The 288,358-nt window shown below is 43.4% G+C and overlaps 3 protein-coding genes, 1 long non-coding RNA gene and 1 other non-coding gene across 11 annotated transcripts in view; 1 reads left to right on the top strand and 4 right to left on the bottom strand.

Annotated features, from left to right (window-relative positions):
• The window catches only part of GCLM (glutamate-cysteine ligase modifier subunit), a 21,132-nt gene extending 20,856 nt beyond the window's left edge, over nucleotides 1-276 (bottom strand). Inside the window, exon 1 of the mRNA XM_045847060.1 lies at nucleotides 1-276. This exon is cut by the window's left edge and continues 245 nt beyond it. The gene's annotated coding sequence lies outside the window, so the exon portion shown is untranslated.
• An 18,522-nt stretch (nucleotides 277-18,798) lies between these two features.
• Nucleotides 18,799-22,693, top strand: LOC123824068. Its single transcript, XR_006786642.1, has 4 exons — nucleotides 18,799-18,990; nucleotides 19,419-19,566; nucleotides 20,763-20,847; nucleotides 22,472-22,693. It is a non-coding gene; the product is annotated as an uncharacterized LOC123824068 (long non-coding RNA).
• Nucleotides 22,694-52,569: 29,876 nt separating this feature from the next.
• Nucleotides 52,570-181,754, bottom strand: ABCA4 (ATP binding cassette subfamily A member 4). Of its 3 annotated transcripts, none has more exons than XM_045847200.1 (50): nucleotides 181,689-181,754; nucleotides 173,588-173,681; nucleotides 172,395-172,536; nucleotides 169,722-169,861; nucleotides 164,392-164,519; nucleotides 159,554-159,751; nucleotides 145,812-145,901; nucleotides 142,675-142,915; nucleotides 141,521-141,660; nucleotides 140,776-140,892; nucleotides 139,915-140,112; nucleotides 123,611-123,816; nucleotides 122,835-123,011; nucleotides 120,667-120,889; nucleotides 116,850-117,071; nucleotides 113,765-113,969; nucleotides 109,578-109,643; nucleotides 106,877-106,966; nucleotides 104,966-105,140; nucleotides 103,056-103,187; nucleotides 102,002-102,141; nucleotides 101,405-101,542; nucleotides 100,221-100,414; nucleotides 98,731-98,815; nucleotides 95,279-95,484; nucleotides 94,463-94,511; nucleotides 90,903-91,174; nucleotides 90,117-90,241; nucleotides 89,549-89,647; nucleotides 88,527-88,713; nucleotides 83,777-83,871; nucleotides 82,239-82,271; nucleotides 80,771-80,876; nucleotides 80,577-80,651; nucleotides 80,183-80,352; nucleotides 78,404-78,581; nucleotides 74,618-74,733; nucleotides 73,474-73,621; nucleotides 70,170-70,293; nucleotides 69,668-69,797; nucleotides 68,353-68,473; nucleotides 67,837-67,899; nucleotides 66,723-66,829; nucleotides 64,560-64,701; nucleotides 60,959-61,093; nucleotides 60,097-60,200; nucleotides 59,922-60,014; nucleotides 57,945-58,194; nucleotides 56,570-56,656; nucleotides 52,570-54,878 (listed from the first exon to the last, which is right to left on the bottom strand). In XM_045847200.1, the coding sequence occupies exons 1-50, from the start codon at nucleotides 181,752-181,754 to the stop codon at nucleotides 54,873-54,875; spliced, it is 6,828 nt and encodes a 2,275-aa protein (XP_045703156.1). In that variant the 3' UTR covers nucleotides 52,570-54,872. The 3 variants fall into 3 exon arrangements, with proteins under 3 accessions (XP_045703156.1, XP_045703157.1, XP_045703159.1); XM_045847201.1 differs by having other exon boundaries at nucleotides 80,780-80,876; XM_045847203.1 differs by lacking the exon at nucleotides 173,588-173,681 and having other exon boundaries at nucleotides 181,689-181,730.
• LOC123824087 lies at nucleotides 171,853-171,955 on the bottom strand. The gene has a single exon (XR_006786650.1). It is a non-coding gene; the product is annotated as a U6 spliceosomal RNA (small nuclear RNA).
• Nucleotides 181,755-208,614: 26,860 nt separating the features above from the next.
• Nucleotides 208,615-287,452, bottom strand: ARHGAP29 (Rho GTPase activating protein 29). 5 transcript variants are annotated; one of them, XM_045847110.1, is made up of 24 exons: nucleotides 287,289-287,445; nucleotides 269,832-270,068; nucleotides 258,086-258,220; nucleotides 249,025-249,121; nucleotides 248,588-248,660; nucleotides 246,105-246,153; nucleotides 244,070-244,207; nucleotides 242,550-242,614; nucleotides 241,999-242,109; nucleotides 241,820-241,900; nucleotides 239,319-239,507; nucleotides 238,516-238,653; nucleotides 229,129-229,286; nucleotides 228,435-228,574; nucleotides 228,037-228,141; nucleotides 225,720-225,818; nucleotides 224,284-224,423; nucleotides 223,734-223,922; nucleotides 223,319-223,456; nucleotides 218,621-218,853; nucleotides 216,817-217,147; nucleotides 216,581-216,689; nucleotides 214,191-214,345; nucleotides 208,615-208,765 (listed from the first exon to the last, which is right to left on the bottom strand). In XM_045847110.1, exons 2-24 carry the CDS (start codon nucleotides 270,034-270,036, stop codon nucleotides 208,745-208,747), a joined length of 3,099 nt encoding a protein of 1,032 aa, XP_045703066.1. In that variant the 5' UTR covers nucleotides 270,037-270,068; nucleotides 287,289-287,445; the 3' UTR covers nucleotides 208,615-208,744. The 5 variants fall into 5 exon arrangements, with proteins under 5 accessions (XP_045703066.1, XP_045703061.1, XP_045703063.1 ...); XM_045847105.1 differs by lacking the exon at nucleotides 208,615-208,765 and having other exon boundaries at nucleotides 212,228-214,345; XM_045847107.1 differs by lacking the exon at nucleotides 208,615-208,765 and having other exon boundaries at nucleotides 212,228-214,345; nucleotides 225,723-225,818.
• Nucleotides 287,453-288,358: the final 906 nt, after the last annotated feature.

The following is a 288,358-nucleotide window of genomic DNA, read 5'->3' as shown; positions in this document are numbered from 1 at the left end:
CGGGATGTCGGCCTGCGCTCGGGCCGAGGGAGGCCAGGCAGCGCCGGCGGAGCAGCGGCCCGGGAAGGACGCGCTGGTGGAGGCGGTTCCTGCTACTGCGGCCCCCGCAGGAGAGTTGACTTCCAACTGAGAGCCGTTTCCTGGAAGACAATGACTAAGCAGAAATCGCGGCGAGAAAGTGCTTCGTAACCGTTACCGTCCCGCGGCAAAGCCTGGTGGGGCGGGGCGGCGAGTAAGCTGCGGGTCAGGAGCCCGCGGAGGACCAGCCTTCGACCTGAGGCGGGCGGGGAGCCAGGAGGCGGGAGGGCCCGTGGGGCGCGCGGGGCGGGGTGGGGCAGGGAGGGGCGGTGCTCGGCAGAGCTCCCCCTGTCGGTCATAGGACAGCGGGCAGGCTAGAGCCACCTCCATCTAGTCCTAGCGCCTCCAGCTGCTCTCGGGGTCTCCCCCCGGCCCCCCCCCCCGCCCCCCCGCTAATGGGCTCTAAAGACATCAGTGAGGTCTTTACACACTTCTTTAAAAAAAGAGCGTCAGTGTCTTCCAAGGCTTTGAAATACTGGCTGATTGTAGTTCTCATAAACAGATATTAATGCATAGGCGCCCCTTCTTTGCTTTTCTCCCCTCATTTTCTTTCTCAAGGACATTCCTCCAAACTGCTCATTTTTCATGTTCATCAATTAAAGATCAACCTAAAGCGATTTGCTGGGCAGCATGTGAAGTCAAAGAATGAGAATTAAGCTTGTCCTTGAAAAGCTTAAACTGTAGTTCCGGAGACAAAGCATAAGCATATTATATGAAATAGTAAGTAATGTAGAGGGTTGGGCACAAATAATGCCCCTGTTTGTTACAAAATCATAAGCATGTAATTCTGTAACAAAATATCACACTCAAGCACACCATATGACATTTTAGGTGAAATGTTCAAGTTAAAATGATAAATTATGACACTCGTATTATTAATCTACCAACCACACTCAAGCAGGCCTTACTTCTGCCACAGCCTGTAAAAGGTAGTTTCCAGAGGAGTTCAGATTAAAGAGAACACTTAAACTGGTGAGACCAGGGAATATCTTATCATCCATTCTTTTATATTATTTATTCCTATTAGATATCATATGTGGTAGACTTAGTATGCACCTCAGATTGAACATTTATAGAGCTTTCTTCAAGAAACTTTTACTGTTGAGAGTAACTGGATATATTAAAAGGCAAACTGCTATGAAAAAGAATGATGAATTTCAGTTGGTAAGAAGTAGGGGAGGGGTAGAAAAGAAGCTCTTCTAGTTGGAGGTTAGAAATCGTGTCTCTTCTTGAGTAAGATACATGTTGTCTGAATGAAGGTGAATAAGAGTTCACTGAGGATCTTCCAGTCAAAGTGGTGGCCTCAGTAAGTATGGTTCACCTCCTCGCACAACCACATCAAAATTACAACTAAATTATAGAACAACCATCACTCAGAACCATCAGAAATTGAGTTGAATGAAAGTCTAACAACTGTGGAATTAAAGAAATCACATCCATCCAGATTGGTAGGAGTAGTGGAGAAAAGAAACAGGCTGGTCCCACATCCACATGTGGTAGAAGTGACTCAACTGTAGCTCTTCTCTTCCCAGATGCCACTACTAATGGTGCAGCTCAAGTGCACAATGCCTGGGCACAGCAATGAACAAGTTATATGCATTGTTATCAAGTGGTTATAAATTTGGGAGGAATAAGTCGTTGGTAAGGAGTCCCAGCCCCAGCCCAGGGTTCCAATGTCAGGAAGATAAGTCTGCATAACTTCTGGCTGCAAAAACCAGTGGGGATTGAGTTGGTGGAAGAAACTTCTGGAGATTAAGAACCCACACATGAACTTACTCAGATTCACTCCCTCTGAGCTCCAAGTAACTTTGCAAACCACTTTTTACACATTCAATCAGTCACAGCAACTTCTCCATACAGTGCAGCAATCTTATTTTTTTGCATTTCAGTTGCATTTTTACCTTTCTTAGAGTAATAAAGCATAATATGCCAAAATATTGCCTATGTTCTTCCATCTTCAATATTTAAATGTATGCACAAAAATTAATCAATTTTGGTAAGTATTTTTTTAAATCTCAGATATATTTTTTAAAGTTTTTATTTATTTATTTTTAGAGAGGGAAGAGAGGGAGAAAGAGAGAGAGAGAGAGAAACATCAATATGCTGTTGCTGGGGGCCGTGGCCTGCAACCCAGGCATGTGTCCTGACTGGGAATCAAACCTGCGACACTTTGGTTCGCAGCCCACGCTCAATCCACTGAGCTATGCCAGCCAGGGCGGTAAGTTGTTTTGTTTTTTTTTTTAAGTGCGTGCTGATATGACAGCTGTCACAACACAATATAACAGAATTGTTTCAAATGAAGTTAAAGACCACTAAGCACTACTAGAACCATCATACAGAAAGATCTAAATGAACTTTTTGGCCAACCCAATACTAGATGTAGACAAGAAAGAACCTGGCCCATGGTGAATGAAGGCTGGGAAGATACATCACTAGAGAATACATGTGCCTTTATTTTGTCTAATTAGTATAAAGGAGAGAAATCATGTTACCATGGTGGGGTTAGGAAAACTGATAAGGTTTACTTAGAGCAAGCAAAATAGAAAATACCACAAAACAGAAAATTCAAGGAGCCAAAATGAATCAATTAGCCTTTTAATGTCATTTTTCCATATTGGTAAGAACACAGCAAAACTGATGAAATCATAGCAGTTTGCCTCTCATCATATCCAGCTTTTAGGTGTATGTGGTGGGCTGGAGTCACTTTATGGTAATTATCAGCAGATTGAAGATTATAGGTTGTATTCAAAGGAATAATCTATTTGTTTATATAGACAGTATTCCTGAGAGCACAAATCAATAGTGCTAGGTGCTTAATAAATATTTGTTGAATGAATGAGTGCTATTTCTGATGCTTTGTTTTAGAGCTGGGATGAGTGTCTACATGTTGGTCATTCTTTGAAGTCATAATCATACAGATTAATCATCTTCACTCAGTCACTGCTAAACTATTGCTACAGCTGGAGCCTAGGGGGAGGAAGAAAAGGCTCCAAGTAGGTCCTCTTCCTCTTTCTGCAACTGTGGCCTTATCTCCCCTGTCTCTTCACACTGTGGAGTTGAGTCAAAGGAAAGGAAGAGAGAATGCCCTTTCTAAGAAAGCAGGCAGTATGGGCAATCCCAAATGGGTTTTCTGCCTGTTAAGAAAAGGGAAGTGAAATCAGTGATTCACAGGCATTATCAGGCACAGGAGCACACTCACAAAAAATATCCCCTGGAAAGTAAATGGTATGGGTAGCATTTATTCAACCATTCAGGAAGTCTTATTGAATATCTAATGTGTCACTAAAGGACTATTCTAAGGAATTTAGATTGGCTTTTCAAGACAGAGATATTCCTTACTCTTAGTACAGAAGTCATACAATAAATAAACTTAAAAGTGATTTCAATGACTAGTTAAGGTTTATGAAGAAAAGGTAATAAAGTGTATGGGAGAGTGGCAATCTTGATAACAATGCATATAACTCGTTCATTGCTGTGCCCAGGCATTGTGCACTTGAGTTGCACCATTAATAGTGGCATCTGGGAAGAGAAGAGCTATGGTTGAGTTACTTCTACCAAGGAAGGTGAGCAGATTTTTAATGAGGCCATATAGAATTCTTTCTCAAAAGGTAGCATCTCGACTTCCGGCAAAATGGAGGAATAGGTGGATGCACTGTGCCTCCTCTCACAACCAAGATTAGAACAACGATAATTTACAGATAGAATATCACTCAGAACTGATAGAGGATTTATCTGAATGGAAGTCGGACAGCCAAGAAGTTGAAGTAGACCCGTACATCCAGACTGGTAGGAGACGATGAGCCAGGTGGGCGCGGGTCGGTGGTGCGCGGAGGTCGGGGAAAATTTGGCGTGAAATCGGCGCGACAGCCATCCGGGGGCAAGAACGCAGTGGTGATCCCTGAGTACGCAAGCTGCGGCTGGCGGACCTGGTGGGGCAGCGATTGTGGACCAGGGCAGAGCTCACAGCCCAGGATCCCAAGGAAGGGCCTAAGCCCGGGAGAACGAAACTGTCGCCATTGTCCCCTCCTGCTCCTGCGCCCGCCCCCACATACAACGTCACAATCTAGCGACCAGGGTGCTCAGCCCTGGTGAACACCTAAGGCTCCGCCCCCCCACCATAACAAGAGTGACCAGAGACAGGGAAAGACCTAAGACATGTATCCAACAGAACAGATCAATCCCCCAGGACTCATCCTTTTGAGCGACCAAGAAATAGCCAATCTATCAGATGCACAGTTCAAAACACTGATGATCAGAAAGCTCATGGAATTGGTTGATTTTGGGTGCAATTTAGATGAAAGGATGCAGGTTACCATAAAAGAGATGCAGGAAGATACGCGGAGGAGAGCCAATAGTGAAAGGAAGGAATCTGAGTCTCAAAACAATACAGTGGACCAGAAGGAAGATAGAATCAACCAAGCAGGAAAGCATGATGAAATAAGAATTCAAAAAATCGAGGAAAAGCTTAAGAGCATCCAGGACACCTTTAAACGTTCCAACATCTGAATTATAGGGGTACCAGAACAGGAAGGAGAAAAGCAACAGATGGAGCACGTATTTGAACAAATAATAAAGGAGAACTTCCCCAATCTGGCAAAGGGAACAGTCTTCCAAGAAATCCAAGAAGCTCAGAGAGCCCCAAAGAAGTTGGACCCAAGAAGAAACACACCAAGGCACATCATAATTACATTAGCCAAGGTAAAAACGAAGGAGAGAATCCTAGAAGCAGCAAGAGATAAGGGGACAGTCACCTACAAAGGAGTTCCCATCACACTGTCAGCTGATTTCTCCAAAGAGACCTTACAGGCAAGAAGGGGCTGGAAAGAAATATTCCAAGTCATGAAAGACAAGGACTTACATCCCAGATTGCTCTATCCAGCAAAGCTCTCATTTAGAATGGAAGGGAAGATGAAGTGCTTTTCAGATAAGGTCAAGTTAAAGGAGTTCATCATCACCAAGCCCTTACTTTATGAAATGCTAAAGGGACTTATCTAAGAAAAGAAGATAAAGAAAAGACATGTATAGTAAAAGGACAGCAAACTCACAATTATTAACAACCACACCTAAAGCAAAACCAAAAGAAACTAAGTAAACAACTAGAACAGGAACAGAACCAGAGAAATAGAGGGCACATGGAGGGCTAGCAGCAGGGGGGTGGGAGGAGGAGAGAGGGGGAAAAGGTATAGAGAATAAGTAGCATAGAATGCAGGTTGATAATAGATAGGGGGAGGGCAAGAATAGTACGGGAAATGTAGAAGCTAAAGAACTCATAAGAATGACACATGGACATGAACTAAAGGCGGGGAACGTGGGTGGGAGAGGGGGTACAGGGTGGAGGGGAGAGAAGGGGGGAAATGGGACAACTGTAATAGCATAATCAATAAAATACATTAAAAAAAAAGGCAGCACTTCTCTGAGAGTCCCTCTGGCTCTTGGATAGGCCTGGCTCACCTTCACAAAGCAGATTGGACCCATTCTCTTAACACCAGACAACTTGACAAAAATTCTGGGCATCAGGCTCCTAAAATTCCAATATTTCACCCATGAGTAAGGCATGGTGCCCACAGACCACCCAGGTAAAATGAACAACCATCTTCTGGATAATCCAGCCATGATGTTGAAAATAAGAATTCAATGACGTTCTGGACTTTGGAGTTATTCAGAACGTGGTTTGATTTCCAGCTCTATCTCTTCCCTGGGAGCCAGACTGCTGAGAATTAAATGAATTAAAATCCACAAAGCTCTTACAACAGTGCCTAGCACATAGTAAATGTTCCACAAGTGTTATATATTTCTGTGTGTACTTGACCTACATGTGAATATGCTGTTATTTCATGCAATTTATTGTAAAATTTAATAATACATTATTTTTCCATAACAGAAAATATAGTACATAGATGTCTGTCTCATCTGTATTAAAAGCAACCTAGTATTTTATTATATGAATATAATATAATTTACTTATTCTCTGTATTGCTGGATAGGTAGGTTGTTTTCAGGTTTTTGTTAGAAGAAACAATGTGACCATTAACATTTTTAGTACTTCCTCTTTGTACATGGGGAAACATTTTTCTTGAATAGATAACTAAATGTGAGTGTTACTGTCTTGAATGGTGTGCACATTTTCTGTTGTAATAGCTACCACTGAGCCAATTTCCACTCAGATCTAAATTGCATTCCCTCCCACAATCACCAAACTAGTTATTATCTGTCTTTTCAGTTTTTGCCAGTGATGGGTAATAAGTGGTATTTTATTATTTCTGATTAATAAAGTAAGATTTTATTGTTTTATGATGTATTGCAATCATACTGTATGTAATTTTGCATCCTTTTAAAGTTCATATGGTACATACACAGTTTTCCATGTTATTATACTAAGTTATTTTCTAGTCTCTGTTAGCATGGACAAGAACATTGCTAATTCTTGTCTTATTCTTTGGGCCTGAAAACATGTTTAATCAAAGCAGCTGTCACATATCTATTTACAGTATGTAATCCCTGAAGACAAACAAGCTTTTAGCAAAGGGTAATTTGACACATTTTACAAAGTTCACAAGGCAAGTTTCTTCTCCCTTGGTTCCTGTTTCAGTAGCGATTTCAATGAAGCAAGTTAGACAACATTGTGTGAGGCACTGGAGATGGCTGTCCAATTCCTGAGGTGGTAGTTTGCAGTGGGGCACAGACCACAGTGTCTCACAGCCTAGGAAGTCCATGCTACATTATTTAATAATGTGCTTTGTGGCAGAAGTCTTATATTGGCACTCTATCCCCAAATTCCTTCTAGAGTGCCTTCCTGTTCAACGAAGCCTGGAAGCTAAACACTGTAATTCTCAGAATTCCTTACAGCTCTCACTCAAGTACAAATTAGACTACATCGATTCCATGTACTGATTTTAGATTTCAAAGGTAAGAGTACAATGAAGAGCTTCTTCCTGTGTTCAGCTGTTGAATTTTGTTGTAGCCATGGTCCAATGTCCTATCCCCAGCTTTGTAGGTGTCAGGCAGTCCCATCCACTTTCTGACCCCTAAATCACAATGATGGCTCTCAAACTCAGCAGATTCAATGGCAAACTCCTGATTGCCCACCGTTCTTACTGTGGCATGAGAGCAGCTCTCCTGGAAGGACAGTTGAGCAGTGTCATTCTGCGAGTAATTTCTAGAGGCCCAGTCCAGAGCTCAGTTGTCTCACCTTCAATTTTGTGAGCACTTAACCCCCTGTATTAAATACCCTCTGTTAAAATAGAGTGGTTGTTCTTTTCTGCAAGTGAACCCTGACTGATACCATTTCTGTTCTTGTAACCACATTTGGAATGCACTACTACACTGAAAATGTAATACAATGTTTTAATCTCTGATAAGCATTATAATTTTAAATGTACATCTATATAAATATTTATACATTTGTGCAAAGTGCTAACTATAGTTTGCTATTATATATACAAAAGAGCACCCATAATTATGATACACATACTTATTTTATTTTTAAAAGATTTTATTTATTTATTTTTAGACAGAGAAGAAGGGAGGGAGAAAGAGATGTTTGGTAACCTCTCGTGCACCCCTAAGTGGGGACCTGGCCTGCAACCCAGGCATGTGCCCTGACTGGGATTTGAACCAGCAACTCTTTGGTTCTGAGGTTGGCACTTAATCCACTGAGCCACACCAGCCAGGGCAAATTTTATTTTTATACACAAATTTTTAAAGTTTTAGGAAGATTAAAATAGGGAAAAACTCATAATTCTGATGTGCATTTTTGAGGATTTTAGTCACAGCTATATAAGTAATGATAGCTAACCATAGGAGCATTATAGCAGAATGACTAGGAGAGCAAGACCATCGCATCAGACAACCTTAGTGCGAATCCTGGCTCCATCCCTTGCCAGCAGCATTTTTGGGGTAAGTTTTTTATTCTTTCCAAGCCTTGGTTTTCTCATCTATAATATGAGAGTAATCCTAGCACTCAACTCATACAGTTACTATGTAAATGAGATACCAAATAAAATACTAGCATAATATATGGCACATATAGCTCAATAAATGTTAGTTATCACAGGAACAGGTACATACACATATATTACCCTTTTTGCATGATTTACTCTGAAAATGCAAGACTTTCAGGATTATTAAAACTTACTGGCAAGGAAAGTACTTACTGGTTTCTAATTTTAGTTAGTTCTATATGTTATTTCAAGTAATGTATGGTATGTTGGCTGCTTTCTTCAGAGACTCATCCAAAATCCCTGAGGAAATACTTCAAGGGGGTCCAACCGTGGCCCACAGGCTGCATGCAGCCCAGGATGACTGTGACTGCGGCCCAACACAAAATCGTAAATTTACTTAAAACACTATGAGATTTTTTTTTGTGATTACGTGTCACAGTGTATTTAATGTGTGGCCAAAGGCAACCCTTCTTCCAGTGTGGCCCAGAGACGCCAATAGGTTGGACACCATGAGAGAAATACCTTCAAATGTATTCAAAACTTGCTAATACTTGCTAATTCTGTACAAGTTGTATTTAAAATCTGGGTAGTGTTGGGCCAGCTTTGTGCTTTCATTGAATTGCAGGATGTTGTTTGGGTCCTGTGGACCTTAGGACCAAGTCTGAGCTGCAGTGCACAGTGGAGGGAGGTAACCCAGATTCTGTCCCAACTGTCCCTGATGGTGACCCCATCACAAGATGAACGTGGTCTAAAGTCAGGGTAGCATGTTTACCATTAAATGAAGAATTAACCATAGAAAGACACAGAAGGGGTTGGAAATCTGCCCCCAGAGCTGCTGGGGAATCAGAAGCCCAGGGCAGGGGCTCAAGCGATAAGTAATGGAGGGACCTAAGGTGAGCTGGGAAGTATCTCTGGGGTCAGAATCTCCTTTGTGAAGTGAAGGAACTGAACTGGATGATGCTCTTTCCCAATGACTGCCCCAGTTGCCAGAAAGGACTTTTCTTAGTAACTGGCCATTGAAAAAAGCAAAGGTTTATTATCACAAGGGTTGAAATTCAGAGACAAAAGAAGGAACAGTGTTGTTCTTATTAGAAGGTAGTGAGTTGATGGGGGAATGCTCTCTTGGTTGCCTGCCATCGCTGTGAGATAAGTATGTCCTGGCCACCCTGATGGCTGAAAGGAGGAGAAACATGTGCAACAGACCTGGACCCACCTTCCAACCTGTGACAAGCCCAGCTGAGCCCAACGCCCAAAAGACCTCAGCTGGCCTGCACATTGTAAGTGAGAATAAATGTTGCTTTATGCCATTAAGTTGTGGGGCTGTTTCTTATTAATCATTTGTAGCAATAGCAAACTGAGATAATACTCTAGCCACTTTTCTATGGCAGTGGTTTTTTCCTTGCTGATTTGTAAGAACTAAAGACATAATTGTCCTGTTAGTCTTATGTCACATATAATTTCCCATTTAGCATTTTCTTTGCAGTTTTGATTATTGTGTTTATTGATTTACAGAAGCCTTTTATTTCTTTATGGACAAACCTGACACTCTTTTCCGTTATGGCTTCAGCCTGTGGTATTATGCTTAGAAATGACTTTCTGCCTCAAGATAACATAAATGTATGCTTCTTTTTTTCTTTTGGTATTTATATTATTTCATTTTTTACACTAACAGACTCCATTTGGAATTTATTTTGATAAAGGATATGAAATAGCTGTTATCTAATTTGTCTACATATATATGGGTCTGTTTCTAATCTTTTGATTCTTACATTTTTCTATCGTCTGTTCAGTGGCACACTCATTTTATTTCGTTCATTTTAATCTCACAGTATAATTTTATTTGTATTGCTCAAGTGATGCTATGCCATCTGAGAATGCATATGCAGGTATTAAAAAAAGAAAGGAAATGGCAGCCACGACATTCCGGAGCGTGGTCACTTCGAAGAATGAGGGTGGGTTTGTGCCCCAGGAGGTGCGCACAGCCGGCGTCTGGGGTGCTGCCCGAGGGCGTCACACAGGGGCTCACCATATAACAAGTTTTTAAATAGCACCAACTTGTTTTACTTACTTTATTTGTAAAGATGATGTCTCACAGTTTAAGAATATTTTTAGAAGTTCTTACTACACTCAGATTTCGTTTTAAGTGTAAGTGTAAAGAGGATTTTAAAAATAGCCAGAGGGGTGGAGGGGTTCCTTTGCCGTCAGTATAAACATTATGCTGGAATGGTCCACAGTTCATGGAAGCGGAAGGTCTGTGAGGGTGTTTGTTCAAACCCTCCAAACCTCTTCCACTGACGTTCAGACTCTCAGAGGTCAGGCCCCGCATGTCCTTCACACCCCTTCTGGCTGATTCTCCCAGTGCCCGCATTCCGAGTTAGGTAGGCGGTGCCTGAGCCTGGCTCCTCCCACCCCTTTGCCCAGCCTTGGTAGCTTCCTCCGACCTCTGTTCCCCATCCCTACTACCCAACTGAAATGCTGTGCGTATCACCACGTACAGATAGTGGAGCTCTCACTACCAGGTGTTCCTCACACAGGGCTTCTGATCTAGTAAGTCCTCTTGTCACCCACTTTCGGGGCTTTGCATTGCCTGTTGGGTAAAGCTCAAATTCCCTGCAGGCCAGCACTTGCAACTTCCATCTGCCTTTGGCCTCTCGCCTTTGACTTCCTACACAAGCCTTACATTTAGGGTAACTGAACTGTGTGCCCTTCCTCTCCGCACCACTTTCCAGTCTTCTGACTTTGCCCTCCCACCTCAGCATCTCACACAGCCCGGCTTTCCAGGCCTATCTCCCGTGGCGCTCTTCTTCACCTTCACCGTCACCTCTGCTCTGCTCCACTCCTCTCCTGCTCTCATTCTTTTCTCCCTTGCATATGATTAGCTAGCTGTCTCGTCTGGCTGTCACCCCACTCGCACCCCTCCGATGCCCTATGTCCTTTTTTGCTCAGAGTCCCTTCCAGGATTGCCTATGACGTCCATGACAACGTCCAGCAGGTGTTAAGCCCTCAGACCCCTGCAGGGCTCTCTCAGGTCACTCCCACGTGTGAAGCCTCTGCTCCAACCAGAATCTCCTCTCCTCAGTGTCTGAAACACTCAGTGGCACCCAGGCCATACCGTCAGTCCATTCTCTCCTCCATCCCACCTGCCCTCTCCTTATTTGCTCTTCCTTTTACACTGTTACATCTTCTCCGTGAAACTTTTCCTCATTACTCTTGTTAAACTTTCTATTTCCTCCCTCTGAACTTTTGTGACATTTCATTTCTATTCACATTTGTCAAGAATGTCCTTAAATTCTCCTTTTTGTACTTGTTTCTCTGGCCAATTTAATGATCAGTTCTTGAAGCCACTGTGCTATTCCTTAGGCTTCCGTTTTAGTATCTCTCATGGTTTTGAGTGAGGTGGCTCAGTGCCATAGGTTGCTTGGTGAAGGCTTGTTGACTGAGTGACCACCCTTGTACCTAACTCAATTCTGAGTAAGTACAGTGTTCCTGGCTTAGGAAACTGCACCTGTACCTTCTTCATATCTTACTTTTCTTGGTTTCAAAATGGTGATGATTTTATTCCATAAAAGAGTGGGACAAAGCTAAACTGATCAGATGCTCTAATCTTTTCAGTGTTATGTATTTTTATTATCGCTTAAAAGAAATTTGCTTCTTAATTCTGAGGAAGCCAGTTTCTCTGGGGTGTGGCTGCATTCCCCAGCTAACTTGTGGTAAAAGTTGATAGGGTTTAATTTCAGTGAATTAAAGGCCCTCATAGCAGAGGAGTAAACGGTCTCCTTACCCACAGGGGAAACAGGTGGTGCCCTTTCCTTCAGCAGCTAAAGCTGAAGCTTGCCCCCAGCCCTGTGCTGTGTGCTCCATCAGACCCCAAGCCCAGCTCCCTGCTGGACATCTCCTCTCGGAGGGCCCACCAGCACCTCGGACTCTTGGCAGCTAACGCTGGCTCCTTCTCTCCCCTCCTCAACTGTTCCTTATCTCACCTGGCAGCACCCCTTGCAGCCATTCCGTGGGAACCATGGCCGTCAACAGAACCCTCCTGTCCTCCTTTATTGCTTCCACTACCCATACTCATTTCCTAATGAAAACCACCACTGTTTCCCATTCCGACCCTTGGTCCCCTCTGCTCAACCATTGCAGAAGCCTCCTTCTGCTGTGGACTCCCACAGTGCCACCACAGTGACCTTCCTAAGCTGCACAGAAACAGGTGTCAAACAGAGGCAAAGGGTACTTTGCAGTTTAGAAAGAGCACCTTTTGCCTCCGTTTAAAACCTGCTTTTGTTGTCTCTAAAGGAGATGACCCTCCTCTCCTGTTTGCCTGGTGACAAACTCATCCTCCAAATCCTCTGTGGGTATGGACCATGGCTCACTCACTTTTGTGTTGCTGGACCCAGCATGCTGCCCAACACCTAACAGCAGATGCTCAGTTTTCTGCTGACTTGACTGTGTGAATAAACCATCACAGGCTGGTGATCCAGCAGGAAGATGGCATGTGCTGTCTTCTCATTTAAGTAGGCAACTGGGAGCCCCCAGGCAGCTAGGGGCCACTGCATGACTTTGTCCTCCCTGTCCCTCTGTGCATCTGACAGGGCAGTCCTCCTCCTCTCGTGTGCCATCTACTTCTCGTAAGCCACCTCCTCCACCTCAGTAAGCCTATTTCCTCTGCCGTCCACGTAGTGTAGTAAAAAGTCACCGAGTTTGGAGTAAGAAGACCTAGGAATTCATTGACCTCTGCTAGCAACTAGCTGTGCAGCCTTGGACAAGTCAAGTCTTTTTTATTTTTTCCTCAGCTTCAGGTTTTTCTTTTGTAAAATGGCAGGGGCAGTGGGTTAGGCTAAAATGAGTGGTTTTAGAAGTTCTCAGGGGCAGAGGTGCAGCAGCTGGAATCGGGGCCAGGACCGGGCCTTCAACCAGAGGAGCTCTGTCTCAGTGTGTTTTATTTGTTTATACATGTTGGTCATATTGAGATTGAGCAAAGTGTTCCTCAGTCAAAACCTGTTGGAAGATCCCTGAATTTTAAAATCCATCTCCTCCTGTTATCTCAGGAACCATAGTTCTTCATATGCTAATACAATTAGGCTTTGCTGATCCTCTGAAAAGATTTTGTTTTTTAAACTCCTGGGGCAATTTCTCCCTTTAGTTTTCTTAAAATTGAAATCTAATTACAGGTTCAGTTGGTTCCCTGAACTGACCTGACTCGTACAATCCTGGCTCGTTTGTATTTTTATCGTCTTTCCAAAGTGTGCTCTTAGTTCCTGCTGAGATTTGCTAGCTGGTTATAAAACACAGCTCTGCGGTGAGTTCACCTTGGAGTCGGCTTCCCACTCGAAGACTTCAGAGGCAGGCCCAAACTTGTGTTCTGTAAGTTGAGTGGGAAGAAAACCAGCGGGCTTTGGTAGGATTCATTTTAACATATACCACTGAAAAAAGAATTTGTTTAAAATAAAATTAGGATGCAAACTAAAATTCAGTGTGTTAGAATATAAAGGGAAAAAAACCCCAGGCATTTGTCGGTCACCTACCATAGGCAAGGTCCTGTGGGGGTGGGGGAGGTGGGGGATGGCAGTGGGGGGGTGCGGCGAGGAAAGACAAAACTGCACCGTGTTTTGTCTTAGGGAGTCTACAGATCAGAGGCCTTCCAAGAAACGATTCAACTAACCTACAATGGGAGGTTCATAAGTGCTGGTTTCCCACTGAAAGTGAAAAGAGTCCTTGTGAGCCATTCTGACCTTGTTGGTGTCACCGTCAAAGATGAATTTAGCTGAAATTGGCTGTTTGCTACCTGGCTCTGAATCCTTGTGGGTTGTATGTGAATGGTTAATGGATAGAAGGTGCATTACAAATTCTGTAATAACTGTTATTTAGTGACTGACTTACTGTTTGTTTTTTAAAACGAGGCCAAAGAAAGCATGGACTTTTGCCTCCATGCCTTTCCATGTGCTGTGCAGCCACCCTGGAACATTCTTTTCCCTGTCCTCACATCTTATTACTATGGTTAACTGATTCTTAAGTCTCTGCTTAGAGCACGATGTCCTGTGGGAAGCCCTCTAAGTCTGGGTGATGCACCCTTCTTGTGTCCTCCTAAAACGTCTTGTATTTACCCTTGCATTGGAGAGCACTTGTATTTTATTGTATTAGTCTATTTCATCAGAACTTATATGTAGGACTTATTGGGTACTAACCATAAACACACTTAACATATATGGATTCACTCAATCCTCTCCTTGCTATGAGATGGGTACTGTTATCGTCGCCATTGTAAACACGGGGAAACTAAGATATACAAGGTTAAGTGACTTGTCCAGGGTCACGTCGCTGGCTGGGATTCAAATCCAGGGAGTCTAGCTCCAGGGTTATACACTTAAGCAGGATGACTTTCCACTACCAGGACAGTCTTGCTCACAGGTGTAACCCAGGGACCTGCAGTTTGCTTGGCCCTTAGAAGGCATTAAGGCCTACTTGTTGGAAGAGTGGATGGAGCATCATTCTCACCCCCAGGAACTTCCTACATGGGGCCTGGTCACAGAGAGCTACAGTCTGAGGTCAGAGCCAGAGCTGAGGGCCTGAGGAGGAGGGAGAGACTCTTGCTATCTGGGAGCTGGGGGCTGATGTGTGGGCTCCATGTTCTCCCACAAGAGCTGGGATCTCAGCCAGACAGTGACTGCCTCCTCTGGTTGTGTCACGACAACCTGGAATGTGTCTTGTTGTGAGTCTTGAACTAGTGACCCAAATGACCTTAATTTTAAAAGAAATATTATGCATTTGATTTGTAAAAATCTAATGAAAACAAAAACATAAAAGGATGGTAAGTGCCAAAAAGCAAAGAAATTAAACTTGTACAGAACCATCTGTACAGTAGAATTTCCAAAGCACACACACACACAAAAGATCAACTTTCTCTTTAAAAGGATTCTGAGTCTAAAGAGCTTGTGTAGAAGAAGCTATCCTGAGCCACCCCAGTCCTCAATGCCCCAGGCCACAGAGCATCAGGAGGGTGGCTGGGGACAGCTGCCAGGGAGGACATGTGCTTGCCTACCCTGCAGCTCTCTCACCCTGAGTTCTCGGGGGCGAGACCTTTACCAGAGCTGCTAAAATTAACTGGTGTTTTTACAGCGCTCATTCATCACGTTCAGGCAGGCTTTAACTTACAGTTTCGATACATCGCAGCAGGGATGTGAGATAATTGCACCGTAACAAAATCTGTGCTCAGTCCTGCCCCCACCTCCTGAACATGCCTGACTCTCTCCCAGCATGTGGGTTCCTCACCCTTTCCTCTCCCCTGGCTCCCAGCAGATCCCTCCCTCTTTTCCACTGAGCCCTTCCAAGTAACTCCACTGCTCACTCATCCCTAGTTTTTGGAAATACCATATTTGTAGTAAAATGGTAAAGGCAGTATAACATGATATTCTTCCATATCAAGTTGTGGGGTTTAAGACCGGCTCCTGCTAATTTCTTTGGCATGCCACTTAACCTCTCTAAGCCTTCACACTAGTAACAGTTCCTGCAAATGGGATTATTATGAGGATTACCTGAGGGGATATATGTAACAGGGTTGGCACCATGCCAAGCACACCCCACACCCTCCCAGGCCAATCCCCTACAACAGGGTCCCGGGAACCTCCCTTTGTTTCTGGGTCCTCTCAGGTCCTGGGGGTGCCCCAGAAGTGACTCGGGTTGGAGATGGTCTTGTCCCACATCACACACAGCAGACATAGACACAGGGAAGTTGGACAGGGACTAATGCTACTGATCCAGTGTCTTTGTCCCTTGTAATGGGGAGGATCCCTTCTGGGCTACAGAATAGAATGTGCTTGAGCAGCTTAATCACTGGCTTATTTATTAACCAAGCCAGGGAGAGTTTGGCTGAGGACCCTGACTTGCACTGGGAGTGCTAGTCTTTATTCACTCCATGGCCTGACTCATCTTGATTCTTTGATTTTTACAATAGCCCAGAAAGGTTCATTGGCCCAGAGCTGGCAGAGGCGCCTGGGGACCTGCCAGCAGAGCTGGAGGGAGGCTCGGGCTGCTCATCCTTCTGGTGCCCCAACTTCCTGGTGCTCCCTCCCCCACAGAGCAGGCCGAGGTGATTTTTCATGAGGTTAAAGAGTGACTATGCTAAAGGCCCCACTATGAGTAAGCGAAAGCTCCCAGGCTTGAAGTTGGTAGCTTGAGTTTGGGCAGCCTGGTCTCAGGGCTGTGCCGCCAGGGCAGAGAGAAACCAGAGCTCTTGGCCAGGGGGTCCCTGGGTTCTGAGGCTGCTGCTGTGGTCAGCAACAGGCCAGTCTGCGCAGGGGCTTTTCGTGTTTACAATTCTGGAGTCTCAGTTGTCTAACCCAAAGTAGCCGGAGCTGTGGGGTGGTGAGCAAGTGTCATGAAAAGGCCTGAATTTTGGGCTATGTGATCAGCATGTGGCTCTGACCATGATTCACAGAGAAATCCGTTTACAAGCATAAATCCTGTTGCTCTGTTGACAGTTACTTTCATTCGCTAAGCACTTACTACTCTGCTCAGGCAGGCCCTGGGCTGTGTGCCTGACAGGTGTTGGTCCATTTACTCCCCATAACAACCCTTCACGACAGGCATCAAATCCCCACCCTACAGGTTCAAAACTGAGATGCCGAGTGGCTGGAAACTGGCATAAAGTCAAATAATTAGAAAGTGGCAGAATTGACACTTGATCCCAAGTCTGATTGATGCCCAAGCCTGTGCATTTAGTGAAACAGAGGAAAAATATCCACAAACTCTCCCCTTCTCCCCTTGCTTAGTGAAATCGGTGATAACAGATGCACTTCCCTCTTCCTGGTAACATAGTAGCCCAATTCCAACCTCTTGGAAAGGGGGCTTGAATTTGCCTTCAGAGTTGCCTCAGGGAGGGAGGCTTGGGCTGTCACCACTGCCAGCACTGTGGGGCTGGTTATTGCCTGGTCGTGGTGGAAATAAGGTCCGAGCAAAACACGCCCTTCCTTTCAAAGAAAAGGTAACAGCCCAGTCAGGATTTACTTCTTTGTAAAGAGCACCAACTGCAAAGGCCTTGGTGAGATTTTTGCCCTATGACCCAGACTGTGAATGTTTGCTACACACAGAGTTTGTTTGAGGCAGGAGGATTTGGGTTGGGCTGTACCCAGGGCTGAGGTCAAGGCTGGGTAGAGCTCAACTGAGGTGCTTTTCAGGTCAGTCAGCTTCTCTCCTATCTCCTGCCCCAGGATCTTAGCCAGCACCTGGCCCAGCTCTTTACTGCATAGGACCCAGACAGACAGGCCTGAGAAGTGAAGGGATTTTCCCGAGGTCATGGCAGTTTGGGTAGGCTCAGAACCAGACCTCCAGCCCCCAGGTGGGCTTTCCTTGCCTTCCAGGACTCATGACTCCTCCTCGACCCTGGTAAATGGACAGGCTGACACTGAGAACTTTGTGTAGGAGGTCTGCAGTCTCAGTTACCTCTGTTGGCATTTAACTCTCTTTTTGTTTTGAAGTTTCTCTTCCAGGAAGAGATAACTTTGGTATGTACAGTTGTTTGTTGAAGTTTTGCAATGTCTTTTTCTTCCCCACAGAGCTGGAGGCTACTGTGGTAACATATCACCCTGCCAGAGAGCCACCTGTCCGACAGGGCCACACATGTGATCTGGTGACCAGCAGTGATGTTTCTGAGGATGACGCAGCATGTTCCTGGAGCCACACCGATGGCATCTCACCCAGGAAGGGCTCTCTGCAGGGGGTGTGGGGGTGGTAATGAAACAGTGGGAATGGGAGAATGAGCCAAGGAATAGATGAGGGGTTCCAGGTTAGAGAGTGGTGACAGTTTGGGGACCACACCTGGTTTAGTACCTGGATCAAGAGCTGGGAGAGGGGAGAGATGAGGCTGGAGAGGAAGGCAAGGCCTTGTGAATCTTGGTGAGAACGCTGGACATTTTCACGGGAGCAGCAGTCGAGGTGTGAGGCCTCGTGTCCATCTCCTGTTTGTGACCTAAGCACGTGTGAGAGAAACCCTTTGAACTTGGCGGTGACTGTCCACAGAGGAACATGTTTCTCTAAGAACTCTGGAGGCAGGATAAGTCAGGACATCCAGGCCAGGGATATTAACTAGGCCTGTGCTCCATGCTGACCAGCAAACCAGCTTTTGCCCTTGGACATGGTTTGGCTCCAGGCACTGAAGCCAGGGAACTGCATGCACCCCACTGCTCTGTGCTTGACTTCCCGCCGCAGGTCGTGGCGTACACGGGGTGATGTGGTCGTGAGCTTGCGCCATTGCCAGCATGCTGCAGGGAGGCTCAGTCCTGAAAGGCCAAATGTCATTTCTTGTGTGTGTGTTTTCTAAATGGGACAATCTTCTTGCATGTTATTATTATGAAAGTAGTATGTTTCTTATTAAAAAATAAAAATCCCAGAAATATATACAACAAAAAGTGGGATTTCTTGTCTCCTCTTACAATTCCACTTCCCCAAGAAAACATTATTCTTCCAGACTTTGAAAGAAATACATATATATGCCCAGATATTTTCTGTTGCAGTATCCCAAGTAAAGACAGGCATTCAGGACACTCAAAATGTCCTTCAGCTCTTTCTGCAAGTCCCCAGAAGGGTGCCTCACATGTGTCTGTCAACCTGTCGGTTGGTTCTGGCTCCACGGGACAACTTCTCTGCTTGCTTCTCTCAGGCTTCTCTTGTGCCCACTGCTCACAGAGACTTGGGGAAGGTCACAGAAGCCAAACACCAAAGTCCGTGCCTTGGGGGCGGTCTCCAGATGTCTTCAAAGTTTCCAGTCTTTGGTTGGCGGAGGTGGGGTGTGGAGGTTCAGGCAAAGGTGGGAAAGGGCCATCTGCTCTCCAAGCGCCAACCGCCCGTGTCAGCGGGGGCTCCCAGGCTCCTCTGCCTGGGTCCTGAGTCTCGAGACTCCTCTGCTGAATGGTCCCATCTGTGTCTGCTGCTCGTGCCGCTTGCGAGGACCTCAGATTCAGACTGGGGCCAAGTGGAAGGAGAGGTGCTCTTCTCTCTCTCATTGTTCTCTTCCCTTTTCTTTGCCTTTGCCCACACTCACAGTCTCTTCTCTCCTGTCCTTTGTCTTCCAACAGTTGATACTACTTTGTAGAAGCTCTTTATATATCATCACTATTAACCTTTTTATTTCTCTATTTTGAAAAATATTTGTATACGTTTATCTTTAATATTGTTAGTCTTTTGTTCTTGAAATACTTTGAAATTTACGTAGTCAAATCTGCCTAATGTTTCCTTTATTACCTTCATGTTTTCTGTTCTGCTTATAAAAGACTCTTTTGCCCCAAGGTTGCCATAATATTCCTTTCTCATAATGTAGGAGTTGCATATTTAGGTTAAATGCCTTCATCCCTCTGGAATTTGTTCTTGTGAAGGTTGTGTGGTAAGTGGATGGGTTTTCTTTAAAATTGCCAGAGTTGGGTGTAGAAGCTGGAAGCTAAGAGACGTGAGAGACAGCGACTCAAGAGGCTCTCGGATGCCCAGCTGGGGGTGCGCTTATCTGCTGGCCACACAGAAGGCTGTGCTCCTGACCAGCTTGGGGTCCCCTCACTTTGTAATTAATGTAAGTCCAGTTTAAATGCCAGGTTTCTGGGAACTGCACAAAATAATATTAAAGTTGATGTGGAAAAATAAATATCTGAAGGAATTGTGAAAGTAATAAAAAAAATAAGGGGGGATTCACCCACCAGATGTTCAGAGGTGGCTGAGTAAGGCCCTGCCATCTGAGCAGCTCTGTGCTGCTGTGGGACACGGAGCGGTGAGACGGACACTGGCGCAGGGCAGGGGGCAGATCTGTGCCAGGTGTCCCCGGGAGCCGGGGGAGTCAGGGGAGGTGGCCTTTCACTTTATGGGAAGGGCAGCAGTGTGACCAATAGTCATGTTGTGATGGAATAACCTCAGCTCCTATCTCAGTGAATGGGAAAAGAAATTCAAGATGACTTGGAAATCAGAATATAAAGGAAGCAAATAAAAATTATGAACTTGACAAAGAATATGGAGGATATTTGTATAACCTTGAAATAAGAAAGACTTTTAAGAACTAGACAGTTTAAGAAGAGAATAGAGCTAATTCTCAGATGAAACTACTCTGGTAAGAACACAGCTTACCTGCATGCAAATGAACTTGGGTTGTGATCTGTTTACTGTGAAGATAAATGAAATACATAAAAGGAATAGAAGTTGTTGACACTGAACTTATCTCACAGTAAATTCCATTCAGTTTTTAGCCAATTTTGAGTACTGGTACCTCAGAGTCTCCCGGGTCCATGGAAAGGACCTCGCTTGGGGACGGCACACACCCTCCCGGCTCTGGTGACCTGTGCACCTGTGTTTTCCCACTTTCCTTCTGTGAACAACTGGGAGTGGGATTGCTGGTTCATATGCTTTCCAAGTGGTGCATTTTACTTTCCCACTATCAATGTGTGATGCTTCCAATTTCCCTACAGCTGTGCCAATGCTTGGCACTGTTGGTTCTTTTGATTTTAGCCTCTCCTTGTCCATAGTGGTGTCTCCTGCTGTTCATCTGCACCCCCTGGTGCCAGGTGGGTGGCCATCTCTTCATGCACTTATTAGCCACCTTCATGTCCATCTTGGTAAATGGTTTGTTTAATCTTTTGCCCATTTTAAAAACTTGGTCATTTTTCTCATAATTGAGTTTAGAAAGTTCTTTATGTATTCTGGATACAAGTATATGATTTGTAACTATTTTACTTTTGTCTGTGGCTTCTATTTTCATTTTCTTAATGGTGACCTTTGAAGGGCAAGTGTGTGTCGGTGTTTGATGAGGAGCAGCTCAAGCAGTGGACCCACTGGAGTCAGCCCTGCTGGCATGACCCCAGCCAGAGTGAGTGTGGAAACGGTGTAACACAAAGATGCACACCACATACACCGACTCACACATGCACTGTATCACACACATAGCATATACATTTACAAACACGCCGAACTGTGCCCACACAGAGGCAAAAAACTTTGACAAAATGGTCCCAGCCACAAGGAGACCGTGGGCCTTGTCCCAGCCCTGAATAAAGAGGAATGGTGATGCACGGGGACCTCTGTACCTGTGGGAATATGTGTATTTGAAAGGACCTACTTGTGTTCCTCGGCGAGGCATCTGACCTCTGTTGTCTGCAACCCCGAGTCACATAATCGAATGTGATCATCCTGTGTGACATTAAAAAGGAGCAAGAAGAAAGATGACACTTACAATCCATCCACTATGTATACATCATCCCAGGGTGTCAGGGGCTGGGTCCTAATCTAGAATGCCGGGGTGCTGCGGGATGGTAGCCCACCTGGCCTTGGGACAGCAGCCAGCATCTCCTCACACTCACCTGGGGTCTGCTGCGCACCACGTGCATCCCTGGAGGGGCCGCCCTGCCTGCCTCAGAGCCTGGGAAGTCAGTGTGGGCCTGTGACCAGCCCTGTGCCCAGTGTGCCTTTCATTATTCGGTAATCTTTAGCAGTGCCCCAGGAGGTCGGCTGTCTCTCCCAGGAGCCAGAATGGGCCTTATCTGTAGTTTCTGAAACAAAAGCTTTAACCTATGCATTACTTACTAAGCTTATAACTATTTACCTTATACAAAAATTTTCCAACTCTTGAGTCCCCTACTGACTGTGGGTGGGCTGAGCCCCTGAAGTGGAACAGCCATGTTGTAGCTGCCACACCCTCAGGTTCCCTGTGGTCACTTTCAGAAACAATTTTATTTTAGGTTCAAGAGAATTATAAAGAGAAAAAGGAAGGGGGGCTGCTGGTCATACTTTCATTACAAATCAGGGGCCCCCTGATCAGCCCTGAGGCTCTGCAGGAGCTGTTCTGGGAACAGGCCAAAAGGTCCCTTTGCAACAAACTGTGCTGGCAAACAGTGCAGAAGTTCCCTGCCCGGAACAGCCCTCCTCACACGGTTAACCTCTGCTCTTGTTGGCAGCAGCAGGAGGCAGAGGGCGGGGCCCACAGCAGGGTTCCTGCTGCCCAGTCACCTGCTCTCTCCCCTCCCGGGTGTCACCAGTGGGGGTGGGGCATACATACCTAGGGTGGGAAAGCGGACTGACAAGCGTGTCCCAAGGCAGCCTGACCCTGGACAGCCAGGGAACCTGTCCTGTGTCCACCACATAGGACCAGTGGGGGGGGGGGGCAGCACAGACAGGGTGCTGAGCGTCCCAGGGGTGGGGGATGGCCAGGGCAGGTGTGGGCAGGAAGCGCAGGTGAGCCCGAACTGCTTGCTGCACCATAAAGCAGGTACGGGCTAAGCATGGCCACTGGACAAAGACGGAGCCAAACAGGGCTGAGTTATGGGTCAAAACGGAATGAAGATAATGGTTATAATCCAGCCCATAGGCAAACCCCCAGTTAGGGGCTGAACTGTGTCCCTCAGAAGACGACCTTCCAGTGCAATCTTACTCAGAAATGGGGTATTTGTGGGTGATCAAGTTAGGATGAGGTCCTTAGAGCAGATCCTTATCCATAGGACTGGCATCCTTTCTAGAAGAGATTAGAACAGAGGGCCATCCCTGTGAAGACACCCAGAAGGAAGCCGCCCTCCAGCCAAGAGACGCCTGAGGCCACCAGGGCTGGGAGAGAGGAACAGGTCCTCCCCTGGAGCCTTCAGAGGGAGCGGGCCCTGCCCACACGTTGATCTCAGACTTCTGGCGCCAGAACTGACAGAATAAACTGCTTTGTTTGAGCCGCCCAGTCTGTGTTACTTGTTACTGCAGCAGCCCAGGGAACTCATACACCGTCCATTGTGCTGCTGAGGGTGGGGAGTGGGGGAGGGGTGCTGGCACTCACAGGCCTAGCTTGTACAGCTGATGTTGCAAGAGGATCAAACAAGACACACAAAACCTCAAGCAGCCCTGGCCACACCACTGAGGTACAAAGGCAGACATCTCCTTGGGCAACGCAGAGCACAGCCACTCCCGGAGGACCCCAGACCTACAACCCCATCAGTGAGCCATGGGAGGGGTGACTGGAAGCTCTGTCATGGGGGGCAGGGCCCCAGAGCAAGCACCTGAAAGGGGCTTGGGGTGAGCAAACTTGAGATGTACTTTGTATAGGCTTTAGCATTTTTTAAAAGTCCTTACTAAGCTCAGTCTTCTTCATTGGACCGCACAGATCAAACTTTGCTCAGCGTTGTAAAAGCCGCGGTGGCCCAAGTCTTACCTCCTTCCTGTCTCTGTGGCTCTCTGCCTTCCACCTTGGGGCCCCCTCGCCGCCCCCTTGAAGCCAGGCACACTCTCCCTGCACCAACCACAGGTGAGAGGCAGATGGCCCTGTGTAAGCATCTGTACTTTATTTAGGACACTAAGATAACGAGCCTGGCAGAGAATAGAGGAGAGTGTTGTGTGTGGGTGTGGGTGGGGGTTGCTTTAGGTACCGGGAGAATGGGAGGTGCAGAGGGTGAGGAGTTGGGAGTGGGGGATGACCCCACTCTCTCTGTGTGGGGGTTGACTCAGTGTAGAGGACAGAGTTCAGAGGGAGAGCGTCCCTGGTTTGTATCTGGAGCCCGCTCTGGTGGAGGAATCCTTTCAAAGCCCCTCCCCTCTCTAGACAACTGGCAGGCACTGCCCCAGTAAAAGGATACTCTGTATGTGACGTACTTCCACATACTAGGCAGCATGGGAATAAATATAAAAAGGCCAAGATCAAGAACATGGACTGAAATATCACCTGGTAATTGTGGAGGGGCTTCAACCAGCTGTTCACTCTGGACAGCCCAGGTGGTGATGTCTGCTTTGCCCTGCTGGTCGCAGGTTCTGGGACGACCTGTCTCTGGCGTCTGCCACAGAAGTCCATCTGCAAGACAAAAAAGGGGAGCAGGACAGGCCACAGGTCCCCTTCCCACAGCCAGTGTGGCCTGGAAAACCCCACCACCCTGCATCTCTTGGGACCACGGTTGGTAGCAGAGGTGGTGGGGCTGGGGCTGGGGCTGGGGCTGGGGCTGGGGCTGGAGCAGGCAGAGCACACCCTCCACAGAGGAATCAAGGGAACCCCTGCAGAGTCCAGCCAGGCCACAGCCACGATGCCGCTGTTGGAACAGCTCTTAGAGGGTATGTGGCCCACAGGTCTGAGGATCGAACGGGGCACCCACCCACTTAGACCCCAGGTGTGGGCAACAAGTCGTCCCTCATGGCCAGCGGCAGCCTACAGCAATCCCGAAGTTGGCTAAGGCCAAGATCAGGAACGCAGTCCAGGCTATCACCTTGGAGGAGTAGGTTTGTAAACAAGTCCTGGACTTGTTTATAAATGTGCATGGACTCATCAGAAGACCCATCGGTATGAGATGAAAACCCAGGTCAGCACGAGGCTCTCATCTCTCCAAAATCCAAGGTAATGCAAGAAAAGCAAACTCTGCTGGTGTGATGTGGTGTTGCTTTTGTTCACTAGAAATCCTCCCTCAGAATTCTTTCTGCAAGTTTCCCTTAAGCGCTGAACCAGAGACCACGTTTCCAGAGAACTTAATGTTATTTATTCTTCTGCAGGGACAGGAAGGCCTGTGACTTCTGGGCGTTTTGGTATCTCCCAGGCTGAGTGGCTGGGAGGGAACTGCAGCCCCTTCTGGCCAATCAGGTGGGCAGGGGCCGCAGGGAAATGAAAGGATGTAATTTCGGAGAGACTGTGGAATCTTTGAGGATGTGGGAAAGGGGTGAATGGTATCTCACAGATGCTACAAGTGGATTTTAGAGAATTTTGCCACATTATGCTGTGCAGAGCCCTTCGCTGTCCCTTCAGAATCAAGTGCACTGAAAATGTAGTTGATGTAAATGTATTTATTTGGGAAGAGACAAAGATGTCGCAAAATATTCTCAGAGTCTTTCTTATAAGTTGTGAGTTCCCTTGGGAATTTTCCTAAGAGCATGTTTTGGCTGCTGTCCACTGCTTGAGTCATCCACTCCGGTTCTCTGGTTGTGACAGGGGCCACGGTGGTCCCGAGCTTACTTGGGTTATATGACGATTTCTGGGAGACCTGAGAGGATATCACTTATAAAACAAGACCAAGGTAGTGGGGGATGAAGTGGGGGAGAATACAGAAAGGTGATATTATTATAAAAACATGATCCACACACAAAAATAACATTCAAATGAAAGAGCCAACTAACAGGAAAAAATAACCAAAAACCAAATCCTGTAACCTGTACAGTGAAATCAAGGAATTATTGCAGCTCTTGGAAGAGAGAGGTGAAGAAGTGATAATTAAGAGAGCAAATTTAAATGACATGGAGGACAAAAGCTGGAGACACAGTATTATCTGTCAGGATTTCTGGAAGAGGCATGGAGAGGATGGAGGAGAAGAAACAAAGAAAAAAATATAAAGAAAATGTGTCGGTACCTCATGGAGATTTGAGATTTTAGACCCAAAGTATGCCCCAAGAGCCAGACAGGAAGAGTGAAAAAAAGAAATAAGGTTACCTACAATAGATGGATACCCAATATTGGAACTGGCTTCGGATTTTGTAGAATTTAAAACACAGCAATTCTTCAAGTTCTGAGCTGCTTTTGAACCTAAAATAGAAGCAGCCAGACTATCACTGAAGTGTGAGAGCAAACTGAACGATCTTAAAATGTGTGTGGCTCAGAGTACACAGGAAAGGTCCATGTCATTGAATCAGAAAATTTCCCACAGTGGTGAGCCTGGGAATCGACAGTTACGTCCGAATCAAATCCACAAGAACATCAAGTTGAAACAACTCCTGGTGACAGAACTCTTGAGTCGGGGCAGCTGTCAGCAGGCACCCTTGATCAGAAGGCAGAGTGTTAGTTAGCAAGAGGACATGTGCCAAAACTAGGGGTGCCCGGCAAGCACTTACTCCCATATTCTTAGGACTCGAGTTTGTAAGCAGTGACAACTATGGAGCTCTCGCAGGTGTTGCACGGGGCTCTCCCAGGTACTGCGCAGCCCCCCTGCCACCCCCCCCCCAAGGTATTACATGAAGCTCTTCCAGGTGCTGCTCAGGGCTTTCTCAGGTGGGGTGTGGGGCTCTCCCAGCTGCTACAGCGGGCTCCCCAAGGCAGGCTTGGGGTTCTGGCAAACGCGGCACAGAGTTCCCCAGGGTGTGGCTTGGAGTTCTTCTTGGCACTGCTCGTTTTCCTTTTAAAGAAGTAAAGACTAGTTTGAAAATAAAAAATATTCAGCCCAAGTGCCCATTAGTAGATGAGTGTGATCGGGGAACTCAAGAGTTGAGAAATTTTAGCTTTAGGTAATAGATAATAAGCTTCGTAGTTAATTCATGACAAAAGCTATTATTTCAGGAACTGAAGGGATGGCCCACCCTGACTCCAGGAGACCACAGCCATCCCACCTTTGTGCCCCGGGGGTACTGAGCCCTTGTGTTCCAGGGAGAGGCATCCAGCAAGCAGCCCAGGACACAGATAAAGAAAATCACCCAGGGGCACAGGACAAAGGATGCTAGGGAAAGTGCGGACTGCAGCTTTCATCTGATTAACCTCTTTCCTGAATTCCACATCCCGCACCTATGCTTTTCCCTCTGTATAAAAAGCCTGGCTTGAAAGGAAACATAAGATGGTCTGTTAGAGTACATAGCCTGCTATCTTCTCTCAGATCACCAGCCATCTGAATAAAGCACCCCTAAAGATTCCACCCCTGTCTCTGCATGTTGGTTTTGGTAGTGACAAGAAGCACAAACAGTGACTTTTCTGGTTTCAAGTGGATACAAAAAATGTGGTAGATTTACACAGTGGAATGCTATGTGGCACTCTTACCCTTTGTGACAGCATGGCTTGATCTGGAGATTATTGTGCTAAGTGAAGTAAGCCAGTCAGAGAAAGACAAGTACCATATGATCTACTCATATGTGGAATCTAAAGAACAAAATAAACTGATGAATGAAATAAAACTAGAGGCATGGATGCATGTAACAGACTGACAGGTCTCAGAGGGGAGGGCGATGGGGGAGACTGGAAGAGATTAGCCAAAGAACATATATGCATGTATGCATATCCCATGGACACAGACAACCATGTGTGAGGGTGAGGGAGGGGTGGGTGCTGGGTGGAGGGGGGCAAAGGGGGGGAAATGGGGGATATCTGCAATAGTCAACAATGAAAAACAATAATATTCATAAAATGAGGACTATATTATAATCCAAATATGGAATACTTTGTAGTTATACAAATCATGTTTTCCTTTTAACAGTGTTCACAGTATAGAGTGGTTTTAAAAAGAGGCTTGTACGGGGCCCCTGCATCCTCAGTGAGGCAGCCTGCAAAGATTCAGACACTGGCCCAGCACGGACCCCATGATGGGTGGTGCTCGCTCCAGAGCTTCCTTCTGATGGTCAGACATGCCCCCACTGCTGAAACCCAGGCATTGCTTTCAAGTCAGGACGCTCCATGCAGCAGAGCCAGACCTCTCCTCTGGAGCTCCAGGGCTCCATGCTGCGATTCCACGCCCAGCACCTTGGATCTGCTGGGCACGTGGCATGAACCACTGAACTTGCTGAAGAGCTCTCTTCTGCTCTGGAACGTACCTAGAACTGGCTTGTAAATAGCACACACCAGATTTCAGAACTCCATTCCACCCAGTTGTCAGCTGACTCAGAGGGATGCAGAGAGCAGCTCCCAAGCTCTTGTTCTCAGTGGCAGGTTACACAAGATGCAACAGTTTCTTATAGTACAGGGGATATTTTGAGTTGTCCCAGACCATTGGACATACAAAACTTTACTATCCTGGCAAGATGGCAAGACACTGAATCGCCACAAGTTTTTCTCCCAGCAACTGGCAAGAACCGATCTCATGGGGATGTCTCAACATAACACATAAAGTAACAGTTTATGTTTTGTGACTCTGGATAGTGATTTGGAAATGCCACTGGAATTAAGCTTAGCATTCTAGATTTTTTTCCTTTTGTTCAAGCTACAGATATGTTTCCTCTTTGTTGGAACTGTTGTCTGGGAAAACTCTGAGGCAAGCAGAGGCGAAGCAAACTGCTGCTTAGCCTTGAGTCATCTCCATTCTCTGCGAGGAAAGGATCCTGGAGACTGTCACAGAGGACGCGCTGCTCTGGGGCCTCTCTTCTCTGCCATGATTCTCTGATAATGAGTGTTTTTAAAAAACCCTTTCCACTGGCACATCTACAGATGGCGGGTTGTTTTGCATTTGTATCAGCAGTGTAAACAACTTCACACTGCAAATGCAATTTCCACTAACACACACATAATGTAAAGCAGATGGATTTGAGCAAATACGACATTGTTTTAAAAATGTTGGCATAGATAAAAATGTATTATTCATATCAACTTCTTCCATTGCTTTGAAGCTGAAGATTATTTCGGTGGCCAGCTCTAAATAAATACGTGAGTTGGGGGCTTCACGATCATTTTTTTTCATCTCGTTTGATGAGAAAGGTGGAAATCTCATCTCACACTCAGTTTCGCCTCCTCTCCTGCAGCTCTTCCTGCTTTTTTTCCTGTTGTTCCTTACACATGTATTTTTTTGGAAGGAATGTCATACTTCATAAAGTTCTTTATCTGTATCTTCCATAGAATTTTCCAGCACCAGGACAGGGATGTGGTCTGGCTTGCGGGATGGACATGAGATTGGATTGGTAGATGCTGTAAGTCAGATTGTCTAAAGATCAAGGTTAAAGAATTTCAGCGAAGATATGGAAACACCCTAAATGTCCTTTGGTGGATAATGGATGAAGGAAAGTGATATCTATCCAACCTATTGGAATGCTAGCCAATCCAATATTTATACATATTCCATAAATATGTATAAAATGGAATATTATCTTTATGTTTTTATTTTATAAAATAAATCACAAGCCATCCACCAAATTGGTACTAATAAGTTAAAAAATAAAATAAATAAAAGACTTCTAAAAGTTGTGCAATATGTTTAAAATTTTGTACAATAAAACATTATTTGTAGAATGCACAGACAAAAATATTGAAGAAGAAGATTTGAAAGACACAAAATGCCAGCAGTGGCTGCTGGTGGGTGGAGAAATATACAAGAGGTTCGTTTTTACAGTGGGAACTTCCACAGTATCCAAATTTTCTGTAATGAATATGTATTGATTAGGCAGTTGGAAAAATATTAGGTTTTGGTTTGGTTTGGTTTGGTTTTAGAGTGCAATTTGATTCGGTTAGGTTTTTATTATTCTTACCAAAACAGGATAAAAGAAAAATAGTTCTTAAATTTTATTTAAAGTACCATAGTTAGACTATACTTCAAAGTGAAATTAAAAATAACTTAGATTTTTATAACAGTATTGCCAATCAGATTTCTAAAGAATTAAATTGAGAAAAATAAAAGTTGTAAGTTATTTGAAAGGAAATGATCTTTTCACACTAAACTACGATCCTTGGTTATTAAACTAAGAAAACATCTGAGGTAATCCTCAGCCTTTGAGAAATTGGCTATTGGTGCACTTCCCCTAAGCTTGCCTTTCCGGCCCCTGGAGTGTCTTTGCCAGGTGGGCTGCAGGACAGGAGACGTGAAGCTCCCGGCCCCCAAGAATGCTGGCTCCATATTCTCTGCCCAGGGACACTCAGCTGCCCACGGAGGGGCACCCGCGAAGGGGTGGAAGGAACTCCCAGTGCTCACCTCTGGGAGGGTGTGGCTGACACCTCCCACTGCTTGACTGGCTAGAATGGACAGCCTGTCTGGGTGGATACTGTGCACAGATGTGAAGCTGTGATGGTCCCCCTCCCCCATGTAAACCTGTATGCAGGCATACCTTGGAGATATTGTGCTTTTGTTCCAAGGTCGCAATAAAGCAAACGTCACAATAAAGCAAGTCACATAAATGTTTCAGTTTTCCAGTGCATATAAAAGTTATGTTTACAACATACTGTAGTCCATAAAGTACGCAATAACATTATGTTTAAAAATGATGTATACACCTTAATTTAAATATACTTTATTGCTACAAAATGCTAACTATCATCTGAACCTTCAGCAACTTGTAATCTTGTTGCTGGTGGAGAGTCTTTCCTCGATGCTGCTAACTGATCCGGGTGCTGACTGCTGAGGGGTAGCATGGCTATGGCGATTTCTTAAATACAACAATAAAGTGTGCTGCATCCACTGATGCTTTCACGAACGGTTTCTCTGTAGCATATGATTCTGTTTGACAGTGTTTTACCCATAGTAGGACTTTTTTCAAAATTAGTCAATCCTTTCAAACCTGCTGCTGCTCTATTAACTAAGTTTATATAATATTCTAACTTACTTGCTGTCATTTCAACAATCTGTGTAGCATCTTTACCAGGAGTAGATTTCATCTCAAGAGCAGAATCCCTGAAACACCAATTCAAAAGAACCTATGCACCCTATGTTCATAGCAGCACAATTTACAATAGCTAGGTGCTGGAAGCAACCTAGATGCCCATCAGTAAATGAATGGATCAAAAAACTTTGGTACATTTACACAATGGAATACTACACAGCAGAAAGAAAAAAGGAACTCCTGCCCTTTGGGAAAGGATGGGTGGAACTGGAGAACATAATGCTAAGTAAAATAAGCCAGGTGGTGAAAGAAAAATACCGTATGATCTCATCTATAAGTGGAACCTAATCAACAAAACAAACAAGCAAGCAAAATATACCCAGAGGTATGGAAACAAGGAAACAGACTGACAGGGACCAGAGAGGAGGGAAGAGAAGGACAAGGGAGGGGAGAAGAGGGGCAAAAAGGGGAAGGGCTGAGTTAAAGAAAAAGTACCAATGACCCATGACCATGGACAACAGGGTGGGGATTGGCCGTGGGAGCGGGGTGGGGGTTGGAGGGTGGGGCAGGGGAGAGTAATGGGGAAATTGGGACACCTGTAATAGAACAACGATAAAAAAATCTCTTTGCTAACCTATAAGAAACAACTCCTCATCTGTTAAAGTTTTATCATAAAATTACAGCAATTCAGTCACATTTTTTAATTCTAGTCCTTTTGCTGTTTTCACCACATCTGCAGTTGCTTCCCCCACTGAAGTGTTGAACCCCTCAAAGTCATTCTTGCAGGTTGGAATGAATTTCTTCCAAACTTCTGTTCATGTTGGTATTGGTGTTTTGGCTTCTTCCCATGAACCATGAATGTTCTTTAAAAAAAAAAATATATATATATATATATATATATATATTTGTTTATTTTTAGAGAGAGGGGAAGGGAGAGAGAAAGAGAGGGAGAGAAACATCAATGCGTGGTTGCCTCTTGTGCACCTCTTACTGGGTACCTGGCCCGCAACCCAGGCATGTGCCCTGACTGGGAGTTGAACTGGCGACCCTTTGCTTCACAGTCTGGTGCTCAATCCACTGAGCCACACCAGCCAGGGTGCCACAGATGTTCTTAATGGCATCTAGAAAGTTTTTTTCCCCAGGTTTCTATGTACTTTGCCCATATCCATCAGAGAAATCACTATAGCAGCTAGAGCTTTACAGAATATATTTCTTTAAAAATTTTTATTTATTTATTTATTCCTGGAGAGAGAAGAGAGAGGGAGAAAGAGAGAGAGAGAAACACTGACATGAAAGAGAAATATCAGTTGGTTGCCTCTCACATGGGCCCAGACCAGGGGACTAAACCTGCAACTTAGACATGTGCCCTGACCAGGAGTCGAACCTGTGATTTTTTGCCATGTGGGACAATGCCCAACCAACAGAGCCACACCAGTCAGGGCCAAACTGTATTTCTTAAATAACAAGAACTTATAAATTGAAATTACTCCTTGATCCATGGGTACAGAAGGGTGTTGTGTTAGCAGGAATGAAAACAGCATTAATCAGAGCTCTTGGGTAACCAGATGCATTGTCAATGAGTAGTGATATTTTGAAAGAAAAATCTTTTCTTTTGAGCATAAGTCTCAACAGTGTGTTTAAAATATTCTGTAAACCATGTTGCAAACAGACATGCTACCACCCAGGCTTTGCTGTCCCGTGTAGAGAGCACAGGCAGGGAAGATGCAGCCTCATTCTCAAGGGCCTGGGGTTTTCAGAATGGTGAATGAGCAATGGCTTCAACTTAAAGTCTCGGCTGCATTAGCCTCTAACAAAGAGAGTCAGCCTGTTTTTTGATGCTTTGAAGCCAGGCATAGAATTCTCCTCTCTAGCTATAAAAGTCCCAGATGGCTTCCTCTTCCAATGCAGAGTCATTCTGTATGCACTGGGAATCCCTTGCTCAGTGCAGCCACCTTCATTAGTCACCTTAGCGGGGTCTTCTGGAAAACTTACTACAGCTTCTAGCTCAGCACTTGATGCTTCATCTTGCACTTTTATGTTATGGAGAGGCTTGTTTTCTTAAACCTCACAGACCAGCCTCTGCTAGCTTCTGCTTTTCTTCTGATGCCTCCTTGCCTCTGTCAGCCTTCACAGAATTGAAATTAGGGCTTTGCTCTTGGTTAGGTTTCCATTTAAGAGAGTGTTGTGGCTGGCTGAACCTCCTATCCAGACCACTAAAACTTTCTCCATATCAGTAATTAGGCTGTTTTCTTTCTTATCATCTGTGTGTTCACTGGGTTAGTGCTTTTTATTTTCATCAAGAATTTTCCCTTTGCATAAACAGTGTGGCTAACTGGTGCAAGAGGCCTGGCTTTCAGCCTGTCTCGCCTTTCAGCCTTCCTTCCTCCAGTCTTATCATTTCTAGCTTTTGATTCAAAGTGAGAGACCTGTGACTCTTTCTTTCGCTTGAACACACAGAAACCATTGTCAGGTTATTAACTGGTCTGATTTCAACGTTGTTGTGTCTTGGGGAATAAGGAGGCCTGAGGAGAGGGAGAAAGGCAGGGGGCAGCAGGGGGAGCAGTCGGAACACACGCAGCATTTACCGACGAAGTGCACAGTCTTGGGCTGGTGCAGTCTGTGGTGCCCTGACCCCATTAGAACAGTCACCTCAAAGATCACTGCTCACAGATCACAATAACAAATATGATAATCATGAAAACATTTGAAATATCATGTGAGTTACCAAAATGTGACACAGAGGCAAAAAGTGAGCAAATGCTGTTGGAAAAACAGTGCTGATAGACATGCCGGGTGCAGGTTTGCCACAAACCTGTAATTTATATATGAAAAAACCCTGTGGTATCTGGGAAGCACAGTAAGGTGAAGTATAATAAATCCAGGTGTGCCCTTCTGCTGAGAATTGCTCTCAAACCTTAGATCTTAAGTACCAGTGTTTCCTGTGTAATTTTAGTCCAGGCTTCAGAGGTTCAGAGGGCTGTGTTCTGACCTGTGTTTTGCTGGGGCGGATGTGGGGGTGGGCGAGCTCAAGAATCCCTATGGGTCATGAGCACTGAGTTTACCAAGATTGTCCTCTCTCCTAACAGTGTCAGAGTTGAGCTGAATTATCAGACACCAGTTAGTGATGCAGAATTAGAGAATCGATTTTTGGAAAATGACTCACTTCTACTCCTAGAAAAGTGCCTGACACATAGTAGGTACTCAGTTAATATCTGCTGAATGAATGAATAAATGGATGGATGCCATCTTTCCCACACAAGACTGCCATTAAACTTCTCCTATTGTAAACATCTTCTTCTTGGGCAGCCCCACTTCCTTCCGGATGGCTTTCTAACATCGAGACATGAACATTTTTGAAGCCTCAATAAGTGCCAGGCACTGAGGTACCATAACTGATGAAACTAAGCCAGGGAGTCTTGGGGATCTTAGGGTGTTAGAGCAGCTCAGAACTCACAGTTTCTTGCCCACCCCACCAGGTTAGGGCCCACCCAGAGAGTCCTGGCCCTTTCTCAAACTTCCGATGCCAACTGCGAACAGGGTCACACAGTTCTGCCCGGTTGACTACAACATTGGGGGTTCCCACAGGTTTGACAATTTGCTATAATGACACACAGAACTCAGGACCTTATGATCACAGTTTATTATACAGCATATAAGTGTACAGCTAGATAAAGAGGTACATAGGACGAGGTCCAGAAAAGTCTCAACAGCGGGAGCTGCTGTCCCAGTGGAATCCGAGGGCCCCACGCTCCAGCATGTAAATGAGTTCAACAACCTGGAAGCTCCCAAGCCCTGCTATTTAGCCCTGCTTTTATATGAGTTTTCCTTACAGAGGAATGATTGATTAAACCATTGACCATTAGTGAGTGAACACAATTTTCAGCCTTTCTCTCTTCCCTGGAGGATGAGGACATGGCTGAAATTCCATGGCTATTCACATGGCTGGTTCTCTGGGGACCAACTCCGGTCTTGAAGCTATCCAGGGCCCACCACTCAGCACAGAGCTAGTAAAAACCCAGCCGTGGTCAGAAAGACGTTTGTTGTGAATAACCAAAGATAATCCTATTACTCAGGAAATTCCAAGCATTTTAGGAGCCTTATGCCAGGAACCAAGTACAAAGGCCAAATCTCTATTTTTTTATTACACCACAACGAACTCTTATAAAATTTAGTCTGGTGGGAGACCACAATAAGAATTTACTTATATATGTTGGAAGGGGTAGATGCTATGCGAAAATGAAAGGCAAGGCAGAGCAGAGTAAGGGGGTTAGGAGTGCAGGTGGGTACCGGTGGCTACTGTTTTATAATTTTGAATGTGTTTCAAGCCAGAACTACTTTAGTTTTAGACAAGAACTCAAGTACGGTGGTTGGTGCAGAATAGCATCATTGAGAGAAAGGACCGGAGGGCATGCAGTTGAAACAAATTACCTTGATTTGTTGATTCGCTTCTAATGAGTTGAGTTCTATTTCGGTTGGTTAGCACCTGACAGGGGTAATGCCAGCACTAGCTCTGAATCAGGTTCAGAGTTCATTTGAGACAGGATTAAAATAAAGTACTGATTGAAAGTTCAGCGCAGTAATATGATATGGCAGTCATGGGGTCTGCTAGGGGCGCTGAGGACAAAGAGTACATTAGGCGGATTTGGGAGAAGTCACATGAGACATGCGGTCTGTGAGGCCAACCCCGGAGACCTAGGATCACCTCAAGACATGTCCTCCCCTTCCCCAGAGCTGCTTGTTGACATTCTTGAGACATTGCACTCATTATTTTGTAGGAAAAACTTCAAACAAATCCCGAAGCTCATCAAAACATGCACATTCCTCACATAGCTGTGTTAAAATCTCCTTGAAGTGACAGTTACACCAACCAAATAGAAGCACTTAGAAGTGCTGAGAAGCACTAAATGGCTTTAGAAGGCATTTGGTCCTCTGCTTCAAATCCTCTTTTTGCAGATGAAGAACTGCCCAAAGCCAGTGCAGACAATTCACAGGAATCAGGTTCCTTGACTTCTTATATGGTGTTTTCCCTACCACGTTGTGCTGTCTATACTATATTTTATGCTTACAATGAAGTTGCTATATATGTTTTTTCTGAATAAATATTTAGGAGAGCCTTTTCTCTTTGCTAAGAACCGTGCCCCTCCTAGGGTGAGTCCTGGAAGCCATGTTTCTACCAGGTAACCCCGCTCCCAACAAAACCGATCCCTCGGACGTATATTTTCATTCTGAGTTTTGGACTGAGTCCTGGGGTTGGGGACTGAATCATGTAAGCTGCTTAAGTTGTAGAGGGAAGGTCTTCAAATTCCTTTACTGAGGCCCTAAAAGCTGTCTTTCCTAGTTCTTAGATTTCATCCTTCCAATAAAACCTTGCTCACTCGGATTGGTCTCTGTCATTTGCAGCCAAGGATGTCGTAAGCAAGAACTTTAAAAGATGAGGAGGACAAAGCACATACGTTGCTTCCAGTTTGGAGTTGCAGTTAAGAACTGGATTTAAAAGATGATTCTTCTGCTCTAGGTCATTATATCATACTGCACAGGCAATGGTTATGCCATTAACACATGAGGGCTACACGGAGACTTAGTGTCCCTGGAACTATGAGGACTTCCAGCACTCACTGTTCGGCGCTTGTCCTCAGGAGCCGATGTTCTGTTATGATCTGTTTGAGCTGAGAGTTCTAGAGGGCAAAGCCCTTACTGAAGCAACCTCAGTTTATTCATTTGTAAAGTAGGAATAATAATACCTTCATCATAATGTGAGGAAGAATACATTATATTAACTTGAAATGAAATACAATAAAATTAAAATGAGATAAAATTGAGCATCAGCTGTACAAACTTGGAGAATCACTCAATCTCCCAAAGCTTGGGCACCCTCATATAAAAAGTGGGTTAAAACAACTACTTTACAAAATTATTTTGGAAGCTTCTGGCTCACAATAGGAACTTGACAAGTGATAGTGCTCCTCCCACTCCTGTTATGTCTTCTTACCCTTCCTTGTTTGCCATGGGCGGGTTACAGAGCCATGGCCTTTGCCACATGATTATTTCATCTTGGGAGAGTCAGAGTTTATAAACTGCAAAGACGATTTGGCAATGGGAAGGACTAAGCTCAACCCATCTGAAATACAATCCCTGGGAGGCACTGGCCAGGTGCACTAAACCTTTGCATGGCTAAGAGGAAAGATCGCCTAGCTGCATGTGTGTGTGTGTGTGTGTGTGTGTGTGTGTGTGTGTGTGTGTGTGTAAATACTGATCTCCTGAAACCACTTTTGTTGTTTCATGTCTGAAAACCAGTCACGTGTTTTGAGTAGTATCTCCAAGCTGAGGGCCCTCGGGAAGGTAGAGGTGTGGTAGTGGGGGCCCCTGACCTTTGGTTCTGCCTTTAATGGCACTGGCGGGACTACACTAGGAGACATCCTCAGCCAGTGGGCCACACATGACAGACAAGTAAAGACTTTGCTGTGATTTTCATTTACACTAGGTGGGAATTCTTGACCATGAAACAGAGAATAGCTGTGTCTTCAGGACAAGGCCACACACCCAGGTACCTTAGGTAGGGTGGGGTGAAAAGCACATGGGAATTGGGTCAGACAGATCTGCATGAATGTCAACTCTACTGCTCACCAGGTACGTGATCTTGAATCTCTCTGACCTCCAGACTAATCTGCTTAATTAAAGTTGGAATAATAATGCCTAAAATTAAATGACATGAAATGAATTTTATGTATGTGAAAGTGCCGGACATACTATATCCTTACTTTTGACAAAATAGTTACAAAATAATATAAACATATCATTTTAAAGACTTTTTAAAGGTCTATTTTTATTGAAACAAACGAATTCCTAGACTTGAACGTTCTTTTGAGACTTCAGGCACCGTCATCCCAGATCAGAATGGATGATAACAGTGCCTGGCCATTTGGGCCAGTTCCAAGCTCGTGTCCCCAGGTGTCAAGGGCAGAAAAAAGACAGTCATTCTGATTGTCCTGACCTTTTGGCTTCTGCAGCAAGCCATACAGGTGCTGTCCAGGTTTCACTAAGGACAACCGCTCAGCTCCTTATGTTAATGAATCATAGTGACTTCAGGATGTTAGTTCTTTAGGGTAAAACAGCATCCTCATGGCCATCTCTTCCAGCTCTGATCATGGACTTGAAAGTTAATTCCAAATGATCACCTCTTGAGAAACTCGTTAATTATAAAAATTTTTGGTACCTACGTTAAAACTTACTTTTCAAGTAATAAGATTAGGTTAGTGTTTCTTAGATCTTTTCTTAGGCATTGACTAAATACACACCGATGTTGTTAGATTACTCATACACACAAATGACATTTAAGTGTTTATGGCTTACATAAAAACAAGAGAATTTCACCCATTGCAACAGTACGGATGAACCTGGAGGACATTATGCTAAGTGAAATAAGCCATTCAGGGAAAGACAACTACCATATGATTTCACTCAGATGTGAAACGTAATGAAGAAACTGAACTAACAAGCAAAACAGAGACAGGTGACAGATGATAGATGGAGAGGAGATGACAGCTAGTTGGGGGAGGGAGGTCAGGGAGTGGAGGGATTGAGCAAAAAGGACTCAAGGACATGGACTATGGTATAGTGATTGCTGGGGGGAGCAGGATATAAGGGGACTAAATGGTAATGGGTAAAAAATACAATAAAGATTAAATTTTAAAAAATGTTTATGGCCTAGACACTGACTGACAAGTTAACATAGAAAAGCTGAAATGTTTGAGTTGGGTCCCTTGTACCTGAATTAAATGGGGTCATCTCCTAAAGGCTGTTTACAGTCCCTGAACATGACATTTTCCATTTTCTTCTCTAGATCCTCAATGTTGTCAGATAGCTGGATGGCCAATGAGGCTCAAACCCAGGAAACACCAGTCAGGATTCTGAGGGTGAAGGGGCAATCCTGCTAAGCATAACCCCAGAAATAACCTGGGGAGTGTTTGGGAAACAAATGTCTCAGTTTGGAGGCTGGTGACTGGGTGGGTGCAGAGCTGGGCTGTCAGCACTTTGGCTGGGAGGCTGGGAAAGCGGCCTGGTCCACCCATGCAGAGGTCTCTTGCCCATTTCAAACCTGCTCATCTGAGTAGGAGATTAGTGTAGGGAGCCAGAAAAAAAGCCCAAGACACAGTTCTCATCCTCTTAGATGGCAGAATATGAAACAGAATGTTACCAACGCTAACAGTTTCCAACTCTGGAAGACACGCGACTTTTTCTGGGGAAGGCATGGGAAGATGGGACAAGTTCTGGGCTCTGAAGGCTTGTAGGGCCTGGATCCTGGGGTGGCGTGGGTGCTGAGCACTGAGGTGGGGTGAGTATTACCTAGTCCTCTGTGCTGTCAGCCGGGGTCGGTCAACCTGGGTTTCATGCTCAGAATCATCAGGTTACAAGAAGGCAATTTCTGCCGAAAACAATTCCAGCTCAAATAATTAGACATTGCCAAGAAAGGAGTGGGCAAGGTTTTGGTTGTAATGTCGTTGTTGTGGCCACCAAAAAATATGTATCAATGTATTTATCACCGTTGGCTGCAAGAAAGTAGGCTACATTTTTCAGGATAGGTTCAGCTCTCTGAGATGCTGCCATTGGCATTTCAGAGGTGAAGAGCTGATGTGGCCTACACCCAAATTCCTCTAGGGCCTTTGTTAACCAAATGAGCACAGGCTCTTCCTGTCAGGAGCTCTTGTAGCCCTGGCTAGACTGCACATGGATCTGCTCCAGGCTCCAGCCCCCAGCAGGGCCTGTGACCCCAGAATCCAGAAGTTCACCCATGGGCTTGTGGCCCCAGGGTCTTCATGCTTTCACCATCAGCACACCTTGTTGCCCTCAGTTTTGGATGACAAAACACCCAACAGAGAACAGTCCGGGATCACTCAGGCATGACCTTCCCAGTGGACTCTTTCCTCAGGAAACTATTTCAGAGCCAACTCTGAGCTTTGCAGCCCCTGGGCAACAGAATGCTACTGGGATATTATCAAAGGACTGGAGGCCTTGCTGAGTGAGCACGTATGGGGTACTTTCTGCCAGAGAGATTTTTCTGAAACGAATCTGATCACACCCCCTGCCCCCCATGGCTGTGGCTCCATGTCTGTTGCAGCTATATTTGGGAAAATGTCATTCAGTCATCCTCTGTGTTAAACTCACCCAGCCAAGGAGGTAGTTATTAAAATGCAGTTTTCTGGGACCACTCCATGATCTGTGGCATCTGAATTTCTGTGTGGAGGGTTCAGGAACCTGCTGTTAAAACAGGCTTCTCCACTGATTCTCATGTACTCTCAAGTTTGAGAAGCAAAGTACGTTACAGAATAAACTCCAAATGGCTGAGCCTGGAGTGCACGGCTGACCAGGATGTGGACCTGCCTGTCTTCATCTTCTCATCCCTCTGGAAGAACCTGCCCACTTTCAGCCCCCACTTCTAGCCAAACTGATGCCCCTCACAGAGTTAAGTTCTCTCACCCTCGTGTTGCCCCCAGTACCCAGGACACCCTCCTTGCCATTCCCCCTTTCTCCCCTTCTCCTTGTTATTCTTTTATTTTTCTGAACGATTAGCTCAGTCATTGTCTCCTTTGGATGAGGCGTGCCTCCTCTACTGACCTCTCGGTAGTATGCCCACTGAATCATAACCATTTGGGTAGTTGCCTTTCTCCCCATTGGACCATGAGCTCCAGAGGAACCAGAACTGTGTCTTGTTCTCTGTGTCCCGGCACACACGATGTATTCTGGTCCTTCATAGCAGCTCAGAAACAATTGGGAAGGAATCAAGTTCTTAATTTAGAGACACCAGAGCCTTGATATACTTAGGTTGAGCATATCTTCTCAATAAAACACAAACAGTGGTTGTGGTAGTTGTTTCTAAATTCTGATCTCTCAGGGACAACAAAGAGATTAAGAAAGAAGAAATAGACCCAGGCTATGAGATTAACCGTGCACACTTTGAAGTTGTTAGGTAAATTGTAATTTGCAACAAATTACACAGGAGGGTACAGCCACAGTGTGACTCCGTCCTAAGTGCAAAACCATGCTTATGGGGCTGAAGTCAGAGGGCGGGGGTGTTGGATGGGTGGGCTACAGATGGGAGTCGGGGAACCCTGGGGCTGAAACTGGGACAGAAGTTCTGTCCCAGGACCTCCAGGGCAAAGGCAGTCAGAGGGCTGGGTCAGCACTGGCAGACACACCAAGTCAGCATTCTGAAGATCAAGTAGCCTCACCAAGTCCCAAAGGCAGCTGCTGAGGTATGAGCCAGGAGCAACCATCAGAAGTCAGGAGCTGGACAAAAACTGGGCCAAGAGCTGTGAAGAGTGGAAAAAGCAAAGCCAGCAGTGCTCTCCGGGAGCTCCTGGAATGGCGGGACTGTCTCTACGAGGAGGTTTCCCAATGAAGGTCTTGCTGTGGGTGGTCAGCCGGAGGGTAGTTATGGGCCCCAGTGGCGTGTTCCTGGGGATGTGACACCTACAGAATGCAGGTGTCTGGGCCTGCTGGGCCCTTAAGAAAAATCTTAACCGCCTCTCTTCTCTATCTCTTTTAAAAAAATAAACAGCAGAACTTCTTTCTCATGGTTCTGGAGCCTGGAGATCCGAGGTCAGGGTGCCAGCATGGCTGAGTTCTGGGAAGACAGACTGCTGACTTCTTGTCATGGCCTGACATGGCCAAGGGCTGAGAGAGGAAGCAAGCCTTCTTGTTTCAGCCTCTCTCTTTGTGCTGCCAACTGTGGCTTTTGTGGCTTTAGAAGGCCACCATCTCTCTTTCTGAGCTGGCCAGTTATAAATCACCCATCTCGTCAATTGTCATCATCCCGTACCGCCCCACCCCAAAATTAAGTCAGATCATGAAATAGCAAGCCTGTGTGTGAATTGCTATGTGGGAAGCTTTAGTAAACTCCTAAAGCTGTGGCCTTTTCATTGTGCAGTTACCTCTCATAGAAGATGCAGCTTCCTAAACACTCGCTGCCTGCTGAACCTCTGCGTGCCCTTTTCACCCTGGGCCTGACCAGAAGCTTCCATCTGTCCTCCTTGCATGAACTGAGTTTGTTTCCGGATTCCCATGGGGTGTCAGGACCAGGATGTTTATTCCAAATGTCTCACCACTCATGTTTCTTTAGCTTTCTCAATTTTCTTTTTTGTCTTTTTATTTCCAGTTAGGCCAGTATCTGCCATTCTTTTCACTTCATGAAAAGATTGAATAAAACAGTGTTTGTTCATCAGACTTTCCATGGAACCAGGCTGTTGGGGGGGTCTCAGGAAGGCAAACTGTCCCTGTGTCCCTGGCCTCTGTCCTGGGCCCTGTGTGTATGACCTTGGGTGCCCGCCGCCTCCAGGGGGTGGACAGCCGTCAATCATCTCTCTGCACAGTTTCAGCTCCTTTTCAACCCCCTTCTCCATCCTGTGTTGCTGTTCCATTCCCAAGGTGCATTTCTCACTAGTATTTTAAGTCCTGTGATGTATCCATTCCTTTTTTGTAGAAATACTGTGCTTTTGAGAAGAGGGTCTGAAAAGGACATACATGCAGTTTTGACCTTTGCTTGATACCAGCCTGTTTCTCCACTGTTTTTTTCTAATTCCCTTGCTTGCTTCCTTTATTTCTTTATTTTTAAAAAAGATTTAGAGAGAGGCAGAAGGGAAGGAGAAAGAGAGCAAGAGATACACTGATCGGTTGCCTCTTGCACACCCCTAATTGGGGGACTGGCTGGCAACCCAGGCATGTGCTCTGGGAACCAAACCATCAACCTTTCGATTTGCAGGCCGGCACTCAGTCTTGAGCCATACCGGCCAGGGTGTCCACTGTTCTTTTTAATTAAAAGGGAGGACATGAATGTGGGCTGAAGACAGAACTGGGGCTGTTAAGACTTGACCCTGATCTTGGCTCTGCATCGAGTCTCCCTCTGGCCTTGGACAAGTTCCTCAGATCTTCTCTTTTTTACTGGCTCTAATGAAGAGTCCAGGCTGTTTCTTGGAGACACGCTAACTATTGTTAAAAATTTTAATTACAGAAGATACCCTCTCGGCTGCACGGCGGCGTGCTTTGGCAAATTCCATGTCCCTTCCTGTGAGGCCCAGGGTCAGACACCCCGGTTTCCCTCTGCCCAAGCATCTTTAGATGGCTGGCCCATTTCTCACTGAAATAGAAACACCAGACCTGGATATTCATTAATAGTAGCTATTTTTTTTTTATAAAAGCAGAAACAACCCAAACTCCTGAGCAAATTTAAGTAGAATGTGGTAATAAAAGCCAAGGCCTTTTGCCGGAAAAGTGTGTGTGTGTGTGTGTGTGTGTGTGTGTGTGTGTGTGTTCCTGGTATGGGCTGCCTGTTGTGTTGTGTAACATCCAGCCCTTGACACCTGGGTGTTATTTGGTGAGTAGCTGGTTGGATTTGGGGCTTAACATGCCTTGGGATCTGTTTATAGCCTTGCTGGGAACTAGATGACTCTTTGGAGTTTCAATTCAGCTGATAAACAATCTCTTTCCCTGGTTCCTCTGACTCAGCCCAGCTGGTTTTCAGGTCCAGCGAGCTTGTTTACTGAGTCCTAGAGAAAGAGCTCCTGATGGTTAGCGAGGAGAGGGCCACTGAGTTCATGGCAGCCCTCGCCAGGCTTGCAGGAAGGGCTCTGGGTGCTCCTGAGGGCATCTGGACTTCTGTTCAGGGGTTTCCAGACTTGCTCTGTTGAGGAGCTTTAACATCCTAAGGAGCTGTTTGAGTTTATTTGGATGGAGTGTGTGTGTGCTTCCACCTAGAATGGATGGTGCAACTTACTTGCCCTCTAAGCCAAGCCCCTTCTCTGGGCTGGCTCAGGGCCCGTTGCTTCCAGTGCACAGGGCCTAGGACCCTGTTACAGCATCAGCTTCTGTCTAGAAGGGCTAATTTTTGGCCCTCAGGTGAATCGAAAATGATATCACGTCATTTAAGTCAATCAAGCTAGATGCTGTAACCAGAGATGCAGTAATTTGGGCCACCTAATGGTCTCTGGGGAGTGGCAGGTATTGCACACAACACACTCAGGGGCCCACAGTCCTTCCACCCTTAGTCCCTGCGGCTGTTTCTGTGGCTAAAGCTGAGTCACCACAAAATGGAGTTCCAGTTGGCAGGGCCCGGGAAAGAGAGCATGGAGGGGCACTCCTACTCCGACGTCGTGTATGGTACGTCCACTTCATTCTGCCCAAGGGAACTTGGTGACGAGACCACACCACACCACAAAGCTTGAGGAATGCAGTCCCTACCTGGGCAGCCCCACCCCAAGCCATTACTGTGCTGTTGTGGGCGAAGAAGTCAGCAGCCTCCCCACATCCTACCCTCTTAAATCATTCATATTTTTTTTAATTAAAAGTGTGATATTATCTTTTTTATTTTTTTAAATTACAATTGACATTCAGTATTTTAATAGTTTCAGGTGCACAGCATAGTGGTTAGACATTTATATAACGTTCCCCCTCCCCAGATTCTTTCCGAGGCCTGCATTCCACACGTGCCCTCAGGGCGGCCCTCCTGGGTGTGGGGCAGTCACACAGGATTCCACACTCAGAAGGGCCTTGCACTTGATTTAATGTTCTGCTATTGCCATCTTGAAATTCTAAATAATTTTTTTAATAAGACACCCAAGTTTCATTTTGCACCGGGCTCCCAAAAGTACCTAGCCAGTTCAACCAGCTATTTCCGAAATTAGCATTTTTATTCCACCCAATTCAGTATTTACTGAAAATTCATTTTGTAGTAAGACACCATAAAGGCCATGTGAGGGGCCTCGGGGGCCCTGTGATTCCGCGTGGGATGAGGGAAATGGAGTAGGTCGTCATTCGGGAGAGCCGCCGCCGCACACCGCTGTGATACCCACGGGAGGCAGCCTCCGACCGTGCGGGCGAGAGACGGTAGCTGTGGGCAGAATCTTTTTCAAGTGAACGGTTTCAAACACACGGAAAATACAGAGAGTAATCTTACAAACATCTTTATACCCACCACCTAATTTTGCCACTTTGAACATGTCGCCAGGTTTCCATCAGATATTTTGAAGGAATTTGAACATCACACACACAGCTGAGCCTCCTTTGCGTTGCTCCCTGGTCTTGTTCGCCTTCCTCGCCACCCAGACGCAATCCCTTCCCGCACTCCAGTATTTACAATCCCCAGGCAAGCCACAGTGTTTTTTACTGCATGGAAAGGTGTCTATAAATAATCCTTATTACTTTCACATGTTTCAAATTTTATAAAAATAGCATCATACTTTGCTCATTCATTAACTTAACAATTAGTTACTGAGCAGCTACATGGCAAAGCACTGGTTTCCTCCCGAGAGGAGAGGCTATGCTGACCAACTCCGCTGCGCTGGTGTTCCGCAGTCTGTCACGGCGTGTGTGGTCAGATCTGCCCGACCATGCTGCACATGCGCTCTCCAGCTCCCAAGGGACCGTCATGCCACTCCCTAGCAGCGCATGCCAGTCAGCTCTCCAGCCATCTATGATGGTGGCCAAGACTAGTGCAGTGATGCTGTGGACTACCTCATACCACCCAGGGCCTGGAGGGACCACCCTTAGATACCTGCTCCATTCAAGGACAACACACCATTTCTCCCCTAACTCTGGCCAAGGCACCAACACCAATTAATGAGATCTGCCAGATGTCCAGGGTCCACATCAAAATTACCAACCCAGTTGAAGGTGCTTCTGGTGGGCAGGTTACTATCACTGGTTCTGCTGTCAGTATTAGTCTGGCCCAATATCTAATCAGTGCTAGGCTTTCCTCTGAGAAGCATGTAGAGTGCAGCTGTAACAGTGTAGGTTCACTCACGATCACTCCCGCTGTTCTCCGGGACACAACCGTGTAATTTCTGGCTGGTCATTCCAGGTTTTAAATAATTTGTAAGAGTTTGGTTTCTGGACAACTTTACCATTTGCTGAGAATTTAAAATCACATTCTCTGTTCAGCTGTTAGTGCTGAGATCTGTATTTAGTGTCATAAGCTTTTTTCTGCTTTTTTGTTTTGTTTTGGGGTTTTTCTTGCTGATGACTTTTATTTCTATTCGGTGAGAAATGTAAGATTGGAATGTTAATATGTTTCAGTTTAGTTCTGTAATGCCAAAAATTTAAGAATGGCCCTGGCTGGTGTGGCTTAATAGACTGAGTGCTGGCCTGCAAACCAAAGGGTCGCTGGTTGGATTCCCAGTCTGGGCACATGCTTGGGTTGTGGGCCAGGTCCCTAGTAGGGGTTGCACTTGAGACAACCACACATTGATGTTTCTCTCCCTTTCTTTCTCCCTCCCTTCTCTCTAAAAAAAATAAATAAAAATTTTTTAAAAATTTTAAAAATGGATTGGTAAATAACAAAAAAGTACAGAAATTAAACAAAAATTCCTGCCTTCATGAAGTTTTTATTTTAGAGGGACAGAGAGATAATAAACAAGAAAAGTAAGTAAAAACATATACTCTGTCAGATAGTGACAACCACTAAGAATATGAGAAAAGGTAGAAAAGGGACTACAACAGTTGGACAGGTTCAGAGGCAGTGGAAATTTTAGATTGAGTAGCTGCGGAGGGACTCGCTCTTTCTGTCCTGCTGCCCTCGGAGACTTTTGTTAACCATTGTTGAAACCTGTGTCTCTAATCCATTCATTCCCACTGCTATGTAACACTTACTGCATGAATAGGCCCCATTTCATTTTCCATGATGTTGCTCTATAGTCAGTTTTTTATTTTGCTATTAGCAGCAAGGCTATAAGGAGCACACCTGGACATGCCCCTTGCTTGCACGTACAAAGTTTCTCTCACACAGACTAGACCTGGGAGGAGACTTAGCTCAGCTCCATCAGGTGTTGCCAAGTTGCTGTTCAAACTGGTCACATCCATGTACAGTGTCTGCAGAAAAGGGCTAATATGAGGTTCCTGAAGCCGCTGTCTTCAGACGGGCCTGCTTGCAAGGTTAGCCCTTGGCTGGGTTCTGGGAATTGGGATTTCTAGAGTGTTCTCACTGTTCTTTAAGTAATGAAGGGGAGTGTCTTATGCCTAGACTTGTGCAAACACTGGTTTCTGCTTAACATCTGCTTTCTTTCTGGGAGTCTGGAGTTTTAGAATATGCTAGTTATGTTACAGGGTGCAGCCAATAGGAGGGACCCCAAATGGGCATTGGAAATGGGGTCCAGAACTTAAGGTGTCCAGGAGATTTTAAGATGTCTCCACCCCCCCCCCCCACGGTGTGGGTTGGGGGAAGGGACAAATGGAGCAGGGCCATTAAGAGCTGTTTTGCATAGCAACAGCCTTGCAGCTACCCTCTGGTGTGGTCATTTAACATATCTATAGCCTTTGGCTGGTCGCTTAGATATGTTAAATAGCTTTGATCATCTCTGAGCCAGGGGAATGGAAGTAACTTCCCCACCAAAACGTGACTGGGGGCAGATCCCTCAAGCTACAGCGCCTGCGTGGGAGCTTGGAGAAGATTGGCTCCAGGACATGGAGCCACGCCTGCCCAGACTCAAGATGGCAACCCAGTAAAGCTGGAAGGATACGAATTCTGGCAAGTGAAGCCGAGTGTGGGAGGAGTCGGAAATGAGGCTGCAGAGGAAGATTGGCCACGGGGATAAAAAACCCAGACTTGGAGGCCATTAGGGGAGAGAACCATGCTGCTTTAGGAAGGAGAACCATGCGCAGCCCTGAGAAAGAGAGAACCATGAGGCTTTCGCAGAATAGGGAGGACCTCAGCCATCGAGAGAGAACCATGCGTCTTTAGCAGAGTGGAGACTCCCGCATCCCAGAGAGGGAGAACCATGCGTCTTTAGCAGAGTGGAGACTCCCGCATCCCTGAGAGGGAGAACCGTGCTGCTTTAGGGGGGAGAACCACGCGGCTTTGGCAGAGTGAGGACTCTCCCTTCCCGCAGCCCTGACGAAGAGAGAACCATGCGGCTTTAGCAGAATAGGGAGGACCTCAGCCATTGAAGGGAGAACCGTGCTGCTTTAGGAGAGAGCCACACAGCTTTAGCAGAGTGGAGACTCCCGCATCCCAGAGAGGGAGAACCACGAGGCCTGGACAGAGTGGGGACCCTCACAGCTTTAGAAGGGGAACCACCACCTGGTTTTAGCAGAGATCCCGGCGACTCAGCCGAGGGTGCCGGGAACCCAGGGAGGTCTCCCAGTCGAGATGGAGGACTAACTAAGAACCAGAGGACTGTCTGAGCCATGGACTTCGTTTTCCTTTCCTGAGATACGGTACTCTGGACTGGGCAAAGAGGGAAGGAAGGAAGGACTGCGTGTTTGTGGGTATTTTAAGGGACTTTAGGATTTTTGATGAAGCCATTAGGTCACTACTTTAAGTTTGTATAGCATTAAATAAACATTTCCTTTCCTTTTCACGAATCTCTGGCATTGAGAGACGTCTTTCCTCTGGTGGCGGACATAACAGACCCGGGGCCTTCTTTCAGTAATAGTATATTGTCCCAGGCCCCCCTTGTCTGTTCTGTAACAGTTAGAGTGCACTTTTGCGATATAATAAGATTTTTGGATGCTGAGTCTTTAATGGGCTTCCCAAGGCAGAAACACCACATACATGTTGCTGTGTTTTCACTGCTGGGGAATGAATGGACTCCGTATGTGAATCCGCCGAGACTCCGCCCATGTCTTTTCCCTTACCATCTGTCTGTGCAGGCTTTCTGCATTGCTGTAATAAATCTTAGTCTTGAGAACAACTACATGCTGAATCCTGTAAGTCTTCCTAGACAGTTTCTGAACAGGGGAGTTGTCGTGGGGGCCTCTATCACACATTCACCTGCAGTGAGCGTTCCCACTGCCCCATGACCTTGCCTGATTTGGTATCTCTTATGGACTAAATGTTTGTGTGCCCCCCAATGTGATGGTATTAGGAGCTGAAGCCTTTGGGAGGTGGTTAGGTCATAAGGGTGGAGCCCTCATGAATGGGATTAGTGCCGTCACAAGAAAGAAGAGGCCAGAGAGCTAGCTCGTTTTTTCCACCAGGTGAGGACACAAAGAAAAGTCATCAGTCTGAAACTGGGAAGAGGGCTCCCACCAGAACCTGCCTGTGCTGACATTCTGGTCTCTACCTCCAGCCTTCAGTTCTGTGAAAAGTACATTTGTCATGTGTAAGCCACCCAGTCTGTGGTACTTTGCTACAGCAGCTCAAACGAATGAAGATAATTTTACTTTCTAATTTTTGACAACCTGGTGGTATAAAAAAGTATCCTGTTGGATTTTCATTTCCTTGACTGAGGAAACCTAATGAGATGACCAGTTGAGTTTTCTTTTCTGTGAAGTGCTTATTCATATCTTTGCTCATTTTTCTTTTGGTTGTCTTATCTCACTGAATCACAGAAGTTCTTCATATCCAATACTACTTCTTTGTTCATTATATGTATTTTTGTTGGGAACCGCCCTGCCTGGTATCAGAAGCTGTAACCCCCGCCTGGGCTAAGGCTAAGGGAACGCACTTGGAACCGTAAAGCAGCAAGGAGACAAAAGCTTATCTCCCTGGCAGGAATGCTGCTTCTGCTGCTTCATTCATAACTGAACCCCAAAGCTTGGTCGGTTAGCCAAAGATGGGTAAGATTCCCCAAGGGGGGAATGATCTAAGACAAGCACGATCACGTGGGAGGCCCCCAAAAGAAGGATTTTGGGGGCTACAGCAAAAGGGGGTGATGGACCCTTTTGAAATAGCCTGAGTTCTCATCATCTGGGAGAAAATCTCCTTATCTCTTGGTTGCCTTAGTTCCCTTGCTCCACCTAAGCCTGAAACAATGACAGGGTGGTGCAGCTCTGTGCTGAAAAGGGCGGATTCCCTGGGTGATCAGGCCTAAGAAAGAACATGTAAATTACTATGAAAACTTCTTTGTTAAGAATGCTCTCAGTTGAAAGAGAAGGGTCCAAGGAGGAAGTTAGTTTGTTCCTCAAAGTCTTACAGTTCTTTGACCCTGACTCAAAATAGACCCGCAGAGTTCGTTGTTATCTATTGTTCCCTACTTCCTCGTAATGAGTAATGTACTTCACCTGAATTATTGTGCAAAATGAGCCCAATAAAAGCAGGTTTGGATGGTAAATCGGTGCGCTCCCCACTAGAGGGGGTGGCCATTCCGTCCCTACTTCTCCACAGAAACTAGTCTGTCTCTGTGCATGTTTTTTCTCGTGTTTCAACGAGCCATCCGCAGCGTTCCGTGATCACTGCTGGCCGGTGACCCACGCAACATATTTTTATAAAGACTTTAATTTATTTTTGGAGAGGGGAAAGGGAGGGAAAGAAACATCGATGTGCAAGAGAAGCATCAATTGGTTGCCTCTCTTACGCCCCTCAACCAAGAACCTGGCCAGAAATCCAGGCATGTGCCCTGACAGGGAATTGAACCAGCGGCCTTTTGGTTCATGGGATGGCACTCAACCCACTGAGCAATACCAGTCAGGGCTGTTCATTATGTATATTAAAAATAACTTCTTCCAAAGCCCTGGCTGGCGTAGCTCAGTGGATTGAGCACGGGCTGGGAACCAAAGTGTCCCAGGTTTGATTCCCAGCCAGGGTACATGCCTGGGTTGCAGGCCATAACCCCCAGCAACCACACATTGATGTTTCTCTCTCTCTCTCTCTATCTCCCTCCCTTTCCTCTCTAAAAATAAATAAATAAAATCTTTAAAAAAAAAACTTCTTCCTGCTTATAGTCAGTCTTTATATTTTAGAGTACGTTTTGTTTCCTCTATGGGGCGTGTGTGTGTGCACATGTGTGTTTGTCCTCTATGTATGGAGTAGACTTCATGGGTTTAAATCCCAGCTCCACCATCTACTGTCCAATTTAGTTTAAGTTAACTTCTCTGGACCTCGGTTCACACGTCTGTAAAGTGGAGATAATCACATTTCTTGCTAATTAGGTAGTTGTAAGGACTATGCAATTAAACATGTAAAGTGCTCAAAACAGTGCCTGGCACATAGTTGGTGCTTAGTAAGTGTGAGTAACCAACATTATTGTTTAAGAAAACTTTTCTTCCTCTGGCTGGGTGGCTCAGTTGATTGGGACATTGGCCCGTAGACCAAAAGTTTACGAATTTTGTCCCCAGTCAAGACACATACCTAGGTTGTGGGTTTGATCTCCGGTCAGCATACGTAAGGGAGGCAACTCATTGATGTTTCTCTCTCACATCTCTCTCTCTCCTTCCTCTCTCTCTAAAATCAATAAACATATCCTTGGGTGAGGATTTAAAAAATTTTTTAAAGAAAACTTTTCTTATCCCGACATGGTGAAGACAGTGTCTTATATTTTCCTCCTAAATTTTTCAAGTTTGGCTTTCCAAAGGTACCCTTTAGTTTCTCTTCCTTTTCCTTTCCTGTTCCCTTCCTTTTCTGAACAAATCATTTTTAAGGTTGTTAAGTGGGTAGAACAGTGTAGATGTCCACGTGGGGCTGAATGGGGCCTCAGTGACCTGAGTCGGGTAGAGGAGACTGAGTGAGGCAAGGAGGGCAAGCCTACAGGAAGATGCAGAGTCAGACCCGTCAGGGTGAGGAGGGTGTCTGTGTGCTGGGGGGAATGGCCCAGTGAGGGGTGGGAGTCAGAGCCTGACCAGGACTGAGAGGAAAGGGTGGGTATCAGAGCCCTGGTCATGCGAGGTGGGATCCATGTGGAGATGGTAATGATGACAGAAATGGGAGGTGGGTTACAGCCAAGGGGATCAATCAGATAAGTAAATATGTACGTAAATGTATTAGAGATGGTGAGAGGCCAACGTGTCAGAGAAGGGAGTTAAAAATATGGAATGAGAGAAAATTAAAGTAACTCCTGTGTTGCTGGATTAGAATCGGAAGTATCAGTGTGAACTCATGATTGTCAGTACATACATTAATATATATAGAAATAAACATAGGTAAGTGGCTATCTATCTAATTATCCACATATTCATACATGTATAAGCTCTACCTGTCTATTGAGAGAATCTAGACATTGGCTTCTCAGTAACATACTCCCTAAAAGAAACCAGGGCTCCTTGGGAGATGGTTGATTTCAGCTGCGGAAATGACAACATAAACCTGAAATGTCTTGTTCTGCCAGAAAGCAAGGAAGTGCTCAAAGAATGATGGGAAATGTAACAATGACACAGAAATCAGCTTAATGGATTTCCATTGTTTAAATCACAGACAAATTGAGTATTAAAATAAATAATATAGTAAATCCATTGCATAAAATAGGAAACATTGAATACTTGCAGATGTAAATAAATGATTATATTGTGTTTGAAGGGAAATGGCATGATTTACATAGTCTCAAAAATGCATCTCTACAAAATACTTACTAGTTATAGAGGGAGAAAGTATTTTATAGTGGAGAAGTCTGACAGATATCTCAATAATGAAGTCATCAAAGATAATGTTATTAGTAACGGGTCAAATGAAAATTCCATGTCATCCAGTATGTGCAGAACCAGCCATCTCATGGCTCACCCTTTCCATCCCTCTCGTGGTTTTCCAAGGGGCCTCACATGCCATGTGTAGACATGAACCTGCATGATCAAGGACCAACTTTCACTCAAGAAAGAGTGGGCCCACATGGGCCCAAAAAGCAGGCTGTAGACAATTTGGGCAGGGAATTCCTGAGTCCTGGGTCTGGTGGGCATGTCTCTTTGATCTTGGGAGTGAAGAAATTGGAGGAGGACCAGCTAGAACCTACAGGGAAGGCTAAATGGACAGCCAAGTAAATTAATCTTTCTGAGACTTGTTTTTTTTTTCCTATTAAAGCAATGCAAAGCAAATATATATGGGCTTAGATTTTTTAAAATTAAGATATTTTCTAGCTCTAGAAGCCTGTGGTTTTGTGAATCTGAAACTTCTAGTACTTAAGCTTTTCCAAACTTGACAACCACCTTAAACAAAATGTGGTAGCAATTCTGCCCCGTGAGCTTACTAGACTCAAACTGTTCATCTCGGTGACCTACCAAGTGAGGCATTGAATTATCATGAGGAGACCAAGCCCAAATAATCTGGGCGCAGTGGGCTGAGTCCTTCTGGTGTTTGAAGCGGCAATCCCTTGAGGGTGATGCCACCATATTTCTAGGGGAAAATCTTCTTTTCTCCAAGATCCCCAAAGGCCTGCTGGTGCAGGACTTCCTCCTCATCAGTGACCCCAGTGCAAGTACCCAGGATGTCGCAGAGACCCTTTCTCCCAAGCCCAGAGCTTTGCTGGCCTGTCGTCTGCCCTACTTTCCTCTCCCTCCATCTTTCCTAAGCCACAGCAGCAGGCACAAATGAAGGTCTCTGAGAGCTTTTTAGTCATAGTAAGAGATTCTCTCTCTTTTTTTAAATCCTTGCTTGAGGACATTTTTTCATTGCTTTTTACAGAGAGAGGAAAGGAAAGAAAGAAACATGGATTCGAGAGAGAAGCATCGGGTTGCCTCTCATGCACGCCTGGACCGGGGGGTCAAACCTGCAACCCAGGTATGTGCCCCAACCATGAATGAACCTGCACCTTTTGGTAGCAGGATGATGCTCCATCTGACCCACATCGGTCATGGCAAGATATTCTCTTTTGATTCTAGCTATTCCAAAACCTTGAACTCCCCGAAGAAGAACCAGAAGCTTAGAAAACCTAACAGCAAGCCATATTTCTGGAACATCCTCTGAGTGGTCTTATTTTCTGAATTGACTCCATTTCTCCCTCCTCTTCTTTGTGAATCTCCATTATTGAAACAGATTGGGAGGTCTTTTAATAGACTAGCCTGTTCTGAGGAGATTTGGGCCAGTCTTCCAACTTGAATACTCCTCAAACCCAAGCAAATGGCCTCCTCCTCCTTGATTTTTTCCCTGCTTATGCTTTGGACTGTGAATTTTTAAAGCATGACATTGCTGAGGCTCCGCTTGCAGTTCACCACTGTCTTGGGCTTTTTGAAGGCATCATTTTATCGGACCTACTTCTTTTCTGTATATTTTTTGCTGGATTTTTATAGTGCTGAACTTGGTGTTTGTTGAATGTTTTCTGTGTGGCAGGAGCCGGGGGAAATGACAAAAAAGGACACAGACCTTGCTATTGGAGAGCCCACGTGTAGTGGGGACAGACAGCAAAACTGAGCTTTCCTCCCAAAGGCAGGGTGAGACATCACCCGTACCTGGCTCTTTCCAGTCCATGATGCCTCTCTGAACCCTCACAACCCACCATGCCAAGAATGACAGTGGACCCCGCTCCCTGCTTTGCCTGTGTCCCTGTGATGTTGTAGTTACAAATTTAAATTCCCAAACCAGCCAGGATGTAATAGCATTATGCTGAGTATCAATAGCCCCCTCCTGAGCTTTCCTAAACCCTCTTCCGACTCTAGTTAAAATGGTTTTGGTCATTGATAGGTATTTTTTTTAAGTCAAAACAAAATTAAGCTCTGAGGCTACTAGTTTTGCATACTCTCTAGTTATTTACAAAGCAGCCAGCCACTAGCTATGCGGGAGTAAAAACTGTGTAGCCCTGGCCTTCCGTCTGTCTCCGGAGAAAGACAGCGCTCTCCTTCCTCAGGGAAATGCCAGCACCTTGTGCTCACTTTCTGCCATGTCCCCTTCTCAGGTGCAGGTATTGGGTCTCAGCAGCTTTCCCTCCCTCTCCCCTCTCCTGCCCTGCCCCCACCCCGGGCCCTGGAGTACAGCCGTGGTACAACGTGCTTCGGAGGCACTGCTCCAGAGCGTGTTGGAACCCGGAAGCCCGTCTGTGGCATGTGGAGAGGGCACTGTCTTGGCCAGAGAGTCCATCAGTTCTCCTTGTCCACGAGCCATTTGAAATGGTTTGGTTCAAAACCATTGTTTTTTGATTCTTGATGAGCTTTTATGTGAACAATGAGCTATCCTGTGAACCACTGCTCCATATTGTCACTGCAGAAGGTACACACGTCAGCACTGTGGGGAAGGCACGGCTCTGTACGAATGAGGCCTGGCATCTTTAAAGAGTTACAAAGACATGTTGGATCTCATACCCAATCAAAGATCCACTCTCACCTGTCCTTGCCTCTTCTCCTGTCTTAATTATACCTATGAGGTAGGCACTCAAATAAGCTGAGCAAACAGATGTGAAACCTAGGTTCAAATAACACCCAATTAACAATGGACAATGTTCACATGCAGTGCCAACTGGGCGTTTTCTTCAGACCCTATAAAGCAGACTTGGCACGCAACATCAAGACTAGTCCATTCACTCCCACCCCAGAGGGGCAGAATATTGCTGTGACTGGCACCTCTGCGGCAATCACTCTCACGGAAGCTCGAGCAAGGACAGGAAGCTGCACGGGCACAGATCATGTCTGAAACAGTACCAGATGGTGCACACTGGCTAGTGTGTGATAACTGTGTTTGCATGTTATTTTATTTTAAAAAATAAAACAGACACACATACACACAGAGAAAAGCAGGTCCACTCAAGTGAGAATGATATCGAGAGCAAAGCTACCGGTAGGATGAATTGGGACTTCTACTTCTGTGGTCTGGATGAAAAGGGCTTTGCATTCATTTGGTGGCCAGTTTCACCATCAGGTGTCCCAGGCAAACCAGTCAGCGTCGGCTTCCTCCTGGAAAAGCCCCTTTGGCGTTTTCCGAGTGACCCACGTGTGTGTGACTCTGCGCCAGGGCTTCACTTATGCGGGCTGCTTGGACTGGATGACCACACGGCAAAGGCTCCTGCACTTCCCACTGCCCGGAGTTCACTTCTGGCTGCAGCGAGCGAGCAGTGTGGAAGGAGATCAGACCTGCATAGAGAGAACAGGTAGACTTTTGCCATCTTGGTTTTCTGAAGAGATGGTGTGATGGCTTTTTGATTTTAAAAGTTAAGTAGTCATCAATTAATCACTGGAAGAAGCTCAGCCAAGGGCACTGTGATTCTGTCAGATCCCCGAGGTTATGGGCTATGCTTGTTTGCATGTGTATGAAAACTTTGGGCCAGATGACCCCTCAGGTCTCTGGCTCTACAGTGCAGACATCATGAAGACTCATAGTCTCTCTGTGTGTACGTGCTTACTCCTGAGAGGGAAGCCAGCTGCACCCTCTCAGTGCTTTCCCAAGGCTGCTGTGGGGTCTGTAGGTTTGCTCTGTAGTCCAGGAAAGTGACTAGGCTCTTTCTGACTTAAAAGCCAAGAAGACAGGTTTGAAATTAACTACTATATAGATCTTAGACCATCAGCCCCTTCGCCTGGCCCAGAGATGGTATTAGCCCTTTAAGAGAGAATATGCCAGGTGGGTATAGGAAAAACATTGGCAGTTATAGGCGACACTTTTACTACCTCATAATGTATTCTGAGTTATAAAAACATTCATAACTACAAATGGCTTTCAAAGAATAATTTCCCATAGGTGTAAACAAAGTTCAAGACCTATATATGAGAAAGAGTGGCTGGAAAATCTTAGCATAAGTAACTTTCCCTGGACCAGTACCTTTACTTAGACATGCCTGGGCCCTCTGGGGAGACGGAGGGCAAAGTCAACCTTACCAAGCAGCCATTAGGTCTCTCCTAGTCAAAAGGAAGGGGGAAAATTCATCATAAACATGACCTTAGAATACGGTGTTTCAGTCATTAGCAGTATTTGTTTTTTCTTGCAATTAAGAAACTGGTGAAAGGAATGAGAATTTTATGGGAAATAAAGTTTTGCCCATCTTTGCTGATTGAAAAGTGCTTTGATTTTATTTGATTTACTTTACACTTCATGGTAGAGAGAATTACTAATTTGTCCCTTTGTAATCCCAGGCTTAAACCAAGGCACCTGGATCCTGGTGCCTCCTGCAGTACTTACTCTAGCTTGCTCTCTCTCTCCCCTCCCCCCTCCCCCACCTCTGGCCTGGGAGAGGGGTGGGTGGGGGTGCTCCTTACAAGGGGCTGGGCAACCATGCCAGGGCAGGAACCTAGAAGCACCTATCCTGTGAGTTATCACAGGCTAGATGCATACCTTCTGTTGCTTCTTCCTCTATCACCTTGATAGTTTTACAGAGAACAAAGAGCCCTCTTCCTAAAACAGACAGTAACCTTCGCTCTAACCAAATGTGTCCACCATTGATATGAGGTGTCAGTTAATTCCTTTCCTTTGAAACTCAAGCACATGACTGGACATAGATGTCAAACAGCGCAACAATCAAGATGTTTTTATATGCTCTCCTATTTCCCTGCTTCTCATTCCCCAAATCTAAATTCCTTTTGCTGTAAGCAAAAACATGGGGGAAAATCCTTTTTAAAAATGCTCCCCCATGCCATCCAAATGGTTTTCTGATTATAAAAGGAACCCGCACCACTACGGACTGAAAAGTCCTTTAGCACAGAACTGGGGGAAAGGACAGGTGGCAGCCAGGAGAGCTGTGGCTGGGCGGAGCGCTCTGCGGGAGGCAAGTCGGAGCCCTGTTGTGGCCCACGCCCAGGGGTCTGAGCAGAGCACTGTGAAAGGGCGCCAGTACCTTGGCTTGTCTGCTGGCTCCAGCGGCGCGGGGGTGCAAAGGGATGTCGTGAGTTTCAGTCTGCTGTTTAGCAAAGTTCACAAATACCTGAGGGCAAGAAGAGAGCAAGAAGAGGTATATTTCCAGAAAAATGGTAGCCTCCACACCTACCCACTTTGCTTTCTCTTTCCCACAGTTAATACATGGCCCTGATGGAGACCTTGCATCCTGCAGAGGGCTGGCTGCCCCCGAGGAAGCCTGGCCACCAGGAAGGGGCTCGTTAGGGTTTGGAGCTAAGCCAACGGAGCTCCTATGGGGTGTACAGGCAAGGCCGATCTCAAGTGGCAGCACCTTCTAACTCTCTGAACTAAAATCAAAACAGGAGTTCGATCTCATCTCTCCTCTGTGCTTTATTCAATGTGCAGTGCAGCTGTAACTCCTGCTCCTTCCATCATCTGCTTAAGGCTGAGAAGAAGGTGCCGGTGAGCCAGCTCCTCAGAGGATAAGCGGAGGCTTGCTGATTTCTGCTGCTTTACTGAACAGACTTTAAGAACGTCTATTCAAAACAAACACACAGCAACAATCCCCCGTCCCCAGAAACAACTCAAATGTCTGAGTAGATGAATGGATAGATAAAACACGTTATATATTACAATGGAATATTAATCGGCCTTTAAAAGGAGGATATTCTGACATGTGCTATGGCATGGATGAACTGGAGGACATAATGTCAAGTGAAAGAAGCCAGACAAAAGGGACAAAATACTGGATAGTCCCACTTACATGGGCTGTGTGCAGTAGCCCACATCAAGGAGAACAGTGGTTAAGAGTGGCTGGGGGTGGGGGGGATTATTTAATGACACCGAGTTTTAACTGGGGAAGATGAACAATTTTCTGGTGATCGGTGGTGGCAATGGTCACACAACGAACTTAATGCCACCGAACTGGACACTTAAAATAGGTCATTATGTCAGGTGTATGTTACCACAATAAAAAGTAACCACATTTTAAAACCTGACATGGCATACAAGTACCTGCTATCAAAACTCATCTAAGTGTACACCTTAAATGAGTGCATTTTATTGTATGCAAATTAAGTATCAATAAAGTTGATTTGAAAAAGAAAAAAAGTCAACACCACAAATCAGAAAGGATGAAATAAAGTCAGAACGTAGTGGGGAAGGATGATGTAAAGTGAATGAAATGTACTGATGATTAAAATAGTGTTAGACAGCACTTCCTGATAGGCAGAGTTTTACCCTAATAGACAGATGGACCAGAGGGTTAAAACCCAGGCGTGTCCTGCCTCTCTGTGGTGGGGGTCCCAGCCCAGCTCGGGCCGTCCAGCCCGGTCTCTGCACAGCCCTGCTCTGTGCCTGGCCCCTTTGGGGCTTGCCTGGTCCAGTGTGGTCTGTGTGACCGAATACTCCTCGATGAGCAGGCTGTCCTTGTGGGAGATGAGCAGCCGGAAGATCCTGGCCAGGGAGGAGGACGGGACCTGGAACTGGAGCATGTTGTAGTGCCGCTCCCTCTGCACGCTGCCCGGGAAGTTCCCCTGGAAGAACTGCTCCACGGGGTTCAGGTCTGGGAGCAAGTCGTCCTTCGGGGACTTGATCTTCATTGTGACGATGTAGCCATCCCCAAACCTAGGGGATGCCCATGGTGGCGTGGAACAGGCCTGTTAGTAGTTGGTTCTAAGGCAATCCCAAAATAAGGAACAGACTCATCGAAAATATTGAGGATTAAAAGCCACACTATAAACCTCTTGGGCATGTTTAAAACGGGAGGAAAACCCATGATAGTTCCTGGAGAAATAGTTTGATCCTAGTTTTTAGAGTCTGAATGTCTGTGTGTGGCGAAGTGGGTCACCAGACCCATGACAGCTTCCTGTGTCCACCTCCTGGGGCAGAGATGGATGTTGCTTGTGCCTTTGCCTCTCATATACCTGCTGAAGTCAAAGGTGGGCTTAGCTGCCTGCAGAGATCACAGACCTGCCCATGAAGGCGGGTGGGGCCAGTGTTCACTCAGTGGTGGAAAGGCTGCCTGGCCCTTTAAGTGGCTGGCCAGGTGGGAGCAAAAGCTTGGAAAGGCAGCACTTCCCTGTGGAAGCTTCCAAAACAAATGGAGCTGCCAGGGCCAGGTACTTCCCCCCTCCCCTCACCAGGTGAAGAAAGAATGGTCCACCACAATGTGGGCAGGGCCAGCTGGCTTCCCTGTGCACGTGCATGCCGGTGTAACAGTGTCAGTTATAACTCACTCCAGTGGTCCCTCCATGATCAAGGGGCAGTCACTCCCCTCTACAATACAGTGCCTCTGCCTTCCAGCTCTGGCAAACAGTCTTCCCACACAAGGAACAGTTCCCTCTCACATGCTCTCTGTGGGGACCTTGCAGTGTGCTCGGGAAAGGAGGAGGGAACAGTCATGTCTCCAGCAGCTGATAGAGGAGGTTGCTGACGCAGGTGGGGTGACATGCAGAAGTCCCCCTAGATATGTGTGCAGTGTTTGAGCTGTAATAGCTCAAGAAACCATGGGTCAAATATCCAAATGCAGCTAATCTACCGGACCTCTCTCTCAACCACTAATTGACCCTGATGCGCGTCAGAATGATGTATGCTGGCACCACTGTCCCCTGGGCACCTCTCAGCACAGATGAGGTGAGCTGTGTGCTGGTCCTTCCACCCACTAGCATGGCGACTCTTCCACGCTCGCAAAAAGCATTTGTTAAACAAATAAGTGATAATTATAAATCCACCCTTCCTGGCTTATAATGCATACCAGAATGCAAGGGAGCATGGTGTTGTCATAATCTTATTTTAACTGTCAGCTTTGGCAGAGAAACCATTATTAATATCACATATTTACAGCAGTTTATAATTTACAATATACTGGCATTTCTGGTTCATTTTATAATACATGGTCATTTCTCAAACTCAAAAGCATGTAACATTCCAGAAAGGAAAACTAATTCTCAGGCTCTTTGGTTTCCTAATCATTCCTAAGTTGGTTGTGAGCTCTTACTAGGCAGGTCATCGGTCCTGGATTTGTTGGGATAAGTGGTAGGATAATGAGGCAGTGATGGTGATCCCCCTCACCCCATCCAGGCTCTGCAATGCCCCAATCAGAATGCTCCATCTGGAGACTTGTAGAGCCTTCACCCTCAGGCACTTAACCCAGTATAGAGAGTTTCTTCCAGTACAATGGCTTTCTCCATTTGCTGCCGCAGAATGAGGCCAGGACACCACCTGCCTCTGCCCATGGGGTGAAGGGGCAGCGGGACCCTCTCAAGTGTCAGTAGAGAGCACAGGGCCTGGTTGACCAGCCCTGACCCTCCCAGAAAGGTAACAAGGCACCCTCTGCCCCGCCACCTCCTTACTTGTACTTGAGGTGCTGAATAGTGCCTAGACACTGAAAGGTGCCCTTCACCATGATGGCCAGCCGGGTACACAGGGCCTCACATTCTTCCATGCTGCAGGGTGGGAGAGGGGAGGTGAGGGGTAGGGACTCCCACCCACCTGCCTGCCCCACCCCAGCCCCTGGGAATCTCTTGCCTGTGCGATGTGAGGACCACGGCCCTCCCTTCTCTGATGATGCTCATGATGGTGTTCCACAGCATGCGGCGTGCCTGGGGGTCCATGCCTGTGGTGGGCTCATCCTGTGGGAGGCAGAGAGGGCAGAGGCCTGGCTTACTGTAGCCTCCATGGTTGACTTCCTCTGAGCACTATCTCTGGCAAACAATGCACAAAGTCATTCCCCAGCAGAGTGAGACTCGGGGTACCCAGGCACAGAGTATGGAAGGCAGGTGGCAAATTGGGAGAGTTAAAGCAGATCATGCACACCTCTAGACCCATTTCATCTCAGACGTGGGTTAAAGTTGATTAAGGCAAAGGCAGAATTACCTTTAAAAACAAATGTGCAAACCAAAAAAATCCCTAAATGTCATACGTTGGCAAGGAGGCAAGGATATAGTTTACGTGACTTTTCTGGTTCCTTCCAAGTCCTGCGACCCAGGGACTCATGAACCCCGGACTTTACGAGCACAGGGGTCTCAGCTCTGAGTGAGAGTCACATGAACCTTTGATCCAGACGAATGCTCCTGTCCACTACAGATCCCACAGAGGCCTTCTCTGGCAGTAGCAATTTCTGAGCAGATGCTGACATTCTGCAGAGGGGCTGAATTTCCCTGCTGTGAGCCTGTGGCCCCACAAGAGACTTCCCAGGAACTCAGTGAGAATCTGTTGTGAATCCAGTATCCCCCAAGAGCTAGGCTGATTTCCTCAAAACGAGCACTATATGGAACAGTCCAGCTGAAACAGACTGCATTTTCTAAATCTGCTAGCCCAACCACAGAGATGCATCTCTTGGTTCCAACCCCCGGGCCGGCCTGTCCCCACAGGTCACGGTGTGCCTCACCAGCAGCACCAGCGGTGGGCAGCCGATCAGGGCGATGGCTGTGGAGAGTTTCCGCTTATTGCCCCCACTGTAGGTGCCAGCCAGGCGGTCCGCGTAGAGAGACAGGCCCAGGCTCTGAATACTCCGGTTTGCCACCTAGGGAAGAGAAAGGAATCCCATTTGGGAAAGACAAGCAAACACCCCAGGTCTCCACCAGTTCAAAGCCTTGAGCTCCCAGATCTCACACAACTAGGGTGACAGCTCAGTGGAAGCAGCACCACCTGATGGCTCGTGCTCTCTGGACATGATTCGAGGACCAGATGTCTCCTTTCCACTCTGTGCCTTAGATCCCAGCTTGGTCAGCTCAGCACCCAGTGGGTGCGGCCCCCTGAGAAATGGGCTTCAGCCTTATAAAGAGCAGGACAGAGCTCTTCCCCAGGGTCCCAGACAATGGCTCGGAGAAGAGGAAGAGGCCTAGGGTTTGTTTGTGAAGATGGTGGGTTTTGTTGATTCCACCCCTCAACAGGGTCACACTTGAGGTCTTATGCATCAAATGTATATTTACTGGACACCCGCTGTGAGCCAGGCTCTGCACTAGGCACTGGAGAATAATGGTGAACATAGTCACTGACCGTGTACTCACAGGTGGGGGTGGTGAAACAATTGAAATAAACAGAATAATGACAGATTATAATGGTGCTTTGAGGAAGCTCAACAAGGAACTATGATGGAGAGTAACAGGTGTGTGTGTGATGCAAATGCACACACATGTGCTCAGCAATAAAACTAAGGAAGTCGCTGGATAAACCCACCATGCTTCAGCCTTGCACAGTTGGGCCTGTGCCTGGAATGTTCCTCCCCTAGATCCACATGGCCCCGCTCTCAGCTCCCTCGTGTCTCCACTTGGAGTTCACCCCCGGGTGAGGCTTTCCTTGGGCTGCCCTACCCTACCTAAATGTACAGGCCCCGCCCCAACAATTCTTCCCTGCTTTATCTTTCCTCTAAGACTTTTCGCTCACAAGTACACTGTATATCTATGTATTGCCTGTCCCTTCCACTATAATGTAAGCTCCACTTTTCAACTTTTTCCCTGGAACAGTTTCAAATTACAGAAATGTGTAAAAATCAGAATAGTAAAAAAGAACACTTGTAAAACCTTTACTCACTTTTTCTCTCTCCTGCTCTTACATATGCACTATTTTTTCAGACCCAAAGATGCATCATGGCCCCTTCATGCCTACATACTTGTGTCTATTTTCTAAGAATAAGGCATTCTCCTACATAACTGCAATCCAGTTATACATGTCAGTACACTCAGCATTGTCCCTGTACTGTTATGTGATCTACCGTCCATAGGCCAGGGTTGTTGATGGGCCCAGTAGTGTCCCTTGCTGCATCACCTTCTCTCCAGCACAGGATGCAGTCTAGCGCCCGCTGTTCAGTCACTGTGTCTACTTAGCCTTCCGTGATCAGAAACATTTCTATAGCCTTTGCTTTCTTTGTTTTTTTTTATGACTTTGATTCTTTTGAAAAATATAGCCCCTGTACTTTTTAAAATAGGATGTTTCTTTAGAGTTTATCTGATATTTTCCTCATGATAACATGCAGGTTTATATATTCCCAGTCAGAATGATATCCCATCAGTGAACTTGTGTCCTTCTCAGGATCCGCCTCTGGGGGCGGGAGAGATCCTCCTGCCTCTCAGGTGATGCTGACCCAGTGAAGGCGTTGTCTGATTTCTCCATTGTGAAATGATTATGCCTCCCCCTCACAACCAATAAGCACCCTGTGGAAGATATATTAAACCACACAAATATCTTGCTTCTCATAAAAAAATTACCCCTAGATTTAGCAACTGTTGATGATTCTTTTGTAATCCAGTCTTTACTATAATTGTTGCAAAATGATCTTCCAGCTCTATAACTTCTTCCACATAACTACTTGTCTCTCGGTATTTGACTGCAAGCAAGAACGCTCCCTTCTGTTCTGTTTGTGTATTTATCTATTTAATAACATTGGCTTATGAATTCCTATCCCCTGGTGTTTTATAACTTATCATGGGACTTAATTATTTTGATGCTCACATTGTCCCACCTATGGCCATTGGGAGCCCCTTCAGGACGGCTCCTGTGTATTTGTGACATGCCTTCACTGCTTTTCCCTACGCACTTCTTTACTTCTGGCCTAAGACTTTCCCAGCTCATTTGATATCGATGTTGTCCCAGACCTGGAATGTGTCATTTGTTTGAAGTCATAGTTTCTTTTAGTAGGCAATGGTATTAGACATCAAACTGTGGGCACTGACTGTGCTCAATGCCCCTGGGATATTTTTTCTTCTTAATCCTTTCAGTTGTACACACATACAAACACACACACAAGTGCACATACATGCACATGCCTATGTGTGACATGCTGGAACACATTATGCATGCATGCCCAAACTCGTGCATATGAATATTTCATGAGTGCGTAGTGATATCTCTAACTCCAATCCATCCCCACAGGGTAATTTCTCGCTTTCTGCCTTTCCATACTTGTATGCCCCTTTTCTGCAGTGAAAATTCTGGCTCCCAAGAACACTAACACATTTATTCATTTACTTAATCCTAAAACACAGCTACACTGTTGCAGAACTGCTTTGCCCACACCACCATAAAAAATAAACAAGCTGAAAAGAGCTCAGAATTTGTTTGTGGTTTTTTTCCCCCTGCTCCTCATGAGACTGAGGAGATACAGTCACGTCCTGTGACACCAGTTATTGGTATTAGCTCTTTCCCTCCCCTTCTGCAAGTAATATTTATTTGAAATAAAATTGAATTTGTTTCAGTTTGCTTTCAGTGTTAGGATTTTCTTTTTGTTTTCATTCTTACCCCCTTTCCATTCTTATTTAGTTTTATTTTTTGAATATGTAGAATATTAACATGCTTCCAAAAGTCACAACTATACAAAAAGATGTACTCGGATAAGTGTCACTCTGTCCCACTTCCTAATACCCAGTTCTCTCTTGTTCGTGATGAAATTTACTGTTTTCTGGCTTATCTTTTCTATTTGTAAAGATAAGCAGACTTGTGTTTTTTCTTATTTTCCTAGTTTCTTACATAACAAGTGTCATCATGTTCTTTTTTCTGCTTTGCTTTTTTTTTTTACTTGAAAATATCTCTTGGAAATAACCCTATGCCACTTCACAGTGATTTAAGGCTTTATTGTATGCATGAACTATAAGTTATTCAATGAAAATCTTATTCATGAACATTAACTTCCAATATTTTGCAACTAAAATGCAACGACCAACTCTGTGCTTAAGCATTTTGTACTGTAGGAGGCCTACCTTCAAGGTAAATTCCCAGAAGTGGGATTCTGGGTGAAGGGACAAAGACATACATTGTTTTTTGGGATATGAAGGCAGGGATATTTTTGTCTGTTTTGTTCATTGCTATACCCCACTTTTAGAACAGTCCTTGGCATATAGCAGGCACCCAGTAAGCATTTATTGAATGAATAAATGAATGAATGAATGAATGAATAGCATTCTACAGCCTTCCCATCTTTAAATAACTGCACTGTTATGAAATAGCCTATGGTTTACCAAATTCCTAAGTTGCCAGATCAAACCACTTTTTACCCTCTCGATTTCCTCTGCTGGTACACCTCGAAGCCGGGCATAAAGGTAAAGATGCTCTCGCCCTGTGAGTAGCTCATCAATTGCGTCAAACTGAGGACAGTAGCCCATGTTTTGATGGACATCAGAAATATTGGTTAAGATACTGCAACAAGAAAAAGCAGTTAGCAAGTTTCCTTCAGAGAGGGGGTGACCACAGAGCTGGGGCTGGAGGAGCATCGGCCAACAGGACATGGAAGCTGCCTCTTCTCTTCCCCTGCTTGGCTTCAGAAATGTGTGCAACATTGAACCATCAAAGCAGGGCCCTCTGACCACAAACTCACAGGCTTCAGGGGTTCTGAGCTTTAATCCAGTCAGATCCCCTGCAGTTTCCCTAGTTAGGAAAATTGAATACCCATTACCCAAATTAGCTTTGGTTTTGGATTGGATCACCTCACATATTAATTTAAAAACAAAGGGAAGATCAGGTTTAAGAAATTGAACAGTGATTTTTTTTTATCTCTTTAAGACATTTGGGAAGTAGCTAGAGAAGAAACATGCTTCCCAATGATGGTAAACTTCTCCCTCTGTATTTACTGGCAGAGATATAGGTAATGAAACAGGAACCAGACAGATCAGCCCCCTCCCAGAGCAAGGGGTTGGCAGGGAGAAGAGATGAAGTGAAATGAGTTCTCTCAAGTCTCTTTGACTAATACATCTGCTCCCACTAGGAAATACATTGCCTTGATGAAAAAACAAACTGTCCACAGACTGGTCTAATCTCTTTCCCCTTTCCCATACGGCTCAGGGTCTATGAGTAAAGGGTGGATGCAAAGGGATGGGACAGAGAGGCCATCCACCCTGACAGTCCCTCACTATAACAAAAATGACTTCAGTTATGGCTGGGCCAATTAAAACCACCCAGGGAAGGAAGGAGTATATTTTGTGAAATTCACAGAAGCTTCCCAACCAGAGAACCCCAATCCTGTGTCTTAAACCTGTAGTTTATTTTTAGCTTCCATCTTGGTTTTATGTTCCGAGCATCAAACTGTGTCTCACTAGGACTGCAACTTGATATTTCATTACAAATCCCATTACATCCCCCTGTCCTCTGCACCCTGCCTCCTAAGACTCTTTTGTTGCCACTGTGAAGTCATTTGCTTGATTGTAGGCTGAGCTGGATCTGCAGACGAGATAGGTCCCCCTCCACCCCTGCCAGTCCCTTTGCTCTGGACCCAACAGGGATGACTGGGGAAGGCACAGGAACCAGACTCATCCTGTCTGAGCCAGTGAAGCATGCTCAGGACTTCCCCTGCCCAGCGAGCATTGGGCCGTGTTGAGGATGGCTCTTAGCTGATGAGGCCCCAGTCAGGCAAATGCTGGGCAGACAGGAACAGTGCCTAACTCTGCGTATAAACCAGGGTGTAGATTTTCTCTGGGCACATCTAATATGTGTGAACTCTGCTACTCAAGGAGCCGCTGGAAAAAGGGGAACAAGTGTGAGCTCCTGTTCTCCATCCTGTACCCATAGAGGACCAGTCTGTTTACTTACACCTTATTAAAAAGAGCAGAAGACACCCTCCAGAATCCAAGGGCACATGCCCGGTTTTCTTTCATAAAGGTTCCGTGGCCTGGCAGCAAGCAGCAGCACAGAAATAGGCAATGCAGGCCCCACAGACCCTGGAACCTAACCCCATCTAGAAGCTCAGAGACAGGATGCTTCATAATAGGGGTTCTCAACCTGGGGCCCAGGGGTCCTGCAGGGCCATAAATATGCTTCATGGCTCAGTAAATTCCCCAAAACTCTTTGCAAAAATATGTAGAGGGAGGCAATGAGGGACAATGGTGTGTTTTTATAGAAAGAAGGTACGAGTGTTCATCAAATGCTTAGAGGAGTCCATGACACTAAAAGAGTGAAAACCACTGACTTAGCACATCCCAGACTTTCTGAGAATCCATGCAAACAGAGGAATCTCTTAACAATCACAATTCTGTTCACTTTTCTAGAAGGTCTATATCTTAGACTTTGTGGACCGTGCGCACTGGGAGGTCCACCCCTCTGCACAGACCTTCAGGCTCTCAGTCACCCTCAGACAGAGGGCCTGACACTCACCCTCCCTGTGCTGGGACGGGGGCACGGTCCAGCCCTATGAGAGACCCCTGAGATGGGACGAACAGGACACTTACCTCTTGCCTGCTACAGTTGCATCGCCTGAGGTTACTGTGGTGTCCCCAGTGAGCATCCGGAAAGTGGTTGTTTTGCCAGCTCCGTTCACTCCCAGGAGGCCGAAGCACTGAGGGGGAACACACAGAATTGGCCTGGCCCTAGAGCGCAAGAGGGTCTGGAGTATGAGGCCCTAGAGCAAAGTGTGTGTGCTTCCATTAGGTGGCCACTGGCTCCATGTGGTGCTGGGCAGAGGGATAGGCTACCCTAAGTATGCCACTTTGGCATAAGGATGATTTTGAGCTGAAGGCAATTGAGAAGACGCAGATGCAAGAAAAGCTCTCTGCCCTCCTCTGTTTGCCTGAAAGCAGGACACAAATTTACAAGGTGTTTTCCCTCCCCTGTCTACCAGGGAAGGCAGAGGTTAATCACTGAAGACAACTTGGGACCCGTATCAGCCTGGAGATGGCACTGGAGGAACTACATATCAAATATTTCTAACTGGCCATTATTTACCATTAGTTCCCCATATATTTGCTGCCCCGGTAACTCAAAGTCCTTTCATCAGCCTTGTCACTTTCTAACAGTCTAATGTTCCTTCGCTAAGATGCTGTGTAAGCCCGTATTGTAAGCAACCATTTGAGTCATTTGTTTCCTGGAGTATATGCGATGCATGTGATAAAAACTTCGTTTTGTTTCTCTCTCGTTAATCTGTCTTTTGTCAGAACAATTCACAGGGCCCGAGAACCTGGGAGGCAGTGGGAACGGGGGCTTTCCTCCCCTGCAGTGGCTGCAGAGCACTAACGATGTGCCTAGTCTGGACTGGTATGTGCTGTAAGTGTGACACGCACGGGGTTTGAAAGACTTCAAACAAAAGAACATAAAACACCTGGTAAACAAAGCTTTATATGAATTACATGTTGAAGTGATAATATTTCAGAGATATTGGATAAAATAAGTAATCACGATTAGTTTCACCTGTTTCTACCTTTTGCCTGTGGCTACTAGAAAAGTTGAAATGACCTATGATGACTTGTGTTTTATGTCTGTTTGGTAGCTCGTCCTTAGAGGGAGAAGAGGTGCGCGCAGGAGCTGCTGTTCTGCAGCCCTTGCCTACGGGCCCCACGGTGTACGCACCTCTCCAGGGCGGACTCCCACACACAGCCTGTCCACCGCGGGGCTGGAAGTGCCTGAATACACCTGCGAGGGCAGAGACACTGGACTAAGGACTGAGAGAGGGGTAGAGCAGGGAAGGCATGAGAGAGCAAAGAATGGCTTAAGCAAAAACTACCAAGCAAAAATTCCATGAAGAGGTTACAGAATGACAAGGGCATTCAGAGAGGTGCCATGAGCCCCAGAAATCTTGAAACTGGTCCTGTGCAGAAGGTGACCAGAGAAAGGTCAGTGAGGCTCCATTGTAGCGGCTCTGGATGAGGCCCTGTGTCAGTACCCAAGATGCATACTAGGGAAGTGCATTGGAATTCTAGGTTGGAACACAAGCTCAACACAAACATGACAGGCCCACATAAAATTAGAAAAACAATTGCTCACCCAGGCATAGCACTTACTCTGCACAAGGCAACTCACAACACTGTGCCGTCTCTGGGTCCCACTGGCACTGCCAAATGAACACACCTACACCTACTTTCTTACCTTGGTTAGTTCATTTAGACTTAGAATATCACTTTTATTTCCCCCACTAGCAACTCTTTGTCTTTCTTCAGCCACATCATCATCTTCATCCATAACGGGTTCCCTAGTGGGCTCGGCCATCCTGGAAGAGGGAAAGGGGCAGACTGGGCTGGTCTACAGTGTCCTCAGAACTGTCCTCTTCTTCCCAGCTTCTTCCCATGACCTCACCACTGCTTCCGCCTGGCTTCCTAACCCCCGAGACTTGAATTCTCCAAAGGACTCCCAAGAGGAGAGGCATCCGGCAGAAGGGGCAAGTGCTCAAGCCCAGAGTCTAGTTCCTACTTCATTCAATTCTCAGAATCCTCTGAGTAGGATAGCAGATTTATTTCTAACAACTCAATTCCCTCTGGATCAAAACTTAAAAACAAGTTCTCCAAATCTTTATTTATGTGTGACCAGACTCAGCCTGAGATGTGGGAAGGATAAGAAACAAAGCACTGCTCAGGCCCTGGCTGGTGTGGCTCAGTGGATTCAGTGCCGGCCTGTGGACCAAAGGGTTGCTGGTTTGATTCCCAGTCAGGGCATATGCTTGGTTGTGGGCCAGGTCCCCAGTAGAGGGAGCATGAGAGGCAATCACATACTGATGTTTCTCCCTGTCTCTTTCTCCCTTCTTTCCCTTCCCTCTGTCTAAATAAGTAAATGAAATCTAAAACAATTTACAAACAATGAGGGCCCTGTCAGTGTCGGCTTGGATTGCAGAGGGGCTGCCTCTTCCAGAAACCTGAGCACCCACCTTAGAATGAGGCACCTGGGGAGAAGAACAGCAGGGTTGGCAGCTGTCCCCCCACCCTGGAGAGGGGCACTATCGCCCCTGCACCCCACACACTGCTCCTGGCTGCACTCACCTCATATCACCCCCATATTTCTCCCTCCCTCCCCACCTCTACTCTCACATCTTTGATTAGCAACGGGTCCTCCTTTGTCTATGTTCTGTGAATGTACAATGCACACACACAGCTGTACTCTGAATACTTCTCAACTGTTATCATGTGCAACGTTGTCATCCAATTTAAAATGAGTACCTGTTAATTAAAGGATGGATTAAATACTAGTGATTGAAACTAATCGCATTGTATTTTAAATACTTTAAAGTGTAGATTCTTTACAAATTCTTTCGTGCTGATTCTGTGTCTCTTCTTCTTGAGTTATTCAGAGCAAGCCAGTCTTTGAGACTGCAAAAACCATCATGGTGTGGGGCTCATGAGGGAAAAGACAACTGTATGGATGTAAAGCCACGTTCGGATTTGACACCCTCTGGGCAGCATCAGGGACGTACCATCGGGTGAGGAAGAAGTGGTGCTGGATGAGGAGCGTCAGGAGGAAGTACACTACCCCTTCTGCAGCCAGGGCAACCAGGTTCTTCCCAATAAGGTCCCATTGGAATGGATTTGAAGAGTTCTCCTCACCTGGGGACAGAGGCCACCAGAAAGTGATAGGAATTAAGTCCACTTTGCTGCCCAGCTGCCCCCAAGACCTAGCTTCAACACGTGGCTCAGCTAGACCAGACCTTATGCAAGGAATTAAGCAAAAGCTGAACACAAGTCTCATCTTGGCTCCTCAGGTCAGAGTAGGGAAGAACAGAGCCTTCCTTCAAACCCTCCTGTGGCTCCTCAGCCAAGGAAACAGAGGCACCCTGAGCCCTTGTAGTCAGCAGAACAACCCACACCAGCCAGGTGCCCCCAGGCCAGGCCGCAGGTCTGGCCTAGGAACCCTTGCTTCAGCCCTCCCAGCTTCAGGTCATCCAGGGCCATGCTTGACTGGGCTCAACTGCCACCCACCAAACCGGGCATAGACGTCTGTCACAGCCTGGCTCAGCGCCAGGTCGATGAGGCCCCGGCCCAGGCAGAAGTGGGGGAAGACGATGAGCAGCTTCCTCAGCACAGCATTGAATCTGAGCAGCGTCTGAAACACAGAGAAGCAGGGCGGTCAGGAGGGGGGCCCAGCCCACTGTGCCCTCCTGAGCAGGGTGGGGCCTGGATGCCCTCCCAGGAAAGGACCAGGGGGAGGACTGTAGACAGAGGGGCCTAGCAGCCAGACTGTCCACAGGAGAGATTTGTCACAAAGTAGGAAAGTCCTGAAATACTCATAGGAGGTGCCTCTTTGGGAGCCTCACAGGCAGCCCCTTGAGAGCTCACTGTGGGTTCTGAAATTACCCACAAGCCCTCCAAGTCACTTGTTTCCAGGAGATGCAGCAGCGGCTGGGAATGTGACCCGGGCTCTCTCTGCTTTGGTACAGCTGTGAGCCATTACTGTCACCCAGCTTCGACCCAAGGGGAGAGGGTCCCTGGAGCACAGCCCAGCTCCGTTGCTCGGCTCCCACAGGATACCTCTGGGCTGTGTGCAAGAAGGCAGAGACTCTCTGTGGTGTCTGCACTGAGTTGGGGGGCTTGTTTTCGGGTGCCCAGACTGTGCTTGCTGCCTTAGCCTTGAGGTGTCAGGCAGAGCCTCCCACAGGAAGGCAGAGGGGACATGGTGGAGACAAGGCTGAAGAGGCCATTGCTGCCCATAATCTGGCCCATCCCCACAGCACAGCCTCCCCTGCTCCCCACTGTTCCCCAAAAGGCACTCTGCCCTTTGCCTCTGGGCATTTGCACTTGCAGCTTCTATTAACTGTTGCTATTAGCAGGAAAGAACACCCTCCTTCACAAAGCTGGTTCTCGTGACCCCTTCCTGCATAAGCCTCTCCAGATTCCCATGGTAAAACCTTCCCTTCTCCTCTCTTAGAACACATTCCACATTGCCAGGTGAATTATTTTTTACCTGCCTACTTTCTCCCCTAGTCAGTCGTCCCTGCAGGACAGGGACTGGGTCCTAATCATTTGGTATCCTTCCTAAATTCCTTGTACAATGATTAGTTCATAGTAGCCACTTCATTGTTTACCAAATGGGGAAACAAAGTTCTGCTTGTCCAGGACCAGGCTTAAACTGAATTTCCTCCACCAATATTCTCCAGAGCCAGCTTGGGCTGGTGTGGCTCAATGGATTGGGTGTTGGCCTGCGAGCCAAAGGGTTGCCAGTTCAATTCCCACTCAGGACACACGCCTGGGTTGTGGGTCAAGTCCCCAGTAGAGAGCGCATAAGAGGCAACAACACATTGATATTTCTCTCTTTCCCTTTATCTCTCCCTTCCCCGCTGTCTAAAAATAAAAAATAAGAAAAATCTTAAAAAAAAAAAAGATTCTCCAGAGCCCTGCAGCCCAGCTCTTTTGGGTCCACTCTGACCTGTGGCGTTCACCTGTCTTGCTCCTTTGATGTTCTGTCACATGGAATGTAGTGTTCTGAAGTTATACCAGTTCCTAACTCGGCGTGCAGGTCATTCCCTGACTGGGAGGGGAGTTCTGAGGGACAGTTCGAGCGAGCAGGCCGTGCTTGCTTCTATCGGCACATCTATCACGTGCTGTTCATTTAGTTGACACCTCTTGACTGAGAAGGGACAGCAGCTACTGGGACCTGGGGAGCCTCCTCTGGGGTACTGGGTATTTCTGCAGCATCTGTCTGATAACTTATGTGGAAGCTACCAGCTTTTACGCAGGGGAGGAAGGTGCACTCAATACATGTTGGCTAAATGAGAGCAGCTGGCAGGAGGGAGAATGTTTTGAGTTTTTTAAGCGTATTATTTAATTATTCTGAAGTAACACACTCTTCAGACTGAGTGAGCTGTGAGCCTGCGACAAACACAGCTCTGAAGAGTAGCCCTGTCAGTCTACCAGGACGCTCCGGCCACTGTGGGGTGGTCGGGGTGGGGGGCAGTGTTCTCCTCCCCCTTGCCCTGGGGTCTGACTGTGACATGGGATACGTGTTATCAGTCATGGCACAGAGGGGCCACAGAAAGCCTGACATGGTTTGGAAAGCATCGCTGTCAGTCAGCCATGAGACTGGGTGGTTAGTGCAGAGTGCAGACTTGCCTTGGGTTCTCCCAGCAGCCCAGAAGCAGGAGTGGGGACCAGGGCCGCAGGATAGCAGAGGCGCTGGCTGGGGCCCACCCTTGGAGCTGCAGAGGCCTCCTGAGGGAAGGAAAGGCTACACAGGCCACTGGGGAGACAGGCGCACGGGCGAGACCAGCAGTCCTTGGGAAGTTCCCAGGACAGCCACGGCCAGGGCTCGGGCACAGCAGCTGGGAGCGAAGTGTGGAGCGCAGACAGCCCTGCGGCTGCGGCCACTGTGGTTGTGACCCAGTCCGGCCAGTTGTCCCTGGGCAGAGAGAAGCCTGGGGGCTGTGGGTGGGACAACTGGATGCTACAGGTCATACAAGGGCCCGTTCAGTGCCATAAATTCCTAACCCTATCCTCGGGATTAATTTTTATGTAAAATAGTATATATTACTCTGTTACAATTCACATAAGAAAGTGGAGGGAAAGTCCTGACTGGTGTAGCTCTGTTGTTTGGGTGTCATCCTGCAAAGCGAAAGGTCTCTGGTTCGATTCCCAGTCAGGGCACAACCTGGGGCTATGGGTTTGGCTCCCTGTTGGAGCATGTACAAGGAAGAACCAATCAATGTTTCTCTCTCACATTGATGTTTCTCTCCCTTTCTTTCTTTCTCCCTTCCTTTCCCTCCCTCTAAAAATTAATTAATTAATTCAAGGAAAAGAAAGTGGAGGAAGAATATATATGCATTTGCTTATATGTCTCCAGAACACATGAGAAACTCAAATGAAAGGTTGCCTCTGAAGCTGGGTGATTGAGAAACAGGAGTAGGAAGGAGACTTTTCATTATATGTCTTTTTGCTCCTTTTAAATTTTGAAATTACATGAGTGCTCTGGTATGTGTAGAAAACCTAACACCTGCAGTCCTCAAGAAACCTTGAAGGAGTAAGAAAATCCAAAATATTAAAATAATGAAAAGTCATTTATAGCTTGAGAATGAGCTCAGGGAACCATGACACTAGAGTATGAGCAGGAACAAGGAGTTCAAAGAAAGAAAAGAAAGGGAAGGAGGGAGGGAAGGAGGGAGGGAAGGAGGGAGGTTGGTTCATTTGTGCACAAGGCGTGTTGAGACAGCACTTGCCTGTGGCTCTGCTTTGCCAGCACCTATTCTCTAGTGTCCTAGTCATCAGACAAGGATGCCAAAAACATCATGCTCACCTGGTTATTCTCAAATAATTCCAAGATGAAGGTGATGGCACTGCTGTTGATGCCGATGAACAGGTTGGCACAAGACAAGGCCACATAGGCTGTGCTGGGGACGTCAAACAGGAAGGATGCTGGGTACATCATGGGAATGACTGCCCATCTGTGTGAAACGGCACAACTCAGTGGCACGGAGCGTCAATTTCTATTCCAGCTGCTGTCCCCTTAGATATGATGCACTTCCCTCACACAGGAGGTGAAATGTTTAAACTGCTGAGAGTCCCTGGAAGACCAAAGAGATACTCCACCCCTTGATCTTTGTTCCCCATCTTTGAACTGAGATAGTAATGCCTTCCCTGGCCATCTCATGGGGGCATTTGCAACTGTGAATGTACATAAATTGTAAAGCCTTGTACGGTGCATGGGGGCACGGTCTACCCTTCAATGCTTTCCACTCTAGTCTGGATCAGCAAACTGAACTGAGGTCCCAACAGGCTCATTCACAGTTCCCTGGGGCTGATGCACCACAGTCAGGCTGGTCCCCAAATTCTCTTTTCCCTAGAGATAAATGGAGACCACTGCTCTGGTAAGAGTACTGGACCACCCAGGAAGGGCCAGATAAGAAAACTGAGGCCTACACGAGGTGTATGATGTGTCCACGGTACACAGATAGGATGTGTAGCCCTGGACATGAAGTTGCATGTGTTGCTCTATAGTTCCACTGAATTTAATCTCTGTGACATCTCCGGCCCTGACTCAGGAACAGCTTTTCAGCTGGAGTCGTCTGCTGGCTGCAAAGAACTCTTGGCCAGTATAGATGGAGACACCGAGAGGGATGGGCTGGCCACAGCGAATCAGAATCACAGCTGGGAGAGAGATGGGAGTGACAGATTCCCAGGTGTTGGTTGAGCCATGGTTTGAATGGAAGAAAATCCAGGCCACGTGGGGCATCTCCATCGTCCCTGAGTGCACCGAGCCTCAGGAGCACGTCCGTGCATGGACTCAGAAACAGAAGCCAGCCAGGCTTCTGGCCAGGCTGCAGAGCTGATGGGGGCTGGAAGCTAACCTTGCCACCAGAAACCCAGTTTTCTGTCAGGAGATCATGCTCCCCCTCCGACTTGCCTTTTGATGGCCTTAGCTAAAGGCTCAAACAACTCACCCGTACAGCATGAGCAATGCGACAAGGGCAGGAAGATTGTTTGGAGAAGTGTAGGCTTTCTTCTGAAACCCGATGAAGATGCCCACCACTAGGGCTGCGCTCACAGCATAATTTATCTTGAAGAGAGAAGAGGAGACCTGTTTCCTGTCTGTCAAAAGGGACTGGGTCGGCTCCTCCAGCACATACGGTCTGCGGTGCTGATTCTGTTTGTCTAAATAGTTCTCGGTTAGTAAACATATGTTAAGTTGTATTTAGCCCTCCTACTCTGCCCCACCTCCCTGTGAAGGGGACCTTCAGTCTGCATCTTTTAAAAGAATGAATTATGTAATTCTACCTCTTCTCCCATTCTCTCTTTGTAATTAATTGGTCATGAAGTCCTATAGATTCTACTAAGTAAGTCTCCAGAACTCAGAAAAACTTAAGATCTGGTCCTCGGCCTCACAAAATTCAAATAGATGACACTCTTTCATCACTTTTCCCCTTCTCTTTACTTCTTACACAATTCGGTCCCAAAGGCATTAGGATGGACAGGGAACGATGGGCAGCCTGGAATGACAGGCAGCCGTGGTGGGGTCAGGGGTGCAGTGACAGTGGTCCCAAATGGGATGAGGACCCGAGAAAGGTGAGAGGATATCTCACAGAGGGTGGGCTAGTGGGGTGCTGGAGCCCCAGTGGTGTGAGAAGAGTGTTGATTGGGAGGAGGGTACCAGAGCCAGAGCAGAATGAAGAGGACCTCCTCGAGGTCAGCTGAAGCAGGGAGGGGTGGGTGTCCACACGGTGGAGGGGATGGGGCCAGAGATGGGAACTGTTTATATGTGGGTGTATTGCTCAGGTAGCTAAATGAATTCGGGGTGATAGAAGCTGGTGTCTCACTCTTGGAGAAGGAAGTTACAAATATGGAAACCTGGAAAGCCATCATGAGCCTATGGTGTTGGATTGGAACCAGAGGTTTTAGCGAGCCCATCACGTTCAGTGCATGGACAGATAAATACAGATGTAAATGCATCTTGATCTATCTGTCTATCTATCTATCTATCTATCTATCTATCCATATCTTCCCTAGTTCTCTCCCCTGAGAAGGCCTGGGACCATCAACACCCCAGTAGCATAGAGCATATCTAGCAGGCAGCTCTTGGTTTTGAGGGCCCTTTTCCACAGAAAGGAACCAGGTTTCCTTGGGGACACAATGGGTTCCAGGTAGGGCTGGGGGGAGTGGGATGAACCTGGAACATCTTGCTGTGCCAGAGAGCATGGAGGTGCTCAAGGGCAATGGGGATGGAAGTCAAGAGGAGGCAGAAATCAGCTCAAACGGGCTCTCCCTGGCCAAACCAGGGGTAACTTGAGCATCGGGATAAATAATAACGGTACCTGATTATAATCCATGGACTAACACAGGAAAGATGACTTCACATAGTTATAAATAACATTAATGAATCAATGGAAAGTTTGATAACAAACAGGATTTTGCACAGCTTTAAAGTACCTCTCCCCCAAATTCTTGCTAATTATAAAAAAAAAGTAGCTTTACAGTGGAGAATCTCAGTGAACAACGTCTCAGTCAGACGACCGAAGTGGCACCACCAGTGACAGACAAACCGAGACAGAAGCTGCCTGACGGGACTCGGTGAGCAGAACAGAGCGTCCCTAGGTGACGCTGCTGCCGTGACCTGAACCTAACCATGAGGACATGCCGGGCAAATCCAGACTGAAGGACATTCTGCCAGATAACTGGCCTGTGATCGTCAAAAATGTCGAGGTCACGTGTGTCAAAGAAAAACTGATGAAACACTCCAGGCGGGGGAGCCTGGAGGGACAGGACAACTGCATTCAGTGCCTGCTACTGAGAGACACGTGGATCCTTTTCTGTAAACGAAGTTATTCAGGCAACTGACAGAACCCAAGCGGGGTCTGGGGATTAGACGGCGGTGAAGCCCGAGTGCTGGTCACACCAGAAGTGCTGGTGTGCGCGTGTGAGTGTGTGTCTGTGTATGTGTGCACCCATGTGTGCACATGTGTGAAGGGGCATCTTATTGGGAAGTTACTCTCAAATGACTCTGAAAAACAGTTTTGAACTGTCCCTGGAACATTTCTGTAAGTTTGCTATTGTTTCAAAATTTCACAGAAAAAAACACGGTATAAATAAAAAGAATATAAGGTATCATGTACATGCTGAGTGAATGATAGAAACAGGGTTCATTCACTCAGTAACGACCCCGAGGCATGTGCTGCCTTTTTGCCATAGCTAACGAGTGTCCTGAGCTCTGACAATCTGGATCCCAGAGTTTGAATTCCAGGCTAAATGTAGAGCATCAGGAAGCCTGCTTATGTCCCACCACCATTTTTCTGGCCCTTCCTTGGGGTGTCTGCTTTGCTAGTATCACCTCCCCCCGAGACACCGCTCTGTCATTCTCTCCACATTCTGCTTTGGCTCACATGTCTCAGTTTGTAGCCAGGCACATGCCTGGGTCAGCCCCAAGTGTAAATTCTATTCATTGTCTTTTAAACAAAATAGAGTGAAAAAAACTAGCACGTTAATGGCCTTTCAGTGCAGGTGAGCCCAGCTCCCTCCATATTCAGAGCATAAGGTCAGTATGGCCTCTCGAAGTGATGTTCTGTCCGGGGTGAGGCTTGCAGAGTCTGACTTCCTCCCATGTGGCCATGAAGGTTTTTCATGGGCAGAAAAGAGAGGAAAGAATTCAGTACTACTGATAATTTCTGGTTTTGTATTGTTAAGTGGTGGCTTCTTAATAGGTCAAGTAAAATAAAATAAATTATGTCTCTAGGAATCCCACTGTTTGCCATCATTATCAAAAGTCATAGTGGAGCAGGTTGTTTGTGCTGGTCTCCATCATAATGAATCTTATCGTCACATGAAGTGGGACTCGGGTTAGTCGCAGAACATTGGGATAAAGAAAACAGAGGCTCTCATTACCCAAGACACCCAGAGTAGGCCGGCTGTCACGGTGACCTCCGCTGCATTATAACTAGGCTTTTCTGCCAGTTCGACCCTGTGGCTTGTCATGAAGTATCCCCCCACCCCGCCTCCTCCAGTGCTGATTGTGAAAGGGTGGTAGTCTGCTGTTGACTCGTTAAATATATATTTTTTCATTTTTTTCTAACGTGGTGGCTTAACTGGTACAGCAAAGGTATGGCTCCTTTGGGGAAAAATAATACCACTGGGTAGGGTTGTCAAATTTAGCAAATAAAAATATAGGATACCTAGTTAAATTTGAATTTCAGATAAACAAAAAATATTTCTTTAGTATAACTATGTTCCATGCAATATTTGGGGGGTGAAACACTAAAAGTTCATTGTTTATCTGAAGTTCAAATTTAGCTGGGTATCCTATATTCATCTGGTGACTCTGCCACAGGGGAAGTTCCTCACCCCTTTGGGGGCGGAGCAGGATTTAAGAAGAGGGTACAGGGTGAAGGTCTGCTTGATGTTACTCCTTTAGCTCCAGATTATTCTCAGGACGGCCAGCCTCATTCCTGCAGTCAGAAATTATTGGATGGCTCAGAAAGCACCTTGGGGCAGTGTACGCAGAGCCCTCACTCAGCAGTTGTTGAGCTGACCCTTCCATTCTTCTCTAGCTTGAAGCTCCTAGTTCTGTGCCTTTCTAAGATATCAACAGACAGCAGACACTCAAGGCCCTTGGTGCAGCACCTTCTGACAATCCTAGCAGTACCAGAGCCCCACCCTGCTTGTTCCTCAATCATAGTAAACACAAAGGCCCACCCCCTAGGCCAATGGAGGGGAGAGAGGCACTGTGACCTGACACTTACAATGTCCCAGAGGAAGTTGGTCAGCCAGTAAGTGGTAGGGCTCACTCCACTGACAAACTGGAGGTGCTTGGCTTTGTTCACTCTCTCTTGGATCAGATAAAGGACAAAGCTGGCTGGGACGAAGGACATGGCAAAAATAACACAGATAGCAACCACGGCATCCACAGAAGAGGTCAGCCTGCAGCCAGACAGGAGATACAGGCAGAGAGAGGTGAAGAAGGCGGAGCAGGTGCAGGAGAAGACAGAGTCAGGCTCTGGGGAGGCTCACCCAGTGCTCGGTCTCAGCCTCCAGAATCCCCTCCCCTAGCCCAACGTTTGTCATTTCCTTCAATCGTCTTAAAGTGGGTCAAGGTTAAGTGGATATTCTTGGGTTTTCTGTTCCATGTTAATGTTGAATATTGTTCCATTTTAATATGAAAGTCTAGGTGAACTTTCTCTTCATTACATATTCAAATTACTTATTGATGGCTATAGAAATGGGTTTTTATATTAATGTCATATATTACAATGCTCTTATCTGTTCTAATAATTTGCCTATAGAGTCTTTCAGTTTTTTAGGTAGATAGTCATATGGCCTATGAAATTTATTTCTTTTGTTAGAAGATGTAAATTATCTTGTTAGAACGTGAAATACATCATAGCACGAGAAAATGTTCATGATGATAAGTTAATGGAAAAGAGGATGGGCTGAGTATACAGGGCTTGTCTCTCTTTGCCTTTTCTGGGGTCAAGTGGAAGGCATCTGGCTCAGAGGCCAAGTGTGGGCTGAAACCCAACCTGACCTTCACATCCAAGCCATGACCCCCTGCCAGGGACAGTGCCCACCGAGAGAAAGAAGCACCTTCAATTCCCACAAAGGCGCCACATGTGCTCGTCAGTGTCCTTATAAAATTGGAAATAGTGTGACCCACACATGCAGGAAGAGGAGAACAAATGACTAAAAGGGAAATGCACAAAAATGCTTTGAGGAAATACCCTAAACTGTGTAGGGTTATAGATAATAAGTTCTTAAAACTCTGTGTTCTTTTATTTAATGAACATATACCATTTTGTAATCACAGACGACTTCCATTTCATATTTCAGACACAGGAGACGTGGCAGTGCTGAGTGAGAACAAAGGCGGCACAGACTGCTGTCCCCCCCGCGGAGGCCCCAAGGCCGTCTGAAGGGGGGTGGCCCGGGCCGACTGTCAGCCAGGGACACTGGGCATGCTGAGGGCCTGTGTTCAGGACACTCAGTATACAGGGATAGGAAAACGAGGACCCTACAGCTTATCAGAAGGAGTTTGCCCTAACTAAGGCTAAAAACATACTACAAGCTGCACAAGATGGATGTTTTTATTCCTGAAGCTGTGCAGTAAGAGCCGAAGCTTGAGGAAGGCAAGGTTCTGTCGCCATCTCCACAGCCTGACCATCAGATGGAGTCACCGGAATCTGAGACAATCACTGCCGGGGAGATGAAAGGTTTAGTGAACCTTCCCAGTTCCCAGCGGTCACTGTGCATACTGGTGTGGAGAATGTTTGTGTGAGCTCCGGGAACAGCTTCTTATCAAGAGCCAAAAGGGAGTGGGACCAAATACACACTCACTTCCCTAATAAATACGAGGAGAAAGACCAGCCACGCAGTGTGGTGCACAGAGTGTGGCAAGTGTTCGTGTCTGCCCGGTTAAACACCCTTGCCATCCAGCCCCGCGGATCCGTTAGTGAGAGTCCTCTCGGGTCCCAAACGAGAGGAGAGGCTAACAGGGAAGTCATGAGGCTGGGGCTGCGGTGGCTTACACGGTAATCTCGGAGAGCTGCTCCTTGGTCAGGTTCAGGGGCTGGCTGATGACAGTGATGCCATACTCCTCCGGGTTCCTGTCCCGGTGCAGGCTGGCTCTCAGGATGGCATTGTGGGCCACGTTGAGGAAGCTGACCGCGGCGTGCCAGCCTTTGTTGTTAAACCACACCTGGAGGGCGGGAGGGGCTCCGTGAGGCCGTGCTAACAACAGCTGTTTCAAGAAAAAATGAGCCTCAGGAAAAGGAATGTGAGGAGGAGGAAGGGTTTGGCAGCCGGAAGACATTCCGTGCTAGATTTCAACAGATGCGATGGAATTTAATTAATCTGGGAAAATAAAAATAACCAGCTCATGTGATTTTTTCAGCTCTAGGGCAGACTACACAGGGCCAGTACCTTAAGGTTGTCTTCGGTTTCTAGATGTTTAAGGAAAGCAGGCATTTCTTTAGAGGCCTCTCTGGTGATAGGGCCCTAGAAAACCGTAATTAATGAACAAGCAAGTGGATTTTTATTTGCATTTTTAGCAGTCATGATAATTTGTTTCAGCCGGCATTGAAAGGCCTAGCCAAATCTCCAGGCTGTTTACATACCCCGCTCACATTCATTATCTGGCCAAGGTCACTCAGAAATTCCACAAGCGCTTCCCCAGCGATGGGGAGAACCGAGAGCTTCCCTCCAATGGAAATCCCTCCGTATCTGACAAGGGAACAAGAAGGCCTCAGATCAGTGCCACGACCCACGTCCACGGTGCTTCGTGCTTGCCAGTGGCTCTCTCAGTTTCTGCAGGGAAATGTGTACTTTGGGGGGAATTGTCTGCACTAGTGAGCAACAGGGCTTTACTTTACAAACCAACCTTGTTTTACTTTCTCTTTTTCTTAAATTATATTTTATTGGTTAAAGTTGTCACAAACTTCCCCCTTTGTCCTCCTCCAGCCAGCCCCTCCCCACTTCCTCAGGCAACCCACACCTCCGCAGGGCTGCCAGCTTCCCAGGGGCGCCTTTCCCCTTCTTGAGCATCAGGCCACTCCGGCTCCTCGACTTACACACATCATCCTCTCTTTGAAGTCCTCCCTGACTCTGCCCCCATCCCAGCCCTGATTCCTCCCCTGTGCCACTTCTGTGCTTTGCCTGTACTTCTGACAGCCCTGGACTCCCCTTAACCCAATTGGTATTGGCCCTCCTGTGCCCAACCTGTGCTGCTCAGCCCCGCCCGCCCTGGGGCAGCCCCTCAACGGTCTTGCCTCCACTCGAGCTCCAGCACCTGAACTGAGACCCTAGCCTTGGGGCTTTCTGACCCCCGACCATCTTCCACACTGCTCTGGGAGGCTCCGTGATCCTGCCCAAACACAGATCTGGGCTTGTCGCTCTGGCTTAAAACCTTTCAATGGTAGGATCAACAAAATTAATTTACTGAACTTTACTTCTCAGGGACTCAAATTGCACTCCCCCTACCCCCAACTCTCTGCTTCAGCTGAGGATCCATACTTCCCTCTAGGGAGCAATTCCAAGAGCTGGATTTCACTTTTATGGTTTGGAATCAAGTCAGTATCAGCTCTGCATTCATTCTAGAGGCCCATTTCTGAAGGAGCCTGGGAGGCCAGCTCACTCCTGGAATATCCCTGGAGGATTCTCCAAACCTCTGGAATCATTTGAGTCTCCAGATGCCTCAGGCATGAGGTGAGTGTAGGGCTGGGCCAGACTCCCTAAGGCTTAAAAGAGGAGGCCAAGAAGTGCCAGGGCTTAGGTCCCCTGTCCTCTCATTAGTGTTGTGAACTATTATTCCCTTGGAGCTTCTAGAACCTCCCTTGAGTGAGAATGCTCTGGACCAAGTCTTCCAGGAATGTCACTTCCCATCTATGTCCTTTGAGGAGACCTATGACATGGGGCATCTTCTGGGTCCAGGGTGTCTCCAGCCACACATCCTTCAGGACATGACGTGTGGCTTCCTGAGCACATACAGGACATTCTATCTCCAGGGCTTCGAGGTGTGGCTCTGTTTATATGGGAGTATTTTAAATCAATTTGAGATTTTAATTTCTTATAAAAATAGTTTCTTACCTCTGTTCGTTGACCCAGAATTTGTTCTTTAAGCTAAAAGTGAAAAAAAAAATCATACAATGAATATACCACAGGCATGACAGGGGAGTTAACTTTCCTCCCCAGACAATCACTGGGGTGTCCCAGTTTTCAGGGGCATTTTTGCATTTCCTGATATTCAGGCAACATGGAAACCTCAGCCTAGGAGCCCAGCCAAATACACAGGCAGAAAAAGCACTGCTGTTTTCCACTGCTGGCTCTTCAAGTCACATCCCACATGCTGGGCTTTCTGGGTGGCCCTGTTGTCAGGTCATTTGTCAGACCATCTGGAACCAGATAATGTGGCAACTATCGTACCAGTGTGGAGTGAAGTCTGCAGCCCTCCCCTCTCCCACCTGCATAAATAAGGCCCTAATAACCACCTGCACACCTGGGGCAAATTCCGACTTACTTCAAGCCCAAAGTTCAGAGACTGACTTCCAGCCAGTCAAGGGTAAAATGACAAGATAGAAGACAAAAAAATGCCAACCGTAGAGCTCACAGGTCAGGCCCACGAACTATCATTGTCATCAAGCACAAAATCCAAGGTTCTGTATTGCAACCTTGCTGCTGAGAATAAAGTCTGGGATGGTTGTTGTTTATTCCATTATTGCATAAATTCCATGCACTCTGCTTTTATTTTTGGGCTTGGTTGGCATTCTCTGTTTGTTTCCTGCCTTCTCGGCAGCTGCTTTCACCACCTGCAGTGTGTTCTAGTTAATTGAGCCCATTTATTTTTTTGTGCATGGCTCTGGTAGGGGAAGCAACTGAAAGTACTACTAAAATTAGACAGTTGTTTTATTTTAGCCCCAGAGTATATGGGAACTGGATCATAGGGTTCCCTATGATGCTCTCTTGGTAGCATGCTCTTGTTCAAATGCTTGCTCTCACAGGGGCTGCAGAGCCAGTCCCTCCCCGCAGGGGCTGTGGGAAGGGCTGCAGAGCTGGGAGAAATAGACAGTCACCAAAGAGTTCCCTGCACGTTAAAAGGCAGCACCACAGGTGGTCATTTTCTGTCAGTGTGGCAGGTGCGGTTAACCCGGCAGCCAGCCCGTGGGCTCGCTCGGACACTGCTGCTGCCTCTGTCCCCTCTTGGTCTAAATTTTTTCCTTTCTGCTTTTTACTTCTTATTTTTCCATCTCGTTTCTTTTTCCTCTACCTTTCCCCCTTTATTCTCATTTATCCCTGTCTCCAAACTTGGTCTCTCTTTCTTAACTAGTTAAAATATGAGGCTGCATTATTAGACAAATTCTATACTGTTAAATTTTACTCTTAATAGTATACAGGTTAATCTTGAAGACTGCTTAATCTGAACAAAACAAAAGCAAAATTATACTTGAGTTGCATTTTACTTGCATATTCTTAATCACCTTTTCTGTTGGATGAGGCCCTCAAATTAGGAAAAAGAAAAAAATTGCACTGCCCCAATTGTTGATAAATCATGAGAGTAAGTTATCTTCCATCCTTTGTTACTAGATTCTCTAGGGACCCAGGATGAAAAGCATTAAGGGCCCTTTTACCTGCTTCGTATTAGCGCAGGATACGTTTTCACTAGGAAGTCGGAGATGTTCCGGTCTGTAAGGTCTTGTAGGATTTCGGTGCTGCTCTGCACTCTCTGAGGCAATGAGACATTAGTGTTAATTACTTTGAAATTTGAGACCTTCCAGTTTGTGAAGCTGCTTGTTCTTCACTAAAAGTTATTTATGAACTCATCTGCTGGGAAACAAAGCTACTGAGTGAAGCATCAGCATCTCCCTAGTTGCCACGTAAATGATACGGGAGTCATCCTTGATCCCTCTCTTTTCTGCAATTCATTGATATGATAGGATAGCTCTAGCTCCCAAATAAATCTCCGATACATCTGCATCTCTCCATTTCCACTACTACCACCCCAGCCCAAGCCCCTACCTACATTTCACCTGGACTGCTACAGAAGCTTCCAAACTGGTCTCCCTAATTCCACCTTTGGCCCTCCACAATCCATTCTCCGCCCAGCAGCCAGACTGAACTTTAAAAATGTAAATCAAATACCCTAGTCACCTGGCTTACCACACTCCAAATAAACCCTGGGATCTGATCCAAATTCATTACCAAGGCTGGCACAGCCCAGGTGAGCTGGCCCCGCCTTGCCTTCTGAGCCCACCTGCTGCCACTCTCCCCTTCCTCCTCATCCTCCCCACCTATTCTGCCTGCTTCTCACACACTCACCTCTCGCCCTATAGTAGCCATGCACTTGCCAGTTCCCTGTGTCTGGTGCCCGGCCTGGACACCTCACAGAGCTGGCTCATCACCATTCACATCTCAGCCCCAGTTTTATTCCTCAGAGAGGTATGTTCTAGTTCCAGTCATTCTGGATCATAACACAGTGTTGTGCAGTCTTCACGTCTTCGTCTCCACCCAGAATTTTCTTTCCAATTGACCTGCTTACTTGTTTTTGTCTGTTACACCCCTACGTGTTACAAATTCGATGAGAGTTGGAATTTTCGCTGACTAGTTAGCTGCTGTGTCCCCAATACCCAGAACAGTACCTGACATATAGTTGAAATAATAAATCTGTGACAGGAGTGAAAGAATTCAAACAGCACCTTACAATTTACAAGTCCCCTTCCAAATACATCCAAGACTGGAAGCTAGTTCATCAAAAGATTCTGGAGAATTCTAAAGAGCATGGGTTTGGTCACCAGGTGGCAGTATTACTTTAAATTTGGGAATAAATATTGTTTAGTTTCAGGTCAGTTATGAACCTTGGGTGTCGAGGGTGTCATCCAAAAGTAGCTGAGGGAATTTTTGGTGGCTTTAAAACCACCATCATCACACACTGTCCTTCTCATTTTTATACACTTTCTGTCTCCTCTTCCTCCTTTCCCACTTTATTGTACTTCCTTCTTCAGTCCCTCTCTCTAGTGCTAGGAGAACTAGCACCTGCAGAACACTGTGTGCTGCGCACTGTGTGGAATGCTCCACATACATTATAATATATTCCTTAACCCTCGTACCCTCATGAGAGAGGAATTATTACTTTAATTTGCATACAGAGAAGGTGAGGTTCAGAAAGGTTCGCTAACTCGGACCAGGTTGCAGAACTTGCAGGGGGTTGACCTAGGATTTGAACCTAGGTCTGTCTGACTCCACAGCCCTCACTCTTTTCACTCCATCACCCTGCTTCTCAAGCTGAGACTGGCACCCAGGGGAACTGCCAAACTACCTAGGTGCAGTCTAGCCTGGAACAGTTGCTGGTGCCTGGGAAGTTTATGATGAATTGTTTTCAAAAACTTCTATTAAAGGAAAATACTCCTGTAACTTTAACTCTATGTGTCTAGAAGTCAGGGATGGAACACTCCCACCTCAGGACCCACCACCATGTAAAGAATGTGGGAACAGGTGCATCCCTGTAGGAGACTGCATCCCCCATCCCGTTTTCCAGATGACGGCAATTTACTACCTCTACACCAAGCCTGCACCTCTACCTCTGGCTTAATTCTAGGCTGAATTGGAGAGTGTGAGTGACTAGGTATAAACATAAGAGAGGGAGAGTGTGTGTGTGTGCATGTATGTGTGTGTGTGTGAGAGAAAGTGAGAGCGAGAAAGGGAGAGAGCTGAGGAGAGAGAGAGAGGAGGTAGCTCCTGTACAGATTGATGATGTTCAATTTTGCTCCCAGGAGAGACATGAATGACAATGAGGAAATGCAGGAGTGAAAGAACAATCACAGGAACCGATTTGTCTGTTTCCAGGGCTTTGGCCACAGTGGCCTGTTAAATTTCCCCCCAGAGATCAAGGACTAACCACTGAAAGTAAGTTTCTATAAGCTAGACAAGCAGCCTTGAAGTTAGGATTCACTGGTGAAATGAATCTCCACGTAGCCACTCTTGGCCTTCTGTCCCGGCCATGGGCAAGAGCCCGGCATGAGAACTTGTGGTCCCAGTGCTGCATACATACATCAGGGCGGAAGGAACCAGAGGGGCCCTCGGCAAACCCAGCAGAAGTACAGCTTTCTCTCAGGGAACAGAGAATTGGGACAAACTCCCTGAGTTCCTCTTTGGGGATCCCTGTGATGCTGAGGTGGCTGAGTTATGATTCAAGGGGAAAAATATATTGCTTGAGAAATATAAAGGCATACACTTTTAGCATATAAAAAAGAGAAAGACAAGATGCTCATAAACAGCACATCATTTACAAGCCAGCAACTATGATTGATGATGTGGCAAAATTTAGTCGTGCCTTACTACCTTCTCTAGCCCTTCTGCTATGTGCCATCCTAACAGACTTTTGTGTTTGGTGCAAGGCCACCCGGATTAGAGACTATAGTTCCCAGGCTCCCTTGACTTCTGATTCTGGCCAATGATGTGTGAGAGAAAGTGCTGTGTGGTAGCTTCTTGAACTCTCCCTAGAAGACAGTGAATATGCATGTAGGAGACTATTCTGTGTGGCATGGGCCCAGCTCCCACTGGGAGATGCACAGGACCCACGCCCACGGATAGGTTCTCCCATGGGGAATCAGGCCTGCAATGTGCCTAGGCCACTATGAGTGTTGTTTTTTGCTAAAACTCCCTCACCCTGAATTGAGGACATTTACTGCAAAGTAACTTCCTAAAATCCATGTTAAACCTTCCAAGGATGAGTATAACTGGTTCAACCACTTTTGCCTTTTCATTTGCAATATCCCTCTTCTGTGATGTGATTCATAGCATTGGCTCCTTTGTTTTCTGTAACACCCAAAGTGAACCTCTGCATAGTAAATGAGGACCATCATCTAATGGGTGAAGAAAACCCAATAAAGGCCTGTCGTGGCGGAGGCTGTGGCTTTTGCTCCCCTTGAGAGAAAAGCCATGCTGTCCCTTTTCCTCCACTGGACTTGGTAGTCCGAGAGAATGTCTCATTTCATCCATAATGACGTGGACACTGCAGGTCGGTGTCTGCATCATTTGCACACTTGGCCCTCACTTTTTATCCATCCCCTCTTCCATTCTGCTGCCTGGAAAGTAGATTCTGCCACCTGGGCCAGTGAGGCTGAGGCCTCTTTACCACAGAGGAGCAAATAAAACAGGGAGTATGGAGAATCTGCCTGAACTTGCACATGAGAGAGAAACACAGTGTGTCTTATTTTATCCACTGTTCGTTTAGGGTTGTCCTCATTCAGCTCAATGTAGTTCTGAGTGACCCAGTTTCCTTACCCACATTGTTTCCTTGACTTCTCATACACTGCTATAGAATAAATCACAGTTACCCCCAGTTTATAGGTGAGGATATTAAGGCTCAGAGAGGCCAAGGAACCAACCTGTGGCTCTCTGATGCCAGTGCCTGTGCCCTTGCCACTGTGCCACACTGCCCCTCAGGGGGTCATGCACTCATGGGCAGCTCACTGGTGATGCCCACCGAATGCCCCACCCTGCACAAGTCAGCTGGGAGGTGCTGTTATCGACCCGAGACAGAGTGAGACTTCTCTGAAATTCCCAGGAGAGGTTCGCTGTGATACATTCTAGAGTTCACGCCATCCGAGAGAGGATGCTGCTCGGAGCCAAGGTTGCCAATGTCTCTGCAAAGCATAGGCTGTTGGCTGTGTGTGTGTGTGTGTGTGTGTGTGTGCGCGTGTGCACGCATGTTAGTTACACAACACGTGGCAAGCTTCTTAAGATTGTTAATAAGTGTGCAAATACATATGCATTTGAATGGACACTGCAACATTGGTTATAATGTTACATAAATTGAAAACCGATAGATCCAACAAGGAGAGACTGGTTAAGTAAAGTAAACCCAAACCGGGGACAGTGCGCAGGCGCTAGAAGCGATGATGCAGACGCACGTGGATGTGGGCGTGCGCTCATAACGCAAGTAAGAGCAGATGGCGGCTGTCCAGACAGTGCTCTGAATATCATCCAGTTTGACTGGATAAAACCCAAAGGTATTTATTGGTGGTTATTTCCAAGTGATAGAATGATTGTTTTCCTCCTGACTTATCTGTATTTTCTAATTTTTCCACAGTGAACATGCATGATGTGTGTAGTTTTTCAGTGATAAAAGGCACATTCTTACTAGGGTGCACAGGGAGTGTTCAGTGGGAAACGGAGCTCTTGGTCAGTGACCCCCCCCAAGTGGCCGGACAAGGCCCCTCGGAGACCTGCTGGGAGGGCCCGGGGACCCTATGTAGTCCTGCCCCCGACCATCATTCTAAAATGCTATTTGGCCAGAAACTGGGGCCACAAGATACCTTCCCCAGCCCCAGCTGTCACAGGCAGACGCAGGGCCCTGGTTCCCTGGGAGGGCCGTGGTACCTGAGGGGGCGGGAACCCCCCGGCACCCTCAGGGCACTCGGGGAGCATGGTGAGCTTCTCTCTGGTGCTGCATCTGCAGGAAGGCGAGGGGTGGTCTGGGGTCCACTTCTGCTTCTGGAACAGGTGGGCGACATTCGGCGACACAGAGGGAATCTTCCAGGGGGTTGAGTTGCCACAGGGGAACTCCCTCACAGAAGACAAGAAAATATTTCACAGTCAGCTCCAAAGTTGATAAAAATCTGCAGAAGTGAGAAACAGCACCCAACCTTATCCGTCTTAGCCTTCCCTCCCCGTCCTCAGAGCTACGCACTCCTGTCTACACTCTTAGACGTTAGTTTCTGCTCAAGAAAAATCAAGCTTAGGGTTTTTTGTTTCTTGTTTTTGTTTTTTTAATTGACTCAGTGTGGGGCCAGGGAATAATGATCTAGTTTGTGGACAGTTTTATCTCTTTTTTCTCTTCTGGTGGCTCTAGCTGTTGAGAGATGACAAATAAAAGAGAAGTTTGAAATTAGTCTAGTTTGGTCCTTATCAACAGCTCTGAAAAAGACTAAATGAGAGAAGCAGTTAAAATTGTGTTGAACTGCCAGGATTTTTGGTGGCTTTCAAATGCCCTCTAAAACTCCCTTCTCTACACTTGTAGCAATAATTGAAAGTTGGCCACATACATAATTAATGCCACTCTTGGTCTGATTATATAATCGACAATCCCTATCTCCCTCCTTCGCTTGTTCAGATTCCTTTCCAATAGGTTGTGGGAAGCATAAATTAAAGTAGTATGGAACTTCTGATATCAGGAATTATAGAAATGAAGAACTGTCAGGTGATGCAGAGGCTTCCAGAGACGCAGTGAGCGCCTTTGCACATGGGTGTGCACGGGAAGCTGGGTGAGCACTGGTCACGGACAGCCGCGTCCGTGGAGCACAGAGCAGGACTGAGACGGGGCTGACCTCACCCTGCCATCTCGGTGCCCATCTCTCCCAGGGCAGCTGATGGCGCTGGAGTGGGGGCGCTCAGGGACTTACGGGAGCCGCTCTTCCTTTAGGCAGCGGTTGCCAAAGCCTGGCTTGTTCAGGAGGACGTCTGCAAGTGCTGCGAGCCGCTCGCTGCCCGGCTGGTCCATGCTAGACAACGCGAGGGGGCTCACTCAGTGGGCACATGACTGGGACAGAAGGATGAAGCAGCCGACATGCAACTCGACAGTGTTTTATTGGGTGGCTGCTACATGCCAGGCGTGTCCACAGGGCACAGGATGATGTGTGGGGTGATCGTAAGTTCTCTGGGACGAGGGCAGCCCCCCAAGCACAGCCAGTGATCGGATGGCGTATCATGTCTGGGCCCCACAACAATGAAGCTTCAGCCACTCTCCTAAACTGTATTTCCTCTTTCCTTACTCCTGGCCATCCTAGTTGTCCACTCGGAATCACCTTTCCCAAGCGACAGGTGATTTCCTTTCTGATGGCAGCCCAAGCACCCTGCCACATTGGTGACTATCCCGGGGCAGCGGGGGGTGGGGGGCCCAAGCAGCATGTGACCCAGGAGCCCCACACCCTATGGAGGCCAATGATGACCTCCGGTGATGATCCTACGCACCTGAAGAAGGTGTACTGCTGCCCGTACATCCAGGGGTGAAGGGTCAAAGCAGGATATTCCCCAAAAGGAGGGACGATGATGGAAAGCATCAGAGCCAGAAACACAAAAGTGGCTGGGAGCACAATCTGTGGGAAAATAAACATGGCAACATGGACTGTGGGCAGTGGTGTGCAAAAGACACACAAACACACATGCAGCCATATACGTTCATTTTTTAAACATTTATCCTGCTGCTTCATAACTGGGCCCTGGTGGGAGGTCAGGCTTCTGGGGAACATTCTGGGCAGCATGTGTGAAGGCTAGGCTCCTGGGAGAAGACAGTGTTCCGGCAACCACTGAGAACGGTCGGAGTAGACCGACACCGCACACTGAAGTGGGCCAGAGGGGAACCAGAGTTTAGCCAGAGGGGAACCAGTGTTTCTTTTTCTGAATAAAAAACATACAAAGAAAAATGAGGACAATGATCTTGATATGTAGGGTCATTGCAAAGATGAAGAAAAACATGACTTTCCCCTTTATTGTAACATAATAGCAATATTAACACACTCACTATTATTCTATTTTCTCTGCTTAGTGAGGATGAATACTTACAGAGAAGCTTTGTGTTAGCCAAGAATTAAAATACAGTTTGGCAAGGAGGAGACGCAGCCAACAGAACCCAAAGAGGGTGCTCACTGCTACACCTGAACCCCTGTGTTCAAGCCTGTTTGGTCCGGAAAGATGGGGAGAGGGTGGGCAGGCCCCAGTCAGGGACCACTGAGCATGGCCAGAGGCCCACAGCGGTACCTGGGCCAGGAAGTCCTTGTGGCTGCGGACAGCATGGTGGAATCGCTTGACCAGCAGCGCCTGCACGTGCTGGGTGATGAGGCGTGCTCCCGTGTTAAGCTGGCCACCCTGTTCCGCTGGTGAAGGCCGACCCTCAGCAGGAGGGGCCTGCTGCACAGAGTCACTGTGGGAGCCCTGGGGAGTCTGTATGACCTCCTTGCTAGGACCCTTCTTGCTAGGACCCAAGCAGGGGTGTCGCAGGCTGATGGCTTCTCTTCTCTGCTGAGTGCTGCCTGAGAATGAATTAATAAATAGAAAAACACCCACAAAGTCCAGATCTCATATGCTATTTTTTTCTTATTGCATTAGATTTCCCTTCATTTAAATAAAGAACAAAATCTCAAACCAGGTAGGTTAATAAACTTTTAAAAATTCTATTTTTTAGTGTAAATGATTTATAGACAGAATAACCTGAAATGACTCAAGTATTCTCTATAGTAGTCACAAGGAATGAGAGATCTCTAAATGCACTGAGAGAGGCTGGAAACATGTAACTAAGTAGCAGAATGATATGTGTAATGAGATTACATTTATGTCAGAGAGCACGCACACCATATACAAAGAAGCGTGATATTTCCTACACACACACGTAACACACACACGTTTGGAGGATTGCCCATTGACTGCTGACAGAGGTCACCCCTGCAGTGGAGCTGCATACGGGGTGAGGGCTGAAGCTGGAAGGATGATCTTAGCCTCCTTCTGTATTATTTGAAAAAATTTTTTAACACAAAGTGTGTTCATGTGTAACCTGCGAATTTAAAAATATAAAAGACAGAGTCGACTTGGTTCTTCCTAAATCTTAGCGGCCACTGTGAAGCGGTGGAAAGACCAATGAGTTAGGAGTCAGGAGAACTGGCTTGAACCCTGACTCTTGCTAGATAAATTTGGCTGAGTGGCTCAACCGGCCTGAATTCAAGTTTTCTCTTCTGTAGAATGAAAATGAGGACATTTTACAGGATTGTCATAAAGGTCAGATGAGCTAACACATGTGAATGTGCTTTATGAACTATTATAAATTATCAGCCATATTGAAGCTTTAGTTTATCGTCATTGTTCAATGTTCATTCGCAGAACATGTTAGACATAAAGGGAGAGCCTGGAGGACCTCTGCTTGGTCCCACCTGCTCTCTTCACCCTCCTCACGTGCCCCAGGCTGAGGGCAGTGCAAAGGTCGCCTATTAAGCATTCTCAGACACCGGCAATGCAGCAGGCCTGGCTACTCAGGATGGAAAGGACTTTCCCAAGCTTGTTGACTTCAGGGTGCTGGAGTCCTAGTTCTCCAGTCTCTTTTCACCTGATCTGGACTCAGTTTTGGCATGTTCTGTGGCCACCCCTCTCTTTGGACATCTGCTGCCTCTCTGCATGTCTATTCCTGATGCCCCATCCAGCCGCAAGCCCACTTTCCCAGCCAGAGCCAAGTTCATAATTAGAATTGCAGGTTGTCCCTGGCTCTGCTGCCCTCTAGTGTTAACTGGCTATGTGCCACCCTCTTCAGAAGTGGCACTGACCTTGGTACCATGCAAGGAAGAGGGTGTCTCCAGTGGACAAAGCTACTGGTTCCTTTAGACTTTTCAAACTAGATCTGAAAATGTCCTCTAAAACGGAGCCAATCCAAAACAAGTGCTATTTAGTCATCTGAAAATGGGAAGCAGTGAGAGTTTGGCATTGAGGGTCCTAGATTTGAAAGCTAAAACCAGAAAACAAGACTCAGAATCTTGTGAGACTTTAGGCAAGTCATCCAATCGGTGTGAGCTCAGCTTCCACAGACAGACTAATCTCTGCCTTGCCTGTCCATGAGACGGGTGGCAGTTAAACAAACACTGGATGCCACATGCCCTCCAAAGTACCGAGGGCTACGCTACACAAGTCTGAGGTCAGAGATGACTTGTCAGTGCTGAGATCAGTGTGCTGATCTCAGTGTGCTGCTAAATGTTAATCAGAAACTGCACACTGTGTTAAGACTTGGCAGGTATGAACTCATTTAATTCTCTCAACAACATTAGAAGGTTGATACCATTACTAGTCTTATCTTGCAGATGAGGAAACTGAAGTACAAAGAAGCAGGTATTTACCCAAAACTGTTCAGTTAGCAAATTGTGGAGCTCGGGTCTGAGCTCATTTTAGAGGCTTCACTCTTAACCTCTCTCCTCGACTTCCTCTTTGGAACATTCCATTCTGTGCCCAGGCTGACCAATCTTCTGATGTGTAATTTATTCTTCTGAGAGGGACTAACTTATTCTCTGCAGACAAGAGGCCCCAACTCTGGAATCCAGCATAGCTTCTGCTATAAATTAGCATATTTTCATTCTGGTCTTGGTTAATGTAAGTCTTTGACTTTGGCTGAGCTAAGAGAATTCCATTTCTGTGTCTGCAAAGCTGGAAAGCAAGCCTGGGGCCCTGTGGGGAGCTGCTCCCACCCCCTCCAGAGGCCTGCCCTTCTCTCCCCAGTCTGCCAAGATGTCCACCTCTTTCAGCTACCACATGACCTGCCTGGGTCCTGGAGCACATTTGGGCTGGAAAGTTTGACCATTGAAAGTTCTGGGCATAGCTGATAAATAAACTTCTGGGATCACTTACAGAGCAAGATGAAAACCATATCACCTTAAGAACTAGCACCAGAAACCCCACAGGGAGGAAGCAGTTTTTGTATAGAGAAAACACCATGATATGCTCCGCCATGTGGAAGGAGGTAACCAGTGGCAGGAGCCCACGGCAGCAAAGGAGAACTGCCACACAGCTGTGCAGGAGAGAGGACAACGAAGGGGAGAGAGGGGCCAGGGAGAAGAAGATTTTTTCAGTGTGGGTGGATGCTATTGTTCTTTGTTCTATCAAAAGTAGCCCGTGTACTGTGGCAGGTAACTGCTCTTGCATGTCTGTCCCCCCCTTAGCCCCCCACCCCCAACCTCCACAGTGATGTCTACTTGAATGCTTTGAGAGGCTTAGGGGTTTAGGTAGAAATCATGGAAAAGGCTTGCTGATGCCAAGGCTCACATATATAAAAGAGAGGCCCCCAGAATTTGCAGGAATTATGATCCCCACAGTTTCAAATCTCCACAGGGTGCTAAATGAGGGTTCGGAATTGTGTTATCTTGATCTCAGAGGGGGCAGAGGATCCTAGCCAGCATCTGGGTTGTCTTTACTGTCATCAGTATCACCAAGGACTCTGCAGTGTACAACTAGAGCAGACAGGAGCCGATCAGAGGCCTGGTAGAGATAAGAGGAGGAGATGAGGATGGCGACCTGGCAGAAACGGGCGACCTGGCAGGGGGATGAGAGGCTCAGGTGCAGGGAGGCTGCCGGCCCCATTCATCCAGCATTCCCACCCAGACCTAACTCCATTTGTCTTTTCTTTGCCCTTCAAAGGAACGAAGAATGCAAAACCCTGTAATTCAGATGTCAGACAAATACTATGGAGAGTGTTTGCCTACTTTGGTGTTTCATGACTTTTTCCTTAGATTTTCAAGATAGAGTGGAGGGCGGGGCAGTGAGGAAAACAGCCGTAAACTTCGGCACCATACCAGTGAACAGAGGTCCTGAATCAGAGTCCTCTGTGACCTTCAGAAATACCTGTCAAGAGTAAAAAAAGAGAGGATTTGGTTTAGACATTCCACTGTCAGAAAAATCTAAGCCAAGATCAATGTTTTAAAACCTTATTTATTGATTGTGGAGAGAGAGGGGAAGGGAGAGAGAGTAACATTGATTTGTCCTTCCACTTATTTAGGCATTCATTGGTTGCCTCTTCTTTTCTAAAAAAAGATTCTATTTATTTATTTTTAAGGAAGGGGGAAGGGAGAGAGAAAGAGAGAGAAACATTAATCTGTGGTTGCTTCTCACACGCCCCCCACTGGGGACCTGGCCCGCAACTGAGGTATGTGCCCTGACTGGGAATCAAACTGGAGACCCTTTTGTTTGCAAGCTGGCACTCAATCCACTGAGACACACCAGCCAGGGCCCTTGTTTGCTTCTTGCATGTGCCCTGACTCAGAATTGAACCTACAACCTTGACATAACAGGACAACACGCTAACTAACTGAACTGCCTAGCCAGGGCTTAAGCCAAGATCAATTTTGTTGGGTATTGCTTCACGATGGGAAGAAAATACATTATGACTTCTTATCTAAGAATACAGTCTTCTATAAACACAGGGTTGTATGCACATGGTGACCACAATTACGTAAAATATGTGTGCATATGGACAAAGGCAGGAGGAAGTGTGCTGAAAAATGAAGACAGTTGCTGTGCTTGGGTGGGGATGTATGGCTTTCTGCATTCCCAGAATTTCCCTCTAATGTGAGACTTTGCATGCCTTCTGGTATCTGTGATCTCTGCCTTACCTCTTCCAGGGGAGTGTCAGAAATTCCAAAACTACTGAGACCCAGGTCAGCCAGCGACTCCTCCAGTTCTCTGAAAAGGCTGGCATATGCCCTCTGCTTGAAGTTCTTATTCGGAAGAAGGAAGATCAGTTCTTGACCAATGCATTCCACCAGCTTTGCCTCTGGAACATGGTGGCGAACCATATCTGTCAGCTCATTCACATCTCCTAGGGCAAGAAAAAGATACTGAGGGCAACTGTTTTCCTGAACCTAGAAGGCTGTGAGCTTGCCCAGGTCCCCACTTTGTTCCCATTTGAGGAAGGGGTACTTTGTTCCTCAGGAGTAAATTTTGGAGGAGTAACACTCCTTAATGTCCATGTTTAGCTTTGTTGGCCTCCTGATGGGCACTAAGAGGGAGGGGGAGGAGGAAAGAAATGCCCCCACTAACTAGCTCTGCAAACTTGAGAGGTCATGCAATGCCCGCAGGGGCCATTACCCGGCCTTTGTTCAATCAGATGTTCTGTCCCTCACAAGTTATGTAACACTGGGCAGGTCATATCCTAGTCCTTTCATCTGTGCAGAGAGGAAACTAATGGCATCGACTTCATTGTTATTTGTGAGGATTGGATGAGTTAATTAACCCATGTAAGAAACTTAAATCAAGACCTGGCTGGCGTAGCTCAGTGGATTGAGCGTGGGCTGTGAACCAAAGTGTTGCAGGTTTGATTCCCAGTCAGGGTACATGCCTGGGTTGCAGGCCATGACCCCCAGTAACCGCACATTGATGTTTCTCTCTCTCTCTTTCTCCCTCCCTTTCCTCTCTAAAAATAAATAAATAAAATCTTAAAAAAAAGAAGTCCACATTAAAAAGAAAAGAAACTTAGATATGTGCTTGGCGAGCAGATGAGTCTTAGCTGCTGTTGTCATCATGAACAGCATCTTGAGTGAGAAAGCATGTGTCATTATCGTTGCTTTATTTATTTATTTATTTAATTTTACTTTACTACTACTTTATTTTATTTTATTTTATTTTATTCCTCACCCAAGGATATGCTTACCAATTTTTTAGAGAGGGGGGAAAAGAGGTGAGTGGGGGGAATGGAAAGAAACACGGATGTGAGAGAAACATCACCATATGCGCCTTGACCAGGAATCAAACCCACAACCCAGGCATGTGCCCTGACCATGAACTGAACCTGTGACCTTTCAGTTTTGGGGACAGTGTTCCAACCAGCTGAGCCACACTGGCCAGGGCTGTAGCTCATTCTTATTCACCATAAGCCTGAAGGTCAAAGTTGATTCCATCTTCCTGATCTAGCCCAAGCTATAGGGGACTTGCCCAAGATATACCTAGACCTGGTAACTAAGCTGGGTGAGCACTCCCCTTCCTAAATCACACACCCGTGCTGATCTAACTTTTTTCAGGACTGTATCTGTCCCCTTGGAAGTGCACCTGCCTCCTGAAACACACATAGCTCAATACCCAGCTCACAGCAAATGCAGGAGGGGCCAGGAAGCTGTGGAGATGGACTGGGGGGTGGAAGGCAGGGTATATGGGGGCATGTCCAGTATCAAGTATTGACCTGATATCCTCATGCAATCAGTATCGAGGTTTGTTTACAAATGTGCTACTTTAAAATTAAAAAGCTAACTTTATAAAGTGTAAAGCATTTGTCTGAAGAAGCAGTCATCTAGCCCATCATCTTGAGAGGCAGGTCAAAGATAAAGGAGTTTGGGGGACCCAGAACCCAGCTCTCATGCATTTGCACAAGCAGTCCTCTCAGGTCTGGACGCCCAGTGGGCTCTTTTCTTTCTTTGTTGCAGAAATGGCACACAGTGAGGGTTTCATGGCTTTCAACCCAAATCCTTCTGCCTAGCAGGACTGAAAAGCTTGTTTTATGGCAAATCTGCAAGTTGGACTCAATTGTCCTTAGTTCAGGGATGACTTCATACAGAGGCTGGAGGGCTCCTTGCATGAGGAAGCTGCTCTGCCCTACCAGCTCTCAGGAGGTCACGCTCATTGTTCTGTTAGGAAGGAAATCCAACCTGAAGCTGCTGGATTCCCAGGAATTGTGTCTCAGATGTGTGCGTGTCAGCCTTTCCAGAAGTGGTCCTTCGGGGCAGCAGGGGGGTATGGAGTGAGTGCGTGGTGCATGGTGTGCATGAGGGGAAAGCCTTCCGAGGAGTGAATCTGGCATAAGTGCTTACTGTGCTTCTCATCACTCACGGCATCCCTATTCTAGTAACAGAAAAGGGATCTTCAGAAATCAAGGAATATTTTTTTAAATCACCTAGGCAGCAGGCTCTCTTTCCAACTTGATTTTGCTGCACCACAGTAATTAGTATTCATTTTTAAAAATTATCAAATTGTTCGCCAAGATTCCTCCTGGGAGGGAACATCAGAAAGCAGGAGGAGCCCACAGCAGAGCCGGCTAGAGACAGACAGACAGATGTCACCCAGCAGGACGTGCGTGTTCACCACATGCGTGTTCACCATGGGTCCCATCAGTGCAAAGGGAGGTGAACGAGTAAATATGAGGTGGCTCCGGGGAGTTTCTCGTAAATGTTAAGCTTAGTACAGAAACATTGTCTAGTTTTCTTGTTTCACCAAATGTTAGTTTATAATTTCTTCAGATTTAGAAAACAAATTGTGGTAAATAAGAAACTTTGTTTTTTCTTTGATCAGCAGATACTTTTCCCCTTCATTAACCTGGGTCAGTCCATAGGTTTAGTTTTGCTCCTATTTGGGGATATGGGGGGTGTGGGATTCCATCTGCAAAGACACCCCAGGGGAGGGGCGGGAGGTGGGCATAGTGGAGAAATGGAAAGAGTTGTTGGCAAACAGTGTGTTTCTAAGATCAGATCCTGTGGGGTGGGTGCTTCTACAGTGACAACCTTTCTCCTGCATCACCCTCGAGGTGGAGGCACCTCTTATGAGGTTTAATGCACCTTAATCCAAGGTACAGTTGCTTGAAAATTGGTAAATTGAAGAAAAAATTAGGAGTGTAAAAGAGATGTGCAATTTTCCACAGACATGGCATCTACACAGTGCAATCTGACTCTGGAAAAGGTCATTAGGAGAGCTGTGTGTCACCGTGGTTCCATCAGAGGGCTTCATCTGCCACCTTTAGAAGCCCAGCTCTCCGGGCACTCAGGCATGTGGCCTGGAGCCAGGGCAGGACGCCCCCAGGAATGGAGGCTTGATTATGGGCAAGGGCAGGGAGTGAACAAAGAGTGAATCCCCATTATAGGGAGAGGGTCCTTAGGCTCATGACTTTTAAAATCCTTTGGGGAATGGAGGAAGAGAAAGAAGCTCAAAGAAAAAATGAAGCAATTGCATGCCATGGACTTGAAAAGTACACCAAATATTCTCTTTGCTCCCATTAAAATGCATGACAGCAGGCGACACACCCAACAATACTGAGATGTGATCACCAGACAAGAACCAAGACGTGGCCTGTCCCACTCCTTACCATCCAAGACTTGTTCTGGAGTTATCTCATCTCCAGGAGCTGGACACCTGATGGAGAAACCCTGAGATGCACAGCTGCAGGTCCCCTACAACAGAGGGACATCGGCCACATTAATGATGGCATCTGCCTGGTGTTGACTATTGTCACCACCGTGCCTTATTTCTCAACCACCAAGTGTGGTCAACACATTTTTCTGCATGGTTTTAACTATCACTTCATCTGAGCATTGTGAAGGTGTGGTTATGCGATTTTATCCTGTGACTCAGGCACAGAGAGTAAGCAGAACCTCAAAGGATCCCCTGGCTTGTCATCACTTATATGACAGCTGTAGGGCTGACTGTGCAAGGCATTCTGCTCCTCCCGCCCCCTGGATGCATGCTGAGCTGTGAGAACACACCCAGGACAGGAACACTCAGACATTTAAACTACAGGGGCCAGAGGCATAAATGATGCTACAATATAGTAAGCATGACAACCCAAACATTGTTCATAATACTTTATCTCTTTTATTTTCATCATCTCCCTAGGAAGAAAAATCAGAGATTATTAGTTTCATTTTCTCTGTGGAAAAAAAAAACAACAACGATGACAAAGAATCAAGTCATTTGCCTGGGATGGCACAATTTGCCCACCTGCAGCCCACACCTGAACCTGGGTCTCCTGACATGCTGGGGGGGTCTCTGCTGGATGGTATTTTTTTTTTGCTTCATTATTTTTAGGTTATAATTCTCAAGGAAGTTTTTTCTTAGCTTTTGTTTATAAGGGGAATTATGGTTTAATTAGGGAACATAAATGTTGGAATGAAAAAAGGAAGCTTAAACAACTACTGTCCTTAAAAGAGTACAACCTTGCAAAATAAGACATAACTTGCATGTTGCGCCATACATGTGTGGTTTAGAATTCAGGAGTATAAGAGTCTCAGGTCATCTATGCGCAGCTCACAGACAATAGTGTGGCGATGACCAGAGGGAAGGGGGCCTGGGGGCTGGGTGGAGGTGGCCGAAGAGGGGGAAAAGGGACATCTGTAATAATGTCAACAATAAAAACAAAGAAAAGCCCTAGCTGGTGTGGCTCAGTGGATTGAGCACCGGCCTGTGAACCAAAGGGTCGCTGGTTCAATTCCCAGTCAGGGCACATGCCTGGATTGTGGGTCAGGTCCCCAGTGCAGGGCACACAAGGGGCAAAACACATTGATGTTTCTCTCCCCCCTCCCCTCTCTCTCGAAATAAGTAAATAAGATCTTTAAAAAATAAAAATAAAATAAAAGTAAAAAAAAACACTAGTCGTTTTGTTTAGGGTAGAGCATCTCTGTATGCTGTAAGAGGATCCAGGATGTCAGTTCGTCAAAATCTACAAGTGGTCCCAGAAACGAAGAGGGCAGTTCTGACGGCCAGAACCTGATGTGGGTAGGCATGTCCAGAAGCGCAGCACCGCGCTATGTATTCCTGCTGCGCCCCTAGGACAGGCTGTTTCCCGGGGCAGACACATACCTCACAGCCTGATCTCCGGCTCTGGGTGTTTTTCATCTTGCGCACCACGGTTAAGTAGAAGCCGGTGCCAAAGCAGCTCTTCAGGAAGAGTGGGGTGCCCGAGCAGTAGAGCCTGCCCTGGGAAATGATGGCGATGCGGTCCCCAAGGAGGTCGGCCTCGTCCATGTGGTGCGTGGACATGATGATGGTCCTGCCTGCAAGGGCAGGGGCAGGGAGATCAGCAGGCAGGCCTGTGCCAGTGTGCATGGGAGAGGATGCACAGCGACCTACCTGCTCCCTGGGACCAAACACAAACATTCTGTAGCAGAGTCCAGAGCACTAGAACAGTCAGGACAATAGTTAGCATTGTACAGTATCCTGCATGTTGTAAAGCACTGCTCATCAGGTGCAGGGCCTGATTCAAGCAAATCATCGTACATGAGGCACATTTGTTACTGTCGGTCAGCGTCTACCGAGTTCTATGCACACAGCGTCTGGGTCATTAAGCACTGCATTTACATCCCTGCGAAGCATGCATGCTTTCTCTCTCTCTCTCTCTCTCTCTCTCTCTCTCTCTCTCTCTCTCTCTCTCTCTCTCTCTTACACTAGCTGGAAATGTCATTTTATAAAAAAGGTAATGAGGATTCCAGGATGCCAAATCAATTACAGGTTTGAACGATGCCATCCCTTTTATGGGCACTCAGCTCTGCTTGCTCTTGCTTCTGGGTCTGCACCCACTGGTTGCAAGGTGCCGTGATAGAGAAGGAATGTCCCATTTTGATACATTTCCACCTGCAGCAGTCTTCTGGAGCACTGAACAGTGGCAAGCCACCTTCCCCCTGGTCCTGAATGGCAATCATCCCACAGCTCTGGAGCTTCTTGGGATGTTTGCAGGGGACTTAGGTCCCCTTACTCAAAGGGGAATTTCACCTAGAGCTGCACCCATTGTTTGAGACAGAAGGGTTGAGAGAATTTTCTAGAATATTTTGGAATGTAGCTGCTCCATCAGTGATTCCCTGCTTATATTTGTGAAACTCTCAGGAAGCTTCCACTGGAACTTAGGTTCATCCAAGTCACTGATGAGGCCCCCATGTGAGTGTAGTTATGACTTACTATTGCTCAGTTGCAGAATGAAAGGTATGAGAGAGTAGGGACCCCAGATGAAGCCTCAGTGAGAGCACAGGGCACTGAGCAGTGGCCATTACCTGAGCGATACTTCAGGAGCAGGTCCCAGATTGAGCGTCTTGAGTAGGGGTCCACCCCAGAGGTGGGCTCATCCAGAATGACCACCTTGGCATCTCCCACGAAGGCAATGGCAACAGACAGCTTCCTCTGCATGCCACCTGGAGGTACAAGGTGGGGCAGGGTGGTCTCAGGGGCTGTGGAGGACAAGGTGAGAGGCCCAGGGCTGGTGGCATAAGGCGGGGGGACCTTAACTCTGGCGGTGGTTTGTTGCTGCCAGCATTCAAACCAGTGGTGTACAGGCCTCTTTAAATGCAGAAAAGGCAATATCTGCCTCTTAGGGTTAGATCTTTGGAAGGTTGTCCACACATTTTAGTTCAAACACATAAACATCAGAACAAATACAATACAGGCTGCTTTGTCACGTGAAAAATCATCCAGAGGGGCTGCTCTTACATGCTCAGAATAACTTTATAAAAGGGTTCCAGCTGTTCGGATGGCTCCTGTTATAAGCCTGAGACCACACACACACACACACACACACACACACACACACACACATCCTGTGCACTGGGGAACAATGGGGACCTGCAGCCCTATCTTTTTCCCACATCAAGCACCTGACAGATCCTGAGCCTCTTCATTCCTCTTGTGGTGGAGGCCTGTGTCCTCCAGCATGGCCTCCGTCTCCAGCTGGGCCTCTTCCCAGGACCTCCCCTTCAGCTGGGCATAGAACAGGATGTGCTCAGCCACTGTGAGGCTGGGGGTGGGGCAATGAGAAAGGCAACGGGCTCAGCGATTCCACTTGCACCAACTTACCTCACAGAAACAACTAAGGGCGGGCATGAAGATGCAGGGATCGGGATGTTCATCACAGTGGCATTTGTAATACCAAACCAGACCAAAAAGCCGGCCCTGCTCAATGTGTGTAAGGAGAGGGGACAGCTTAAATAGCACCTTCATACAACAGCATAGTATGTAAGCATTAGAAAGTATTTAAAGAAGAATATGTAACAACATGTAAAGATGTTCATGATTTCTTGGAATAAGAGAAATAAACCACATTTTTTAAAAAATGGTAGTTTACAAAATTGTATGCAGAGTTTTACTCTCCTTTATAATTTTAAAGTAAATATGTATATCTATACATGCACAGGAGAAAGTTCTGAACAATTATATACCAAGGTATTACCAGTGGTTGTCTCTGGGTGGTGAAAGTATAGGTGACTATTATTTTCTCCTTTTAATCGATATTTCCTTCTTTCCTTTCCTCAATGACTATGTATAACTCTTTAGATAAGAAATACAAGTTTGGGGAAAAAGCAACTGAAAAGTCTCCTGAAAAGTCTGTTTTTCGTGTCTGGTTTAAGAGGGAGAAGGGAACACTGGTCTCCCTTGGTAGAGGGAGGACTTCAGGGCTGAGCAAGGGGTTCTGGACCAGCCACCCGAGTCACTCTTATGAGGGAGGGACCTCAGCTCTGCGTACCACAGAGACACCTGAGGGACACCACTCACTGCAAGCGAGACAAAGGACCTTGAACTTGGGGAAACCAAACAGGGGTATTGCCTCAAACCTCCAGAGCTGGTGTCCCTGAGCCAGGCTCTAGGAACATGTGTGCTGGTGGCAGGGCAAGAATCAGACAGGGGGAGGGGTTGAATGCCTGTCCTACTCACTGGTGGAACAAGATGTTGTGCTGGGGACACATGCCGAGGCTCTGCCGGACTGCATCCAGGCTGTTTTCTATGTCCTTCCCCCCAATGAGCACAGTCCCGGATGTTGGCGGCAACAGACCCGTCAGGATGGACCTGCCAAACAGAGTCGGTAGCAGACAGGATGGCTGTTAGCAGTGCCTTGGGATGGCAGCCCCACCCCAGGCCACTGAGGACTCCCACAGTGACTTCCATCCATGCCTCTTAGTCAACCCCAAACCATCCTTAGCTGTGGAGACCAATGGCTTCCCACACAGGGCTTAGCTCCACGTGCATGTCCAGGCCTGCATGCTCTGACCACATCCTCCTTCCTCCTCTGCTCCTGCTTACTTCCTAGTGCTCCTGGGAAGGCACCCATGGGTCTCCAGGATCCACAGCTGCAGAAGGGTCATTTACAACTGACGGTCTCTCCCCAACTCGGCCATCTCACCCCAGGTGCCCTAGGGGCTGGTAACAGTTGCTCCATGCACAGGCCCTGCTTTCCTTGATGTCACTATTACAAAGCTCAGAGGAAGGGTCTTCATGAGAAGCCCAGGCATTCAATGTGTATTTGTTGATTAATTGATTCAAGCCAGGTATGGGAATTACCACCATCCACATGGTCTTTGGATCCAAAACATAAAGAGCCCAATAGCAATGTTAGTCATTTTGGGAAAATGAGAAATAATGACGCCCACCTCATGAAGTTGTTGTGAGAATTGAATGAGTTAATACCTATAAAGCACTTAGAAGAGTGCCAACATGAAGTCAAACTCAAAAACATTACTTTTGTTAAATATTGTGTCTCACCCCCCAGGGGAAGCAGCATTCCAGCAGTCGATGAAGTCATGGGTTTGGCTGGGGGAGGTACTGGGGTCCTGGGTGGAGTTCTCTGACCACATTAGTTCTCAAGAAGGGCAGTCGGAGGGATCTCACGCTGCCCCACCCAGCGCTGGCCCTGAGTCCAGATACAATCTCAGCCTATCTGAAATTGTCCTTAGAAGCTGAAATCTCTGTTGATTAACCACTAGAGGGAAACAGAACCAAATATAATGGCACCAGCCCCACATTCCATTCACAGTGAACCGCCCTCAGAGAACATTCCAGGGCAGGGTGTACACTGCTGTTCCTTCCTGGGGCTCTGAAAGAAGCCAAAGGACTTGACGACTGTGTGTCACGTGGGCTCTTTGCCTTTGGAGAGGGCCGCCTCCCTCACAACTTGGGAACACTTAGCAGTACCTCTTCTCCTCTGCAGATGGCGCTCAGGTCCCTGAGAAAAGTCAGGGAAGCGTCTGGAGCTGAGCGATCTGTACTGAGCCTTCATTTTCCCTGAACTTGGCCTTCAGTCACCAGGCCATTACCCCTCTAGAAACTGAACCCTTTTTACTTGCACCAGAACTGCCACCAATCCTGAGAGGCAGAGAAAGGAATGCTCTTTGAAAATAAGCAGAATTCTACTGATTGAGGGTATATGATAGTGATGACCATGACTTTGTCAATCACTGTTCAAGGTAGTAACACTAGTGACGTGGGGCGTAGGCCTGCACTGTCAGAGACAAGAGACAATTGTGAGGCCTTGGCTCTTGCCCACACTGAACCATCAGGACCTGGTGGCCCTGGGGAGTCACTTCAGCTCTGGATGTCAGCTTCCTTGGTACACAAAGGGGGCAATACTCCACTTCCCTCCCCAACTTCTTGTGAGGATCAAATGAAACAGTACGTGACAGTGAGCACTGAATAGTGCAGTGTGCTTTACAGATTCCTGGGACACAAATATAGAGCACGTTTTTGTCACTAAAATTCTGTGGGAAAGGGTAGACTGAAGCTAAGGGGAAGAAGAGAGCCAGAAAACGACAGGACGAACGGCAATCCAGAGTCTGTGCCCGAAGACTCACAGGGTGGTGGTTTTCCCTGCGCCATTGTGACCGAGGAAGGCGGTGATCTGGTTCTCATAGAAGGTGATGTTGAGCCGGTCCACAGCGGGCCGGCCGTGGGGCTCAAAGATCTTCACCAGGTTCTTCACACACACCCCGGGGACCAAGCCTGGCAGCTCACGTTCAAAGAAGGAGTCTCGGAGGGAAAAGTCAACAGGAAGTGAAAATGATGTCTTAATGTACAATTTCCCCAAATTCTTTCTCTGGGCCATGACTTCTGCTTGCAATCTCACCTGCCCCCGTGGCTGTAGCTGTGACCTTGGTAAGGATGAGGACAGAATAATGGTGGTTATAATAGTACCTAACATTTGCCAAACAGTTACTATGTGCCAGGCACTGTTTCAAGTGCTTTATATAGGATACCTCATTTTGCCTTTTTAACAGCCCTTAGATATTATGATGCCCATTTCTATAGATGAGGAAGCCTAACACAGAGAGACATCAAGAGTCTAATCAAGGTTACCAAGTTCATGAGTAGAAGAGCTGGGATTCCAACACAGAGTGAGCTTACTGCCTGTATAGGGAGTCGGCCCTAAACTCAGTCTTCAGTCCTAGGCCCTTGTTTCCAACAGTCTGTGAGGCATTTTCTCATGGATTTCTGGTGGCAGCTCAGACTCCTCATCTTCTTCCCAAAACAACATTGTCCTTCAGACTCTCCCATGTCCATTCCTGGAGACTCCATTCTCCTAGTCACCATGGCTCAAATCTTTGAGGCAATTTTGACTAAGCTGACTTCTTGTTCCTCAGAACTCCAGAGTTTCTCCAGTTAACCTGATAGGATAGTCTGCTTTTCCACATTACTGTCCTTCAAACCGAACCCCTCCACTCTGCTACTCCACAGGCCCCTCCACCACAGACCCTCATTACCGGGGTATTTGTCCATCTCGCCCTGGCCTCCAGTCTCTCCCTGCTCTAGCTCACCCTAGAAGGCACTACTTAATTTGCCATTTTCACATTGTAGTTCTGGGCATTTACTCCCCTGCCAAAAGCATCCCAATACTTCCTCTTTCTGTACCTCCTGGCCTCGCCTATGCCTGAGGTGGAACTGGCGGCTTCCAGCCCCTTGATTTTGGCCTTGAAATTCCACTCTGGGAGGAGGGTCTTCCCAGAGGTGCTACTGACTGCAAGCCACCTCTCTGAGAGCAGCGGGTCACTGACCACTGACCTGGAGTGGGCCAGAGGCATAGAGGCTGGACGCTAGCATGTAATGTCGGGCAAAGTCCAGAGGCCAGGTTGCCTCTCTAAACCCAGGGTAAGAATAGCAAGAGCATTTTAGCATCCTCAGAGTAAGGCATGTGCTTAGGGAATGGAGACACTAGGAGAAGTACAGGACTGGTTCAAGGGGGAAGGTGAGGAAGGCAAAGGCCAGGGAAACACTTATATCCTAGTTCATCAGTTCAGGAATCATTAGGTAACCCCTACAGTCAGGAAAGGCTTCTGACGGCTTGAATGAATGGGCTTCTAGATTTATAAACCATGAGTGAAGGCAGCACCACTACACTCTTTCCCCCCCATGCACAGAAGTATTTATTTTTGTCTTTCCTTATAGCTCATATCCGCCTTAAATCCCAGTGACCCAAGTTATTGTTCTTGCAAAATCCTCGGAAGTCAGCACATTTGTGCAACTCACTTGGGATTCGCCTAACAAGGGCACAAACGCACCACATACTTGGTATTTGCTTTCTCCAGGAAACATGCGTTAATGTCTGGCCGGCCGTTCATTCCGCAAACGTGCAGCTGGACCCTGGAGAAACTATTGGGTTTAACCCTTGTCAACACAGTTTCCGGGGTTCCCTTGCACCCTCGTTCTGAAGTGGTCTGCTCAGACCCTTTTCCTTGCCTCTGCTCTGCATTCTTTACTGAGGTTTTTACCATTTATTCCTTCTGGGTGTTCCGGGTCTTCCATTTCCTCTGTTATGGGTTCCGTCTTTTCCAAGGCCCTTTCTTCTCTGGTTGAACACCCTGCACCAACCAGAAACCACTGTCACTCTCCTGGTGGGTGAACTTCGAATCAGTAAGTCAGGGAAGGAGGGAAGAAGGGCAGGGCGGGGGAGGGGGGAGGGCAGAGTTTTCTTCCATAACTTGGAAACCCAGTTCCCTCAAAAGGCCAAGTCAGCATTCCCAGGAACCAGCTCTGAGCATGGCCCTGCCAACCTCTGACCTGCGGGTCTGTGAAGTTCTGAATGTGGCCAGTGGCAACCCCGACAGCCCACAATGTGTGGCCTTTGCCAAGCCCAGAGGGAGGTGTTTTTTTGCGGGGTTTTTTTGTTTGTTTGTTTGTTTTTTAAACAAAAGTTTCACCTCATTCTCTTAATGAGCCAGGAGAAGCCCACAATGTCAGAGAGTGTGATTAAAAATATATATTGACAAAGCTGGACTGAATGAGAAGTGGGTTAATTTTCTTATCTCACTAACAGCACTTTTCATTCTAGTCCCAAACAAGTTGAAGTCATGCTGGGCCTCAAGGACAGTCCACTCCAGGTGACGGGACAGGTGACCAGCTTTATTTGCAGACTGAGGAATGGTTCACAGAAAAATCTGCTTTTATGGACATTAAATGTTTTGGGATTAACTCCAGGGTTGAGCCTGGTTGAGGTACAGGCTGGCATAAATAGTGAAGAAAGGTGTAAACACACACTCCCCCCCACACTTATGCATGTCACACATACACATTCACACATATGCTCACGCAGTACACCTACCCACATCCACCCACGTCCACCCACACACACAGAGGCATTTTTTTTTAACCTTGGCGTTTGGTTTAAAAGGACACATCAGAACACCCCGAAAGGGGAAGAGACGCGGCAGAGGGAGCCAGCCAGAGAGGGCGGCAGGGGCCGGAGGAAACCGCTGTCGCCAAGCATCTAAAGGCCCCCGCCTGGAGCGTGCCAGCAAGAGCAGGCGAGTTTTTGTGCAGCAGCCAGCCAGGGCCTCTCTCTGGCCCCCGCCCTCTGTGGGCCCGCGGGTGTGCGGTGGAGTGGCAAGTAACGGCCCCCAGTGCTTCCACGTCTGCTTCCTGAGGGATTTCTAAATCCATTGTCCTCAATTCCTTTAATCACTTCATTAGCTATGATACTGTACTAATGTGTAATAAAAGGGTAGGAGGAAATAGTCTTCTAACTAGTTTAGTTATTGGAGTGAGTTCCTCGTCAGGAAATGTGGGTCCCTGATGCAGATTTTGTCCCAAGTGACCAATGGGAACTTGGGCAAGACACTGGATGTCTCCTGGGCCCTGTTTCATCTGTGAGAGGAGGGGGTTTAGGTGGAGAAGCTCAGCTCTTTTCTGATGTTAGAGAGATGTAAGAATCTATTTCATTTCGAGTCTAGCCTGTGAGACAGGTGAAGAGTATTTGGCTTCTGTTGGCAAAAATATGTGATTCATTTTTGAAGGAGAACATTTGTCTTAAGATATTTTTTTTGAGAGGCAGATTATCTGTTGAGATTGTAGAGGGAAAAAAAATGTCCACAGATCCTGATATTCATTGATATTAGAAACATTCTAGGAATACACGCCCGTCTTAAAAAGTCCCATTTATAAGAGTGCAGAAGTGTAAGTTTATAGATAGACAGGATGGACAAACCAACATAATGGAAAAGTACACTGAGTTGTGGAAGTGCTGTTTGTTTAAATCATTAAAAAAAATAAAGAAAAAAAGAAAAACCCACCCAAGCCTTTTAAAGGCCCTAGGCTAATCCCCAAGAGAAAACAAACACCTACGTTAGTGCTTAAAGGATAAATCCTGGGTTGGGCCCAATAGCACAAAGTTAAAAGCAGGTAGATGAGGAACAAACAGATTGGAAAATACTTCCTTTGTTCCCAGAACCTCCCAGTTCCAAGGGAGTCCCCAGCTCTCAGGTCAGAAATTTCACTGCCACCTCACACCTCACAAAAGAATCTGTGGTTTCCACCCCCCACCCTACCCCCATCCTACCCCGCATCTCTAGAGCTGTCCTTGGAGCCTCCTGTCCTGTTCAGTAGGTACAGTTGATCAAAGAGGCATCCTGGGCAAACGCCCTGCTCGCCCTCTGCACCCCTACCCCCCAGCAAAGATCCGCACCAGGAGAGCCAGCCAGGCTTTGCCTTGAAGATCGCAGCTCCATCCCAGCCTCTGGTTGGGTCCTTACCTTAAAAGAATGAATTAGTTCATATTTTGAAAAAGTGATGAGAAATAAAAAAGTGGCAGGGAAGGCAGCAGAAGATGAGTGCAGCAGTTCCTTCAGAATTCTGTGGATCTCTTTGCTTTAAATTGAGAAGCAGCAGAAGTCATGTGTACCCTGAAGGGGTTTGGCCTTCTTTTACTAGGACCATTTAATCCACTGGGCACAAGCTGTCCAGGACACAGGGCTCATCAATGCTCAGCCACACACCCGGCCCAGCAGCTCACAGAAGGTGGGCTCCCAGGGGCTGCGTGGTGGCAGAGCCCCCAGGAGGCCCCAGAGTAATCAATCAGGAATCACACATATGATAGAAGAGCCACTTCTATAATCTACACATATCCCATGCATGGCCAAAAAAGTTAGTTTCAAACGTTAATTTTTTTTTTAATTTTTAAATTAAAATAAAACTCACCTTCACCACCAAGCCAATAGGACTCTTGTAGAAGGAAGTACCAAGGAAGTGGGGTTCCATAGTCCCCTAAAAGAGACAGGAAAATAAAGAGAGAAAGCCCAAGTTACCCTGTCTTACTGCAGTCCTGTAAGATCTAGAACTGATCTATTTCAGCCTCAAGGAGTCACTGCAGATATTTACAGTTCATAAGCCATAACGCAGCTATCCGCAGGATGCCACAAAGACTACCAGTTCCAACATGTTTTAGTTCAAAAGGTCGTTTTTTGGGTGGAACCAGCAACACTAAGATTGATGATCTTGGCTGACATTAGTTTTCTAAGAAAACATTTTATTGAAGAATTTAATCTTGCTCTTTGCAATAATTATCATATATTAATGATGATAATCACTGACATTTGTTAGATGCTCTTTCTGTGTCAGGCATTACCTAAGCATTTCCCATATGTTAAATAATTTAATCCTCAGAACCACCCTAGGAGATAGGTGGTGTTCCTCTGGGTAAGGAAAGGGAGGCACACTGGGTATGACTCTCTGCCCCAGGCCACAGCTAGTCGAGCTGACTGCGGGCACTCTAACATGGCTCAGCTGGTCCTGATGCCACTGATTTCGCCACCACACCCTGCTGGGACCATCTGGGTTTCAAGCAAAAGATTCCCAAATTCCTAGTCCAGTCCTCTTAGCAAGCTTTGCTCCCTGTAAAATGTTGATTGTGCGAGAATACTGTCTTTGCTTATTTAATAGTTATCTCATGTTTTATGGTTGTTGCCAGACTGTAAGCTCCTTTAGGGCAGGCCTGGGTCTGTTTTTTCCACCACTCTTTCCCCAGAACCTGGCGGTGGAGCTAACGGCCAGGTGCTGCTCAGTCAACTGTTGTTAAAAAATTAAAGCTTTAGCTTGGTTAAAGTAAAGCTCTTGAATTATGCACAAATTTCATTTTCATTCCAACTAATTTCCACTTATCACCTTCTAATGGCCCAGTGACATAGAAAAAAACTGCAGCTGAGCAAGGTCCAGTGCATTGCTCAAAGTCACTGTGATGGGTTGAATTGTGTAGGCTCCCACACCCTGCACCAAAAAAATGGCACATTGAGGTCTGTGGTAGAATACAAAATATACTCGGTCTTCATTCCCACTTTCTGGCAGAGCTTGTAGAGCCCTTGGATTTTCCCAAATGAGAGGAGTGCATTTTGTTATTCATAATGAGCCGGGCCGTCAACCACTCCTGACTTTATGCTAATGAGGTGACTCTGTGGGGGCCACTAAATCACTTTATGATGGGGCCCCACCAGAAAAAGCAAACATGTAGAAGGAGATGGGAACTTTCAGCCTCTCTTCCCACCTCTAGGGAGGGGAGAGGGACTGGAGATGGAATATAAAAACTTCAACAATTAAATTCAAGGAGCTTCCAGGTTGGTGGGCACCTCGAGGTGCTTGGAGGGTACTGTACCCAGACAGAGAAGGGAAGCTCTCTACACCATCGCTCCTGTACCTCACTCTAACCATGTCTTCCATTTGTCTGTTTCTGCTGTGAAGAGAGAATGTGTGAATGAATGGGCAAGTGCGCATGTTACCAAGCAAGAGAAAGAGCGAGAGCTTTGTTAAGCTGATTATATTGTCTAGAGCTTAGGAAGAATCAGGTGCTTTTTCAAAATAACCAATCAATTTCCCAATCCTTCAGGGGCTGGTGTTGGATCCTCCCCTTAAAAAATCCATTTCCTAGATCTTCTGTGGCTTTTCCTCTATGTGGTCATCATCTTAGTTCCTACTGCACACACCCTATAGTAGAAGCAGCACCCCCTGTACCATCTTGGCTTTTACTGGGCATGTGCCCAGCAGAGGAATTTCTCCTGCTGTCTTATTCCTTCCCTGGCTGTGACATGTAACAACACTTCCTGCCCACTCTGGGGATTAGGTCCTGAGGGCAGAGGATGTAGTGGCTCCCTGAGGAGTGTGTGAAGCTTCTTAAGGAAGTAGGCTTATTGTCTGATTCAGCTCCCTAGTGTATTATGCTTAATAATGTTTGATTTTCTTTTCTCCCTTCCATTATTATTAATATCTAGCTATCTGTGCTAACAGGAGCAGTCTCACAGGACTGAACCTGCAGGTCTGCACTAGTTCTGGGTAGTTATTATCACAATTGAGTTGAATTGTTGAACACCCAGGTAATATTGGAGAACTGTTTGGTGTTGGTAAAATGACACATTTGGTATCAGAAGTGATCAGAAAAAAGGACACCAGAGTCCTCAGAATCATGGCCTTGTTTGGAAAGAATCATTGCAAGTGTGATTAGTTGAGGTTAGGTCACACTGGAGTAGAGTGGGCCCCTAATCCAGGATGAGAGATGTCCTTATAAGAGGATGACCACTCAAAGACAGACACACACACAGAGAACAATATGTGAAGAAGGATGATTTGAGTGATGCATCTACAACCCAAGAAATGCCAAAGATTGCTGAGGAACCACTGGAAGCTAGAAGGAGGCAAGGGGTCATCCTTCCCATACAGGTTTCAGAGGGAGCATGGCCTTGCCAGTACCTTGACTTTGGACTTCTAGCCTCCAAAGCTGTGAAATAATAAATGTTTGTTGTCCTAGGCTACCCAGTTTGTGGCACTTTGTTATGACAGCCACAGAAAACTAACATAGTCACACAGTTAGGATCCAAACCCAGGCCTCCTGGCTCAGTCCAGTGATCTTTTTCCCACTTCAGGCTTGCTGCCTACATATTTCCACCAGCAAGTGCTGCCCTCAGATGATCTGAGAGCTGTGAGGACATCCTTCCCAGGGCCAGGCCCAGCCTCTCTCTCCCCTGCAGCTTGTGGCCACAGTATCAAGCACCAGCCGTGGATGCCACAGCACGAGGTGGCTGCTGGTTGACTTGGAAACCTCAGACCACTCAAATCACGGCGGGACTTCTCTAGCTACTAGGAAAGATTAATTTGAAGTAAAATCTGATTTATATAAAGCAAATACAAAAGCATGCAAATATCCAATTTTGATTCAGGAGCTGATTTTTCATGATGCAGATTAATCAGATATTTATGCACCTGAAGTAGGGTACTATTTTAGGCACTGAAAAATACAGACCATGGATCTGTTCTCATGGGTCCCTAGATTACTGGGAGAGGTCAATGCACAAACACATACAGGAATATCATGTCAGATGGTGATTTTTTAAACAAATGAAGTAGGATAAGGAGCCCTGACTGGTGTGGCTCAGTGGATTGAGCACAGGTCTGAGAACCAAAGGGTTGCCGGTTTGATTCCCAGTCAGGGCATATGCCTGGGTTGCTGGCCAGGTCCCCAGTGGGGGGGTGCATGAGAGGCAACCACGCATTGATATTTCTCTCCCTCCCCTCTCCCTCCCTTCCCCCCTCTCCAAATAAATAAAATGAAATCTTTAAAAAAATAAAAATAAATCTTTACTGAGAAAAAAAGTAGGATAAAGGACATTAGCACTAAAGGATTATTATTTATATAGGGATAGATATTTGGATAGTTTCAGTCTGGAAAGATCCCAATGATGGGATGACATGGGGACAGAGACCTGAGCAGAGTGAGGAAGCGAGCCTATAGCTATGAGTGAGTGTGTGTGTGTGTGTGTGTGTGTGTGTGTGTGTGTAGAAACATGTTCCAGGCAGTGGGGGGAGCACATGCAAAGGTCTTAAGGAGAAAATGAACTCAGTGTATTGAAGAACTTTGAATAAGGATGCTGGTGTGGCTGCAGCAAAGAACATGGGGTAATAGGAGAGGAAGAAGATAGCTGAAGCTAGTAATGAAGCATCTTGTAGGCCAGAGTTGGGACATTGGAATTTACTCTGAACATGAGGAAAAGCCACTGGAGGTACTTGAACAGAAGGTCGACACTGTCTGACCTAGATTCTGAAAGGATCCCTGAATACAGTGAGGAGAACAGACTGGTAGGAGGTGCTAGTGGAAGAAGGAGGCCTGGATGGGGAAGCTTGGGCAGAGGTGGGGACAAGGGATCGGATTCTAGATCTATTAGCACATTAGCAGCCAACAGCATTCACTGAAAAATTTTTGACTCCTGGATTTCACTTTCAAATGCTGACTCTGAAAGCCCAGATTTAAAAAGCTTAAAAAGGATGAGATTTAAATTAGAGCAAAGAAGAAGGGCTGGGGATCTGAAGAACCCAATTACTTTTACCCTAGGAACAGGAATACTTACCAGGAAACACCTGGTCAAGGTACCAGGCAAGCAAGCCATACAGAGCAGCGTCGAGAAGCATCATCTTCATGGACATCAGGAAACTGAATTCATCCCCTTCCACCGGACTGTTCCCGATATTGCTCCACTGCAGCCCCAGGCCTTGCTCCTCAAAGCGGGCCAGGTACTCAGTGCCAAACCCAAATGCCACAGGAGACAGCAGGCTCTGCAGTGGGGCAAAAAGGGTACACAGGTGAGGAGGGATTTTTATCCAACCCAACAGCACCCAGATGCTCACAGGTAGGGAGGAGGGCCAAAAGAGGGTCCTTATTGTGTCCAGGTGTAAAGCCACCTTAGGGATTGGTTAAGGCAGTCTTCCTGCAGGACAAGAATTATAGGAATGCCTCTCAAGTCTCAGGGCCCCTGCCTACTACCCACTGGGCCACCTCTCACCTGTTCAATGGAACACAGTTGTGTAATGGGGAAGACAAACCCAGCACAGCATGACACATTGAAAGACCAAAGGTCCTCATGTTCACTTACCTGCTTTCCCCCTTCTTTCTACCTCTTTCTTAAGATCACAGTTCTTAGTAAAACAAAGAAGCTAACTTGAGCAGCTTTGTGGGAACCCCACTGCACAAAGTCATCGGTTTCCTAGGGCAGCAAGGGGGCCATGCAGGGAGGGTCTCATGACCTCCTGGGGTCTATCACAGTCTATAACTGCCTCAGACAACATCAACTGTCTTACCTTTTCCCATCTCCAGACTGGGGACACTCATTCTTTTAGGTTCTCTGTGGAGAGTACTAGTCAACTGACTGGGTAGTGTGCAGAGCAGGCTTTCTGAAGAGGAAGTTCCCCAGCCAGGTCCTCACGGCTGGCCCTGACCTGACAGAAGGCACATAAACACAGGCAGAGGGATGGGCTAGTCCCACTTCCTCTGCTCAGAGGCCTCCCCATAGTTTAGAGGACTTAGGGTGGGGTTCAGAATGCCTCTCTGCAAAGAAGGGGTTATTTAGCTATATGTTCAGCCCAGCCCTAATCCACACAGTTGCCAGAACTATGGCTTCCTGGTAGATCCACACATCCCAGAATCTAGCTGTGGTCTCAAAACACTGACTGTCTAACCAGTATGCCAAGGTCACCCAGCTTTACCCCTGGGCAGAATCCAAAGGACTTTTTGCTACTAACCCATTGTGATCATTTTAGAAAATTGGGTCCTATGGCTAAAGAAAGTATCATTAAAATGACAAGGGAACTAACTATATGGGAGGACATATTTGCCAATAATACATTGGACAAGGGTCTAATCTCCAAAATACACAAAGAACTCACACAGCTCAACATCAGAAAGGCAAACAATCTAATTAAAAAATGGGCAAAGGATCTGAATATACACCTCTCCAAGGACATACAGAGAGCCCATAGACATATGAAAAGATGCTCAACATCACTAGCCATCAGAGGGATGCAAATTAAAAGCACAATGAGGTATTACCTCACACTGGTCAGAATGGCCATCACTAATAAATCAACAAAAAAGTGCTGGCAAGGATGTGGGGAAAAGGGAACTCTAGTGCACTGTTGATGGGACAACACTGGTGCAGCCACTGTGGAAAACAGCATGGAATTTCCTCCAAAAACTAAAAATGGATCTGCCTTTTGACCCAGTGACTCCACTCTGGGATTATACCCTAAGAACCCTGAAACACCAATTCAAAAGAACCTATGCACCCCCATGTTCATAGCAGCACAATTTACAAAAGCCAAGTCCTGGAAACAACCTAAGTGCCCATCAGTAAATGAGTGGATTAAAACACTGTGGTACATTTACACAATGCAATACTACGCAGCAGAAAGAAAGAAGGAACTCCTATCCTTCGCGTCAGAATGGGTGGAACTGGAGAATATTATGCTAAGTGAAATAAGCCAGTTAGTGAAAGAAAAATACTACATGATCTCACATAAGAGGAATCTAATGAACAAAAATAAACTAATGAACAAAACATAACCAGAAGCATGGAAACATGGAACAAACTGACAACAGCCAGAGGGAAGGAGGGAGGGGGATGATGGTGGAAAGAAGGAGAAGGGACTAATCAAAGAACATGTATGAATGACCCATGGACATGGACAACAGTGTGAGGATGGACTATGGGAGTGGGAGGTGTGCTGGGTGGAGGAGTGCGAAGAAGGAAAAATTGGGACAACTGTAATAGAATAACAATAATTTTTTTAAATAGGAAAATTGGGTGCTATAGATAGCAGCAATTAGTTTCTTGTTTAGCATGACAAATAAAAGGCAGATGCCCCAGCAGCTCTGGAACCAACTAAGTTTGCATTGTGAGAACTACTTAGACCTTAGATCTTTCCCCTACGATAAGCAGGTGGTAGTTCTTTCTCGACTCTGCTGCACAGCGAGCTGTGCACAGGGAGATTCCGGAATATAAGGAAAACCACACCCTACAGGGCCCAGAAGCTCTTTAGCCTGGTGAGAATGTGGAAATAACCTATTTGAAAATGATTAGAGTAAAGGACAGTGGTGTTTGGGAATCCTGAACTAAGGGGTCTCTCAGGCAATCGCAAGTCCAATTTCTGGAGGTGTCTCCTGGCCACAGGGTCTGACTCTGGACTGGCTCATTTCTGCACCCCTTCCTGCAAGCAGTGGTAGAGCATGATAAAGACACTTGGGGAGCTGCCCCAGTTGAAGTTCTTTTGGCAAGAAACAAAAACCTTTAAGTCATGGAAACATCGTTCTGGACAGGACAGTTAGGGAGGCAAGCTCCCTTCCTTCTGAATCTTGTCAAATGCTAGGAATACAAAATGGAGTGAAATGGGCTTGGCTGTCTCCCCTTGTGGACACACAAGGGGACCCGAGTTGAACTGGTTTTCATTTACTTCCGAGGGCATACTAATCAAGCAGGTTTCGTGAGTAGGAGCTGTCAGGTCACTCCCACTTTTTTACCTGGTGCCCTTAAACCTTACTGCACCCCTTTGAGCCTAAAGGCAAAGTAGAACCCTTCAAAGGGCGGACCAGTCCTCTCGGATGGCTACAGACCCCTCGGAGGAATCATAGCATGTGCCAGGGCTGAGCCCAAGGTCGCTCACCACAGCCATCTTCAGGTCGGCCGTCATCCGGTCCTGCCAGGCGAAGCAGAGGATGTGAGGCAGGTAGAGGGTGAAGTAGATGACCCCACTACAGGCTGCGGCCAGGCTGGCCCTGGAGAAGAAGGTGCTGAGCAGGAAGCACTGCATGATCGTCGCCGTAGAGAAAGCCAACAGGAACAGGAAGAGGATGAATGGATCGCTGTAATGTAGGATCCTTCCATGCTGAAACCAGAGACCTCCTGAGTCAGTAATTTCCCCCCACATCCAGGGGCACTGTCCCTGTCAAGGGTGGTCTTGGTGCGGTGAATCCGGGCCCTTCAGAATCTCTCTGCACCAGGGGGCTCTCTCCTACCGGCCTATTGCTAGTACCTAAATTTCCACATTTAAGACTCAATTTTATCGAGTCCTGGCTGGTGTAGCTCAGTGGATTGAGCACAGGCTGTGAACCAAAGGGTTGCTGGTGTGATTTCCAGTCTAGGTCACATCCCTCGGTTGTGGGCCGGGTCCCCGGTAGGGGACACGTGAGAGGCAACCACACATTGATGTTTCTCTCCCTCTTTCTCCTTCCCTTCCCATCTCTCTGAAAGTAAATAAATAAAATATTTAAAAAAAAAGACTCAATGTATTGAGTTCCTTAAATTCTATGAGTGCCATTTCCTTAGAAGGGTAACACATTGTCAGTACAAACTAATCACTGTGTGTTAATTAAGCAAATCTGCAGTGGGATGTAAACAGGAAGAAAATTGGCATAGGGTTCCTGGAGCATCAGTAGCTCTGGGATACACTGAACAGATGAAGAACAGAAGAGGCAGATGGAATTAACCAAGAAACTCATTTTATAGCATATAAAGGCAGCAATGTGATCATGTTAAAATTTAAAAATTAAGAAGAGGGAGATAGGAGACCACCCAACAAGCTTTTAAATTTTGCCTGGGATCTGGCCTGCTGACTACATAATTTGTACTTGTATTCTGAGATTTGCCATTCACATAGGTGAAAATATCAGTAATTAATCCATAGCACTTGGAAGTAGATTGATACCCCATCCATAATATAATACAAATATACTTCATAGGACTTATAAGTGATATTCAGTATCTTTCACATTAACTAATGATTCAATCACTTTGTTTTTATAGAAAACATGTCCAAACTAGCTATTTTAAATAAATGAGCTGCTGACAAATTGCCCCAGAATAAATTGAAATGTTCAAATTGATTAGGACTTATTGGTTCTCCTGTGCTGTGGCATCCTGTGAGGATTTTTATCCTTTGCACATTAACCCCAAATATATATAGGTCACCCTGTTCTTGAGAACCTAAAGATACAAAGAAGGCCCATCTCCTGACTTGGTTCTGATGAGCTGGCAGTGGTGCCCTGCAGCACTGGGTTCCTCCCAGGGGAAAGGAGAGACCAATCAGCAAGATCTGTAATGAGCACTTGACAGTTGAGCAGAACAAACGTGCTATTTATCTGCTGTTGCTACCATTTCTCCTCTACTCATGCTCTCATGCCGGCTGGGCTTTGATAGACCAGATTTTTACAAGTAGAATAAAATGAATGGCAAAAAGAGGAGGAAGAGAGCCATGCTTGACTATAATCTAACTTTGAGGAAATCTAAATAAAAGTGAAGATTAGGACTCAGAGCTCCTGATTTTGTGTCAGAGAGGACCCCACATCATGCTGGAAAGCTCACTCCTTTTCCTTAATTTCCCTAATCACGCACAGTGCAATAAAAGCAAGCCTACCACTCAACCTGTGGCTTTTGACTGGAAGAATTTTAAGACAGTTGTTGCTGTCCTCAGAGGGATGAAATCCATTTCTTATCTCAGCTCAAAGCAAAGTCCTACCAACTTCTAGGGCCATAGAATTTCTCACTGATTTAAGGCAGAGATGAAATTCACTTGGCTGAGCCAACAATTTCATTGGTCTTGGCTTCCTTTAAGGACCACTTTTCTTTTTTGTTCTCAATAGCTTGAATAACAAGGGAAGCCTCCCATTGTACCAGCTTCCAGCTTCTTTCCTGCATAGCTGAGTTGGGAAGGAAGAACAAGGGAAAGATGGGAGCGTAATTAAAAGGAAAATCCTATTCTGGTGTGGAAAGCTCTGTTTCCGTCATTACTGGAACAATATTCTGGTTCCCACAAGGTGAAACCTTTTTGTACAGGAAACTTTAGGTGAACATTTTCTACCTCACATCATAAACACTTTGAAGTCCCTGTGCTCATTCTTAGGAAGGCAGATCTCAAGGTCAAGTACCAGCAACAAGTGTATAGCCATTGCATGATGTCATATAGTTTATGCATTTTGTGTAAATCAGATGTTGTGCATTTCGAATCCTTTAGTTCTGAGGACACAGATATCTTGGTAGTGGGGAAAGGAGCCAACTGAAGGATGAGAAGGAACAAGGAAACCCAGAGAGACAAATAAGGTGCTCGGCTTCTCCCTTATCTCTGTGGAGCTCTGGGATCCTTTGCATCTTTAAAGCCACATCTGGGTTGGGTCATATTGAACAGAATGACTTCTACATCAGGCCATGGCTAGTGTGGCTCTGTGGATTGAGTGCAGGCCTGTGAATCAAAGCATTGCTGGTTTGATTCCCAGTCAGGGCACTTGCCTGGGTTGCAGGCCGGGTCCCCAGTTGGTATGCAAGAGGCAACTACATGTTGCTGTTTTTCTCCCTCTTTCTCCTTTCCTTCCCCTCTGTCTAAAATTAAATAAATAAAATCTTTAAAAAAAAAAAAAGAATGACCTCTACATCAGCACTGGTTTTGATAGCTCTCTAGCACAGGGTCTAGCTAAGGCCACAGCTCACTGGATCTCAGTGCAACACTGAAATCAAACCCCCTCAGACCTAGTACATTTTACTGCAAAGAGAAGGGGCAGGGTTTAGTTTAAGTGGGTATGTGCTGGATGGCACCACCCAACCAGAGTGTGTGGGTCAGCACACACATTGCCTGGTACAAAGGGTCACTGAATATGATGATGGTAAAGAGACAGAACAAGCTTGATTACACTATATCAGGAGTTTGCAAAGCGTGAGGTCTGAAACCTATATCAAATCTCATCAAATAAATATCAAAAACTACCTAAATTTATGCCCTTACCATTTAACAAGTACAAAGAAATCATCTACTCTGGAGGAACTAAAAATGAAGGATAGCAGTATGAAACAATACAAAATAATTGTGAAATAATAAATTAGTGTTTTATTTCCAAGTCTAGCTTGTGAGGGAGCTGCAAGTTTGCAGAGGATGGACCTCTGCGTGCTGTCTGGGGCTATAAAAACTCCTATCACTGAGAAAGGATAGACTCCAAATTCCATCTTTTGAAACAGGTCTTGAAGATTCTGTAGGCAGCATGGGTGGTGAGACCATGAACATAATTAACAGTCCAGGTTTCTTTACCTAATACACTGGAAAGGCTCTCCACATTCCCACTCCAGCTGGTGGCCGGGACAGGAATCCCAATAAAAGCACTCCTTGTATTTATTTCTTCTGTGTTTTGAAAGAGAGAACATTTTGCATGTAGAATCACCCTGTGCTTCACCCTGTGAATAGCAGGTTCTCCAGACAGTCCATGAAAAGGTGCTAGTAATCTATGTAGATTGTGGCTCCCTGGGCAGGAAGTGGGAGCAGGGAAGATGCTATGATACAGCGGCTTCTTGGGGGAGACTTGGCTGAAATGGCTGGGCAGTTACATGTCATGCTATCCTTGGTGGTCAGATGGCTAATCTAGACACAAGTTCATTAACAGGAGGAAAGGTAGAAGGAACAAACTATTCAAGATTTTCTGGGCCTTCTCCATCTGGCTTACCGTGATGAATATTGTCAGGAGGAAGATGCTCATTGACATGATGGAGAAGCTGTCCAGGAACCAGGTACACCAGATCACTGTGTTGGAGACACCCTGATTTTTCAAGGTTTCCTTCAGTCTCAACTCCTTCTCCAAGACGATGCTCTTTACAGTCATGGAAACAGAATAGACCCAGGCCAGCACCATAAAGATAGGGAAACAGCGGTTCAGGATGATCATGAAACTGAAACGGGAGGAGAGAAGCAGAATAGTAGAATTCCCTGTACCTGGTAGAGGTGGAGTAAATGTTTGTGTTGAGTGAATGTGTTGAGAACAAGGCCCTGGTGAAGGGAAGGGTGGGAAAGTCTCCATTGGGCATCCAATGGGCTTGAATCTTTTAATACACTGCACTTTTCCTGAAGGATTACTTTTTCTTTAGAGCAAGATGGTAGCTTTTTGGTTAGCCCAGATGAATGCTCTGTAAGTAAAATGGTAAATAAACTCACACTGTGTGTGTCACACAGTGTGTGTCATACAGTGCATACCTACTTGGAAGATCTCGCAGGAAAGGACAACAAACTAGATGATGTGGCATGTGACCAGAGTAGACAGATATGTGTTGGCTGGCACTGAAGCCCAAGGACATGGACCACAAAGAAAGAGTACTGGTGGTGATGAGATCCATACTTGGGCTCCCCAAGGCGGGTGGCACTATCTACCCTGGAGTATCAAACCCCAGTTATGCAGGAAGAGCACAAAATAACTAGGCAGTGTGCACTTTCAGAAGGCCATTCATTAATAAATCAATCAGTGACCTCATAGCCACTGACTCCACCAGCCATGAACCTGTGGAATAAATTTATGGATACCCATTCCAGCAAGCAGGGTAGATTTGATCATCTAGAATTACTTTATTGTGAACTTCACACACATTTTTTATGTGCTTGATATGCTAGTAAATCCCTTGGAATTATCTACTGAAAATTGCTGGGTGTCACAGGAAGGGCCCAATTACAGCATGGGAGGGCTTCACTCAAGATGGCCCTAGGGTGAGAATGATTAACTCATAAAGCTTGCACTTCTAGGACCTGCCAACAGAGGGCTCTCACACACTGAATGCCCAGAGTTCTTATTATTTCCTCACTCTACCCCCTTCCCTGACAGACACTGCCATTCTGATCCTAAAATTGGAACTGTACTTTTGCCTCTGGCTCCACTTTCCATCTCTGACTATTGTCCAAACCCAAGCTGACTACAGAACAGCCACTGTTATCTCTTTAGTCTTCTGTAGAGCCGAGGAAGAAGAATGGATTGGACTGGGATGTTGAAAGAGGGTTCCCTGTGCCCATACTGGCTTTATTTTACTGCCTTGCCAGCTGGCAATTTGACTCTTCTTTTCTTCAGGCTATGCATGTCTCTCTCCTCCCTGAACCCCACGGACACGCTTGCATACTATGGTGACCTTCCCAGTTTTTTCTAGGAGTTGAATCCCTAAGCCAGTTGTAGGTCTCTGCCTCTGTCCTGGGAGTATTTCTGCCCCCATTCACCATGGGAAAGGAGCCCTCCCAGCTCTCTGTCTCTCTGGCCCTCTCTTTACCATCCCCCAAGTGCATGGTCAGAAAACACTAGGCCATTTGCTTAACTTTTACTGGCCAACAAATGTACACGCCTGGGGATGGGGGTGGGCAGGCAGGGAGGACCTGAGCTCATCCAACACATTCCTCTACCTTTCACTGAGCATGCATCATGGGAATGCTAATTAGGGAAAGAGCCGCATTATTCCGAGGCTCCTAGGAACCAGACCTGTTTGCAATGCAGAGTCTTCGTTCGTTGATTTGGCAGTCATTGGGCAAACACTCTGACCAGAACCCTTCCACATACCAAACATACTATATAGTGGAAATTTTAAATGCCTTTCTCCCCTCCCTCAACCTCACTTCTCTTGATTTAATTTTTACCTTCCCTTTTCCACCCACAACACCAGCTCCTTTCTCCCTGCCACTTCACTTGCCTATCTGGCCCTGCCTGGAGCCTGGAGAGGCAAACTCCCAGTCAGAGCTCCATTCTCTCTGAGCTGGACCCAGTCCCCGGGGTTTCTCTCCAAAGAGACTGAAGCCTGGGGAGCACTCCGCCCCACCTAACAACCCGATTAGCTTGTCCAGGAGTGGGACTGGGAGGCTCCCACTCACGAGTCATCCACGAAGCACGGGTAAGGCATCTGCTGCAGGTAGATTCCTACCGGAACCTCAGCCTGGGCCTGACTCCTCGTGATGCCCTGTTCAATCATGTCCTGCAGGTAGGCAAACCCTCCCCAGATGTATCGGAAATCTTCCACAGGATCGGCTCGGGGGCCAGAATCCCAGTACCTAAGGAAAAACCGGAGGCACGGAGGGATGAAGGATGGGAGTGAAACGGGCAGCTCCTGCACACTTCACAAGCGCAAAGTGACTCAGAACTCTCTCCTGGACTATTTCCCCTAATCTTTCCCAAGTCATCCAATTCTATTTTCTGGTTCATAATTTAGATCTCAGTTATGACTATTAGCCACAACGTGACTTGTGAATGCTTTCAATCAAGGACTCTACTTTGAGTTTTTCGAAATTTCTTATTTTCTCTCACTTAACTTCACTGATTTGGAGACTGTGTCCAGTCTCAATTCCTTACTCTGTGCCAAATGTAGTTTCTCAGTGACTTTGAAGAAACCCCATTTGTAGGATCTTTATATGAAGATAATTCAGTTCCTAGAGGTTTTTCTCTCCAAGTTTCACAAAGGCCAGCCAAGGAGAAGCACCAAGTTGGGGGTATGAAGACAAGGTAGCTGAGCTCTCCCGGTCCCACCAACTGGTTAGTTTAGTTCTTTGATACCAAAGTGTTTCTCTGTCTTTCCAAGTGACTCCTGCCCCTCTCCTAGCCTCATACATCCCTTGGGATGCCCAGGACTTTCTGAGATTGCCTGAAACATCACCTGTCTTTGATCTTATTGGTTTTCTCCACTACATCTATGTCCATCCGGATCTTGTACTTCACATGAGGTGGTGGGGAGCTGGTCCAGGGATACATGTCCGGGAACACCACGCCAGCCCAGAACCTGTTTTCCTCCAGCAGAGACAGGGCTCGTTTTGTGAGCTGATTTTCATCATCGTAGCTTTCAAACTTGTCCAGGATTAAGCACTACAGATAATCACAAAGATTGAGAGAGTTGGAGGAACACCAACTGCACAGACTCAGTTGAAATAAAGGGCAGAGAGGATAAGGGCTGGTGCCCTCCAGGGGGTGGGTCAAATGCAAGGGGACCTATAAACTTACTGTTTGCTTACTGTTTGCTTACTGTTTGCTTACTGTTTACTGGTTCATAATTTAGATCTCAGTTCTGGAACTGAGTGCTTAGAACTCAGTGCTTAATTCTGGAGTCTGGTGTCAATTTTTCAATGTGTCTAGATTTAGGGGTGGAAGAGGGCTAGGAAATGCTGACTTGCTTTAAATCCTGCAGATATAGTGAGGTCTGCACTCTCCACTGTCCAAGGCTGTCCAAATATGCAAGCTGTCAAAATGACAACAATACTCACAGCTCTCACTCCCCAGCATGGGGAGTCAAGGGAGTGGGGTCACACTGAATACAGGCTGCTTTGAAGATCAGAAAGCCTGCCGATAAAAGAGTTTTAAAGACAGAAACAGTGAACCTTCCTGCCTCTCTGCAAACACACAAGGATGGCCAGCTGAGGAAAAGGAGGAAGAAAAAAAAATAACAGAGGGCCAAAATGAGTTCATCAGAGAATCATTTCCAATCACCACTTCATGACAGGTAATGCTGGTAATGGAGGAATTTCCTAACATATCTTTTTTTCTCTCCCTGGAACAGAAAAAAATCATTACTCCCAAAAGAGCAAAACTAAGACTTTCTTTTAATTTGAATATTAGCAGTCATTCATAAATTTGTTAAAGTATTTATTTGGATCTGTTTTTCCCTTAACCCCTTATTTCTATAATGCACTTGGGTTATTGTGTTGATGTTTCTTTCTTATAATGTAACTCAGAAGAGGTCAGATGGCCTTGTCTTGATCAATGTGTTCGCCGAATACTTACTGAGAGCCTGCAGTGTGCCAGAGCCTGCTTGGCTCCAGGGATACAAGAAGGAAAGATAAAATCTCTTCCTGAAGGAAACCCAAGCCCTAATAAGGGAGAGGGTTGGAGTAAACTAACAATTGTAATGCAGAATGATCAGGTTCTGATGAAAGCAAGCCCAGGGGAGTCTGGGAGCCCAGCAGAGGGAGGTAGCTAAGCCTCCCTGGAGAGCTCTGGGAGGGCTGCCTGGAGAAAGAGACTCCTGAGTAGGAAGAAGATGAGCAGGAACTGGCCTGCAGGAGGAGTGCAGGGACAGGCAACACGCCCAGCACAGGAACCACACAGGAGGTGTCTGGAGACCCACAGGAATAGAGCAGTGGCTCTCATCTGTGGCTGAGCCTTAGAGCCACTGACGAGGTTTAAAAAGATACCCACATTCAGGCCCCACTCTAAAAAAAGAAATCAGGTTCTCAAGAGGAAGACCTGGGCATCAGCATTTTGTCAAACACTCTCCAGTCATTCCAGTGTGCCTGGAATTATGTAGTCAAAGAGAGAGAGACGTATGGTGAAAGAGGAGCACTAAGGAGGTGGGTGGGAACCAGATCGGTTGCTCAGCTAGCTGTATAGTGGGACCAACATATAGAGGGGTTTCCTGGGACATGAGGTTTTCTAAGCTAAAACCAGGAATGTTCCAGACAAACCTTAAAGGCCCCAAGGAGCCACTGCAGGGCTTTAAGCAGGAACAAGACATATGGGATCAGATCCTGTTTCCAAAAGATCACTGGTGGGGAAAGGAGGAAGCAGGAAGAGTGGTTAGGAGGCTGTTGACGTAAGGCAGGCTTAAGGAACAAATTGATTCTCACAGAGCCTGAATTATCTGGAATCCTCATTTTACTAAGAGAAACTGAACACAGGAGACTTGCCAGAGGTCAGACAGCTAGAACACGGCAGGCCCTGGATTCCCTCCCCCTCTCCGACCCCAGGACTAGACTTCTTCCCCCACATCAGGAGCCACAGGTACTACTGGGTCCACAGACCCTCCACATGCTTGTGACCAGCTGGGAAAGTAGGAGAGCAGTTATCATTTATCCTCACTTTGCACCCCAGGAAACTTAGGCTCAAAGAGGCTGAGTAACTTCTCCAAAGCAGTAGAGTAGGAATCAAATTCCAATTCAGTGGTTTCCACAACAACTACCAGGAAAAATGAAGAAGTGAGACTAGTGGACTGATCCTAAGGACCCGACCAGAGACCCAAACTCCTGCCGCACTGGTAAGAAGCAGGCAAACTGAACTCATTGACCAAAAACTCCTCACCACTGAATCCCACCCAGGGTATCAGAGGGTGAACCAGAACTCTTCACTGAGGAGCTGGATTTGAACAACAAGGTGCAGCCAATCAACACTCCTTGGGCCTTCTGAACAGAATGTCCCGCCCCAGTCTCCACATCCTGGGAGTAGGTCCCCTGTCATGTTCCCAGTCTTCTAGATAAAAAGAAAACAAAGGATGCTATTAGTTTTCCGGCTGAGACAGGAAAGAGGAGTAAGGTACATGAGAAAATCGAGAGGTCTAAGGCTTAAGGGACACCACAATAAGAAAATAGTTTTTTATAAAATGAAATAGAATTGGTGTTTCTCTAAGAAATACCAGTAAGTGTAGGCACACATCATAGAGTTAAGGGAAATGGACATTTTTCTTTAGCAAGCTATTCTTTGTAAACAAGCATTGCTCAGCCTAGCATTGCCCAGTCCTTAAGCGAGATGAAGGACTTAAGGACCTCATGACATAGAAGGTCCTCAGTAAATGTTCACTTTTTCTAGGTAGAAATAATGTGGGGCTTGCTACTTGATGGTTTTTGTGGGATGAGGGGAGATCTGATATGTAGACTGGCATCACAGCCCAAGGCCAAGCTCCCTCAGTAACAGAGAGTTGGCAGTCTGCTGCTTGAGCGAGGAGCCATAGAAGTGTATGACTGTCAGAGTGTATTTTAAAAAATAAATTTAAGTTTCTTTTAGGGAGACCTTGACATTCTACAAAGATGAATAATAAAATAGTCTCATTTTAAAAATCAGTTTGGCAAGTTTAGGACTGCATACATAAAATTTTAGAATAGAAATTAGAATGAATCTGCAAAAAAATTTCTAAAATGAAAACAAAATTATTTTGGGAAATGGACTTTTTCTTTGTAGTTTCTTTTAGCTGTGGCGTGCACACACACCACATGATGTTCTACTAATTTACTCACAGCCTCCCAGGATATTTGAACAGAAGGAGTTGTAGAAATCTTGTGGTCTCATGTCCTTGATGTACCTGTGAGAGAACTGGCATTGGAGGTGAGGGCTGAAGGGCTTTGCCAAGGTCAATGTAGGTCAGAAGTTGAATCTGAACCCACGTCTTCATGTGGAACCTGAGGGTGGTGCTGTTCCCCGCACATTGCTCTAAGGTAAGCCACACTCCAACCACAAAGTCCGGGCAGCATAGTTTCTGAGCTGGAAGATCTCTCAACCTAGACAGCACTGACCAGTAGAACTTTCTGGAATGTAGAAATGCTCTATATTGATGCCCTACCCCATATGGGAGCCAGTAACCACATCTGGCCATTGAGCACTTGAAATGTGACTAGTGCATCTGAGGCACTGAATTTTTCACTTTAATTAATTTAGATTTTAAAAGTCCCAGCTGGGTACTCTGTTGGTTGGAGTGTCATCCTGACGCACCATGGTTGTAGGTTCAATCCTTGGTCAGGGCACACGTACAAAAAGCATCCAAGGAATGAATAAATAAGTGGAACAACAAATCAATGTTTTTCTCTCTGTGTCCTTCCCTCCCTTCCTTCTGTCTAAAATCAATAAATAAAAAAAGTTTTTAAAAGACTTTATTTATTTATTGTTAGATAGAGGAAAGGGAAGGAGAAAAGGAGGGAGAGAAACATCGATGTGTGAGAGAAACATCAATCAGTTGCCTCTCACACGTGCCCCAACGGGGGATCTGGCCCACAACCCAGGCATGTGCCCTGACCTGGACTCAAACCGGTGTCTTTTCAGTTGGCAGGCCAGTAGACAATCCACTGAGCCACACCAGCCAAGGGTAATAAATTAAAAAAACTTTTTTTAAAAAGCCGCCTGTGGCTCTGGTTACTACACAGATCAGTACAGCTCCAGTGGCAGTAAGTTCCTTGAGATCAGGGGCCCTGTCTTGCTCACTGTGGTCCCTGGAATAGCATTTTCTCATGAGAGGGACTCCATAAGTGTTTACGGAATTGAACTCATTTTAGAAGTCCTGAATGCTATAAGAAATATAGCTTCACTACTGTGTTTTGAAAATAATCCTGTATGCCCAAAATTCATATGGTAAACTAGAAGAAATCAGTAGAAAGTGAGTTTTTGCTATGATGTTAATGAGAGCTCAACTCTCAGTGAAGCAAAACAGAAAAACAACAACAAAAACAATAACAACAAACCCAATAAAGACAAATGAACTTTCAAGCGGCTGATGTTGGCAGTGACATCGCTGGGTCCCGCAGTGACGTGGGCTCCATCCCGGCTGTTTTATCAGGCAGCTGATGTAGTCACGTTTCCTGTTCTGTCCCCCTAGATTGGTACCCTGACACTCTCTGGAAAAACAACACTTAAAAGGTCTGCAAACACTCATTTCTACCCTGAAACACCTCTGACCCATTTTCAAAGTTGGATTATCTCCTCATCTTGGACAATGGTGTAACGTAGTGTTTAAGAGATGAATGGCCCCGAAAACCGTCCCCACCCTGTTGTTTCCTACCTGTGTGGCCTCTGTTTCCCTCTGTAGAACTGAGATATGCCCTACCTCAGAACCGTGTTCTGAGGACTGCGTGGCCGCGTGTGTGAAGGGTCAGCCAGCGCCTCCTGGTGAGAATAAAAGCTGATGCTTATCCTTACTACACACCCCAAATCAGCCCAAGGGCTTTGCTGGTATTAATGCTCTGAAGCCACACGACCGGCTTAGGAAATCAGTTACCATGGTCCCTCCCAACTCACTCACGGGGCACAATGGGTCACAGTGAACTTCCTCTGGATAGAGGTAGTTAGCTGCATAGTTAAACTGTCTCAATAAGTGCCATTTCTATTACTGTTTTTGCAAAATATCTTAAATGTCAACAGAGTCTAGTGGATTTTTAAGCCCTTGCCAGAATACCTTTCATTCATGACAGCTGTCTATCCAGGGAGTTATTTTCTTTAAATGATATGTCTGGGAACACAACCGGTCCTGAACTGACCACAGCAACTCATCTGGTCAGAACAACACTGTGGACAGAAGCCAAAGCCCCACTCCCCACCTGAGCAACCAGGGACGGGAGGAGGTGGGTCCTAACCCACTGCTGCTCACTGGCCGCTCACTGGCCATTAGGTGAAACTCAGACAATTCTACCCATAGGAAGGTCTGGTGAAGTTAATTCTGAATATCATTTGCACCAAATCTTCCTGAGGTCAAGGCTGAGCAATTGTGAAAGCAGCTCTGGACATTAATCAGAAGTCCCTGGGTCATCCTCTGAGGTATAACTCATGCTATACCCTTGAATTCTTACGTTGAGGCTGCCTGCCTCATTCCCTGTTGGTATTTGCTCTGGTCTCCAAAGTTAAAATCTTGGCTAATGAGCCTGTCTATTTACATGAGTGTGTACACAAGTGTTTTGCGGAGGCAAAGATTAATGCCTAAACCTTTGGTCAAGGTCATTAATTTCTACATACATATTTGCTCTGGTCTCATTAGCTTGCAAGTTGAAATATAATAGGTTTGCCTTTTGACCCGGCAATTCCACGGCTGGGATTATACCCTAAGAATCCTGAAACACCAATTCAAAAGAACATATGCACCCCAATGTTCATAGCAGCATTATTTATAATAGCCAAGTGTTAGAAACAGCTTAAGTGCCCATCAGTAAATGAGTGGATAAAAAAACTGTGATATATTCACACAATGGAATACTACACAGCAGAAAGAAGGAGCCCCTACTCTTTACAACAGCATGAATGGAACTGGAGAGCATTATGCTAAGTGAAGTAAGCCTGGCAGTGAAAGACAAACACCATATGATCTCATCTATAAGTGGAACCTAATCAACAAAACAAACAAGCAAGCAGAATAGAACCAGAGATATAGAAATAAAGAACAAATTGACAGTAACCAGAGGGGAGGGGCGAGGGGAATAACAGGGGAATGAAAGGGAAGGATCATCAAGGAACATGTATAAAGGACCTATGGACAAAGATAATAGGGGGTGGGGGGAGATTGAATGTGGAAGGTGGGGGATGGGTAGGGCAGGGGATAGTAATGGGGAAAAATAGGGACAACTGTAACTGAACAACAATCAAAACATTTTTAAAGAAAGATGTATAGTGGGTTCTAATGAAGCTGAGGCCATGGAAACTATCTATGAAAGCTGTCTGAGACCTGGCTGGTGCGGCTCAGTGGACTGAGTGCCGGTCTGTGGACCAAAAGGTTGCCAGCTTGATTCCTGGTCAAGGCACATGCCTGGATGGCACCACATCCCCAGCTGGGGGTCTGAGAGAGGCAACTAATGTTTCTCTCCCCCCCTCTCTCTTTCTCCCTCCTCTCTCCATTCTCTAAAAATATATAAATAAAATCTTAAAAGCTATTTGGCTCTACACAAACAGAAATGGTGCAATTATGGATGGCAGGGAAGAATGAGATAGAATAAGGACTGGTCAGTGTAAGGAGCAAATATAAAGATAGCACTACTGCTAGCAAAAGAATTCTAAGGGCATTGTCAGTGAATAGAGAGACAGTGTCTTATGGTCCCAGGCAGATTCTGGGTGAATTTTGAAACCAAGAGTTCAGCATCTCAGCCCTACAACGCCCTAAAAGGGGTATCCGTGTCTCCTTCAGTTCCTGACCACTGTAGCAAAACCCAGGTGGCAGGGCCACCACTCTTTGATGTCCACACAAGTCCCATGATTCGGCTGTTTTGCTGAAAGTCCCCAGGAAGCAGAGTTCATCCTGGCGGAAGAGGTCGGAGCTCTCTCCAGGGCAGGCAGCTGCGCCAAGGACCTCTGCAGAGTGCAGTCATTTGTTTACACAGCTAAATCAAACAGCACCTCGGGAGGAGAAGCTGCAGTAGCAGCAGGCTCCCTTCTTCGGCTGTGACCTCTCTGACTCTAACTCAAACACATTAAGTAATAGATAAATTAAATTATTTATTAAGTGGGAAACATTGTCCAGTGGAAGAAAAGAAACAAAACCTTTTTGTTTGAACTTGATAGTCAAAGGAGACAGGCACCCTGTGCTGACATATTTTGCACACCCCCTAATAGATCCAGGACGTATGGGGGTGAGTCTTCATGGATAAGGGAGGCACCGCACCCCCTCTTAGAGATGTTGGCTCTATCGTCCTGCCTCTTACATCTTTAATTTCCAACTCAGGCTGAGCATAAAGCAGCTGATGGATGCCAATGGAGGCCCAAAGTGGTCCTGCTGGTGTTAATGTAGACACCTGGGGTTCCTTTTGAAAAATGCCAGTGGGTGTGGGCAAACATCCCAGAATGGATTTCCTGGCAGATCTAGACTGTTACCCTTAAGATCCATTTCGCACCGCATGGAAAATGCCACTGACTAACATAGCTTTGGGCTGTGTGCTTGGTTGGGATAGTGAGATAGAGCCCAAGGCAGTGCAATAAATTTCATCCAACACAGTGCACAGGTGAACAAACCTCTGAAATGGTCAACCACAAAGAGTGAGGAAAGGCACCATGACTGGAAAACAAAGGGACAGGAAATGCACCACTGTTAAAAATGCCTGTTTCTAAAACAAATAAATATAATAGTGGAGCAAATAAAAAGGCCAAGTTGGAGCAGGAAGCCCCACACTGAGGCAAAGCCACCAGGTAATGCTTGCTATTTAGTTGGGTCCCAGGGAGAACAATCAATAACCTGGTTGACAACTGCAGGGGACTTGAGCTCTCAAAGCTTTCATGTTTAATCATCCTGACAACTCTGGGAGGCGGGTATTGCCATGTTTAAAATATTTAGTGGTCAATAGAGCTGGTCACTGACCAGTCTGAGCACATTCTGGTGCAGTCACCTGGGTGCGCACCACCGAACTGCAGCCTCAGCGTCACCCTCGTTTCTCAGGCAGTGAGACACTGATGTGGCCCAGACTCACAGAGCCCATAAATAAGTGCTGGAGATGACGTCCTGTCCCCTACAGGATGAAGCTGCTCACGGACCAGGCCAGCTGACCTTTCTAGCCCCATCTCTGCACACTACTGCTGCTCCGCATGTCCAACCACTCCCCCGATGTACAGCCACACCCCTACCCAGACTACCTGCTTCTCTTGAGCTTGTCTTGTGGGTTCTTCCTCTGTACTTTGCTAATGGTCTTCCTTCTGCCCGAGATTGTCTTTCTGCCTTGCTTAGCCAGCAAATTAAAATTTTAAGGCCCAGCTTTAAATGTATTTTCAGTTTTAATTTGGCATTAATGAATGTCTGGTTTATGCCACGGCAGCTCCGCTGAGGTAAATTGGGAAATCAAAAGATAAATAAGCCCTGGCTAAATGGTTCAGTTGGTTGGAGCATTGTCCTGTACACCAAAAGTATGCAGGTTCAATCCCTGGTCAGGGCATATACCTAGGTTGTGGGTTCAATCCCTGGTCAGGACATGTAGGGGAGGTAACCAATCAATGTTCTCTTTCTCTCTCTTACTCTCTCATACCCTTTCTCTGGCTCTAAAATCAATAAACATATCCTTGGGTGAGGATTAAACAAATAATAAGACAGTATGGAACTTTAGGGGATTCGGGTTTATGGGTGTGGGGAGGGATATGATGGAGGGAATGTGGTTTCAGGACGTAGAAACCCTGAAATACAGGAGCTGGGTCCTGAAGGGGGATGCAGGTATTGAGACAATAAGGGCTCAGCCACTCAGTATGCTGTCCATCCTATGTAACGTGGAAGTCGTGAGGGGGCTAGGGCACAGTGGGCATCACCATTACGACAATAAGGGGGGCACTGAGTAGCTTTAGGCGGGCACACCATGGCGAGGCTAGGGTTTTAGAAGGTCTCGCTGGAGGCAACGCGGGAACTGAATGAATGGAAGGAGCGAGAGACTGGAGGCCCCAGACCAGCTAACACAGGCAGCCCAGGCCTCTGTAAACAGAAGCCATGTGTGAAGAGGGAGAGGAGAGATTTCAGAGATAAGTGGGAGGAAGACTTGACAATCCTTGGAAGATCTGTGACATTTTGAATTTGAAGTTGTGCAACCTGTTTCTACGCCATCAGACTGAATTCTTGTTCTGGCCATTCTTTGAGATTCCACTGCTGTGACATCATCTAATCACATGCTTCTCTTTCCCCATACAATGTGAGCTGCTGGGTCTCAGGGGTGGATTGTGTTTATTCAGATGTAGAGAGTTCAACAGACGCAAATATATGAATGATGGAATGAGCTCAAATCTTTTTGGTTTTCCACTATAAACCTAGGCATTTTCAAGCAGAAAAGACCCACTCAGAATAGTGTCTGTTATCCTCAATATTATAAAATAATTGGTGCCTTCATCTGGCTCATTTCATAATTTACCCAAAAAATTCCTACTGAGCCCTCACTAATGTGCCCCTCATAATATAGTAGAAAGAACATCCTTTTCGGAGTCAGGCAGGTCTGGATTGGAATTCCAGATTCCCGCTTATCTGCTGCGGCATGTCAGGAATGTCATTTTTTTAATTCTATAAAATGACAGTAGTCATGCCTGCCAGGCAGGTAGTTAAGATCAGTGTATAAGATGACATGTAGAAGTGCCCCAGACTCAAGTGCAAGCCCCTTGCCTCCACCCATGAGTGCAGGCCACCCCCAACCTGTGTTCTCCTTGCTCCGCCCAGTTCTAATTCTGAGCGACCAAGGAAGCGTGAAATAAAGTCGCTGACCATGAGTTAGTTGCTTATGATCCAGTTTGTGACTCTTGAAAATAGTATTGCCCTAATGGTACACACGTCTGTACCCTTCCTCTCTCTTCTGCAACCTCACCCCAGCCTCCCGATGCACATTTTGAAGTTAATGAATCAACAGAAGAGAGCAATAGGACTGATATTCTGCAAACATCTATACGTTTGTCTCTAAATTCTGTTACATGATCAGTAGTAGCTTTATCTTGCTAATTGTATTTTTCTTAGGTTAGCTTGAAAAATTCACCCCTGAGCACAATCTGGTTGGGTGGTGGTGGCTTGTGGCCAACAGCGTGCGAGGTACAGAGGAAAGGCGGTCCAACAAAGCCCCCGCTGCCAATCCATCAAAAGGTCGCCGTCATGCAGATAGAAAAAGTGATGCGCCTGTAGTGGCTGTGTTGACAGCAGAGGAAAAGGCAATTAATGAATACATGTTTTTTTCAAGGTTTAGGGACAGGTAGTTGGAACTGGTTGAAGCACAGTGTTACACATTGCTTAGAGGTATTTTCATATTAAAGTTGGGTTAGATTCAGCTTCCTGATGTGACATTCAATATCTGAAATTTAAATATACTATGAAATTAAAATACACCATGAACTCTATATAAACAGTGTTTCATCTGTGCCAGACCTAACCTTTCCTTAGACAAAGAAATCAAAGGGGAGGGCTGTACATGTTTGTTTTAACTAAAGGGTAATCAGAGAAATAAATTTTTAATTTCTCTAACTGTGCTTTTCTCCAGCAGAAAAAATATGTGAATAAGACACATAAATGATGACCATAAAAGTAGAAACATACTAGTCTAAGACAATGACCTAAATGAAGACTCACTTGCCCTTGGTCTGTTGATGTGGCAAACAGCGTGACCAGAAGGCCTGCAGAAATGCATCCCTCCACATGCTTGAGATGTGAGGCTCCCAAAATCATGGCCCCTTTCCCTGGTCCACACTGCACACCTGCTGACCAGGAAGTCTGCCTTTCATTAATTTGTTGTTTTTTCCCCCGTGCTGAGGGCAGGGCATGATGGGGAAGACAAAATATGGTTATAGGATGAATGAGGTCATAGAAACCCCCAACTGAGAACAAGAAAAGTTCCAGAGCCACTGGGCCGTCTCCACAAAGTGCCAGGATGTGCCCAGGGCCATCCTGCTGTGCCTGCAGGAATGGCCTGACATTCCTGATTCTAAGCCAATTTGCTAAGGTTAATATGAAGAATAGCTTCCCAGTCCCTGGGTAATGTTTACACTGTGTTTGGAACCTGAGAAAAAGGTACATTCCTTGCTTGGTCTGTGGCTCGGGGTGGACATTCATGTGGCTCACAGCAAGAGCTGCCACGCATCAAAAGTTCCTGCTGTGCACCCAGCCCTCTCCCATCTCATCCTCACAGCTACAGAAGATGCTATCACCCTCACCCCGTCCCACCTAACAGACAAGGAACTCAAGGGCAGAGAATTCACACTCCTGCCTAACTGACATCAGTGTTCTGAGTGTTCTGCACACTTCTCTCATTTGTCAGCAACAACCCTATAAGGTTCGTTGTGCTGCTCTCTGGACATATAGGTAAGACAGTTAAGCCTTAGAAGGTAAGTGACTTTCTTAGAGTGATGCAGCTCATAAGAGGCAGAGGTCCAGGCCCACTTGCCCACACTGGATGGGTGTGAGTCGTCCGTAAGCTGTAGCCTGACATCGCATGCTTGTTCCCCAGGATCAAGGTGGCTCCTGGGGAATGGGACACACTCCAGGCCACTCAATGGAATGTCCAGAAGCTAAGACCTCACCCCAAGCAGAAAGGAAGGAGATTCAGCCTTTCTATTACTTGAAGAGAAAAACCTACTGGATCACTCCCTTCCCCAAAACAATAAAAGGCTTAAAGGTCTTTGCTCTTAGTTCAATTTTATTGCTCAATGTCATATCTGAGTGCGCACTGCCCTCGACTGACATAATTTTCATTTTAAAATTGTTTTTTGCTTAATTTCTCTTAAGGGATTTTTTTTTCTTTTTTGGTAGTAAGCTTAGTGGCTGGCCCAGGAAGTTCTCACAGCTCTTCAGTACGGGTCTCATTACTGCCAAGGAGAGCCTCAGCCAAGCTGCAAACAGTCTGTGAAGGAACACACTTGCCACCTAGTCCCAGAGAGACCCTTAGAGTGGGAGCTGGGGGTCTCCACGGCTCCTCCGGACTTCCCAAAACACAAGATCAACAGCAGGAAACCCCAGGACCAATCACAATGATCGGTTTCTCCCTCACTGCACATTTCACATTTCCCCTCCTACCTTCTTTCAGGTCCTTCCCTCCTGGTGCTCCTCCTCCCTCCCCCCACCCCAGGCAGGAAGATCAGAAACCTCTTCATAATCACCTGCTGAGCTTCTGCACCACCAAAACCCCTCTTAGGGACCCCTGGGGAGGCCACTGACCTGTGGCCACCTGGCCTTTGCCTGGGAGCTCTCCAGTAGGCTAATGGGATTACAAAGCCCTCTGGAAGTGTTGGTGGTTGAGGCTGGATGTAATTAGCGCTTTGTGATCCCTAGAGGAGGAGCAGGGGTGGCTGGGCCTGATTTCACCAATGCCACCTTCCTTCTCCTAAGCATTTTTTGTTTGTTTGTATTTTGTTTAAAAGATAATATTTACTAAGAGCTTATTATATGCCAGGAACTGTTCCAGGTGCTTGGCATGAATTGATTTGATCCTCATAACAAGCCTACTAGGTAAGAACTACTAATATCCCCATTTTATAGATGGGGAAACCGAGGCACAACTAGCAGGGATTTAAACACAGGCAGTCTGGCACCAGAGGCTGAATTCTTAAAATTTCTGTTGGGTGTCTGCTTCTACATTAAGCACAGGCTACCCAGAAAAAAATAATGCTTCAAGGAAACAAGACCTTTATGTTACCACGCAAATGTCAAATCAGATGAGGCAAGAAATATTCTTCAACACTGCCCCTTTTGGCTTTCTGAGCAGCACTGTGGTGGTCAAACAAGTGCCTAATGAAAGGTGTTAAAAGGGAGCCAAGAAGAAAGTAGCTGATCCATTTTCTAAGTAAGATTGGTGTGATATAGCACCAGCTATGTTCATTGTAAGAAATATTGGAAGAACACTGGTCACGACGATGCAAGGAAACCAAATCACATCTGATGGTCTCAAAGGTTGTGTTTTTGAAGTGAGCCTAGCTGCTCTGCAGAATGATGAAGTTGCATTTAGAAAAGTCAAGCTAATTACTGAGGGTGTTCAGGGCAAAAGCTGCCTAACTTCCACGGCACTGACCTTACCCGTGACACAATGTGTTCTGTGGTCAGAAAATGGCAGACCAGGGCTGAAGCCCACATTGATGTCGAGACTACCCGATGGCTATTTGCTTTGTCTATTCTGTGTTGCTTTTACTAAAGATGCAACAATCGGATTTGAAGGACCTCCTACGCTTAGCATCCACACGTCCGCCAAATCCGGAAGATGATGATGGAAATCATGATCCTCGAGGAGCAGACAAATGACTTGAAAGAAGTGGTCATAAACTGGCTTTAGACAGCACTGGGAAAGACGCAGAGAAAGCCTGACAATCTATTTCTTTGCTCCATGATGTCTTGGTTAGAAAAGCCAAAATGGTGAAGAAGCCCAGTTTGAACTAGGAAATCTCATGGAGCTTCACAGGGAAGGTAGCAGTACCGGAAAAGCTACTGGGGATCTGAAGTTGAATGAGCTGATGGATATGAGCCCCCAGTCCAAGAATCTGTTTAAAATTCAGACATTTAATGGTGACAAATAAAAAAATCCCATTTGTGATATAACTCCATTCTGAGAGAAGGAAGGAATAGAGCCCTTCTCTTCTATCCATGCCTCCTCCAAGGGTTCTGCCTGTATTGTAGCCACAGTGGCAGATGGTGGTGGCACAGCCAGGCACGGAGACTTAGCTGCTGGAGGCACTGTGAGAGGAGGGTGACATCAACCAAGTAATTACACAAGGGGATTTGAAGTTCCCACCAATCTAATAGGTGCACAAATATACAGATTCCCAGGCCTCGTCCCTGGAATTCTGAGTCTGTTGATCTGAGTAGGTATCCAGAAATCTGTTTTGTAAAAGGCACCCAAGGTCATTCTTGCTTTCAGACAAGTTGGGAATCACTTTGTAACCTGAAGTTTGGTGCTGTTGCTGTCACACTGGCCTATTCTGAAAAGCCACCCAGGGAGCCTCTGCTGCCCCTTCCATGGTTCGAGAGGGAAGGTCCCACAGTCTGGGGAAATTCTGGTGGTACCAGGGCAACAGGGAGTCCTCAAAAGCAGATAAAGCCAGGCTTTCCCTCACTATTTAGTTGTCCTCAGGAACCAGGAGTCTGGGGGAGGAGGGCTGCTCTTGGGGGCCCTCACCTCAATTCCCTCTCCTATTGCCCAGAGCATCTTCTACCTTCTAGTGGTTCCAGTTGACGCGAGGCCCAGACCTAGCCCTGACCTGGCCCTTTAGCAGGTGTGACAGTCCCTTAAATGGAGAGGTTCCCTGGGAATTTGAGGCTGAGAATTCAGAAATACTTAGGATGTGCTCCCTGACCCTGGGTAACTCCAGTCTTGTCATTCAGCCAGAGATGGAGACGTTAACAGGTAACCTGAATCTAACATGGATAGGGTCTAAAAGAAGTGTGAAGAGAAGTCCAGGAAAAGAGAGAAGTGAATGGCTAAACCTATGTGGAAGCAGAAGTGACATTTGAGGGCTGAGTCCCAAAGAATGAAGGAATGGGAGCTAAACAGATGGGGAAGGAAATGTCATTTCACGCTTTTCTGCTTTATATTTCTTCTTTTAGGGAAATACCCTTCCCCACTTTATAGTAATCCTGCCCAGTCCCTGAAATGCAGGTGAAGCTAACTCTGCTTCCCTTTCTCCTGATGGGCATTTGACCCAGACCCCTAACATAGCACACAGTCTTCACCCCCTCCCTGCCCCAAAGGACAGGTAGAGCAACCAGGCCAATCAGAGAGCTGCCTAACAGTAATGCTTACGCTCTGGGAAAGCCACTCCCACTTCCTGCAGAATATTTGGTGCAAAGGTGACCACACAGGGCTGTAAGGCCCTGATGTGTCATGTGTCACTAACTGGAAGAGGACCTGGCTGAGACTGAGAGGGTGGAGACAAGCTGCAAGGCGAGATGGAAGGACAGGAGGGCCTCGTGGTGGCGTTAAGTCCTAGATGCCCTGAGCTTCCAAGCTATACCAGCCTATAAAGTCTGCCCCCCCCAACCCCGGTTCTCTCTCTCTCTCTCTTAAGCAAAAAGACCCTAATAAACGAGCAGACAAACAGAATTTGCAAAGGGGGCAATCAGGAGAGGTTGGGGTATGAAGAGGGTGGAGAAAGGACCAGAGCAGAGCTGAAGCCAGGGAGGGAGCCGTGGCTGGGAAGGTGGGCGGGGTGGGTTTGGAAGGACTTGTGCTCCTTGGGGACTGAGTCACGAAGATTTTAACATGAAAATGGTGCTGCCAGATGTGTGCTTGGAATGTAGACCCCGTGTCACTGTGAACAAATGCCTGAGTAAAAGAGACTAGACCCTGGACTCCAGCCAAGCTGGACAGGCTGGTGGTGGGCAGAAGACAAAACCTTTGGGCCTCAGAGAACCTGGAAAGCAAGAGGTGGAATTGATATTTACAAGATGGAGTAGACAAAGCTGAATGTGACACTGTGATTTGTAATGAGAAATATGTATTTGGCTTTCATCCCTGTCTCCCACACAGAGCTCCTGAAGCCCTTAGAACTTCCTCTGAGTTGAGCAGGAGAAAGCTGTCTTTGTTATGTTGATGGTGACTTTACAAAAGCACCTAAGAAAGGGGGGCTGGTTACCAGGAAAACCAGATGGTTAGAGGGTTGGAAATCTCAGTACCACCATCCCCTGCCTGTCATCCCTACTCCTGGGAGGGGAAAGGGGCTGGAGATTGAATCAGTCACCAAAGCCCAGTGATTTAGTCAATCACACCTATGTAATGAAGCCTCCGGATGGATGGATTTGGAACCTCAGTCCAAAAGGATGTGGTTCTGGGAGCCTCCAGGGTGGTGAATACACCCCTTCCCACATATCTATGGGGGAACTACTTGTAAGTATAAATAAGCTATTAGAGAACAGAACCCATCTCTGTTTGGGGGCTGTGGGAATTCTTATTTCTTCAGTGGGGAAAATGAGAGCTGAAACCCAAGACCACGTGACTTGCTGAGAAATCTCTGGCCCCATCCACAGGGCTGTCTTCAAGGGCCCAGTGCAGTCTTCAAGGGCCCAGTGCAGCACTTCGGTGGCTTGCTGTTTCTTACCTCCAGGTATTGATTAGCCAGGCGCAGGGCACGATCAGTGACGTTAAATATGTCTCTCCAGTTGAAGCTGGCCACGTCATCAGCCTGGCTCTCTGGAGCACCCTTGTAGAGGAAGTTCAGCACAGCTTCGGCAGTAATGCCTTCTTCACCAAACTGCTTATTCCAAAAGCCTTTTACTGTTGGGTTCGCCAGGGTGTCCTTGGGAAGAAGCAAAGCAGTCACAGCATTTAGAAAATTCCATGGGATCTTTGGTCTTGTTCTTGGGTCATTTCCAATTTTTAATAAATAGAGTTAGAGACTCTAAGGCAAGCTAAAAAACTTGTGGGTTTTCTTTTATTATAGGTGTACCTATCTAGATCTCATCTTCCCCCCGCATGCAATCTCTATAATAGAGGAAGGGTGTGTATGTTGAGGTGGGGGGAGAGGGGCAGGGGAGGTGGTATACAGGAAACTTTCTTTTTCTTATGGATCTTTTCATTCTCTTTTAATTATCCCTGCTATATTGAACCCTTGTCTCCTGGCTTTGCAGAGTTGGAAATTAGAACGACCTTTGCAATTACAGAAGTGGCAGTTCCTTGAGGACACCCCTCTTTGAATCTGAGGCCTACAAGTGAATTCATAAAAGCAAGAAACTTCAGGAAGCCACTGGCCTTATAGCAGTCTTTACATTTCCCCAGAACTGAAGAAACAGATTTCCCATCCAAAGTCAGTGACTCCACTGGGTGACGTCTTCTGGAATCAGTGCCTTTGGGCCCTGCTTGTTATATTTTGATCTGATGCCAGTCGTGATTAGCCCTTTATTGGGAAAAGGAAACAAGTGGCACTTTCCTGCCCGTCCCCTTCCATCCCCACCGTCCTTACTCGGATCACGGCCATCTGAGTGCTCTCCTCAAAGAAGTAGCGGACCTGGGGCCCCACTTCTTCCCAGGCTTTGACCAACTTCCTAACGCGCTCCAGCTCTTCAAAAGTCAAGTTGGCCTAAAACCAGACAGAGGCAGACAAACCACGGAAAGGAAAGCGAGAGAGAACCTTTAGTTATGTCTTTCCTGCTCATGTCAGAAACCCTCAATGTTTAGGAAACACTTTTCTAGGCTTTGCCTTAATTTTCTCAGTCTACTGACATTTTCCAGAACAATCTGCTATTTCCCAGACTCCCAGATTGACAGAATCTAATGTTTTAGTATCTCAGAGGCACATGTAATATTGATGATGTTACTATCTCAGAATCTAACTAAAGCTAGGTTTGGATTCCCTGTGAGCAAATGCTCTTCCTGTCACCCTCCTTGTATTTATTTCAGGCAGCCAGGGTTCCGAGAGCCCTTCCGTTAGGGATATAATGCAGGCGTGGGGAAAGAAAACCTCATCGCAGGCTGGGTAGAGAGGGGAGGGCCTAGGCAGGGGGTGCTAGGGCAAAGCATTTGGATGATGCGGGAGAAACTCAAGAGTCTACTTAGCAAAAAACAAACAGGAGCCTCACTACCAGGAGGGCACAGTCTCTCTCCCCCTCTCCCTCTCCTTCTCCTCTCTTCTCTCCCCTTCTTTCTCCCTCTCTCTCATCCTTCTGGGTGGTCCAGGGTAGAAGGGACAAGGCCAGCTGGAACCTTACATTCTTCAGGATCCTGCGTGTGGCAGGAGAATCCGGAGTGAAGAGGATTTTTCCCATCAGCAGCGGCTTTGCTGCCCTCCAAGCTATTTTGATTAGAGGGTCGGACTCCAGGCTCTGGATCAGTGCATTACAAAAGCTCGCTGACAGGAGAGAAGGGACAGATTTTATAGAAACTCCTGCTGCTCAGAGCTAAACGTGGTCATTAATGTGTTCAAATCACATGCCTTATTCAACTCTATGCTGGAGGATTTTACAGATAACCTAAATTGATAGGCTATACCCCACCAGTAACCAGCTCGTCGTTAGAAAGTAACTAAATGCCACAGTTCATCTCAATAAGGGCCTCATCAGAGAAACAAAGGATGGGGTTTGCCCCATGGTTTTCTTCGCTTTAGAAGAAGGAAGCTGAGGAGCCCGCTTGTGATTATTGCAAGCAACAGAGGCCATTCTCAGATGAAAGGGACGCAGAGGCCACACGAGGCCTCTCCTTGGAATCTCGGCTTTAGTCTCAATGATTTCCCTTCAATTAGCTGCTTAACTTCTTGGTTGTGTGGCTATTTTAGGGCCCAGTGACGTTTAGTGCATGCTTCGCTGCCTGTTTAATGTTTAACGGGAGGGTCACTCAGTTACATTTCTTCCCCACCCCACTTTCCTTTACCCTATATATAAGAGCCAAAAAAAATACTGAAAGGTGGGAAAGTGGACTTGCCAGGGACTTGCCATTGGAACACGATTCAGTACTACGCACACAGATTTTCAGCGCATTGTGTTTGTAAAAACACCCCACAGCCGTGTTTACTTGCCAGGGCCCTTCTGACCTGAGCTTGGCTTGCAGTTCTGGGCTGCCTCCTCATTTGTCTTTCTTCTCTTCCTCTAGAATGTAACCCTAGTTCAATCAGATCAGTGGGAAATGTCCTCTCTGTTCCCTTTCCAAGTGGGTCTCAGTTCTTTCCATGGCTCACATCCAGAACTCTGTGCACACCACCCCCTTCCTATAAGGAGAAATGCTTTTCTGGGAGGAGAAGCTCTTTGCCCAGACCCCTCAACAAGAGCAGGGGAGAGTCAACCCTGGGACCAGTTTCACCTGAAAGCAGCAAACCTTCAGCTTAACTGGCACCAGAGCCTGAATTATACACAGGACACAGAAAACTTACTTGTTCTTTTGTCATAAGAATAGATAGGATCTTTCCTCGTGGAGTCAATCCCCAGGAAGGCCTTATAATTATTGTCTTCGTACCAGTTGAAAGAAAACACCCGAGAGCCACCTCCCTCTGGGTAGCCACACAAGAGGTCAGACAGGACATCAGTCAGCTGAGTGAAGGTCTCTGGACCACCAGTCTGCATGAGGCGCCTGGTCACCCACAGCAAGTCTTGAACACTCGGTCGATGGATGAACTAGGGCAAGGTAAAGGTTTCAGGTTGTTTTAAGGCAGTCAGAGTCATAATGTACTGTGAAATCAGGTTCCAAAGTATTGGGGAGACCTCCACATAGGTATCTGACTTCCATATTTAAAAGAAAAACATCCATATTCTCAGCAATCATGAACTCTACTGCCATCCACTCAGGGCCTAAGAGGAAACTAAGGGGCCAGGGGTAGGTGGAGGTGGAAAAGGGAAGGGAAAGAGGGATGGAAAGAGACTTTGGTTGGGGTGATGAATGCATAATGAACTATGCAAATGATGTTTTGTTAGTTGTACACTGGAAACCTAGATGGTTTTGCAAACCAATGCACCCTAATAAGTTCAATTAAAAAAGAAACTAAGATAAGTCTTAAAGAACATCAAAGAGTGAACCCCAGTTCATTTTAATGTCACTTGTCTCTCTCAGTCCCCTTTACTTGAATTTCTTGGGAATAGGTCTTTGGGGAAATGTAGAAAGTACTTCTCTGTAAACTAATTTTTGGGTTCTATTATTCCACCAAGATGGAGATATTGAAAAAAAAACAACAACTAGGAAATAAAATGATAGCGGAATGGTGCTGTCCTAGAAAGGTAAGATCTGAGTAAATTTCTTTGGGCAAATAATAATTTAGAATTTAGTTTCTTATAATTGGAAAATTATCTTATTAGCTTAATTTTACCAAATATGAACTCTTCCTTTTCCTGATATAGGTGGTTTGTGATTTCTTTGTGTGTGTGTGTGTGTGTGTGTGTGTGTGTGTGTGTGTGTGTGTGTGTGTTTTAACATACAAGCAAATATACAACAGATGAAGTCTCAATACTTGGAAAAAGCCCTGGCTGGTGTGGCTCAGTGGTTGAGCACTGGCCTGTGAATCAAAAGGTCACTGTTTGATTCTAGTCTAGGGCACATGCCTGGGTTGCGGGCCAGGTCCCCAATAGGGAGTGGGCAAGAGGCAACCACACAGTGATGTTTCTCTCCCTCTCTTTCTTTCTCCATTCCCCTCCCTAAAAAATGAAAATAAAATCTTAAAAAAATACTGGGAGTCCTGGCTGGTGTAGCTCAGTGGATTGAGTGCAGGCTGCAAACCAAAGTGTCGCAGGTTTGATTCCTAGCCAGGGTACATGCCTGAATTGCAGGCCATAACCCCCAGCAACCACACATTGATGTTTCTCTCTCTCTCTATCTCCCTCCCTTCTCTCTCTATAAATAAACAAACAAACAAACAAATAAATAAACAAAATCCCTGCATTTATTTAAAAAATACTTGGAAAAACATTTTAAAAATATTTTAAAAATTCTGCACCCAACTAATTAGAGGCTGGTGATCTCCTCTCCATTCAAGGTACCAGTTGCACTACCCGGCCTCATCTTTTGAAGGTAGGTCTGGAATGCTTAGAACTAAGTAGAGGGCTTTCAGAGTGACCAGGGTCTCGGCTCCCATAATGCCATCTGGCTTTGCTTTAAGGAAAAACACAAAATAAAAACAATGCTGCTTTTATTCTCCTAACACATGTTATTACTCATTTTCAAAGGCACGTGGGAATTTTAAAAACCACTAGGATTCAGTCAGGTGAGACTGAGAGCAGATCCTGTGCTGCAGTAAGTGATGTTTACCTGTCATCCCCTCTCTTTGTCCACATGCCAACGCTTGCCCTCTGAAACTACTGAGCACCAGGCAGAACCTGCACAGTGAGTCATGCCTGTAATCACAGTCTAGGCTTCAATAATAATGTCGGAATCTCAAATTGCTTCAACGGCAGTACATCTTAGGACAGTCTTGTAGAGGGTGATTATTATGTTGCTCATTTAATCGAGGCACTCAGAGATGAAGGGGCTGTTCCAGGGTCAAATGGTCTAGTATCGGTTAATATACACGGGGCTGTCTGCTTCAACCTATCTGGACAGGGAAGAATCCTTCTGGAACTCCCACACAGAATTAAGAGTGTTGATATGCTTTGGGAATTTTGTTTTTTTACATTCTCAATCAACTTGAGACATATTATAGTGATATGAATTTTTTAAATGCTTATAAATAAAAGAATGTTAAGTGGAGGCTCCCAGAACAGCAGGTGGCCTCCAGTACAATGAGCCCTCTCTAACTTTCCCTGTACAGCTCTCTGCCCAAGTTGAGTTTAGCTTTATGAAAACAGACCCCAACCATGCAATTTTCCAGCTTGTCTAAGCCCAAGTCAGCTGGAGGGGAAAAACGTTTGGGGAAAGTTGTTTTGCCTCCCTTATAATACTCATCATACTTGGAAGCAATTGTTCACATCTCTCTCCCTGTTGGACTGTATGTTTCACAAGGGCAGTGACCATATCTGTGCATCGTTATGCCCCCAGCACTTCCCATCTACTGAGTAGAAGATCGATTTCTATATGGGCAAAGGCTTGTGCAACCAGATGCCCTTTAAAATGCACGCATCTTTCACAAAACAACACACAAAAAAATCAACTACTTTCACTGTGATGAAATGAGGCAATATATGTAAGACACTCAGTCCTGCAAGGATCCTGTGCCTGTGTCCTACCACTGCTGTGGAATACAGACTTACATGGATTTCATCAGTATAACAGAATAATGGACCACTTTGGTACTGGAAACACTTAGATTCCATTGTGAGTCCACTGATAATTTGTGCCACACCAGACAAGGCTGCATTTCTCCCCAGGTGTGAAACCAGGAGGATGGTTCCCTCCCTTTTGCCTTCGACTCAGGAGCACAGATAATTTAGGATGTAAACAAGTGCTTTGAAATTGCTAGATGGAAAGGTCAAATGTATTTCTCCATGAACAGGTTTGAGGTACAATTAAATTGTTTGACATCATAAGTGTAGTAAATTGGTGGAAAGGTAAAATAAAACTGTAATGAATTCTCATCAGGCCACTCACCTCTTGAATTCTTGGTGACATATCAGATAATGTTTTTCCCCAGGATCTCAGATCGACACCTTGAGAACTGCTGTCTAGGAGTGTAGGGAGCTGTAATTGATAGGAAAAATAGTTTTTAAAACATTTTTATACATATATGATATGTATAAAACATTTGTATACATAGCTATGCATACACGCATAGGCACTACCTTATCTGCATGTCTGAAGAACATTTCCTCCCTCCTTTTTTTTAAGGCAGGAATGTCATAGGGAGTAATGATTGTTTTTTTTTAAGTTTTGTTTATTTATTTTTAGAAAGAAGGAAAGGGAGGGAGAAAGAGAGGGAGAGAAACATCTATATGAGAGAGACACAGATTTGTTGCCTCTTGTACACACTCCACACCCCAACAGGGGAACCGACCATCAACCCAGGTATGTGCCCTGACCAGGAATCGAACAGGCAACTTTTCACTTTGTGGGACTGTGCCCAACCAACTGAGCCACACAAGCCGGGGAATTTCCTTCCTTCTTTCTAATGCAAGACTGCTTTCAGAAACAAACTTCTTTTATCTAATTGAGAAAATCAAAGACTCTTATTCCAAGTTACCCTGCTAAAATAGTCAATCACAAATAGTTTCATGGTGACATGAAATACGCCAAATGATTCTGATTGCTAGTTCAGTGACAGCACACAAGACTCCCAAAGGAAGGAAAACGGAGTGTAAAGGAGGCTGCCTGTGGTGGTGCCCATCTCTTCCCCTTGGGCTTTGTATACAGGCTTAGGCTTCCTCATCATTGTTCAAGTCTTTGCTCCCTGTGTCCATTAAGGCAGGTTTGTGGCTTTCTCTGCTCGGCACTACTTTCTTATGTAAATGATTTAGCCAGTCATATCACCTTTCTTTCAGGCTGCTACTGGCAGCGTGAAAGAGAAAGAAGTTCCCTTGCCACTCCGCAGTGACAGCCCAGTTCTGGAGACTCTGGATCCATGGGACAAGGCGGAACTGTTCGTGCCTTTTCCACAGCTGTGGGGAACGTGGAAATCCACTTGCTGGTTCTAAGTCCCAGAGCCTGTTGCGAACACCTTGTTTTCCAGAAGCCAAGGTCAAGTCCTGAGTGAATGACTTCATTCTTCATAGTTTCAAAACTGCTTGCATCACCAATCCTATGTCTTTCGGGATGGAACTCTAAGTTTTAAAACAGTGGTTTTCCAGCTCAAGTGTGCATTCTGACTGCGCCCGGAGGGCATCTGTCTTTTAACAAGCTCGACAAGTAGTTCTGATTCAAACACTTGTGACCACAAGCCACAACCTCAGCTTTTCATTTGCCAGCGGTTCCCCTAAATGATGGGTGCAGGAATCCAGCTGCGGCAAAGCAGAGAAGCAGGTGGAGTGAGGCTTTGACCAGCCTTGCTTCCCATTTCTAGTGACGTCTTGCTCCCCTTTCTCCCTGCTATAATGCTGTAGGCATTCTTTCTCACCCTGAGACTGAAGAATAAATGTCGGTACACTCAGGGGGCATTTCAGGCTTATTTTTTAACTCTGAAATGAAAGCCTTTCTTATGCATGACAGCTGCAGAGCAGACAGGAGAAGAATTTTCCAGACATAGGAGGGGCGAAGCCACCACTGAAACCATACCACTAAGTATCTTTTCTCCTTAAACTTAACACTGGGCCTAGGCATTGGTCTTGACACAACTTCTTTCAAATAGCTTCAGCATATGCTGGGAAAAACAATTTAATTCCTGTTTTTTCCTAGGAGGGTGGGGCTGAGAAGAACAGGTAGAAGAGACAAAGCAAGCAGATAAAAAACGTTTGCCAATGACAAGTTATCGCCAAGTCCTGTCGGTTCTTCTTCAAACTTTCTGTATTGAAATCTACGGGTCGTCCAGTAGCTCATTCAGCTGGAGCGCCTGTCTCACCCCCACAGCGTTTCCAGAGCTGCTCCCCTCCTGTGAAGCTCCAGGAGTCTGATCTGAACAAGCTGGCTGAAACAATCTGAGTGAACACAACGGGGAATTAGATACTATTAAGGATTTTGGTTAATTTAGTTTGTTGTGATTATGGCATTGTGATTTTGTTAAAAGAAGTGTGTTTTTATCTGTTAGAGACACGTAAGGGAGTATGTAAGGGTGAAATGATTAGTCTGATTTACTTTGAAGACCTCAGAGGAAAAAGTGAGGAATAGATAAAGCAAGATCAGTCAAATGCTGGTAACAATTGAAGCTGGGTAATGGGTACATCAGAGTTCATTATAGTACCGTCTCTATTTTTATACCTATTTCTAAAATGCAGTTTTAAAATAAAGTTTTTTTGCATACAGAAATAATAAATTGCTAAATGCTAAGTAAACACTCTCTCTATATTTTTCTTCTTCACTACGACTGCCTTTGCTTGGGCTCTCTTTGCTTCTCTCCCAGAATATTATGTCAGAACAACCTTCTTGCCGGTCCCTTGCCTCAAGTCTCCTCCCTTCTAACGCACCCCCCACACACAGCCTGAGTTACCTGACAGGCCAACCCAACCATGTCACTTCTCCTGCTCAGAAATCTTCCATGGCCCCACACTGCCTCCGGGACAGGTCAGCAGCAGTGCTAGACACACATGGCCTCATGAGCTTGTACGTGGCTCCTTCTCTAACCGTCTCTCTTGCTTCTCCTTCAACAGGCTGAGCTTCTTCTACATTCCCTAATGCATCAGTCTCTCTCATTTCCCCGGCCCTGCCCACCATTCCCCTGCCCTCCTCTGTCTGACAAACTTCTCATCCTGCAAGTCTTAGTCCTAACACAACTAAGTATGTTAAGAGACAGTTGTCCCTATGGAAGATTGAGATGATAGCCTTTACTCTGTGCTCCTTGGCTTGCCCTTGCCCTGTTCCGCTCTTCTGAGGCACCTTGTTTCTTTGCGCTCTTCACCCCTGGTCATTATCCCATCATTTACTTGTCATCTGTCTCTTATTAGGTGTTAAGTTCTATGTAGACAGGAACCATGCCATACACTCACACATACACATATGTGTATATGCATATATATACTTGTGTATATATATAAAATGCGAAGAATGAATGCTTTTATTATAGCAACAAGCAGACTGACTATAATAGTTTATATGCATAATGCTCCATAAAATGATATGCTCATTTAGGGCAGTGTATTAGTCAGGGTTCTCCTGAGAAATAGATCCAATAGGATGTATATATCTTATATACTATATGTATGTGTGTGTGTGTGTGTATAAAATATACATATTATATACATATTATATATATATATTATACATACCAGGGCCTTGAATAACTTTTCATTCAAGTTTTTTCTTGTTTCATTAAATATTATTTTGTTATAACATTGATGAGATGCTATAGGAACTTAACTGTTTTTCATATCAGTCTATGGTAAAATTGGTTCTGTTATACATTGTTTGGCTTAAAGTCACAGAACCTATGACTAATGGTAAGTGAGGACTTACTGTATATTATATACATACATATTTATGTATGTGTTTGTATATGAACAGATTTATTATAAAGAATTGGCTTCTGCAGTTGTGGAGGCCTGAGATCTGCCCGGTGAGTCGGGAGTTGGACACCCAGGAGGAGCTGATGTCTCAGTTTGAGTCTGAAGGCAGAAAAGAAGTCAGTGTCCCTGTTCAGAGGTCGCCAGGCAGGAAGCATTCTTTCTCCCTTGCAGGAGGGTCAGCCCCTTTGATCTGTTCAGTCCTTCACCTGATTGGATGAGGCCCACTCACATTAGGGAGGGCAATCTGCTTTGCTCGGTCTATTGATTTAAATGCTAATATCCATTAAAAGCACCCACATGGAAACACCCAGGATGACATTTGGTCAAATATCTGGAGCTTCCTGAATGACCCACCACAGGACCCTGCTTCAGAGTTACTTATAGCTAACTGCAGTTTCAAAATAACATAGTTATACATTTTAACGAATATGTGTTTTCTGCTGTGTGGCAGGTGCTAGGGGTACTGCAACGAGCAAAGCAAAGTTCTCCCTTTCTGAAGTTTGCCTTCAAGATTCTCACTGGTGGATCTCCAGCCTTCCCTTCATTATTATCAGGTATATGTGCTCAAGATTCTCACAAATGAAAGAAGGAACTTCCCCTGGTCTCTCATCCCCCTGTAGCTGCAGTCTAACTTCCCTCTTCCACCCTGTATTTCCACGCTTCTTAGAACTGCAGCCTACATTCAGGGACTTCACTCTTTCACCAGCACCTCCCTATCTTCCACCTCACCATGCTATTAAGGAGCTTTAACTAGAACCCTCAGTTTCCACCTACACACTTTGGGTTCTTATCTTTTCACACCTCTCTGCTTTTCTTGACACTTTTGATCCTGTCTTTTTCCTTCCTTGTCATGTGTGTCATTGCTCTCATCTGGCTTGCTCTCTTCCTTCTCTGTCTCTCCCACAAGCCCCTCTGCCTCCACCTTCCCCTTCGGTGCTGAGGTTCCCAAAGGTCTCCATGCCATCCTCCTCTCACTCTGCACACCTCCCTGGGTGGTCTCATTCCCTCCATCATTGAATCTGCTATCTTTTTGTTGATGACTTCCAAGCTGGCATCTCCAGTCCAGACCTCTCCCCACATCTCCAGACTTAAACATCCAACTGCCTGCTGGACAGTTGCCCAGATCCAACTTGTCCTAAACGGATCACATCACCTTCTCTCTGTTTCTGTGCGCCCTTTCCCAGATGGTGGCACCACCTTCTGCCCAGTCACCAAAGCTAGAAGTCTGGATGTTATCACTGACTTTTCCCTATTCCAATTCCACTGCCAAAATCCCCAGCCTGGAGAACTAGAAACTGATGGTGGGGCTGAGTGTGGGGCAGCATGAGCCCTCTGGAGTCCAAAGAAGCTGTTCAGGAAAATAATCACCAGGTCCCAGATGAGATGAAGGCACCTAACAGAAACTAGGAGCCCAGAGGCAGAGAAAATAAGGAACTGTCACCTTCATGTCTGCAAAGAGATTGGGCATCAGTCATTCGGTGACCTGCTCTTATCACTATTAATTACTTTCCCTTCCCTGTGAGTTCCTTGTCTGTTTTCCTCACTCTACTGTGGGCTGGTGATGATCTGTGGCTGTGTTTGCCTCAGGGGGCACCTTCTCTACGTTCCCCCTCTTCTTTCTCCATTGGCTCTTTGCACACTGGTCTTAAAACTCCATCCTGCATCAAATTCAACTTACTGAAAAGCATCTGTTCTCTATCCATCCCTATATGTTTAGTCACCAATATAGATAGATGTCTATATCTATACCTATATGTACATTTTAAGGTTCTTAATTTTGTTTTTGAAATTAATTGGCCTTGAGTAATTCATTTAATAAATAATCTGGTGTGATTTCTCAGCAATCATAGCAAATACTTAGGACTGTAAAGTGGGAAAACCTGAACTATAAACTACTTTCTAAATTTCTGGTTTTATAAACAGTAAATTTAACAATAAAATGTAATAACATTATCTTCTTTAAACATTAAATTTAGTTTAAGTTTATTAATTTTAATTCTAAAGTTTTGTTTTAAATTTTCAGAGCCACTATTAATTAATTATTTTTTTGAGTCTCAAAGATTTTTGTAGGCCTCTGCAAAGCTTGAAGCTCTTAGACACCACACCTGTCACTTTAGGCCCAATAGATTAAATGCCAACCCACCCCATTCCATCCATCCTCACGCTGCCACTGGTAGCCTGAGTCAACTCATCTGAAGCCACCACACCTTCTCCAGAAGGTCTTCTTTTTCTCATCACCACGGTCTTCCTGCTTTCCTTCCCCTGGGTTAGGTGAGCCTCCTACTTGCTCCTAGCATTCTCAGTGCTTTCGTTTATGACTTTTATATTGGCCTGTAATTATTTTAAATGTATCTGTCCACTATACTGTAAACTCATTAAGCATAGGAATAGGCTTTATTTTGTTTTTATATCCTCAGGGGATGCTGCATAGTAGGTGCTCAATAAATACACATTGTACTAATTAATGAGTAAATTAACTATAATCTAGTGAAAAAGAGATAGTCTATTGAGATTTTAGGATCTATGAGGTATGTCTCTACAGGTATAATGGTGACTTACAGGATGGGAGTGAGGTCAATTCCACTTGGGGACAGGGAAGGTAGCACTTGAGCTGATGTTTCAATAGTGAAGGTGAGGCCGTGTTTGTACATGGAAGGGAAGGGCCAGAAATTCTCCATGGAGTGAGGAACATGGGGAGAGTTAGCAGGAGAGAGTGACTACAGAGGTGGTCAGGTAAGAAAGAAAAAGACCCGGAATTTGATAGAGAGGGAACCAGAGGAACAATAGCTTGAGATGCAGTTTTATGTCCTGTTAACACTTCTTTTGATCTTGTTAATAATTTAATAATATTCATCATTCAATCATTTACTGAGCTCCAGCTGAGTGCCTGGTACTATAGCTGCAATTTCTTTGCCACCTCTTTCCAGTGGATACGGTAGATAATGAGAGCTGGAACTCATCCCTTCGTTTTAGACACAGCTTACATCTCACACCAGTGCCTGTGCTCCCCCTGCCCCTCCCCTCTCCCCGGCAGCCCTCCACATAACCTGGTCACCAATTGTCTGAATGATGTTTACATAACTTATAAAATAACTTTCCCAGGACTCTCCTCTTCCTTTGGTTTCCCCATTATCTACTCAAATTCTCATGGATTGTTCCGCCAGAAGAACTGGAAGAGAATGTAAGTTTATTTGAGTGAAAATGTGAAAACATTTCTAGAAAAAAGGTCATAGACTAAATGACAAGTATCTCACACACACACCAGCACATCCTCCACTACTTCCTATGCCACACAAGTTCTCTTAATTTCCAAAATAACAAGTAACACTTGCATATCACAGTGGGGCTCAGCACCACAAACCCAAGTTCAAGGTCTGGTTTGACCTCCTAAGGGAGCTAGATATATAAATAGGGCTTTGGAAAGGTTATGCCTCTATCATCTTCCATCAGCGGTAGCTGGCCTGAGAGGTCCTTGGGCCTTGATCATATACCTAAGAAATGGATGCAAGAAATTTCTGGTTATTTCAGGTGTCTCTTTGGGTTCTCAAAGGACAAGAAACATGCCTGTCCTTACAAACTGTGTAATATTTTTTTCTGAAGGCAGAACAAAGCATATTAGCTACTAGAAATCTTGTTTGTGCAGTATCTGCTGACGCTTTGGATCCAGTGGGTTAATTAAACAGACACCACGTTGCCAGCACACAAAGGGAACATTTTATGAGTTGAATTTTTTGTTTTACTTTCTCTGTTTCAAAGAAGAGCATCTGAAAAATAGTCCTGATTTCTACATTGAGGATCTACCTAATTCAAGGGTAAATAGGTAGCCATAGGTTACAAGTGTCTTTACAAAGATGACATGGTGTGTGAGAGCCCGTGGAAGGTTCTGGAGTGAAAGATGAGCTGCCGTCTTGAAAGCACCCAGACAGAGGTGAAAAGCAGATGAAGCACTGGACCGACAGTGTAGCCCCCTGTTCGGTCCTGGGCTGCTGCTACAGGAAATCCAGATTTATCCAGGAGGGAAGTTGTTGCTAGGCAACTAGGAGATTGTGGATTTAAAGCATGTTTGTTGCAACCTGTCAGTTGTTAAGCATCAGATGAAAAGAGAGGAAGCTGGCTTCGGTGGTGAGGGGACAACCAGAAGGGACACCCTGAGTACCAGGAAATGCGTCATGAGTGGAGAATTCAGACTAAATCTCTCAGAGATGGGGGGTGGGGTGGAAATGCCAGACTGTCTCTGATGGGAGAGGTCACCGAGACATGCTGTCTCCTGGGACTGGCGAGAACGGGGTGTCTGATGAGAAGGTGGGCTCTGGGGTATGTGAACAGACAAGTTATGGGACTTGCTTTGGCTCAACAGAAACTAGGCCTTTTTCTCTCCATTGTGACTTCAGTTCCGGTATTTGTGGTTGATGAAAGCAAAACTGAGTTTGGAATCTAGGGCAGTCAAAAGGTCACTCCATGAGACAGATTTCTTGCTAGTCTGAGGAGTCCGAGGAAGGGAATGCTGCACTGAAGTGTTTGAGGGGGCCATTTCTGGGAGCAGAACAGTGGGAACAATGGAGCCCTCTGCAAAGTGGCTGTAATCTTGCTTTGGTAAGAGCAAAAATGCTTTTCGTTTCAAAGAGCTTTTCCATCTCTTCTTTACTGTGAATGTCACTACCACCCCATGCAATATGTAACACAGGCCTTACAAATGGGGTAGCTGAGATCCAATTAAATGACAGAAAGCTAGGGGCCAACCCAGAGCCAGGCCCAGTCTCCTGGCCACCTGGAGGTCTTTGTGTGCTCCACTGGGCTGCCCACTTTCTGGCCCCCTCACCGCTGGTCCCGTGCTCAGGGGAGAAGCTGATGACCTCCTAAAGAGACTTAAGGAAGAATCATCTGTGGCTTTATTGAGACCCTTTAGAAAAGGATGTATATTAACAGTAGGCAGGAAAGAAATTTTAGCGCTGAAGCTTTAACCTGGTGTTTGGCTTCAGAAGTTCCATGAGCTTCCTCCCGCCGTATGTCTGTGCCTGTATTTCTTTATCTGGAGAGAAGGTTTAGAGCTGTTGTCAGATTTTCAAAGGCAGCCCTAATCTATAAAAAAGTTAAGAACTGCGGTTCTGGAAAGATAAGAAATATGAGGACAAAATCCTTCCTCAAACTGGTTTACCCTGGAGAGAACCTGATGCCTCCTAACACATCAGTGCTCAGTCTGTACATACTGACCAAGACCAGCGCCCAGGCCTTGTTACCCTCGGAGCAGCCTTCCCAGGGGCTTGCTTGTGTCCTAAGTGACTTTAGTTTCAATCTTTAGTACTTTTTAGAAAAACGTTCATAAAAACATCTGATCTGTCATGAAAAGAAGCCCTGACCCACTGTAGGCCCGGAGCCTAAAAGAAATCAAGTCAGGCCAATGGCCACCAAGCCTGGCGGCTTAATGTGCATTTAATGCACACTGATGTTCCTCTCTCTGGTCGCCTTTTTATTTCTTCTTTACTGAAATCTGTTGACCTGGGGAGATTTTGGCTATAATAGACACAGTTTTGTAGATGTAGGCAGAAAAAAAATACTAATGCTATAAATAAAATATATTTGCTGTGGCTTAATAATTTTCAAAGAACCAAAAACATATTTTATGATTTTGCCTTGTTTTCACCTAACAGCTATGCTGCCCACCCCCTCTTCCCCGCGCTGCTGGCTCTGGGCATCACTCCTTTCTCTTCCTCCCTCCCAAACCCGCACGCAGAAGTGGGAGAAAGTTGACAGTCCAAAGATTCAGAAATCAGAAGGGAGAGGAAACCACGAAGTGAAGTCATTAATGGGACCTCATTGTAAAATGCCGCAGATGTGGACCTTTTCCAGAGTATTTCAATGTAGCTATCCACTAGCTATCCAATGTAGCTATCCAATGTAGCTATCCTGAAAATTGAAAGGCATAGTTAAAATTGAGTAACCCCCAACGAATGATGACAGAGAGCAGAAACCATGGCCAGCTCACACTGGGCAGCGGGCAATCCACCCACATTTATTCCCCATGATTCAGGAATTTAGGGAGCAGAGCCAAGAACAAAGCAGGACATTGAAAGGAGCATGGAGTCTGGACCCCCAAGACCAGGTCCTTTCTTTCCCAGAACACAATGTTCAGCCGCTTCGTAGTCTGAGAGACATGGATAAAATGAAATCAGAAAAATAAAAAACTGTGACAGAGTAATATCTGAAGGGAAGGAAAGAAAGCTGAATCACGCCACGCTGGAAGCCACTGCAGAGGGGAAAACCATGGGCCAAAAGCTGGGGAGGCCAGATTTCCTCCATCGACATCCACTGAAAGGGGGAAGGGAGGGAAACCATTTCCCAGCAGTGTGGCAGGTCTTGGCACCCGCCTCAGTTCCCCTGCTGAACTCCCACAAATAAACATCAGAGCAGAAGGGACAGATTTGCTTCTCAGCAAGATTTCAAAGCTGTGTACCGGAGTAGAGAGAAAACAGGAAGGATCTAGAGGGAGGAGAAGAAGGAGGAGGGGCATGCTTACCTCAGGCCAAATCAGATGGGAAACATCCCAACCGCTCACCCGAAACTGACACATCATTTTTTATGAGGTGAGAAACGTTTCAGGTAGTGTTGGCAGTCACGATACCGTGGGCCCAGGTCTGAGCTGCTGGGTTGCAAGCTGGGGGCGGTAAGCCCGAAAGACCACAGGTGAAAACAAGCTCTTTCAAGCTCTCAACTGAGGTGAAACCAAGAGGAGACAAATATTCCTGGAGAAAACCCCTCCACCTGGCTGCTTGTTTCTCTCCCAGCCCACCTGAGTCTCGGGGCACCCAAAGAGCGTTCACGTGTGCATCTGTCCGTGTGGGGACGGGTGGGGTGAGGTAAGGCCGCGGTCCTGCATTTGGATTATTTGAAGATGACAACACTCACTTCTGACTCCAAGGGGCCAAGGAAAAACACAGCTGGCCCCAGTTGGTGCTAACCCCCAAAGCCCCTCTCCAAATCTCTCCGCTCCGCTCCCGGATTTCAGGGGCTGGAGGTCGAGCTCCTCCCCCTGTCACAACTCTGCAGGCCACACACACCCAGCTCCTCACAGCAAGAGCAGGTGCCGTCACAGTGGTTTACTGGGATCGTCCCTCTTTCTTTGTTAACGAGCACTGACTTGGCATTTAATAAAACCTTATTTGTATACTGGCATACATGTCTATGAGAAAGAGCCCGGAGCAGAGCGGGCCCAGCATTCCCCTCACTGGAACTCAGCGTGGCTGGGAGCCAACCAGCTGCAATAACAGCCTCATCCCAGAGACGCCCCCCACCCCAGGCCTCAGGGCAGCCCCCGCCTCCCCACTGCCAGTCTCAAAGGGTCACAGGGTCTGCCTTCATCTTTTCTGTGCCCCCTCAGGGTGGCTTTTCTGAAAACACTGTTAGGGTGGGTACAGGAGCAATAAAAGCAAAAATCCTATTTTAATGCCTGTCATTTCTTTTAGATTTTATTAGTAATTTTTAAAAAGTGTTTAGCCACTCTGCCCATTTGTCGAATGAAAAAGCACATTTGAAGGGCACCAGCCAGGGTGTTTGTCCTCTTTGCTTGGGACCCGTGTGTTCTGGCTTGGTCTGGTCTTTCCCCACAGAGACGGGCAGAACAAGAAGATGGCCAGTAGGAGGAGGCCTCCAGGCCCCGGTCAGCCTCCTGGTTTCTCCTCTAGGCAGTCTCTGGGCCGCTCAGCGGCTTTGTAAAGAGAATGGCAGAGAGGCCCACAGCACCCTGGTCTTATGGTTCATCCAATGAAGGTGCTTTGAAGCCTTAGAGGCATTTGAGGTGCTGTAGTTATGCTTGCTCTATAGAAATGGAGATTGTGAATCAAACTCCTATGTTTTAGGTCAGTAATTCTTAGCCCTGGCTGGACATTGGAATGACTTGGGAAGCTCTGAAAAATACTAAAGCCAGCTGAATTAGAATCTCAGGGCCTATATAGGCACTGGGCACTCGCAGTTTTTAAAAACTCCTCAGGTGACTCAGTGAGCAGCCTGGCTGGAAATCACTGCTCTAGGGCCTGCCTGTCTCAGTGTTGGCCTTCCTAAGCTGTGCTGTTGTGACGTGGGCCGTTGCACGTCTTGGGGCTAACAGAGAGTTCAGTGAGGGTGGGAGGGGCACACGAGGAGCCTTGGCCTCACAGGCACCACGTCCGGGTTTGAGTGGATGGACGGGTGGGCGCAGATATGGTGAGCAAGCACGCAGGTCCCATCTCAGGTCAGTGAGGGTGATCGGCCAAAGTTCTCTTTCTCTGGCTTCTGAACTCCAGCAGCATGTAAGGGCAGGAGGACTTTCTGGTCTTTCTTGTCTGATAAAGAAATGGTCCAAAGCCAGTGGCCTGAGTTTGGGTTTAGTTCCTAATGGAGTTTGCCCAGGTTCCCCTTTATCCTTCTGCTTCTAGAACTGTCCCCGAGAATTGCTGGTCATGGCCCAGAGGTACATTTACCTACACCAGCAGCCATGGTCCTTCAAAGAGAGGCGCAGGACCCTGCCCCTTTTCTAGTGACCAGAGGATGGCACGACCCTTGGTGCCCAGGGAAGCTCAACAGCTCCACAATCCCAGGTACCAGTCTCCTAGCTGTGCCAAGGCTCACTGCCCAGAACAAGCAGTTGTTACCGCCTTGCTCTGCGGTCTGATTCTGCAAACAAACCAAGGAACATGTCTGAAATTAGCCTCCTTTGTAACTTCAGACAGAGAAGTTTAAACCACATGGCTTTTTATTCTCTATGTAGTGTGGGGAGCTGAGAGACCCTTTGGGGGGCCCTGGGCTCTCAGTGGCGGTACCCTCCACAGGTTCCGACGCCTCTCATCACCCTGGAGGCCCACCCCGATGGGCTGGGAACAGTGCGATGTTCCACCAGAGAGTCACACTTTAAAAGGGATAAAGTGTGAGCCCTGCCAGGAACTGTGTGGTCTTGTTTTATTTTGTTTCATTTTTAGAAGCCTTCATCTTGCTTTCTAAGAAAATCTGAGTGGCCTTTTGGGACTTGAGAGATAGGAACCATTAAAAAGGCAAAAAAGGCCCTGGCTGGCGTAGCTCAGTGGATTGAGCGCGGGCTGGGAACCAAAGTGTCCCAGGTTCGATTCCCAGCCAGGGTACATTCCTGGGTTGCAGGCCATAACCCCCAGCAACCGCACATTGATGTCTCTCTCTCTCTCTCTCTCTATCTATCTCTCTCTCTCCCTCCTTTCCCTCCCTAAAAATAAATAAATAAAATCTTTAAAAAAAAAAAGGCAAAAAAGGTAACTTTCTCAACCAAGTTCTCAGTGACCAACACTCCTCCCAACACAGTTCCAGAAATTAAAATGTAGGCACAAGGAAAAAAATTCAATGCTAGAAGCATTATATATGTTTCTTTCTCTGAAGGATTCTAATTTTGAGTGTTCCCTAAAGTGCAGGCTACAGTGAGCTCCTAAGGTAACGGCAGACTCTGAGCCCAGCCCAGATCTCCTGAATCAGTCTCGGAGGGTGGGAATTTGGAACTTGTATCATTTACCAGCTTCCCTGACGATGTTCATACACTCCAAAGTAAAAAATGCTGCTCTCCACCTCCTTTCCAGACACAATTCCCTCTCATCTGTCCCTCTGGCAAAGGAGGGGATATTATCAGGTCCCGAGAAGGACGTCCGACATGCAGTTCTGGAACATAGGGTTGTGCTAGGTCAAGGCTTTCCAAAGTTTTGAGACTGAAATTTTCTGTTACTTTTTTTTCTACTCAGAAACAGCAACCTTTGGGGTCAAGAGCAGGCCCAGAACAGGGAGCCTGAAGTTCCTGTTTTCTGAAGTGAATTAAATGTTTTGCATTTTTCAAATTTATATTTTCCTATTATTTTATAAAGTATTATATTTGCCTGATAGATGAGTGACAGGGCCAGGGAAAGTAACTATCTTGCCCATGATCACCTGGCTAGGAAGCGGTAGGACAGGGAGTCAGACCAGGCCTCCTTCTCCTGTCCACGCTGCTAAGGGAGGACTTATCCCGCTTTTGGGATGGACTCAGAGCTGCCACAACCACATACCTAATGGTGACTCCCAGGAGCCTGGGCCAATACTCTAGAAAAGCTATCAGTCGATACCCCTTGGCCTTTAAAGCCTGGAACTTCCTCAAGGACTGTCTTGAAGCCCAGGCTCTCACCCTTCCTGCTTGTCAATTCGTGGGTCTCCAGTGGTCTGCAACCAGGCCCCACTGCCCAGGAATTACTTTCCAAGGGGCAAGAAGCTAAATCCCTCTCTTACCACACGGAAGAGTTTGAAGAAGTCCACGTTGGCGTAGAATGTGTCTTCCATCCACTGTAGGGCGCCCTGGGAGAGGGAGCAGGTGGCCTCACGGACTGTTTGTGCCCCTCGGCGCTGGCTGAAGATTAGGAAACGCCGCAGGAGGGCTTCGCTGCAGGCCACATCCTTCAGCACCAGGTCTGGGACTCCGTGAGCAAACTGCAGGGAGGAGAAGCGACACTGGAAGACCACCTGTGGTAGGAGAGCACCTCCCTGCCAGAGATGTCTCTGTCCTCACCCACAGAATCTGTGCCAACATTATTTTACACAGCGAGGGGGATTAAGATTACAGATGAAACTAAGGTTGCTCATCAGCCGACTTCATTTTCAGATTATCTGGGTGAGCCCAAGATAATCACAAGGTCTTTTAAATGTGGAAGAAGGAGGCAGAAGGCACAAGAAGAACGCGATGTGAGAAAGACACGGTGGGTCACTGCCAGCCTTGGAGATGAAAGGAGACCACCAGCCAAGGGGGATGGACTGGAAACTGGAAACTAGATTTCCCTTTAGACAATGCTTCCCCCCCGCAACCCTGAAAGAGTGCAGCCTTGCTAACACTTTGACTTTCAGACTGCTGACCTCTAGAACGTAAGATAATAACTTTGTATTGTTTTAAGCCATTAAGTTTATGGTGATTTGTTAGAGTGGCTATAGGAAACTAATATACTCCCAAGACTCATTTTGCCAGTGACCATTCAGAATTTGAGAGATCCCTTCTCAGCACAGCAGGGCTTGGGTACCATCAGGGCCTGCTCCTTGGAGCTCAGGCTCGGGGGCCACAAGAATGCATTTGGAGTGATGGATGGCAAATGGCCACCCCTCTTCTTCTCACCAGATTTAGCAAATAAAAATACTGGATGCTCAATTAATTATAAATTTCAGATAAACAATGAACAACTTTCAGAACAGTACATCCCAAGTAGTGTCCAAATGGGCCGTACTTAGGCTAAGAAATGATTTGTCGCTTATCTGGAATTCAAATTAAACTACGTATCTTGTATTTTATCTGACAACCCTAACCCCCAGATAGGCCACATCCTGCAGCTCCTGAGGAGCCCCTTGGCAGTGACAACTGAAGCACAGTTCCCCAGACTGCCTCAGTCCTGGACAGGACACTCGGCCACCCAGCACAGAAGCCGGTCTCCTGGAGTCCTGGACTCCCAGCAGAGGACAAGGCCTTGGGTACCATGAACAGATCCCTGAGCTTCCCAGGGCTCTGCAGTCTTCCTGCGGTTTCCAGTGAGTTACACAGTCCCCTGGGCTGGAGAGCGGGCCCAGGCTCTGTTACCCTCTGCGTGGAGAGTGTCCAGAGCACAGATGGAAGACTCATCCTGAAGTGAGGCACTGGTCACAGATGATGCTGGGTTGGTGTGGACTCCGTCAATGCCAAGGGACTGTCAGTGGGTACATAAACTCCAGCAGAGCCTTCCTGTCTTGCCTACACCTCTTAGCCCCAGGGAGAATCCCTCCCCCAACCCTAATCCCAGAGTATAAGATATTTTCAGGTGGAGGGAACGAATGAGTTTATTTTGTCCAAACCTCTAATATTCTAGGGGAGAAAAGTGACAGAGAAGAGGATGGGGGACTTGAGAAGGTTGCACAGAAGGTCAGTGGGAAAGCTGGGTCCCCACAGAAGACCCCTGCTCATTCTGTTACTCAGTCACTGGTTCATGCAGTGCTCACTCACTGAGTTCCCATTCTGCAGGGACTAGACGAGTTACTGCGGAATCAGAGACTACAAGGCACACTCTGGCTGTGCAGTTCAGTAGAATGTTGTCCCCATATGCTAAAGTTGTGAGTTTGATCCCCAGTCAGGGCACATATAAAAACAACTGATGATGCATAAAAAGTGGAATGACAAATCAATATATTTTTTTCTCTCTCTCCCTTCCTCTCTCTCGAAAATTGATCACTGTTTTTTTAAAAAAAGGAAAGAAAAAGAAACCAGGTGAACTTTCTGCTTTCTCAGGTGCTCACTGGCTACCTGGAAATACAGGCATTTAAGGAGTAACAAGTGCTGGATTGAATGTAGTAAAGCCAGAGCACAGAAGAGGGAGCATTAAGAGTAGTGAGTAAAAATAGCTAGTATTTATTGTTTATTGTGTACCAGGCACTGTTCTAAGGGTTGTACATATATTAATTCTTTTAACTCCCACAGCAACCACATGCGGTAGGCACTTTTTGTTATCTCCACTTTACAAATGAGGAAACAGAGGCACAGAGTCATTAATTAGCTTGCTGGAGGTCACACAGTTAACCTTGTGGCTTTGCTGGGATCTGAACCTACAGCTTGTGCTTAACTATTACTTGTTAGCTCTTTGTCCAGTGGGGAAGAGGGAGGGGGCTGGACAAAGAGAGGAGGGTTAATGACTAGTTTCACTGAGGAGACAACATTTGAGCTGGGCCTTGAAGCAAGTCTAGGAGCTTACAGGGCTGGGGTGGGGTGAGGGCAGACCAGACCTGTATCACTCTCTTCATCTAGTAACTCCCTAGACGGGGAGAGAGGGGGTGATGTGATTCCCTTCCGAGCTGTGCTAAGACAATGGGCAGAAAGGACCAGGAGGGGCAGCCAGTCCTGATGGCAAAGAACAAAATTCCATGTTTGATGAGGATGATCAATTAGAGAGTTGTAAATCACATGTGGCTATTTAAATTTAAAATAATTAAAATTAGCCCTGACTGGTGTGGCTCAGTGTGTTGGTCATTGTTCTGCAAACTGAAAGGTCACCAGTTCAGTTCCTGGTTAGGTCACAAGCCTGAGATGCAGTCCAGGTCCCTGGCTGGGGGTGTGCAAGAGGCAACTGATTGATGTTTCTCTCCTTCTCTTTCTCCCTCCCTTCCCCTCTCTCTAAAAAGGAATGGAGGGAGGGAGGGAGGGTTTTTAAAATTGAATAACATTCTAAGTTCAGTTCCTCAGTTGCACTAGCTCTATTTCAGGTGCCTAGCTGCCACATGTGGCTAGTGGCTACTGTATTGGACAGCACAGAGGAAGAACGTTGCCTTTGTGGAGGAAGGTTCTAGTGGATGGTGCTGTTAAGAAGCCGCTGAGCAGGACACAGACCAAGACTGAGGAGGAGGTGGGGAGGCAGATATATGAGGCAAGCAGGCAGAGAAGCAGGGCGGGCGCAGGGTACAGAGGGAGCTGGGTCCCCAGGAGTGGTCTCTGCCTGCACAGGAGCTCTGGGCCCCTCAAGCCCTGGGGTTTGCTGGTCAGGGAAGCATCAGTGATTCAGAGCCATCAACACTAAACAAGGCCACAACCTGGTGACCCAGGACTGTCCTCTCCCCACATGAGAGGTCTCAGCCCTGAGGACAGCAACGCAGCGACTAGAGGTCCAAATGCCACGTCAGTGAGGCACTATAAAGACATTTCCCCTCAGTTCTTGGCTTTATCTCCACCACCCTTTTATTACCAACTGGAAGTCATCAGAGGCATTTCCAGGACTTGAGTTTTACGAGCTGAAGGGCAAGCAGAGGGGAAAATGACCAACTAGTGCTCCTGCCACCACCTCCTTGGGTCGGGCGGAGGGAACCCAGAGCAGGGCAGCCAGGCCTGACTCGCCAGGAGCCCACAGCCCCAGGACGCTGGGCCAGGAGCCCCAAGGCCCCGAACTACAGTAGTGGTTCTTACCACAGGGCCTGCTAGAATCACCTGGAGGGCTGGTTAAACTGTGGGTTGCTGACTGGTCTGTGGTGGGGCCTGAGAATTGGCTTTGCTAACAAGCTCCCGGTCCTTATGGGTGCTGCTGGCCTAGGACTCTGAACACCACTGAACCGGAGTGAGGAAGATTGGGTTCAGAATGAGAAAACCTGGATTCTGTAGGAAATTTGAGCTCTATACCCTCCTGCAAACCACTCAATCGCCAGCCGCCTCTCTTTCCCCCTCTCTCTGAGCCATCTCAGGATTCATGTGAAGAACGTGTAACTAAAGGATGTGAAAGTCATGTGTTCATGATAAAAATGCTCTGAATAAATACGAGGGAGAATGGACATGGAAGAACTAGGTTTGGGGGTGGGGTGGTGCGATTAGGTCAGATTGTGCAAGGGGCTAGAGGAAGGAGTTTGCCTGGCCTGGAGAGGAAACAGGGCAGGAAATCGGAGGCTGTTCTGCACGCTGCCGTTATCAGTCTATAACGTGGGAGTTACCCCAGCCTAGCTCAGGACTCTGTGCTGCCGGCTTCTTGGCCTGGGACTATCCTCACAGTTATTTGCATGGCCACCTTCTCGGCAGTCAGGTTTGCTCAAACACCACCTCCTCAGGAAGGCCTTCCCTGGCCACCCCATCTAAAACGGCCCTGTCCCATGCCCGCAGCCCTGCCCTGACTCCTGACCCTGCTAGATTTTCCTCACAGCACCCATCTCCGCCTGCATACGCACGGCTTCCTTTGCTTACTTCATACTGCCTGTGGCCCCCAAGTAAGCCCAAGAGTGAGGGGCTTGTCCATATTGCTCACACTATTCTCGTACCCAAAATGTCCCTAAATATTTAATGAGTACATGAGCAAACTTCAGTTTCCTCAACTAGAAGAGGAGGTGGAGCCACGTGGCCTCTAAGGTTCTTTCCCGCTGTAAAACGCTGAGACGTTGTGTTGCCAGGACTGGCGCTGTCTCGGAATCCTATGAGGGCAGCGCTTATCAGTGCAAGTAACCCTCAGGAATTCTTCTGAGTATGTGGCATGAATTATGGATTCTGGGTGTAAAAGCAAGAAGGGAATAAAAAGCCACGCTGTTCCTTGCCTTTCTCAGGTCTGTGCTCACCCCTCCCTTCCAGGGACGGCTGACCAAAGACATGAACCTACCTGCTCCGGTCGGACCAGGGAGTTGACCAGAAGGTGGACAACTGAGTCAGACAGGCCAATGTTTTTCGTGAGAAATAGTGTCAGTGTTTCTTCATCTTTTAGGACATCCTGAATTCGTATTCCTCTGCCTGTATATGAATGAGAGAAAGACCAGGGTGCTGAAGGGAAGGGAGGTGGGTCAAAACAGAGAAAACATCTACAACTCATTGGAAACATTTCCAACTGTATTCTTGGGGTCCCTAGGAGCATCTGGAGGGTGGGGTTCCTGCCAGTCAGCTGTCCCCCAACACAGTCACAGAATTAACTGCCGTGGCAGCTCAGCAAAATTTAGTGAGAAGGCCCAGAAAGCAGAAAAAGTCAGCTCAGGGTCTGCTGTGGGGTTGGTCTAGGACCTCGCTTTCAGCGAGGTAGGAGCAAGGAGCGGGAGCACGGCAGTTTTGTCCCCCAGGAATATTTGGCACCATCTGGAGACACGTGTGGTTGCCACAACCGGGGAGCCACTAGTGGCTAGAGAACAGGAATGCTGCCAAACACCCCACAGTACACGGGCCCGCCTGATCCAAAACGCCAGTAGTGCTAAGGGAGAGAATCGCTATTCCGGGACTGGGGGAGACACGCGCTCTGTTCACAGTGTGGTTGTCATGGGGTAGAGGATCCTTCTTGGCCTTTCTGGGATTGCAGTTACGGGTCTAAGCTCAGTGTACTGATGTGGACTAGGAGAGATGGGGCTGTTTTGGTTAAAGAAAACTTCAAGTAGAGAAGAGGGGATGGCCCATTGCCTGGGCCTGCAGTTTCACACCCTAATCTCCCAGTCACATTCTTTCTAGCTCCACTCAGAATCTGCTAGAAGCAGAAAATTTTTTATGGGGAGACATAAAGGACTCTTGACAGTTTAGGTAACCTTGGGGCAAGTGATTGAACCTCTTCAGAGCCTGTACTTTCCACATCTACCTCTCAGGACTGTTGTGCGGGTGACGAAAGACAAGGAATGCAAAGTGCTTAGCTCCCAGCCTGAAAACAGTGGGCGTGCGATCAATGCTCATTCTGATTACGGCCACATTATTCTTACTCCTCGCAGGGGAGTCCCACTCAGGGTGCCCACCTCCTCTGCCTGCTTCCAGGGCCAGCACTCTGTGTGAAGCTGGCCGCTGTCACAGTTCAGGAGGTGATGGTCAGAGAAGAAGGTTAAAGGCCCAGATATTTGTGAAATCGTTTCAACATTCTGGGAAAGTCTTTGGGTTGCACGAAAAGGCCTATCTCTGCATTCCAAATTCTCTGGGAGCCTGGATGACTGCTTATCTCACATAGTTCTCCTTTGGCTAGATTTAATCATCAAACGCCCCTGCTCCTTCCAGAGCCCATCTCCTCCCTCCCCAAATTCTTCCCTCACCAGGGAGCCAAGAGGCTAAGGGCCTGAGTACGTGACAGCCATCCCTTCCGTTTTCAGGACGTGACTCGCCCCGCACAGTGCCTTATCCAGAGCGACAGGCTGCTCATTTCCTTTTGAAAGGGGTGAGTCAGCCACGGGTCTGGCTGTGCAGTGAGCACAGGGAAACCTGTCCTGAGGTGCCACTTCCCCATCACCTCCGTCTCCAGGGTGGGGGCCCTTCAGAGTCCTGCCCCTGGGGAGCCCAGTGTAACAATCCTTTGCATGAGAAAAGCCCAAAGGCTTTAGGGCAACCTGACACAAGAAGGAGCCTGAGGGAGGAGAAGGGTTTGAAGAGTGGCTGTTCTATTTGATTCTTGCCTTCCCACCTTTTCAACAAGGTAATTCTGTCATCTTCCAAACTCAGGTCCTGCTTCCTCTCTTCCTTGCCCTGTGGCAAGAGTTCAATTGTTTTTCTCCCAGTCACTTTTTTATGTACAATGTTGTTTCTCTCTCTCTCTCTCTCTCTCTCTCTCACACATACACCCCTCCTGAAAGTAGGGGGCTGTGCATTCTACTTTCATCAGCACCCCTCATCACCCCTAGCGATGCTGAGCACCCAGATGTAGGCCTGTGTAGTCACCTGTCTCTGACATCCAGCACTGGAGCCTGACATGGAATCGGAGCCTCAGTAAAATGGAACGGCTCAGGTGCCCAGTAAATACCTGTTGTCTTGCCCTGAAAGTCATGACCCCATTGGACTGTTTATCTCTTTGTTATTCTTTAACTCACTCGTCTGACCTTACATAAAAATACCTTTGCCAGGGAGGGGGACAGAACGAGGGAGACTGTATTCCACCCAGGCGACTGGGCAGCTGTGGCCCTAGAGAGCAGGGGCAGGAGCATTCTGGGCCCACACACCCGAGGAGGGGTGGGGGCCGTCCTGCAGGGGACGTGTGGGGCCCAACGCTTACAAAGTGGCTGATACCAGACAGAGGTTTCACTAGACTCTCGAGGGAGAAATGTGAACTGGGGGCCTGAGGAAAGAAAAATAAATTTAGTTTAAAATGTGGTTCTGCTTGTTCTCTTCCCCACGAAGATTAGAAGCTGGGGGAGGGGCAGCTGAGGCCCATGGAGTTGAGGGGAGCTGAGGTGGGAGGGAGGCCAGGAGAATGCTCGAGGCCCATGGGAAGAAGGTGTTTAAAGATGATTGAGAGACCGCAGAGCTTCTTTGGGGGTGAGAGGGGAGGGGGGCTTCAGGCCTGCCTTTAGCCATTAATCTTCCCCTGTGGAGAATGCTGTACTACAGGTTTGCTGGAAAGGAAAATGCCACCTCGTCGACCATCGGCACACTTTCCCAGGTGACCGGGGAGCTGACTGGCAAAAGCACACACCAGTGACAGCCTCCACCTTGCTTTCAAAGACTTAATGCTCCACTGCAGCTTCAGGCCGAGGATTCAACACTCTCAGGGAGCAGTGTCCCCAGGTGACTCTGGGACAGGTTTTTAAATAGCCTGCAGTGCTAATGGTGTACTTCAGTCCCCAGCCTGGAATTCCTTCAGAGACAGTGTCCCAAACTTTACTTGGAGGTGGATGGTCTCCTGTCCCCACGAAGGGCCACTAAGGCCAGGTGTTCTGCAGAGTCTCTGTTCTCAGCCCCGAAATTCTTTGGGAGATTTGGCTGGCCTTCCCTGACCCAGACTGCGCAGACCTCCAAAGCTGCTGTCGTTTAGCAATTTCCCCCCAAAGCAGAAGGAACCACCCCTGTGCCAGTTAAAACTCGGCCCTCTCTGGGGTTAGGGGGTAGTGGTTTTGGGTTCTCATATACACACTGTAAAGGCCATAGAGAAGCTGAGGTTTGAAGTGACGTCCTTCACACTTCCTCCCAGCCAGACTCCAGGTGAGGATCAAACACTGAAATGAAATTTCTGCTGGATGAACAAGGCAGGCAGTCACTCTGGGCTCAGACAGCCATTTTGTCTTCTGCTGTTTAACCTCAGGGGAAAAAGTGCTTTCTGCTTGGTGTCCCCCTGCCCCCAATTTTTCTTACTATTAAAATGCTGATTGTGCTCAGAGGACTATAACTGCTTAGTCCTGCAAGCTCCAGCTAAGTAAATTCTTCTACCCAAAGCAGCAAAAGACACAGCGTTTGTAGTTTGGTTTTACTACATAAAGTATAAGCATTACTATTTTTGAAACAACTACCACATAATGAAGTAATCTGAAAGTCCCATCTGAGCAGACTCCTGTCCTTTACTGAGCCAATGGGGAGTCAATGGAGAAGGTGGCGGTGAGATGGAGAACTTTCCCCTCCCAACTCCCCTGAGCTCCTGAAGCTCCACCTGGGCTCCTCTCTACTGCTCAGGCGGCCACTGTTGACTCAGTCCTTTCGCTTCTGCCCCGGAAGCCGGCAAACACTCGGTCTGACCCATCTCCGCCGCCAGGGACCAGCACCATGCCAGGCTGGGGGGGCACTGGCCAAATGTCTGCGGCGTGTTGGCTGGCCTGTGCAGTGAGGCTCCCGGGACTGACCCATTCCAGTCCTTCTCCACCTTTGTTGTTTGGAACCGAGTAGGAGCTGTGCCACCAGCACCTCCAGTCCCCTTGGTAGGCCCCTTCCTCATCCTTGTCATTCTCTAAGGTCATCCCGAGGGTATCGTCTCCCACCCTTACCCCCATTCCTAGGAGCAGACACCTCCCAGATCCACACTGCTTCCTTCTCAGGCTCTCAGCCCCATGAACCATCTTCTGCACCAGCAGCCTTTGCTCTCCACCCCGGGACTGCAGTGAGCCCGGGGTTCCTGCGGCGCGGCTCCCTGCCTGCAGATGGTTCCCGCGGGGGCCCAGGCTGTTGCTATGTCCAGTCCCTTGGGCTGTCTGTAATGGAGCCTCCTGCAAACACATCATCTATACAACATCCACCCGTGCTTTGAGGAGACCTGTCAGAGTGGTTGCCGGGGCTGGGTTTGTTTGTTCCTGTTTTTCTCCTGGGAGGAGGGGCCAGGGAGGGAGCTCCTCCAAGTTTCTGCTCACTGTTCACAACTCCAAGGGGCTCTCCTACCCACCCAGCGGTCTCGAATTTCCTTCACCTCCTCGTCAACCAAACTGTCACCTCTGCTCAGCTTCAACCACCATGGCCACACCTGGGGGCTTGTTCTCGCCTGTCCTGCCTGCCTTTGAAATCTTGAATTCACATACTTCATTTTCTGACCACAACCGTCAGTCTCTCCATTCTGCTCATTTTCTCAGCCCTTAAACAGGGTCATGAAACCCCCTGAGACCTCTAGTTCCTGGCCCCTTCCCCCACTATCCCCTGGCCCATTTCAGCACTTCTGTCTTCTTGTCCATCCTTATGTACCCTGGAGCTGACGTGTAGTTCCACACCACCCTCAACCCCCTCGCCTCCTGGACCTTCTACTTGCCCCTCAAACCTCTGGCTCTGTTACCCCCAACTCTGCACCTTCTCTGCCTCAGGGCTTGGGGTGCTGGACATCACTAGAAGAAATCAAATGATTATACATATATATCTCTCGTGATAAACGCATTCTCCCTGGCCTCCCTGAGTCCTTAATGCTACTTGGCATTGGGACACATGTTCCTGGTTAGCTTGCTCTCTAGGACTCTGTGGAAGCTGTCTGAGAACCCCTCTTCCCTGCTTCTACCACTCAGCTTAGCCTCCTACTTCCCAGAGCACATGCTGTCCTGGTGCGCTCCTTCCTGTCTCTGGACTTACCTGGGTAAGAGCTTGCTGGCCCTTCTTCTCAACCTCCTATTGTCTAGGCTGGTGGGAAGAGCAGTCCTCACCAAGGTGAGACTCACGTCCCCTCTAGCCCCCATTCCTTCCTGCCTCCTCTAGTGTCTTTTCTGACCACATCTCCCTGCTCTTCCCTGTATCTTGAGTCTCTCTGATGTATGAGACAGGTGAGAGGCGACTGATAGCTGAGAACATAGAATCCCACCTTACCTGCAATTTTCTCTGGGTGAGTTCGGAGGGTGTCCATGAGTTGGGATAAGGTGCGAAGCTCTGTCCAAACACGGCCAAGCTGCTGGCTCTCTGGTGCATCCACGAGGAGTTCGTGAAAATCGCGATACACTCTTGCCAAGCTGGGAGAAAGACAAGGCCTCGTTGATAAAGACATAGCTGCCATTTTCATAATAATAATACCACCTTGTGCAATTTTTAGAGATACCATCTGCTTGACCTAGCTACTACATTATGTATCTTTACAGTAGTGTTAAGGCAAAAGGAGACTAATATTTTTATTTTTTTGTATTGAATTCATTTAACATAGCAGGCAGGGGCAGTGAGCAATTCATTCAGTCTTCCAACTTTGGCAGGGCCAGGTCACCTCTCAACCCCATTCTCTAGGTGTCTTCTGTCCTGAGAGGCTTTAAGCAGGATATTAATAGCTGTTAAGTTCTTTCCAACTATCCCCACTTCACTGAGACCTGCCCTTCCAGCTGTTTACAGGGGGAGGGTCTGACAGCCACACTTAATCCACAAGTTCCTCTCTGCCTGTGTGCATACACACCTCTGCCAAGGCTGATTGGACGAGGATAATGAAGCCAGGCCAACCAGATTTGTTCCCAGGCATTTAAATAATGTTCAAGGATGCTCTTCCCATTGCCTGAGGCAAGGTGCTGTGACCTGAATGGCCAGCACCAGCCTGGGCACTGGGAAGCAGGAGACACTGGTCCATGGAGAGGCAGACGACCTGGATGCCCAGGGAGAGGCAAAGAGACCACACCTCACAGGCCCAGACGGCAGATGGCAGCTCTGATGGCCCTTTGGTTCTCGTCCCACCCCTCCTGATACCTGACTGCAGCGTCTTGGCTTGTGAGAAGGTCTAGTGTCCAAATCATACATTTTTCTCTGGGACTTCAACTTGTTTAAGTGCTTTGCAAGCAAAGACCCTTGAATAAGCCAATATTTCACCTATAATGTATGTGTGATACATGAAACCCAGATTTCCTGGTTCAAATGCTGAGCACACACTGGAGTCCGAAGCCCCCCTTCCCCAACTCTCACCCTTCGATTCACTGACACTGCTAGTACCAGCCCCACCAAAGCTCCATCCAGCCTCGCTGAGAAGTCTCCAGGGCTTCCCGACCCCAATGTGTAACCCATGGGGTGTCTCTAGATGGGCAGGCGTTTCTTCTCAAGTACCTCAAAGAGACTCAGGCTGAAAGTGTAGATTGTAAATTACAGACTCTTGGCAGTCTTTGCGGCCATGGGAGCCCAGCTAAAATGTCACCTCCTGGCTGTCCTGGAAAGACAGGTGTTCCTTAGCGAACAGTCACATATTATAGGCTCCTGGGCCATGATTTTGTCACAATCACTCAACTCTGCCATCGTAGGGCAAAAGCAGCAACAGTTTGTTCCCAGTGGGGAAGGCCACCTCTAAGCACTAGGGTGGCTTACCAAATGTTCTTTTTTTTTTTTCAGTCAAAATATAATTTTGTCCTGGAGGAATTATATCCAGAGGAAAAACTGAAGTAGCAACATACATCAGTTTCCACCCGACTTGGTGTTTGGCTGAAGTCCACTCTACAATAAGCCCTGGTCAGTGATTCTTGAGTATTAGCTTCACAGGCTGCAGTTCAGGTTCAGCCCAGGGGGTGAAGGCCAGCCCTGTCCTCACCTCTGAGCCTCTGTGTAGAGGATATGCTCACCTCATGTCCTCCCACCTCTGACAGGGAATCCCAAAGGATGGCTTTCTTCCTATGGGATTGGACTTGAAATTTGACTCCAGACTAGAAGTCATTAACCTGAAGTCCACAAGTCCTCTGACATCAATGTCATGTTTTGCGCCTGTGTGCATTTTTCTTGGAAGAAGGGCCATCAGTTCCCATCAGTTTCTTGGAACGGTCTGCAGCCCCGCAGGTTTGGAACCGCCGCCCTCCAGCCACAGCCTCAGATTCTGCCGCCCAAGGGAGCTGATGGCATCTACAAGAGATGACTTGGAATTTGGCCTTTTCTCCCAGGGAGCAAACTTCATCTTGTAAATCTTATTTTATTCACCCTTAAAATATTCTCTGACATTTTTCTTAACCTTTAGATTTCCAAGAAAGCTTTTTCTTTTCTTTTTTTTTTTTAAAGGAATGCTTTGTGAATTTGCGTGTCATCCTTGCACAGGGGCCGTGTTAATCTTCTCTGTATCGTTCCAGTGATAGAGTGTGTGCTGCCCGGATGGACACTGGCCAAGAAGCCTTTCAGAGAAACAGGGATCTGCCAGGTTGGCCAGGGGAGCAGTGATTTAAGGCAACAGAAGGAAAACTGAGTTTTTCTTGTTCAGTGACTCGACCCAGGCAGACAGATGACCCGGAGGCAGTGGCCGTACCTCAGCAGGGTACTGCCATCAGACTTCAGGTCACATCTTGGAAACAGAAGGACCGAGAAATTGTGTCCTGTGGTCTTAGTTTGAAGCTTTCTCCCCAAGTGCCCTGACAGCTAACAGAATGCTCCAGAGGGGAAATGTCCCACTCCCATGAGCTTAAGGGTTCAGCAAGCCATGAAAACCTTCACTCGGCATGACACGGTCTGTGTGTGTGTGTGTGCGCACATGCGCTCCGGCGTGTGACAGAATAAAGGGGTGTGCAGCTTCTTCCCCCTTAAGGTGGAAATTGCAACACTTACATGGAGTTGTTATAGTTTGACACAATTCCAGGAGATTCTGCCGGGGTGGGACTTTTAAAACAAGGATTGTTCGCATTGCAGAAAATTCCCTGGAGCCATGGCAAAATTCCTGCTGAGGGCATCGCCTTGTTGGGAAAATGGCCTTTAAGACAGGAAATGAAGACAAGAAGTTAGTCCTCCAGACCCAGTGGGATGAAGGCCTGTGGGTTTGGGGGTGGGGGTGAGGCCTCTGCAGGAAGGAGTCTGTCCCTCTGGGGCTGTGCTTCACTCATCGACATTTAAGAAGCAGGAGCATCTATGTATGGCAGGCCCTGCACTGGGTCCCAGAGACAGGGCCCCTTCTCTCAAGCCCTCAGTATAGCAGAAGACAGACAAATGTTCTAACAGAGGCATAGGTGGAAGTACAGCGGGGAGGCAGAAATGAGCACATTATTTTGCAGTGGTAGGGGTGAAGGGATGTTTGCTCAAAGGGCCTCCACAAGTTGCTGAAGCTTGAGGAGAAGAGGTTGACCTGTTCCTTCATAGGAGCACCTGCCTCTGAGCAGGCAGGAAGCTTGCAGATTATAGGCTCCTTGAGAGGGGATGGAGAGGGACAAGGAAATGGATCAAAATTTTGGTCTTAGAACTCAGGAAGAAGAGGGTCAGGAGCAAGAAGAGGGGACCGAGCCCTTTGCATAACTCCTGAGGTCTCACATCAGCCGCCTAGAGGGCGAAGATGTCCCCCTGCCCAGAAACCAGAGGGGCGTGGTGTAAGAGAGGCGCTCACAGGCGCACCCACCCTTGACCCCAGGGCACCTCTGGGGTCCAAGAAATAACATTTTATTAAGCATGATTGTTATAGCATCCCTTTTTCTTATTTTTCTCTAGCACTGTGTATAACCTATCCTTAAATTGGTCTCCAAAATATTTTAGAAAAGTCATCTATACTCTGCTCCCTTTAAATACTAGTTACAGTTTAGGGCTCAAAAACAAAAACAAAAAAGAATCACAATTCGTCAGGAACCACATACAAGTATTTGCATAGAATGTGTCAGAATAGACGATTAGTTTGGGTAACACTGACGAATCTGTTTTATGCATGGTGGGCATGAAATGCTAATAAGCAGATATGATCCTGGCACCCCACCCCCAAGACCTGTCTAAACAAGAGGGCGGGGTCTCCGGCTCTGCCGAGGCTGCCCCGCGGTGCTTACATTCATGTTTGCTGTAGAGTGGGTTCACATTCCTTAACCAGATCAAGACCAGAAATAAAGATAAAGGCCAGGTGAGTTCCACCACAAAGCGAACCTGGATAAACAGAACAAAAAGAGAGACCAGTGATGCTAAGAGATTATAGGAAGCACACCCAGAAAAGACACACTTCATCTCAGCACCTGTCTATGCAATGGGACTTTGGATATTTCCTGAAGGACTTCCTTTTTTTATCCCTTCTCCCATACTAGCTCCACTATGATATGTTAGACGGGCAAGACATGGTGTCCACCTGGGCTCCATGTTGCCTCTATTTTATTTTAAAGATTTTATTTACTTATTTTTAGAGAGGGGAAGGGAGGGAGAAAGAGAGGGGGAAGAAACATCACTGTGTGGTTGCCTCTCTCACGCCCCACACTGGGGACCCGGCCCACAACTCAGGCATATGTGCCCTGACTGGGAATCAAACCAGCGACCCTTTGATTCACAGGCCAGCACTCAATCCACTGAGCCACACCAGCCAGAGCATGTTACCTTTATTTTAAAAAACTGCATTCAGGACTTTGATCAAGTATCATTAAGATGTGTGCTCCCATGCTTTTTGGATGTTGCTGTGACATGAGCAGATCCTGGTTCAGTGAGGCCCGACCAGGTTTCACCTGTAACACTGATGCTGCAAGTGGTGAAGACCTCATTATGAGCTCTCCTGCGGATAAGGAAACAGAGGCCCGGGGAGGGCAGGCTACTGTGCAGTGTCACATCAGCAGTGACGGCATCAGAACCAAACTCCAGTCTCCTGTCTCCAGGTCAATGCCCTGCTCATGCCCACTGCCCTGCCTTCTAACACACACTAGACTCTGCGTCTATGGTCACCCATGAGGGAATGAATGTGCAAACAATTCTATGAAATACTGTGATCCACAGCAAAGTCAACAGAAACCTAAGTTTACCGATATTTTTCCTTCAAGAATTTCTCACTGCTCAAAGAGACAAAGCAGAGTGTGCTGTTGTGGGTTTTTACAAAACTGGGAGACATTTCTGCTATGAGCATATGGTTGAAAGTTGCTATTTAAATTTAGGTTCAATTTTGAGTTTAAGGACTCTTGACTCCAGAGGAAGAACTTGCAGTTTGTTGCAGCCTACACTCTGGGGCATGGCACATGAGGATGGGATTGTGGGGGGACCGGAGGAAGAGAGGGTGTGAACTGGTATAACAGCTCTTCGACCTAATCCCTGTTCCAGAGACCTTAGGAAGGAAAGGCATACGATTGAAAAATCTTAAGCAGGTGGCTAAGAATAGAGACTTAAGTATATATAGATCAGGTAGAGGCTATTAGCATGACCATTAACCATTTGTTGTTCCTTCCAAAAAATGTACTTAAACTGTCAGCAAAACTGTGGACATCATACCAGGTACACATAAGTGTTTGTTCTTTTTCCTCTGTAAAGTCTGCCGGCCACAAAGTTATCACTGCACAAATCATAACGTAAGTCAATGAGGAAAAAAGGAAAATGCATTGAAGAAAACAAAGCAAAAACTGTTTAGGGCAGGTGGTGATTATGGTGTTGCAACTTATTACAAATGTTTTACTCAAAATATGTCTAGGGAGGATGTGTTAGAGGAAACACGAGATATGATGGGAAGAAGAAAGAATAATAGATTTTCCTTAAGGCACTCATTTTTCAGGGTTCCCCCTACACATTCTCCCACAAGAAGGCAAAACACCAAGGTTGAACAATTCCCATCCAGTGTTAAAGGGACTGACCCCAAGCACACTTGAAAGCCATTGGAATGTGGCAGTTCCTTCTGGGTATGCAAATCAGGGGAAGAGGGACGGAGCCTCCCCCCTGGTGACCCCATCTCACTGCTCACCCTTTGCTCTTTCCAGCCTAGCCCAGCCCAGCTGTTCCCACAGCAGCCCACACTTCCGGTCTCATCGTTCATCGTGTGCCAGGGTCACTCACTGCTCCTTCAGGTACGTGCCCCTCTCACTGGCTGTAAGCCTCCTGAGGGCAGGGACCACATCTATCCTCATCACTGCTGTGATTCTAGCACCCAGCACAGGGCTAGGCTCACAGTAGGTGTCCGATAAATACGGAATGAGTGAGCCTTTGTCAGGACTGGTCTAGGAGGCTCCTCCAGGAAAGCTGGAGGTGACACAGAGGCTCAGGGTCACCAACAGTGTTCAGATTTAACAAACTGCACCGGCTTCACACCTTCAGTCCTAGGTCCTCCCTGTTGCTAAGGTTGGGAAACAAGTCTGGCCAGTTAGCATTGTAAGTAATGGGTGCAAACAATGAACCGAAGTTGTTCCTGCTGTCTTTACCAAGAAATGAGACAACCGGCCTAGGTTCTGCACATTTAACTCTTCCTAAGACAACTGCCTGCAACCTTGGCTTTCTATCGAGTCAGGCAGCCTCTTTCCATGCAGCCAGTCTATTTGGGAGGAGTCCACTTAGTTAGGCATTGATGCTGGTTTGGGAATAGGCAGATCTGGGTTAAGAATCACTTTTGCACATGCTTAATATCTGCATCTCAGTTTTCTCATCTGTGGCATGGGACCGTTTTGTCCTACAGTTTACACCTAAGGTTAAGAGTGTGCCAGTACTGAGGTTTACACCTGGTTTTGCTCCCTCTTAGCTGTAGGACATTAGGTCACCTATTGAACTTCTCAGTGCCTCAGGGTTTCATCTGTAACATGAGGGGTGATGCCAGGACCTGCCCCCCAGAGAAGCTATGAGGATGAAATGAATTCACCATATGAAACCCCTAAGGCAGAATCTGACCCAAGGTAATGTGCAATAAACACCAGTCATTTGTTACTGACTCTTACCTCTCACAAGGACCACAGGGACACTGTAGGTGATGACATGTCGCAAAGGCTGAAGAGCCAGGAGATATAATTAAAATCATCTGCAAGCTCTCAGGCCTCCACTCATGCTCGTGTTTCTTCCCTTTCCCCCTTTCTGGGTTCAGAACAGCTCATTTGCCGGTTTGGAAGCATGGGGCTTCCTGAGAAACTGACCACCAGCTGTCCCCCGCTCCATATGCTGGGGGGCTTGAACCAGGGCTGGGGTCAGGCAGCCTGGCCTACCTTTCCCAGGGATAAGGTTCCCAGGCCCGAGCTCCTGCATCTCAGCCCTGTCTGCAGTGTGAGTCACACACTCTCTTGTCCACTCACTCCCTCACCCCTGCTTGTGTTTTTGAAGTATCTGGACTTTGCAAGGCATTGTGATTTGATATCCTCCCATCAGTGGGGGCCCAGATCAGAATTCTCCATTCCTCCTTCATTCTTTGCCTGGCCCTATAGCAAGTGGGGCTTGGCAGGTGCTCCTTTTCGCCTCATCTCTGACTTAGGGTTGCTGTTCTCTGCCCCTCTGTGCCCTGCGTCCTTGGCCTAGGTCTGCAGTTCTCACGTGGCCGTGTCCTGGAGTCCTGTGGGGAGCTTAGGGAGTTGGCCCAGATTACTTCCACCAGCACCTCTGATTGCGGGACATCAGTTTGATTTCTCACACCTCTCAGGTAACCCCAATGTGCAGCTGGGGCTGAGGACCACTGAGATAGGAAGTGGTTGGGAATCTTTGAAAAACATTTGTGGGGACGTCATTGTTATTGTTCTAACTGTAGGAACATTTGTTTTGGAGGGGCTGCATTTCACACTTCACTCCCTGCAAACAGATCACTGGCAATTCTTTCCCTGCCTGGCAGGTCCTCACGACAACCACTTCTCCCTCCCCCAGAACCCTGCTCATCACCACCCTGGAGCGGCATCCCTGTCCTTGATGCTCAACTGTGCAGGGCATACCCTGGGGAGAAATTCCGCAGTGTAATTAAAAGCATGTTTTCAGAGCAGCTCTGGCTACCCCCACCCCTTCCCTTTAAACATGTCTGTAGCTTTAATTAAGCCCAGCCGAACTCAGAAGGGGCTGGTGGAAATTTTTTCCCCCAAAACTGGTATTTCCTTGTTCTCTTTTTTGCTTCCCCTCCCCCTCTCTCCACCACTCAACCTACACGGGGGAGGAGGGGTCCCGGGGAAGGGCAGAGTTGTTCTTGTAGTTTTTAATCTTGGCCAGTTGGATTTTCCCCCTCCTACTCTGTTTTCAATTTAAAAGTGGGTAAGCAGATCTTGAAATGAGCCATGTGATTCCCCTGTTGCACCCAGAGCCCAGACAGGATTCTTAGCCTGGACGAATTTGACCCAGGACCTGGGTGCACTTGGAGCCAGCTGTCCAGCATTCCAGCACCTGCCAGGTTCTTCTTGACTAATACTAGGCCTGAGACCAAGGGCCATAGCTATCCCCAGTTCCTGGAAACGATAAGCTCCCTACTCTCACCAGTCCTCAGGCCTCCCTCAAACACCCTTCCCTGGCATGGAAGCTGGGACTGGGCGATGCCCTGAGGGGCCTTAAGTTGTGAGCTCTCAGGAGCTGGAGACAAATCTAATGAGTTTTATAAAACCTCCCTGCCAGTGCCTAGCCCGTCACAAATATGGGCAGATATGCATTTGTCCTGGATGGTGCAGAGATCTCTTGTCATTGAAAATATACGTTTGAGCAATAAAGTCTTTTGAGAGGTCTTCTTACACCTGGGCCAACCCCAGCTTCTCCTCTGAGATCCCAGAGTGCATCCTCACTCCCCACCCTGGGCTTCATTCTGCTCCACTGTTGCTCATGTCATCTTGCTTAGCAATTGCACCTGGCGCCAAATTCCCTGAGCGCAGGGGCGATGTCTAACTCACCTCACCACATAGGAGGTATAGGGCAACCACACAGCCCTGTTTGCCAGTCCAGTGCTGGTTTATATTTGTCATTCTGGTGCAATTGTTAGTAGGTTAATGCTGCCCCCTTTCACTTTCATAACTGCCTTGGTTGGGGTGAAAAATGAGATGGCCACACACTATTTTTGTGGTCTCCGTGGCCAGCCTATTGAAAGGGCTTAATATGTGGGGACAGCATGGGGTAACAACCATGCCTGCCTGGCCTGGAGTCCCAGGTCCCGTTCACCCGTCAATAACATTCTCTGAAGCCTCAGTGACCTCATCAGTACCCATGGGGACAACAGTGGTGTCTCTCTCATGGAAATGAGGGTTTAAATGAGGTGACAGGACAGTGCCAGGCACTTAGTAATATTGCACTTGATAAATGTTAACAGAGGAAGAAAAAAGGGAAGGAGAAATATCTAAAGATTTCTATCTTATGCCCTTAGGGATTAGGAGAGGAGGAATGGGGAAATTTGGTATCTGTTTTTGCTCTTGCTCATAATAGTAAACACCCAAAATCACGGAAGTCTGAGAAATTAACCTAGAAGCTAAGTTATGGGCAGAGTGTGCTGTACTTTTTCTTTTTTTTCTTAGAGTCACCATTTTGTGGAGGCAGAAGCTTCCAGAAGGACCAAAAGCTTAGGTCAGGACCACGCCTCTCAGAGATACTGAGGGCTGTGGAGGATGCTCCCATCCTTACCCAGACATCCTATAAATTCCTGGAATGTGTTAGCAGTGGGGAAGAGGGCTGGAGGCACATCAGACAAGGGATTTCAATTACCAGGCCATCTTGATGGCATCGAAGGAATGTCAGCCCAGACTAGGTGCGTCCTGGGAGATTGCCCAGCCCAGGTCCTCGACCAGGTGGGCCCCATCTCACTGGAGAGGGGTTGTCAGCGCGCTCCTCTGAGAGGAGTGGAGAGGACAGAGTCCCCGAAGAGGGGACACCCACCAACACCAGGGAAAGGGAACAGAGACTGCCAGGAGCTCCTAGCCAAATCCTATCTTTGAAAATAGGGTTCGTCTCTGCAACAGCAACATGCTTGCCGTGGGTGCGGAAGCACTTTAGGCCAGTAGCCATAGTCCTCAGTTATGTTTTTTGTTGGCCACAAAGAGCACATCGAGAATAAAATTAAGTGAGAACCTTAATTTGTTATGGAAAAGAGAGAAAAGAGGGAAAACAGTGGCACGCTGGCTTCCCTGGCGCGCTGCACAGGCTCTCGTGCGGGCAGGGGCTGTGGGCTGATTGTCTTGGCTGCCATCCTGCACCCAGCACCTGGCACAGCGCCTGCCAATTAATATTTGTGGATCGAAGGAATGCATGAATGAATTTAAGAATAGGTCTTAGTTTGAGTTTTGTCTGTATTCGTTCTAGAAAGGAAACTTCTAGAAACAAGGGGTTGGGTCTCTGACTACTGTTGCTTGGGGGCAACAAATAACTGAAACATGAATTTGAAGAATCGCACCAGTTTTGACGAAGGAAAGCAACCTGAGGACAGTGGTGTTTCCCACAGACAGTGGTGTTTCCCACAGATGAGCAGGTTCTAACTCGGCTTCCCCCTCTGGCCTTCCTAAATCCTGTCTAAGCCACACACAGAAAAAGACCATCTGTGCATGTGGCTGAATTGTGTCTCTTGCTCCTTTCTGTGTTTGTTATTAAGCAATTGGCCTTCAGTCCAAACCCACCAGTCAGCCCGGGCTCCCTCCTCACGGGTCTGGACCTGAGCCCAGGCACTGAGACCCCGGCAGCAGCCTCCTGCACCCCTTCCTTGTAGGTCTGAGTCTCAACTCCACCAACCTCTCTTCTGTGTTTTCAGGTCTCTCTTTTTTTTCTGTCCTCACCCAGGATATTTTTTATTGATTTCAGAGAGATGGAGAGAGAGTGAAAGAAACACCAATGAGAGAGAAACATTGGTTGGTTGCCTCCCGTACTCGCACTGACTGGGGATTGAACTCACAACCTTTTTAGTGTACAGGAAGATGCTCCGGCTAACTTAGCCACCAGGCCAGGGCCGTTTCCAAGTCTTAATTCCACGTTTTCCCCTTGGTTCTCTCGGCTGTAACTGTGTCCTGCCATTGCTACCTCCATGATATCTTGGAGTTCTCTTTTACACTCTCAGCTACCAACTTTGTATTTAGCAAAGACATTTTTATATTAAATTCTCTCTTACTGAGACACTCCAGATGTTCCACAATTGGATCCTCTCTTCTCTCACATTTTCTTCCAACACCCAGGAAAACCCTGTCCTGCCTACATAAATCCCTCTTGAATCAGTGCTGGGAGCAAGTCCATGGTCTTCCTCCCCACAGTAGATGTTCCTCCCCGTCCTCCTTCCTTGTCCGGCTCCTGTCTTTCTAAGCTCAGCCCTGCCCCCTCCTCGTCCCCTCCCACCTTTCTCTTTCATCTCTTTAGTAATTTTTCAGTCATTTGACATTGGCATGACTCCACAAGCCTGTGGCAAAGTGCATCTCTCCTTAGAGTTATAGATTCACTCTTTATCCCCTTCCAGAAACAACTTAGAAGTCTATTCGGTGGTCTGATTTCCTGGGGCTCTTGCCTGTACTTCTCAGAGGATATTTGGCCTAAGCTACTTTTATTGTTTTGGTCTCAAAACATACTTCATGTTCTTCTAGCTAAGCTGGAAGTGAGTCTAGGGTGGAGTCTGCATCTTACGCTTTTAGCCCCTGGTCCAGCCCAGTCCCTCGGCTGCTCACTGAAGAGGCTCAGTGAATGTCTGTGATGGTTGATAAGGCATTGCAATTCATTTGATCTAAAACACCATCAATTTTAAGATATACTGTAATTTTTTTTGCACACTACAAAAGAAACAAGTGTGTCTGGTTAAACTGTCACTTGATTGTAGAAATGTGAAGATGTGAAAAGCCAGTGTGCCCTGTAGAACTGATGAAATACAGTGTTACTGAGCTGGGATGCTCTCAGAGTATGCTTTTCTGTTGAGCCTGCCCTTCAGGACTTAGGTTCTTCTCACTGTACAGCATGGATGCTTAAGGGTGCAGAGACTGGACTGGCACATTTAAAAACCAGGGGATGGGAGGGATGGAGGGGCAATGGACTCATAGGCAGGGAGGGCAAAAGAAGACTTGAGTGTGACCATGCTGAGCTGTGGGTGGGAAGTGTCCATCTCAGGACAGAGATGCATGTCTATGTGCCAGACACTTTACGGAGAGGCTCACAGTGCAGCCAGATGGTTAACCATTGCTTCGGTGCTAAGTGGCAACCAGCCCACCAACTGCTCATTCTCCCCGCTCCCACCCACCCTGCTCTCTCCACCTGTGAATTTGCTCCACACCTCACTTGGAGACCCCAGGCTGCGCTTGTTACCTTTTGTCTTTTACGCAGGGTCCAGTTCTTCCAGAGCAAAAGCTGGATCTGCCTCACAAAGCCCATGCTGGTGACCACAGGAGACCAGATCGCTCGGAGCCCTCCGTGGATGGCTGAGGCTCACAGGAAGCAATGGACATAAATGTCGCCAGAGCACCTCCAGCTCAGGGTGCTGTGCCCTTCTCTGGGTGATTAGAGGCTAGTTTCCCCTGTGAAAGCATAATCTCTTTTAATTACATGTAAGCCCTTTGTTGAGGAAAGCAAGCTGACATTTTAGGAAGGGAAAGAGAAACCTAAAGACACAAGCAGCAGGGCACGAAGCCAGTTGAGGCGGGGACATTTCATAGGAAACTGAGACCCTTAGGCTCCCACCTCCACTGAAGGAATCTCTGACCTTAAAATGTGGGACAAAATCTCTTTGCAAAAATATGGGCTGGGCTTTGGCCTCCACAACAGCCTGCCCTGAGCCGGCACCCAGGGTTTGATGGCCCCTCTAAACCCCATCAACCCACTTGCCAGATCTGAGGTCTCTCCCTTTTTTAAAAACCATTTATTTTGCTCTGTAGTAACTTTAGGCCAGCTGTTTGGGGGCATCTCTGAGCTTAGAGGATGGTAAGTGGTTTTTTATCACCTGTGCTAAAATTGATCCACAAGTTGTTGGCTACCTGGGCTGTACTGGAAAAGCCTCTGGCACTGTCCTCCACGTCCAGGCTCAGCGGGACGGAGCTCATGACTGACCAGCCATGTTGGACACAGGCCACGCTGGAGGAGAGGCAGCGGTGAGCCAGCCGCTGTTATCCCAGTTTGCAGCAGGGTGTTACTGGATGGATGCGTGCCTCTGGAGTTCCTCCATGATCCTGAGTGACACCCCAAATATAAGAAAACCTGGTACTTCACCACTGGGAATTTTGCATCTCTACCTCTTCAAATCAAAAGTTGCTTCTCTTTGAAAGACTCTAAACCCTTGACCTACCTGGGTCTCTATTTAAACCCATAGAGAAGGAGTGGGTGTGGGCTTCATGGGGTTGTGATCTGTCTGCAGACGAGAGACATGAACTTAGATAAATTAAACCATGAGGGCCTACAGGCTGTGTGTGTGGGGGTGGGGGTCCCAAGAAGAGGACGATGGTTTCCACTTAGGCAAACAAAAAGGCTTTTTGCAGGTGTGGCCTTAGAGACAGGCTTTGATGAATCACAAAATAACATTTTATGGTACTTTTATGGTTTACGAACGGCTGTTGCATGTATCATCTCGTTATATCCTCATTCCAGTTTTGTGAGGCAGACAGTCACCCTGTTTTATGGACAAGGAGCCTGAAGCCTGGTGGGATAAAACATTTGGCTCAGCGTCTCTCATGACGATGCTTGGTTCCAGTCAGTTAAATCCTACATGAAGAAGGGAGGCAGGAATGGCTTATCCTGCCCAGACAAACCACAAGAAGTGAAGCACGGCTGGGGTGGAGGGTGTGGAGGGAGTTCTGAAAAAAGAGGCTAGAATGGGGAAATAGGGACCAGATTCAAGAACTGGTGATTATTATTGACTCGTTTGAGATTTCCTGATCACTTGCACAGTGATCTTTGAGTGGCCCACAGGTGCACAGAAGCAAGAGCTGTGCAGAATCATTCAGATCTCATTACATGCTAAGCAGTCTGGGTGTTATCTTGCAAGAGACTATGGCAGATTTTAATCCAGTGGCTGCCAGAAGGAGCAAGTTCCCACTGGCAGCAGCACAGGATGGATGGGGGAAGCAGAGAGCCTGAGCAAAGGTAGTAATAAGGGAGGGATTGGAGTGATAAAAGGAAGGAGATACAATACCTTACTGGAATTGGATGATAAGGAAGAGGAAGAAGTCAGCAGGAATGATTGGGGTTTAGGGCTTGGTTGGCTGAATAGTGACATGGTGGTGCTCCTAGCTGAGGAGAGTGCCAGAGGAGGGCCCTGGAGAGGAGGAGAAAGGAGGAAGGAGGAGAAAGGATGGGTTTGCATTTCATATATTGATTTTGAGGTTCCTATGATGATCAATCTCTGAGTGAAGATATTCAGTGGAAGTTCTGGGATGGAGACACAGATTTGGGAATGATCGGCACGCAGATTAAGCCTTGGGAGTGATCAGGCAGATTCTCGAAGATGATGAATTTGGAGAGTATGCAGGGTCTCCATGGGGGAACTACAGCTGGTGCAGGAATACGCCTCCTTCCAAATCACCAAAGGGGAAGACAGTTGTAGTCAGCAGCTATCAGCTGTATGAATTGTGTTCTCTCACAGTTTTCAAAACAATCCACTTGTCATTGGTTACAAAAGAAAAACTTAAATTATGAGCACTTTGTTATAATTTAATTGATGATAGTCCAATTGCATAATACCCATGTAATTGATATTCTTGCCTGAACAAATATTCGCTGATATTGACCTCTTTTTTATTGTGGTAAAGTATACATAACAGAAAATTAACCATGTGAGTGTGCAGTTCTAAATACATTCATCCACACCGTTGTCCAGCCGTCACCACCATCCATCACAGAACTGTGTCATCTTCCAACACCGAAACCACACACCCACTGAACACTAGCTCCCCACTTCTGCCTCCCTCTGTCCCTGGCAACTGCCACTCTGCTTTCTATGAATTAAACTACTTGAAATATCCACGTAACTCAAATGTGGTTATTTGTTCTTTCCCATCTGTCTAACTGATTTCATTTAGCGTAATCCTATAATCCTCAAGATTCATCCATGTTGTAGCATGTGTCAGAATTTTTTCCTTTTCAAGGAAAAATAATAGTTCATTGGGTGTGTACACCACATTTTGTTGACCCATTCATGGTCCATAGTCATCTGGGCTGGTTTAACCTTTTCGCTACGTCAATACTGCTGCTCTGCAAACAGGTACACAGATGTCTGTTCCATTCTCTGCTTTCAGGGTTTTGGGGTGTACACCCAGAAATGGAATTGTTGGATCAAATGGTAATTCTTTTTTTAGTCCTCACCATGAGGATATATTTATCAATTCCAGAGAGAGAGGAAAGGGGAGAGAGAGAGAAACATTGATGTGAGAGAATATCAGTTGTGTCTGATATAGAATAAAATTGAACCTGTAATCCAAGCATGTGCCCCAACTGGGAATTGAACCTATAACCTTTTGGTCTGTGGTGTGATATTCCAACCAACTGAACCACACCAGCCAGAGCTCGAATGATAGTTCTATATATATATTTTTTAGGAACTATCATACTGTTTTTTATTACAGAGCTACCATTTCACACTCCCATCTGAAATGCACAAGGTTTCCAGTTTCCTCATCCTCATCAACACTTATTATTTTCTGGTTTTTGTTTTGTTTTATAATAGGCATGCTAATAGGCATAGAGTGGTATCTCATTGTTATTTTGACTTGCATTTCCCTAATGATTTGTGATGTTGAAGATACTCTTTAAATACTATAGCTTAACTTAAGTGTGAATTTTTTCTCCTACATAACTACAGTTGTTTAGAAATTTACATAAAAATAAAAGCCTATGTTCACAGTTATCTCACATATTTCTGAGAAGATTCCATTAGTCAAGAATTGTGCTGATAACTGCATATTTTGTTCTTAATGTTTAGTACCAGTAACACTAATACAGTGATTTTTAACCAGTGTGCCGTGAGAATTTTTAAAACATGCAGTACCTGACTATTTAGTCAGGGCCACTGAGCTCTTTTCCCCTTAGACTGTCAAATAAAAATAAATAAATAAACAACAGCCAAACCAACAATAGTCATCCAGTATGAATGAATCAAAATTACACCTATTTTTTTTGTTAGATTGACAAAAAATATATTTTTTGGTAAGCCGCAGAATTTTAGTAATTAGTGTATATGTGCCATGAGATGAAGAAAGTTGAAAATTGCTGCCCTAAGTCACTGGGGTGAGTCTGAAATTGGCATACATGCAGAGGATGTGGTGGTTCGGGCTCGGCCCCTACACGTGGATGGGGAATTGTGAGGTTCAGTGATGAGCCATGTCAGCCCATGTGTCTTCATAAGTACAAAGAATTCGGGACAAATGGTGATGTGTTAAGATTTTGTCATTCTTGTTTCTGAGGGTTGAAATACAGTGTTATCAAGGAAGAGACATTGTGTTACTTGTACTAGTTATTCTGCCAACAAAAACTCAGTGGTGGAAAAAATACATACATAGTTAAAAGATTCTATTTGGATAAAGGCTCTGGCAAATGTATAAGTTAAGTGAGTTAGAATAACTGTAATGTTGGAGTGTAAATTTGACAAGGAAACTAATACTGATAGATAGCCACCAGTTCACTGGCAACAAGCTGAGGAAAATAGAATATCCCCCACATATGTCATTGAAGATATTATATTTCTTTGGAAACAGGGAGGACAGGTGAGTGGAAAGCATATGGCTCTATGTAATAAGCACAAAGATAGTTTTGAGACATCATAACTAAGATAATGGAAAAATATCTTGATTTCTAAAGTTTAGTTTATTCCTACAAATTCAAAACCAAATCACTGGGCAATTAAAATATGAAACTCCTTCAATCATCATGAGTAACATAAATATTTCCTCTACTTATCAATAATATTTGTTAAGGTAACAGAACAATAAATGAATAAATGTTAGTTTATGAAAGTTACTCATTGAAAACAAATCCAAGGCTGGCCAGAAGCCGCTAACAGCCCCTCTGTCTGTCTCACAAAGGTTTGTTCTTCTCTGAGCGTGACCCCAACACCAAGGGCAGGTGTACTGTGGACTTGTCAATGTGGTGGGTCTCTGCCCCCTGGCCATAGCTGATTGGTTATATTCACGATCTTAGCTGGGCCAATAAGAGCCTCTTCACAGAGCTTTTGACCATGGACCTGAAAGAAAGATGAGTTTATCGTTACTGAAGGTCAAAAGCTATAAGAAATTAGAGCCCATGCTGAGTCACTAGACCAGTTTGTACTCCATACAAAGGTACCAGGAGAAGAGCAGGATTTGCGCTGAAATCTCACTTGCTTTTGCTGACCAAACCTTGGGCCCTGGTATAGGGCTGCATCCAAGAAAATGAAGTGCCTTTTTCTTTTCACAAAGTGCCTTCTGCTCACCAAACTTTCCAACTGTGAGACTGCCTCTGGGGCAGGGGTGGAGGTGGAGGGTAAGGAGAGGGCAGGGAAGGAGGGGCGTTGCCTTTTCTAATTTGCACAGAAGTGCCATGCAGGCTAGCTGAGGTCCTGAGGCTGTGCACCCACCTCGGGGAGAAATCCGATCTGCAGTTAAGAGGGAATGAAGGGAATTTGCAGAGCAAGGCGGAGGCAGGCAGCAGAAGGCCCAGCTGCAGCTGCGCCTGCTTCCAGCTGTCCTTGGGACACAGCTGCTGCCCTGATTTTCTTTCAGGCAATTTAGATGTAAGACACTCCAATCCTTCCAATAAAATCCCCCTTTGCCTAACTTAGCTCAAGTTAGGCTTCTATTAATTGCAACCAAAAGACTCCTGACTAATGTGAGTTATATTGATCAAAGGGAGGATATCACCTGGACCAACTGCCATAAGGCAAAAGAAATTATTTGCGGCCTATTGGAATGTATCCGCATAAAGCTCCTGGGTAGGTAACATACTTGCAACATTAACACAAGCAGAAAACTGAGGAGAGCCACAGCAAAGTTTAAGAAAGAGCTCTACTGTCGTATCTTTTAAGGTAAAAAAACTCCAAAATATTCAATATTGTTGATCCCTGTATCTATTAAGAAAAGGTTGATATTTTAAAAACATGCTAAACAGTGTGAAGGCATGACAAGTAGGATAATGTGTAACGGGTTCAGAACACATCAGTCATTGTGTGCACAGGCCGGGGTGAAGCACTTTCCTCATTCATCAGAACATTAAAAAGTGTACCAACTGATTCTTCAAATGCTTTGGTGGCTGATGAATCAAGTGCGATATTTATACTTGTCTCTGGTTTTGAGCCAACTTTTTATTTAAAATTTATTATTCACTAAATGTTACAAGAATTCTTAGTAAAGAGTCTCAAAGTGAAACTAAACACATTTTTTTCTTTGTTTTTTAAAAGTGGAAGCAATACCACATAATTTATCATCAGAGAGAAATGATGAATATTGCAAAACCATTTGGCACAGAGTAAAAGGAATTTCTCTACTTATTTTTCTACGTATTAGAAAAATAATCTCTAAAAGTTTCATATTTAAAAATATTTTTAGGTGAGAGAAAATGAGAAATTATGAGAATTTGGGTAGTGCATTTTTTCCTACTTCCTCAGGATAATACAAAATTAACATCTATTATCATGAATTACTAACTATGTTACTAGATTAAATTTACATTTTTTTCTGAGCATCATATTACCAAAATAGAAATAGTTTCTCAATTAAGTAAGGCAATATCGAAATACATAAAACACTTCCTTACCGACTTCATACAAGGGTAATCCCAGCACTTTGCTTTTCCCTGAAATAGGCACAGCTCCGTTTCACCTTTTAATCAGCCTCGACTCTTGCTTGACACGGTGTCGTCAGGGAGCCCCGTGGCTTGAAGCCACTGCACATCGCTTAGACCCGACCGGCCCGTTTTCTTCTTCGCCTCAGCAGGGACGTTTCCTCAGTGCCACAAAAGAGGTCCGGGCCCCGCCACACACTATGACACAGTAGAAATTCATGACCAATCTGATAGAACTTAGCATTCAGTGGTTTTTTGAAATTATTGGCCCCATGTACCAGGAAATGTCATATCTTATTAATTTAACCTCTCTTATGAGAATCTTGCATATTAGCTGGCACTAATTTAATCTCTCCTGCAAGAATTTTGAACTCACCTGGCTGGAATGGGGTCTAAGGTGTTTCCGAGAGTGCTGGAAACAGTCTGTCTTTTGATCTGGGTGCTAGTTACTTAGGTGTGTTCAGTTTGTGAAAATCATCAGCCTGCGAGCCTGTGATCTGTACACTTCTCTGTACATATGTTACACTTCAATAATAACCATTTTTTAAAAAGCAGATGAAGAAAAATAACACAGTGAAAAAGCCTGATCAGGATGAGCTAGAGATGATGGGGGAAAGTTGGGAAGATGGGTGCCCTGGAAGTCACAGAAAGGGGATGTTTTGAGAAAGAGGAACCAGTCCTCAGTACCAAATATCTTAGGAAAGGCAAACAGGACGAAGACCGGAAGCAGCCCATTGGGCTTGGTGACTGACCTTGGAGAGAACGGTTTCCATGGGAGGCACATACCAGACAGCAGAGGGTTGCGGAGACACGTGAAAAACACAGCTGCTCTTTTAAGTAGCTTGGCTGTGCTGGGAAAGAGAATGACGAAGACAGTAGCTAGAGGGAACATCCGGTCAAGCAGATCTTCATTTCCCTGAAGACAGGAGAGATCTGAACATATTAATATGTAGGAAAGAGCCAGTTGCAAGAAAGATACTGAAGTTTTTGAGGAATGATTGATGGGATCCCAAGGGGGGAGGAGGTGGAATTAGCCTCAGGCAGGGAAGGGGCCCTTTGCATTCCACAGACGCTGAGGGAGAAGGAGGCCGGGGAGGTGCAGGTGCAAACTCACTGAGGAAGCAAGGCCAGGAGTCGAGGGCACTCACCTGAGCAGCACCTCTCTTAAAGAGGGCAATGGAAAAATAAGACTAAGTGAGATGATGTGAATTATAAATTGGTAATAAATGCACATTTATAGTCTCCTCTTGCCTTTGCTCTTCTTTGACCCTTTGTTAAGCAAAGTACATGTCTGGTAAGTAATCTAAAATGGGAGAGTAATTATATATGTATATATATATATAGTGTATGTATAGATCTTAGGGGCCAAATTATTCCTACACAATCCCTCTCCTACCACACACACACGCACACACTCACTATTATATTCATCTAATTAGTTGGCAAATTATAGGTAGTTTTGTTATTCAATTCAGATAGACAGTTTAAACCAATAATCAACACCAACAAAAGTGTGTCCTGGAATTCTATTCCCAGTTACAGTTATTCCTGCTCTGGGAGAGCTGGACCCTTTAGAAAGTTTACTGTCCCCGGGAAAGCAAGGTTCTAGGTTCTGGGTCTCATCTTCACCTTAACCTGTGCTGCAGCCCACCAGGCCCCTTCTCAGTTTCCCTAAACCAAGAGACACCTAGCCCCAGTCATATCTCTGGGATTGATCCAACTTTTTCTCATTTTTCAGACTGTGTGGAATTTCTCCTGCACCCTGATCTTCATCAAAGCCTTTTGGAGAAATCACTCACGTGGAATTGAAAGCTCTGGAAATGTATCCATGTACATTTGGAACGTGTTCCTGGACTTTGGGAAGTAGTGGGTGGGGGGTGGGGAGTCTGCACACCTGAGTATGAGGAGCTCTACTCTAGCAGAATATAACTAAATCAAGCCCTTATCAAAAGTGAGGAGGCAGGTTGCTATTCCAAGCACATTTCACACGCGCACTTCAAAAGCTGTTTAGAGTTTCGCTGACTTGACATTCAGAAAACCCACCAGAGCCCAGGGATTTTACATTTTCTGGGTATTAAGTGCAAAAGACTTGGCCCGATAACAGAGTTTCAGGGGATGCCGAGGAGTGTTTCCCAGCAGCCATTAGTCTAAGCCGTTATCACACAGTCCGAAGAGGGGTTCTGAGCTGCTGGCCTTGCACAGAGCCTGATAACACCTGAGTCACCACACTCCCCAGCCAGACCTGCCACTCAGCAGTCCCAGGGCACGCCCCCTGGGCTTCAAAGCTCAGACATTCCAAAGGGCCCCAGTGAAGTCAAGCAACCAAGTGACAAACCTGAAAAACAGAGGGAAAGGGACATTCTGGTGCCAAAAATAATTTTTGCGAATCAAAGACCTGGAGTAATTCAGAATAAGTTCTTTGTGGTGATTCTCTTAATATACATAACAGCAGTGATATGAGTACCTGTGTGGAAGGTGTGTGCCTCCCCATAATGCCAGGGAAGACTCGGAGCCTGCCCTCTGAAATTTGTGCCGAGGAGGCTGGCAGCTGAAATCCCCACAGACCCGGGCAGAGTGCATCTGCTCAACTTTCAACAACAGGTGCAGAGTCAGCCTGATGGTGCCGCCCCGCAACGAACAAGTGACCAGGAGCAGCACACTTCCAATCTCCCCACCAAGTGGGCAAAACCATCCAAGGCCCAGAAATGATGTCAGTTCTTCAGTTACTGTTTGGCCTTGAGCATGGGGAAACAGAGGAAAATGGAGACTACTTAGGCAGCTTTCTGTGAGGTGGCAGAAGTGGTGTGGGAAGATTTCACGCGGTCGTTGTGTGCTCAGCCACACAAAGAAAGCTTGTGGTGGGTTGTCAGATTCCTTCAGCTGGATTTGTCAAAAGGACAAAAACCTCTCTTGGGTGAGGGAAATCTCTTTCTGCACGCTGCTCCGAAGCACACCCCCCCCCCCCCGCCCCCGCCCGCCCCCGTCCTTCATGACTCATGGAGAGCCCTGGCCGTCAGTCCGCCTCCTCCCATCTTTACAGCCTCTGGGGCACGGGAAGTTGGAATGGGAAAGAGGCCCAGGTGCTTAGCTCCATATGGTGGGTCAGCCTCCATCCCTGCTGCCCTGGACTCATCTCTGCCTCCACCCCAGTGGCAACGTTGTTCGGTCATTTCAGCGGCACAGAGACGGCCTTGGGCTCACCGGTCCGAGCAGTCATTCGGGAGCCCCCATGCATGCTGTGCAAACAGCTTCTGCCCTCGTTGCTCAGCCAAATTCTTCTTAATAAAATTAACATCTTTTAAGTGTGCTGTTTTTCAATATCAATCAGTGAAGACTGAGTGTGAGTACTGTGGAAAATCATGGTTTTTGAAACCAGATATAACGGGGTTATTATCTCAGATCTGCCCCTTAGCTGTGTGACTGCTGGTGACTCGCTAAACCTCTCTACGCTTTCAAAATAAGGTGCTGCTATTGAACTAATAAGAGAAAACACCAGCATCAAACCAAGGACTCCTCAAGAAAATACCTATAGGTTTTTTTTTAAAAAAGGTGATTTTTCTCTGAACATCTATTTAAGTTTGTTAGATTAGATTTGGAGAAAGATTGGATGTGGTCCACCCAAGCCCCTTATACAGAAGACCATGATGCTTCTCAAAGAGGTCACACCAGGTCAGTATTGGCTTCTCACCACGGCCTGGGGAAGCCATCGTCAGTGAAAACCCTGTCACCAAAGACTAAGCAAACCATGTAGTAAAACAGTTCTCACTGGCTGTCAACCTTTAGCAGCATGGCAGCTCGAGAACGGCAAACACTCAGGGCCTAAACCGAGAAATTAATTCCAGCCAAGGACAGAATCCCAGCAGGGGCACTGCAGACCTCATCCAAAGCACTTTGGCTTTCCCTCAGAAAGAGATTGCATCGGGACTTTAAGATACCAAAAGTAAAGTCTTGCTTTTCAAACTAGAGGCTCACACCCTGTGTAGAAGGTGTGTCCATTGTTTGCACCCTCTGTGTGATGCAGGTTAAAAAGCATCTTTCTTAGAGAAGGAATAAAACCACCCTTTGACTCAAGCTGAGAGCATTCAACCAGAGTAGGGGAGGCGGGGCATGGGCTGAGCTTCGGGCAGGATGCCACGGACCTCTTCTTCTCTTTTTCGCTGTTGGGATTGCTGTTGTGGAAGCCGAGAAGAGACCACTGGAGGTCCGTCAGAGGTGGCCCTGACAAGCTCCTCTGAGATAAGCCTGTTTTCAAACAGAGCAAGCTTTTGTCAGTGCTTCCTAAGGTCACTTCCTTTCTCCTATCCTGTATTTGCCTGTACTTTATTATATTTAATTGATTTTAAACTGGCTCACTTTTTCCACTTAGCTGAATCTTCAACAATACTCCAGGTGATCACAGGGTTTTTATGTTATATTTTCTAGAGCATTTTAGAGCCCAGAACTACTAAAACATATTGTTCATGGACCTCTTAAAGTAATCTTGTGTCCTACCAGGAGGCACAGTATTCTTTGAAAAGCACTTCTGTAGATGGGCAAATATATCATAAAAGGAGTGACTGTTACGGGTACAAGATTAATGGGTTTTTTTCTATATTACCTACCAAATGTTCCCCAACCTCTTTGTGGTTAAAGAAACTCTTAAATATATAAGAATACTTTCACATACACCATCTCACTGGATCCCCGCAACTTTCTGTAAGGTGGGCAAGATAAACATCACAACCTCCACATACAGAGGAAATTAGGGCTCAGGGTTTGAACTACTTGCTCAAGAACACACACCCAGTCCCTATGAAGGCAGAAATAAGAACTTACACTTTCTGACACCTCGTCAGTTACCTCACACTTCTTCATAGCAAGTCCATGGTTGACAGGGGCCAACTGTGTGTGAATGTGTTTTAGCTACTCCCATCATCCTGTACCAATTTCAAAGACTGAAACTGAAGTCAAGGTCACCTTGTCACAGAGACGAGACTTCTGTTCCAATTCAATGGAAAATAGTGCAGCTTCAAGATTTTGGTGGTCAAGCATGCATGCATTAGAGACAGACACACTGGAGTTTGAAACCCTATTCCACTGCTTATTAGGCGTACGATGCTGGGAAAGTTTTTTAAATTTTAATTTTGGTCAATTCCATCACCTGTGAAGTAGGAATAATAATACCTGCTGCAGAGAGTTGCTGCTAGTGGCTGCTGAGAACCCCTGCCTCCCAGGGCCATGCTTCACCGAAATGGTCTGAAGAGTCTGCCCCTGTGCTCAGTCTAAGGCAGGAGTGCCCAACCTTTTGCGGTCTCTGGGCCACACTGAAAGAAGAAGAGTTGTCTTGGCCCACACACTAAATATGCAAACATTGATGAAAACTGATGAGCAAAAAAAAAAAGGTTTTAAGTAAATTTACGGTTTTGTGTTGGGATACATTCATAGCCATCCCAGGCTGCATGCAGCCCGTGGGCTGTGGACAGCCCCTGGACACCCCTGGAAGGGAGCAGTAAGTGATGGCTGTTATTACTTTGATAAGAAATGTGTACTGTTGAGCATTTGCTACATAATACTTTGAAATCAATGATAACATGATTAAACTTTTAAAATGTAGGTCCATCGTCACACATATAAAAATATGCCTGTGGTAATGAGAATCCATTCAAACTTTACTCATTCTTGTCTAAATGTGTTAACAGCACACTCTCCTGTCACCTCACTTTGTGACCCAGGATCCGTCACCATCTCTCCAAATACCCTCCCATCAGCGAACGTGCCTCACGGTTTTGTGGGGCTTAGAATGAACACTGACTCGGGTATTCTAGCTCAAGTCACCGTCCTTTGCATCCACCCTCTGATGCAGACACTGTTCTCATTGCACAGACAAGGAAATATTCTCAAAAAGGATGACCTGCCAAGGTCACATAGTGTGTAAATAGAAAAATTGGGACAGAAACATAGGCCTTCTCATTTTTTCCTATCACATGCATCTGACAAAGCAGGACATAAGTATATGGTTGACTCTTCCTTTGACTTACATCTCCTCTTCCTGGCACTTAACGTCGTAGCTTCTGTAAAAAGTACCCAGAGCATCAATGAGCTTTGGGAAACCTCCCCTTTGCGACTGGCACCAATGCAGGAAGTGGTTGTTACTGCTCATGGTCAGTCGTGGTTTTGTCCTTTTCATTTCAACAGGGAAATCAAGCAGCTGAAATTGAGCATTTTCTAAAAAGGAAAACTGAGTCATTTGTTTTTCCGCAGATTCCATTCTAACCTCCTACTATGCTGATAGATGGCAAACAGCTTGGAGACCTTTTGGTGACTCAGCCGCACATTGGCAGCTTGTCCGGAGTTCCAATTCAGCTTCAGGATACTGACTTCCCATTTCCTCCCCATTTCAGAGATCATCACAATAGACTTTAATTGCCACTGTGAGCATCCAAAGGGAGGAAAAGGCGGGTTTTACATGCTGTTATGCCCTTTCAGTCTTGAAAGTGAGACCTTTGATAGAGAGCCTGCCGGTAACTGTGTCACCTAGCCATCTTTAGAAAAGGTCAAACAACCCCCTTCAGAGGGTGCTGGGCCTCAGACTTCACTCACAGCTCTGAGAAAAAGTAAGGCAAAGCAAAAATGGACAGCACCGGAGAGAGGAGGAAAAAGACTAGAAAAGTTAAGAGGGGACAGCAGGGATGGCGCTGACCTCAGGTCCCTCTTGGACACCTTAGCCCAAAGTTGGGGGAATCCGGCGCTCCCGAAGCAGCTGGCAAGAGTTGCTAGTGTTCCCTTCCCTCTCTCCTCTCTTGCCACAGGGGCCTCGCTGCGCCGGACCACCGTGTTTACTGGACACAATCACAGTGTTTGGTGCACACCGACTGCTCCCCACTACAGAGAACTGCTGTTGTGTCGAGATGACTGAGTAGCATTCTCTCCTGACTAGATTATGAATTCTACTTGAAGTTGTTTTAGTGGAGTCGGTATTCTATTTTCACTCAGATTAAAGGGTAGGGCCTGTAACACACTCCCAACAGCGTTGGTAAAACACTTAAATTCACTGGGTTTGAAAACACTCACTCCAAGACTGAAGTCCACCCAGGAATAAATGTCTCCAAGGGTAATATAAAGTTCTGTGGTGAGCAGGTTTAATAAAAACAGTGTCACACACCTAGCACAGGAAATCTGCATGATGGCCGAGGCTGTTAAGCACTTGCGTAGGTTTCCTTTGGCTACTGGTCATGAAACAGAAAGTATAACCCGGAGCATCTTTTTGCAGGCGTCACACCCACTGCATCAGAATCAATCTGGAGTGGCTGTTAAACACGCAGATTCCTGGACTTGGTGGCCAAGCTGCTCAATCAGGATGTCCGGGGATGAGGCCCAGGACTCCTTACGTTTAATAAGCAGGTGATTGTGATGCACCTTGCATTTGAGAAGCATCCCAGAGATAAGAAAGACAGGTCGGTATTCCACGAGGGTGCCAGGGTTTGCCTTTGGGCTCTGTCATTCAAGTTCAGTTAATTCTTACAGTTTTTGAATTATCACACACCAATTGCTGTTGTAGAAACCACCAGGAGTGGAATGGGTTTATGCTAAGAAAATCGCTGACTGCCATTATTACATCCCCCACAAATCTTTGAGAATTTTAACTTATTGAATCATATAACTCAGGTTTGGGATCTTTTATGTGAAACTTATTTGAATGCATGGCTATTTATTCATTTTTAATTCAAGGGAAAGGACTCCATAAATCAAAATAATGTTTTATGAAAACAAAGGCATATTGTTTGTGCAATCTTAGATTGCTAGCAACCAGAATCTCCTTACCAATTTTTCTTTAGTTACAAAAGAGATTGGGCCTGTCTGGGTTAAACTGATAACTTGGTGGGCTCAGATGACAACTACAAAACAGTATTTTATTTACTTAGAGTCATCGGACTTGCAGTGACTGTCAGTGACCCTTCAAGTGCAGCTCAATCTCAGTCCAGTTCACCAATATGTGAACAGTTTTTGAGGGCTGTCTATGTGCCAGGCAATTCCTCTAGGTGCTGTGGATAGAACTAGGTGTAATTTTTTTTATATATATTTATTTTTAGAGAGAGGGGAAGGGAGGGAGAAAGAAAGGGAGAGAAACATCAATCAGTTGCCTCTCGAGCGCCCCCAGTTGGGAATCTGGCCCGAAACCCAGGCATGTGCCTTGGCTGGGAATCAAACCAGTGACCTTTCAGTTTGCAGGCTGGTACTCAATCCACTGAACCACACCAGCGAGGGCAAATTAAGCGTAATTTTATAAAGAGCTTCTCTCAACTCTTCTCAACTCTCAGCCATACATCAGAATTACCTATAAAGATTTTTAAAAATACTGAAGTGCCCTGGCTGGGTAGCTCGGTCGGTTAGAGTGTTGTCCCGATATGTCAAGGTCGTGGGCTCCATCCCCAGTCCGGGTACATGTAAGAATCAGCCAATGCATGCATAAATAAATGCACCAACAGATTAATGTTTCTCTCTTTCTGTCACTGTCTTTTGAAAAAATCAATTAAAAATGTTTTTTAAAAATAATGGAGTATGGGCCCATCCTACATCTACTGAATTGAAACCCTTAGGGGCAACATTCACACAACTGAATGTACAAATGCACCCCAGCTGGTCTTACTGCAGAGCCAAGGTTCAAAACCATAGTGTTAAAAATCCTACCTTCTGAGAATTTCCAGTCTACGGTAGATAATGCTGATGTAAATGCATTTGTCATAGGACACATAGTAAAAACACATTTTAGACAAAACACAGATAACAACAGATCTGACATAGAAACAAATATACAGGCAAGGAAAAATGCAAAATTGGCAGAGATTAGGCAAAGCACAGAGATATTTCTGGGCAGATTCTATGGCATCTGGTTGAGGGGAGGAAGAATAGACTGCATTTGTTTTCTTGGAATTTCAAAGTAAAGGCTTAGAGTCAGAAAAACTGGGTGTAGTTTAAAAGGCAATGCTTTGTTTTTCACAAGTCTGATGTTTTTGAAGTTGTGTAAAAATTATACAAAAGAAAATATCTAGAGTGTATACAGTTTATATTAAAATTATATGACCTCTATTTTTTATTTTAGGGTAAAGCTACGAACAACTAAGTTCTACATAGGACTATATGGCATCCAAGAAACATGAAAGACTAACCCAATATGTTGTGACCATGTATGAGCATATAGTACATGCACGTTTCAATGAATTCCAGGCGGTCATACATCAAGTGAAAGGAAATCAAAGTTTTGCAGTCTGGCTAATGAGAGGTTCTCTGAAGGGCATTCTGTGGAATGTATTTCTCTTGGCAGTTGCTCTAGTGGATGCAATTAAATTCTAAGCAGATTTCTTTAATCCTTAGCTCTAACTGGGTCAGCATCATCTGATTTGAAGTGTTATTACAGGAGACGTGTGTACAGTAAGTATTGAAATAGCTGTAACAATCTGGCCTGGAAAGCTGCCTTTTCTTTGAAAATGCTCAAAAGACTCAGTTCACATAAACTAAAAAGTCTCAGGTAGGACCACCACCGTGACAGGGGAGGGAGCAAACTGAGGTGGTCCTGATGACAAACATGCCAAAAATTCTACGTTTTTAAAAATAGGCTGCTTAGGAAAAATGCTTAATTAGCTTACCTCATTCTCTATATTGGTCCGGAAAGATTCGGTTGGGCAATTTGAGGCCATGGACTTGAAGGCTTTTCAGAGTTGGGAAAATAAACATAATGCCTTTAAATAAAAAATGTAAACAAAAGTCAGTTGTGCCCCTTACTGGAGACAATTATCAGCAGGTGCGACAGTGACACTGCGTCGCAGTAGCCGTTAGGTTCTGCTCATTAATTTAGGATCTTTATCCTGTACCCCATCATCGCATTAAATTCTCTCATTGTTGTGGTTTGTTAGGGTTCTCTTTAAGGTTTTATGTTTATAATGATATTTATTTACAAATAGTGATCACTTTATCTTGTCCAAGTTTGTTACCACTACGCTTTTTCTCTTGCTTAATTGTATTGACTAATGTTTCTACTACAATGTTAGCTAGTAATAGGATAGCAGTAGTGATAAGCATTTTTGTGATGTTTCTCTATGTATCAGAATGTCTCTTGTGTTGTTCGTGCATTAAGTATGATGCTGACATTTTAGGTTGCCACCCCACGCCATCCCCAGATAAAATTACTTGAACAGGTTTTTACGTTACAGGACCACCCGTGCCCACCTGGAAGAAACTCCAGTTTACAAACCTAAGAAGCTCTATACCGGCTGGGCCTAAGGAAGCCGTAGTACCATCTGTCAAGTATCTGAACTAAGGAAGAGAGGATCTTAATTCTGTTTGCCTTTGAGATCTCTAAATTGAAATCACAGAAACATGCTTTGTCCATCTCTGTGTTTATAAATAAATATTCATTGCCCAAATGTGCACTATAAGGGACATTTAAAATGCCCTCCCATCTTTGCACTGAATCTTTGAGTCACGAAGCCAGCTCGCCCAGAGGAGCCCTCCAACCCCTCAGACGCCATATCCCACAGGCCGCTCAGTACACCAGCCACCGGGACTTTCAGCAGGCAGTGGGCTTATAAACTGCATACTATTGCCCTTTTGCATCCATCAGATCTGCCTATTTGTGATTTCTGCAATAAAAATAGCAGCATCTTTTCTTGTTTCATGGCCTTCAGAAGCTGGCATGTGTCTACATGCTGAGAATGAGCAATAAGATGAGATGCCAGAGACCCTGAAGGCAGGATTTCCCAGCTCACCTCAGAGTAGGCAAAGCAGGTTGGGGGTGGGGGTGGGGTTGGAGGTGGGGGTGGGGTGGGAAAGGTAGACCAGGCAGGAAGGAAGGAATGGCAGCAAAGAATGGCACTCCCGTTGGGGTTTGCCAGTGATGAGAAACAGAGATGTCAATTGACCAGGTAATTGCATTATATTCTCCAGTTTGGTTGTCTTAACACATTGAAGGACATGGGCAGCTACTTTACAGTGCATAAAACACTAACACTATTATTTAATAGTAAGATTAAGAGCACGGACTTTGTAATCTGACAATTCTGTGTGTGAGTTCCGGCTCTGTCAATTACTGGTTGTGTGATTTTAGTCAAGCATCTTCTTTTTCTGAAGGTTTATTTTATTCTCATTCAAGAAAGAGGGGACAAAGATCAAACCTGAGACCTAGGTATGTCCCTGACTGAGAATCGAACTGGTGACCTTTCAGTGTACAAGACAATATTCTTGAGCCAGACCTTGGGCAAGTCTCTTAATGAAGACTTAGTTTCCTGGTTTGTGAAACAGGGATAATACTCCAACCTATTTCTTAAGCTTGTGTGGATGAAGTGAGAAAATGAGTGTAGAGTACCCAGTGCCTGGCACATAACGGAGGCTCATAAATATTCGCTACCATGATTTTCTTTCTGGGTTTCCAAAAGTGATAACGATTCTTTTATATTTTACATAGTGAGGACTAAAAACAAGGCTCCAGAGCAAATGGAGTGAGCTATTCATTTCCCTCTAGTTCTTAGTGCTATTTATGTATGTATGTATGTATGTATGTATCTTATTGATTTTGAGAGAAAGAAACACCAATTTGTTGTTCCACTTATTCATGCATTCATGTGTTGATTCTCACATGTGCCCTGACTGGGGATTGAACCTGCACCCTTCACATATTGGGATGGCCCTCTAACCAACTGAACTACCCAGCCACGGCTTTCTTAGTGCCGTTTAGAACATCTAATGAAAAAAATCTCCGTCATCTCACAGCCAAAGAAATATGGTTCAAAATGTTGACAACCAAGAGTATGGTTCACAAATATGAATTAAGTCTAAGAGACCATGATTTCAGGGTTGAGAGTCCTTAAGATAGGTTGCAAAAAATGAGTTTATATACATATTCAGCAGATATAACACAGCCATACAAAACATGTACTACAGATAAATTTAAAGGCAGATACTAATGTGGACATTTAGGCTATTTTGGCCTGTCTTGTGTTCCATTTTAGATGCATTAGTCAAAACCCAGAAGAGGGAATTCCTGTACGTAAAACAAACACTTATTGGAATAGCAAGAGAAATATTTAGCTCACAGTCTGACTCATTCGTCAGATCCAGGGGTCAGTAAACTTTTTCTGTAAAGGGACAGACAGTAAATATTTCAGGCTTTGCAGGCTGTAGGGTCTTTGTCCCGACTACTCAGCTCTGACACTGCAGCAGGAGAGTGGGCACAGACACTGGAAATGATTGGGCACGACTGTGCTCCAATGCAGCTTACGTACAAAAGCAGGCGGTGGGTCAGATGTGGTGGGCAGGCCCTGGCCTGCTGCCCTTCTTGCACCATGTGCCCCTCTGAGTACTGCGACTCACTCTACTGTTCAGACACAAACTCAGCCTTATCTCTGTGCTAGTTACTTAGCAATCTGGGCTGTTCACATATGGAAATACATCATTATGTGTTATATATACTTGTAAATAATTGATATATATGCTTATGTATAATTGATATAAATATATACAATTTTTAAATGTTTTACATAATTGTGAGAAAGCTTAAGACTGTACTGTATATATTTTATACCCATACTTCAGTTGTTGACAGTTTTATAATGTGTCCTTTCACATTAAAAAATACACTTAAGTTGGTCATTGAATTGTGAGATTCAAAGAAGTCATATTTTTAGACTATGTCTTTAAAACAAAAGACAGTTCATCCCTCTTCTAATATTTCTGCTTTGTTGTATGTACACTTTGATTTTTAAAATTTATTTTTAATTATAATTGACTTACAATATCATGTTAGTTTCAAGTACACACTATTGCGATCCCACGCCTATACACCTTACAAGGTGATCGTCACAGTGGCCTAGTGACCACCTGTCACCACCATACACAGGTGCTGTGCTGCCGTTGGCTCTGTTCCTTCTGCTGTACTTCACGTCCCTGTGACTTACTTCGTGACTGGTCGCCTGTAGTGCTCAATCGCCCCCTTTTCCTCCTGGGCACCCACCTACTGCCCCCTCTGACAACCACCAGTTTGTTCTCTTTTCTGTGAGTTTGTTTCTGTTTCATTTAGTTTGTTCATTTGTTTTGTTTTTTTTAGATTTTGCACATAAGTAAATGTACTTTGATTTTTTAAATCTGTAACTCAGTTCTCAGCTTTTTTCACCATTACATAAAATATTTAAGTTGTCAGCATTGAATTTGATTGGCAATTTAAAATTTAAATATGCCTAAGACCAAGTGATGAAAGCAAACCATCAACATACTTTAAAATCTGAGTAATGAATGTAACTAAACCACACGATTCAGAAACAGGCTTACGCGTACCTTTGTGTGGTCCAGATGATTGTCCCTGGTAGAAACTAAAATACTTTGGTTACTACAGAAAAATACTAAAAAATGAAACTTTCAATTGGCATTTTGAACATGAAAGCTTATGTTTAACAGAGGACAACTGTTAAAAAAATCTTGTCCTCTCTTTTATGACCACATACTTCATATTGGAGAGATCACTTTTTGTTTTTTTTTTTTAAACTGCAATCAGAAAATTATTTCAAAATAAGCACTCAGTTCCACTCCAGAAAGTAAAATTCAATAAGGATATTGAATTTATCTACCAGCTGGCTGACTGTCCTTTACTGAAGATAAAGTAGAAGAGACCATTTTACAGGAACAAAAATAATCATTGGGACTTTAGAATCAGCATGTTGTGTTTACAAGTTTCAAAACACAAAATGTGAGCTATGTATATTGCTCAGAAGTCACCTGGAAGCTTACTGAACGTCACTGCATGTTTGGGCTGCAATGAACTGAAAGCAGTTCAGGAATTTGAAGCTGAGCAAGACCTACATAGTTACTGATTTATGTATTTATTTTTTTAGAACATCTTGGTCCAAGGCCAAGGTGTGCGTGTGTATGTTTTTTTTAAGGAATTAATGGTAATTAATTTTTTACAAACTAAAATTGAAGGGTGTTTAATTAATAGCCAAGTTTGAGTTCATAGATATGTAACCTTATGAATCAGTAGGCAGCTCACCGAAGTTGTTTTAGTGAGAGGTAGACGCCAAGTGCCTGGAGCAGTGCCCGATACGACCAGCATGTCCTGCATTGCAATATACACCGCATCACGAACAGGACCACTGCAGGCTCAGAAGTCAGGCTGGCCTGCGCTTCACCTCCCGTGTGGGGTTGCACATGGGCAAAATGATGCTATTCCAGATTCTATAGAACACTTCCAAATTTGCCTTCATTTACACTTCCTGTTTCTGCCATTTAAAGTAGCTTATCTACAGGCAGAGTTACCGGTCTAGTCAGGCTTTAGAGGAAGTTGATTGGGGGTTTTCAGACATATTTCATTTTAAGAGAGGAATAATGTCTTGAGGTCTTGGTCTTCAAGCAGGTATATAATGTCATACGAAAATCAAACTATATCAGAATGAAACTTCTGTGGCACTTGATAAAAAAGCCTGAGTTGACGGACTCACTCTCAGAGCAAGAGACATTATATAATTTTATTAAACAAGTTATTCTCACACTAAAAGACACAAAAGCACTAGGGAATACTTCTTTCGGCTTAGCAGATAAAAACTTACCTACTCAATAGAAGTATTTATCCCTAAATCATATTAAAAGGTTAAATGTACACTTTGAATAAAATTGTATGTGTGTATTAAAATTAATATAACTACAAACCACAGTTAATTAAAAAAATTTGCTTCTGTGAAATTCCTTTCATGAAAATTGTAGCAAGTAGTTCCATAAGACAAATTCATAGAAATGAAATTGCTGAATCAAAGGGATGTCATGATTACACTGTCACATTGTAAATGTCACATTTACATTGGTAAAATTAGCCTCAGAAAAGTTACATCAATTTACACTCCAACCAAATGTAGGTGTGGCCTGAATGCTAAGGGTTTTGCCCACTCAATCTGCTCTTCAGTTACACTCAACCCACAGTGAAAGCATATGATATGAAATGCCTTAGATTTCTTTCATATCTAATCAACTAATAACTGGACTATAACATTCATCCCATCCAACTAAGAGCGGGTAAATTCATTTGTATTTTCAGTGTACATGGCTGTATCATCTGCAAACATATGACTTTTATTCCTTCCTTTTCAAATATCTTTATGCCTTTCATTTCTTTTTCTTGCCTTATTGTATGGCCACTCTCTCTAGCACAATGTTAAATGGAAGCAGTGATTGTATATATCCTTGGGATGTTCTTGATCTCAAGGGCAAAACTTTAATATTTTACCACAATGTCTCTGCTGTATACTGCATCTGTATCAGTTGAGGGAAGTTCTATCCATAGTTTACCAGGAGTTTTTCATTTGTTTGTTTTAAAACAAAAAATATAAAATTTTATCAAACCATTTTTTTCAATTTGCATCTTACTGAGATAACTATATTTTCCTCCTTTTAAAATTTTCTCTTTCTTTCTTTCTTTCTTTCTTTATTTTTAGAGAGAAGGAAAGGGAGGGAGAGAAAGATCTTGTCTGAGAGAAACATCAGTTGGTTGCCTCTCCTACACACTCCAGTGGGAGACCAAACTGCAACCCAGGCATGTGCCCTAACAGGGAATTGAACCAGCGACATTTTGCTTTGGAGAACAACATCCAACCAACAGCCACACTGGTTAGGGATATTCTCCTCCTTTTACAAAATGTGGTAAACTCATTTTTTTTAAATGTTAAATCACAGTTGCACGCATGGAAAACTAACCTCACTCGGTAGTGATAACATTATCCTTTTTGCATGTTACAAGCTTTTTTTTCTATATTGTGACGTCCTTGTCTGGTTTTGGTATCAAGCTTAGGATGAACTCAGACTATTTGGAAATATTCCCTTTTTCTGTATACTGGAAGAATATGCATGAAATTGGGGTAATTTCTTTGCTAAATGTCTGAAAGAATTCACTGGTAATGTCTTACTTTTCTTTGTATGAAGGCTTTTAATAACTGATTCAATTTCCACAAAAGATGGAGAGTCCAGATTTTCTACTTATTTTGTCAGTTTAATTAATTTTTGAGGAATTTGTCCTCATTCAGAGTTGTACATTATATCATGACATTTTAATGTTTGTAGAGTCTTTAATGTTCCCTTTATCATTCTAGATGTTATTCCCCCCCTTTCATTGATTTGTTATTGGGGGTTTATCAATTTTCTTGATCTTTAAAAAAAAGTTTTTAGCTTTATTGGTTTTTTTTTAAGATTTGTTTTCTGTTTCACTGATATCTACTGTTGTTTCCTTCTTCCTACATTTTTTGGGTTTGATTTACTATTCTTGTCTCTTGAAATAAAGTTTAATTGATATTAACCTTTTGGCTTTTATAGTCAATATAGTTAAGATTATAAATCTCTCTAAGCATTTCTTTGGCTGCAGCCCACAACTTTGGATATGGCACGCCCCCACCATTCAATTTAAAATATTTTCTAATGTCTGTTGTCATTTCTTCTTTGATTCATGGATTATTTAGAAGTGTGTTCTTTTTAATTTCTATGTACTTGAGCATTTCCTAGTTATCTTCTGTTACTGATTTCTAGCATAATTTCCCTGAGGTCAGATAACATATTTTGAATTATTTCAATACTCTGAAATGTTTTGAGGCTTTCTTTACGGCCTGGCTATTGTTAGTTTTGGTAAATTTTAAATATGAGCTTATATGAAATATAAATGTCATCACTGACCATGTTCCCTGTATGTAGATCATGACATTTGTTAACTGTGTAATTCAGATCTGTATTTTTATTACTTTTTTGTCTGTTCAGAGGCGTGTTAAAGTAATGCTTAAGATTGTTCATTTTTCCTTTCAGTTGTCTATTTTGCCTTGTACATTTGAATCAATGTTACTGATAATTGTGAAATCTTCCCCATAGATTGATTTATCATGACAGAATATCCCTCTTTATCTCTAGTAATGCTTCTTCACTTAACATCTCTTTTCTCTGATATTAGTAAAGCGACATCAGTTTTTTTCATTAGTCATGTTGTTTATCTTTCTCCATCCCTGTAGTTTGTGTGACTTTATTTAAGATGTGTCTCTTGTACACAGGATGTAGATAAGTTTGTTTTCTCCCTTAGTCTGACAACATCAGGTTATTACTTGGAGAATTTAGTCCATTTTCATTTTATGTAATTACTGATGGAGATGACTTTATATGTACTATCCAACTATTTATTTTCTACTTGATGCATGGTTTCATTTTTGTCTTTCTGCTTGGTTTTCATATTACTCACATATTTCATTTCCCCTCTTTTTAACTTATCATTGTTTTTGATGTTACAACACATATCTTAAATATTTACCACTTCCTTGATAGTGCTAGAACTTTATAATACTTCTGTTCTTTTTGCCTTTTCCATTATCATTGCCATGTATTTTAACTACATAAATTTCATACTCCACAGTACTAGTACTGTTTTATAACAGCCAATATTCACTTACATTCATTTTTCTGGAGGTCGTCATTCTTTTCTGCATTTCTGTGTTTCCATCCGGCATCATTTCCTTTCTGCCTAAAGACGATCTACAGCCCTGCTCGTGACTAATTCTTTTTGTTTGTCACAAATGTCTACAGTACACTTTCATTTCTGAAGGACATTTTTACTCTTTGTAGAATTTCAGGTTGACAATTTTCCCCCAAGCACTTCAAAGATGTTTTCTAGGTATCGTGCTGACATCAATAACAGTGACAAAATGAAAACACTGAAATTGCTTAGTGCAATGATTTTAGGATTTCAAGCACCCAGAAACAGCTCACTCACTTTAAATTCAAAGTCACAGAATCAGGATCAGAGCTTGAAAGGACTTCACAGATTATCTAGCGCAATTTCCTTGCTAATAATAGTCCTTGTAGATTGTTGTTCAGTTTTCATATTGAACACTTTTTTCAGTTTTGGGAACTCAGCAAATCACAAAATAATGCATTTCATTTGAAAATAGATCTAGTCATAAATTGCTTCCTAGAGAATACTAACATGAAAACTACCTCCATTTAATTCAGTCATGGGACTTCACTTTGCCTGAAGGAGCAGCAAGCAAGATACTGCACTTGAATCTTCAGCTTTCACTTAGGACATTAGAAGAAAGCTGCCAAGGTCATGGCTTCCAGTAACGCGTCCCTTTCGCCACCCTGCCCTGCTCCACTCTCAACCTCCCCCACATTCACGAGTCACTAATCCCTGTCTACTATGTTTCTAAAAATAAATCGGAATTTAGGTCATCATCTCCACAGACAGTGGCTTAATTTAGGGTCCATTTCTCACCTGAATTGTGAAGTATTTTCCTAACTAGGAGCAGAAGCTAAGAGATCTCATGCAAACCCTATTTTCTCTATGCTTAAAATCTTCAACAGCTGCCCACGGCAGCACTGTTCCGAGAGAGTGCGGAGGGAAACACGTTTCTATCCTGCTCCGTCGTTCTCTCATCATGAACAAAGTTGAACCTACGCAACCAGCTGTAACCCAGACAAACTCTGGCAACTTTAGATACAACAGTCATAACTAAATGAATAAGTTTTAATACACAAACATTAAAAATGATCTTCAAGTTGTGATATAACCCTGAAGATCAGTATCCTAGCAACTAGAAAGAAAAAATATAGCCTAAAAAGATAATATTTATGACCACTTCTGTCTTAAAAAATACAGATGCAATAATTTAGAAAGATAGAATTTATAAACAGAATTTAAAGACAAAATTTGTAATAAAGGCATTGGGTTCAAGTCCTATCACCCTTTCTTATTAGCTACACAACTTATAGTAAGTTGTTTTACCTCTCTGAAGTCTATTTGCTCATCCAATAAAGACAGTTAAGAATACCTGATTTGGTGAAGATTAAATTAGATGACAACCACAAAGCAACTTTGTTTAAAACAAAAGTGAAGGAAAGAAAAGGGAAAAATTAAGTTTTCAATGCAGCATTGTTATGACCATAAAACTGGAAGCAGCCTAAATGTCCACCAACAGCGGGGGGAGTGATACACTGTGGTGTATTCACCACAGGAACACTTCACAGGAGGGTTTTTCAAAGGCAAAAAGAAAAATGTATGTGGCTGCAAACATCTACACGGATTAATCTCAAAGACATGTTGAATGTAAGAAGCAAGCCATAAAATCAACAATCTCACTTGTAAAATGTTAAAAAAAGGCAAAATTAAATAATACATAGGTAGCAAATTTTTTAAAAAGCAAAGGAATGGTTAACATAAAATTCAAAACAACGGTTACATCTGGTAGAGTGGGCATGTGACCAGGGAGGGGGACTCTGGTGGCTTCTTAACATTCTGTTAAGGGAGTTTTGGGGCAAATTGGAGGTCATTTTATAATTATTCTTTAGATGATAATAAGCACTTACACACTTATGCATTTATTATTTAAAACAAAAATCGCTTAAATGCTCCCTGCATCTGTATTAAATGTGTATCTGCACTTGCAGAGGGAGAACTCAGATTCATTGCTTTCTCCTGTGTTGAATCACAACACACTCTGATTTGACTGGCAAGTGACTAGATGAACTCTCACGACTTTGAAGAAAATAGGTGGGTACTGGAAAGCTTTGATTTCACTGGAAATAAATCCGAAAAAGCAAATTTCTGATGTAAGATGAAATGTGATATAATTAATTTAGCAGACAGCAACTATTATATGCCAGGCTCCGTGCCTGTAATTGTAAAGATCTTACAGCACTTGGGTCTATGTCTTCATTTTTATACTTCTGGGCCATGTTCACTATTCATCAGCACTCTACCAGGGGTGTCCAACCCTCGGCCCGCGGGCCACATGCAGCCCAGGGTGGCTATGAACGTGGACCAACACAAAATCATAAATTTACTTTAAACATTATGAGATATTTTTTGTTTTCAGTAGTGTTTGTGTACTTAATGTGTGGTCCAAAGATGCCAGAAGGTTGGACACCCCTGCCTAGATAATGAAATGCTCACCGGTTACACTGTTGCACCACCTCTTCAACCCTTTCGACCCTCTAAGAAAGATGTAAAATATCCTGTAACGAGTGGGTGGGACCATGTCCAGAAACTTGGGACAGGTTTTCATAGTGTTTACTTAAAAGCCAACAACATACCCAAATAGAACTTGTAACTCAGAAACATCAACAATTAGTCTCTTTTACTCTTATTTCTTGAAAAGTATGCTAATTTTATATATGCAGAGTAATTAAACTGGTTGATTGTAAAGACATTAAAAACAGCATATGTAATATGGTTTAGTTATTCCAGGAAGTACTATTTTAAAATTACTTGCAAGTGTTAGAGTCAAAATGGGATAGCAAGTCATAATTTAAACTTTCTATAATTTCATAAATATACACCTATGTTTAAACATTTTTTGTAAACATATAACTTTATTTTTAAACTTTTCCTAATAAATTCAACAATACTTAATAGGGGCTTATTATTAAAAAAATAATGAATTTATCCCTCCCCTCCTCTTCCTGTTGGGGTGGAGGGTTCAGCCGGATGACCAGGGCCTGGGATTCAAACAGCACGGTCAGGATCGACAGTGCTGGGGGCAATGATGCAGCTGGCCTTGAATTCATTGGGGTTCCAGAGGGCTTATACGGGGTTGGTGTGGTCAGGACAAGAGCAGCAGCAGTTGAGGGCTTACTTGGCATCGCTGGATCTAGGTGGCACTGTTGGGAGGCTGCAACATAAAGGAAAAGTAAGCAAGTAATATATTTAGAATTATGGGAGCCAGGATCCCCACCATGAGAGAAAGGAGTCACAAATATGTAAAGACTAGATTAAACCCTAAACTACTGAACTAGCATTGAAGGTATCAATGTGAACTCCCGGTTTTCAGTGTATATGTACACACGGAAATATGTGTATGTGTATGTCTGTGTTTATACACACGTATTTCTTTGACCTGTCCACCAACAGGCCTTAAAACCAATGGCTTTCCAGTAGCAATGAGCACTTCTTAGCTCTTGTTTTCCATTTTCTCTTGTTCTTTTAAAGCAGGGGTGTCAAACTCATTTTCACTGGGGGCCATATGAGCCTCATGGTTGCCTTCAAAGGGCTGAATGTAGAGCTTCTTGCCCCTAGTTAAGAAGTAGTTACATTTATACAGTCCTAAAATTACATTTGGCCCTTTGAAGGCAACCACGAGGCCGATGTGGTCCCTGGTGAAAATGAGTTTGACCCTCTTGTTTTTTTTTTAAGATTTTATGTATTTGTTTTTAGAGAGAGGGGAAAGGAGGAAGAGAGGGAGAGAAACATCAATGTGTGGTTGCCTTTCACATGCCCCCCACTGGGCACCTGGCTGCAACCCAGACATGTGCCCTGACTGGGAATCAAGCATGTAACCCTTTGGTTCACAGGCCCGTGCTCAATCCACTGACCTACGCCAGCCAGGGCAACACCCCTGTTTTAAAGGAACTAGGGTTCCTTGGAAAAATGGCTAGGACAGGGAAAAGTACAAGATAAGCTTGGAATATGTTCCTGTGTCAAAAAATCAGAAGAGCTCAAAAAGTTAAAAACACATAGAAGTGAGCCTGAAGAGATTCCCACAGACCAAATCTGACAAAAGTTCAGTATCAAAATAAATGACAGTGATATAACTTACTCAATAAAGCAGAAATCCATGAGTCCATACTCAATACAAATGAATAAACAAATGAACAAATGGAGAAGGGACTGCTCTTACAGTAGAGTATCAATCAAATCATAAACAACCATTGACAACTGAATAGTAATAATTGATTCAAACAAGAAGTGCTAACAGACTCATACTAACTGGTGACAATTTGATCAGGAGGACATTTATGTAGTCTCAAAGAATCTCCTCACGAACTTCTTTTTGTTACCTTTACCACAGAGAAACATGGTAAGTACCATCCTAACCAAGTGACCAAAGTTAATCCGATCAGGGATGGGCCAGCCTGATATTGTGTACCTCATGGTATGATACAGTGAGAACATAGCATCATTTCTGTGGTATTTTCTGACAAAAACGTGTGTCCTGAGTCTAATCATGAGGAAACATTAGATAAACCCAAGCTGAGGGACATTCTATATAATACCCAGCCTATACACAAGTTTCAAGGTCATGAAAGAAAAGACTAAAAAAACTGTTCCAGACTGAGGGAGACGAGAGAGGGGACAGCTGAATGCACGGTGTGCCCCTGGACCGGGATGCGGGCACAGAGACCACCAGCAGGACAGGCAGTGAATCTGAGTGTGGTCTGTGTGGGTTAGACGTCACATGCCGATGCCGACCTCTGTAACGGTCACACGATGGTACGGTCGTGCAGGAGTCCTCTTGTTTCAAGGAAATCTGACTCAAAGTATCTAGGGGTAATGGGGCATCACGTCTGCAACTTACTTTCAAATGGCTGGAAAGTTGCATTGGACGGGGCTACACTGACATTTGTAAATAAATGTAAGCTAAATGAACATCTTTACAATGTTGAGTCTTCCAGTCCCTGTACATCATGAAACATTCTATTTATTTAAGATCTCCTTAAATGATTCTTGATACGGTCTAAAATTTTCTCCATGAAGATCTTGTATATATGTTAGATTATCAGGTATGTCAAATTTTTTGTGCCATTGTTTAAGAGATCTAAAAGCTTTCATTTTGTTAGTTGGTGATATACAGAAATATAATTGGCTGTTGCATATTTATTGTGAATGTAGCAACTTTGTTAAACTTTCGATTACTGTAACTGCAGTTACTGAATTATTGACATTTATAATCATACCAACACATCAAAACAATTTCCTGCCTCTGGGGAAGAAAAACCCAGAGAATTATGTTGATTGTAACTTGTCAGAAAAATACACACTGGAATGTTACTTGCAATGGGGTAGTATAACCACAATACCATTTTTAAATTAAATCACCCAAGAAAGCGAGGTATGATTCTATTTGCTTCTGAGACCCCTAGGCAACAAGTCTCTCACAGAGATCCTATCTTCTCTGTATCAAAAAAAAAACACATCACCTAAGGTGCATTCAAAGTAATTATTAACACTCATAACTTCTAATTCTCAGCACGTAAAACACACGTATCTGGGGAAGTTATTATCAACCCCTTCACAGATGACTTCTTGGAAACTTGAACCATATGCTCTCTACAAAGCTCTCTGGTGGTCTGGCAGCTCTGAAGGGACTCCCCACCACTGCCCTTTCCTCTTGCTCACGTTCTTTCCATGTGCCACAGAACAGCTCCCTGTGAAGGAGTGCCCCCGAGGTACTGGGCGTCAGGGCACGGAGCACACTGTGGGTTCTCTAGAGCAGCAACACGTTCTCAGGAGATGCTTGTTTAATGCCCCAGGAAACTAAAAAGTGTCTACAGATGAACAGCTTAAGCTGGACAAATTGTCAGAGAACCCCAGCGGCAGAAAACTCCCCACAGTGGAACTCTCGCTGTGAGGTGAGCAGTGAGGGGAAACAAACAGGCAAGCTGATTACATATTCTTTCATTGGGTTGTCTCAATACAGTAAAAAGAAAACTGAAGGAGTTTAGAAGTACATTTTCTAAGTTTCAGTATGGGATGTTCTGGAGATGGAGAGCAGTCACGGTTACAAAATAATGTGAATGTACTTAATGCCACCAAAGGTAAATCTTTTATTGTTAAACATTACCTGATATTATTACTTAGTAATTGTGCAGCCATTAAGGGTACTAACCATCGAACTCTGAGCCCTGTGTCTGGGTCCTGACCCCAACTGTCGCACCGGTGGAACCCATGGCACACCATTTAACTAAGCCTCAGCTTCCTTGTCAATAACACGGGAATAATAAAATATGGCCCTTCCCATTACAGGCTGCTGTCAACTTGAAATGATTTATGTAAGAACTTAGTAGAGTTCATGGCACAAAGAGAAGGCTCAATAACTGTCGGCTCTTATTTCCTTTTTAGGTTTTTGTAGCCATACAATTCTTTTATATTTTGTACAATGAAGACTAAAAACAAGGCCCCGACACTAAAGGGTTTGTTACATAAAACTATATAGAAACTTCCCATAAAATACACTCCATGTTGTACTAAGTCAAGGGATATATGAGCCCAAATGCCGATCACTAAGCCAATGGTTAATAAACCTTCAACTTTCATCCCCTAAGAGGCAGAGTTCAAAGAAGCCACAAACATGAGATAATTTAACAGAGTAACATATATTTTATCAAGTATAATATCGTCATACAAAAGCATTTACTACAAATAGAATTCACACATACAAAAAGGCTATTTTTTCTCCCTTTTATATCCTATTTTAGGCAAAATGATGAAACCCAGAAAACAAAAGAATTGCACTAGTTCTAAAAACTGGGAAATTTATACATGAAATACATCCAATCATCTATACCTGCTCTCGAATTCCAAACAATGAGGCTTACTGAACTATACTCAGAGTCAACTTAAATAATCTTTGCACGATTCATATGAAACATACATTGTCAATGGTTAAAGTCCAGGTAGAAAAAGTACACAAAATTATTCATAAGTAAAAACATTTCATACAAAAAAATATTTTTTTAAACCTCGACAATATGAAGAGGAAATGCATTAAATTTTAAAATATTTCTTGGACCATTATATAAAATACCAAAACATTCAGAACTGTTGAACAACAAAAGTTTATGTAGAACAAAGCCAAAACATAAAAAACTATTAAACGTATTAAAACCATCTAAAGCCAAATAAGACATAACTGCACTATGTAATTCACAAACAGGTTTAAGTGCATTTTCTCTGTACAATTCAACTGACTACCACTTGTAAATCTGGCAATTAATTGGAATGCAATTAAACACAGATTTGCAAGCTTTTTGGCCATTTTGTAAATATAAAAAAAAAAACCTTGACAACTGAAAAATAAAAAGTTGCATACATACCGTAAAAAACACAATGGTCAAAGACACACTATAAAATTGTGTTTAAAAAAATCATACTAAACAAAGATCTTTCAGGCACTTGCATTCAGAAACATTCCTTTTATAAATAAGCACATAGTTTTATTTCAAAAAAATAAAGATGATTTTTCCCAATGGCAGCTATTAGTTGAGAACTACATCATATATTAGGGATGCATTTAAATGGACCATTTTATGGAGAAAATTTCAACTAAACTTTAAAAAATATGAGTTTGCCTACTTATTCACAACTTCAAAAATACACATAATTCCAGTGAGACACAGACGCGACCCTATCACAACATTCTACCGACCGTTCAATACGACCGACATAGGATAACACAATACAAAGACGAAAAGCAAAATCCACGATTTGGCAATCCTATACAAAAGGGGCCCTGTCAAAATTCTTTCACAAAACAAACACAATACCACAAAACAAAACAACTTAAGAAGAGAAGCTGAATTCCGACAACCCTACACAAACTGTGGGGCTTCATCTTCCAGGTCTTCAAACTGTTGCATTCGCTTTAGCCTTGGTCTCTGACACGTTGGGTGCACATCAGGCAAGTCACGCTCCTCAGAGTTCTCCTTAGGTTTACTTGTGGGCTGCAAGGGACAAGCAGCTGGTGTGTTCTCTGAGTCTGAAACTGATTTCAGCACATGCTCCTGAAAAGTGTGAGCTGTGCCAGGAGGCACTGTTGGGGAGGATGCCACAGGTTTCTCCTCAGCCCCTCTCACACTACCAGCGGGAGCACGTGGTTTATAAAACGTTGTCCAGTGCTGGGGCTGCAGTGTTCTGGGTGCTCTGACAGGGGCAGCAGGGCAGGAGTCAGAGGACCGTCCCTCCGACACCTGTCTTGCTGACCTGACTGGTTCTGGGCATGGCTTACTGGGCTGGGTGGCACTGACCAGATGGTCCCCACCAATCCTGATGCTCGTCGTCACTCCTCCTTCCTGGAGCGCATTGGGCGCGATCAGTGCAGTCTTTGCATTTAGGCCATTTTGTTCATACTGTTTCTCCCCAGTGTTTTGTGCAGTTTGCTGGTCAAAGCCATCAAATTTGCAACAAATAGTAGGGGTATTAACTCCTTCAAAGGCAGGATTCTTGCACAATTTGTCTGAGTTTACATTTCCCATATATCTGCCATTTCTCTCATGAGGAGGGTTTGCAAGAAGCAGCAGTCTATCGACAGGCAAACTTACAGGTCTACTCTTGGTCCTCGGAGCACACCTCTCAACAGCACTGTTGGTTTCCCTGTCGGGTTTCAGAGTAAATGGCTTGGAGGTTTTACAAACATCTTCCATCTTTCGTGACGCTGATTCAAGTCTCTGGTCTGCAAGCAAACGCACTTTGTTGTCTGAAAAAGGAACAGATTTATTTGAACATTAAACTTCCTGGCACCTGCTTAACAAGAATCTGGGTGAGTTACAACAAACATGCTCTCAAAACAATAATGGTCTTAATATTTTTCCAAGTTATTCTCAGTTATCTATGCAGAGGAGTTAAGATTTTATTTATTTATTTTTAGAGAGGGAAGGGAGGGAGAAAGAGAGAGAGAGAGACAAACATCAATGTACGGTTGCTGGGGGCCATGGCCTGCAACCCAGGCATGTACCCTGACTGGGAATCGAACCTATGACACTTTGGTTCGCAGCCCGCGCTCAATCCACTGAGCTATGCCAGCCAGGGCTGTAGAGGAGTTTTTAAAAAATTTTTCTATGCACGATTTTAGAGTGAGAAAAAAGGAGAGAGAGAAAGCATCAATTTGTTGTTATACTTATTTGTGCATTGGTTGACTCTTATATGTGCCCTGACCAAGGATCGAACCCACAACCCTGGCATATCAGGACAACACTCCAACTGAGCTACCTGGTCAGGGCTATGCAGAGGAATTTAAAGGTGGACGCTGAATGAAAATGTTAGAATTTTATATTTACTGAAATAAATATAATAAATGGCTACAAAATTCACTGCAGGTTAGGTAAAACAAAAACAAAACACTTGCTGAAGTTGTGTGCTGTGCATGAACGAACAAGTAATCCTGGGTCAAAGGGCTGTCACGATTTCAACAGAGAGACATTTGTAAATTCACCTCAGAAAAGTTATACCAATTTACAGGCCAGCCAAACACAGGTGTGCCCTTGAATCCCAATGCTTTTGCCAACTCCCTACATTGCTTTATAGTCACACTCAACCCGCAGTGAGAGCACATTATATGAAATGCTTTAGTGGCTTTCAACCTGGTCACCAAACAAATGACTATACCATTCATCCCGTCCAACTAAGGTTTAATAGTTTCACTGTAAGGGAAACTATTGCCATTCACTCCATTTAGTGTTTACTCCTAGACTGACTTTCTTTCTCTTTCCTATCAAATTTGCACCCATGGCCTGAGTCTTCTCAAACTAGAACCCTGAATTCCATTAAGCCCTGTTCCTTTTTGCTATGTCTCCCTTAAAAATTTTTGATTTCTGGAAGATTTCAGCCCTTTGCCTAATGTTCTTCTTTTGGGCAGCAGTCTACTGGCAGGCGCCCATCAGAATCCGTCTGCTGTCATCTCATCTGCCCTTCCTCCTCAGGTGACACCACCGATCTCTCCTCCCTGGGCTTCCAAAGCAACACCCAGTTAGTTATTTTCCACACCCACACTTACAGCCACTCTAGGGGGCCCGACTCATTGCGTTTGGGCTGGAGACATTAACCAAAGTATATTCCTAAGTTCGGAGGGAAGCACTCACAGCCAAAAGGATAAGAGTGCATATTCGGCAGCCCGGTTACTAGGTTTAGCTCAGCTTCACCACGTCTGCGCTGGGCAAGGCGATCTCACTGTTGCCCAGGGTCTCCATTTGTCAAAAGAGAATCATAACTGGATCCATATTGCTGTATGGCTTAATGATCTAATCATGAAGAGTGCTCAGAATTATTTGGTATACAATAGGCACTCGCAAAGGACATTATTATAACTATTCTAATTGGGAGCCCTAGATCATAGGATAGTGAAATAAGCACAAACATAGGTTCAACTGCAGACTGCGCTATTCATTAGGGGCGTGGCTTTTGGCATGATTTCACCTCCCTCACACTATGGCTGAATGGGACAATACTACCTACTTCATAGCACTATTATGAAGATTAAATCAGATAAATGAAATCGAAACAATAAGCACAGTGCTTAGCGGAGAGCAGGCAGGTACTTAATGAATGTTAGCTCCCCTACCTTCTAGACCCGGGCAGGCTATGTCACAGCTGTTTGATTATACATCAAATTTAACACATATAGCTGAAATTTTAAAAAGTGGAATTTAGCTCTAGTACTGTATAGCATTACAGTAATAAATGGAAGACTTTCTACCAGCTTGACAGTTGCCAATCATCGCAACTAAAATGATCAGTGAATAAAATGACTGCAGTCAAGGAACAAGGAAATAAAGAGATACATACACATACATGTACTTAATGTGTTAAAGGCAGGTGACAGGTAAAGCATTTAAAAAAATTTAGAAGTTTTAGGAGTCTACATTTTTTGGCTTTTAATCATGGTTCACTGACACAGTTTTCAGTGAGCAAACAAGTATTTCACATGACCACTCACCAACGAGACATGCATCACATTTTTCTGATGCATTCTGCTTTCGTTCTGATTCCTCAAATGATGCAACTGGTTCAAGACTTTTGTTTTCATTGTCTGCAGTATGGATATCCTGTTGACGGGAGAGAAGTTTTAAACTTGAAGAAGCAAAACATACTTCACAATAAACAGTTCAAAGAGTTTTAACTTAACATAAACATTACAAAGTTCCAACACAATTCCATAAGGACAAAACTCACTTCCTTTGAAGAGAAAAAGAGTGACTTCATGAAATGTTCTGGGTCTCTTTCTTCTGGTGATAACAGAGGCTTCAGATGGCAGCCCTGATCCACCTGAGGTGCAACACCGCCTGTACTACACGTAGCTACTTCTTGCGGCTGTAGGGACCCATCAAAGATCTTCTGGGAATACGTAATGAGGAACTCCACCAGCCGTGCCTGGTTTGAGTACTCAGCAAGAGAGGAAATGGTGACAGGAGCAGTCGTGGGCCTTGGCCTAATGAGACTTGGTCCAAATATCACCCCCAAGTTTTTGGAGTTCATCTTGTTTTCTTCCGAATGATCAACGACTCTGCAGAGTAGAACACATTAAGCCGTATGAGACTTGCCTGTTAGATTTCTTTGATGGTAGTTAACTATGGGTAGGGAAGGGTGCAAAAAAATGGGATATAGAAGTCTAAGAAAAAAATGTATTTATTTGATTAAATATTGACCACATACCAAGTTGAGTTTTATAAAACCAGGATATAATTTAAGTAAGTAAGTAGAAAATTCTAGAAGGAACTTCTAGAGTTTTACCAGTGGAGATTAAAAAAAAAACCCAAAAACCAAAAACCAAAAAAACCACCCCCAAAACTTCAGGTCTTTAGGCTGGAAACTCATATATTGTTGTCAAATTCTCTCTCACTGCCCATAGCTAGTCTTCAAGCCTAGCTGACTGCACTTCCTAAGGATCTCTCTGTTCTACCGCCACTCCCACTGCGGCGGCCTTACCTCAAGCTCTCATCACCTTTCATTCTTATGACTATTCAAGGAATGTGAATTGCAGCCAAGGCCTTTCCTCCAAACCATTCTCCATACTGCCGCCTAAAAGATCTAACAGGCAAATCTAAGCACATGAAATTCCTGGCTCAAGATTCTTTAGTAGGTACAGAAGGAAGACAGCCAAGTCATCTGCCAGGTATGGAAGATTTTCTTTACCAGGCCTCTACCTAGCTCACTCCTGCTACTGCTTGTTATAGCCGAGCCTAACCAAATTATTCTTCCCAAATGCAAGATGGTTTCTTATGTCTCTGTGTCTGTTACCCTCTGCCAGGGATGCTCTTCCACACATTCTCTGTTGCTGAACCACTATTTAGTTCTTCAAATCTGGCTCAGGGCATCCTCCTCTGATCCGTGACCCTCCCTCCCCTGTCTGCCTCTGCATGCTGTGCATAGCTCCATTAGAACACGAATGATGCTGCTCTGCACTTGTCGGCAGGTCTGGCCACCAAACTGACAAGCAGAAGAGATGTCAGACACTGTATGTTTTCATTCTTGCTTTCCTGTGCCGTCTGGCACGTAGGAGGCACCCGAGGGAAAGCTGTTGGCTGTTTGAATACATTCAGTATCTTCCTCTCCCTAACACATATCAGAAATGAAATGCTCATTTAAAAATAATAGCACAACAATGTGAATGCACTTAATACTAAGCTGTATATTTGAAAATGACTAAGGCCCTGGCTGGTATGGCTCAGTGGATTGGGCATTGGCCTGTGAACCAAAAGGTCGCTGGTTCGATTCCTAGTCAGGGCACATGCCTGGGTTGTGGGCCAGGTCCCCAGTGGGGGGTGCACAAGAGGCAACCACACACTGATGTTCTCTCCCTTTCTCCTTTCCTTCCCCTCTCTCTAAAAATAAATAAATAAAATCTTTAAAAATTTTTTTAAAATAAAAATGACTAAGATGGTAAATTTGTTATGTGTATTTTACAATTAAACAAACAAACAAAAATTGATCAATTATCCATCTACTAATGGATGCTCTTCTTATACAAAGTTCTTACCGCTTAAGATGCATTATGAGATAGTAAAGGCTATTAAAATTTGATGCTGGCAATTGTCTTAGAAGGTCCTTGCTCTTTAGAAGAATTCGATTTATTTCTATACATGTACTTGGCCATTTTTTGTCTTCAAGGCCATCCTTTTTTGTCTCTTGTTCTTCATTTACATGTTGGATCTCTTTCGCAAGGTCTATAAATTCCGTGTACAATCGGAATAAAATAAATGGTTCTGGGAGCTAAAGAAATAAAGTTACATTAGAAATATTATTCTGTCCTTTCCCCTCCCCATTGATAATCTGTAAGTAGCTACTGAATGGTTTAGCATGTACCTTTAGATTAACAAGACTTAAGGTCAACATGTACCTTTAGAAATGTACATATATTTGCTACAGATGTGGTCTATAAAGTGATATCTGACACAATCACCATAAATCACATCTTTATTTAAAATGAGTGTCCTGGCTGGTGTGTTGCAGTGGAATGAACACCAGCCTCTGAACTGAAAGGCTGCAGGTTTGATTCCCAGTCAGGGCACATACCTGGGTTGTGGGCCAGGTCCCCAGTTGGGGGCATGTGAGAGCCAACCGATCAATGTTTCCCTCACACATTGAAGGTTCTCTCCCTTTCTTTCTCTCACCCTCCCCAAAAGTAAATACATACAATATTTAAAAGTAAATAGATAAATAAAAATAAAAAATGAGTTAACTGATAATCAGTAAAACTCTAAATTTTACATTCATTATTGCCCCAAAGTTACCATAATCTTCAATTGTTTACAGAAACAAATCCAGAATGATACATGAAACAAGTCCAATTAATTAGAAAAATCTTATATTCTGTTTTATTGGAATGGGGGAGACAAGGACCCCCATAGGGTTCTTGTCTTTTTCTTAAGTCAGATAGGAGATTAGCATAAGATAATATGACTTACAAGAAAGAAACTGTCAATGTTTTATTTATCTAATTTTTAAATACAACTTGCATTACCATAAGTAGGTTAACAGAACTATCAATGAGTATGCCACCTAGCTCTGTCTACTGGCATAATTTACTGCAAAATTTCCACTGCTCAGTGATGGAGAATACAGTGTAGCTCTGTCAGGCTGATATATTATACTATCTGTGGTGAGGTAGGCACCTGCTCATCCCATTTCCCTTGCTGGTCCCAAGGAGAGGACACTTTGAGATTAATTTCTACCTCCACCACTGTGTAATCTAAAGAGGGTAACTTAGTCTCTTGGAGTTTCAGATTCCCCACATGGTATATAAGTAAAATGAAAGCTACTCTCTAATACTGTAAATTTGAGTATGGCTTCCCACACCAAAATCTTGGTCACGTAGTATTCCTGAGACAGGATGAGAGCTGATAGTATTGGGCCACATTCATTTCCTTTCCCTGACTGGCTAGAAGAGATAAAGGATGATTGACTGAAATTTACAGTCATTCAAAGGTAATTTGTTTCCATTTTTCAGCTAAGAATCCTACAAAATATCATTATAGAGATACCACTAATTTCCTGGGCTAACAAAGCAGGTCCAACATTTATAGCTAAAGAGCAGATAACAAGTGCTGAGAAAGTTGGAATTCCAACTGAAACCCAACATGGTTAACAGAATCCTAAGCAGACTTGACAACAGCATGAGGTCCTCTAATTCTGAAGGAAGGTGAGCTATCCAAGAGGCATTTGCTCTCTAGATCCCTGTTTCTGTTCCATGTTCCTGAGCAACCTTTTGCTCAGAAGCCCAGACTGCTTCTCTGCGCAGTGTAAAACTGAGGGTTCTCTGGATGGGCAATGTGAAGCACAAGAGACAAGTGAGCATCTATCTAAAGATAGAAATTTAGTAGCTGTATGCATACTGAATGCAGAGATCCTAGAGCTTCCTTACCCTGCTTGGCTCTCAAAGCCTGGCACCACACCTCTAGGCAGTAAAAGACCCTTCTCTGGGCTACTGATCAGCCTAAGAACAGACCTAGAGATGCAGACAACTGGTGTTTCCCAAATAGCCCGCCTACATCATATCCTAGTAAAGCTCAAATCTTCAAATCCTTCTTATATCCAAAGGCCTTTTAAGACATTTCAATTCCCAACTCTTTCATTTTAAGCAGACAACCAAGGAAGACAAATCAAAACAGGAAAAAAACAACTTGAAGGTCTGAAACTATACTGTCTAAATGGGGGCCACTAGCTGCACAGGGCTACTGAGCACTGGGAATGTGGCCAGTCCAAACTGACATGCGCTTCGAATGAAAAACACACACCACATTTTAAAGACTCTATAACAATAACAACAAAAAGTAAAATAGTTCATCAATAATTTTAAAAATATTGATTAGATGCACAGATATTTTCAATGTTAAATAAAATATTAAAATTAACTTCACCTGCTTTTTCTTTTTATGTGGCTACTAGAAAATTTAACACGATACATGGGGCACACGTTATATTTATACTAGATAGGGCTAGAGGCTAAGCAGAGGAAAAACACCCTTTTTAAAAAAGCTATGAATATCCTCCACTGGGTACGATACTGTATTCATTAAAAAAGAGAGAATGTCACAATAGAGAGAACCAGAGTTCTTAGAAATTTAAATGGGACCCCAGAAGAAATGAAATAGTTACAGTAGGGATAAAAGAAAAGCTTGGGAAATCTTAGAAAATGTTAAAAGAAAACAAAAACAGAGATAATGACCAGTAGAATAAAAGGAACTACAGAACCAGTTCAATTTATCAAGTATCCAAACAGAAGTTTCAGAAAGAAAACAGAGGGGAGAAAGTGAGCAATGAAAAGTTCCAAGAACTAAAGGACAAGTAACCAGAATGATGGAGCTCACAGAGTACCTGAAACAGGAAATATACCCACATCGAGGCTCTTCACTGCAAAATTTTAGAGTAGGGAGAAAAGAAGATTCTACAAGATTTCAGAGAGAAAAAATAGGCCACATACAATCAAGAATGAGAAGGATCTGAGGCTTCAAAGAGAACAAGAAAAATGCCTTTAAAATTCTGAGGAAAAGTAACTTCCAGCCTAGAATACTATAATCTTCCACGCTACCCACACTCTTCCATTCCCATCAAGAAAATCGAATAAAGACAGAGAAATAAGGTTTCAACTACTGGATTGGACAAAAAGTTCATTTATGTTTTTTCCGTAAGATGGCTCTAGTAGCGCTTAGTTGTCTTTAACGTCATTTGAAACAATTTTGTTAGATTGTATTGTGACAGCTGTGGAAACAGCATGTATTTAAAAAATTTATCAAAATTGGTGAATTTCTGTATAGCCATTTTGATACTGAATATGGAAGAAAAATACACATTTCAGCGTATTAGGCTTTATTATTTCAAGAAAGGTAAAATCGAAAAAAAAATTAGTGCAGTATATGGAGAAGGTACTGTGACTGACTGAATGTGTCAGTAGTGGTTTGCTAAGTTTCGGGCTGCAGAGTTCTCGCTGGACGATGTCCGCAGTCAGACCCGCTGAAGTTGACAGCGATAATGTCAATCGAGACATTGAGAACAACCAACGTTATACCACCTGGGAGACAGCTGGAATACTCAAAATATCCAAACCAATAAAGCTATTGGTGAAAATGAAAAAAATGTGTCTTTTATTTTATGGCAAAAACAAAATGGACTTTTTGGCCAACCCAGTATTTACTCTTACTCCACCTTGCTCAGGAGATGGACATGACTAAAACAGAAGAATAAACCAATTCAAAACAAGGCATTTCTCATCAACAAGAAGAGGGTGGAGAGGAAAGGTCCCAGGATAACAGCTGGAGAACAGAACACTGGAAAGCAACATGTTAAGGACTGTGGTCATTACACTCTCTTCAACTGTCTTTTTATTTTCACCAGGGGACTGAAGGCAGCTGGGCTTGGCCCAGGTCATTTTTAATACTTGGCTCATCATGACAATGCACTGATTGTTCCAACAACCCTTTCACAAGCTGCTCCTTGAAGCCATGAAGGCCATTTACTTCACCCCACTGAAGTGTTTTCTTTGGACCTAATTCTGTCAACTGCAGGTTCACAGTGAGCACAGAAAGAGGAACGAACACCCAGGAGTCCACCCCTGGACCATATTCTTGCTGAACTTCCAGTATCCAGCTTATAGGATAGCCTTGCCTGATGCCCCAAGTGTGGTGAACTTCCAGGACGCATTCATGACCTTGCCCAGTGACCTTCCAGAACAGCTATTTTACAAATACCAATGAACATAAAGCTGAACTATGACCAAGACACTGTTCTTACTGAATCAACCCTCATGTAACAATGTGAGAAATAGCCTTTTCTTATGCAGCCAGATTTTATGCTTTCTGCTCAGCTTTCTAAAACGTAATGATACACTGTTTAGGAACCCACAACAGGTACATTAAAAAAAAAAAGAGGGCGCTACTAACAGGGTTAGAAAAAGACTACTGGGGTGGGTTTACAGGCTGCAATGGAGAGAGGCACACAAAACCCCTTTAAAAATATAGTAATGTTCTATTTCCTTAAGGTGATAGAAAGTGTGTTTGTCTTTATAACTACTGGTCTATACACTTTACATATATTTATATACATTTTAATATACATTAAAAAGATATTAATATGGTTTCTATGTCAATGAAAATATGTGTGTAGAAAATATAATCAGCAAAATACAAATCATTTTTGCTTTTTTCTGGTTAACAGCAGGTTTTAAGGGTAAAACCTTTACCTGTCGAAGATACAACTTCAAGACGTCACAGATGTCATGCGAACTAAATTCTGAAATGTCTGCCAAGTGCATTCCATTTTCCAAAGCTTGACACAGTTTCTCAGTTTTTATTTTATTTCCACACACACGATAAATTCCCTTGAGAAGAACGGGGAAAAATATTGCAAAACTCTGCTTTAGTACAAACAGCTAAATGTGAACATCTAAATATATTTGATGTATCTACTTCAATTTTTATTAACATTTTAGAAAAAACTTGGGTGAAGTGAGGTAATATTTTCCAAACAAATCTAAATAAAATTGGTGACTTATTAAAAATTGAGAGCACTGTTTTCCTTTAAAGCCTCCTTATCATGAGAACAAATCACACAAGGATTTATGCTTAAAATTTTTGATTTTAAGAGTTACAACATACCTGTAGACACAAGGCTCTACTTTCAATCTCCGAGACACATATTTTGAGTATAAAAGGGACGCCATCTGGTTCTTTTTTCGCAACTTGTGTGAATTCTGCTCCAAATAAGTGTGTTTTCCCCGGAAGTTTTTGATGACCACAAATGATGACTAAATTTTCTAAACACTTTCGGTGACAAACAAGCAGACACTAAAAAAAAATAATAGTTTAAAACTGGTTCAATTATATTAAAACTATTCACAACTGGACAAACTAGATACAGAGTGGTAGGTAACAAAACAAAAATGCATTTTGAAGTGTCTGAAATACATTTAATAGCATTTAATAGCTGCTATTAAAGTGTCTGAAATACATCATTTAATACATTTAATAGCAATACATTTAATTCTGCGGTGTCTGAAATACATTTAATAGCAAAATGAAATATAAAGTTGTAGAAGGTACACTGTGGTTCAATTTATTTGCAAAAGATCCTAATCAGTAAAAGTAATAACAAAACAGGATAAAACAAAAAGTTTAAGGGGCTGATGTAATTCTAGAAAAATCTTACCTCTTCACATTCAACACCCTGGAAAACCACAATGCCTTCACAATCCCTGCATTTTGTGGGGGATCTCCATTTGCGAAACTTGTGAGTGAGAGCTGCCTTTGACATCAATGTTTTCTTGTATATCCCAGCTGAATTGGGTCCTTGTAATAGAAATAGATTATTACATAACTATCATAAGATGACAAACTTTCTTCCACAGTATGGTATATTTTGAAAAATCTTTAGACTTTGTAATCATTCTATATTACAAGAAGCTATTTTTTGAATCTGTAACATCAAAATAAAGATCTAATTTAGAAATCTCTTACAAGGCACACATTGATCAAACATTTTAATGTTTTAATTTTAATGTTTTAATTTTAATGATGAGTAAAAGTCACCACTCAACCAGTTAAGATACTTCTAAAACAGTACATCATGTTTTCAGAATCAGAAAGGTAACCCTACCAACTAATATGCCCTTTATTAAGCTGGGAAGGGTGTTACGTAGGTGGCATTACATTCTTAGAAAATGCCCCTTTTATAAAAGTTTCAAAGAAAATTAGCTGTATCAGGTTACTGTGTCATTAGCATTACCCACATTAAGGATAAAGCTATTCTTAGACATTATAAAATTATAGATAATACTAGCTAGTAATATATGAATATCCAGCTGGAGAGCAAATGTTCTGTATTATTTTAGGAAATGATGCCAATCTGGAAATTTCAAATATAAAAACTAATTTCTACGAGTCTAATTCAAGTCATTATGGTAACAGACTTCTCTTTTATATCCTTCAACATCCACAACTTTCCTTATCCTCTAGAAGTATACTTTCTTACTCTTCTTGCCTAGCTCCTTGCTGTTTCTTTTGAAGAAGATTTTTCAGAATTTCTCATGCATGGTAACCCTTTTAACAGTTAAGTCATTATGTTAGGTTTATGAAAGATAAAAATATCTATAGTCTATTTTATCACCATGCTAATACATTTTTATTTTATTTTTTTAAAAGATATTTCTTGATTTTAGAGAGAGAAGAAAGGAAAGAGAGAGGAAACATTGATTGGTTGCCTCCCATATGCACTCCGACCAGGGACTGAACCTGCAACTTAGGTATGTGCACTGACTGGGAATTGAACCCGCAACCTTCTGGTGTACAGGAAGATGCTCCAACCAACCTGAGCCACACTGGGCAGGGCTCCATGCTAATACATTTTAGATCTAGCAGTTTTTCTGTTTGTATTTGTATTTGTAGCATTTGATTAATATATTATCAACCCATACTTATACATAATTTATTGGGATATATTTGGTATACTTATCAATATAATGCTTTTTGTTTAATACATAGCAAAGTAATTCTTTGAATTATACTGTTTTCCTAATATCATGCAGTGCTACTGAATCAACTGGCTTAGTGAGAACTTGATTCAGGGACAATCAGAGAGTGTCATACCACCTTCTGAAGGGGAAGGCGGCTCTCTTTCGTCTAGATCATCTGCAGAAGACATGGTTCCACTGGATGGAGTTCGTGGAAGTTTTCGATTAAAGTCCCCTAAAAGAAAATTATGAATATAATTACTTGACCATGAACTGTAGAATTTTTTAAATAGGTAATAATAACATCTTTTGAATAATATAGTCATAAATTTTGTTAGCTACAATATAAAAAAACCTGCTTCCATTCTCAGACTTTGGATACAAGGAATTCTGGTATTTATTTTGTTCCTGGGAACAAAAGAAAATTGAACCCAAACCGACTTTTCCTGATAAATGTAAAATTGACGCTCACACATCCCAATGAGACCTTAATTGTCCATTTTTGATAGTCAGTGTTGGAGACTGTAAGCTCTACAAGCTAGTGAGTATTTTCCATTCACGTCTTATATTTAATATCTGACAGAGTAGCTGGTATAATAGCAAAGTTGTCATTCAATGCTTGTTGAATTAAGCTATAAACAAATGTGTATAACCTAAATCTTTGTAAAGTACACAAAAATCTTTAAATTCAGCCACACAACAGTAATGTTATTACACACCACATTTATGTTATTATCAGTAATTCAAGAGACTGGGAACCAGAAACAATGATCCCTAACAGGGAGCTGAGGGCACAGGATGCACTGTCAGCACAGGACACAGCCACGTGTCACAGAGCATGTGCAGAAGCAGCCCAATGAGGCAATGAGGGTTATTTGCTCACTGCTGATATGAAAAACAGAGTTATAGTTAAGAATTCACTTAAGTCTAAGGTTCAGAGTTAGACAGGGCTTTATAAATTATTTAAACCGACAATCTCTCCCCCAAAAGACTCCTCTGAACAATATGCTGAAAAGGTAGTCACTGAGTTTTCACTCTGAATGTGCCCCCAATGACTGAAATATCATGAGGTCACATGTTCCATTTTTAGAACCATTCTAATTGTAAAATGGCTTCCTTACATTATTGAGCAGAAACCTGCCTCTCTATAAATCCTAGTCTTGGGTCCCACTTCTCCCTAAAGGAGCGAGCAGACGTGCTCTACCTTTACACTTCCAATATTTAGGGACGGCTGTTGCATCCCCAAGCTTCCTCTTCCCCAGGCTAAGTATCCTCAGGTCTTCACCCATTTATCATGTGACCAGTTTCCACATTTTTGTCTAGTTTACCTGACATCTTATAGGATTCCAAATAATTTAGGGTTTTCTCTACAACTGCTCTTAATTTCTGGGGATTTCTAGAACCACATTGTTTTTATAAAGCTAATTACAAATATTCAGTTAAATATTTAGACTCACTTCTGCAGAGTGTCCCACAGAGCTAATTTTAAAGGAAGACAAAAAGTAAGCCTACAAATACCAGTGCTGCATGGAAATTATTTCTAATTTAAATTCAAGAGATTTATTTACATGGATTTCTACAACATGCAGAACACTAAAAAATAATGCTTTGGACTTTGTGGTTAAATCCTATAATGTTATCTCCCACAGTGCTAAGATCTTAGGAGGAAGGTATGTTGCCAGGAAGAACAGAACTGGAGCAGTCTTTGGTGGAGGAGTAGAGAAGAAAAAATTCTCCTAGGTTCAAGTGCTACCTTCTCCTGTTATCTGTATCACCTGTCATGTTGTATTCTCTTTGGAGCCATGATGGCAGGCTTCAAAAACACCTTCTCTGCCTCTCTACAGAGCATGAGATTACCAAAGTACCTTAAAGTACATTTGTAAATAATTAATAAGTCATCACAGGCACAAGGATTAGTATTAACTATACTGTTTGTTATCGCAATTAATTACAAAACAATCCAAAAGATGGATGTTATATTCAGAGAACAGAATGCCATCCAAAGTATATAGTATAAAATTAAAGATGGCTATTTGCATCAATATGAACCTCAAACAACAACAACAACAACAAAACACATAAAAGAAGTCACAAAATAGCATGATTCCATCCATGTATCATTCTGAAGAGGGCAAAGCTCAATTAGTATCAGGTACTAAAACATTTAAAATAGCTGAGGAATTACGAACAAAATTCAGGATGATGTTTTTTTCTGGTGGAATAGGGCACTGTTATCAAGGAGGTATACACAGGGACCTAGTGTACTAGAGTGTTCTGTTTCTTAGGCTGGGTGGTGAATACAGAATGGCTTATTATTTTTCTTTTAACTGTACATATACATGTACACACTGCTCTCTATGACATAATTCATTATAAAAATATGGTAGCTTTAAGTATTTTTATATTTTAATCTTTCATTGAATTTCCACTGCTAGACTTAAGTATTTCTATACCTGGGCTTATAGATTCTGAATCCAGAGATCTAGACTCGCTGCTTCCGCCAGTGCTCTCGGAGTCACTGAACATCCCAAATGTCCACGACCGTATGAAAGAAGAACCTTTAAGAAAAAAATATTTAAAGTTCAACTTGGCTTAGATGGCTCATAAGGCAAACTACTGACATTATATAAAATGAGACAAATCAAGTTTCTTTAACTGTCATCAAGCAATTTTAAGACAAGTACAGTGTATCACCTGTTATGTTATATTCTCTTAAAACTCTGAATAAGGCTTCATAAAGTTGTAGTTCAAGGGCTAATTTTTACATTCCAAGGCCACAACTCCTTTAATAACTACATTTAAACAATTTGATCTTTCATAAAATTAGTACCATCTTTAATGTGAAAACTACCTGTTACATCTGCACTGGTAGAGCACCTGTCCTCTTCTATCTTATTAGAGCTGTGAGGAACGGGCGCAACATCCTCTAAGGAGTCAGCAGGTCCATATCCATAAGTGTGGGAACTATTTGTTGATGGCTTAGTTACACTCCTAAGAAAAACCCAAATAAAGTTAATCACTGAGAAGAATGACTAATAATCAGACTATTTTATTCTATTTTTCAGAAAAATGTTAATTTAATAAATATAGAGTAGTTTAACTAAATATTAAGAACAAACCACATTATATGGTTCAACTTCCTAAAGGAGATATGAGTAAAACTTAATCATTTGTACTTGTTACAGCTGCAATATAGCAAAGAGTAGCAAAAGTAAAGTCAATTCAGGTTATGGTTAATCTTTTCTAGTATAATCTCTGTGGGAAATCTAGGTTAAATTTGTGTACTGAATATTCAAAATAGGTATGACTATGATTTGTCATTCTCCAAAGATTTGAGATTCTCCAAATCTCCAAGAACTGAGCTCTCAGTCAAATGGAAAGCATTTTTACTCTCAAGTGAGTTACACCTTAAATTAAAATTCAGAAAAAATTAAAGTTAACTCTGCCAAACCTGCCAATGTTAAAAAAAGATACTTTATACCACATAGAAACTTAGCAATAAGTATTTTCTCTTGAAAAAATTTTAGCTATACATTAATTCTCACCCATCAACTTTTTCTTCTTCGGTTGCATTTGTGGCCTTGACAAACTTACTATACTCTTGGCCTGGGTCATAGAGTTTGGCTTTATCACAGAAAGACTGTAAACTGTTTGCGAGGGAAGCAGCCTGTACTTGTTGCATCTGGAAGAGGTTAACTGTCACCTATGATCACAGAGACAAAACGTAAAATAATTTATGATATACAGAACACAATGTAAACACACATTTATTTCAAGTGACAGCACCAAGAGAAAGGCAACACAGTGAAGCACACAACACTGACTACTGTCATGAACACACTATTTGCCTGACATTGTGCAAGGTCTAGGTCAGAAGACTACAGTTTTGTTTTTTTTTAAAGATTTTATTTATTTATTTTTAGAGAGGGAAGGGAGGGAGAAAGAGAGAGAGAGAGAAACATCAATGTGTGGTTGCTGGGGGTTATGGCCTGTAACCCAGGCATGTGCCCTGACTGGGAATCGAACCTGCGACACTTTGGTTCGCAGCCTACGCTCAATCCACGGAGCTACGCCAGCCAGAGAAGACTAGAGTTTTAATCCAATATCTAGGAGCAATCATTTCCGGCAAAATGACTTTAAAGTGGAAAGTTAAAAAATATAACCCCGTGTCCCTACTGGTTCACAATTTTGGGAGAGAAATGTATTTTTGGGGATCCCAGCTCTGTACTGTCATGGTCTGACTGTGATCGTCTACACTCTTACGTGATTTCCACTTTCAACCCTATAAAAATAGAAATGCTTTATATGTATAATGTATCCTAGAGCACTCAATTTTTATAATTAGGTATTATCTTGAACTTTCTCTATTCAAAATATATTATATTCCATTGAGTATCTACAAATGTCTAAATATACTATCACTACTTCTAGTTATAACAACAACAATATAGCAGCTGATAAGGGCTTATAACATGCCAGATCTATTCTGAGAACTTTATATGAATTAACTAATTTAATGTTCACAAAAACCTAGGCTTTGGGTATATTATGGCAAACAGATGAAATTCCAGTCCTCACAGAGTTTGAGAGAGAGCATCAAAGACAGAGTAAATTAAATAAATAAGATAATTTCTGGTACTGAAAACTGTTAATACTATTATGTACGTTTGTCAAGTTATGGAATATGACCAGTTATGTGTTTATGGAAGGGCACTTTTAACATGGTAGGTTAGTGCAGGCCTTTCTGAGAAAATAGCATTTGAAGTGATACGAAAGTACGAATGAAAAGTTCCAGGGAGAAGACCAATCCAGACAAAAGACCCTAGGGCAAAAATGAGTGGGAAAGAGCCTCTCACACTCAAGAAATGGATGAAAGGGCAATGTGACTGACTGAAGCACATTGAAAGAGGTGGAGGCAGAAAGAAATGCAGCCATCTAAATCAAGTTAAGGAGCCTGGATTTAAGTACAAAGGGAAGATAGTGGAGGGTTCTACAGAGTATTAAGAGCTATAACATGATCTGACATACTTTTTTAAATTATTTTTTTATTTTTTATTTTAATTGTTGTTCAAGTAGTTTCCTGCCTTTTACCCCCATCCCAGGCCACCCCCCAGCCCTCCCCACCTCCCTCCCATTTCTACCCCCCCTTGCCCCTGTGTCCTTTATACTTGTTCCTATAAACTCTTGCCATTCTCCCCTGAAATTCCCTCCCCTCTGGTCACTGTCAGCCTGTTCTCTATTTCAGTGTCTTTGGCTATATTTTGCTTGTTTGTTTGTTTTGTTGATTAGGTTCCTGTTAAAGGTGAGATCACATGGTATTTGTCTTTCACTGCCTGGCTATTTTGCTTAACATAATGCTTTCCAGCTCCATCCATGCTGTTGCAAAGGGTAGGAGCTCCTTCTTTCTTTCTGCTGCATAGAATTCCATTGTGTAAATGTACCATAGTTGTTTTTTTTGATCCATTCATTTACTGATGGGCACCCTAGGTTGCTTCCAGCACTTGGCTATTGTAAATTGTGCTGCTGTGAACATTGGGGTGCATAGGTTCTTTTGGATTGGTGTTTCAGGGTTCTTAGGATATAGTCCCAGCAGTGGAATTGCTGGGTCAAAAGGCAGATCCATTTTTAGTTTTCGGAGGAAGTTCCATACTGTTTTCCATAGTGGTTGTTATCTGAAATACTTTTAAATGCCACTGTCTCCTGTGTGGGTAATGTGAACGAATGCCAGATTTCACTGGCTTAATGTTATTGCAAAGACTGTCATGTTTCCTCTTCATCGCTCTGGTTATACCAAATGATATGTTGAACTTATGATTAGCCCCTAAGTCTCTTCCAAGGTAGTCAGGAATTCCTCAAGGAGAACTGAGACTCATCACATTCTGCCAGGTGTATTTGAAAAGTACACCTAACAGAATAGCTTATTTGTGCTCTAACTTTTTTAAGGAACAAAGGATATTCAAACTGCAAATGGTAAAGCTTAAATCCAGAAACTAGCTACAATCAGGAAATTCAGTTAATGGTAGACTGAACTTATACTCTTGATTCTAAAGGTAACTGTACAGTTTTAATACTTTTAAAGAAATCTTATGAAATCTAGTTAAAGTCACTAAAAATTTGAAAAGCGGAATGAATAGACTGGCATAACCAATTCATCTGCTGAATGTCTCTGGGTATTTTTGATAGTAAAAGACTTAAGCAATAATATACTTGGATACAAGTAGCCCAATCTTAAAATCTTTTTCCTAAATTCTTCAGCCTTCTCCCACATTTAACAGAAATGCTAGAGTTCTGCCCCTTGGGGTAGGTCCTGCAGGACTTGTTGGGCATATAATTTTCCATAAATTCAAATAAATGGGAAAAGTTTCTCCCATGTAAATGAGCAAAAATCTAAAAATTAATTTTGCTCAATATAATTTTATATCTTATACTTATTTAAAAATGATAAAGCTTTCTAGAGTGTTCTTTAAAACAAAACAAAATAAAACACTCTTGTTCTAATTTTTCCCATTCAGAAAGCTTACTGATTTGATTAGGTCTTGAGTGACTGACTTCTCCTCCTTCCTCTCACTTAGAAATGTAATTATGATCTATATTCCACACACTTCAATACTTCATAACTCAAGACAATTCTGATTATTCAAGAATAATCCTTAATGCCCATGATATAACTATTTTGGTGGGACGTGAATCTCATTTGAGTATATTCCTTAAGATAGTGAATGAACCTCATTGTCTGTCTTTATTATCTCAAATGATTTTGTTTCCTCTGCAGTATATATGCAATGATATGTCCTAGAGTGAAAACACATGTTTTAAAAACAATCTGGAAGGTGTTATTGAAAAATAAGTCACCGAAAATCCCAAATTCTTTGATGAAGGAGAAGAAAATATAACTGAGAAAGTCAGGATTCTTACCTAGTAAATAATATCTGGAGTCAAGAATTGAAGTTGGAATGGTATCTGCTTGGATCTGAATGTGAATAATGCCAGTCAGAACAACTAAAACTGACTGATTAAATTGGTTCAAAAGAACTCTAGCTAATAAGAAATTTTACTCACAAATATGTATACAGAACCTCTATATAAACTGTCTCTACACATTACATATTACAGTGGTTTTCATGAGTTTGGGAGTTTGTTAAAATTTGAGGAACTTTAACTTCAAAGTCTACTTCATACACTTATAGACTGCTTTCCAATTTTTCAGATGTGTTAGTTCTCTCTCCCTATACACTAAACTCCTTGAGAGCAGGTATTTGTCTTAGATTTCTTTTATATAATTAGTAGGTATTAATAAATACATATATATTATATACAAAATTAGGTAATATATTGTTTACACAACATTAAATTAAAAGAAATCATAATTGTTGGATATCAAGTAGCATCACTTTTTAGGAGGAATGCAGACAAACAAGATTGTAGCTCGTGACAGTATTTAAAACCATGTTACATGATGAAAAGTCACAGATTTGGTGATATTTAATATGGAAAAAACAAGGAAGAAAGATAATAATTCTTTTTAAATATTTAAAGTATTGTCTTGCGGAAAAGGGATTGTATTAGTACAGTACCACTTGAAAGGTCCACAAGGGGACCTTTAAAAAAAATCAATATAACCATCCTACTAATTTTGGAGTTGCTCAAACCCAGACTAAATAATCATTCAGCAAGATAGCAGAGTATTTAAGAGCACAGGCTCTAAAGTCATTCAACCAGATTGTTCTTATCTGAGAGCTTTACAACTTATATGCTGGGTTACCTTGACCAAGTTATTTATAACTTCTCTAAACAACTGCTTCAAAAAATTTAATATGCAAAGGAACAATGTGGAGAATCTTGTTCAAAAAACAGATTCTGATTCTATTAGGGATATATACAGGGTTGGGTGAAAGTAGATTTACAGTTGTTTGTACAGAAAAGAATACAAAAATTAATATCGCTAGCTATCAGAGAGATACAAATTAAAACCACAATGAGATACACTGGTCAGAATGGGCATCATAAATAAAGCATAAAACAATAAGTATTGGAGAGGTTGTGGAGAAAAGGGACCCTAGTGCATTGTTGGAGGGACTGCAGACTGGTACAACTACTATGGAAAACAGTATGGAACTTCCTCCGAAAACTAAAAATGGATCTGCCTTTTGACCCAGCAATTCCACTGCTGGGACTATATCCTAAGAACCCTGAAACACCAATCCAAAAGAACCTATGCACCCCAATGTTCACAGCAGCACAATTTACAATAGCCAAGTGCTGGAAGCAACCTAGGGTGCCCATCAGTAAATGAATGGATCAAAAAAACAACTATGGTACATTTACACAATGGAATTCTATGCAGCAGAAAGAAAGAAGGAGCTCCTACCCTTTGCAACAGCATGGATGGAGCTGGAAAGCATTATGTTAAGCAAAATAGCCAGGCAGTGAAAGACAAATACCATGTGATCTCACCTTTAACAGGAACCTAATCAACAAAACAAACAAACAAGCAAAATATAGCCAAAGACACTGAAATAGAGAACAGGCTGACAGTGACCAGAGGGGAGGGAATTTCAGGGGAATTTCAGGGGAGAATGGGAAGGGTTTACAGGAACAAATATAAAGGACACATGGACAAAATCTACGGGGAGTGGAAATGAGAGGGAGGCAGGGAGGGAGGGCTGGGTGGGCTGGGATGGGAGTAAAGGACAGAAAAGTGTATTTGAACAATGATTAAAATAAAATTAGAAAAAAGAATACAATAATTAACCATTAATAATACAAGCATAAACTCTGTGTTTCATGTACACACAACTGTAAACCTACTTTTGCCCCACCATGTGTATCCCTACTGCAACCATTAAAAAAAACTATACAAAGAAATACAGTTAAAAACCCAACAGTTAAATTATTTTTTTAGAGATTTTATTTATTTATTTTTAGAGAGAAAGGAAAGGAAGGAGAAAGAGAGGGAGAGAAACACCAATGTGTGGTTGCCCTTTGTGTGCCCCTCAGTGGGGACCTGGCCCACAACCCAGTCATGTGCCCTGACTGGGAATTGAACCAATGACCCTTTGGTTCACAGGCCAGAGATCAATCCACTGAGCCATATCAGCCAGGGCCCAATAGATAAATTAAAATGTAGATAAGCATTATAGAGAAATAAAATATAATTGTAATAGAGAAATAAAATAGATTAAATTAAATCTGTACAGGGGTGGGCAAAAGTAGGTTTATATAATACAAATAAAAAATATGATTAATAACGAAATAATCCAAGAATAAACTGTTTCACATACTTATAACTGTAAACCTACTTTTACTCACTCTTGTATCAGGTAAACTAAATATATAAATTAAAATATAAATTAAACATACAAATTAAAATAGGCAGCCAAAGACACACAGGTAAAGGGAAACATAAGGCACAAACAGAAAATCAATAATGAAGTAGTAGGCCTAAACATGAACACATATTAATATTAAATGGTCTAAGCACTTCACTTAAAAGAGATTGTCAAAACAGATTTAAAAAAAATCAAGACAACTACATGTAATATAAGAAATTCACTTTAAATATAATAAATTAAAAGTAAAAAATGGAAAAAGATACATCATGTTAAAAATAAAAGAAAACTGAAATAGCTATATCAATATTAAATAAAGTACACAAAAATACAAGGAAAATCACCAGGATAAAGAGAAACATTTCTTAAGGATAAAATGATTAACTCACTAAGAATATGTAACAGTTATTAATGTAAAGCCATCTAACAGTTTCCAAATACATAAAGCAAAAACTGATAGAACTAAAAATATACAATATGTTGAAAACTTTAAAACTCCTGTCTCAGTAATTCATAAAAGTAAATCAAGGATATAAAAGAAATAATTAACAATATAATCAGCAGGAATTATTGACATTTACAGAACACTCCAGCCAACAGCAGCAGAATAAACATTCTTTTAAAGTATACCCATGGGACATTCACCAAGGCAGAATTATAAAACAAACCACAACAAATTTAAGAGAACTGAAATCATACTAAGTATTTCTCTCACCAAAACAGATTTAAACTAGAAATCAGTATCAGAAAGATAGCCAGAAAATCATCAAATAATTGGAAAATAAATAACAAATTTGACATTATTCACAGGTCAAAGATAAAGTCTCACTGTAAATTAAAAAACATTCTGAAATGTACACAAATGAAAATACATAACTTGAAATTAGTAGGATGTAGATAAGCAGTGCTTAAGAGGGAAATTTAAATCATTAAATAATTGTATTTAAAAATCAGGGAGGTCTTGATGAACAAACTAAACTTCCTTTCAGTAATTAAAAACAAAACAAAGCCAAATCAAGCATGAGTATTTTTTTTTTTAAAAGGAAAAAACAATGAAATCAAAAGCTGTGGACTTCTGGCCAAGATGGAGGCGTAGGTAGACACACTGTGCCTCTACGCACAACCAAAAGGACAAAAACAACTTAAAAACAAAAACAACCAGAACTGACAGAAAATTGAACTGTATGGAAGTCTGACAACCAAGGAGTTAAAGAAGAAACATTCATTCAGACCACTAGGAGGGGCGGAGACAGGCAGTCGGGCATGGAGGACTCTCAGCAAGGCAGGCAGTGGCTGGAGGACCAGGGCAGACAAGGCTGCAGGTTGTGGACTGGGTGGTCCCACATTTGCATGCAGATAAATGGGCTGGAACGGGGAGGGACAACTGGGGAGCAGGACAGACCATGCAACCCGGAGTTCCAGTGCGAGGAAATAAACCCTCAAACCTCTGACTGAAAACACCTGTGGGGGTTAAGGCGGCAGCAGGAGAAACTCCTAGCCTCCTGTGTTCGTTGGAGGGACCCACAGGGTCCTAGAACTTACATAAACCCACCCACATGGGAATCAGCACCAGAAGGGCCCAATTTGCTTGTGGGAAGCAGGGGAAGTGACTGAAAACCTGCAGAGAGTGTAGCAAGCAGCACTGTTCACTCTCTGAGCCCTCCCCCACATACAGTGTCACAACGCAGCCACAGAGGTTGCCCTGCCCTGGTGAACACCTAAGGCTCTACCTCTTACTATGTAACAGGTGCGCTGAGACAAAAAGATTGCAACGAAGAGCAACAAATCAAAAACTTATTTGAATAAATAATGAAGGAGAACTTCCCCAATCTGGCAAAGGAAATAGACTTCCAGGAAGTCCAGGGAGCTCAGAGTCCCAAAGAAGTTGGACCCAAGGAGGAACACACCAAGGCACATCATAATTACATTACCCAAGATTAAAATGAAGGAGAGAAGCCTAGAAGCAGCAAGAGATAAGGAGACAGTTACCTACAAAGGAGTTCCCATAGGACCGTCAACTGATTTCTCAAACCTTATAGGCAAGAAGGGGCTGGAAAGAAGTGTTCCAAGTCCTGAAAGACAAGGGCCTACATCCAAGATTACTCTATCCAGCAAAGCTTTCATTTAGAATGGAAGGACAGATAAAGCGCTTCCCAGATAAGGTCAAGTTAAAGGAGTTCATCATCACCAAGCCCTTATTATATGAAATGTTAAAGGGACTTATCTAAGAAAAAGAAGTACAGTAAAATAAAAAATATGAACAGTAAAATGACAGCAAACTCAGTTATTAACAACCACATCTACAACAAAAAGAAACTAAGCAAACAACTAGAACAGGAACAGATTCACAAAAATGGAGATCACATAGAGGGTTATTAACAGGGGAGTGGGAGTGGGAGAGGGAGAGGGGGGAAGGTACAGAGAATAAGTAGCATAGATGGTAGGGAGAAAATAGACAGGAGGAGGTTAAGAACAGTATAGGAAATGTAGAAGCCAAAGAACTTATATGTATGATCCATGGACATGAACTAGATGGGGGGAATGTGGGTGGGAGAGGGTATGCAGGGTGGAGTGGAATGAAGGGGGGAAAATGGGACAACTGTAATAGCATGATCAATAAAATATATATTTCTTAAAAAGCTGTGTTTTTGAAAAGAGCAAACTAGAAAGATGGAACACACATCAATACTTGCCAGGGGTTAGGGGTGGGTGGAGAATTTGATTACAAAGGTGCAGCATGAGGAGATTTTTTGGAGTGATGGAATTGTTCTGAATTCCAATTATCATGGTTGTAGTGGTTATGCAAATTATACATGCACTAAAACTTGTAAAATATACAACCAAGAAAGGGTGTGGTTTTTTGTAAATGTTTTACAAAAACAAGTTCAAAGAGGCAAATGAAAACACTTGAGGGCAGGATTGTTTTGTCTTCAAATAAATTACTGGGTTCGCCCTGACTGGTATGGCTCAGTAGGTTGGGCATCATCCCAAAAACCTAAAGGCTGCAGTTTGGTTCCTGGTCAAGGCACATGCTTGGGTTGCGGGCTGGGTCCTTGGTTGGGGGCAGGTTGGGGCAATTGATCAGTGCTTCTCTTGAGCACTGATGTTTCTCTCTTTCTCCCTCCCTTCCCCTCTCTTTAAAGTAAGTACATACATACAAACATACATACATACATATATACATAAAATCTTTAAAAAATTAAATTACTGGGTTTAATTTTACTATTTAGTTTACTCTACTTTTGAAGAATAGATTTCATAATGCTGATAGAAGTTTCAGGGGTCAAATCCATTTTGACAACCAAAAAAATAGACAGTAGTATAGAGATAATTTCAAAGTCTCAGACATAAATTTTAATGAAACAAATCCTCTATTCATTGGGTGAGAGTGGGAGGCCCGGATGAAAAATATAACTGAAACCATATACCACTAGTGAAAACTAAAAGTCTATTTTCAAAGCCTAAATGTTCCATTAACTGCAGAAATTAAATTCCATAAAAATTATGGTATTTAATTTAATCATGAAACACCAAGCATCTCTCTCCCTTGCAGATAAATACTTTTTTTCTTCTTGCCTTCAAAGTACTGAAAGTATTACTTACAGCTTTAAGGGTAAGATCACACTGGAAAACAAGTTTCTGGAGTTGTGTTAAAATTGCTCTTTTAACAATTTCTAGGTCACTTCGTCTTTCTTCAACATTTATCACACAAACTTTGTAGAATTCATTTGCTTCTTCTACCTTCAGAAGTAACACAGAAAAAAACACACTAATCCTTATACTCTATATTTAAAAAAAATACTACTGCAGTAAAGCTCAATTTATATAATAGAAAAACCTTTATGTATAAAATTATGAAATATTTTATGTTTTAAATAGGATATTTCTAAAGGTAAATAATTTCTTTTGGTCAGTGTTTCAAGGGGGCACTTAACTTTAATGGATAGTTACATACAATTTACAATTAGTATGTTGCTTGCCTATAAAATAAATGTCCACATTATATTTCATAAATACAAAAGCTTCAGCCTGGCATTGTTATCTGGTATTAAAATTAGTACATATACACTCAGTTTCCTAAAAAGTGAATTTACTAAAGAATCAAGTCAAAAATATTAAACTACTGCCTTATTTAAGATACTACTCTCACAAACAAACCCTAAAATTCAAAAGATAAACAAAAGTCCCTTAGCATACTGATTCTCCAAGTGTGGATACCCTGGGAACCTGTTAGAAATGCCAAGTTGTCTGGGGCTAACCCTAGGCCTACAGAATGAGCAACTCTGGGGGTATGGCCCAGCAGATTTTTAAACAGGCTTTCTAGGTGATCCTGCTGCATGCTGAAGGTTGAGAAGCAAAGCTTTAGCGTGTTATTTTGCAAATAACAACAACAAAAAAATCATTACTTTTTGAAGAGCCTCCTCTTCTAGCCTTCGCTTTTTTTCCAGCTGCTTGTTGAGATTTTTCACTAATCCACCACTTGAGCATTGATGTTCCTCTTCTGCACGAAACATGGAAGATTTTGCTTTTTCATATTCATCTTGACGTTGTGTGCACAGTAATTTTGCCTTTTTAAGAGCAGTCTCTGCTTCAAGCTACACAGAAAAAAGACAGAAACACTAAATTATAGCTTTCTTCAGCATATTCAATAAGATAGTTAATACAGCATTTTAGAAAAACTATAGAGTAATATATGCATCTTCCCAGAGCAGTAGTTTATGTACTACAGATAATTTTAGATATTCACAAATTGTTGTACTAACCATTTTAGACTTCCAGCCAAGATGGAGGCGTAGGTAGATACACTTTGCCTCATCACACAACCAAAAGGAGGACAACAACAAATTTAAAAATAAAAATGACCTGCACTGCCAGAAAATTGAACTGTATGGAAATCCAACAACTAATGAGTTCAAGAAGAAACATTCATCCAGACCAGCAGGAGGGGTAGAGACGGGCAGCCAGGTGGAGAGGACTCACAGCAAGACAGCATCTGGAAGACCATGGCAGGCAATGTGGTGGCTGGCGGAGTGGGAGGTCCCACATTTGCATGCGGATAAACCAGGAAAAACCGCTGGGGAGTGAGACAGGTTGAGCAACCCAGGGTGCCAATGTGGGGAAATAAAGCCTCAAAGACTGACTGAAAAAACCTGTGGGGATTGCAGTGGCAGGAGAAACTCCCAGGCTCACAGGAGAGTTCGTTGGAGAGACCCACAGGGTCCTAGCACATACACAAACCTACCCACATGGGAATCAGCACCAGAAGGGCCCAGTTTGCTTGTTGGAAGTGGGGGAAGTGATTGAAAGCTGGCTGGAGAGCTGAGCAAGCAGCACTGTTCCCTCTCTGGCCCTTTCCCCACATATAGCACCACAATGCAGCAAAAAGTGTTGTCCCACCCTGGTGAACACCTAAGGCCCCTTACTATGTAACAGTCGTGCCAAGACAAAAAAAAAATGGCCCAAATGAAAGAACAGATCAAAGTTCTAGAAAAATACAACTAAGCTAGGAAAAGATAGCCAACCTGTCAGATGCACAGTTCAAAACACTGGTAATCAGGATGCTCACAGAAATGGTTGAGTATGGTTGCAAAATAGAGGAAAAAGTGAAGGCTAGCATAAGTGAAATACAGGAAAATGTACATGGAACCAACAGTGAAGGGAAGGAAACTGGGATTCAAATCAAAGGTTTGGAGCAGAAGGAAGAAATAAATATTCAACCAGAACAGAATGAAAAAAAAAAAAATAAGAATAAAAAAATATGACGATAGACTTAGGAATTTCTGGGACAACTTTAAACATTCCAACATCCAAATCATAGGGGCACCAGAAGGAGAAGAGGAAGAGCAATAAATTAAAAACTTATTTGAAAATATAATGAAGGAGAACTTCCCCAATCTGGCAAAGGATATAGACTTCCAGGAAGCTCAGAGAGTCCCACAGAAGTTGGACCCAAGGAAGCAAACACCAAGGCACATCATAGTTATATTACCCAAGATCAAAGATAAGGAGAGAATCTTAAAAGCACCAAGAGAAAAGCAGTTACCTACAAAAGAGTTCCCATAAGACACAGGTGGCAAATACAAAGCTTGCAGGCTGATCTACCTTGTTTTATTTGGCCGCAGTGCCAAGCTCCTTGTCCCTAGTTAAGAAGTAGTTATATTTAGACAGTCATAAAATTACATTTGGCCCTTTGGAGGCAACTGAGAAGTTGATGTGGCCCCCAGTGAAAATGAGTTTGACACCCCTGCCATTAGATTATCAGCTGATTTCTCAAAAGATACCTTGCAGGCAAGAAGGGTCTGGAAAGAGGTAAGTATTCATAGTCATGAAAAGCAAGAACCTACATCCAAGATTACTCTATCCAGCAAAGCTTTCTATTAGGATGGAAGGACAGATAAAGTGCTTCCTAGATAAGGTCAAGTTAAAGGAGTTCATCATCACCAAGCCCTTATTATATGAAATGTTAAAGGGACTTATCTAAGAAAAAGAAGTACAGCAAAATAAAAAATATGAACAGCAAAATGACAACAAACTCACAACTATCAACAACTGAACCTAAAAAAACAAAAACAAACACAAAAAGAAACTAAGCAAACAACTAGAACAGGAACAGATTCACAGAAATAGAGATCATGTGGAGGGTTATCAGTGGGGAGGGAGAGGGAGGAGAATAGGGGGAAAGGTACAGAGAATAAGTATAAATGGTAGGTACAAAATAGGAGGAGGGTAAGAATAGTATAGGAAATGTAAAAGTCAAAGAACTTACATGTACAACCCATGGACATGAACTAAGAGGGGGGGATGATGGTAGGAGAGGGGTGCAGGGCAGAAGGGAATAAAGGAGGAAAAATGGGACAACTGTAATAGCATAATCAGTAAGATATAATAAGAAAAAAATAATACTAACCATTTTACTTTGTTCCTGTTTCCAAAGTTCTTTTATTTCTTTCCTTTGTTTTTCCATTTCATTTTTCCTCCCAAGTAGAGGCTGTCAAGAGCATTTTAAAAGAAGAAAGAAAGAAAAGCTGTTTTCTAAAGGTATGTTGTTTTTTTAAAAAAATGTGTACTGTACATACAAATTTTTACCTGCACAAATTTGTTGGTTTGGAGAGCTGCAATTGTTTGTTGTAGAAGGTGACTGCTCTCGATATCATTAGTAAGGGCACTGGTAAATACAGACTGCAGTGGCATAAACTCCTAGAATTTAAAATTGAAAAGTAAATTTTCCAACACAAATGGCACTAGAGTTCTAGACCCACCTTCCACTACACTTCTTTAAAATTTTACACTTCTTTAACACAGAGAAATTTGAAGTTACACCCTTTTTAAGAAAAACAACCTATTTATAAATATGACCATGGGAAAAATATTGAAGAAAGTTAATGATAATTAATTAGAAAATTAGAAAAATTAATATCTAACAAGATAACAGTCATATAAAATTGTGAATTTCCTAGGTTATTTTCATAATGGGTATCCAGGTCAATTTAAGAGGATTTTATTCTGCTAATAAAAAGTTTAGCATTTAAGTTCTTCTCTACATTAATTATGAAGTTTTCTGATTTTCCAAGGCACTATCAGGAGTTCATCTGAATAATCTCTTGGTATAGAATCCTAGTAGTTCACTGAACACTTACCTGTAGTCCAAAGTTAGTTCTAGTTGCCTCTGCCAACTTGACAATATTTCTACTGGACTCCAATTCTGAAAAGGTCAAAGAAAGCATAAGAAGATAAAAATAACTTATTTATCCCTTCCACACTCCAACATTATTTGTAATTCTCCAATTAATAAGTCATCACAAATACTAATCCACATGATATGATGTTATGAGTCTTTTATTTTTTATTGTATTTTTTCCATTACCGTTTAGTCCCCTTACATCTCCCTTCCCCTGCTACAACCACCACACTTTTGTCCGTGTCCATGAGTCCTTTTTCCTTTTTGCTCAGTCCCTCCACCTCCTACTCTCTGGCCCCTCAGCTGTCATCCTGCTCTTTATCTACCTTTGGCCAATAGACAGGAAAAGATGTGCAACATCACTAATCATCAGAGAGTTGCAAATTAAAACCACAATGAGATACCATCTCACACCCGTCAGAATGGCCATCATCAATAAATCAACAAACAATTATTAACAAAGATGTGGAGACATGGGAACCCTCATGCCCTGTTGGAGGGAATGCAGACTGGTGCAGCTACTATGGAAAGCAGTATGGAGATACCTCAAAAAATTAAAAATGGATCTGCCTTTTGACCCAGGAATTTCACTTGTGGAAATATATCCAAAGGAACCCAAAACACTAATTTGAAAGAACATAAGCACCCCTATTCATTGCAGTATTATTTATAGTCACCAAGACATGGAGGCAGCCCAAGTGTCCACTAGAAGATGAGCAGATAAAACAAGTATGGGATGCTGTGATTGTGCATCAGAAATGTTAGTCAAAATCAACTGGGAAACTTGCAAAACACACTTGTTTAGACTTCACCTGGGGAGTGGGGAACTAGGCCTATTTATCTGAAGGGCATTCTCTATTAAAAGCAAATAATGTAGTAAAAAGAGCACTGGATTTGGATAAATTATCTATTCTTCCAGTTATTGCTATGTGATCTTAGGCAAATCTGCAATTTAACATTAAGCAGATCACCTATCTTGTCTGTCTCAGCTGTAAAAAGGGGATAATAATTCTTGTCTACTTCCCAGGTTTCTGGTAAGGATTAAAAGAGAAAATTGATATAAAAGCATTTTGTCAACAATAAACATTGGGAAAACATTAGCTGTTAAGATGTTCCTTATATGTTTCCACTACCTTCTGTTCATACATCTATTGTTGGTTTTATCTCCTTTTATCATATTATCTGATGGCATTTGTTTTTACTACTAAAGTATAACTTTCTTAAAGTCAAACACAGTACACAATTTGTGTTTGTGTCCCCAGATGTAGTGGTTGCCCTATAGTAATATTCAGTAAGTACATTTATTGTTAGATGAGTCTTTCTTATTTCAAGAAGAGAAAATGGACAATAATTTTACTTACTAGAATGAAACAAGCTACTAATTTGAAATCATATTACTCACAGTCTGTATCAAATGAATTTCAAATAATTTAGTTCTTACAATCCAAAGTTCATCAGATGACCCAAAGGGCTACTTACCCAAGTTAAGCTTCTTTTCAACCCATGACACTACATTCTTGGTATATTTTGACCATGTTTTTACATATGACAAAGCCAGTTCTACAGAGTCAGTGTTCTTTAACAGCATGCTGTCTATTTCTATAGGAGAAAAATTTCCTGAAAATAAAAATATTAAAGTAAGTATATTAAATATGACCATGTAACTCTTAAACAAAGGAATATTCGAAACCTAAGATGTTCTTCAAAGAAAGACACTTTAAAAAATACAAGAAACAAATCTAGAATTAAAGGGTCACACTTAAAATGGTTTCAAATTACAATGTATTTTTTATCTTTTTTAATATTTTATTTAACCTTTATTTTATTTTTTCCATTACCATTTAGTCCCTTTACACCCCTGCCTCCAGCACTGTTGTCCATGTCTATGGGTCCTTTTTCCTTTTTGCACAATCCCTTCACCCCCTAACCACCCCTGCCACTAGCTGTCATCTGCTCTCCATCTATGAGTCTACGTTTTTCTTATTATTTCAGTTTGTTCATCACATTCCATATATGACTGAAATCATAGTATCTGTCTTTCTCTGATTGGCTTATTTCACTTAGCTTAATGTTCTCCAGGCCCATTCATATGCTTGCAAAGGGTAAAATTTTATTCATTTTTACTGCCAAGTAGAATTCCATTGTGTAAATGTCCCATAGTTGTTTTATCCACTCATCTATGGATGGCCACTTAGGCTGCTTCCATATCTTGGAGACTGTAAATAACACTGCAATGAACATATGGGTGCTTATGATCTCTCGTTTGTGTTTTGGGTTCTTTTGGATATATGCCCAGAGGTGGGACTGCTGAGTCAAAAGGCAGATCCATTTTTAACTTTTTTGAGGTATCTCCATATTGCTTTCCACAGTAGCTGCACCAGTCTGCATTCCCACTAATAGGGAAAAAGGGTACCCAGGGTATCCCTCTCTCCACATCCTCACCAGCACTTCTTGTTTGTTGATTTATTGATGATGGCCATTCTGACAGGTGTGAGATGGTATCTCATTGAGGTTTTAACTTGCAACTCTCTGATGATTAGCGATATTGCACATCTTTTCCTATGTCTATTGGCCAAATGTATGTCCTCTTTGGAGAAGTATCTATTCAGGTTATTTGTCCATTTTTTAATTGGGTTGTTTTTTGTGTGTGTTGAGTTTTGTAAGTTCTTTATAACTTTTGGATATTAACCCCCTATCAGATGTATTGGTGAATATGTTCTCCTATTCTGTGGGTTTTTTTATTTTGTTGATGATTTTCTTTGCCTTGCAAAACCTTTTTAGTTTGATGTAGTTTCATTTGTTTATTTTTTCTTTTGTTTCCCTTGTCTGAGGAGATGCTGTATTTTGCCATGTATAATGTGCACTTTTTTGCCACTCTAGTTCATTTATTTCTGCTCTGATATTTACTATTTCCTTCCTTCTACTCACTCTGGGCTTTGTTTGGTGTTCTTTTTCAAGCTCCTTCAAGTTTGTGAAATTAGACTGTTTATTTGAGCTTTTTCTTGTTTTTTTTTACATAGGCCTATAATGCTATTAATTTCCCTCTTAGAATTGCTTTCCCAGTGTCCCACAGATTTTGGGCTGTTGTGTCCTCATTTTCATTTGTTTCAAAGTATCTTTTGATTTCTTCCTTGACCTCGTTATTGACCCATTCATTATTTAATAACGTTTTATTTAGCTTCTATATCTTTGCATGTTTTTCAGTGTTTTTCTTGTTACTGATTTCTAGTGGTCAGAGAAGATGAAATGTATTTTTAATCTTAATATGTATGTCTATTATTCATCAAGTTACAAGCTCAATATAGTTCTTGATCAGTCTCTATCATCACTATCTACTCTAGTAGGTTTTTTCCTTCAGTTTTATACATAAAACTTTACATATCAGTTTATGTTAAAATAAATACATATTAGGTTACTAAGCAAGAAGAGATCTAAAACATTTATCAAAATCCAAACATTTATTGAAGGTAACTGAAAAAAGTTTGGCAAAGGTTTAAAGTATGTTAAGCATTACCTTTTTCAATGGATGAGTCCACTGATTCCATGGAAACATTTTCAAAAGACTTACAACATGAAAGAAAACAAATTTAAGGTTAGAGCAGAAGGTAACAGATCTTTGCTTCAGTATTTTTTCACTGTAACTTGTTATTCTGACATAATTCCTACTAAAAACATTTTAAGTATTTAGAACTCAACAGGTCTGAGAACTCTGTTTAAATGCCAGAACATTTATAAGAATTATACAGCTTTTTTACAACAGCAGTTGTCAAGGTCCAAGAATGAAGAAGCTGATTGCTTACTAGCAGCATTAGGTAACATTAATGAATCTGTTCAAAACTTAAATTCTGCAGACCTCAAAAATATTAGTCAGGAAGTTAAAGAAGCAATCTAAATAGACTGCTATCTAAGTAGAAGATAAAGACCTATCTCTTCCAGTCATCTTTTACCATTTTATTATATGACAAGCATTTTCTTTGAATGCTTATTGGAAAGCATAGCACAGAATTTTCTAAAATGATGGAAATGTTCTATATCTGCACTGTCTAATAAGGTAGCTACCAGTTACATGTAGCTATCTGAGAATACAAAAAGTGGCTAATGTAAATGAGAAATAAATTTTTAATTTTAATTATTTTAATTAATTTTAATTTAAAGAGTTACATGTAGCAAGAGGCTACCTTACTAGACAGTGCAGAAAATGATATCTACCAAAATTGTGAGATCACAAATAAATCTGACCCATTTCATTGGACAATATGGAGTATGCAGGGATTCAATGCAAAAGGGATCAAAGAGACATGGGTTTGAAGTCCAGGTGTATCACTCATTAGCTGTATGACATTGGCCTACATATTTAAGCTCACCTAACTTTGGTTTGCCCATCTGCAAAATGAGGATAAGAATACTTTCATCAGGCTATTTTAAGGACTGAGACAATATGGGCTTCACACAGTACAAGGTACACAATAAGCTCTACTAAATAAATAGCAACTATTAATTTTAACCATATTTTTCAAAACTCATCAAACAAAATAATTGTATTTTATTATTAGTATTATATCATCATGAATAAGGTAAATCAAAAACTACAAAAAGAAAAACAAGGTGCAAAAGAAAAAAGAAAGCAAAAGGTATTTTCCTATTAGGAATTAATATAAAATTTATGTACAACAGAGGTACAGGAACAGGAAATATGATTCATACCAAAAAGTTAAACAGTTCAGAGCCTTGTCACAGTCCAGAGCTTTGTCACACAGACATAATTTTTATTATATCTTCTGGATTAGCAGCACAATTGAAAATAAAACACTGAAGAAAAATCATAACTAATATTCAAATATCTTAAAATTCTTCATTATTCTGATATGGTTTATACACTATCCTCCTTGATTCATTAATGAATGTCTTTAGTCAAATTTTTTTTCTCAATATTATAGTACATAGAAAATGCCTTAAGCAGTCATTGATATTTTCTATCATCTTAAGAAAGACCTGAAACTTTTATATTACTTTTATATAATGTTCCAGTTTATATATACTTGGCACATTTCCAAATATTTGTTGAAAATTTTTTGGCTTTGATCATCCTTTACAGCAAATGATCAACATATGTTTCTAATGAAGTTTTTAAAATATCTTGCATTTGGTTAAAAAAATTATTTAAATGAAAATACTACAACTATAAATCTTTAAAGTAATATTCTATATACATTTCTCTTATGTTCTATTATTTCAGAGCAATTTTTCTTCCAATTGGGAATCAGAAACTCAATCCTCTTGACACACTTATAGGGGAGCTCTTGGGGGACCGAAGACCTATAGGTCTGTTAATAAGTGTTTCAATTTGTGAGATTAATGCCTCTTTACTTCTTGCATTATTTTTCTAAGTTTCCACCAGTCTTTAAGATCTGTGACAATTTCAATAGAGAAAAATGGTTAAGAATTACTTTCTAAAGCGTTGGCCCTTATAACATGGATTCATTACTTAAGACGCTAAAATTATCAGATATTTTCTTTTATTTTTTTTATCCTTACCCGAAGACTTTTTTTTTTCATTGCTTTAGAGAGGCAGGAAGGCTGGGAGAAAAAGAGAAAGAGAGAGAGAGAAAGGCGGGTGGGGAATATCGATGTAAAAGAAACACTGATTGGCTGCCTTCCTGTAAGCGTCCTGATCAGGTAACAAAACCGGTAACCTGGGTTTTTGCCCCAACCTGGAATCAAACCAGTGGCCTTTAGTTACTGGATGATGCTCCAACCAACTAAGCCACACTGGTTAAGGCCAGATGTGTCCTTTTAAATGATAGCTCTACTTAAAAGTATGATTACATTTTTGCTCCAGAAACTGACTGTAAATTATCATATTTAATATAAATTGCTCTGTTTTTCTTGCTAAACTCAAAAACTATGAAATAGTAATGCTGAGATTAAGATTAGAAAATTATTGAAATATTAAGTTAAAAATATTAAAGCCTTTACTTTCCCACAAACTTGGCTTACCTTACTTTCCTGAGAGACAGGCAGTCGAAATACTGAATCATTGCCTACATCTCCCATAAGGAAGTTTGTCAGGCTATACAGGGAGGTTAAAAAAAAAAGAAACAAATAAAAGACAAGTCATTATATCACTCTGTCACAGATTTATATTCAACATGTCATCCAGAATAAATTTTTTTCAGTTAAGATCTTTAGAAATAAATTCCTAGGTCTCTACTCACATAAACCACATAGTCATTTGCAAATGAATGCTGCTTTTCAGTAGTTCTAAAGACACTTTCATATGCAGTAATAAAATGACACAGTACACAGTTTTTCTGTTGTGATAATATTTTATATTGGTTAATACTATACTTAACATGTATTTACTGAATTATGTGACATAACTCTCACTGAGATACCTAGGCCCAAAATTCTTTAAATGACACTACTCTACTTACATATGCCCAAAAGTAAAGGCCAAGGTTTCAATGGAAGAAAACACTTCTCTGAAGAGGTCGTTTTTGTTTTCTTCATTAACGTCTGTGAAGTTCACAGCTATAGGGAAAGATTGGTTAAAATCAATGATGACAAAAATATTTTAATCTACATTTATACAAAGTCATTTAATGCTTTAAAAATCTACCATTACTTATACAAGCATTAGAAAATTCAGAAAATGAACAGCTTAATACACAAAATGGACATGATGTTCAATTCTTTATTCAAAAAAATCGTACAAAAGAATGAGCTTACATAAAAGTAGCTGGCATTCCAAACTGACTATGCCATGCATCATATAATCTGACACATATATGAAGTGATTCAATGTGAAATCAATCAGTCTTGGGGTCCCAGGGTACACGTTCCACCAGACTTCTCTCATTAAGAGTACTCTGTGCTATTTCCTCTTGCTTATTGTTTTGTGCCATTTTTTTAAAAAAAGCTAAATACCCTGTAGCTTACTTATATCAACATCAAGTACAGTTTTCATTATGAATTACCAATAATTGAAGTCATACATCCATTTGACATAGCATAAAGCCTATATACAAAGCATGCCACATAAAAATACCCCATGTTTTAGAAAATGTAAATTCCTATTTATTTATAACTTTATTTCTTACAGGTCCTTGGGCTCGGAGGTCCATGTTAATTGATATCTAACTGTCTTTTGTTTATCATAGGGATATTCTAACATTTGCATTTTGTTAAAGCAAACTGTGAAACATAAATGAAAAAGGTCTCTTATAACTTCTCTGTGTGCATCTCTGTTAAAAATCTAGATGATTTATTAGGACAAAATCTGATGACAGAATTGGCAATTTTTGAAAAGTAACCTATTCTACTCAGGTGGGTTTAAGAAGCAACTAGCTCCTTTATCCTCCCTTCCCTAGGATCCTTGCCACCAAAGGGAAGGTAGAGAAACCAACTGGAGAGGAAAACATTCTTTGCCTTAAAACAGACTTGTCCTAAAGCTTGCTGCACATTAGAATTAACTAGGGAGTTTTAAAACCAAAGTCTGAGTCCCACCATCAAGGGCTCAGATTTCATAGGTATGGGTGAAGCATATATATTTATTTAAAAGTTTCCCAGGTGATCCTAATGTGTAACTAGGGTTAAAAATGCTTGCTGGAAAGCAAGGATCCCTTAGCAGGGATAAATTAAATCCTAAACCTACAACTGAGATTTTACACGTATAAGCCTTTGTAGATATGAAGGGCTAAGGTCCATACCTTTCATCAGATTCTTCTAAGTATTCCAGATACAAACAAAAAGAAAAAATTACCATAACTAATTTTAAAACATTTTTGGACTTCTGCTCTGGCCTAGATGGAAAACAGGCTTATACTTTTCTGCCTGAAACAACTAAAAGAAACCCGTAACAAATCTTATGAGATAATGGTTTTCAAGACAATGGCTATCACTCAACAAAGGACAAGAACCCTAAAGACAAGAAACAAACATGGTAAACTCTACAACTTCTCGGCTTACTGCCTAGTATCACACAAAGTAGATTTCTGAGCAAAGGAAACTGCCAGGGATAAAGAAGGTCATTTTATAATAACAAAGAAGTCAATTTGTCAAAAAGTGCACCTAGTAAAAATTTTAAAATGCCTGAAGCAAAAATGAATAGAACTACAATGAGAAATAGGCAAATTCACAGTAATAGCCAAAGATTTTGATAACCCTCTCAGTAACTGACAAAAATGGTAAATGGAAAATCAGTATGAATATCAGCTACCTTGAGTGGCTGGATAATTATAGAACACGCCTCCCAATAACAACAACATGTATTCTCTTCCGGTGAACAAGGAATATTTACCATATTATTGGCCACAAAACATGTCTCAATGGGTTTAAAAGGATTCGAATCAGGCAAAATATGCTGTGACTAGATTAAATTAAATTAGAAATGAGAGAAAAATCTCTGGAAAACCCCCACATATTAGAAAACCAATCAAAACACTTCTAAATAACTTGTGGGTCAAGAAAGGAAAAGGGTGATTAGAAAGTATTTTGCACAGAATGAAAATGAAACACAACTAATTGGAACTGGTGAAAGGGAGGGACAGAGGGGAGGGCTGAAGGGATGAGGACTGTGACAGTTTCACGAGGATATTCATGTAGAAACTTATCAGACTGTACCCTTTCAACTTGTGAAGTTTCCTGAATTTCAGTTATACTTCAATAATGCTGTTTCTAAAATCTCATTGGGAAGAAAGAAGACTTTAAATAGTAATTTATAATGTGAGCAAAAATGTAAAGCCTACTCTTATTTCCAAACTTTAACCTGCTAGACTGCAAAGAAAAAAACTTATTCTTTCTATCCTATAATCATACTTTTTTATAGCACTAAGTATGACAGGGGAATTAAAAAATAATTTCCCTGCTGTTGTGCCTCAGTGGACTGAGTGCCAGCCTGCAAACCAAAGGGTCACCAGTTTGATTCTCAGTCAGGGCACACATCTGGGTTGTGGGCCAGGTCCTCAGTCGGGGGTATGCGAGAAGCAACCACCCACTGATGTTTCTTTCCCTTTCTCCATCCCTGCCCCTCTCTCTAAAAATGAATAAATAAAAATCTAAAAAAAGCCTATAAAAATAATTTTGAGTAATGAAAAGACAATTATTTCAACCATTATCCTCCCTAATCTTCATCCCCATCTGAAAGAGATTATGTCATCTAAGGAAAATTTCAGTAACTGCCCTCCCCTCTACTTCAAAACATCCCTATATTTCTAATATCCTTTATCTCTTTTGCTCCTATCAGTTTTCCATAGAAAAGTCTTTGGCTCCTTTCTAGTAATAAACTTCCCACTCTGTTCTGCACTCTTCAAAAATCTTTATCACCATCACTCCTCTCTTATAACTTCACTTGACATTTTTTTTCTCTTGCTAACATACTTAAATCTTTCCTATGTGAAAAAAATGTCATTTTACTATATTTCTTCTTAAAGCTACCACCCAATCTAACATACCATTTCTTTACTGCCAGCCCTCTATAAATAGGTCATGACTCAATTCCCCAAAATTTGGCTTTTCATACAGTTTAACTGATGATCAGGGGTTAGAAAACTTTTTCTATAAAGGGCTATATAATAAATATTTTATATTTTTCAGACCATACTGTCTGTTGCAACTATCCAACTCTGCCTAAAGGAGCCAAACTTAAACAGATGAGATACAATGATATACAAACAGACAAGAGTGGATATGTTCCAATGTAACTATTCACGAAAACAGACAGCAGGCCAGATTTAACCCACTGGTAGTAGTTTGCTGCCTGGCTTTGTGATGCGTTCTGAAGCCAGTCTGCTTAGGTTAAACCCTAACTGTCTCTTACTTGGTTAAGGTACTTAACTTCTCTATGCCTCTGTTTCCTCATTTATAAAATGGGAATAATAATTTGTATTTCGGGAACTGTTGTACAGATTGAATAAATTTAGAACAGAGCCTGTGACACAGAAAATGCTCAATAAATGTTAGTTAATATTTTCACTCAATACCATTAAATAACAGTCAACAATACCCTCCTAGTACTCAAGCTTGGAGGGCATTTTTCTTCTAAATTTTCATCCCACTTTACCATTCTGCAATGCTCAACAACTCTACCACTTAATAGGTGTACAACCTTGTACAAACTTCTGTTTCAGCTTCATTATCTGCAAAACAGGAGCTGATATAACCACAGCACTGACCTCAAAACTTTGCTGAGGATTAATGAGATAATCCATGAAAAGAGCTTGGCAGTTTCTGGCATACGTAAGTACATCCTCAATAATGTTAACTATTATTACTATACTTCCCTCCATCTTGATGTACTCTGCTCCCTCAGAAGTAATGTGGTATAAGAATTAGAAGAAGGCAGGCTTCAGAGTTTTAGATCTAAATTCAAATCTGACCTTTACCATTTCCTGTGTCACTCTGGATACATTACCTAACTTTGATTTCTTCATATGTGCAATGGCATATTATGGAAAGGAACAACAGAGAAAATAAATGTAAAGCACTTAGAGTCCAGTGCTTGGTAATTAGTAAACATAAGTGTCCTCACATTCTACATCTGAGACAACCTGAACTTCAGACAATCGTTCCACTCAGCCTATACATTATCCCCACAGAACCTTGTTCACTCTCATACCTTCAAAGGAATGAATTCTTAAACTACCTGTACTTGTCTAGTTTTAACCTCGGAGCTCAGACCCACCTTTCCAATGGTCTGTTTGATATATTCCTTCCCCCTCTTCCCAGTCTTCACCCACCAGCATTGCAAACTCAACATGTACTAAACTGTACTTTATCTTCCTTTGTACTCTGCCCCTCAAAACTACTCTTTTCCATACATTCCTTAGTTCAACAGCTTAGCTTTCAAAATGCCTCTAAAACAGTTTCTTCTTCCTTTTCATTCCCATTAGCACTGACTTAGACCAAAAGGCCACACTGTACCCCTAGTCTGGCCTACATAACCACCTGTTCATTGGTGTCTGTCTCTACTTGTGCCCTCCTATTGGCCCCTCTTCAAAATTTCATCAACATTTTGCTCCAGGTTCAAATAATTTTCTCCCTTGGGTTCCCTATTAAGTCTCAACAGTACACACTAAGACACACTAAGTATGTCTTTAAGAAATCACTTAAGTAGCTTTCATACATACAACCAATTAGAATAGCAACTTTCAAACTTTTTGACCACAACCTTCAGTAAGACAAACATTTTATATCATGACAGAGTATACCATACACATGTAATAGTAATTGGTTATTTAATACCTATAAAGTTTTGAAACATCCTTAAGTCTTATTTAATGAGTGTTACATTCTGATTTTTCTTTCTATTCTCTTTCATACTTTAAAAATGCTGATCACGGTGCACTAACTTGAAAACCATTGAAACAGAAGATATAATGGAAGAAAAATTTCACCTTTTGCATGGAGAAAAAATGCTGAGGGGGAAAAAAGCCAGAAGATTTACAAAATGAAAACTTTAAGTTGTTTCTAAAACATAAAAGACAACCTGAAATGCATGTACTGTATTATCAGAGAGAAATGCTAAGTATATAAATTCTCCTTAACTTAATTTATAAATTTAACTCAAGTCACTCTCAAAATACTAAAATATATTTTGGAACTAGACAAGTCAATTCAAATATCTGGATGAAAAAATAAACCCTGCACTAAAAGAGTGCTAGCAAGAGGAACTACCCTTACCAGATACTAAAACATACTGTTAAACTACAATAAAGGCAGTGTGGTATTGGTACATGACTAAACACATCAGTGGGACACAAAACAGACCAGAAATAGATATAAAAAACAAACAAAAGAAAATCTGCAACTTATACCAAAGATCAGAATTAATTCCACTTGTAGACAGGTAAAGGGTCAATTCACATAAAAGGATGTACAAATGGCTCTGAAACATATAAAAAGATACTAAACTGCACTCAAAATAAGAAAAATGCAAATCAAATATACACTGAGATACCAATTTTTGCTATAACTGGATATACAAAGATCAGAGAACAAAGCTCTCCTGGCAGAGGTGCAGAAAATTAGTGTATTCAGCACTGCTAAAAGAAGGGCAAACCTCTACAGAGGGCATGTGGCAATACCCAAAAGATAAATGCACATGCTCTCTGGTCCAGTAACTGCCCATCTAACAATTTATATACGTATTCATTGAAGCATTGTTTGAGAAAAACTGGGAATAATCCAAACATCTATTAGTAGTGAACTGGTAAAATAAATTATAGTACACCAATATAATGGATTATCATGCAGCTTTGGAAAAATAAAGCAAATAAAACAAAAGAATAAGGAAACCTTTTATGTACAGATAACTCAACAATGAGCAAGAAGGATGATATCATTTGTACAAAAAGGAGGATAAAAAAGAGAATATATTGTATTTGCTTACATCTGCGTAATAAGATATACAAATACCCAGTAATGGCTGTTGCTTATCTAGGGAAAGGATTGGGTGGAAAGTGTATTCATGGCTGAGTGCTCTTTTACACCATTTCCATGATCCACTGTGTAAATGAATTGCCTATTGAAAATTAATTTTTCAAAACAGAAAGAAAACATGAGGCTTCTATAATTTTGGATATTTACTAGATCTTACTTTACTTTTTCATTTGTTAATTATAGGCCAAACAGATCATGAAAAACCTAAGTAATCCTTTTAATTTATATTAATAATGAGATTTAACTTGTATTACAAATGAGACTAACTGTAAATACTAATGAAAACACAAAAAATAAGTATATAATAAATTATCGCATGTTGAAGGTACCTTTATCTACTTCAAAAATAGGCTGTATCTCTCTTACCATATTCTAAATATTTTGTCAGACTAAGCTTCCTGCTTGGAAACAGGAGGAGACACAGGAAATACAAATCATTACTAGAATGAATGAGGAAAAGTAAGGATTTTTCATTTGAAGTTATTAAAAAGTAAATTTCACATTTAAAATAAAAAATGAGGAGTCAGGTTCCAATTTCTCACTTATCATGCTTAGAAGTGGGTAAATTTCATGCAAACATCCTGTAGAACAAACAAGATTATACCTCTCTGATTCTACAGTTATTCTGTATTTATATGTAATTGTTTAACGGTGTAGTACATATTCGCAAAATGTATTTGACAGTTAAGACCTCCAAAACAGGGTCATAGTTGTTTTCTAAATGTACTCAGGGGGTTAAGACAAGATAATCTCCACATTCAGAAACTTTCTGATTCTACAATACTTTTTTCTTTATATTTTCCTCTTTAAAACAGAAATAACAATGTACCTTTATAGATGTTTGAAAATATTAAAGTAGACAGTTTATGCAAAACACTGAGGAAATGCCACAGAGCAGAACTAAAAAATGGTTTCTACCTCCCCCTAGCCTTTTCAGGTTTGAAAACTAAATTATCATTAAATGGAAGAATTAAATAAGCTCTGATTTAACCTCAATTTGTTAGGTCACTGAATGTTTTTCATCTTGGATATCGGTGGTATTTTTAGACGACCTCAAGAATAAAGATTGCGTGTGTCGGGGGTGGGGAGTATATTTAAAAACAAACTTAACACCAAAGAAAACACAATTTTTAAAGTTTTCCAGTCTCCAGTCTCATGGAATCCTATTGAACCAGAATAAGTCTCTCAACAAAGTAATCTTTTAAACTTCATCCAACACAAAATAAATCCTAACAATAATCTCAAGGGTAAAGACAGACATAGAAGGAAATAATATTCAAAAGATTGCTTTACCTCAAAACAAACAAACAAAAAAAAACAAAAAAGATCTTCAATGCGGCTCAGAGGCCACCTTCTTCAGGGCTGCTCCTGGAATGTGGACCCCAGCTACGCACAGGCACACTCCTTCCCCAGGACATCCTGACTGCACACAATAGCTACTGACAACAATTGCGTGAACTGTGGCTGCTATTTCCAAGCATGGAAATTTTACTATCTATAGACACAAATTTCCCTAAGTTAAGTTAAATGGCTCTTATAAACAGTCTATTTAAAAAACAAATTTGGCTATTAAGCAAATTTTTAAAAGTCACAAAAGAAGTTATTCATTTTTTCTATTTAAATCCATCTACTTTTTCTGCAGTGCATGAAATACAAAAAAATAACCGCACAATATGATACATTATGATACATTTATGTCAAAAGTAGAGGAGGCAGTTCTTAAGTAAATGAACTATGCTTTATGGAAAACATTCTTTGTTCTTCCTGCCTCATCCCTTGACACTTGCCATTTGCCTCTCTATCTATGAGTGTGTTCACCAATTATATCATGTTTTTCAACATCCAGAGTTCTGGTACATGTGCCCTATATCACAGTCCCCAATGGGGCCCTCTAGCCCAGAAAGTAAATGCCGACTTGACCTTGCAGAGGCAGGACAAGTAATTCTGCTCCAGAAGGAAACCTAGCCTTTCCTTTCCCGACTCAATCCCCACCGGGGAATCACTTTTCATGGTTAGATTACTTGAATTTGTATTACCTATTAGTGACATTTACACTGAAGATCCTCCTTAGCACCTTGCACTTTTAGATTTCATGACATCTTTCTCCAAATCATCTCCTTCTCAAGTGGCATCTCTCTGTCTCTGGGATCTCATATCAGTTCTCTCTTTATTCTGCACACCCTGAATTGGTGTCACCCTCTTCCATCACCACTTACACATCAGCAACTCTCAAGTCCACATCTTCAACTCCAAACTCCAACTTAACCCTTAATATTCAGCCTGTGGTATGTCTCATCAAATTAACATCCATCCCCTCTCCTGTAACAACCACATTCCACCTTTCCCACATCTCCCTTCTGCCTTAGATCAGACTGTCAACCCTCATCTTGTTCATTATTTCTAACAATCTCCTAAATGAACTCTGTGCCTCCAGTCTCATTTCTTCTCCAATACTCACTTTACCCTCAGTCCTTCCTATATACTGCAGCCCAGAATAACAGATTCTACTATTTGGGGGTGGCAAGTCATTTCAATAGATGATAATGTTGCAATTCTTGATTCTTTTAGCACATGTTTTACACACACAACTATATATACTTTTACATATATACATGGTAAACTTATTTTACAACTTTAGTTTCATTTTTCATACTTTAAATCATCTCCCACCTAAGTCTTCTCTTTCTCCATTGGGTTCCCTAGTTTAAGCTGAGTCACTACAAATGACCATTTCCTAGTACCAACCATCTTCACAAAACGACTTTATATACCAGTAGCCTCCTTTTCAAACAACTCAAAAATTGTAAATATCAGTTGTTTAGTTTATTTTATTTAATATTTTTAGTGTTTTCTACCGAATAAAGTTTTAATTTTTAGAAGGAAGAATTTTAGGTATGACAGCGGGAATATTAAATAGTGAAGTATATATACAGCCCCTATTAATAGGCATCACATCAGTGCCATAAAAGAAGATGGGTCTATAGTGATTATGAATGAAAAGGTATCACTTGGGTCTTTTTTGCCCTCACCAACCCACTTTTAATATATCTTTCTTACCTTTCACTTTTGCAGTAAGAGTTTCTGCTGCATTTTGAAGATCAACAGAATTGAGGTTCTGATGTTTATTCATGACAGACTTTAAAACACGGAGAAGTTCATCCAGGCGTATATGAATGACTTCTTTAAAACAGTCTAAAAAAGAAAAAAAAATTAAAATTGATTCCAAAATCAAGTTTCAGGATTCTAAATTATGAAAGATCTTTCTGAAGCACATTTCAAGTACAAGCTTTGGCTCCATAATTTTTGTCTACTGTATGTTCACTTCTATTCTCACCATTGCAATTATATACAACTTATATGTATAGAAAAAAAACTTTAAACACTTTAATTCATTAAAGATTTCAAGTTTCTCAGAATTTAGCACTACCTTTTTCAATTTTCTGTAACTATGCTCTCCAGATTTCTTGAGAAAACTTTATAAGGTGTTTCCTGTCTTAGTGTTTTTATTCTAATATACTTTTTAATACATATGGTAACAGAGTTAAAGTCCTACAGTGTCTGATATATTAACCAATAGTCAAGAACATGTAATTTACCATTCAAACCCAAGTACACTAGCCAGCGCAGACCAGGCGCCACTCATGACCACGACAGCACTCGCAGGCATGCTCCTGGGTCACCACCCAAGGAGAACAGAAAAGTAGAGTCACCCCATACCTTTTAAAACCCCTGAAATAACGCTCAAAAGTCTGAAAAGATAACCACCTCAAATACAATAGTCTGAGGTAAATTTCCTCTCTGTAACCTCATAGAGCACTAGTGTTTTATAATAGTTAACATTTATTAAGTGCTTCCTATGTGCTAGGCACTGTTAAAAGTACTTAAATGATATTATCTCACTTAGCTTCCACATTGGTAGATAATTTTAAAACCTCTATTGTACAGATGACAACACTGAAGCACACCTAAATTCACCAAGTTACTAAACTGTGGAACCAGAATGTAAATCAGGAAGTATAATTCTAGAAGCCATGGTCTTAATGTTAAACTGCTTCCCTACCAAAACAGCTTTAAAAAAACAACAAAAAAATTTTATAGTTATACAATTATTTTCAGAAACATTAAAAGATAATCACTAGACAGCAAAACTGTCTAAAGGGAATAAAACAAAAGACAAGAAATTCTACCATCACCCATGAAATATTCCATTCATCCACAGCATTATCAAGAGAGAAATACGTAGGCTAAGAGCAGGCAAGGCTGGGAACTGTATAGCAGGGCAAAGAGTATTGTAAGAGGCACAGAACAATAGTAGTGATGGAAGCAGAGACAGCAGAGTGCCTTCAGGAAAAAAATCTGACTAATTCAACCAACAAATTTTAATAGAAAAAAAATACAGGGGATTGAGTGCTAGCCTAAGTAGCCTTGGAAATGAACAGAGTCTATAAGAGAGCAAAGAAATGCATATAAATACTGTACTGTAGCTGATAAAGTGTTTCAATGAGGAGCTGGGTTAACAATTATGATACTGCTCTCCATGTGTACTAGAACTGAACAACTGAGAAAATGGATAGAGGCTGGTGGGAGCTGAGTATCTCACTGTTGGGGTGGAATTTATAATTAAGCAGGAGGAGAAGGCTATAATGAAATGGTGATGAATTAGATTTGGATACTTCAGTAAGAATTCATGTTTCGCTTAATACAGATATAGGTGGCTATATCCAGAAATATTTATAGATATGTGTTAGTTTACAGGTTAGGGTACACACATATATTTCTTTGCTCTGTCAGACGAGAGGGCCTAAAAGAAATGACACTCCAGTAACAACATACCTAGCACCCTGATCTTCATTTCTAATACCATTCTCCAATAAAAGGAATCAGGGCTCCCTAGAGAAATGACTGACTCTAGGACTGGGGCAGGAAATACATAACATGAGTTAGGAGCATCTTTGTAGTAGGAGAAAGCAAGAGCTTAAAAGAAACAAACCAACATGTTGAAGAGTTATGCCAAGAATGCACAAGAGCCAACTGAAAGAGCTCCCAATGGCCAAAGGCAGAACAATTTGATCAACAAACAAAGTAATACTAGATTATAACCCAAAGTATAAAGTGAATATCCATGAGTCCATACTGACACAAATAAGTGATTGACTAAATAAATGAAAACAAAAACCAAAAAACAAACAAATACACAAAAACCCACAACTCTTGTATAGAAAAATTCCAAATGACAGAGACAGATATTTTGTCCTCAAGGAGAAGCATGTGCACAGTGACTGCCTTTCAAAGAGTACAGTATGAAGGGGAGACAAAAACAGTGATTTACAATAGAGAAGCTTAACAACTGCTATAGGATGGGTGGCCATGGTCAACATTAACAGTGAGAAATCACGTTCATATAAGTAGTACTCTTGATATGATGGGATAAAAATGGCACCTTATAGTGTTCTCTTCCTCCCAATCCCATGACCCCAGTCTAATCAGGGGAAAAACATCAGACAAATTCTAATCTAAGCACATCCTACAACATACCTAGCCAATACTCCTTAAATTATCAAGGTCATGAAAATAATCAGGAAAGCCTGAGAAACTGTCATAACCAAGGAGGGCCTAAGGAGACATGACAATTAAATATAGCATAATAGGTCCTAGAGGAGATATTAGGGACTATTAGGGACAATTAGGGAAATCTGAATAAACTATGGACTTTCATTAATAATGTATCATTATTATAAATACCAGTTCATTAGCAAAAGTACCTTACTAATATAAGATGTTACTAAATAGGGGACACTGGGTATAAGAGTATGTGGGAAGTCTGCACTATCTTCTCAATTTTTCTGTAAATCTAAAATTATTCTAAAAATAAAGTCTATTTTAAAAATGAAACGCAAGTGGGCAAAAGATTTTAGGAGTTTTATACACTATTAAAATTTTTTTCATAAATATGTATTATTTTTATAATTAGAAATTCATTTATATATTTTTAAATTCCTAGGGAAATGTATGCAGCTAGCTGCATAATAATTAAATTATAAATTATCTTAATTAAATATATGATCAACATCTATTTTGTTTACTTTATAATTGCAGATGTTAGTTCAGCTGATTCACTTAATTGAGGCAATACAGCTTAGTGGTTGGTTGAAAGCAAAATCTCTAAAACCAGGCTTCCTGAATTTCAGTTCCAACTCCATGGCAGAGAGACCTCGGAGCAGCTAATTAGGCTCTCTGTGCCTCAGTTTCCTGATAGCTCTTCATAGGATTGGTTGGATTAAATAAGTTAAAATACATAAAGTACTAAGAACAGTGGACAGAACACAGTAAACCCTCTGTAAATACTTGGTGTTATTCTTATCAGTTTATGCAGCAGCAGAAATAGATTAATTACACAGGTTGATACTGAAATTAAACCTCATATCTTTGAGATAAAAGAAACTTCTGGAAAATAATGAAATTTGACTGGTTTTAAGATATAATAATTATATTTTCCACCTATTTTGGTACTGCAAAATCTATTCTTTGTTTGGTCTATAACTATTTAAATAAAGCTAGTTTATGGTAGTATTTCTGCCTATTTATCAAAAACAAGGTTTTGTGATTTCCTAGTATCATAAAGTTGTACTGTACTCTTTTTGAAACCTATGTTAGTTTTAAAAGAAAAAAGAAAGCCGGTCATTTCTATCACTCTGATGTTTTATATTAATATACTTATAGGATACTTTAGTCCTATTTAGATATTTAATAGATAGGGACAGATATTAATGTATTTAGAGACTACTTTTACCTTATCTCGAAGTCTCGTGCCAAAAGAGCTGGATTTTTGAGTGTCAATAACCATCAATATTCAAAATTAGTGTCAGGTATTAAGCAAGAACTACAAAATATTAATGGCTTAAATTCCTAAATAAGATAATAAATTCTGGTCTTCTCAGAGTCAAAAAAATTAAATAGATGTTGAAATGAATATATTTTAAAATTATTACATGGTTTTCAATTTTCTTAGTTTTAATTTCTAACACAGTAATCAGTAACAGATATAGACCACATAAACAGAAATGTTTTGAGATCCTCATAATTTTTAACATTGTAAGGGGTCCTGAGATTCCATGTGATGGTTTTTCTTTAAAACAAAACAAAACACCCTGAAAAACATTCCAGTAGCTATCAGCATAAATGTTTTACCAACCTGAAGTTCTTTTTTTCCTATAAGGAAGCCCTTATAAATACATATTGAAATTGTTCCAAAGTACTGAAAAACAGTAACTGAGTTACATTTAGTAAGAAATTTCAGAAGTACCTCAAATTACCCTATGAATAATTCCAATTTCCTGTGATTGAACACACTTCTGAAGCCCATAAATCAACAAAAATGAACACAACAGCTAAAGAAAATACCATTACAAAGATTCATAAACTTTCCTATACTTTTTAGTAGAAGCATCAACTACTAGCACATTACTATATCCTGAAAATACTTCACCTGGGTCTTATAAATTATAGCATGCCCTTAATTATGTTTTAAGTGCTAAAAAATATATTCTATTTTTACCAAATATTCTCCTTCCTTACAAAAGAATAAAGGTACCTCAAATTCTTTTTATGAGGCACAAGTCCTCTTAAGCTGAAAATGTTACATTTTTAAAGAGTTTTAAGGAGTTTAAGTAGCACCTTCACCAACACTAAATAAACATTCCCTTGTCCCCACCCCTACCCACCACCACAGTTGCAACAATGAGGAAAGCACACGAGGTGGTAACTATCTATGCTTCTTCCCCAGTACAAACGAAAGGTGAAGTAGCTACTTGGTAGCATAGAAAACAATAGATTTAGATCAAGAAACTTGAGTTCCAGTGCTTGATCCACCGGACTTCCTTGAAATTACCCTATTACAAAATTCTCAGCTTCTCTGATCTCAGAGTAATCATCAGTAAAACGGAATTAATAAGAACACCTGTTCTAGTTACCTTTAAAAACATGATGTGAATATAAAATAAATTAACAAAAACAAAACTGCTTTATAGTCTTAATGTAAACAGTTATTATTACTATTAAGTCCGTAAGCCATTCGAACTAAATACCTTTGAAGATGAATTTGTCTCATAAAATTACACTCAACAGCAAACATACTTATAGCAAGGTCCCACCATAATTTGGCTAATGAAAACAAGACATTAAAGTTAAGTTTCAATTTCATTTTGTATATAAAATCTAAATTAGTCAATTGCTTGGAAATGAAACCATAATTAAAGATATACTTTATTAAAACATTTCTATACTTATTAAGTTAAATGATAGTATTTTAAGTTAGTCATTTAACTAAATACAAGATAATTTTTATAGTGGTCACATTGTAAGTGTAATGAAATTTAATTTATACTACACAAAATAGAATAGTAAAACTCCTGTATCCCAATGTTTATCTACTATCCCAGTAATATGGTAATCTAAATTTTAATTTATTGTTTCACTCATTTGTGCCATTTATTTTCTGCTTCATTCAGCTTATCAAGTGAAAACAGATTAGCCAGCTCCACTTTTTGGTTCTCAGGCATTAACACAATACTGCAGTGTTTATATTGCAAACACTTCATGGAAATGCTTATGTAAATAAATGGAAAAAAAAAAACCATGGTGTTTTCCTTGATTAAAACAAACCTGACAATTTTTAAGATCAGTCTTGTTAATTCAGCGTAACCTCTCTGGGAGAGCAATGAAAACAACGAGGAAAAAAAGTTTCAGAGCTTATCACTAGGAAACTCCCTTTATTTAGCTGTATGACTTCTGAATTTACAAAAATAAAAGTGAACCCTGAATACAAGCTTTCTTTATCCAGACACTTCAGGACTGTAAAAATAACAGCTGACACTTTAAAATACTTATTCTAAGAGCTTTACTTTTATGAAATCATTTAATCTTCACACTAACCCAATGATGTAGGAATTATGACAAATTTGAACAGATGTAGAAACTGTGGCACAGAGACGATAAGTAAGTAACTTGCCTGGTGGCAGAATGAGGATTTCGCTTTAGGGATTCTAGCTCTAGAATTTGTGCTCTTAATCACTAAAATATATCAACATGGTTAAAGAAGTTATTAATGACAGTATGTACAATCTGTGATTTAATAGGCTTTTAACTTCCAAGTGAATATGCCAGTTACTATTTCAAGAGCTGCTAAATTAGGCAAACCATTCTAGTCAATCAAGTACAGAAGAGGAAAGGAATCTCCTAAGAGCTGGCACATGGGTAATGAATGAGTTACCTGTATTTCACACTTCGTTCCCCAAAGACTCAATCCATATGCTCTAGGCACTAAGATATAACCTATTAACATTAACGTTAACCAATCCTAAGCGATATCCATTAGAAATCACTTCTACAGAGGTTGGTATGTCTAAGACTAGTAACTTAATATTTCTCATATTTCACAAAATTTCTGGTGTATTACAGGGCTAAAACTTAAGTAACGGTCATCAATAGTCAAAGTAACCCTCACTGAAATTTGTCTGAAATAAATTTACATGTCCTCCTCTATATTCACCCTGGAAAAAATTGGGTTAATCCTTAAGACAAGATTTCAATTAAGACTTGGAAAATTTAAGCGGAACTTCCCTTTCACAACAGAACATATTACTTAATGGTATTAAAATTGTTACTTAAGTTTTTTTTCAATAAAATTTGCTTTAGAAAGTTAACAACCCTCTCTTCTAACTATAGTTCTATCAAATTTAGGACCTAGAATTCATTAGAAGTAATCACTTATGAGATCAGCTATGTTTTTACAATAGTGATATTGTAGATTCAAATTAGAAAAAATTTTTAGAAGTTAGAGAACTACTCTATCTTAAAGTGATGATACTTTTATCTCTCTTTCTGGCCTATTTAAAAACAAACAAAACAGAAAAACGAGACACCATTGTTGCAATAGTAAACTTTTATTAGTGTCTCCCTGGCCCATGTGGCTCAGTTGGTTGGAGTGGTTGTTCCATAAACCAAAAAAGTCACGGGTTCAATCCCAGGTCAGAGCATGTGTAAGAGGCAACTGATCAATGTTTCTCTCCCTTTCTCTCTCCCTCTCTTCCCTTCTTTCTAAAATCAATAAGCATGTTCTCAGGTCGGGATTAAAAAAATAGTGTCATATAATCAACATACTACAAGAAGTATTACACTAACTGCTGACTTTCAAATATATTTTATAATGGCAATATAGACTTCAAGTATTGGGTACCAGAAAAATTAATCTGCATTATTTTTTTTAGCCCTGTTAAAAAGCCTTGCATTTTTCTAATTCCCAAATTTTGGGCTTTTGAGTGGTATTCCAACTGGGAATGGAGAAGTTTGTCACAAAGACAGCACTTAACATTACTGTATAGCCCTAGTTGGTGTGGCTCAGTTGGTTGAGGTGTCTTTCTATAAATCAAAAGGCTATCGGTTCGATTCCTGATCAGGGCTCTTGCCTAGATTTTGGGTTCCATCCCCAGTCTGGGCATGTACCAGAGGCAACCATCAATGTTTCTCTTCTCTCTCTCCTTCCCTTCCTCTCTCTCTAAATCAATAATCATGTCCTTGGGTGACAATAAAAAAAAAAGATTACTGTATAAACTAGAAGATTTATGAATCTGTTCTTTGGAATTCAGAACATATTACTCCTCAAGGGGCAACCATAAACCTGAATTAGCACTTATCCTATATATATGTTAATCTGCGGTGTTATATTTAAACACAGAGGGCGTATGTATAATTCAGTGCCTTCGGCACTTTAATATAAGATGCAAAATTTGCCCCTGTAATTATTCATAATACACCTTAATAACACTGAATAGGGTTCTAAACTTCAAATCCCACATCTGCTACTTTTATGAGACTACAGGGTAACCTCCTCCTGGAATTAGCAGTGGACAGAGAAAATTAACAACTCTATTACTTACCCTATCAAAGCAAGTGTTTTCACAGTCCTCTGATCTCCGACATTAAGCACTCCATTTTTATTTGTAAATAAAAACAGCAGAGGCAATATCTTAACTCTGTTAAGGAATACAGGGCATTTGACAAACACCCATTTTCTCTAATCAGTTCCTCAAAACTATTGCAATATGATCTTTACATTCTCACTTGGGAAATTTTCATAACATCACACAAGGCAGTTATCATAAAACTCCTATTTAAGAAATTCTATAAAATGGTGGGAGGTGGCTGTCCTCTAAAATGCATTACGTACTTTGAAAACAAATACTTAGTTGTTTTCTTCAGCTCTGAACTGTCAATATTCAGAACACATAATCTCTAACTCCAAATTTTGTTCTTTTTAATCCTCATCCAACAATATGTTTATTGATTTTATTTTTTATTGTTTTTCAAGTATGGTTGTCTCCATTTTCCTGCCACCACTTTCCCCCACCTCCCCACCCCCAACCTCCCATCAGAAAATTATAAAATGGATAGCATCTGGTGTAAGCACTTCACATTTAACAAATTATTCAGTGGCTTAAGGCACATTCCCAAACTAGTCAGTAACACACCTAGTCCTAGAACCGAAATCATGTGACTCTCTTCCTAGTGCTCTGTCATCTCTTACTACAAATTTAACCAAACTGTATAATCTGGCTGGATTTTGATCCGCTTGTTCAAATCAAAGGGCATGAAAGCTACATACTCCAAAGGCAAACTAAAGAAGGGGAATCAAAATAGACCCCAAGAGTTCTTATTTCTAGTAAAATTTTCTCAAATATTTTCCCATAACAATTTTCTAGGTTTCCTTTTAATGCTGTAGAAATCGAAAATACTGGCCTTGGCTGGTGTGGTTCAGTGGATTGAGCACCGGACTGTGGACCAAAGGGTCACTGGTCTGATTCCTGATCAGGGCACATGCCTGGCTTGCAAGCCAGGTCCCCAGCTGGGAGTATGACAGGGCCATCCGATCGCTGTTTCTCGTACACATCACCTTTCTCTCCCTTTCCTCCCTCCTTTTCCCTCTCTCGAAATATAAATAAATAAATAATTTCTTTAACAAATACTTGTAGCTTAAGAATTCATCTCAGTTTCTCGAGATTGATACAGGCCAAATGTCTGTACCAGCACTGTTCAATAGAAATTTCTACAATGATGGATTGGAGATTTTTATAATATCACTGTCCAAAATGCCACTAGCCACATGTGGCTAAAGAGTGCTTGAATTGTGGTTACTACAACTTAGAAGCTGGAATTTTTTATTTTAATTAAACTTAAAGAGCCACATGTATAGAGGCCACCATATCGGATAGTGCAGGTCTAGATAATCCCAAGTGAAAAGAGAATTGGCTGATGAGAGAACGAAAGCTGAGCAGTGTTTCTACGGAGTACCCACCATGTGAAGCAAGTAGGACAGAATGGAAAGCACACACCATTCTTCATTCATGATCTCTGGGTTCCAAATGAAACTATTTACCAGCATTAAGGGATTGATGAAATCATATAATCTATGTTATACATAGAATTCATCTGTGATATGGAGCTAAAAAGTACCTGCCTTTTTGGGGACTGCATGACAATACTGTTTGTGTTTGTATGTAAAAGTACCCTGTAAAACATAAAAAGTCTAGCCTCAGCTAGAAGACTGGATACCAGAAGCAGCAGTCAAGTGATTTGCACATCGCTGTCTCACGACAGGTAAAGCATATAAAGAAAATGGCATCCAAATCACACCAAAAGGTGATTTAATTTGTACACCTACAATCTAGGTTCTTAAAAGCGAACTTTTTAGTTTATTAACAGTCAACTGATATGAATTACAAGGTCATAAGCAATGACAAAAACTTGGCATCCTTCCTCTTAAAGAGGCAAAAAACAACATACTGGCAAGGCTACTGACAAGGTTCCTTCACTGCAAAAGAAAAACAGTAACAATAGCTCTTTACTGTTGGGCCACAGTTCACACCAAAGAATGGCAGAAGTCTAGGGACCCAGAATACGAAAGGATGGCCTATGGCTACTCTACAGAAACATGTAATAATACCGCCTTAAAGGTTACAGAATTTTAAACTTTTTACCTGTTTTCCAGATTATACTTCATGATTCTTATAATAATTCTATTTAGTAAATAAGGAATAGTCTGATACTCTAATAGGCTGAAAAATCATAATCAATATTACAAGCAAGCATATTATTATGTAGCATTTCTTATCATTTATAATGAGGTTAATGTTTATACATACTCCCTTGCTGAAGGAAAACAAACAAAAAAGGTTCTACCAACTCAAATCAAATAGTATATCCCCAGATTTTGATAACAATGATCCAAAAACGGAAAAAATTCTTGTCAAATCCAAGATTTATTTTGAGATGGCATACATTTATCCTTTTAACTCTGATTGAAGAACCAAGCATTGCTATCAATCCAAAGGTAGACAGTGAAAATTCTCTGACCACTGCTTACTGATGACAGCAAGCTATCCAAAAGATGGTTTTACATTTTGTAATTAATTTACCAGCCATAAATGGCAAGTTTTTTTTAATTACCAGCAATATAGTTGAATATTTAAATTTTGAAGTACTGGTTTTCTCATTAGGATAATATCCTTACAGCTTTTTAACCTTAACTTTCTGTGAAAAATATATTTCCATACACATACTTTTTCACCCTAAGGGGTAGTCTCCTTTGGCTATCTTATATGCATTACCATTTTCTTCTTTTTTTCACTTAGGATCCATTTTCAATCCTCTTTCTTCCTAATCCCTCAATTGCCTACTCACAAATCAAAAGTCATAAAATACATACACACACACACACACACGCAGTCTCAAAAGGACGGCTTATGTGATTGTTGTTTTAAGGAAAATTCAAATACTAAAATTTTGAGGCTACAATTCAAGTCATTTTGGTCATGCAATCTGAAAAATTAGAGTTAGGCTAAAATAAACTCTTAAAAAGCAATATTTAAAACAAGGTATTATTTTAGTTTCTGTTTCCCAGAAAGTAAATATTTAATTTATATACATACAAAATAGTTATTAGAACCTTATAAATGTCTACAAAACACATGAAGGTCTCATGTAAATAACTAGGTATCTTCTTTTTCCATATCCAGAAAAACAATCTACGAACAAAGAAATGAAGTGCGACATTACAAAAAAATAGAAGCTGTATCTTTAATGTCACTGTTGTCAAATTTGTATATAAAAGATACACTAAAAGTTGAAAGACTTAGGTACTAAGAGCAAGTCAGGGAGTACAGATGTATAATTCTTTATCTCTGAAGAATCAAGTCTCATGCTCCATTATCCATATCTGACTAAAGAATAAATTCTGTGATTATCCCTTAATTGAAGAAGCAAATTGAGAATTAAGTTTGATTTTTGAAATAAAAATTCACTCAAATGCAGGGGTTTTTAGATCAGGTTTTAGGAACAATATAAAAAAACAAATCTAGGCAGAAGTATCAACAATGTAAATTATAAAATATAAGTCTGCTTATTAAAAACCAATCAATGCACTGTTACCATTAACAAGGTTAAAATTCCAATGACCTAAAATTTTCTGATGTCCAATGGGCCCAACTCCTAAGAACCAAAGAACTATTTTTGTTTTGTGTATTCTTGTTCCCTCACACTTACTGAAGTTCCTATACTATACTGCACTGCATCTGATTATAAAATAGTTTACACTGTAAACAGCAAACATTCAGAGAGGAAAAAGGCATTAAATACCTACAGGAAAATACCCTGTTTCTGTCACTGTGTACATACTTATCTGTAACTAGGCTGGCATTTAAAATTTTACAGGCTATCCAGTAAGAATGCTAAGAGAAAACAGTTGACAAACCTGAAAGAATAGCTTCTTTCAAATATAATAGCATATGGGAGAACTTCCTGATATCATTCACCAATTCCTTGATGTACTCCGGATCAAAAACGTAATTGGTACTTATAGACTTGAGCCCCATTTCAGAAGATGTATCATCGGAAGAGAGCTGGCCTGATGATAAAACACGTTTTTTCTTTGCCTTTTTCTGTTTGTGAGCAATCATCCTTTCACATAAGAGTCAGAAAAATCAAAATCCTTAAAGGGGTGAGAAAAAAAAAAAGAGAGAGAAACACAACACTACATCAACCAGGGGGAACATTCTACTAAGTTTTCACAAAAAGCCCATAGCCCACCTCAGTATCCTACTAAAACCAACCACCGCAACAAACACTGTACTGTACTACTACTAAGAGTAGCATCTTGTATTTGTTTGGTGCCAGTAATCCTGACAACTTTGTGATATGCAAACTACTACTCTCTTCATTTCTCTAAAGAACCCAAGGTTTGGAGATTAAATAATTTCTCTAAGCGCTGAACTGGTACTTAGACACATATCTGCTTTGCTACTAAAATCTATGCTCTTAACTCCTAGAGGGTAACAGAATTTTCGTAATTTACAAAACTTTTCCCGAAATGTCACTTAGCGGAAGGGCGTATTATCCCTTCATGAAATATAAGCTTTGGAAAAAGACCTGTTTTCAAAATCCCTCTTTATCACTTACTGTGTGTGACCTGATAAAATGTTAATTACCCCTTTACCTCAGTGTGCTCGTTATAAAATGGGAATAACATCCAGACAATACCTACCCCATGAGATTATTGTAAGCATTAAAAGAGACAGTAGCATGGAAGTGTTCATTCCAACACATAAAAGAAGTCTGATTACATTTAGTTCTCAATAATAATAATACATACCTTTTATGTATTATTACATAATAATGTAATAATATAATAATGTAATAATGTATATGAACAGGTATAATCTAGGTTATCAAGTTTCAGCAAGAACATTTCTTTGTTGAAAACAAGTTGTAAGGGTGCACACTAATCTGACACACCTGGATTGGTTGTACAAATAACTGTATGATTATTGGGGCATTATTTTTAGTAATTTCAGAGTGGTATGCTAAAAATACAACTTTTCTGAATGAAAAAGATTTAGATTTGAATCCTGGCTGAATACTTTTTAAACATGTGACCTGTACAATATGCTTACAGGCTGGGTGCGAGGGTTAAAAGGAGACACAAAAGACTTCATATGTTAAAACACCTAATCCTGGCGCAAAGTTGGAACTCAAGAAAATCTTTGTTTCTGATTCATATTTACACTTTACCTTTCCAGAAGAAAAAGTCCAAGTTTTGTTTGTATCTCTTGGAATCAAAAAGGAAAAATGACTTGTGGAATTAAATCAGCTCAGGCATCATCATTAAAACATTTTTCAAATATTGTGTCTTGAGTATTTGGATACTTCCAAAATGGCAAAATTACTAAGGAATTCTGTAAAATTTACTGTAGAAAAGTTTATGTAATATTCATTTCCAAGTCATGTGTAAGATATATTATTGTGTCATTTACTCGTTCCTGTACCTCACTTAACTCTACATATTTTTTCCCACCTCTATCTCTACTACCACTCTAGGTGAATTATTATCATTTTTTGTCTGAGCTACTGATACTAATTTCCTAACGATCTCTCCACATCATTCTTGGTCCACTCCAAAGTGTGGATTACACTTTTCAAAACCAGAAAACTCTTCCAAAGGACAAGTAAGATGCTATTGTGCACTACAAGGCTGGCTCAGCATGAGATCTGGCTGCTACCTACCTCTGAAATGCCCTCTGGAGTCAAGATTCCTAGTCAACACTCAACACTCCTGAAACACACAACAATGTCTGTGACCCAGAGGAGGAAATAGTTTATATTATGGGCCAGCATACACATTAAGTACGTTATGTTTGTGTGTGGTGTTACGTGTAGGAATGTATAAAACACAAAACAGATTCCAGCTAAGGAGCCAGGTGATATACTCAGATAATTTCTATGCTATCCCATTTCATTTTTTAAAATGCTGGTTGCAACCCACCAAATTGGTTTCATACTCATAATGGGTCCATGATCCTACAACTTGAAAAACACTGTTCAATTTAGGGAGCCTGAGCCACCCCTTTCCCTTTGTTTACTCATTCTTATCTCAGCTCAAAGATCACTTCCTCAAAGAAACCTTCCTGGACCACCCCTTGTCCCCACCTACCTAACCACCATCACCACCACCACCACCACCACCACCACCACCACCAAACTAGAGCAGAATCTCCTATTAGGTGCTTTATAGTGTGTTATACTTTTCATAAACCTTATAAGATTTATAAGGTTCATGTCTTCCTACCTAGATGATAAACTCAAGGAAATCAAGACCGCATCTGTTTGCTAACCATTTGTTCTCTGTTCACAGCACAATATGTGGCATGTGAGGGATGAACTACTCACAGCTATGTGCAGAATGAATAATGAGCTTAATAAGTTTATAGTTTTATTTTTTGTAGAAACAAAAATGGTTAACTACAGATTGTTGCAGTGTTTTGAATAGAAAATATCAATGGTTTTTAAAAATCTGTCTCTAAAACTGTCTTTCAAAAAACAAAACAAGCATATGAAGTTGAGTAAAGGTGAGATTACATAAAACTGAAATCAAAGTTGAATTTCTAGTATTGTTTCTCTACTTCTGATTAAAGCTGTCCCAACACTTCTCTAAAAGTCTTCAAAGTTCTCTATTGAATGGTCTTGTTAATCCCAAAGTATTTCTGAGAACGTAATTTCTACATTTGAACTAATTTCAAATCTATCTAACATTAATCCTTAAATGTGTAGATAATTTCTAAAATGAACGTAGAACAATTTTTAAAGAACTATTATTATACCTAAGTCTCCCCAACAACAAAAAACCCAAAGCACTCAAATGTGTTATTTTGACAGCTCTTTTACAAATCACTAGTTGAGAAGACAATTAACCTAATTTAACACTTTTGCAGCTTACTTAATGAAGTCATTCTAATTTTGATGGCTTTTAGTTTAATATGTTAAAACTGGTCATTGTCACTGGTGAAAAGGTGATTATAAAAATTAAAGACATATCACAGGTTCCATTCACCTATCACAACCCCCTCCCCCCCAAAAAAAATCATCAAGGCATATTAGTAACCCAAAGTTGTAAAGTGTTTCAAAACTTCTTAAACACTTTTAGATAAGGCTAAGAAAACGTGTAAACAAAAAACAAAACACAGTGGAGAAAGAAGCAACTAAAAAGGGTTATAATCTACCTCTAGTCAGCACTATGGTGAGTAATGTACTCACTTTGTTACACATCCTTCACTACAGGTGAAAAAAATTTTAAATAACAAGCTTAATTTAAGCTTTCATAAAATTGAACTATGATTAATAAGAAAGCCTGGAGAATTTACTTTTCAAGATCCTCCAGACTACTTTCCCATATCCCAAAATGACCATCCTCTAGGTGGTGTAACATAAAATGTAGTTAGTAACAGATTGCAACTGGCAATTTAATTAAATGAAGTAATAATATGGAAATCACTTAGCACAGTGCCTGGCTCATCATGATGACTCATTAACTGCTAGTCATTATTTCTAGCAATGCTTTATTGTGGGAGATTATTTTTTTAACACAAGAAATGAACAAGATACAACAATATATAAGTAGATGTGAATAAGAAATATAGGATTAGGAATAATTCCAGAAACTTAATTGACTTCCTGGAAATCTACTAAATTGTTTCCAAGTGAAGTCTGAATTGTGCAAATAGGTTGTTGAGCATAATATGTTAAACTCTCCTAATGCATTCTCATGTATAGCTTTTAACTCCAAACCATGAACAACATTCAAAATGTGTTGTATCCACTTCTGAGAGAACTTTGTAGCAAACAGTAAATTACTGTACAAAACTTTCTCTGTTCTGTTCTAAATTACGAGTAATATGTGCATTATAAACCTGAACACTAACCTCCAGTACCCTGGAACGTGGCTTTTCCAAGACTTCGGTAGCCTGTGTTCATGTCTTGTGCCCCTTTTACTTCCTCCCACCCCCAAATGTATCATTACAGAAGTATTTTCATTTTAGGCACTGGATTAATTGAAGTATAAAACTGCCCCAAAGAGCTGTACTTAATAATTCTCATCTTACTCTTTCTACTTCAGGAAAAAACTGCCAGTTATTTCAGAAATCTGCTATTTCAGCACAATTTCTGATTTGGTAAGAATCTACTTTAAAATGCAAATAAATCAGAAAAAAGTCATTCTGGAAGTTTTTATATTTTTAAAAAACACTCTCCACAAAAAGAGGATGGGGGCACGTCAAAAGTTTTAGCAATATGCAAATAAGTGTAATTTCTAAAGAGAGGCATGCAATACACATAAACTTCATTCCTGTGCAGTTAGAAAGCAGCACGTTTAAAAAAGAGGAAGCTGCACAACCTCCCACGCCTCCAGAATGTCTAGCATTCCTGGTAGACAGGGCTCTCCCTTGACCAGCCCAAACTACCCAGTGCCAAAGAGCGTGTTCTCCAACCCAGGATTTCAAAACAAAGTAGGAAAATGGAGCAAAAAGGGTGGTAATCACTGATAGTGAGGGACCACAGATATCGTCACCGAGACAGCTGGAGAACGGGGAAGGGGCACTCGGCTCTTTCTCCACCCGCTAAGAGTCCAGCCCTCCGAAAAGGTATGAGGCCAACTCCTTCTTGAGAAACAGGGATTAAAAAAAAAAAGAATAACATGGAGACATGAGGCGTCAGTTACTAGGGCTCCAACCTGAAAAGTCTCTGACTTGAGCTCACCCGCCAAAAAAAACTTTTTTAAACAAAACCCCAAAATACCGTCAAGCCCCAAATACTTGCAGAATTAGGAAAAACCACGGGGGCGGAACGAAACAACCCTCCTCAACCCAAAGACAGAGAAGAGGAAAACAATGCACCACGGAAATCCCAAAATATCTCGGGAATGAGAGCCAGCTGAAGTGAGGAGGGCTGTTGTCAGGGCAGGTGGCAGCAGGACGAGAGCAGGAGCTAGAGCAGACTATGTAACGGTCAAGAGTGCAGATTCTGAAGCAAAATTGCCTGGGTTTAAATCCGCACTCCGCTAATTACTGGTCATATTCCAGCAGGTTTTAACCTCCGTTTCCCCGTGTGAAAAAAGAGTGAAGTAATCTCGGACTCCTGAGGATTAAAGAAGTTAAACAGGGAGCATTCTTCGGACAGAGTGCGGACTGTAGGACCTATGTTTACTTTTATTATCGTCGTCATCGGCTCAGCGCCCTCCAGCTCCTCCAGCTGCAAGCCCCTCGCTCCTCAGACCCTGGCCCAACCTCCAGCGCACACCACAGCCGCCGCAGCTCGGGGCCACAGCGTGGGCCGCCCGGACCCAGGTCGTCAGCTCGAGGACAGCCGCCGCAGGTGATCTCCGCCCAGAGACGCAGCCGCCGCCCCGCACTCACCGAGGAGGTCATCCCGCGTCTCGGACGCGGACGCCCACCCAACACTCACGGCCGCCGCCGACGCCGCCTCCGAGGGCTGGAGCTCACAGTCCCCATCTTCCAAGATCCGCGGACGCTCGGCCAAGTCACCGCCGCAGTCCCAGAAGCTACATCCAGGGCCAGGCGGGCCAATCCACCGCCGCCGCCCCGCCCCAGGCCTGGCTTTGCTCCGCCCACCCACACTGCCCCGCCCCCTCAGGCTCAGCCCATTGGCCCGCGTGCCCGGGGGCGGGGCTTGGCGCCTACTTCTTGTCTGCTGGACACTGACTGTCAGCTACACCCCAGCCCGCAGACCGTACCCGACATCATCGGTCATTAGTTAGAAACCCTGTAAAACACGCGACAGGCTAGGCGGAGCGAACTTTCAGAACAAGTCACCTGATGACTAGATCTAGCTAATGGGAATCTCTCAAGGCAAGCAGTATAAATTTCCTATGAGGTATATCTTTTGTTTGCCGTTTTCTCTCCAACTCCTTTAGAAAAACAAAAACAAAAACAGGACCTCACACAGGTAAAATGTAACACAGGCCTGGGGCTCACTTCCTTTTCAGAAGAATGAACTACCTCAAAACCAGACAACTACTCTGCCCTCTGCGGAGGGGAATACTTTCCACTCAAGAGTAGCGATAGTTCAACCTTTTTCATCTCATGGCACAGAAACTGATTATTACAATTCTGGAGCACACCAAAAAAAATTAGCCACATCTGACAAAAATAGGCATAATTTTATTCATTCACACCTGACCACTATTGTGTTGGCTGTTGTCATTTTTTAATTTGGCAATCTAAGGAAAAAGAGGTCAGCACCCCTGATTATGGTAAGTGGGTATTGACTATTTTTACAAATTTTGCAGCACACCAGTTGAAAATTGCTGACTTAGAGCAATATTATTTTCTTCAACTGCACTCTCAAAGTTACTCAGAATAAGAAAAATGTCTTTGAAAGATGAAATAATTAAAGAAGGCAGCAGGGGCTGAAAGCACATAAACTTCCATTTCAAACTACTCACTGGAATAACCAATGTCATTTGCCTTAGTGCTTGAACATTCAGAAAGAACTGATGGAGAAACTGAGGGCACATGGGGAGGAAGGCTGGATAGTGGTGGAGGCCGAAAGAAAAATTTTCACAAATGGGAGGAAGCATAAAAAGACAGAGTATGAGGACAAGTCGAAAGAAAATGGGGGTGCAGGCACAGGGAGAGAGGCAAAATCAAGTAAGGCAGAAACAGGTGAAGGCAGAAAAGGATTAGAAATAAGAGAAAGGAAAGACTACTTTCTCAACGAGACATCTGAAAAAGGAAGTGAGTGTGACAAACCCAACAAGTGAAGTGGTGAGAGAGGGAGACAATACTAACTGACAAGGAGAAACATCTCTCATATCACAACTTGTTATAGGAAAAACAATGCTGGGGAAAGAAAGCAAATTTGGCCCTTTGAGTGCTATTTGGTAAAGATGAATACGGAAATGCTCAGTTCCTTGGTTACTGTAGCTCCCACACTGAATTTCTAAACTCAACTTACATAAATTTACCTCTTTAAACCCCAAACACAACAGTACCAAGGACATACCACAGATACTCAGGAAACCTCAAGAACAAACTGTCCTTCTAACTACACGTAAAAAGAAGAAAGCACCATGGACTCTCACCACGGAGACTGATAATGCCCTGAACTGAAACAAACTATCAAGAGGAGACATCAGGAGATCTCAGGCAAAAGGGGAGTGGGGTTGGGGGAACAGTGCAACCCTGATTATATCATAAATAAGGTTTTTGAGAAGAAATATGAAATCCCCTTAATAAAGAGGATTGTGTTCCTTATTGAAGCGGAAATGGCAATATCACTGACAGTATCTGGAACAAGATCCTGATGGGGAGAAAGGGTATGTGGGGATGAGAGAGGGAAAGGAGCACATAGGAGGGAGGGAGAGAAAAATCAGTGAGAGACAAAGAGAGATGTTAGAAGGCAAGAAACAATTGTGGAGAGGTGAAACAGACAGAGGGAAAGAAGACCAAGAAAGGTGCAGAGACAAGTGGAGGCCATTAAAGAAAAGATAAGATGAAGACCAGAGCAAAGATGAGAGAAACAAAGAGAAACGATGTAGAGATTGCTCACTGCCAGAGAAAGAAGAGGGACGCTTCTCACATAGAAACACAGAAACACTTCAAGGGAAGTGAAGCCAAATAGGTCCCTAGTTTGTTTCCTGAAAAAGAAAAGTATGAGAAGCCCAGGCTCCTTGATTACCTGGCTCTACAATTATTTGGGGGACTTAATTTTTTAAAACTTACCGCTTATGCCTTAAACCCTTAATTTTTTAAAACTTACCGCTTATGCCTTAAACCTAAGATCAAAAGCACTAGAGATACTCGCGATACCTAACATCCAAATGTCCCTGTTTGGAGGACAATGATGCACCAATGATGGAAATGATGGAAACCATTGATGACTCACAACTGGAGGGCACCAATGGGGAGAGAGGAAAGGATTCCGAAGGCCAAGGAGGGCACTGGCAGAGCAACTGTCAGGGAGCTCAATGGAGGAAAGTCTGCCTCTCTGAACTGCTCTGGGTTAATTTAAAAAACCCCTCCCATCAGATCTACCTCTAAACCATCTCAAAACAGACAACTATTGTGCATAGGGCCTGACAGAGTGGCTCTTCACCGAACACTAGATGAGGAAAGGTTATCTGAGGAAAATCTGGATAAGCTTCTCAATCCCAATCTTCCCCTTAAATCTTTTAAAAACACATTAATTTTCTGTCATCTTCTCCACTCTATGAAGGATAATGACATTTGAAAACATTTGAAAAAAATGGTAGTTCACTTTTAAATTAAAATTGTTATTTTATTAATTCCCCCACTTGCATTGTTTATAGTAATGTTATATCACACATATAAGTTACAAATATAAAAAGTATATTACTGCAATACTTCTCTGCCAGTCCCAAATTCTGTTTATAATTAAACAGCAAAATCTTAAAAAAAAAAAAACCTGTACAACTGTTGTCAAAGTTCAATATCTTAAAATGTAGTTCAACAGGTTGCACAAAAGACATTAACTAAAGAAACATATAGTTGAAAAGAAACTATTTGTGTTTTTACCACTTTACATTATTAGTGTCTCTAGTATTTTTTCCTTCTTAAACAGAAATTCACATCCCTTATAATGTTGCTCTTGAGTCAACCATGTTGTGAAGTCTCAACTTACACATTATTAAAATCTTTTTCATGTGCTCTTTGCAGTGTTAACACAATATTGTTACTGTGTTTTTGCTAAGTAGGTGTCTTCATATTCCTGAAGTTGATTCTGTGGTTTAGGTAGCCTAATTTCCTAACAGAAGATGGGTCTAAAGGCATCTTACAATGCCAGGAGTTATTTTTGGTTGTCACCACTAAGGAAGAGGCTATACTGACATCTAGTGGATAGATGCCAAGGATGCTGGTAAATATCCTACTTGCACAGCAGAGAACCCCCAACCCTCCAACCCCTACCCCCTACCCCCTACCCCACCCCCTACCCCCTACCAAAGAATTACCTGGCCCCAAATGGTCAGTAGTGTTAAGGTTCAGAAACTCTGCTCTAGCTCCAATTACCACTCTATAAGCAATGCAGAAGACAGGGAAACATGCTAAATTACAGCACAGGATGCACTCAGCAAAATCTAGACCCAGCCACTTTGTAGGGCAAACAACACAATTTACTAAACAAATTAATTGCGAGGAAAAGATGAAAAGAAAATCTAAGAGACTAATGTGGCTAAAATTTTAGACACATCAAGTGTAAGAATGAATGAGACCAGAGTTGCCCTTCTATCATATTGTCTTCAGACACTGTACTACAGGCAGCACAAAATTGTGAACCTTGAGAGAAGGGAACACAAACAAATGAGGCAAACCCTACAATCACCCCAACTTTCTGCCTGGAAGCACATTCTAGACCATGGTATAGGAATGGGGAAGCCAAGCAAAGCATGGTACTCTCGTTAAACTGAGGTGACAGGAATTGTAATCCAGGCAGACTGGGGCAGCTGGAATCTGTAGGACAGAGTAACAGAGAGAAAGAAAGAAGACTCCAGAAATTTGCATAGGCCATTCCTTAATTTTCTTGCTGAATACAGAGCTGCATAAGTGTAGGGTGAAACTCCACAAGAATGAGCAAAGAATTTCCAGGAAGCTGTAACAGGATATTTCCCATGGCTCCCATTCACCCAGGGACCTCTTGCATTTTCATCAGCCAGAGAAGAGAGACCTGTTGAACACTCAAGGAGAGATCCCAGGATGGCATGTATTAGTAGTATATACAACCCAGCTCTAATAAAAATGGTATTCTAGACTCACCCCAATGAAGCCTCAAAACAAGCCTCATTGTGTAAATTTCTTTAAATTTAAAACAAAAGTAATGACAATGTATTGTGGCATTTACAACACATACAGAAGTAAAATGTATGACAATAGCACAAAGTAAGGGAGGAGGGAAATGAAAGTATACATTAAGATTCTTACATTATATACAAAATATACCATTATTTGAAGGTATACTATAATAAGAAATATATATCAAAATCTTCAGCCCTGGCTGGTGTAGCTCAGTGGATTGAACTCTGGCTGTGAGCCAAACGGCCACCAGTTCGATTCCCAGTCAGGGCACATGCCTGGGTTGCAGGCCAGGTCCCTAATAGGGGGCACATGAGAGGCAACCACACATTGATATTTCTCTCCCTCTCTCCTTCCTTCCACCTCTCTCTATCAATAAAATTTTCAAAAAATCTTCAGAGGTACAATACAGTTGGTAAGCTACTAGTGGACATAAATAGAATTTCAAAAAATTAATAAATACAAAAGAAGAAAAAGAAACAAAAAACAGATGAGACAAATTAAAAACAAACAGCAGGATGACAGCCTTAAACCCAACATAACAAAAGATACATTAAATATGCATATAAACACCCTAAACACACCTATGAAAAAGCAGAAATTGTCCAATTGGATAAAAGAGTAAGACCCAACTACATATTGAGTATAAGAAATAGACTTGAAATACAAACACACAGAGTGATTTAAAGTAAAAGCAACAGAAAAAGATATACCATGCAAATATTAATCATGAAAATGTAGAAATAGCTCTATTATATCAGACAAGTTTTAGCAAGGATAAAGAATAATAATTCATAATGATAAATAAGTCAATTCACTATAAAAACATAATCCTAAAAGTGTATGTGCCTAAAAATAGAGCTCCAGAATATATGAAGCAAAAACTGACAGAAGTGTCAGAAAAAATGGATAAATCCAATTATAATTAAGATTTCAACAATCTTCTCTCATTAACTGATAAAATACATAAAAAATTTTGTAAGAATACAAAAGATCTAAGCAACACTATCAACCAACTTGAACTGATAGACATTTACAGAAAATTCTACTGAGCAACAGCAGAATACACATTCTTTTGAAACACACATAAAATATCCACTAAGGCCATATATGAGACCACACAGTAAGTCTCAAAAAATTTAAGAGGATTGAGCCAAAGTTAAATTTGGAATAAATAACAATAAAATAGTGGGAAATCCCTAAAATATATTCTTAAATAATCTGTATGTCAAGTTTCCACAAGGGAAATGTGAAAATATTTTGAATTGAATGAAAATGAAAACACATTTCAAAATGTGTAAGGTACACAGTAAAAGCAGTAATTAGAGAAATATATAGCTTTAGATGTTTTGTTAAAAAGGATCTAAAATCAACAACCTAAGCTTCCACTTTAAGAAGCTAGAGAATGAAGAACAAATAAAACACAAAATAAGTAAAAGGAAGGAAACGATGATAAGAGTAAAAATCAATGATATAGAAAACTGACAGCAGTGACAAGTTAAAATAACTAGAAGCTGGTTCTTTGACAAGATCGTTTAAAAAGATACATATCTAGCTAGATTGATCAAAACTAAGGAGAGGAAACAAATTACTAATATCATTAATGAAAAAAAGGGACATCAGTACACACTCTACAGATATAAAATGTGAGTAACAAGGCAATATTTTGAACAACTTTGCCAATAAATTCAACTCAGATGAAAAAGGAAAATTTCTTAAATGAGCCAAATTACCAAATGGAACACAAGAAATAGAAAATTTGAATAGCCTTTATGTAGTAAAAAAACTGAAAATGTCTCAGAAAACTGCAGACCCAGATGGCCTCACTGATGAAATTTGCTGAATCAGAGAAGATAATCCTACAACAACTCACAGAAAATAGAGGAGATAAAACACTTCCCAACTCATTTTCTGAGGTCAACATTATTCTTATACTGAAACCAGACAAAGACTACCAGAAAACCTACAAAATTTCTTTTAAAAAAAAATTTAAAAAATATTTTTTTATTTACTTTTGGAGAGAAGGGAAGGAAGGGAGAAAGACAGGGAGAGAAATAGCAATGTGTTGTTGCCTCTCACGTGCCCCCCAATTGGGGATGTGGCTCGAAAACCAGGCATGTGCCCTGCCTGGGAATTAAACCAGTGACCCTTTGGTTTGGCACTCAATCCACTGAGCCACACCAGCCAGGGCCCAAATTTCTTAACACAGTATTAGCAAATCAAATCCAACAACCTATAAAAAGGATAATATATTATAACCAGAAGGAGTTTTCCCGTAAATACAAGCTTAGTTTAATATTCGATAGAGTAATGGGGCGGGGAGACAACTGTAATTGAACAAAAAAAATTAAAAAACATTCAATAGGAAAAAATGAACAAAAAAATTTTTTAAAAATGTGATCATCTCAGCAGATGCAGAAAAAGCATCTGACAAAATTCCACGCCCATTTATAAGTCATCAAAGAAGGAATAAAAAAGAATTCCTTCAACCTGATAAAAGGCATCTACTAAAAATCTACAGCTAACATCACAGTTAGTGATGAAAAACAATGTTTTCCCCTCAAGATCAGATTCAATAATGTTCTGAAGGTCTTAGACAGTATAATAGAACTAGAAAAAGAATAAAACACATAGATTGAAAGGGAAGAATTGAAACACTGTATTCCAAGTCGACATGTGTACGAATATATACCTAGAAAATCCTGAGGAACCTATAAGCAAACTTGTCAAAACTGGAGATGGGGTTGAGCTGACATCTGAATGGCATATAAATGAACATAGTAAGGTTACAGAATACAAGGCCAGTATACCACAATCAGTTTTTTTCTATATTAGCAACAAACAATTGGACAATACAATTTTAAAAACTAATACCATTTACAATAATATCCAAAAGCAAAATATTTTTAGGAATTTAACAAAACATGTACAAGATTCCAAATTTAAAACTACAAAACACTACTGCAACTTAAAGAGCTAAATAAATCAAGTATACCATGTTCATGAATTGAAAGACTCAATACTGTTAAAACTTTAATTTTCCTCAAATTCATCTATGGTTTCAAGCAATCCCAAATAAATCCCTTCTGAATTTTTTTTGTGGAAACTGATCAAATTTAAAATGTACATGAATATGTAAAAGATATGGAACAGCCAAAACAATTTTGAAAAAGAACAAAACTGTAGGACTTACACTGCCTGATTTCAAGATTTGGTACAGAGCTATAGAGTAATCAAGACAGGGTGATATTGGTATAAAGAGAAGCATAGATCAACAGAATAGAATAGAGTCTAGAAGTAGACCCACATATATACAGTGCATTGATTTTCAAGAGGTGCCAATATAATTCAGTGATAGAAAGGTACTCAAAGAGTGCTAAATAAGTTGATGTACATTTGAGAAAAAAATTGTCCTCGCCCTGGCTAGGTGGTTCAGTTGGTTGGAACATCATCCTGTACACTTAAAGGTTGCAGGTTGGATCCCAGGTCAGGGCATATACCTAGGTTGCAGGTTCAATCCCCAGTCGAGGTGCCTATGAGAGGCAACCAGTTTCTCTCTCACATTGATGTTTTTCTCTCTCCCCTTCTTCTCTCTTTAAAGTCAATAAACACATCCTCATATAAGGATTTTTTTAAAAAAAAATGATCCTTGACTACTTTACAACGTACCCTAAAATTAACTCAACATGTATCATACACCTAAACATATAACTTAAAATTATATCAGTGTTTTAAATTCAGGAGTCAAAAGGGGAGCTACCTATTTCTATGAATAAAAGCTTTGAGGGGATACAACCATGCCCAATCATTTATGGATTGTCAGTAACTGCTTTTGAGCTACAAGAGCAGAACTGAGTACTTGAGTTGCTATAGCCTGTAAGCCTAAAATATTTACAATCTGGTACATTTAAAAAAAAGTTTAAGGATACCTCTTCTAAACTAAAACAAGGAAAATCTAGGGAATAATTTCTCAGACAGAAATAGCAAGAACCATAAGAAAACAGTGGAAAACTGGACTTCATCAAAATTTAAAACTTCTCTTAGACAGACAACTAACTGTTAAGCCACAACTTGGGAGAAAATATCTGACAAAGAATTTGTATCCAAATTATACCAAGAACTCTTACAACTAGATAATAAGAAGACAACCTAATAAATTAATAAGTAAAATATAAATAGACAGTTTGAAAAAGAAGATACACAACTGGGCAATAAGCATATGAAATAGTGCTCAACATCATTAGTATCAGAGAAAGGCAAATTTAAATCACAGTGAGGTACCACTAAATATCTACTAAAAAATTCTTAATTTTAGCTAGACTGAAATACCAAATTTGGGGCAGAATGCAGAGTAACTAAAATTCTCACATATTGCTGCTACACCCTGGCAGTTCCTTATACAATTAAACACACATTTACCATACCACCCAGCAATTCTACTCTTTTGAAATGAAAACATACATTCATCCAAAAACTTGTACACAAATGTACATGGCAACTTTTTTATGACAAACACTGGCAACAATCCAAATGTCCATCAACACATAGATAAACAAATTATCATAGAACCTTACAATAGAATACTACTTAATAAATATCCACGATATAGCAAACATCATAGATGAATCTTAAACACATTCTGCTAAATGAAAGAAGCCAGACACAAAAGAATACTGTATGATTCTGTTTACATGAAATTCTAGAAAAGATGAAACATAATCTTTAGTAACTAAAAACATCAATAGTTGCCTGGGGATAGGGGTTGTGGTGGGGGCTGAGGGGGGTTCCAAATAATCATGAGGGAACTTTTTGGAGTGATGGGAATGTTCTACATCTTGATTACAGTAGTGGCTACATGGGTGTATACATTAGTCAAAACTCACTCTAAGTACATAAAAATCTTATCACGCTGGTGCTCAATGAACATTAGATAAATAAACTAAGTACAATTATAGAAGGTTCCTTTTGAATAGTCTCTTATACTTAACTTCCTCAATACTTATAAAAATATTTTCCATCCTCTTCCTTAGAAAGGAAGATTATGGTATTTGAAAACTTTCTAGTGACAAATACTGGAACATTTTTTGAGAAATAGAAAAATTCTTATCTAGAGAGGCAGTTCCATCAAATGGCTCTTTTGTTTATTAGTGCAATAATAAAGACAAAGAAGAAAGGAAAAAAATCCTTATCATACTAAAATGTGTTGCTAACCTTCCTTTTAAACCTCCTTGTTTCATTACATATGAATGTGTCTTTATGTGTTGTGGCTCATCATGCTGGGGATGAGGTAAGAAATTGCAAACAAAATAGTGTCCAAAGCAGAACCATAGAGGCTGATCAGTGACATCCTGGTATGCATTATACATAACCAGCAATTCTGGCTGGAAGGGCCCTTCTGCTTTCTGTGCTTATTAAAATCATTTTCTTAACTTCAATCTCATGCAAAACATCACCTCTTATAAGAAACTTCTCATTCTCTCAACTGAAAATAAATCATCCCTCTACTTTCCCATAGGACATTCAACATACACTTCTTGGGTAACCCAAGATATTATGTCTTGGGCCCTATTTATTCAAAATTATCTACTTCTACTCGATAGACTGAAAGGTTCCATAGGACTGTAACATGGAATGGGATCACACTACATTGTCTGAAAGAATGCTGAAATGAATCACCAATACAAATCCTTCCAGGGTGCCTTCTGGGCATGAGCTTTGTTCAACATATTACTAATCCCTGGGACCAACAGCAGTGGTTGGTGAAGTCCTAATTGCTAGGTAAAGGGCCTTTGCAACTCGGAAGTGAAGGCGCTGATAATATAGGTAGGTGGTTGTTCTATTTTAGAGACATGGGCCCAAAGAGAATGACCAGTCACCATAGATTCCCTGAACACTGTTTTCTTCATCTCAGCCAAAGTTCTATTTCCTGCCAACGTGGGGACTGAAACACTTTCTACCCAGGCCTATCACTTTCCTTCAAATTCACTCTTAAAACTCTTCTCAGAATCAGGAGACTAGAGCTATTTGTACTGTAAAAGCTACTGAAGCATAAGCGGTCAGGGTTCCTCACTTGCACAGTTCCTACAATGAGGAAGCATTTCTAAGTATGCATTTCTGGCAAACTGCCTAAAGAAATCTGAAGAAACAGATCTAAATCTTAGCAATTTATTGTGATTTCTTTATTAAATCTATATATTCACTGTCATATTTAATTTAAATGTTTTTTTGTTAAGAGGAAACCTCCTCCCCCAAACGGAATAGGAGGTGAAGCTAATTCCCCAAAAAAGAAGAGGAAAAGAAAAAGGTAAATTTGGGACCAAAAGCTCCACCGCGGTCTTGAAACTTTCAGTCAAGGCCTCCTAACTCCCCCAAAAGATCCGTGGTCATAAGACAGTATATCAACGATTCACAACTCAGTGTGGAGGGATCGGGAGTGGTGGTAAAGAAACTACACTTTTGTCTCTAATGAGGGACGGTGGTGAAAAATCGAGATAGACCCTGGCCATGTCAGAGGGGCTCAAAGACAAGGCGAGTTCCTGGACACTTTTACGGCCAAAGGAAAAACGTCCTGAACACGAAGTTTCGATCATGAGGGACGTTTAGGGAAACAAACTCACAGGGATACTCTCTCTTGGTAGCAGCTGCAATCCTCCGCCGGTCATTTCCTATTTTGCAAAGCACAGGACTTGCTCTGGAGCCAAGGCTGGGAAACGATAGATAGGCGGGGGTCGAGGGTGGTGGGGGTTGGTGAATCGACAGCACAAGGGGAAAAGAGATAAGGGGAGGGGTATGCAGAGTGACGGAGACGCACCAGAGGGGGGGCACTCAGATAGAAAAGGAAGATGAGTGTTTTTCCACCTTTAGTGTCGCCCTCCCCTCCCCACCCCCCCGCAAGTGATAAACAGCCTGGGCCTAGGTGAGGTGAAGTGTGATAAGACAAGAGAGATATGGAATCAGAAGTGTCTGTTATTTTATCTAAGCCTTTGCATTTATTTGTAGGACCGAAATTTCAGAAAATGCCACCAAACTTCCAAAAAGATCCCAAGTGAGGAAGGCGAAAGTGATGACCCAGTGACGGAATCCAGCGGGGAAAGGGGAAAGGAGCCCCTGCATTCCGAAAGAAGGCGGATGAGGGCGTGTGGCCAGGAAAGCGACAAGGGCTGCAGGAAGCTCGGGGGAACCTGGAGTGGGATGAAAGTCCGCCCCACAAGTCTCTCCCCGGCGGCTTGGGCGACGTCGCTTAACTCGGACACCCATGTGTGTCCACAATGTCCACGAAGCGACCTCTCGCGCCCTCCGGACTTCTCCTCTCCTGCCGCTCTCGGCGCACCCATTGCTCGGGTTGGACTCCCCACCCCCTCCGAAGGACCAGGAGCCCGAGGACCCTGGCCCGGCCCCCAGTGCTGGCCGCAGCCGCACCCGCACCGCCTCCCCTCAGGGCCACCGCGTGGGCCGACCGGACCTTGGACTGCAATTCGCAGGCGGCCACCACGGGTGACCGCAGCCCGGAGCCGCAGCCGCCGCGGCCGAAGCGAGTGCCGCCGCCCCACACTCACCGCGGCACTCCATCCCGCGTCCGGAACGCGGACGCCCGCCCAACACTCACGGCCGCCGCCGCCGCCGCCGAGGGCTGGAGTTCGCAGACCCCATCCCCCCACGACCCTCGGACGCTCGGCCAAGCCGCCGCCGCCCCAGCAGCTACAGCCAAGACCGCGCTGGCCGCCGCCGCCCCGCCCCCTGGCCTCGCTCCGCCCGCCTGCCCTTGCCCCGCCCCCGGAGTGCAGCCCATTGGCCCGCACGCCTGGGAGGGCGGAGGTTGGCGCCCTGCAGCATGTGGGGCGGCTTTGCGCAGTGGAGCGCCGGGCTCTGGCTGTCAAAAGTTGAGCGGGTTCCGCGAGACCGTCCCCATCACAGGACACGTTAGCCAGCCAGTGTGGCTGGTCGCAGGACAGTTGAAGCGAGCCTTAGAAACAAGTCACCTTTTGCACCCTACAGCAGGGATCAGGTCCTCTGTCGTTGTTTTTTAAGTGGAAATTTCTCAGGTGGACGCTTTGAATTTCTTCCAGTCAGGAATCTGGCGTTCAACTTCTTTTTGTCTGCCCTCTTCCAAGAGCCTTAAGGAACAAAAATGTATTTTGTGTTTAACTTTAAAACTGCCCCACTCTTTTCTGTCTTATACTGATTGTCATTTTCAGAAACTAAATTACTCAACTATTATGTACCGTGCCTGGCTCATAGAAGTTACTCAATAAATACTCATTGAATGCATGTCCCCCTAATTATGCTACTTGCTTCTTACCATTAAATGCTACGTAGGCAACGGAATTTATCAACACTATAAGGGAAACAAACAACCAAAATTAAAGCATTTATCTAGAGGTTGGATCACACAACATACATGAAAAATAATACAGCGTTTCTTTTGAATAGTTAAAGTACGTATTGTAGCACATCCACTCTACCAAGAATACCCTTCCTGTCATCTATGCTAAGACATAGCAGGCACTACAGAAGCATTAGCTGAGTAAATGAATAAAACTATGGGAAGGGAATTTGGAAAAGTTCCTCAATCTCAACCTTTCCCTAACCTTTTTTTCAAAATAAATTTAAAATCTACCATATTCTC

The sequence above is a fragment of the Phyllostomus hastatus genome, unplaced genomic scaffold (genome assembly GCF_019186645.2).
Source record: "Phyllostomus hastatus isolate PE091 unplaced genomic scaffold, TTU_PhHast_1.1 phas_contig_524, whole genome shotgun sequence".
Lineage (NCBI taxonomy): Eukaryota > Metazoa > Chordata > Mammalia > Chiroptera > Phyllostomidae > Phyllostomus > Phyllostomus hastatus.
Note: the sequence above shows the minus strand (reverse complement) of the source record. Positions and strands in the feature narration are given on the sequence as shown.

Excerpts from the sequence above, each read along its gene's own strand:
- ABCA4 (XM_045847200.1), bottom strand. The coding sequence starts at position 181,754 with ATGGGCTTTGTGAGGCAGATCCAGCTTTTGCTCTGGAAGAACTGGACC. Across the intron at positions 91,175-94,462 it reads TTCAGGACCTCTGTTCACTG|GCAGCACTCAGCAGAGAAGA; the intron begins GTATGGTGCCGA and ends ATTCATTCTCAG. Across the intron at positions 82,272-83,776 it reads CCTGCGCTAATACGAAGCAG|CTTAAAGAACAAATTCTGGG; the intron begins GTAAAAGGGCCC and ends TTTCACTTTTAG.
- ARHGAP29 (XM_045847105.1), bottom strand. The coding sequence starts at position 270,036 with ATGATTGCTCACAAACAGAAAAAGGCAAAGAAAAAACGTGTTTTATCA. Across the intron at positions 248,661-249,024 it reads GCCTTTACTTTTGGGCATAT|CCTGACAAACTTCCTTATGG; the intron begins GTAAGTAGAGTA and ends CTCCCTGTATAG. Across the intron at positions 223,457-223,733 it reads GTAGAGCCTTGTGTCTACAG|GGAATTTATCGTGTGTGTGG; the intron begins GTATGTTGTAAC and ends GTTCTTCTCAAG.